The following is a 265,440-nucleotide window of genomic DNA, read 5'->3' as shown; positions in this document are numbered from 1 at the left end:
TTAAATAGATTTCATGTAAGAATTTAATATATAAGAGTTTAACAAATTATCTTCCATTGTGCTGCTGGAAACTTGCTGTTTTGTCTAACACTAATAAAGTAGTTAAGAAAAACCCAGTTTGGCAAAGGAAAAATATTAATTAGTTAGAAGGAAAGAGCTTACAAACCAACAGAAGGACAAAAATGTAAATGCCACTGAGTCTGGAGATAATTTGGTCTAGTGTCAAAACTGGACTAAAAGTATTTATATATCTTAAACCTCTGGCTTAATTTAATTAAGACAAGAAAGAACGGGAGAGAAGGAGGGAGGAAGGGAGGGAAGAAAAGGGGAGAGAGAGAGAGATGGACAAAGAGAGTAAGGGAGAGAAAGAAGGAAGGAAGGGAAGGAAAGAAGGAAGGAAGGAAGGAGGGAGGGAGGGAGGGAAGATGGAGAGGAGGGAAGGAAAGGGAGGAAACTACAATCTTTGGTTTAAAAAGCTGAAAAATCAAACATGTTTTTTCACTTGGAACATCTCTGAATGAGATGAATGAAGTAGGTTGAAAGCTCATAGCCTCTTTCAGGACGCTACTCTTCCATTAAGCATGGTAGAAAGATAATTGCTAAGTGAAGTTTCTCATTGACTTCCACAGAACCTGATTTCAAAGACCTCATAAAAGTATATAAAGGCATTAACAGAAATGGTCTCTAGAAACTTCTTTAGATAAGTGTAGCTCCCTTTAGAGCTCAACAAAATCCTAGCTTCATCCCTCAGTGATGACATAAATTAGATGCACATTATCTCACTCATTCCCAAATTCCTATCTTACAAAGAACATTCATTTTTTGACATTCTTCTTTATTTGATGTTATCTAGCCCAACACTCATATTTTTCATGTGGAGAAACTGAGGCTTGAAGAGAGTGCATCATTTGACCAGCTCACAGAATCAGTGATTGACCTGGGCCATGTTCACGTGACTCTTAACTATATACTCTTTCCATAGACAGTCACATTTCACACTCCAAATATCTGGCCAAATATTTAGTTTCCAGAAAGTGGATGGTGATTGCCAATAAAAGTATAAAAGCATAACTTTTATTCTCCTGTGAAGGTAAAGTAAATATACAGGGAAGTTGTCAAGATTCTGCAAACGTTTGAATCAAAATTCGCAGTTTGGCTGCATCTGTCTGATGAACTGGCGGGTTGTAGCCCCACCTTCCCCACTCCAGGTGTCTCTATATGAGTTTACATGCATAGGAATAATGCAGCTTGTCAGGAGTAAGGTTATTGTGCAGGGTTTTTTTCGGCTTGGTTTTTGTGTTCTGTTTTGTTTGTTTTTAACATTTGCCTTAGCTTTTGTTTTGCACCAGCCAAATGAGGCAATGAGTCAGGGATGAGAGGAACAAGATGATGAAAAGAGAGCCTTCTCTAGCCCAATCCCATGGACTCAGTTTTGAGCACTAGGAGAGATGACAGTCTTTTAAAAGAAACTGACAAAGCTTGGTCCAATTGAGACTATATGAGACAGACTGTGGAGCAAGTGGAGCTACTTTGGATGAAGTCAACTGCAGAATTAGGTAGAGCGTTCCTTCCAGTTTTTGCGAGGGACATAACTTGACTTCAACAAAGTGATTATGTAAAAGAATGTACTTCTATATGTAACCTCAAAGTTTTTGTGCTGCAGGAGCTTCAAAAAAACCTGAAGCTTCCATAGAGAAGGACCATTCTTAGAGGGAAAAGAAGTCCCAGTGACAGGGATGGGTCATACCTTCCACCCAAAATAGTTTCTAGACAGCAGAAAAGGAGGTCAGACTGAAAGCATGAAGAGGACCTTATCTCATCACACTCCATGGTAGAAACCCCCAGAAAAAATGGACCAGGCTTTAAATGAAGACCCTACAAGAATGTAGATGGGAACAGCATAGCAGCAAAATGTGGATATTAGTGAGATTGTCCAAAGCTAGTGAGTCCCAGCCAAATTCTAATTAATTTTTATTAGCCTTTGGTTAACTAATTACAATCAAATGTGTAGTCACAGTTTCCACAGGAAGAGAAAATTAGTTATGGAATCAGACATTTCACACAAAGATTTGAACAACTAAGAAGCAATTAGAATGTACTGGGAAACAAGCATTCCTTTTAGTAATAGGTTATACATTAATATACACAAACAGGTTCTTTTTATCTATTGTCAGTAACTGGAAACCACAATCCATGTTTGCTTAACATATCTTTGGTAGATAGAAATTTTACTTTCCTGACAGTATTGCATTTAGAAAAATTGTGGTTTGGCTCAAAAATGCTGACACTCTCAACCACCAGACAATACATCTTCTGAAGACAGTCATATCACAGACATAAATATAAATGCAGACAAAAATAAAATGCCAACTCAAACATGTCTTAAGTTTTTTAGGATCTTTCTCATGTCTTTGAATATGTTTATCCTCAAAGTGAATCTCCTTTTCATATTTCAACCTTCATGGTTAAAGTCGAGTTTCCAAAAATATTGGGCTTGTGAAACAATTGACACTAAATGTGAATCATTTCTTGAGAAACTTGGTTTAAACCAGGAAATAACATTGGGTCTCTCTTTCTCCCAAAGGCAATAGTCAGTCCAAGATTTTTCTTGTGTTGTCAAGTCTGGCCAGTAATGCAGATAAAGACATTAGTAAGTAGCCTGGGGCCCTATGAGCTTCAGAATTATTTTGCATGTACTCTAAAACTGACCCATACAACAAGCTGGATTAGATCACTGGGGAAAAGGACTATGGGATATCCTTATGCCTCTTAACTATTACAGCACTAGCCTCTAAATTGCCTTTCCTAATTTTAGTCCAGATGTCAAATATATAGTATATCTTATATTTATTTGATATGGTATTTCTATTAAAATTTGAGGTATTTTGGGTTAAAAGCATTAAAACACCTCCTATTAAGTAATAAATAATAGCTGACATTTTATTTTTACTTTCAGCAAAACTGCAAAGAAGGGGAACCAAAGTGGTCTAAGGACGGATAAATAGGTTATAGAGAAAGAACAAAAATATTCCTTGGAAACCAGGCCAGAGTAAGAGAAGAGGCTGTCGTTTTTAATGGACTATGTGCCAGAAACTTATAAAGTACCCATATATCTCTCTAAAAATTGTCTTGGAGAATTAGTTCCAACTAAATTGAAAAACCATCAGAAATTGTTCTATTTTCAGAAAACGGGCTAGAAATTTTGAAAAACATGCCTGAGAATAACTAGAAAATATGAAAAAAATATTTTAAAACATGTTTGAGTGTATCAAAGAGCTAGCAACAGAAAGAGTTAAGATCAAGAGAAAAAGGTAAACTAGCACAATGAATCCAGATTTGGGGCTAATTCTCCCATAACAGCATCTGGCAATTCTAGCAGAGACAGTTGAGAAGCTGAGCAGAACTTTCAGCAGGTCACGTGGCTGGGAAAACAAGAACTGGATGTGAGGGCTGGCTCATGCGGGAGAAAGCCAGGTCAAACTCACAGATTTGGGATTGGGACACCAAAGGTCTACGCCTAGGAATAAGGTGTAAACATAAGAAATAAACAGATCCTGGAAAGGACTGAAGACCGCTTTAAATGACTTCATTAATGAGATATGGGAGGCCCTAGCTGCCTTTGGGAGAAGGAGAGAATCAAATGAATGAGTTTTGTTCACTACTTCTGGGACTTAAATTATAGGTATGTCAGCCCTGTTCACTTCATTCCTATGTTTCTTTGGTTTCCTTCTGTACTTGCCATTCTTTGATCTCTCAGTATTTCATCTTATATATGTCTCTAATCTGCTGTTAATCCATTCTTAATTTCAGTTATTATATTTTTCAAATCTTGAAACTAATATCTTTAAATAGTTTTCAATCCTCTTTCAAGCTTCCCAATCTCGTCATATATTTTTAAACACATTAACATTGTTATTTGAATATCTTTGAATATCCACTATCTGGATATTCTATTCATTTGTTTATAGGGGTTTTCAAATATTTGAAAATATTTGATTTTCAAATATTACAAACAAAAATTATGGAGATAATTTAAGGTATGGGGTAGGCAAAACCATTATCAAGCCAGATTTAATAACCACTACGAGCTACAAGCATGACTAGTGCAATGTAGACAGTTTATAGAGCAAGACCACTGAAAGCTAATGACAATAAAAATTTTAAAGTCAGACAGACAAAAAAGAAATGTATAACATTATTAACCTTGTATGAACCTAATAATATAATCCATTATGAAGCAAAGAGTTTCCAGGACTAAAAGAGCAGGAAATTTTAGCACACGTCTCTCATTCCCTCATAAAGCCAATAGACATAAAAATCAGTAAGATGTAGAAGACTTGAATAACATGGTGAAACAGTCAGATCTAATGATCATTATTTTGCACCATAACTTACTGAAGCAGGTCCTATTATTTACACCTTTTTTATATAGATGAAAAAAAAAGAAGTGACTTTAAGAAGCTAATGCATTAGATTGCTCAACTACCTATGAGTAATCAGTCCATGAATAAGCAGGGGCGCCAATAAGAAGCCTCTCTGAGTTTTGTTTGTTTGTTTGTTTGTTGTTTTCTTTTTTGCTGGAGCAATTGCTAAAGGTGCTGTCTTCCTCTGGAGTTAGAGGCTGTAGAGACACTTAAGCTAGCGCACCTTGCAGCCATCTTCCCAGCCAGAGGAAGAAAGCCTTCTGCACTAGGTAAGAATGAAGCCAATGAAGAAGGAAAAGCAGGGCCCAAAGAAGGTGAGAGAGGGCCCTAAAGTGAAGCTTTAAGTCCCTAAATTCAGCCATTATGTAGAAAGTCCTACCCTGGCTACATCTGTGACACCATCTTGCGAATATATAATAGGCATATTATTTCTCTAGTATACAGACAAGGCTTGATGTGCTTACAGACTTGTGGCCTCCTTGAAATAAGAGTATTTCCTTCCTGGCATCAGGATTCTGTGGGCTGGAAATCAAGCTCCAAGCAATAGAAAGAACTACTGCTATTAGAATAGGAAGCTAGAATTATAGGACAAGGATAGATAAAATGGCTAGCTTTAATTTCTGAGACCAATGCAAATTTCAGTAAAATAACTATGGTCCTTTTTATATAAATTCAGTATTACTTGACTTCATTTCTTTCCTCTCAATTTTTTTCTAAAAGATATTTATATACTTAACATATCTGTTGGCATAGAGTTATAAAAAATATTTAACATTGTTTCCAATTAATTTATCATGTCAAAAAGGACTGAATTAAACTGAATAGACATATTAATACAAGTATTTTCAGTATGTTTAAATTGAAGAAGCATCTTCAATTTTTTTTTTTTAAGCTGAAATCTATAGGAATGTAGTTGTAATTCACCCAGGCCCTTGCAACATCATTTGTTTGCAAAGCCATTGTTTCTCCTCCTTAAGTAAGTGTAACTCTTTTTTAATTCAAAATTAACACTCTGTGAAATTATTTGTTTTGAGAATCAAAAGTCAGCCTTTGTCAGATGCTTGGTTTCTGGAGAAATGAGAAGCTCGAGTTTTTTGACATTGACACCTTTAATTTTCTAAAGTGCAACAGATGATTCTCTGGATATAATAGATGTGTGTTTACATGTAGCCTTCCTTTCTAAATCAAACTTCCAGAAGTATCTGTCTTCATGTGGAAAAAAAAAAAACTAGATCAGTCTTTCCATAACTCTTCTGTGTAAGCACTATGATGAAACTTGCACGACAGGACATTTATTTAAATAAAGATTTAGTTTATGTGGTTGTTACTGTTGATGTTGTTCCTGTTATGGTTACTTGGAGCCTATCTCTCTAAATAATCATTACTATATCAAAGAGGTGATGCTCAGTGTTCTACATGATTTGTAAGAAGCCCTTGAAGGCAATAGGCAAGGTGGCAAAACACACAAGATCAAGTCTCTGAGGGACCTGCTTCTTCAGATATATCTATTTTCTCACCAAGTGCTGTCAGGTTTGGTTTTTTTTTTGATGCCATTCACAATGCCCCTTTCATTTTTTCGCTCCCTGTCTGATTTTCCTGCCACCCCTATAGGTTGTCAGACCTCTTCCCTTTCACTGTCATCACTGCCACTGCATCCTCCTTACTCTCCCTGCTTCTCTTCTTAACTTGATGCAGTTGGCCTGACTCCTGCAGTTGGATTCATCTTCCCTAAATACTGTATTGAGTAAACTTTTGCCACCACATGCTATATTTCTAAAAATATTCAATATAGCTCATTTACAAAGCCTGGCACAATGCTTTCAAAATTCTCCCCATACCTCCTTATTTGAAGTCTTTCTTTAAGACATGTCCATTTGTCACCTCTAAAAGATACTTGTCCTTTTCCAGTGTTTTCTCCTTCCTTATTCTCTCCTCTGCCTCTCATCTGCTGTCCACATTTTAGATATCCACTCATCTGTCAGAGTTTATAAAAGTACTAATTTTCTGCAAGGCACTTAATCTCACTTCCCGGTTCTTACTGTCCATAGCTTTCTCATTACAGACATATTTATATTTTATAAATATTTGTGTAAATATCTCTTATTACATGGTAAGACTTTGAATAACTTATTATAATTCCCATGGTGCCATCATGTGTTTTATAAATACATTGAGTTTTTGAAAGAGGTAAAAATAAATAGATGATCTTTTAGCCTATGTATTAAATTGGTGGGGAAAAGAAATATAAAGTTTCCAAGCTAAATGCCACAATTTGATTCCCAGTTATCTTGAATATTTTGCTTTCAATAATTTCCAGAGTGTACATGTGTAATTTACCTTTTTAACTAAGACAAATATCTGGTGTTTTCTTCATGGAACAACCTACACCACCCATCCCACGGACAGTTTCTTTAACTGTGAACAGAAAAAAAGAGAATCAGAATAAATAGGTTTTGGCAGATATTCCAGACAGAATACTTTTGACAGTCATGGCCACATGTAATGTTTTGGGATATTTTATTCCATTTATACGTCCCTACTTCAGCTCTATAACTCAAAGAATTTGTTGTATCTGTTTGATACTTCTTTCACGTCTTTTAATTCAGATATAAGTTACCAGCTACTTTACAAGGGCCTAATAGTATTATCCAAATATTGTAAAATGGGAAAGCTGAAGTTCACATTCAAAATACCACAGTTTAGACCCCAAGTCAATTTTAGCTCCACTCACCTCTGTAACTTGGAAGTTTAGGTTTCCATTTTTATAAGCTCCTTTAGTTTACCCATCACTGCAGAGCTGGCATCTGGCTGCAATAAAGGAACATTGGTAATATTGACAAAAAATGGCTTTCAACAGCTAATACTAAGGTCATGACAGAAAAGATCGTTTTTAAGTCATCATAAAGCTGTCTTAATCCTCTCGAACAAGGTAGGATATAAATGAAGTCATCTTTTTTCTTTCCTTAGGGAAGGCATATATGAAGCTCATTTTCTCACAATTTGGAAAGAGAATTTCTTCATTAGTTTTCCATGAAGGGCTTTATCTTTCTATGCTTACAAAAACAGTTGGCGGTACAACTTTCTCTGTAGCATCCAAAATTTGAAATCCCCCCTGCTTCCTACAAACAGTAAAATATGCCTTGATACCACCATAGCACAAAGATAAAAATGCAAGCCATTGAGATGTCAGAGAATGTGAAACTCCCAGAGAGGTGCTAACAGCCTCCAAGAGCCTCAGACTCAACTGACCAAGCCCTCCTTCCAACACCCACCAACTTTGCCTCCAAAATTGATTATGACGGCTCCATGCAGCTCCAGCCCCGACAGTACTCAACCCCCCAAAAATGGATCCAGGCTAGAACGTAGACATTACCTCCTCTTTCCTCAATACAATGTAGAGAAAAATCTGTCTTCCCAATCATTTTCTCAAACCAGAAGAGGTGAAGAAAGACATGTGCCTTGGACTGAGGAAAGTCTTGGACTGAGGAAAGCCTTGGACTGAGGAAAGACTTCTTCTAAAGGACCTGGAGAGCAACACTATGAAATGAAAACTTAAAAAAAAATTAATATTGAGGAATTTTAATAAGGAAGCAGGTTGATACCTGAAACCCATCACCATCATTTAACCTTAGTAAAAGCATTTAATACCCTAGGATTCAACAGTCTAACAGGAATATATAACCATTTATTCTTTCAGTAAATGTTTATTGAATGCATACAATGCTTCAGGCAATATTCTGTGAATAAAGCAGCAGACAGTTCCTGCCAACGCAGAGCTCAGTACTTAGCAGGGAAGGTACATATTAATACACCAGCCCCTCCATTTTCTCAACCTCCTCCCCTTATCTCAGCTGTTGACATTTCTCCCTGCCAGACACCTGGGGCCCATTACATACTCTTCCTTTTCTCTCATTCTGACTCCTCTCAGTTATCAACTTTTGCAAATCCTAGCTCTTAAAACTGCTGTCTGTGCAAACAAATGACACTTGGGAAATGCTTCCATCCCAGGTGAGACTGGTGCTGCCTGGAACTAAGTTTAAAGACTGAATACATAATCTATTTCTTTAATTACACGTGCACATTTTTACTTGTGTTCTTGTCAAGGCAGGGTCACTTATAATGAGTTTCTTTTAACTTTCAGTATACCCCAGCCAACAGTTTTGCATTTTTCTTATTTCCTCCTTCTCCGTTTTAATTAAGGTCTCATTTATTTTCTATGAATGCCTCCACATTCTTTCCATTTTCTTCTGATTATGGAAGTCTTCATTTCTCTGCCTTAGCAACCAAACCAGGTAAGACAAAGAAAGGTATGATTTCCATGTGGAGCACGTTTGGGTCATGTTTGGCGCTTGTTGCCCAATCACACAGCTTTGGTAACTAAATCTGCCTAATGCCTCTTTCAGTTTTCCTGAACATTCAAAGCTAAAGAAAACAGACCCAACTCTAAAATGAGCTTGAGTTTGAAAGCCTACCACCTGCCAATTATCATTCTCATATTTCAAGAATAATTCTACAGAAACATATTACCATTATGCAATCTAGTAAACTTTGAGCCAAAAGTCAACCAAAATAGCCTTTTGGTCATTTATTATATCAGAATGAAGGAAAAAAGCCATGGGAATGGTGAAAGATATGCTTTGGAGTGGGAACACTTCTCATTTTCCATTCCAAGGAGAATGGAAAATGTTATCAGAGGAACAATCATTATTTTCCTCAGTTGAGACCTACTTTAATGCATGCAATAACTGATTACAAAGTATTAAGAGTATAGTCAATAGCCAAAGATACAATTCATTACGGTAAAAAACAAGAAGGCCTGAAAATATTCAGAGGTATTAGAGATATAACTTTTACAAATTTAGAAGAAGTGTAATTCCGGAGAGCAGAATGCTGCTCATGAATTCTAAGCTTTAACTTCCTACATGTTTATATGCAAGAAAACGTCAAGAAGAGAAAGTGAAGATTTATGTACATTTCATTTTAGATATCACAAATTTTATCCATTTTTATGAGGTAGCCTTCATAAAGTTTATCTTTCCATAACATTTAAAGCTCTCAATATAACTTTTCTTTGACTCATGCAGAGATAATCAAATTATTCTTAAAAATATCTCTTCCTCACCTTACTCCAGAAAACCATGGTGGTAAAAGAAAGGAAAGGATTTTACAAAATTTCCAGGGATTGTGTCTAAAGTCAAAATGGAAGGGAAACAAAGCTACGTGTCAGTCAGCACTCTTCTAAAAATTCCTAATTATTAAAGTTTCTTATGCACTGTCATTGATAAATGTGACTAACTTCCCAAACGAATGATTCCTAGGTCTTCTGTCATACTCAGATGTTAGAAGAAACTACACGTTACGTGAGCTGTGTCAAACGGTAATAATGACACATAGTTCCAAATTGTGACAAATTTAAAGAAACTTTTCTAAAACTGTTATGTATGTATGGTTAATCTGTTCAATGTCTTACCAGCCCTCCTCTGACACTAGAAGCTCAGAATCTAGTCCTAAAAAATAGCACACACTTGGCTGCAAATAACAGAAAACTTAACTAATTGGTACAAGCAATAAAATCATGAAATCATGACACATCGAAAGTCTGAAGGTATACAGTCCTTTATGTAGTTCAGCAACTTAATGCTCTCCCCAAGAAGTCAGGCTTTTCTATCCTTCTGCTCCACCATCCTCATGCCATTGGCTTTTGGACCTGGTGGTACTTTTTTTTTTTAATGTATTTTTGGCTGTGTTGGGTCTTCGTTGCTTCACGGGCTTTCTCTAGTTGCAGCGAGCAGGGGCTACTCTTCCTTGTGGTGCGCAGGCTTCTCATTGCAGTGGCTTCTCTTGTTGCGGAGCTTGGACTCTAGGCACACGGGCTTCAGTAGTTGTGGCTTGTGCGCTCTAGAGTCAGTAGTTGTGGCACATGGGCTTTAGTTGCTCTGCAGCATGTAGGATCTTCCCAGACCAGGGATCGAACCCATGTCCCTGCATTGGCAGGTGGATTCTTAACCACTGCGCCACCAAGGAAGTTGCCTGGTGGTACTTCTTACTGTAGAGTCACACTCAACTCTGCAGACAGCTGGGAGATCCCGTGGAGTTGGCACCCATGCTGATATATCCAACCCTGCGGGTGGGGAGGTATCTGCCATTGCTGCCAGAGCCAGATCTGCCCACCCCATAGCCGGGACCTGGCCACCTTGTCAACAGAACAACCCGCCCTGTAGCTGCTGCTCCCTCCTCCAGAGGGGGATGGGTTTACCTAGCCATCCCCCCCAATGGTTTATTTCTCACTCATATGAAGTCTGCTTAGGTCCAAGAAACTGTCCAGGGTCTCAGTCCTCTGAACAGATACTCACCATTAGAAGCTGTTTCAAGCTTATGTCACCTCTTATAACCTCATGCTTCCAAAATCATGGTGACAGGGAAAGATGACACTGGAGAAATAAATACCAGCGTTTAAACACTTCTTCCTAGAAGTGTTCTAACATTTAATTCATCAAAGCAAATCCCATGGCTTTACCAAATTTCAAGGGACTCTGTGCCTAAAAGAAATGGAGAACAGAAAAACCTCATGAACTCTAGCACTATCTAAGACATTTGATGGAAAATATTTTTAAATCACATTCTTGAAATATCTATGGCTTCTTTTCCATCTGATGTTTTTAAGTTGAACCCATTCCATGCCATATTCGGATGCAAAATTGTGTGCTAATTTAATTCAGTACACACTTATAGAGTACTTCCTGAGGTCCAGACAGTGAAAAATCATATGTAGATTTAGACCTTTGTGAAGTCTTCTTTTCTCAGTTTCCTAAATTCCACTCATCCTTCGTTTCCCACATACTTGAGGTATGTCATAGTACAATAATAAAGAGTACAGATTCTGAGATCGGAAAAGCCTAGGTATAAATCCTAGCACTACTTATTAAGTTACTAACGGTATCACCCTTCAAACATTTACATTCACTGGGCCTTAAAGTCCTCATCTATGCAGCGAGTACAATTACTACCTCCCAGGACTGTTCTCAGGATCGAACAATAGAAAACAAAACTTCAGAGATTAAAGTTACTAAATGTGTATTTTCTTCCAGATATTATATAAGGGTAATACTATAAGTACTAATGCCTGACAATTGTTAGCTATGCTTTTCAATAAGATTATTTTGAATAATTTCCACTTTCTCAGCAGGCCTGTTGCTCTTTTTTTTTTTTTGCGGTACGCGGGCCTCTCACTGTTGTGGCCTCTCCGTTGCGGAGCACAGGCTCCGGACGCGCAGGCTCAGTGGCCATGGCTCACGGGCCCAGCCGCTCCGCGGCATGTGGGATCCTCCCGGACCGGGGCACGAACCCACGTCCCCTGCATCGGCAGGCAGACTCTCAACCACTGCGCCACCAGGGAAGCCCGGCCTGCTACTCTTGACTATGAACCACAACTGCTCACTCCTTTACTGTCAGCGTGCCATAAATCTGAAATATGGGGAAAAACAAAAGGACTTCAAGAGATTTTGTTCCCACAAATTTTGTCATTCATAAATGAAGATACTGCTTTGAGTTTACACTGAAGGTTGTAAAGCTTTTGTGGCATACCCAACGTTAACCAGGTAATAAATGTTTGTGTGTAAATGTACAGTGGGACTTCATCCACTCCACAATAGTATCAATATTCCTTTAGACACCTATTCATCAACCATCTTGTGTTGTTTCCAAATTTTCTCCAGTTTTATAATATCACATTTAAAGTTTAGATAAAGTTACTAAAAGATGAGAACAATGTGTTGTTTATTATGTCTTTCATCATCGTAGAGTAGTACACAGATATTTGACAAAGGCTTTAGCCCATGTTCAACTCAACAGTGGACTTTTCAGGACTACTCTCTCAGAAGGGCCTGCCTACAATTAAGCTGTGCTGGCTATGCAGAATCCTTAAAATCGATATTTCATGAAGTTTAATAAAATAAGTGATCTAGATTCCAGCCAATGTCAGGGCTCAACAGAAGAGAGTTCTATGCCCCCAGAAATGGGAATTATGGATGTTATCTCCACACATACACCCCCAAGCTCAAGGACATGGCTGAACTGAACAGGACTGAAAATGTTTACAGTATTAAAAATATTCTACTCCATTTAGTGGAATATAATAACTTATACCTAACAGAAATTAGAATATTCTATTGGTTAAGTTCACAAGGAAGTAATTAATTTGATTTAGGAAATCAGTACTGTTCTAGTATTTATATACAGGTTACCTAAAGTAGAAGGAATAGATTTCTTAACTATATTCAAAGTAATCTCTTTATCAGTTAGGGATCTTTGGACACAAGCAGCAGAAAACAATTCTGGTTCATCAGGCAAAGAGAAATGTATTGGATGCTTATTGAGTTTTGAGATAATCAAGGAGAATCTGAAGAACCGAGGTGAAGGACAATGCAGTTTTGGGGACTGGAAAGCAGGAAGAATCTTCTCCAAGAAGAGTAAAATCACATCTCTTGGAAGAAATGGATCTCCAACTACTTCAGGCTCTTTGTTTCTTAGACAGGAAGCAAAAGAATGACCTGACATTGGTCACCTGCACGTGCTGTGGTAAGGGAAAGGGGAACCATAGGTTTGTCCCAATAAACAGTGATCATGAAGAGGTCAACTCTCAAGGGGAAAGGACCAAATGAACGTGAAGCAGCCAAAACCAGGCGATGTCTACCTCTTTGTTTTGACTTTTGTATAGCTATCAAAATAAAAGCATGAAGAAGAATTGCCATTCTAACACTACTGTTTGTGCTACTTTTCAAATCATTTTGCTTTGAACTCTCTGGAGCTTCCATTATAGGTAAAATAATTATATTTATTTTGATGTCTCTAGCTCACCTGTGCTAAGTCTGTAAACCAAGCTGCTTCCGTATGATATTTTTCAGACGCTAAATGCACAGTGAATTATAATCCTATGTAATTTATCTGAATTTGAAATAAACCCTATTCAGTCAAACTTCTCCTAAAAGCAGGACCAACTCCGTAATTCCAGAAACATTTAAACAATATAGTGAGGAGGATAAGAATTTAAAGATGTGAAGGAAAATGTGCAGGTTCATTCAAATAATTCAGGAATATTCTCAAGCATGCTTTAAACTTAATAGATTTCCTATCCAAACTCAACAAAAACCATTTATGAGTATTGGGCTGAACTCTAACAATATCATTGCTTCCACAAACAAATCCAATCCAATTTAGCAAAGGGGTAGGGGAAGGCTTCCCAGAAAATTTTTAAATAGGTCATCTTTTTTGTAATGATTGGAAAAATACTGAAAGAAATAATCTACCATTTCCCATTAAACACTAGAGTTAAACCTAACCAAAATGTCTTTTATGAAGGACAAAACATTCAGATTCATGTGTCTCCTTATACTTCTGCAAGAAACTGGCAAATCTTCAGTATAAAGAGAAACAGCAGAAAACATCCAAAAGATGCAATATATGATTTTAACCATCTCCACTAACCACAGATATTTAACTATTCACACTCAAGGCAGTGTAACCAAAGGCATTATCCCATATTTATTTTACACCAAAGATGAAATGTTATAGTGTGTCTGTTCGTAAATATTTTTATTAAACACACATACACACAATATTTGAGGAAGGTTAGCTTGTCTAGTAACTAAATGTAGTAAACCTAGCAGTGAAAATAACTTATATTATCTATTTTGTAGTTTGTTATATATTTACCTATCTTTGCAATCCAAGTATATCAAAAATTGTTTCATACTTCCTTGAAGATATAGGTTATGAATTATGAACAATTGTTATATTGTACTGTCTCCCAATATAAAAATTGTGTTAACACGGTGCAATCTAGTGCATCACTTATAATGACTTTTAATTCATGTCTCTCCAAATATCTGCATAGAGTTTATATAGCTACCTTACAATTCATATAAATCATATTTCAGTCTTCATATAAAATCAGTTATTGAATCTGTGACTATGTTTCAAAGTTTTCTTCTCTCTCTGGTACCTCAGATTATTACTCACCCCCTTTCTTCCTTCAGGTTTTTCTCCCAGCTCTCTCTTAATCACTGGGACTCTCTTTGTTCCATCCTCTGTTCTCGTCTCACTCTGTGCAGATTCTATGATAGTTCTGTTTCCCTCAGAATGATGACTCTTAATCATTCTGATCGCCACACCTAAAGAACGAACTGCCTATTAGATGTTTCCATTTAGGTGTCCCCCAAATACCTCTCAACCCATCCATGTGAGACATCTCCTTGGCTTTGCCCACCCCACTCTCACCTGCCAACAGCATCACCATCCAGTCAGAAACTCAATTCATCTTTTATACCTTCCCTCATTTTATTCCCACATTCAATTTGTCTTGAAGTCCATTCAATACTACCTTCCTAATGTCTTTTTATTCCCTCTCCCCTCACCTTCTTCACATGACCCCTCTTTTATCTAGGCGTCATCATTTTTCACCTTGGATATTGCCTTTCCCTGATTAAAACCCCTCAGCAACTCCTCGAAGCCTTCAAAAATCATTTGTGTTACTACGGTTGAATCACAACCTTTCCATAAACTAGACACTGCTTGCATTTCTACCTTCAACTCTAGGCAGCCCACCCCACCTAACCCATCACACTTGCTGGTTCCCTAAAAGGTAAGTTCTGTCTTGCCTCTGTGCCTTTGCTCATGCTGTCATCTCTTCCACTGGCTCACTCATCAAAAAAGCAGGTTTGCATTAGGTATCATCCAATTATACATCTGTCTTTTCTGACTAGAATTTTATGTCTTTGCTTTTATTTCTTTATCTACAGCACTTACCACAGCAGCTGGTATGTGGTAAATATATATATATATATATATATATATTTTTTTTTTTTTTTTTTTTTTTTTTTTTTTCGGTACGCAGGCCTCTCACTGTTGTGGCCTCTCCCGTTGCGGAGCACAGGCTCCAGACGCGCAGGCTCAGCGGCCATGGCTCACGGACCCAGCCACTCCACGGCATGTGGGATCCTCCTGGACCGGGGCACGAACCCGCGTCCCCTGCATCGGCAGGTGGACTCTCAACCACTGCGCCACCAGGGAAGCCCAATATATATTTTTAATACTAAAAACTTCTACCTAAATGGGCAAACTATTTAATCTCTTCTTGGACAAAATGGGCAAATTATTTAATCTTGGCATCAGTTTCCCCACTGGCAAAATAAAGACATATAATGTCTACTTTATAGTGCATATGGGAGGATGAAGTTGAGTTAATATATATAAAGCATTTATAACCATACTTGGTATGTAATAAGTTCTAATAATTATTAGATATTATCATCAGTACTAGTTATTATTATAATTCCTTTTCCAGTCCTTTTCAGCCACCTCTTCTGGAATTGTCCATGGAACATTTTAAGCATTGTTTTCCTGAAGCACCTCTGACATACTCACCTATGTGGCTTTCCTCTTTATAGCAACACTAAACACGCTTAGCTTTCAGCAGTCTTCGGAACATCTCCCTTTCCAGAATCAGTTACCATTTTCAACTTCCTTTCACTGTCAATACACCATTCATTTGAATAAACACTCTGGCACTATAGCATAGGTATTAGGAAAGCAGCTTCTACAAGCAGACAGCTTGGATTTAAATCCTGGCTCCTTCATTTACAACTGGCTGCTGCAGGGAAAAGTATTTAATTTCTCTCTGCCTCGATTTCCTCATCCATCAAATAAGGCTGAGAAAAGTACTCACCTTATAAGATCATTGTAAAATTAAGCCAATTCGTAGTTTTAGCATACTCAGAATATTAGATGGGAATAGTATGCACTTAATAAATGTCAGTAGGAAGACATCCATTCAAGTGGCAAAGCCCACTCTAATAGGAAACATCAGTGCCTAAAGTACCTTTAGAATATGGTCACTTATGCCAAACTAGGCTTTCAAAACTACAAGCAAAAATAGAATATATATTTTTTGTCAGAACTCAAGACCTGGAAAGGACCTTAAAAATAGTACTTCCAAAGCCTTTGTTTGATAAATGAGGAAATAAAGACCCTTCCTTATACATTGGGTGGTTTGTCTTCTTCAACTGGGCTAGTTCATAAGCTTCTGCGTCAACCCCCAATATCCAATATTTGGCTAGTGTTGTCAACAGAACACAGAACACACTCTTGCACACGGAGAGAGCAAGGACCATCATGATACACAGGAAAATGACCCAACTATTATAACACACAGGTAAATGCTGCCCTTCCACTGCACTGAACCAAAACAGCACACAGAGAGAAAGGCAGAATAGAAGGCAGTCGTTAAAAGCATAGAGGCTGAAGCTGACTACCTGGGTTCAAATCCATGTTCTGCCACTTAGTAGCCGTCTGACCATGGGCAACTAAGTACTCTGTGCCCCCATTTCTTCATATATAAAATAGGGGATATTAGAAGTGCTAAACCAATAGTTCATTCAAAGTTAAAATGAATTAACGTATACACACACAAAACTTAGAACAGCATTCTGTGGGTAGTAGCAATATATAAGTTGTACGGGTTATTGTTGCAAATACACAGCTAAAGAACATGGCTAAAATTTATTTGTTGTTACTTCAAAGTCACCACTGTGTATCTTGGGCTAAAATTCAACACACTTCCTATCATTCTCCCAAATACCGTAGGCTACTGGGAACTAATGACTTTTTTGTTGTTGTTGTTTTACATAAATCTTATATTCATGGTTTATTAAAATAAAGCTTAGTTTTCACCTACGTAGTTCATTTGGCTTAAGATTCTGTAAGGCAGTAAGTCATTTTCCCAGGTGGCGGTACCAGAAGTAGAATTACCTCAAAGCCAGGGAAGCTTCCGTTTCAGAGCCCCTCAGTTTCACAGGCTCCTCCAAGACTGTAGGAGGGTCTAAGAATGTGTTCACCAAGTAAATATTTTAATGTTCAAAAGTTTACCTATTTTTTAAAAGAAGAGACCCCAAATTGCATAAGCTTCTCGTTGCCCCAAGCCTGGATTCATCCTTGGCTAGTGTTGGCATCACTGGCATATCTGTATGTAAGTGGGACGGAAATACTATCGCATGACAGTAGTCCCTTCTACCCTGGGCACCTGGGAAAATTTCCATGCTTTCATTTGAAGCCACAACATTACTTGCAGGAAATTCCTGTCTCAAGACCTCAGACCAAGCCCCATCTTCCCTGACATAGTCACAAACTTTGGGTTTTGTGCATTGTTTTCCTGCAACCCACAGATTTGGTGTCATTTGGATGCGTGTTATATGTCAAATGTATTGCAATTCTTTTATCCACCCTGCCACCGATAGCCTACAATAGCTGCTGTTTGATTACCTTATTTTCACAGTGACTTTGGAACCCTCAGGTATGTTCCTGTCCCTGGTAGGATTTTCACAAAGCAGTACTGACACTAAAACCAAGAATTATGTTATACACAGCTTGTACAGGCATACGCTCACAGACGCACAGAATTCACTGCATTTTCTATCACCTTCCTTTGAATTCTTTGTACTCTATAGAAAAATATTCATCTACCCAAGATATTTCTATTGCTGCTTCTGACAATGACACCACAGTCTCTGAGCTGTAGAATTAAAGACACCCGCCACAAAACATTCTATGTATTTGCAATGGAAAGTAAGAACTCTTAGTCCACAAGCTGTTATGTATTAAATTGGAGCTACACCTGTTTTTCTCCTGCTTATACCAGGCTTTGGGGAACTGAGAACCATATGGAAGCTGCCATTGCATTGTGAAGTATTATTCTCTTCAGGTTATTATTACTCAGATACTGTAGCTCACACCGTTGAAACAATCTTGCATCTGCAAAATGTGCTCCAGGGAAACATCGGCAATTCCATTACTGTGAAAGGTATTGGAAGATTGTTTGTGGTTAGCTGCTGGCTCCTGTTCAGCTGGTTATGTACTCATTCTACAGGCCTCGCAGAGAGTTTTTACTGCTGAATAAAAAACAAAGAATCTTGTCATAACATAGGAAACAGAAGAGACGTAAGTTCCTTGAATGACAATTCCAATTCTGCCATCTCTTTAATGCTAGCCTATTGGCAATGTTATGATATAGAAACGAGCCCTAAAACTTTGTCCTTATAGAGCAGTTCTTGATTGTGGACTTGAATGTTCTTTATGGTTTCTCCAAACAGCCACAAGCTAGACAATATATTATCCTCAACGTACCAAGAACTGTCTGTAAAACAATCATTCCCGTGGGTCTGCTTAATCTAAAGAACCAGTCAAAAAATATTTTAAGGACTTAAGTTTTCCCTTACATTAATACACATATTTCAATAATTATCAGACTTTACTAATTCTTTGTAACAAAGGAAACCTTTAGATTTACAATGAGACTAATGAGATAGACTGGCATAACTGATTTTTTTTAACCTCTCTAAGCATCAGTTTACTTATCTGTAAAAGGGAAGTGATATGTTTACTTTGTACATTTGATGTGAGTACATGTTATAATGCCCAGAAGATGACTAACATGCTGCCTTCCCCAAAATAGCTTACATTCATTGAGAATATACTACAATTACTACCACTATTCTATTACTTTGTATTTTTTATTACCTGTTCTAATATGCCCCCTAGATTATGAACTCCTCGAACATTAGACTTTGTTTTCTCCTTGCAGAACTTTTTGTTGTTACTGGGGGGGTTGGGTTTTGTTTTGTTTTTTGGTTTGTTTTTATTGAAGTATGGTTGATTTACAGTATCGTGTATATCTGAGACTAACACGATACTGTAAATCAACTACACTTCAATTTTAAAAAAAGGCATAACTGATCTTATCTAATCCTTCCTGTGTTGCCTCAGGCTGCCTTTTCCAGGTCCAGATATTGAAGCCTCATTGCTACTATATGTGTGCTCCGTCATGGTAACCTCTGGGTACTGCTAGGGGTGAGCCTTTGCAAACTCATAAATATGCCCATATGGAACTATGAGGATGCACACTAAATTGAGGATACACACTAAACAATTCTAAATTGTTTCTGAATCACAGTGGCTAGGAGGTCAGGGGAGTCCTTTGCATATTAAAACACATAACATAGTTAACTGTCTTTTAAACATTTACTGAGGGTTTTTTTCCCTCTCATTTGAAGAACGTTTTCAGGGTAAAAAACAATGTCCAGGCTTTACCCAAATCAATTAGAGGATGGAGGTGAAGGGTAGGGGGAAGGATTGATAATAATACTGTGAAGCCAGGCTGAAACTCTTTAGCAATATTTGCGGCCAACACGTAACCTGGGAAGGCTACCAGTTTCTTTGCACAGTGTGATTTAATGAGATTTAGTAAGATGATAATACACTTTTATTTTGCCCCCCTCCGAAAGCCCTGCTAGGCTTTTCAAAGAGCCAAACCTTGAATTTTACATGTTTATTATATGGTAACCAAGCATCGGTTCATGGTTGAAAAATAGGATAATATTAAAATGTGTATCGATTCTAGCACATGTTAAATATACATGCATTAGTAAATTCTACAGATCAATCATCAAGGTTGCTTTCCCTAAACTTAATATCTGCTAATGCTCTTAAAGTAGCCCTGCCACGATTCTTCTAAATAATCTGGCCCTGTGGCTTAGACATTTCCCTCAGACCATGTCACTATGACCCCAAACATGGAAAATCTCATATTGATTTCCCCATCAAAAGAAGGAAAAGCTCTGCTTACTCTGTAAATGCTTAATTAGAGAAGCACTAAGCTGGTCGAGGAAGGTCAGTTCTGTACATTAAACAGAGCCCTCCTCCCTCTGTCTGTCCTTTTCATTTGGAAAGTAAAGATGCATTAGGATATGCAAATACAGAGAGATATGCAGGCCATATTTTCTTTTCTTTACCTATGTCATGATGAATTAAAAATTATTTTTTTAAATGCTAAGAGTAAGCACTCTTTCACTTACTTTTGGCTTTATTCTGCTAGAAGCTTGACCTTATCACAAGCTATTTAATGATAATATTATTCATTTTTATCTGGGGTTTTTATACTAAAAAGGGGCCTTTGGTGGTTAGCTACTCACACTCACACCAGCCTTTGGAAGAAACCACCAATATGCTCTGTAATAGGTAACCTCACCTTTTTGATAACAACTGATTGGATGAGGGAGGGGAGGCTGACCACAGGCAGTTATCCATAGGCCATTAACTGGCCTATGACAAGGTGTGCCCAAGAGAGATGCATTGTACTAGATAGGAACAAGACACCCAATCAGAATCTGAGAGGCACTTAGTAAAATCACTCGAATGCTTTCATTGTGTTTCTCACTCATTAAACCATCTTCCAATAGGCTGGCCTCCTGTGATTTTCCATACTACAAAGAAATTTGCTTACCCTGATATCCTGATCTACCTCTGTACTCTTGTGTTTTTCATTGTGAATTAATAAATTATCATGCAGCTAGGTAAGCAAGTCTACCTTCTGAGAGATCAATCAAAGCTTCGTGCACTAAAGGAAAGTCAAGTTGCAGAGAATGCAATACTTAACACCCATGGACCTCTAGAGCAGTTCTTCTTAAACTTTAAATCTACACAGAAATCACCAGATGCTGCTGCTGTTACTCCTCCATAAACCATGCAAGACTCCAGAGACCCTTGCTCTTCAAAGTGTAGTCTTCAGTCCAATAGCATCACATGGGAGCTTGTTAGAAATGCAGAATCTTAGGCCTTGCATCACAATGACTGATCAGAATCTTTATTTTGACTTCAGTGATCTTATGTGCAGTAATAATTGAGAGGCAGTTAATAAGGCCAGTAGTTGTCAAAAGACCAGCAGCATTGGCATCATCTGGGAATTTATTAGAAATGCAAATTGTCACACTCCAGCCCAGAACTATTGAATCAAAGTCTCTGGGACTGAGACCCAGTAATCTGTGTTTCAACAAGGCTTTCAGATGATTCTGATGCCGGTGAAACTTCATAAATCACTGCTCTAGACCAGTAGCTCCCAAACTTTGCTGCATATCAGAATCGCCAGGAGAACTTTGAAAATTCCTGATATCCATATCACATCTTGCAAATCAAATCAGAATGCCTGGTAATGAGAGACAAATGTCAGTATTTCATAAAGATCACAGATAAGTCCAATGGATAGTAAAGTTTCAGAACTGGTGCTTATACTGTAATAAATTCCCCAAGAGAAATGGCAACTCTAGCAGAGGTTTTCTATTTTAGATCCACATTGCAATCATCTAGTCGATGCCAAGATCCCATTCCCAGAGATGCTGATTCAACTGTCTGGAAATCAGGATTATTTTTTCCTTTTAATTTTTCAATTTTAATTTACAAAGAGAAAACCTCACTATTTGTGGTATACTCTTCCATGGGTATTCGCAAATGCATACAATCACACTTCCACCACCAGAGTCCTTGATGCAGAACAGTTTCATCATCCACAAAACTTCCTCTTACTGTCCTTTTCTGGTCAACCTCTCCCCCAGTCTTCAGCACCTGCAATGACTGATTTTTTTTTTTGTATGTTTCAGTTAGGGTAATTTCTGTTGGCTTAACCTCACGTTAATTGATTCCTTCTTCATCTGTGTTGAGTCCACCGATGAGCCAGTCAAAGACACTCTCCACCTCTGAGTGTCTCATAGCTATCATTGCTGGGTTTTTTGTCATCTCTCTGCTGTAAGTTTACGTAGAAACTTGCGTGCTGTTCACCTTATCCATTAGAGCTTTTAATATGGCACACATTATGGTTTTAGATTCTCTGTCAGATAGTTTCGATATCTATGTCATACTTAACAATAGGTATGTTGATTGTTTTGTTCCGTGGCAATGTTTTTACTTCTTGCCCTTTTTATGCATCACAATTTTTTGTTAAAAATGGCCAGCTGTGAAAGATAATACAGGCTGAGGTAAATAGGTTTCATGCTTGGAAATGAGCACTCCTTTCCTTACACTAGGTTTGATTAAATCAAGTCAGAGGTTAGTCTGGATTTAATGTTTGTTGTAGCTTTGGTTACCCTCCGTGACCCATGTTGCTTTAAATTTCTCTAGTGATAGGTTGAGGTTGGGAGCTGATCTGCCAGAAGGTTTTTCAGTATCTTCTCCACCATCAACTTTGTCTTCTTTTTACATTACACCTTAGAGTGGGTCTATCTTCATGTTCTTGCAACACTTCCAGCAGTATTCCAGTGTCACTTGACCTTGTTGATCTGGTGGTGGAGGGCATGGAGGGGGGTGTTCTATTTTCTGCTAGTTTATACTCAGCCTCAGGAAGCCACTGTGTCCCTGGGTCTATGGGGTGTGGACTTCCCAATGCTCCTGCTTCTCTCCCAGCTATTCTTGCCCCTTCTCCCAGTAATAGCATTTGTTTTCCATTCTCCTCCCCTTTCTGCAATGTGTTTTCACCAGTAACTTAAAACAAAGGCTCTTTTTCCATAAGAGATATAGGAGAGAAGAATCCAGGTACAATTTTGCACCATCATACAGTAGCTGTCACCCTCCACCTCCCCCAGACTTGCACCATCAGAAATGCTTTATCAGAATTCTCACCAATCATTTTGGACCTGTTGGGATCTATGGAGAAGAATATGCAAGGCAGTGAGATCATTCCCTATATCTGGCTCCACAATGTCTTGCCAGCCCACACTCATTCTCCACCAATTTGTCGTACCTTCTAGCTGAGTTCTCCTTCCTTATTCTTCCTTCTTTCTACAACTGCCCCAAGTAAGCAAATGCTCAGGTTCTGTCTATCCCTGCACAAGTCTCTTTTTATATTTTGGGCAGTAAGCTGGGTTCAAGAAAAGCCACGAACTTACAGTTTATTCATCTCTTTTTGTTGTGAGGGTGTGTATGATACTCCTCCCAGCTCTCTACTTTCCAAAGCAGAAACCAGAAGTCTGGCAATTGGAATTTTAAAAGCATTCCAAGTTGTACATCCTAGGTTGAGGACTACTGCCTTTTAAGAATAATCTTTGATGCCAGCTAGATTTTTCCAGTCAAAACATTCTACCTCGCCCTTTGCTGAGCATGCTGCACCACTCAAAATGGTTACAGGAGAATGCTTTTGAAGACAAAAGCAGGTTAATTAATGGCACTAAGTTAATCTGCTTCCCATTTTATGATCCAGTACTCTCCATAAGGCTATTAGCTTGATTTTATAACAACCTAGAGTTGTTGCCAAACTAAGTAGGTGGATTTCTAGCTTTAAAAAAAAACAACAAAGAAAAAAAAAACAAAGAAAAGGAAAGAGAAGAAGGAAAAGAAGGGGTAATAACTCCACAAATAAACTTACTTATGAATTTTTCAAACCAAAGCACAATCAGGCACGAAAAATCAGTGAACCTAAAGGGAAGAGAGAGACAGGAAAAGAGACACATACAGGAAATAATCAGCCTGGCACATGCTGCAATTGAAGAAGGAATATGTGACCTTTTCAAGTCAAAATATTTGAGGTAGAACTAGAAATGGCTAACTACATACAATTATACATTGTAACCATGCTGAAAGAAATGGTCAAAGCTAGTCAGCATTGTATTATTTGAGGAAAAAAGTCGGAGACCCAAAAGAATAAATGATCACTGAAAACATTCTTAAGCTGCTCTGCACTGTAACTTTCACAGAGAGAATTTCCAATGTTTGTGTTCCTTCTTTCTTTGAAAATGGAGATCTTTTGTTTTCCATAAAGATACTTTTGGAAAATTACTAAAATCTCCCTTAGCTTTCTCCTTTTCAGGATTTATATTACTGTCTCATAGGTACTATTTCCTAGTATATTGATATTCTCCAGTTTCAGGAACTTCCCAGGTTCTCCAAGCTTCACATATCTACCTTGAACTCAGAAGAGACAATGCCTTCAGGAGTCACTATCCCATAATGTAGGAGCGTCTAAAGTACTAAAGAAGAATTACAAAATGAAGGTCATTTGGCCCGTTCTGACTTTTTAATTCACTTTGCCTCTACTCCTACTCCTTTGAATCCAACAGAGAAACACACACACACACACACACACACACACACACACACACACACACACTCACAGACACAGCTATACCCACTTAATTACAGGTGACTGACATATATCCCTGGAAACACTCAAAAGTCAAATATAACTTCTAATTTTACATCTAGCGCACTTGCTGACTCCTGGATACTATTCTATTTCCCATTCGAGGTATACACCCTATTATGCATATCTATGCATATTCTGAAATATGTTTTCTTAGTTCCAATTTCAACAACCCCCACTTTCACCTGGCCATCTAGTCATTTGCTTGCTATTCTAAAATGTAAATTCAGTAATTGCTGCAAAATTTAATCTAGACTGGTTTAATACCAGGAGTCACTGATGTTGTAACAGCGCAAAATAGGCTCCCAAATTAATAAAACATGCTTAAATTACATGTGTTAAAAACAATACTTTTACATTCATGTTTTAACCGATACCAATAATAGCCAGAGAATGTAAGAGTCAATGAACCAAAAAAGGAGCATTACCAGTTAGTGCTTTTGCAATCTGGGAGCAGTTTAGAAACAGGTTTCCAAAATGTAGATAAGAGCATGAAAAACACTCAAGAAACTACTAATGAATAAACCCCAAGGTGTGTAGATTACAGCTGGGGATTTACCACCATTATCTGATAACTCTAGGTCACCTAATCCACTGACAACTGACTTTTCATGTGCAGATACATACATTTTACTTTTGTTGATTAAAATTTCATTAGGTTGTATTAAAGAGGATTTATTAGGCAAGAAAAAATGAAAATACATTTACTCAAAAGATGTGTATATGGACACACATGGTTAGTTCCCTTTCCTATTGCAATCCAGTCAGTTGTGGCTGGCTAATGACATCCTGGAAATCAGAGTGCATCTAAAGGTTCCCAGGTCTCTGTAGAAGTATAGGTAAAAAGACAGTCCAATTTAATTTCTAGGTGGTAGGTTCAGGTCAGTTCCAAGTTTTCTCAAAGACTCATGGGAGAGAGATTGTAATAATATTGGGCTTTGAAAAAAAAGATAGTAAGAGTAGACAGAATAGTGTTCTATAACCCACTCACACTGGCTCCAGATAACCAACCGTGTACTTCTTCCCAACTCTGCATTGAAATCGCTGTGACAGGAATATGTAGAACATGAACATTGACAAATGCTACAAATGAAATTTGTTGTTTGTTTTTCCTCCCAGAGAGCTAGTTTACCAGTACTCAAGAATAGAAGTTTGCAGTCAAAATAATATGAATGTCATCAATAAAAATTGTACTATAAGGAGTGCTGTGCAATTAGGTTAAATTATGGAAGAGCTTATACTATGAAAGTTTTGCTCCCATTTGTGAGAAAGATATTCACTAGGTTTATTTAAGCTGATATCCAGAGACCAAATTTTATATTCTTATTTGCCCAATAAAACACAGTTCTCATGGATGAAAGTGTTATATCAAATAGCCATATTTACTAGTCAACAGGTATGTAACTACAATGGTCTGAACATTTGTGTCCCCCTAAAAGTCATATGTTAAAATCCTAACCTCCAAAGATGATAGTATTAGGAGGAGGTGGAGCATTTGGGAGACACTTAGGCCATGAGGATGGAGCCTTCATGAATGGGATTAGTGGTCTTATAAAAGAGACCCCACAGAGTCCCTAGCCCCTTCTACCATGTGAGGACACAGCGAGAAGGCACTGACTATAAACCAAGAAGAGAGCCTTGACCAGAATGTGATCATTCTGATGCTGTGATCTTGGACTTAACAGCCTCCAGAATTGGGAGAAATAAATTTCTACTGTTTATTAGCTACCAGGTCTGTGGTATTTTGTTATCGCAGCCTGAACGAACTAATAATTTGGAATGAGAAACACAAAAGTACCTAAAATGGTAGTAGAACTCAGTCCATTTTAGTTGTTCTCTTTTTTTCTACATAATGAAGCACATTTTCTCCTTTCAAAATAAATACACTGTTCTTTGGCTGGAAGTACTAAACTATAAACCAGAAGGCCAAAAAGTCTGTGGTTCAGATGAGGAAGTCTGGAAAAGCAGCCTCAGTGAGCACTGTGTATTTTCCTTCCATGTGATGATAGAAATTTCATATTTATCCTCAGATTTTCACTTTCTAGGCCAATAAAATCTTGCAACCTCTATTTTTCTTGATTTCTATCCCAAGTTGACCTCAAGGTGACTAAAGAATTCTTGGTAGTGGAAGTTACGCATAAGGTTCAGAATGGGGAAATAATCTAGTAGCATTTGTAAAAGTTACCCTGTGTTCAATTTTTCCAATAATGTACCAGATGTAATACAGAAAATGAATCCAGACATTACAAAAACCTGCTAGAAAAATTCAAACTTAATCTTAGAGAGGTTCACAGGTGCTTTAACCAAGCAGCAGTCAAAATTAAAGTGTACTGCAAAATAAGAAATACCAGAGTTGCTTTTCAAGGCCTCCAAAAAAGTTGCAAATTCTTAGCATTTTTAATGCGGCAATTAATCAAGATTAAGTTGGATGATTTCAGTTCATTAAGACTGTGTGAAAAATAGCAAAATTATTGGTAAAAACAAGGAATGCTTTTGGAAGTTCAAATTTTGCCCTTTAAATATAATTAGCAATGTTATTTATTAAATAGTGTGACACAACGTTTCAAACCAAATCATTCAGAATATTATTTTACTTATTCTAAATCTTTGCCACACCTGAACATATTATATGAAAACAACACTCCTTAATAACATTTTTACATATTAGGCACATGACATGTTTAAATAACTCATAAGATAATAAATTCAGTTTTTGCCTCCCAATGTCAAAATAAATACCTATCTTAGACAAAGTGCTAGAAATGAAGTGAATTTTTAACTTTATAAATGTATGTGAAATTTTGGGATTTCATAATTTTTGAGAAAACCTTACTATTTCAAATAAGTTACCAGACTAGAACATGCTAATATACAAAACTGGAGTAGGGGAAGATAAAGGAGGGCTCCATTTTAGCCCACAATATTCAATATAGTGCATTTCCTACACTAGAAATTCCTGCTTGTTGATGCCAAAATTTGGAAAGGAGTCCACATAAAATTCCTTTTAAAATTCAATGGCTATTACTTGTAGGCTAGCCTCCCTATTGGACCATTATGGATGCTGCATATGCCTGGTCCAAGTAGACACCCCTGAGTCTAGGAATGACACAAGCTACAAGGATCCTACTCTAAGTGTGGGTAAAGAAGAGACAGCAAAATACATTCTGGGTTGATATTGGGGAATGGAAGATCTATAGTTTTGTTTTTTTTTTTTTAAAAAAAACACTATTAAGGTACTACTTCCTAGGGCCAGTACCTGGATAGCTTTACCCATACAAAGTCCCAGAATCTTCTTTTAGCTTTTTTATATGGACTCCTATGTTAGAAACAGTAAAAATGTATACTATCATAAAAATTTTTTGGAGAGATGAAATCAGTGAAAATGATGGTGTAAGAACTCAGAATTCTCTCCTCCATTAAAGCAATGAGGAACTGGCAAAAATTTCTCAGAACTCTGGAAATTAACCAAAGGCTTGCAGCAATCTAAGGAGTATTTATTCAAGACATGGTTGAATATCAATAAAAAGAGCAAGCTTTTTGGCATTTTAACTTGCCCTCATCGCACCCTATGCTCCAGCTCTGTAGCAGCCTGAAAAAATTAGCTCACGATCAGAGTGAAAGCTAACAGTTAAGCAGCCAACAGACAGGGCAGAATGGGTTGGAACTCTTTCAAAATCTCACTCTCAGAGAACTGTAACTCCACAGAAGCCTCATTTGCAAAACCTGTCTTTACTTGACCTGCCTCTGAGCTCATGCAATACAGAAGTCTTTTCCCCAAGGGAGTTTGCCAAAAATATTTAGGGGCCATTGTTTAACTTTCTGGCTATCTGAGGCAGAAAATAAAATTTGAGGCAAAATATAGCTACCCAAAAACATTAAAAGAAAAATCTGGAGAATAAGATATTTACGAGGTGCCTTGAGCACCCCGGCCCCACCATGACCATGCCCTGCCTGACTTCACATACTCAGACTCCACCTTTACTTTCACCTATGTTGGTGGCCCCAAAAGATGGACATGTCTAAAATATCTTGAGGAGGACCTTCAAGATGGCAGAGGAGTAACACATAGAGAGCACCTTCTGCCCCACAAATACATCAAAAATACATCTACATGTGTAAGAACGCCTACAGAACATCTAATGAATGCTGGCAGAAGACCTCAGACTTCCCAAAAGCTGTCTGGTTGACCTGGTCTTGGTATTCCGGCTGGGTGTCAGGCCTGAGCCTCTGAGGTGGGAGAGCCGAGTTCAGGACATTGGACCACCAGAGAGAGACCTCCCGGCCCCAAGTAATATCAATCAGCAAGAGCTCTCCCATAGATCTCCATCTCAACACTAAGACCCAGCTCTACCCATTGAGCAGCAAGCTCCAGTGCTGGACACCCCGTGCCAAATAACTAGCAAGACAGGAACACAACCCCACCCATTAGCAGAGAGGCTGCCTAAAATCATAATAAGGTCACAGAAACCCCAACCATAACACTGGACGCGGTCCTGCCCACCAGAAAGACAAGATCCAGCCTCATCCACAAGAACACAGTCACCAGTCCCCTCCACCAGGAAGGCTACACAACCCACAGAACCAACCCTACCCACTGTGGGCAGGCACCAAAAACAATGGGAACAATGAACCTGCAAAAGGGGACCCCAAACACAGTAAGTTAAGCAAAATGAGAAGACAGAGAAATACGCAGCAGATGAAGGAGCAAAGGAAAAACTCATCAGACCAAACAAATGAAGAGGAAATAGACAGTCTACCAGAAAAAGAATTCAGAGTAATGATAGTAAAGATGATCCAAAATCTTGGAAATTAAAGAGAAATTAAAACCTTTACAGACAAGCAAAAGCTGAGAGAGTTCAGCATCACCAAACCAGCTTTACAACAACTGCTAAAGGAACTTCTCTAGGCAGGAAACACAAGAGAAGGAAAAGACCTACAATAACAAACCCAAAAGAATTAAGAAACTGGGAATAGGAACATACATATCGATAACTACTTTAAATGTAAATGGATTAAATGCTCCCACCAAAAGACACAGGTTTGCTGAATTGATACAAAAACAAGACCCATATATATACTGTCTACTAGAGACCCACTTCGGACATAGGGACACATACAGACTGAAAGTGAGGGGATGGAAAAAGATATTCCATGCAAATGGAAATCAAAAGAAAGCTGTAGTAGCAATTCTCATATCAGACAAAATAGACTTTAAAATAAAGACTATTAAAAGAGACAAAGAAGATCACTACATAATGATCAAGGGATCGATCCAAGAAGAAGATATAACAATTGTAAACATTTATGCACCCAACATAGGAGCACCTCAATACATAAGGCAAATACTAACAGCCATAAAAGGGGAAATCGACAGTAACACATTCATAGTAGGGGACTTTAACACCCCACTTTCACCAACGGACAGATCATCCAAAATGAAAATAAATAAGGAAACACAAGCTTTAAATGATACATTAAACAAGATGGACTTAACTGATATTTATAGGACATTCCATCCAAAAACAACAGAATACACATTCTTCTCAAGTGCTCATGGAACATTCTCCAGGACAGATCATATCTTGGGTCACAAATCTAGCCTTGGTAAATTTACAAAAATTGAAATCGTATCAAGTATCTTTTCCAACCACAAGGCTATGAGACTAGATATCAATTACAGGAAAAGATCTGTAAAAAAAACAAACACACGGAGGCTAAACAATACACTACTTAAAAACAAAGTGATCACTTAAGAAATCAAAGAGGAAATCAAAAAATACCTAGTAACAAATGAAAATGGAGACACAATGACCCAAAACCTATGGGATGCAGCAAAAGCAGTTCTAAGAGGGAAGTTTATAGCACTACAATCCTACCATAAGAAACAGGAAACATCTCAAATAAAAAACCTAACCTTGCACCTAAAGCAATTAGAGAAAGAACCAAAAAACCCTAAATTTAGCAGAAGGAAAGAAATCATAGAGATCAGATCAGAAATAATTGAAAAAGGAATGAAGGAAACGATAGCAAAGATCAAAAAAACTAAAAGCTGGTTCTTTGAGAAGATAAACAAAATTGATAAACCATTAGCCAGACTCATCAAGAAAAAAAGAGAGAAGACTAGAATCAATAGAATTAAATATGAAAAAGAAGAAGTAACAACTGACACTGCAGAAATACAAAGGATCATGAGAGATTACTACAAGCAACTCTATGCCAATAAAGTGGACAACCTGGAAGAAATGGACGAATTCTTAGAAATGCAAAATCTACTGAGACTGAACCAGGAAGAAATAGAACAGACCAATCACAAGCACTGAAATTGAAACTGTGATTAAAAATCTTCCAACAAGCAAAAGCCCAGAACCAGATGGCTTCACAGGCGAATTCTATCAAACATTTAGAGAAGAGTTAACACCTATCCTTCTCAAACTCTTCCAAAATATAGCAGAGGGAGGAACACTCCCAAACTCATTCTACGAGGCCACCATCACCCTGATACCAAAACCAGACAAAGATGTAACAAAAAAGGAAAACTACAGGCCAATATAACTGATGAACATAGGTGCAAAATCCTCAACAAACTACTAGCAAACAGAATCCAACAGCACATTAAAAGGTTCATACACCATGATCAAGTGGGGTTTACTCCAGAAATGTAAGGATTCTTCAATATACACAAATCAATCAATGTGATACACCATATTAAAACATTGAAGGAGAAAAACCATATGATCATCTCAATCGATGCAGAGAAAGCTTTTGACAAAATTCAACACCCAGTTATGATAAAAACCCTGCAGAAAGTAGGCATAGAGGGAACTTTCCTCAATATAATAAAGGCCATATATGACAAACCCACAGCCAACATCGTCCTCAATGGTGAAAAACTGAAACCATTTCCACTAAGATCAGGAACAAGACAAGGTTGCCCACTCTCACCACTCTTATTCAACATAGTTTTGGAAGTTTTAGCCACAGCAGTCAGAGAAGAAAAGGAAATAAAAGGAATCCAAATTGGAAAAGAAGTAAAGCTGTCACTGTTTGCCGATGACATGATACTATACATAGAGAATCCTAAAGATGCCACCAGAAACCTACTAGAGCTAATCAATGAATTTGGTAAAGTAGCAGGATACAAAATTAATGCACAGAAATCTCTGGCATTCCTATACACTAATGATGAAAAATCTGAAAGTGAAATCAAGAAAACACTCCCATTTACCACTGCAACAAAAAGAATAAAATATCTAGGAATAAACCTACCTAAGGAGACAAAAGACCTGTATGCATAAAATTATAAGACACTGATGAAAGAAATTAAATGACACAAACAAATGGAGAGATATACCATGTTCTTGGATTGGAAGAATCGACATTGTGAAAATGACTCTACTACCCAAAGCAATCTACAGGTTCAATGCAATCCCTATCAAATACCACTGGCATTTTTCACAGAACTAGAACAAAAAATTTCACAATTTGTATGGAAACACAAAAGACCCCGAATAGCCAAAGCAGTCTTGAGGGAAAAAAATGGAGCTGGAGGAATCAGGCTCCCTGACTTCAGACTATATTACAAAGCTACAGTAATCAAGACAGTGTGGTACTGGCACAAAAACAGAAAGATAGATCAATGGAACAGGTTAGAAAGCCCAGAGATAAACCCACGCACATATGGTCACCTTATCTTTGATAAAGGAGGCAAGAATATACTGTGGAGAAAAGACAGCCTCTTCAATAACTGGTGCTGGGAAAACTGGACAGGTACATGTAAAAGTATGAGATTAGAACACACCCTAACACCATACACAAAAACAAACTCAAAATGGATTAAAGACCTAAATGTAAGGCCAGAAACTATCAAACTCTTAGAGGAAAACACAGGCAGAACACTATATGACATAAATCACAGCAAGATCCTTTTTGACCCATCTCCTAGAGAAATGGAAATAAAAATAAACAAATGGGACCTAATGAAACTTCAAAGCTTTTGCACAGCAAAGGAAATCATAAACAAGATGAAAAGACAACCCTCAGAACGGGAAAAAATATTTGCAAATGAAGCAACTGATGAAGGATTAATCTGCAAAATTTACAAGCAGCTCATGCAGCTCAATAACAAAAAAACAAACAACCCAATCTAAAAATGGGCAGAAGACCTAAAGAGACATTTCTCCAAAGAAGATATACAGATTTCCAACAAACACATGAAAGAATGCTCAACATCATTAATCATTAGAGAAATGCAAATCAAAACTACAATGAGATATCATCTCACACCAGTCAGAATGGCCATCATCAAAAAATCTAGAAACAATAAATGCTGGAGAGGGTGTGGAGAAAAGGGAACCCTCTTGCACTGTTGGTGGGGATGTAAATTGATACAGCCACTATGGAGAACAGTATGGAGGTTCCTTTAAAAACTACAAATAGAACTACCATCTGACCCAGCAATCCCACTACTGGGCATATACCCTGAGAAAACCATAATTCAAAAAGAGTCATGTACCAAAGTGTTCATTGCAGCTCTATTTACAATAGCCAGGACATGGAAGCAACCTAAGTGTCCATCAACAGAGGAATGGATAAGGAAGATGTGGTACCTATATACAATGGAATATTACTCAGCCATAAAAAGAAACAAAATTGAGTTACTTGTAGTGAGATGGATGCACCTAGAGTCTGTCATACAGAGTGAAGTAAGTCAGAAAGAGAAAAACAAATACCATATGCTAACACATATATATAGAATCTAAGAAAAAAAAAAAAGGTCATGAAGAACCTAGGCGCAAGACGGGAATAAAGACGCAGACCTACTAGAGAATGCCTTGAGGATTTGGGGAGGGGGAAAGGTAAGCTGTGACAAAGTGAGAGAGTGGCATGGACATATATGCACTACCAAATGTAAAATAGCTAGCTAGTGGGAAGCAGCCGCATAGCACAGGTAGATCAGCCCCATGGTTTTTGACCACCTAGAGGGGTGGGATAGGGAGTGTGGGAGGGAGGGAGGGAGACGCAAGAAGGAAGAGATATGGGAGCATATGTATATGTATAACTGATTCACTTTGTTATAAAGCAGAAACTAACACACCATTGTAAAGCAATTATACTCTAATAAAGATGTTAAAAAAATGCAGAAGAGAAACCTTCAAACTTTAATGAACTAATGTTATACCGTGGCTCAAATCCACATGAAGAAATAAAGAGCACCTGTGGTTACAGAGGTAAATGTAAAAGAAAGTCTAAATATATATTTTGTTTATTACTTTTTTCTTTTATGTGATTTAAAAAACAATTAATTGCAAAAGGCAATGATTATAAGTTTGTGTTGATGGGCATACATTGTATAAAGATGGGATGTGTATGACAATAATGGCACACAAAAAGAGGATGAGAAACACAGCAATACAGAAGTGAAGTCTTTGTATTCCATTAAAATTAAGTTGCTATTAATCACACTAGATTGTTATAAATTAAATGTTAATTGTAACCCCGAGGCAATCACTAAAAATAATGACTCAAATAATATAGCAAAAGAAATGACAAGGGTATTTAAATGGTACACTAAAAATATCTATTTAAGACAAAAGAAGGCAATAATAGAGAAATAGAGGAACAAAAACACACAAGACATAAAAAATTAGCCAAGTTGCAGATATAATTCCTACCTTATCAGTAATTACATTAAACTTAAATGGATCAAACGATTTAATCTCTCCTTCACACCCTAAACAAAAGTTAATCCTAAATGAATTAACAGCAAAAATGTTAGTGCTAAAACTGTAAAAATGATAGAAGAAAACAGAAGTGTAAATTTTTATGATCTTGGATTAGGCGATAATTCATTAGATATGACACCTAAAGCATAGGGACAAAAGGAAAAATAGATAAATTGAGGTTCACCAAAACTAAAACCCTTTGATCATAAAAGGACTCTATCAAGAAACTGAAAAGACAATCCGCAGAATGAGAGAAAATATTTGCAAATATATATTTGAAACATATGCCCCCACAAAAACATGTACACAAAGATACCGTGGAACAATGTGGTGAAGACAGGGTTCTCACAACACACATTTCCATTAACAGGGTACCGTGTAAAAGTGAGAACTGACTATAACTGTCTTATTTGGTAGATTCCATGATGATTAAAATTAAAAGATCATAATCACTTGTGTGATCTGAGTGAGCTGTTCAAATATTGCTTTTTCATAAACTATGTTACCTGACTTCTGAGATATTTTTATTACTCTTGTTGAAGGAGCTTGAAAAATTAACACATATTCTAAGATTCACTCTTATTGAAACTTGTACCCATTATCTTGAAAAGCTGTATAATTTTAAAGTATACAGTGTGTGTGTGTGTGTGTGTGTGTGTGTGTGTGTGCAAGTATACATGTATATTTTACTTTATTTCATCTCTTAGGGTTATATGGTACTCAGAGAAAACTTCTGTTAGGAATTCAGTCATAGTCATTTTTGAGGTAAAGTTTTGAGGAATCAAGTTTCTATAATAGCATATAAATATTAAATAATGTTATTTTATGATAATTTTTGAGTGATATACTTTTAATAAATTGATGCAAGGAAGCAGAGATAGCCAGCTAGTGTTTCTGAGTTCTTACTGTACCAGACACGGACATCAAAACATGTCAATAACATCAATTAGGACTTACCAAATGTCTGAGATTTCACTTTTTTTAAAACAGGAATATTCTCCATAATGAGTTATTAGAGTGTTAGCATTCTCTCTCCTTACAGATTCATGCTATTTAACTCAGCTCTCAGGGGAAATTAAATCCAAATTAACTATAAAAAAAGGTTTCTGCATCATTTAATGATGCAAATTTGAGGTAACAAGGGTAAATAATTGTGCATGAATATGATATGAAATTTAGATTTCCCTAGTGCTACCACCCTGATAATAATCCCCCAAGAGTTACCATTATCTTCTCCTTGAACATTAGAGTGAGCTTGTCTGTCTTTGAACTTCATATAAACAGAATCATATATTACTCATTATTCTTTCAATATTGAATATTTCAATATTGTTCACTCATATGTAATATTTACGTTGTTGCAAATAGCAGTAGTTCATCTCAGAGCAGAATTCCACTGAATGAGCGTACCACCATTTATGCAGATATTCTACAGTGGATAGACATTTGTGCTGTTTCCAACTTTTTCCTATTTTGAATAACACCACTATAAATAAATATGTTTTCATAGAAATAAGCATTCATTTGCTTGGTATATACTTAGTAGCAATTCTGGGTCATAGGTGTAAGTATGTTTAGCTCTAGTGGATACTGCCAGCTTTCCAACATGGGGGTACCTATTTACATTCCCCCCAGTCAACGTTTGAAGATTCCAGTTGTTCCTCATCTTCATCTTGTTTTTAATTAAGTCCAGTTTATCAGTTTATCGATCTTCTCTAGTCAGTCTTATTGGAACACTGCTTAGGAAATCTTTGTTTATCCCTAAACATATTCTCCTACATTTTATTCTAGAAACTGTATTGTTTTACTTTCACATTCAGCTCTAGAATCAATCTCAAAATAATTTTTGTGTATATAGTGGTCAAGATGCATTTTTCCATATGGATATCCAGTTGATTCAGTACCATATAATGAAAGACTAATCCTTCATTATTACACTGCCTTTGCAATTTTGCTTTAATCAGTTTACTGTATATGTGTAAATCTGTTTCTCATATCGATTTTCTTCCACTGGTTAATTTGTCTATCATTGGCACCAACAGAGCATTCTCTTAATTATTGTAGCTTAAAAATATCAATGTCTGGTACTTTAAAATTATTTCTTTGGATAATTCAGGTCTTTTGTATTTCTTTATAAGTTTTGAAGTCAATCTGCTAACTTCCACAGGAAAAAAAAAAAAAAGCTGGACTTTTGATTAAGGTTGCATGGAGTGTGGGCTTAAATAATATCTTAACAAAAATGAGTCTTCCATTCAATGCAGATTGTGTTTTATTATAAATTCAAAAATGGTGTTTTAATTCCCCAATTGTTATTAGTTTATAAAAATGCAATGTATTTACCAGTGACCTTACTAAACTCCATTATTTTTCTAGTAGTTTGTCGACTTTGCACAAATGTTTATTATATCTGCAAACGATGAGAACTTTCTCCTTACTGTAAAGATTAAGGAAGATCCCTTCTATTCCTAGTTACCTGCATGCTTTTGTAGTAAATGGGTATTGGATTTATCAAATGCTTTTCCTGCATTTATGGAGTTAATCAGAAGATTTTTCTCCTTTATTTGATAAGGGTGGTGAAGTATATTGACTGATGTCCCAATGTTTAACCAGTCTGGCATTTCTGGAATAAACCTCACTTGTATTATCTTGTTTAGCATTTCTGCAGCTGTGTTCATGAAAGAATTTGGCCTTGGTTTTCTTTTGTTGCATAATTGTTGTATGATTTTGGAACAAGAAGATAAGTTGAAAATTTTATCCTTCTTTCTCTACTTTCTGTGATAGTTTGTGCAAGATAAATATTATGCAGGCTATTTCATCCTTAGGTATTTGTAAGAATTCACTGGTGAAGCAACCTAGGCTTGAAAATTTTTTGTGTGTCTGGGAAGTCTTTGTGTGTGTCTGAGAAGGCTTTAATTGTGAATTCAATTTCTTTAACAAACATAAACTATTTCAATTTTCTATTTATCCTTATGCAAGTTGTGCTTTTTAAGAATTTATCGTTCATTTAAATGTTCAAACGTACGAGCATAAAGGCGTTCATAATATGTTATTTTGTTATCGAAGATATGATTCACATACCATAAATTCACCATTTTAAAGTGTACAATTCAGTGGGTTTTAAGATGTTTACAACTTTGTGCAACCATCACCACTGTTAATTACAGAACACTCACCAGCTCCAAAAGAAACCCCATACCTGTTAGCAGTCACTTTCTATTCCCCCTCCTTCCAGCCCATGGCAATCACTGATCTATTTTACCTCTCTATAGATTTACCTATTGTGAACATTTCATATAAATGGAATCATAGGCTTTATGACCTTTTGCATCTGGCTTCTTTCACTTAGTGTAATGTTTTCAAGGTTGATTTATGTTGTAGTATGTCTCAGTATTTTATTCCTCATTATGGCTCATTAATATTCCATTGTACTGATATACCACATTTTGTTTATCCATTCATTAGTTGATGGACATTTAAATTGTTTCCACTTCTTGGTTATGAATGCTGTTGCTATGAACATTTGTGTAGAAGTTTTTGTGTACATATATGTCTTCAGTAATCTCGAGTATAGACCAAAGAGTAGAGTTATTGGGTCACATGGTAACATTCTAAGTTTGACATTTTGGGGAACTGTCAAACTATTTTCTAAAGCAGCTGCACCACCAATGTATGAGGGTTCCAATTTCTCTACATGCTTGCCAGCACTTGTTATTTCCCTTCTTTTTTTTTTAAATAAACCATTTTAGTGGTTGTAAAGTGGTATTTCATATGGCATTTCTTCACTGGCCAGTAATTCTGGGCATCATAATGTGTTCTTATTGTGTTGTTAATGATATAGTGGGGTTGCCTTTTTCACTTCTTAGATGGGTAATTTGTGTTTTCCCTTTACTTGTCCATTATCAGTTTTGCTAGAATGGTACTAGTTTTTAAAATCTTCTCAAAGAGTATATATTTAACTTTATCAATTTTCTCTGTTATATATTTGCATTCTCTTTCATTATTTCCTGCATTCTCTTATTTCTTTGGGTTCCATTTACTATTTTTAATAAGTTTTTAAAATGGAAGTATAGATCTTTTATTTTCAACCTTTCTGATATTCTAGTATATGCATTAAAGCTCTGATTTGCTTCCAAAGAAAATTAGCTTTAGCTGTATCCCCACAACATTCACATATGGGATTTTCATTATTATTTAGTCAAAAATATTTTCTAAATTTTATTCTGATTTCTTTTTTGCCCCACTGGGTATTTGGAAGTTTGTTCCTTAATCCAAATGTTTAGAGTTGTCTGTACATTTTTCTGTTGTTGATTTCTAGCTTATTTTCATTTTGTCAGAGAATATATTCTATATTATTCAATCCTTGGAAGTTTGTTGACCCTTAAAATAAATGTAAAACATAAAGAAGTCTCAAAAATATCTAGAAATGAATGCTTAAATCCTACTATTTCAAGAGTCAGATCTAAGTAGAAATCTTCTAATTTTTATTCTCTACCTCCTTCATATGTATTTATGTAAAAAAATATTGCTTAGAAATATAACCATAATGAAAACTGTGCATGCACTCTGTGTGTGTGTGTGTGTGTGTGTGTGTGTGTGTGTGTGTGTGTGTGTATATATATATATATATATATATAAAACCATTCTATAACTGGCCCTATAAGCTATATTTTTCCTATCAGTTGGGCAGATTAAAATTTGCCAACTAAAAATTGTCACTTTCCATCTGCCTCTACAAGGATTAAGTCACTAGCCATTGTAGTTACTGACCTTCAACACACCCTGAAAGAAGTTCAGGGTGGAGATCAGGAATGAAGCACTCCACGCTCTGGGAAAAACTGGCAGAATAAGCTTTCAGATAGTTAGATATATTCAAGAGAAGAATTTATGAGCTCAAATTCTTGTATCTTCTCATATCTAGAAAAGCAATAAAATCATTAACAGAGACATCTGCCCCTCATGACTAGCAGTAACTTCATGAGACTAGCAGCAACCCTCTGCCAAAAATGTGCAATTGATTGCATGTACCCCCCTTCACTAAAATCACATATAAACTGACCCCCCCCAACCTTCGGAGCAATTCCTTAGAGCTATCTGAGATGCTGCCTCTCAGGCTATAGTCCTTATTTTGCCCCAAATAAGACAGCTCACAACTTTCACATTGTGCATTTTTTTTTCAGTTGACAGATCATTAAAAAATGAATGCAGGTTATTCTCATTCAGCAATGTAACAAGCACACCTGACCTTTGGAAAGTGAGTGAAAATTCTTCCTGTATGCTCCATCAGTGCTGCAGACTGTCTCTGAGCTTCCCAAAGTCAAACACTGATAGCACCTTGGAACATAGATTCCTAATTTGCACTTCAAAATTCCATTTCATTTGTAGCTATATTTCCTGATATACATTGGCTCACAAAATATGTCGTCAGGCCGTTTGAAGTTCTGTCACAACAAATTTGTCAACAACAATTCTACTTTTAGAATAAGAAGTCATGCATTACTTTTACATTTTTGTTTTCACATCTACACAAGCAATGGTATAGGCCATAACTATAGCATCTAATTCTGAAACTGAAAATATATCACAACTTCAAATAGCCCAGAGCAATGAAAAGAGTACAAGTAAAAAAGAAAAGCCACCCACACTCACTAGTTTTTACAAGCTTGAACAAGTTAATCAACATTCTAACCCACAGTTTCTTCATTTGAGTGACAAAACAATATTGAAATATATTTCAAGGTAACAGAGTCTTCAAAGGAATAACTTATGTAAGGTACGTAATAGATTGTCCTTCACATGAATAGTCCTTACAAAGCATAAGTTACTTCCTTCCAATACTTTCTGACCTCTCTTACACAGTATCCCATGTTCATTGATAGCAAAAGTGTACCCCAATGGGGCAAGCAATATTTAGAACCACATTCCACATTTCAGGTTAGGTTAGGTTATGCTATAGTAACAAATGACACCAAAATCTCAAAGACTTAAGAATAATGAAGATTATTTCTATATCTGATTACATGATCAGCACAGGTGTGCAGAGGACCTTTTGTTTACTGTGCACATTTAATATTGATACAAGTGTAATCTTATCATGTATTCAGAAGGGAAGGAGATCTTAAGTATTTGTAGCAGCTCTAATGACTAGCACAGGATCTCTCATGACCTATATTTCAGCTTTGTTGAAAGTGAAGGGGTTCAGAATGAGCCTCCCAAAATGTGCCACTCCAGCTTGTAGATTATTTTGAGCTGAAGACAATCAAGGCTCAGAAGACTCAGGAAGAACTTTTTACCTCTCCCTTCACTACCTAAACGAATCTGGCTCAGAGAGAGAAAGAGCTATTACCAGAGATAACTTTTATCTGAATGACCTATGTGCATGTCAGGGCAAACATCTAATTAACATCTTCGTATTGTCCTGGGAATTCCCCCTGTGAAATCCCAGGACCCTATCCCATTCCTTAGCTCAGGACAGCATAGAAGCCTCAATTGCTCAACTTGCCTTTGGGTCTCATATCTTTGGGGCTCTCATACGTACATCATTAAATTTGTCTTCTTCCTGTTAATCTGTGTTATGTCAATTTAATTATTAGACCAGCCAAAGAACCCAGAAAGGTAAAGGAAAAAAGTCTTTCTCCCCTACAAAAGTATTGAGAAGCATACCATTACATAGCCACAAGTATGCCTAAAATGGAAAAGACCAAACAACCACACCAAATGTTGGAGAGGATTTGAAACAACCAGAATTCTCATACTTTGTGATGGTGGGAAAATACAAATGGCACAACCGGTTTGGAAAGCTGTTTGGCAATTGATTAAAAAGCTGAATATAAACTTACCCTTTGACCTTGCAACTCTAATCCAAGAGAATTGAAAGCATATGCCCACAAACACCCTTTTATAAGAATATTCAATCAAATTTATTCATAATAAACAAAGTCAGCCAGATATCAGTCAGCCTGTTCCTGTTGCTGAACAGGAGACTGGATAAACAAACTGTGGTAGATTCATACAGTGAAGATATTGTGTGTGTTCCTCACAATAAAAAGGAGCAAAGGTCTGATACATCCAACAACATGGATGAATATCAGAATATTGTGCTGAGTGGAAAAAGCCAGAAACAAAAAATATTCTGTGCATACAGTCCTAGAATAGGCAAAACTAACTTATAATGATACAAATCAGATCAGTATATTCCTTTAGCTTCAAGGGTGGTAGAAACTGACCAGGAAAGAGCACAAAGGAACTTTTTTGGTTTATGGAAATGTTCTGTGTCTTGAGTGAATGTGTCTACATTTGTCAAAATAAATTGAAAAATTCATTTAATATTTGATCATTTTACTCTATGTTTATAATAGCTTGACACTTTGAAAATTCAAAAGTATTCAGAGGACACTTCAGTCATACAATTTTTAATACTTTATTTAAACAATCTAACACTATTCATTAGCTAGTTCAGGATATTCGATTTAACTCAGACTTTTAAGGTAATGTTTTACTAAGAAGTTTTGGGATGAAATGGTACTTTAACAAACTGAAAATTAGTAAAAACATCATTACTCTGATAATAGTCCAAGACAGTACAATTCAGTACATTTTAGACTGCTTCAGAGGTCTGTGAAAATTTTTTAATAGGGAAACTGTATTGAAAGAAAAACATTAAATCACCTAGATGCTGATATCTCATAGAGCATTTCCATCCTCTATTTCACCAGTTAACAGTTATTTAACTATTAGCATCACTTATGATAAAGCTTGAGCTTTGGAAAATGATAGACAACCATCTAACTAGCCATTGCACAAGATACCTAATTACTCTCAGCTTTTCTCTCACTTACTAAACAATATAAAAAGCATCTAAAATAGAACCAGGCACATGATATAAACTTAATAAATGTCAGTTATATTCTTGCACATAAAGTTCCTTCAAAAATGTGTTTTCCTCCTCCTCCTCCTCCTTTTCCTTTTTCTCTTTTTTCAACCTTTTCTTTTCCCCTTTCTTTTTCTCTTCTCATGTTCCTGCTACTTCTTCCTCCTTTTTCCTGAACCTTTCACAGTATAGTCCCATGACAAGTAGGGAGAAAATGAGAGAAATGCTTATGTTTGAGGTTTTTAAAATCTGTCCTTTCTAGTTATCTTCAGACCTGTTACCTAATGTATTTTAAAAATGTGAGAATAAAGAAAAATATATTTCTGTTGCATAAATAAATTCTAAATTTTTGAGCTTAGAAATTTAAGACTAGAAGATTTTTAGTCGGAAAGAGTGTGAGTCTTTTCTGTAAATATGCATGAATTCTAGGTATTAACTTGACTAGGAGAAGAACAAATAACAATCGCTGAGCAGCTGTACACACCGCTATTGGGAAATCTTGGCTGCCCCAACCCATCAAATCTAATCTGATGGAGGAGAAAATAGGCAGTCTACCTGAAAAAGAATCCAGAGTAATGATAGTAAAGATGATACAAAATCTTGGAAATAGAATGGAGAAAATACAAGAAACATTCAACAAGGACCTAGAAGGACTGAAGATCAAATAAACAGTGATGAACAACACAATAAATGAAATCAAAAATTCTCTAGAAGAAATCAATAGCAGAATAACTGAGGCAGAAGAACAGATAAGTGACCTGGAAGATAAAATGGTGGAAATAACTATCACAGAGCAGAAAAAGAAAAAGGAATGAAAAGAATTGAGAACAGTCTCAGACACTTCTGGGACAACATTAAATGCACCAACATTTGAATTAGAGGGGTCCCAGAAGAAGAGAAAAAGAAAGGAACTGAGAAAATACTTGAAGAAATCACAGATGAAAACTTCCCTAATATGGGAAAGGAAATCATCAATCAAGCCCATGAAGCACAGAGAGTCCCATACAGGATAAATCCAAGGAGAAACGTGCTAAGACACATTTAATCAATTATCAAAAATTAAATACAAAGAAAAAATATTAAAAGTAGAAAGGGAAAAGCAACAAATAATGTAAAAGGTAATCCCCATAAGGTTAACAGCTGATCTTTCAGCAGAAACTCTGCAAGCCAGAAGGGACTGGCAGGACATATTTAAAGTGATGAAAGGGAAAAACCTACAACCAAGATTACTCTACCCAACAAGGATTTCATTCAGATTTGATGGAGAAATTAAAACCTTTACAGACAAGCAAAAGTTAAGAGAATTCAGCACCACCAAACCAGCTTTACAACAAATGCTAAAGGAACTTCTCCAGGCAGGAAACACAAGAGAAGGAAAAGGCCTACAATAACAAATCCAAAACAATTAAGAAAATATTTATAGGAATTTACATATAGATAATTACCTTAAATGTAAATGGATTAAGTGCTCCAACCAAAAAACATAGACTGGCTGAATGGATACAAAAACAAGACCCACATATATGCTGTCTACAAAAGACCCACTTCAGACCTAGGGACACATACAGATTGAAAGTGAGGGGACAGAAAAAGATATTCCATGCAAATGGAAATCAAAAGAAAGCTGGAGTAGTATTCTCATCTCAGACAAAATAGACTTTAAAATAAAGACTATTACAAGAGACAAAGAAGGACACTATATAATGATCAAGGGATCAATCCAACAAGAAGATATAACAATGGTAAATATTTATGCACCCAATATAGGAGCACCTCAATACATAAGGCAAACATTAACAGCCATAAAATGTGAAATCGACAGTAACACAATAATACTAAGGTACTTTAACACCTCACTTTCACCAATGGACAGAACATCCAAAATGAAAATAAATAAGGTAACATAAGCCTTAAATTATACATTAAACAAGATGACTTAATTGATATTTATAGGACCTTCCATCCAAAACCAACAGAACACACTTTCTTCTCAAGTGCTCATGAAATATTCTCCAGGATAGATCATATCTTGGGTCACAAATCAAGTCTTGGTAAATTTAAGAATATTGAAATAACATCAAGTATCTTTTCTGACCACAATGCTATGAGACAAGATATCAATTACAGGAAAAAAAAAACTGTAAAAAATACAAACACATGGAGGTGAAACAATACTAAATAACCAGGAGATCACTGAAGAAATCAAAGAGGAAACCAAAAAATATCTAGAAACAAATGACAATAAAAACACAATGACCCAAAACCAACGGGATATAGCACAAGCAGTTCTAAGAGGGAAGTTTATAGCAATACAATCCTACCTCAAGAAACATCTCAAATAAACAACCTAATCTTACACCTAAAGCAATTAAAGAAGAAAAAAAACACCCCAAATTTAGCAGAAAGAAAGAAATCGTAAAAATCATATCAGAAAAAACTGAAAAAGAAATGAAGGAAACAATAGCAAAGATCAATAAAACTAAAAGTTGGTTCTTTGAAAAGACAAATAAAACTGATAAACTGTTAGCCAGACTCATCAAGAAAAAAAGGGAGAAGAGTCAAATCAACAGAATTAGAAATGAAAAAGGAGAAGTAACACTGACACTGCAGAAATACAAAGGATCATGAGAGATTACTACAAGCAGCTCTGTGCCAATAAAATGGACAACCTGGAAGAAATGGACAAATTCTTAGAAAGGTATAACCTCCCAAGACTGAACCAGGAAGAAATAGAAAATATGAACAGACCAATCACAGGTAATGAAATTGAAACTGTGATAAAAAATCTTCCAACAAACAAAAGTCCAGGACCAGATGGTTTCAAAGGTGAACTCTATCAAAGATTTAGAAAAGAGCTAACACCCATACTTCTCAAACTCTTCCAAAAAATTGCAGAGAAAGGAACACTCCCCAACTCATTCTATGAGGCCACCATCACCCTGATACTAAAACCAAACAAAGATAGTACAAAAAAAGAAAATTACAGACCAATATCACTGATGAATATAGATGCAAAAATCCTTAACAAAATACAAGCAAACAGAATTGAACAACACTTTAAAAGGATCATACAACATGATCAAGTGGGATTTACCCCAGGGATGCAAGGATTCTTCAATATATGCAAATCAATCAATGTGATACACCATATTAACAAATTGAAGAATACAAACCATATGATCATCTCAAAAGATGCCGGACAGGACAAGCTTTTGTCAAAATTCAACACCCATTTATGATAAAAACTCTCCAGAAAGTGGGCATAGAGGGAACCTACCTCAACATAATAAAGGCCATATATGACAAACCCACAGCAAACATCATTCTCAATGGTGAAAAACTGAAAGCATTTCCTCTAAGATCAGGAACAAGACAAGGTTGTCCACTCTCAGCACGATTATTCAACATAGTTTTGGAAGTCCTAGCCTCAGCAATCAGAGAAGAAAAAGAAATAAAAGGAATCCAAATTGGAAAAGAAGAAGTAAAACTGTCACTATTTACAGATGACATGATACTATACATAGATAATCCTAAAGATGCCACCAGAAAACTACTAGAGCTAATTAATGAATTTGGTAAAGTAGCAGGATACAAAATTAATGCACAGAAATCTCTGGCATTCCTATACACTAATGATGAAAAATCTGAAAGAGAAATTAAGGAAACACTCCCACTTACCACTGCAACAAAGGAATAAAATATCTAGGAATAAACCTACATAGGGATACAAAAGACCTGTATGCAGAAAATTATAAGACACTGATGAAAGAAATTAAAGATGATTCCAACAGATGGAGAGATATACCATGTTCTTGGATTGGAAGAATCAATATTGTGAAAATGACTATACTACCCAAAGCAATTGACAGATTCAATGCAATCCCTATCAAATTACCAATGGCATTTTTTACGGAACTAGAACAAAAACTCTTAAAATTTGTTTGGAGACACAGAAGACCCCGAATAGCCAAAGCAGTCTTGAGGGAAAAAAGTGGAGCTGGAGGAATCAGGCTCCCTGACTTCAGACTATACTACAAAGCTACTGTAATCAAGACAATATGGTACTGGCACAAAGACAGAAACATAGATCAATGGAACAAAATAGAAAGCCCAGAGATAAACCCACACACCTATGGTCAACTAATCTATGACAGAGGAGGCAAGGATATACAATGGAGAAAAGACAGTCTCTTCAATAAATGGTGCTGGGAAAACTGGACAGCTACATGGAAATGAATGAAATTAGGACACTCCCTAACACCATACACAAAAATAAACTCAAAATGGATTAGAGACCTAAACATAAGACCAGACACTATAAAACTCTTAAAGGAAAACATAGGAAGAACACTCTTTGACATAAATCACAGAAAGATCTTTTTTGATCCACCTCCTAGACTAATGGAAATAAAAACAAAAATAACCAAATGGGACCTAATGAAACTTAAAAGCTTTTGCACAGCAAAGGAAACCATAAACAAGACGAAAAGACAACTCTTAAAATGGGAGAAAATATTTGCAAATGAATAAATGGACAAAGGATTAATCTCCAAAATATATAAACAGCTCATGCAGCTCAATATTAAAGAAACAAACAATCCAATCCAAAAATGGGCAGAAGACCTAAATAGACATTTCTCCAAAGAAGACATAATGATGGCCAAGAAGCACATGAAAAGCTGCTCAACATCACTAATTATTAGAGAAATGCAAATCAAAACTACAATGAGGTATCACCTCACACCAGTCAGAATGGGCATCATCAGAAAATCTACAAGCAACAAATGCTGGAGAGGGTGTGAAGAAAAGGGAACATTCTTGCACTGTTGGTGGGAATGTAAATTGATACAGCCACTATGGAGAACAGTATGGAGGTTCCTTAAAAAACTAAAAATAGAGTTACCATATGACCCAGCAATCCCACTACTGGGCATATACCCAGAGAAAACCATAATTGAAAAAGACACATGCACCCCAATGTTCACTGCAGCACTATTTACAATAGCCAGGTCATGGAAGCAACCTAAATGCCCATCAACAGACGAATGGATAAAGAAGATGAGGTACATACATACAATGGAATATTACTCGGCCATAAAAAGGAATGAAATTGGGTCATTTGTAGAGATGTGGATGGATCTAGAGACTGTCATACAGAGTGAAGTACATCAGAAAGAGAAAAACAAATATCGGATATTAACACATATATGTGGAACCTAGAAAAATGGTGCAGATGAACCAGTTTGCAGGACAGAAATTGAGACACAGATGTAGAGAACAAATGTATGGACACCAAGGGGGGAAAGCCGCTGGGGTGGTGGTGGTGGTGTGATGAATTGGGGGATTGGGATTGACATGTATACACTGATGTGTATAAAATGGATGACTAATAAGAACCTGCTATATAAAAAATTTAAAAAACACACACACAAATAAAACTAATAAAATCCACATAAAGTATAGAATTTAGTTTATAATAATATATCTATATTGTTTCATCTGCAATAGTAATATATTAACAATAGGGGAAACTGGGTGTGGTGTATATGGGAACTCTTTAAACTGTCTTTGAAACTTTTCAATGAATTAGAAACTATTGTAAAATAAACATTTTATTTAGATGCAAAAAATGTTTATAGCCACTTTTTTTTGTTTTGTTTTGTTTTGTTTTTTTTATTGCGGTACGCTGGCCTCTCACTGTTGTGGCCTCTCCCGTTGCAGAGCACAGGCTCCTGATGTGCAGGCTCAGCGGCCACGGCTCACGGGCCTAGCTGTTCCGCCGCATGTGGGATCTTCCCGGACTGCGGCACGAACCCGTGTCCCCTGCATCGGCAGGCGGACTCTCAACCACTGTGCCACCAGGGAAGCCCCTATAGCCACTTTTAAAATACCCCTGTCTATTAATTGTGAGACAGCTGAGCCAAGATTCAGTCTTTCACTTTATGAATTACCTCCTAGGAATTTTCCATGAAGAGCTACCTCAGAGGGCAACTGTGTCAACCAGGGAAGTCTTGCCTTGGTTGACAGGATGTGAGCCTTCACTCTGGTAAAATATTCTGGTGTTCACAATGACACTGGTAGCTGTTTCAGTTAGTCTTGAAAAGTCACTGAAATCCTGAGTTATTAGAAATTAGACTAAAATTAGTAAAATTAAAACAGATAAAATTATGTTTGTTATTCTCACTCCTTCCTCAGAGCTGATCCCTTGAGCTTTGAATGGTCCTGGATTCAATTAAATCTGAACGAGAAGTTTACTGATTTCCACCTAGAGGAATGAGCTTCAGTCCATGCCTCTGGGAATAAATTAGATGACGGAACTGACTCTACTCAAAGTCGTTATTAACTGATTTGTTAAACATATATGCAGCATGGAGGCCAGAAATGGAAATTATGTTATATGGTTAAGATTATATCCATACCTCTTAATCCCTAGTTGTTCTCATGTAACCAAATTCAAATTTCAATCTTATAACCTTGAAATGATGTTCCCACCATCTTTTCTTTATTTTTCCCTCTGTCTTCTTCTTCTCTCTCTCTCTCCGTCTCTTGAATTTTAGTCCATTTCTCCATATTCCTCCATGTCCTAGAAATAAACCTGAGAAGGGGAGGTTTCTAGGGAAGTCTGGGTGCCCGCTGTTGAATAGGATGGGATGGGTTGTGAAAATATAACCCTTCAGCCCAGTGTGATACAGGACTAGCTCAGTGACAGAATTACCTCCCCTGTATATTCACACAGCTGTGGAGTCATAGAAATTACCTATAGGCTCTATTGCTGCACATATTCAACTAGAACTCTACTAATGGGCCGAGGATGAACAAGGAAATGGGGAAATTACTGTGCAGATTGCTTAAATCCATCCTGTTCTCCTTCCCTTTGCCTTCATTGATTAGTCTCAGAATTTTTTCTCTCTTTTCTCCTCCTCTTCCTGTAAAATCTATATCCTTTACTTTGTGTTTTAATCTACATTTATTTTTCTTTCCATTACCATGCATGCATGTGCGTGCGCACGCACACACACACGCGTGCGCGCACACACACACACGTCCCAGGCGTGCACCAATGTTTCCCTCCCTTAAGGGTTTCTTTGTTATGCGAAACTATTCTCTATGTGTAATTTCTTGAAAAATACTGGTTTATATAGAGTTCTAAATTTCCTAGAATGAATAACTACATGCCCTATTTAAGGTGAGCATTCAGTGTTTGACTAGAATTTTACAGGAATTATACAGTGCTTCTTACTTCTAGATAAGAACAGTTAAATTTAAAACTAATTAAAAATTAGTCAAATAGAGCTCTCTATGTATATGCCAACAAGGTCCGTTTAGAAACTTGCATGGGCTCAAATTATCATACAGCCTTAAAGTTCAAAATGGGAAGTCAGAGATCTTTCTTAAAGTAAATAACTAGAAAGAAAAATATACCTACTGACTATTATCTAAAATCCACTTTCTCTGATAAGGTTAAAGTGAATTGTCCAGATGGTAGTTCAGAGCCAAACTATTCTTCCTGGTTGTAAATAAACAGAATAAATCCCCCAAAGATATTACTCAGATCTAAAATACAGACCAACGATGTGTGCCAGTGGTTTCTGCATTTGACTTCACACATATCTGCCTTTTAGACCTGAGTAATTATTTGGGGGGGTCATCAATTATTTATTTTTCCAAAAGTATCATTTCCACATATCCATGCTATTGGGTTAGATGTAATGAAAGACACAGAAAATTATAAGATGCAATTTCCACCCTCCAGGAGATTATATTTGTCATATTATTATAATATAAAAAGAACAAAAATCTGCCAATCATAAATGTAGGTAGATTGAAAAAGTAAATCTTATGATGATGCTCCTCATTGGCACATTTGTCTACCCCCATCCACTCACACCTACCCAGAGGCATCGTATTAAACAAAAGATATTGAGGAAATATTTTAAATATTCCCTAATGTCCATATATTTTTCCCCTTTACTCTGAAACACCGCATGCATCACCACTTCTAACCTTTGATCCACTCTACTTTTTTTTTTTTTTTTTTTTGTGGTACGCGGGCCTCTCACTGTTGTGGCCTCTCTCATTGCAGAGCACAGGCTCCGGACGCGCAGGCTCAGCGGCCATGGCTCACGGGCCCAGCCGCTCTGCGCCATGTGGGATCTTCCCGGACCGGGGCACGAACCCGTGTCCCCTGCATCGGCAGGCAGACTCTCAACCACTGCACCACCAGGGAAGCCCCCACTCTACTTTTAACCTGGAAGTAGAGATAAGCAGCAAGCCCCCTAATGTGTGCCTGGCTCTGTCTCTTGGGAAGCTCTGTGACTTGAACACCTAATGTACAAACTCTATAGCTCAGTTTCCTTATCCAGTAAATAATGTTAATAATAGAACTTACAGCATTGTTGTGAGGGTTAAATAAATTTGTAACAGTACTTGGATAACAGTGTTTGGCATACAGTAAGCATTTACTAAACGCTGGCTTTTATTATTATTGATCTAGTAGTTTACTGCTTCCTTGGACTCAGGAACTAAACCACAGACAAGATGCACCATGCCCCTGAACCCAAATGGGGACTTAGGTCAGCAACAACCAGACCCGTATCACTATGCCCTGGTAAATGGGACATATAGACATTTGGAGGAGACAGAAATTGCTTTTCCAATCTAGGAGAGTCTGATAAGGCTTCACAACAACACAAAATTTGTCACTTTCTCACACAAACACATACTTATATTTAAATTCTACTTACAATGCTTGCTTCAAAAATTCAAAATAGACTTGCTTTCATTCAGGTTGAAATGACAGTGTGCTGTATCTTTTTACGAAGATAACTCTGATAAAAGACCAAATTTCATAGCTTAAAATTTGGCTGAAATTTAATTTTGTCTTGTTCTTTATAACTCACTTTAAACATTACATTTGGTTAACTCTTTGCTCTGAGAGCCTTATGGTGGCATTTAAACGGAACCTCAAACTCTGACCCAAGGAAAGGTGTCAAAGCAGATTAGAGATATGAACTATAAGAATTCTTATCTCTTTAAGCAGAGCCATCATCGGCAGACCATGCATAAAAATATTAAAAATATCATTCAATTTCTAAAGAATTTAAGAATTTTCAACATCTAAAATAAAGAAAAGCTGCACAAAGGAGAACATGACCTTCTCCAAAGGGACAGCAATGGTTTGGCTTTGAGTGACAAGGATAATTTACATCAATTTACAAATTAAATAGCAGTATGACAAACATGAAACCAGTCAGTATTCGACGTGGGGATATTATTAAATAACTGTCATCTTGTAGTATGTTAAATTAATTTGTTTCGATTCATTAATTTTTAAATTAATCCGTTCTATATGTTCTTTTGCAAAAAAAACTGCAATGATTTTCCTGCAGCTCAACATTGCCCTCCTATGGACTAAAAGCCATACTATAGTATTCTGGATATTTACAAAAGAAATAGGAAAATTATACTCCCGTGGCACAGGTTTTTAAATAAGCAGCAAGCTCTCAAAATTCTGAATAGCAGCACACACAAGCCTCCCTAACATGGCCTTATCATACTGGAACTTCTCCCATGGATCAGTGCTGCCTTGAAGACATTTCCCAGATTTAGACAACTCTGGAGTCTTGTGGGTGGGCAACAATTACCGAGAAATGAGCAACATCATGAAGAGTCAGTTAGTTATTTCACTGAGCCTGGCCAATACTTACAAAAGGCTTTTGTAAAAACGTACAAAACCTGGTAGATTTCTGGGAGGTATGGTGAGCTTAAAAATAAGGGAAACTTTGCATTAATTAAGAGAAGAATAAAAAATGCTTGTGAGTTTGATAGTCGAAGCTGCCAGATATAAGCCAGAATTCAGCTGGACCTCTGGACTGAGCTTGTATAAGTGAAAGTCAAACAGCTGGGCAGGATAGAAATAACTGTTGAGTCATAGGATGGGATCAAGCTGGAACAGGCAAAAAGAAAATGTGAGGAAGTTGGGAAGATGATTTTTTTTTGTAAACAAAAGCCACTGGAGAATTTCACTGTCTTTTTTGAAATGACAATATTAAGAAAATGTTTTGTGTGGGCACAGATGATGGTGAAAAAGAGTAAGTGGCCCAACTGCAGTCACTTTCATACAATGTATATGCAAATAATATTCTTTAATCATTGTAAAATAATTACTAGTAAGTTGGGGGTAAGTTGTTTTAACCTCTATGAGCCTCAATTTCCTCATCTGTAAAATAGTATTATTACTCCTATTTTGCAAGGTTGAGAATATAGATGAGAAATAACCTGGGCAAGGTACCTTACATAGCAAATTTTTTGCTACGGAGTGGAAGCTTTGTGAAAGGTAACTGATTAATAAACAGTAATCAGGGCTTCCCTAGTGGTGCAGTTGTTAAGAATCCACCTGCCAATGCAGGGGACATGGGTTCGAGCCCTGGTCCAGGAAGATCCCACATGCTGCGGAACAATTAAGCCAGTGCACCGCAACTACTGAGCCTGCGCTCTAGAGCCCGCAAGCCACAACTACTGAGCCCACGTGCCACAACTACTGAAATCCACGTGCCTAGAGCCCTTGCTCCGCAACAAGAGAAGCCACTGCAATGAGAAGCCCACGCACCTCAATGAATAGTCCCCACTTGCTGCAATTAGAGAAAGCCCGTGCTCAGCAACGAAGACCCAATGCAGCCAAAAAAATAAAGATAAACAGTAACCATAATTATCACCTTAGATTTTAGAATTTGTCATGTCCTTTCACGTGTATTTTTAAGTTTCATTTTGTTAAATATAGTACAATGATTAGAGTCACTGCTCAGTGGTATGACTCCCCTAGAGTCTTCAGACTAGAGAACAAAAAGACCAATCTAGCTTAGGAAATTTTAAGAAACTCAATGAGAGAAAGCAACAAATTTATCATCTCAAGACCAACTCATAAGTGCATAAAATTTCACTGAGGCTTTATGGTAAAAAACCGCAGCCAAGATTGAACAAAATTTCAATTGCCTCACACTTGGGTCCCTCCCTTCTAAACACCATTAAAAAAATCTACATTCCAAACACGTGGTAGGAGCCATTTGTAAGAAAAGCTGGAGAAATGAGTCTAAGACCTTCATCTCTAGGCCAAAGTGTTTGTCCTCGAGGGCCTTTTCTGGAAATTGTATCTTTTTCCTGTGGGTTCTTGGTGTGCCAGGAAATGTAGCTCCAGCCACTCAGTCTACATAGCCTTCCTTGGGCTCCAGTCACCTTGGCCCCAAAGATATCATGTATGCCACCTGTGTCCTCTTCAACAACCAGCATGTTTGGGTAAGTCAAACACTAGCTGCAAGCAAAGATGGGGAAGGTAAAGATTCCAATTATTTAATTATATTTCAATCACAGAAAGGAGCCAAGCAAGTCTTCTGAGGCAACAGGGAATGTTACCTACAGCACTCAAGAAATGGAGCTTTAGGGGATCCCTGGTGGCGCAGTGGTTGAGAATCCACCTGCCGATGCAGGGGACTCAGGTTCGTGCCCCGGTCCGGGAAGATCCCACATGCGGTGGAGCCGCTGGGCCCGTGAGCCATAGCCGCTGAGCCTGCGCGTCCGGAGCCTGTGCTCCGCAACGGGAGAGGCCACAGCAGTGAGAGGCCCACGTACCGCAAAAAAAAAAAAAGAAATGGAGCTTTATAAAACAACTCTTATCTTGCCATTTTGATGTTATCTACTGTCTTCCCCCTCAAAGGACACCAATTTTGACAGTCACAGATGAGACCACCTTTGTGGTCTCAGGAGAAGCCCAGGACTCCAGCAGAGAAGTTCCAGCACACTACTGGGGCAAAAAAAGAGATTAGATGCATTGAAGAGGGTAAGAGTTTCACTTTACCCATGAACCCTCCCCTAAGGTAGCACAGTTTAGTGCCAAGAGGGACCTTCTTAGAACATGATGCAACCCGTGGAGGAAAGTGACAGTGTGTGAGTGAGTGTCCAGCTTCCCCAGTTGTGTAGGAGGCTACCTAAGAGAACCACTTCTTTCTCCTCCCATCCAGAATAGTGTGGAGTGCTGAACAGCTGGGGGTCAGGCTGGGAGAACAGCAGTCAGGGCTCTCTGAGAACATCAGAGCAGATCCTACTACTGCTTGGCAGACTCCTTCATAAAGCCCATCCATGAGCCACTGGGATTGCCTTGAAGGCAGAACCCGTCAGCTAGCCCATGGGCACCTTCAATGCTCTGTGCACCTCATTCATAACAACCCTACACCATAGATAAATTCAAAATATTAGTGGGTCATATTAACCATTGAAAAGGACACTATCCAATAAAACAGAAGAGGATGTAAGCCAAACCATGAAGTGTTTTGAAATAATAAGAGTTCACTTTTATTTAATTCTAAGGCATGGTTCTAAGTCCTTTCACACGAATCGACACACTTAATCATTGCAGCAAACCCCTAAACTATGAATGTATTATTTATCCACATTTTACAAGTTTGGAAACTGAGACCCCCAAAGGATAGGTTTCTTACTCAAGATTCCACATGTAGTGAGTGAGTGTACTCATATTAAAACGAAGATAAAGCCAAAATTCAAATCAAATGTGTCTAGTTCCAGAGTCTAAGCTCTTATCACTCCATGATATTGCCTTTCTAAATCATTAAAATTATTCATGCATATTTTTTCTCTTAAAATACACCACAAATCAAAGATATCTTTGTACTGGTTGGAAGACCCAGTAAGATTTATTAAACATGTCTCCCTCTACAAGGTAAAGCTATGAGCTAATATAATTAGACTTGTACTTTATCAAGAAATGAGGCAATGAAAAATCACGTATTCTTCTGCTAGGGGAGAGGGGCTGGTGAAAAGTTGATTTTCTTTTGATGGGTAGAGTTATTGTGAGAGCAACATGGAAGGCCTGATCCTGAGTTATAGACTGGAGTTGCTTTGCTATGGATGGTATTACATTGTCCCTGATTAGATGTTGGTCAGAAACCCAAATCTACCCTGCTATCTCTTTGAGACATGAAAAGGTAACACTGTGTCCCTGAGCCATGGTAAGGAAAGGGGAGCGCCTATCAGCAGCTATAGAAATCAACACTTGTCCCAAGGGAAAGAATGCCTGCACCCTAAAACTAACCTATGCTATAATAAATTTATGACAATGAGAAGATCATAGTTAATGGTACTTTCTCCTATGCTTATAACATCCACTTAAGTAGACCTCTTTTCCTTTAGAAAGTCCTTGATATAAAAGCCATTTATTTAGTTGATACATTTGTTTGGACCAATTTACATAAGCTGCTGGAAAACTGGTCTGGAAGGTATTCTGGAACAGCCCCTTAAAGAGAATCTCCTTAAAGAAATACTAGAGAATTTGAGCAGAGTGGGGCATGTCAGAGGTCTGACTAGTTAATTTTAGGACTGACTTTCCACGAGAAAAAATTCAAGCCAGTTACACCATACAGAAGTGAGAGTAAAATGAGAATCAAGTTGGTCCCCCATGAAATGAGTAAGCATTAGAAAACGGCAAAGTCTTGGAAGATATGACTTCTATGAAGGAACTCCAAACCCTAACAAAAAATTAATTTTAATGTAAATTTGTTCCTTAAGACAATTATTGATGTCAGAATGTTAATGAGGATTTATCAACAATAATCAAGAATTTTACTCAGGAAGAGTGCACATTGGCAGGGATGGAAACAAGGCAATAAAATATAAATAAGGGCAAAATTCAGGTGCCTTTAGCTTTGAAGAAGACATGTCTATTTCAAAGATCAGCAAAGGACCGAATGTTAAAGATGAAGGAGCATTGATGGTAGCCGGATATCACAAGGTAAGTACTGCATATTATAAAGAGGAACACTGAAAGAAGTCACTTATCTCAGAAGAGGAAATGGACAATCTTACAGTGCTTCTAAGTATTACCATTCAGAAACAAGCAAAAAGAAAAAAAGCCAATTAGAAGGTTTGAGCCTCAGACACATTTACTGAACTAGAAATTCCCACTATATTCATAGTGCTAAACGCTTTGCCTCCAGAGACAAACTTTACATCATGGCCATGCAGATTCCTTCCATAGGTGTATTTGAAAATGTTAACAAAAACTTCCCACCTTCAAAAATAGATGGGGGCCTTCCCTGGTGGTGCAGCGGTTGAGAGTCCGCCTGCCGATACGGGGGACACGGGTTCGTGCCCCGGTCTGGGAAGATCCCACATGCTGCGGAGCGGCTGGGCCCGTGAGCCATGGCCGCTGAGCCTGCGCGTCCGGAGCCTGTGCTCCACAACGGGAGAGGCCACAACAGTGAGAGGCCCACGTACCGCAAAAAAAAAAAAAAAAAAAAAAAAAGATGGGACATGGGGATAAGAATAAGGAAAAAAACTATTGATCTTTATTATTTCCCTAAAGGATGTGGAGATCATTTTAAGAGCTATCTGAGCTGGAGTTGGTTAAATTCTCAAGTTATGGCTTTGTGAGCTTTAAAGTTGCCTACTGTGTTGTTCAAAACTAAGAATCCATTCTAAAGGAGGACAGGAGGCCATTTTTTTAAAGTGCATCATCTGGTTATGAGGATATGATGGTTAAAGGGAAAGTTAGTGTCTTCAAAGGAAGCTGTGGAAAGATACATGGTACAGAGAGCCTGCCACCCACAAGGAAAACCTGGAGGAGAAAAAAAATGTCTGGTTATGTTCATTAAGTCTGGTCTTATACTAAGGTTTTACAGCTTATTTCCCAGGCTGCTAAAATGGCAATACGAAGAAGATGTAATTATTGGTTTGCCCAGTGAGAATTACAGACTTTTTGAGATGAAAGAAAAGCATCACAGAGCTCACAAGCCTAAATCCCTTAGGTCACAAACTGAAATCCTTGCTGAGGTCAAGGACATGTGTGGGTAAGGGTGGCCCAGTGGGGACTGTGGCGATCAGGAACACATGCGCCCCTTGTAAAATGGCAGGACCACCACTTAGTTCTAGCTGGTTCTCCCATGTGAGGACCCAGGCTCTGCATTGCCAGGTCTTCTAATTTCTCATAAGAAACAGGAAACACAGAGTTATATGTAAAATAACCTAGTGTAGTTTGGTTTTATTTTATTTATTTATTTTTAATAGACAATTTTAGAGCTGTTTCAGGTTAATGGCAAAATTGAACAGAAAGCACTGAGATTTCCCATAAACCTCTTGCTCCTACACACGTCTAGATTCAAAGGTCTGATTCCTAAGATCATGTTATTTCCAGTGTGTCAAATGGCTTCTCAATTCCAAATGCCCATCAACAATTTTTTTAATTAATAAACTTTATTTTTTTAGGGTAATTTTAGATTCACAGCAAAACTGAGCAGAAACTGAGTGGAAAGTACAGAGAGTCTCTGTCTACTCCCCAGCCCCACGCATGCATAACCTCCTCCACATCAACATCGCCCCGAAGAGTGGTACATCTGTTATGATTGGTAAACCTACATTAGCCCATCATTATACCCCAGAGTCCATAGTTTACATTAAGGTTCACTCTTGGTGTTGTACATTCTATCTGTTTAGACAAATGTATGACATATCATTATAGACACAGTGTATTTTCACTGCCCTAAAAATCCTCTGTGCTCAGCCTATTCATCCCTCCCTCCCCTCAACCCCTGGCAACCACCAATAATTTTACTGCCTCCATACATAGTTTTCCTTTTCCCGGAATGTAATATAGTTAGAAGCATCCAGTATGTAGCCTTTTCAGATTGGCTTCTTTCACTAGTAATATGCATTTAAGTTTCCTCAGTGTCTTTTCATGGCTTGACAACTCATTTCTTCTTTAGCACTGAATAACATCCCTTTGCCTGGATGGACCACAGTTAACTTATCAATTCACCCACTGAAGGACACCTTGGTTACTTCTAAGTGTTGGCAGTTGTGAGTAAAGCAGCTATAAACATCCATGTGCAGGTTTTTATGTGGATATAAGTCTTCGAGTCATTTGGTTAAATACCAAAGAACACAATTCCTGGATCACCTGCTAAGAGTGTGTTTAGTTTTGTAAGAAACCACCAAGCTGTGTTCCAAAGTGGCTGTACCATTTTGCATTCCCACCAGAAATGAATGAGGGTCCCAATTGTTCTACCTCCTCGCCAGCATTTGGTGTTGTCAGTATTCCAGATTTTGGCCATTCTAATAGGTGTGTAGTGGTATCTGCTGTTATAAGGAGTTTTTAAACGTTCAAGACTCTTTGGCTAAAAGACCAAGAAATGTTTATATTGCTTAAACCTCTGGCTTAATTTAATTAAGACAAGGAAGGAAGGAAGGGAGGGAGGGAGGGAAGGAGATGGAAGGAGGGAGAGAAGGAAGGAAGGGGAAAAGGAAAGAAGCAAAAAAGGAGGGTGAGGGCTATGTGAATCAAATAAACCACATCTATGGGCTACCAGAGTTCTAATTCCATTCAACCTGTCAGAGATAAGGAGCTTGGCCAGGAAAAGGGAAGAGCTCGGTGAAGATCACGTACTTAGTTTCTGATAGAGCAGTGATCATGTTAGGACACAGGTTTCCTTTTTCCCACCTCAGTCTTTCCTGGCTTGTGCAGTCAGATATTTTCACCAAATCACACTGAAATTCTTACTTTGGCAGCAGGCTTGCTTGTGTGCTTCTCTCTCCTTAGCAGCTTGGTTGAAAAGTCTCCAGATAAACTCCAGCTCCATAGCCAGCATTGCTCTGGTCCATCAAGTAAATCCTCTCTCAATCTGGGAGGCAAGTTGGAAAAGAAGGTTAAACCCTGATGTTTTACAGAGGTTATAAGAGTTGGAGTCAATGCAACTGAAATCTTCACTCCATGCTGGGCCTAATGTTTTGGAATCTATGTCTTTTCTTTCTGTTAAACATTTTCAAAGTGTTAGTGCTGAGCTGACTATAAAAGCTTCTCCAGGAATAAGATTTAACAAAGATCTTAGGTTTTTTAAAGTACTCTGGCTTGTGCAGGAAACTTGGAGTCAAAGATTCCCTGAAAGAAGCAAAGTTCTAAGTAGTCAGAAGCATAAAGATGCTGCGTAAAATGAAAAATTTTAAAGGTCAAAGGGATAGAAAGGTGAAAAAATTGAGAGGGAAAAATCATATGCCGGGATAAATAAGAATTTAATGCTCTTAAGGAGTGATACTATTGTACTGAATTATAAATATGGCTCAAAAGGTATTTCTTTGGGAAAGAGATCGCTTAATACACCTTCAGTCATACACAGGAAAAAGAAGTTTTAAGGCAGTATTTGAAAAGTAATTACATAAAAATAAGTGGGAAAACGTCTACAATTTGTGGTTATTTCAATGTCATAATCACCCAGTGCCATGTGTCTGCTTTTTACTCTAAAACTGGCTCTTTCACAGTATTTTGCTTGGTGGATTTCTAGAGATTCTCACACAATCACAATTATTTTTAAGAATCACGACTACTATGAATCATAAATATTTATATTATGCCTAATTTTATTTTTTAAAAAAAGATGTTTACTATCTAAATACATGAGAGAGTTGGGGAGGGCTCTGTTTTATAACACTAGAAAAAACTTGGTGATCCCTGGGAGCCCAGATTGCTATTTTTCTCTTAGGAGCTGATGTGGTTATTGTCATCAGCAGTCTCCTTCAAAAACTGGAGTTTGTGTGTGTGTGTGTGTGGTACGTGGGCCTCTCACTGTTGCGGCCTCTCCCGTTGCAGAGCACAGGCTCCGGATGCGCAGGCTCAGCGGCCATGGCTTACGGGCCCAGCCGCTCCGCGGCATGTGGGATCCTCCCGGACCAGGGCACGAACCTGCATCCCCTGCATCGGCAGGCGGACTCCCAACCACTGCGCCACCAGGGAAGCCCAAAAACTGGAGATTTTGATAAGAACAATTCAGAGCTATGCATAAATGAAAAATTCTTTCATGTGCTTTCAACCACCAGAATTTAATTAAACATGGTTCGTATGTTTTGTATTTTTTTAATCAAATCTGAAGCACTGTCTGCTGTAATTGAAAGCTTTAGTCAACAAGATCAAAATTTTGAGCGGGGGAAGACATACGTGTAGCGTTTACTATTAAAATTGAAGAAGAGAGGAAAATAAATGTCAAAGTAATTTGGCTTTGAATTATTTTTCACTTTCACTATAAGTACAGATACAAGTTTCCAATAATCAAATTCATTTTCAAAAATGTCATTACTATAGAAGAACGAATACGTGAATATATTTCAAAATTCAGGATCCCTTTCATCACATCTCTCTAGCAGAGTCTTTTCTTTCTTGCTTGCTTTCCTATTGAGGTGGCCCAAGATCCACCTGTGTGAGAAGGATGTCACTTCCTAAAATGACTACAAACATGAGGCCCTCCCCTCAGCTCCTCCATCATTGAGAAGCTTTTCGCCCCCATCCCACAATTCCTTGGCTTCTGTCATCAGCTGTAAACCCGTGGAGACTGTTTTATTTTATGCTCTAACAATCTTCCTGGTGGTGGGGTGTTACGGGGGGCAGATCTCATCTAACCCCCATGGTGGTAAATAGCACCTTTATACTGAAGATTCCCACATCCATCTCTTTTAAGGAAACCCCTCTCCCGAACGTAGACTTATACATCTAACTGCCTTAAAGGCACCGCAAATTCAACATCAGTGTCTTATAATTTTCTGCATAAAGGTCTTTTGTCTCCTTAGGTAGGTTTATTCCTAGATATTTTATTCTTTTTGTTGCAGTGGTAAATTGGAGTGTTTTCTTGATTTCACGTTCAGATTTTTCATTATTAGTGTATAGGAATGCCAGAGATTTCTGTGCATTAATTTTGTATCCTGCTACTTCACCAAATTCATTGATTAGCCCTAGTAGTTTTCTGGTAGCATCTTTAGGATTCTCTATGTATAGTATCATGTCATCTGCAAACAGTGACAGCTTTACTTCTTCTTTTCCAATTTGGATTCCTTTTATTTCCTTTTCTTCTCTGACTGCTGTGGCTAAAACTTCCAAAACTATGTTGAATAAGAGTGGTGAGAGTGGACAACCTTGTCTTGTTCCTGATCTTGTGGAAATGGTTTCAGTTTTTCACCATTGAGGACGATGTTGGCTGTGGGTTTGTCATATATGGCCTTTATTATACCGAGGAAAGTTCCCTCTATGCCTACTTTCTGGAGGGTTTTTATCATAAATGGGTGTTGAATTTTGTTAAAAGCTTTCTCTGCATCTATTGAGATGATCATATGGTTTTTCTCCTTCAATTTGTTAATATGGTTTATCACATTGATTGTTTTGCGTATATTGAAGAATCCTTGCATTCCTGGAATAAACCCCACTTGATCATGGTGTATGATCCTTTTAATGTGCTGTTGGATTCTGTTTGCTAGTATTTTGTTGAGGATTTTTGCATCTATGTTCATCAGTGATATTGGCCTGTAGTTTTCTTTCTTTGTGATATCCTTGTCTGGTTTTGGTATCAAGGTGATGGTGGCCTCGTAGAATGAGTTTGGGAGTGTTCCTCCCTCTGCTATATTTTGGAAGAGTTTGAGAAGGATGGGTGTTAGCTCTTCTCTAAATGTTTGATAGAATTCACCTGTGAAGCCATCTGGTCCTGGGCTTTTGTTTGTTGGAAGATTTTTAATCACAGTTTCAATTTCAGTGCTTGTGATTGGTCTGTTCATATTTTCTATTTCTTCCTGATTCTGTCTTGGCAGGTTGTGCATTTCTAAGAATTTGTCCATTTCTTCCAGGTTGTCCATTTTATTGGCATAGAGTTGCTTGTAGTAATCTCTCATGATCTTTTGTATTTCTGCAGTGTCAGTTGTTACTTCTTTCTCATTTCTAATTCTATTGATTTGAGTTTTCTCCCTTTTTTTCTTGATGAGTCTGGCTAATGGTTTATCAATTTTGTGTATCTTCTCAAAGAACCAGCTTTTAGTTTTATTGATCTTTGCTATCGTTTCCTTCATTTCTTTTTCATTTATTTCTGATCTGATTTTTATTATTTCTTTCCTTCTGCTAACTTTGGGTTTTTTTGGTTCTTCTTTCTCTAATTGCTTTAGGTGCAAGGTTAGGTTGTTTATTCGAGATGTTTCCTGTTTCTTAAGGTAGGATTGTATCGCTATAAACTTCCCTCTTAGAACTGCTTTTGCTGCATCCCATAGATTTTGGGTCGTCGTGTCTCCAATGTCATTTGTTTCTAGGTATTTTTTGATTTCCTCTTTGATTTCTTCAGTGATCATTTCGTTATTACGTAGTGTATTGTTTAGCCTCCATGTGTATTTTTTACAGATCTTTTCCTGTAATTGATACCTAGTCTCATAGCATTATGGTCAGAAAAGATACTTGAAACAATTTCAATTTCTTAAACTTACCAAGGCTTGACTTGTGACCCAAGATATGATCTATCCTGGAGAATGTTCCATGAGCACTTGAGAAAAATGTGTATTCTGTTGTTTTGGGATGGAATGTCCTATAAATATCAATTAAGTCCATCTTGTTTAATGTATCATTTAAAGTTTGTGTTTCCTTATTTATTTTCATTTTGGATGATCTGTCCATGGGTGAAAGTGGGGTGTTAAAGTCCCTTACTATGAATGTGTTACTGTCAATTTCCCCTTTTATGGCTATTAGTATTTGCCTTATGTATTGAGGTGCTCCTATATTGGATGCATAAATATTTACAATTGTTAAATCTTCTTCTTGGATCGATCTCTTGATCATTATGTAGTGTCCTTCTTTGTCTCTTTTAATAGTCTTTATTTTAAAGTCTATATTGTCTGATATGAGAATTACTACGCCAGCTTTCTTTTGGTTTCCATTTGCATGAAATATCTTTTTCCATCCCCTTACTTTCAGTCTGTATGTGTCTCTAGGTCTGAAGTGGGTCTCTTGTAGACAGCAAATATATGGGTCTTGTTTTTGTATCCATTCAGCCAATCTGTGTCTTTTGGTGGGAGCATTTAGTCCATTTGCATTTAAGGTAATTATCAATATGTATGTTCCTATTCCCATTTTCTTAATTGTTTTGGGTTCGTTATTGTAGGTCTTTTCCTTCTCTTGTGCTTCTTGCCTAGAGAAGTTCCTTTAGCAGTTGTTGTAAAGCTGGTTTGGTGGTGCTGAACTCTCTCAGCTTTTGCTTGTCTGGAAAGGTTTTAATTTCTCCATCAAATCTGAATGAGATCCTTGCTGGGTAGAGTAATCTTGATTTTAGCTTTTTCCCTTTCATCACTTTAAATATGTCCTGCCAGTCCCTTCTGGCTTGCAGAGTTTCTGCTGAAAGATCAGCTGTTAACCTTATGGGGATTCCCTTGTGTGTTATTTGTTGTTTTTCCCTTGCTGCTTTTAATATGTTTTCTTTGTATTTAATTTGTGACAGTTTGATTAATATGTGTCTTGGCATATTTCTCCTTGGATTTATCCTGTATGGGACTCTCTGTGCATCCTGGACTTGATTAACTATTTCCTTTCACATATTAGGGAAGTTTTCAACTATAATCTCTTCAAATATTTTCTCAGTCCCTTTCTTTTTCTCTTCTTCTTCAGGAACACCTATAATTCGAATGTTGGTGCGTTTAATGTTGTCCCAGAGGTCTCTGAGACTGTCCTCAGTTTTCATTCTTTTTTCTTTATTCTGCTCTGCAGTAGTTATTTCCACTATTTTATCTTCCAGGTCACTTATCCATTCTTCTGCCTCAGTATTCTGCTATTGATCCCATCTAGAGTATTTTTAATTTCATTTATTGTGCTGTTCATCACTATTTGTTTCATCTTTAGTTCTTCTAGGTCCTTGTTAAATGTTTCTTGAATTTTGTCCATTCTATTTCCAAGATTTTGGATCATCTTTACTATCATTATTCTGAATTCTTTTTCAGGTAGACTGCCTATTTCCTCTTCATTCGTTAGGTCTGGTGGGTTTTTATCTTGCTCCTTCATCTGCTGTGTGTTTTTTTGTCTTCTCATTTTGCTTATCTTACTGTGTTTGGGGTCTCCTTTTTGCAGGCTGCAGGTTCGTAGTTCCTGTTGTGTTTGGTGTCTGTCCCCAGTGGCCAAGGTTGGTTCAGTGGGTTGTGTAGGCTTCCTGGTGGAGGGGACTAGTGCCTGTGTTCTGGTGGATGAGGTTGGATCTTGTCTTTCTGGTGGGCAGGTCCACGTCTGGTGGTGTGTTTTGGGGTGTTTGTGGCCTTATTATGATTTTAGGCAGCCTCTCTGCTAATGGGTGGGGTTGTGTTCCTGTCTTGCTAGTTGTTTGGCATAGGATGTCCAGCACTGCAGCTTGCTGGTCGTTGAGTGATGTTGGGTGCTGGTGTTGAGATGGAGATCTCTGGAAGATTTTCGTCATTTGATATTATGTGGAGCCAGTGTCCTGAAGTTGGCTCTCCCACCTCAGAGGCACATCACTGACTCCTGGCTGCAGCACCAAGAGCCTTTCATACACACGGCTCAGAATAAAAGGGAGAAAAAGTAGAAAGAAAGAATTAGTAGAAATAGAAAGAAAGGAAGGAAGGAAAAAAGAAAGAAAAGAGGGAGGGAGGGAGGAAGGAAGGAAGGAGGGAAGTAAGGAAAGAAAGAAAGAAAGAAGATAAAGTAAAATAAAATAAAGTAAGAGAAAATATAATAAAGTTGGGCTTCCCTGGCGGCGCAGTGGTTGGGAGTCCGCCTGCCGATGCAGGGGATGCGGGTTTGTGCCCCAGTCCGGGAGGATCCCACATGTCGTGGGCTGGCTGGGCCCGTAAGCCATGGCCGCTGAGCCTGTGCATCCGGAGCCTGTGCTCTGCAACGGGAGAGGCCACAGCAGTGAGAGGCTCGTGTACTGCAAATATATATATATATATAAATATATATATATTTATAAAATAAAGTTATTAAAATAAAAAATAATTATTAAGAAAAAAATTTAAAAAAAACAAAATAACGGACAGATAGAACCCTAGGACAAATGGTGGAAGCAAAGCTATACAGACAAAATCTCACACAGAAGCATACACATACACACTCACAAAAAGAGGAAAAGGGGAAAAAAATCATAAATCTTGCTCTCAAAGTCCACCTCCTCAATTTGGGATGATTAGTTGTCACTTCATGTATTCCGCAGATGCAGGGTATATCAAGTTGATTGTGGAGCTTTAATCTGCTGCTCCTGAGGCTGCTGGGAGAGATTTCCCTTTCTCTTCTTTGTTCGCACAGCTCCCAGGGGCTCAGCTTTGGATTTGGCCCCGCCTCTGCGTGTAGGTCGCTGGAGGGCGTGTGTTTTTCGCTCAGACAGGACAGGGTTAAAGGAGCCGCTGCTTCGGGGGCACCGGCTCACTCAGGCCGGGAGGGAGGGAGGGGCACTGCGTGCGGGGTGGGCCTGCGGCGGCAGAGGCCGGCGTGACGTTGCACCAGCCTGAGGCGCGCCGTGCGTTCCCCCGGGGGAGTTGTCCCTGGGTCCCGGGACCCCGGCAGTGGCGGCCAGCACAGGCTCCCCGGAAGCGGGGTGTGGATAGTTACCTGTGCTCGCACACAGGCTTCTTGGTGGCGGCAGCAGCAGCCTTAGCGTCTCATGCCCGTCTCTGGGGTCCGCGCCTTTAGCCGCGGCTCACGCCTGTCTCTGGAGCTCCTTTAAGCAGCGCTTTTACTCCCCTCTCTTGGCGCACCAGGAAACAAAAAGGGAAGGAAAAGTCTCTTGCCTCTTCGGCAGGTCCAGACTTTTCCCCGGACTCCCTCCCGGCTAGCCGTGGCGCACTAACCCCCTACAGGCTGTGTTCACGCTGCCAACCCCAGTCCTCTCCCGGTGCTCCGACCGAAGCCCGAGCCTCAGCTCCCAGCCCCGCTCGCCCAGGCGGGTGAGCAGACAAGCCTCTCGGGCTGGTGAGTGCCGGTCGGCACCGGTCCTCTGTGTGGGAATCTCTCTGCTTTGCCCTCCGCACCCCTGTTGCTGTGCTCTCCACCGCGTCTCCGAAGCTTCCCCCCTCCGCCACCCGCAGTCTCTGCCTGCGAAGGGGCTTCCTAGTGTGTGGAAAGCTTTCCTCCTTCACAGCTCCCTCCCACTGGTGCAGGTCCCGTCCCCATTCTTTTGTCTGTGTTTATTCTTTTTTCTTTAGCCCTACCCAGGTACGTGGGGGGTGGTTTCTTGCCTTTTGGGAGGTCTGAGGTCTTTTGCCAGCGTTCAGTAGGTGTTCTGTAGGAGCTGTTCCACGTGTAGATGTATTTCTGGTGTATCTGTGGCGAGGAAGGTGATCTCCGCGTCTTACTCTTCCGCCATCTTCCCGGAACTCCCCTATGCATTATGTTTTATTCAACATTCCATGTGCCTGTAACTTGCCAAATTTTCTTCATACTCACATTGAAGGACACCATGATATGTTTCCTGGATAATTGCTATATCTTCTTACCTGGGAATCTCTACTCCAGTTTTTTAAACCACTAATTTTTAAACCAATAATTCATTTCTGTAAGCAGATTGACCTTTAAAAAATGTAATGCTGACCATGCTCATTTGCTAAAACACTTTAATAGTTCCCTACGCTCTTAAGGTAAAGTCCAAAACCTATATGGTCAATGTGACTGTCCCTACCATATACCTCTTGGATACAAGCCCATGGACAAATGTTTCAAGAAAAAAGTGCAGTAGCTTTTTTCACTTATTATCACTGCCTCAGTTACCAATTTATTTCAACAAATAAACCTTGGTGAATTTTGATTAAACTATTATGTTGTTTTAATGAGTTTATACTGTGTACATCTTAGCTGTACTCTGACAGGTCCAGGGGTTACTGCAACTATACATGGCTTCACAGAGGCCCCAGTACAGTTCTTCCTTCAGCAACAGAGGCCCCAAGAGGCAAATGATAGCACATGCTATTGCTAAACATCAGAAGTTCTGCTTCCATTAGTATTTCTAATCTTCACCCCACCTCACGCTACCTTTCCTTCCTTCAGAAGTTGACAGAAGATAATTAGGAACACTCACTGACCCTCTATGTAAAACACACACACACACACACACACACACACACACAAAGTAAAGTCCCCTGTGTCTTAGTCCATTTGGCTGCTATAACAAAACACTATTGACTGGGTGGCTTATAAGCAACAAACAATTTACTTCTCACAGTTGTGAAGGCTGGGAAGTCCAGGATAAGGATGCCAGCAGATTTGGCTTGCTTTCTGATGCAGGCACTTTTTAAAACAGCTTGTATCTCTTATCACAGATGATTAGCTTTTGAAAAACAGTTTCAAATTAAAACTAAATGAGACTTCTAAAAACAGATGTAAAGAGGTTTTGTAATAAAAGAATTGCTATCTTGACTATCCAAAGAAAATACAGTCTCTTCTTGATTCCTTTAATCCTGAGAGTCTAAAACCCCATGTATTTTGTTCTATAATGCATGGAGGTACAATTTTATTGGAATCCAAGGCATCTCCACAATCTTTTTTTTTTTTTTTTGCGATACGCGGGCCTCTCACTCTTGTGGCCTCTCCCGTTGCGGAGCACAGGCTCCGGACGCGCAGGCTCAGTGGCCATGGCTCACGGGCCCAGCCGCTCCGCGGCATGTGGGATCTTCCCAGATCGGGGCACGAACCCATGTCCCCTGCATCGGCAGGTGGACTCTCAACCACTAGGGAAGCCCTGCACAATCTTCAAAAATTCCTTTTTTCTAAAACATAGATTTTTTTTTTTTTTTTTTTAATCCAGGGGCCAGTAGTCTAGGGATGATGTGGTGTTCCAGCCAGGGAAAGTTGAGAAATTGAATATTTCCACTTTCTGGCTTTGATAGTGGAAGGAGATAAGAAATTTGAATGGCTTTTAGGCAGCCTAAGTTCACGTCTGCCCATAAACTGACATTCTGGATGACTTGATGATGAAACAAGTAAGGCACCCAAACTTACTCTCTGCAGATGAAATTCTTCTGCACAAATATGGAGTGTATTAGCCTTTTGTACTGCAGCTTTTCACAAAAGTTTTAACCCCTGCTTAAAAAAAAAAAAGATGAACTATGTAAATTGTTTAAATAAAAATAAGCTAGAGTATTTACAGAGTGCTTTAAGTTAGCCAGATATTGGTCAGATGCTAGATATATCCAGACTTGACCCCAAATGTGACTTTGCTCTTTCTGTGGGTAAGCTCGAATTACTGCTCTCTATGCTTTATTTAACTTAGGCTTTAAGCTTGCACGTAATGGTAGTCTGTGCTCTCAGATTGCATGAATGGGAGACCCCAGGGCTGTCTGCGTGGCACAGACTACAAGCATATGGGGCTGATACATTTCTCCAGTGAGAAGTAGTGATGAACTAGGGCCATAATTAGAATTGGATTATAATGTGATAAAATGCGTAATGATTATCTTTCAAAAAGTAAATTCTTGATCAAAGTTCAGGACATTTGTGAATGCAAATCCCTCTACTTATGATCTTTTAAAGTTCATGTACAAATAAAAAGATTAACAAATCAATGACCTATTCTAGAATTATTTTTCTTAGTAGTGAATTTGAGATTCTAAACTGATTTATAAGTTAACATCCATACATTACCTTCAAGATGTCAAATTCCTCATTGTCTAAAGTTATATTGTCTTCATTTTCTCTTTTAATGAATATAGATTCTGCTTGTACTTTTTGTTTATATAAACTTATTCACACAAAAATGTAAAGTGGAAGAGAAAAATAATTTTGAATTATGTCCAATTTTGACCATTACAGATAGGAAACAGTTAGGAGTCCAGCAAGGACAATGAGGTTACATATATATAACTTCTTACTGTGTTGTGTTCCTAAGTTCTAAAAATTATTTTTAATTTTTAAAAGTAATTTAAATAATAATAATGATTTAATATAAATTAAAAACAATATTTTAATAATAATTATTTTTAACTGAAAGAAGCAGGAGGTGTAAATACATCACAATCAATAACACTTTTCTAAAGAACTGGGTTTTGTCTCTAGTATAAGCAATAGTACAAGTACACAGCCTGGATTTTCATGGTAATACCAGATTCTAAGAGCATCTTCTAACTGCTCTCACACTAATAGACCATAGCTTGAGAACTGAAGCCACAGAACACTTTTACTTGAATGGAACTTCAGAAAGATACCAAATACACATTGTTTTGTTTTGCATCTGTGTGTTTCTTTAAAGCCTCAAATTCCCTCAAAATACCTTTCTTCCTACAGCCACATGTCTATCTGTGAGCAAGGCTCTCAGCTTGACAGGTGATTAAGAGGGAGAATAGAGGTTTTGCCAAAGCTTAAAAGACTCATTCATTTTAAAGATGCCATAGAGAAGCGTTTTCTAGCATGTGCTTACAAAATATAGTTCTGCATTTAACTATATTTAAAAGATCCATAGCAAAGAAAACAGCTCACAGACAAGTACATAAATCTATTCCTTTATCTCTTGAGAGTTCAAAATGTACATTAACCTATCTGAGGCTTCAAGAAGTCCCACAGTGGGGAAATCTGTTTGGCTTTGTTTAACATGGGGGTGTCTCACCTTTCTAAACACTGTAATATTTATTAATGTGGCACTGTATATTGAGGAAATTGCCAAGAATAATAAAGTTGAAATGGGAAAAATTATTTTCAAATTATGTAGAAGTATTCAAAGGTCAATATCTTACCATGATCACAATCATAAGGTACTTTACAGTTTACAAAACACTTTCATATATGCCATTTCATTTTATTCCTATATATATCTTAGGAATTAGAAAGGGCAAGTATTAATAACACTCCCTTTGAAGATGAAGTAACTGAAGTTTACAAAACTTAAGTGAGGGTTCAAGTTCCTGTGAAGATGAAGTAAGAAGCTCCTCTCTGTCTCTCCAACCACATACAACCAAAGCCCTTGGCAAAATGCATGGAGTGGGCCACATCGGAACTCTAAGTAAATGGTAGAAGGTGGCTTGGGAAGAAAAGCAGAACTCAAAGTACAAGCAATCAGTGGGAAGTTTCCTTGTTTTATTCCTTTTTCATACATATCTCCTTGTCTTTGAGTCAGCACAAATCCCAGAATAGTGTACCAGGCATGGACAAAAAGAGTTACAAGAGAAATGCATCTTCTTTTGTTCTTAGGATTGGGAAGTGCAGCCTCTAGAAGACAGAGAGAGTAGGGGTAAATTCCTAACGTTTTCTTCTTTCTTTCTCAGCTTTGCTGCCAGCAAGCCCCACTCCTGAAGCTGCAACCCTGTGGTGGTGGTGGCAGTGGCATTTAGGTGAGTACCTGAAAAGAGGATAATCCTGCTCTCCAACCAGAGAAACGATGTGATCCAAAGAGCATAAAGGAATATCTCCATTTTTTCTCTCTATCCTCCTGCCACTTGCATCTAGAAGCAGAAGCAAGCTCAGGACATGCATGCAAGTTAAAAAGACTAGCAGAGGACCAGGAAGAAGGAACCTGGGGAGCAAGATAGTTTGGGGAGACACTATAGAGAAAAAGGCGCTCAAGAAAAGGATTTCAAAACATTTTATATGAACCCTTTGGCTCACCCCTGAGCTGAGCGGTAGATATGACCCTAAACATTATACCAATAAGCTTTGAGAACTGATGCATGAGGTAGACTGCACTCAGGCCTCAGACTGGCCCCCATGAAGCACACATGCAGGAGAGAGCTGAATAACATTGGGAAGACTTTGAAAAGTATACTGACATTTGAACCACAGTCCACATAAGTCATATCAGAAATTGCAGCCAGCACCTGAGTCAATTGCTTACTAAAACAAAACAATAACAACAAGAAAGCATTCTCCGTAGGATCTAATCTAGACCAAGAGCACTGTAACTTAATATTCAAAATATCCAGTCCCAAATTATTCAATATATGAAAGAATCAGAAAGGTCTCACAAATTGTCGAAGGAAAGGAAATCAACAGACATCAACCTAATTATGAATCAGATGTTGAATTATCAGACAAAGACTTTAAAGAAGCTATTATGAAATGTTTAAAGAAGTAACAAAAAAATTCTTAAAACAAATGGAAAGATAAAAATTTCATCAGATAAATAGAGGCTATAAAGGAGAACCAAATGGAAATTTTAGAACTGGAAAATACAATCACCAAAATAAAAAAAACTTTACTAGATGGGCTCAATGAAGACAAGAGAAGAGTTAATGTACTTGGAGGTAGATTAGTAGAAATTATCCAATTTGAACATTAGAGAGAAAAACATTTGAAAGAAAATATGAACAGTTTTGAGAACCTGAAGAAAATATCAGAAGGTCTAACGTTTGTGTTTTTGAAGTTTCAGAAAGAAAAGAGAAAGATTATTGTACAGGAAAAAATGTACTTGAAGAAATAATGCCTGAAAACTTTCCAACTTTGGGTAAAGACATAAGCTTGCAGATTCAAGAAGTTCAGCAAACCCCTAACAGGATAAACTCAAAGAATTCCGTGCCAATACATATCATGATCAAATTGATGAAAATCACAGAGAAAAAATCTTGAAAGCCATTAGAGAAAAATAAAGCATTACATGTAGGAGAATAACTATTCAAATGATTGTAAGTTTGTCATCAGAAAGAAGGCAGTGGGGCTTCCCTGGTGGCGCAGGGGTTGAGAGTCCGCCTGCCGATGCAGGGGACACGGGTTTGTGCCCTGGTCCAGGAAGATCCCACATGCCGCGGAGCGGCTGGGCCCATGAGCCATGGCTGCTGAGCCTGTGCTCCGCAACGGGAGAGGCCACAGCAGTGAGAGGCCCGCGTACCGCAAAAAAAAAAAAAAAAAAAAGGCAGCAGTGAAGCAAAACCAATATTGCACTGTAAGAAAAGACTGTCAACCTATAATTCCCTATCCAGTAAAAATAACTTTCATTCACAAATTAAGATGAAATAAAGACATTCTCAAATGAATAAAAACTAAGATAACTTATCACCAGAAAACCTAATATACAAGAAGTGCAAAAGGAAGTGTTTCAGGTGAAAGGGAAAATATACCAGAGAGAAACATGGAACTTTGGGAATAAAGGAAGAGCAACACAAATGGTAAACATTGCATAAATAAACAGACTATTTTTCATTGAAGTTATTTTAAATGGTTCTTTAAATTTTTTAAATGGTTGAAAGTAAAAATTATAACATTGGTGGATTGTTCAATGAACATAGAGTTAATAAATATCACAACTAAAATATAAAGGAAGATATGGTGGTAAGGTTTCTACATTTGACTAGAAATGGTAAAATATTAACTCTAAGTAGACTGAAAACTTAAGTATGCATATTGTAATACCACTGGAAAAGATACAAAAAGACATATTAAAAATATAATTGATAAATTTAAAAGTAATACTTAAAATATTCAAATAACCCAAAAGAAGGCAGAAGCAGTGGAATGAAAAATAGAAGGGACAAACAGAAAACAAAAAACAAAATGGTAGACCTAACTCTAAACATGTAAATAGTTAATTTAAAGATAAATGATTTAAACATGGCAATTAAAAGACAGTTTTCAGATTAGGAAGAGGGTAACAAATATATATGGTCTATAAGAATTCCACTTTAAATATAATAATTTAGGTAGATTAAAAAGGAAAACAACGGTAATATATAAAACTAGTCAGAGAAAAACTGGAATATATTATCAGACAGAATAAACCTCAGAGCCAAGAAAATTACCAGAAATAAAGAGGGACATTGCATAATGATAAAAGAGTCAATACATTAATAAGATATAACAACGCTAAATATATGTAACTAACAACAGAGCTTCAAAATATTAAAGCAAAAGTGAATAGACATGGCAAGAGAAACATATCAATCACTGTACTTGGGGATTTCAACACTCCTTTCTCAGGAATCATAAAGATACAGAAGAACTGAACACCACCATCAAACAATTGGACCAATTGACATTTGTGGAACACGTCATTCAACAATAGCAGAATACTGATTCTTCTCATGTGGACGTAGAACATTCACCTTCATAGACTACATCATGAGTCATAGTACAAACCTTAACAAGTTTAAAAGAATGGTAACCACACAGTCATGTACTCTGAACACAAACATCATACACTTACCATATGGCAAAGCAATCCCACTCTTAGCTATTTACTCTAATGAGGTATAAACTTATGGTTATACAAAACAGTACATGAGTATCTATGGACATTTTATTCATAATCAGCTAAACTAGAAATAACTCAAATGTCCTTTGATAAGTCAATGGATTAAAAAGCTATAATTCTTCCATATCATGGATTACTATTGCAATTACTATTACTATTACTGTACTATTGTACACAATGAAAAGGAACATGCAATAGTATTGATGAATCCCAAAGACATTATGCTGAGTGAAAGAAGCCAGTGGCCAAAGGTAACATGCTGTATGAGTCCAATAATATGACAACCTAAAAAAGGCAAAACTATTTGGAAGAACAGATTAGCTGATGTCAGCAATTAGGAGCAGGGGGAGGTTTTAACTACAAAGGAGCAAAAAAAAAACCATTGCTTTGCTGTGATGTTCTGTTCTATATCCTGATTATGGTGGTTGGTACAAGAATTTACACCCATGTTCAATCTTATAGAACTGTACATCAAGAAAAAGAAAAGTTTTAAAAAAAACCTTGGGCTTCCCTGGTGGCGCTGTGGTTGAGAGTCTGCCTGCCGATGCAGGGGACACAGGTTCGTGCCCCGGTCCGGGAGGATCCCGCATGCCGCGGAGCGGCTGGGCCCGTGAGCCATGGCCGCTGAGCCTGCACATCCGGAGCCTGTGCTCCACAACGGGAGAGGCCACAACAGTGAGAGGCCCCCGTACCGCAAAAAAAAAAAAAAGTTAAAAAAAAAAACCTTAAGTGAGTTGCCGGGGATCATGTGACATTATGTGATGAATCAGAAGAGAAGGCAGGTTAGACGCTTTTGCCCTGGGCCTTCAAATATTTATTGAAAGAAATGAATTGATAAATGAAACAGCATCCTACTAGCATATGGCATAATAGTTATTTCGTAATACAGTGGACCCTTGAACAACACGGGTGTGAACTGCATGGGTCCACTTATTCCTGAATTTTTTTTTCAATATGTACTAGCGCAGTACGTGATCTGTGGTTGGTTCGATCCGTGGATGCAGAACAGGGGATACAGAGGGCTGACTATAAAGTCTTACTCGGATTTTCAACTGCATGAGGGTTGGTGCCCCTAATTCCTGTGTTGTTCAAGGGGTCAACTGTACATTTTTTTTTAATTGGGATAATAATTTTTAATGTTTTAAATAACACTTCATACCTTTCAACAGTCCTTCCTGCTTCCACATTCTCAGCCATATTTCTCTTCCTAAGGGTTCCAAGTGTATTTCTTTATCCTTCAGATTAGGTTCAGCAATATGACTTGCTTTAGCAAAAGAATAATATGGAAGTGGTGATGTGCCAGTTCCAAGAGTCCTTCTATGTTTCCACTTGCCTTTCCCTCTGTCATTGCCATGGGGGAAATATGCTGGGGTGAGACCATTGGGCCTGGAAGGGAAATGAGAGATTTACAGCAGGGAAAACCCCATTAAGCTGAGCCCAGGCAACTCATAGATCCATGAAATTAAATTATTGTAATTGTAAGGCACTGTGCTGTGGGAGTGGTTTGTTATGTAATCTTTTGTTTGGCAAAAGCTAACTGGCATGTTTGTAAAGCACAAACTGACCTCTAGTCCTTGACAGGATCCCAGTCTCAGGGTAACAGCAATGAGAATCAAGGTATCCAGGAAGGTGTTCAGACAAAACGAACAAGACAGGGGCTTCCCTGGTGGCGCAGTGGTTGAGAGTCCGCCTGCCGATGCAGGGACGCAGGTTCGTGCCCCGGTCCAGGAAGATCCCACATGCCGCAAGCGGCTGGGCCCGTGAGCCATGGCCACTGAGCCTGTGTGTCCGGAGCCTGTGCTCCACAATGGGAGAGGCCACAGCAGTGAGAGGCCCGCGTACAGCAAAAAAAAAAAAAAAAAAAGAACAAGACAAATCCAGTTCTAATAAATGAAGAGTATGATTTCTTCACAGGCTCAAAATAAAACTTGGTTAACAAATCTGACAGGAAAAAGTCAAAGCCAAACAGGCATCAGTGTTAACTCGTTACTTGACCTACTTGGAGCCCTTGAGCACAGACAGGATTAGAACTGAGGTGAGGGCAAGCAAGACTGAATCTCTAGATGAAGGTCTAATATATACAGATATAGAAAAAAAAAAAAAAGGTGAGTAACTGGGCAGTGAAAAATGTCTTTGGGCAACATCAAGAGACCTCTGTAGAGTAACCTATTGTGTTTCTTCTTTTGTCTTGGCTCTACAGAGAGAAATAATAAGTTGTGTGTGCAATTACAATAAATATCTCACCACTTCCTCTAAATGTTTTCTGACCTCTTGTATCTTCATTTTGATGGTATTAACATTATTCCTCTGGACTATCCCTAACTCATTTTAAGTGGATGTGAAAAATACTATGAACAGCAATGCATGATGCCTTAGCCTAAGAACTAGGTGCTTTCAAAACTGTACATCATGATCATTATCAACAATGTACTCAATATACCAAGAACAATGGGGGATGCAACGTGAGGGCTGCTCCTGGCCTTTTAAATAAAGGGCCAATAACATGGATTTTTAAGAAATTCTAATTCATTTTACTGCAATGCTTGGGCAATCTTGACCCAGAGATGCAAATTTAAATAACTGCAGTTGTTCCTCTTAATTCTTACTCAACGCTGATTAATTTCAGATGTGCCGGACTCATTTTCTGCTGCCAAACTTTCTAAAATGACATTCCTTTTAACAGCTAAAAGATATCAAAAGTTAAAGGAATAAAAAGTAGTTTATACCAAACATAAAATAGATAGCTAGTGGGAAGCAGCCGCATAGCACAGGGAGATCAGCTCCGTGGTTTGTGACCACCTAGAGGGGTGGGATAGGGAGGGTGGGAGGGAGGGAGACATAAGAGGGAAGAGATATGGGAACATATATATATGTATAACTGATACACTTTGTTATAAAGCAGAAACTAACACACCATTGTAAAAAAAAAATTTTATTTGGATATGCCTTGAAACCTAGTGTTTCAATAGAAAAGAGCTAACTCACAGAGGATTAATTAATGCTTGTTTTGTTTGGAAGGACCTAGAATTTGGAAAAACATTCTTGTATCCCATAAATACTGGTCTCTGTCATCTGCTAACAATGATCATTCAAGTTTATTCATAGTATGATGTAGGATGCTCTTACATACAGTACAAATTATGCATAAACCCAACAATATAAGAAATATTAAATTGAAATGAATTCATCCTTATACTTCTTAAAATTCCTTTCCAAACTTTTCTAAACATCTTATGGACATTTTAGTAGTTTCAGTGTTCTAGCTTTGTTGAAGATTGTTGAAGATTGACCTCACAAAATTGCATTTGGAAATTATGGGACTCCTATTATCAGAGATAATTAAACTGGAACAGAGCAAAAGTCCGATATTTTACATTCAAATAAAAAATTGCATTTGCATACAGGTTGAGAGAAGCCTCATTTAAGAGCAAAACGCATTACTGCACATTAAAATCACTGAAGCACTTTAAAAAATAGCTGTATTTGGGCCTTACTCCTGGAGATCCTGGTTTCTTTGGTCAGGACTAGGACGTGAGCATCAGCATTTTTTAACTGCTCCCCCAGGTGATTTTAATGTGCAACCTGGTTTGAAAACCACTAATCTGGTGTTTTCTTTTAAATCATTGTGGTATAACCCCCTATACAAGATGGTAAAATCTTAGGCTTTACATCTAGAAATAGAGTGACCAGACCAAAGGAGGCAATCAGAATCACTGCAGGAGCCAGGTTTCTAGGTGACACACTGTCAAGTGCGATGTTGACAATGGAGAGAGAAGCAGAGAGCCACAGAGGACAGGATGATGAGATGGCTGTGAATCCTGAAATGTTTGTCTTGGAGAGCAGATTTAGGAAAACCACAATCCATTTGCATTGCTAACACATAGAAAGGGCGTTCAACTTAGTCTGTGCTCCTTTAGAAAGCAGAACAAGAGGCGACAGGAAGAAGTTGCAAGGGCAGCTGATATCAGCTCAATATAAGGAAAAGCATTCTGCTAACAGGAGCTTTTCAACCACAGATGAGCAATCTGCAAACCCTCAAGCAGAGGTCTAGTGATCTGTCACGGACACGGGAAGGAAGCTGGACTCTGTGACCTTTCTTTCCCATTGTACAAATAACCTGAGAGAACATCTTGCAGCTCCATGAAATTTCTCAAATTGTGTCTGTGCTTTTGGAGCTGAAGAAACAAAAGACTGAGGGAACTCAGGCTATTGGCTGGAACCAAGGCTGTCTACAATCACGAGCTCTCTCTTCTTTGCGCGATTGCACCAAATCTTACTTGGCCATCTTACCATGGGTCAAGTCTCTGGACATAGGATACCCTCGGGAGAAATTGGTTATTTTTGTCTTTCAATATAAAAGACTAGGGAAGAGTCTGATATTTTAAGTGTGGAAAAGATGAAAGGAGGAGGCATAGGGGGTTGGGGGGAGAGAGGAAACAGTTGTGATTACTGCAGTTAAATATATGAAAGAGACACCCATGTTAAAAGGCATTAACTTTTTTCATATCGTTTTCAAATGTACATGTATAAACTTTAAGTCGAAGTTACAAAAGACAGATTCTAACACAGTTAAGAAAATGCTCTGCTGTGTCTACATCAGGATTCAATGACTTGATCATCACTGGATTGTAATGCAAAGATGATAAATCCTATCTATTAATCTAAATCAAATCTTTAATGTCAGGTACAATGATAGGCATGTTAAGAGACGCCTAATAAACATTCACTAAATAAAGTTTTCAAGTACAGTCTGGATGATCACCAACCAGGGAAACCTGAAAGGGATTTGTTTAGGGTGAAAGCAGGACAGAGATTGGACTACCTAGCTTTTAAGACCACTCCAATCTTGAGATTCTATTGTTAGATGATACAAATTAAATCACTAAAACCTAAATTAACTCTAGGTTTTCATTATTTTAAAACCAGTAGATACCTAAATCTATCTTCTTCAATTAAAATATGTATCTTTTTCTCAAACATGTGATTGGTATATTAGGTAAAAATAAGCCATCTTGCAAGCCTGGAAACCTCAGTGGCTTAACATGTAAAACTTATTTCTTTCTCACACATAGCTCTTGTGGGTCTGATACCCCTTCATGGAAACTCCCTTCCAAATAGTGACTCAGGATCCAGACATCTCAGTATATATATGCTTCAAGGATCGCTATAATGGGCTTTTAAATGTTTGGCCTTGGGAGTGATCCACATTATTTCTGGTCACAGGCCAGTGGCCAAAAAACAGTCACAAGGCCCCACTTAACTATGAGTGGGTGGAAAATCTGGGAAGCACAGGGATGTTCAGGGAAAATTACATGTAATTGTTACAAATGTAAACCATCATTGAAGCTTTACATTCTGGGCTACAAACATCTGAGCGCTCCAATTAATCATGCGACATGGACAAGTACACATTCTGCACATCTCCTTCTGTCCTCATTTTAGACTTTAAAAAATAAGGAAACATTGGAATAAATATTTACAAGAAAGTCTGCTGAAGGATGAAACTGTTTGAAAAACAGTGCACACAACATGCTTCCTCCCCAAAATAGAATCTGAAATCTTAAGGCCAAAACAAACACCCCAAATTAGGAGATGAAACCTTTCTAATCATTGGCAAGTTAGGTGGGGTTTATGTCCAGTTTTCACATCCTCACTTTGGACTATAGTTAGATTGATTATAACTCCTTGATTTCATTGCTCTCTCCCATATCTGTCACTTTACACACTTGAATTCACTGTTACCCTTTTAACGTCTCAGATCTGCCAAATCCTTTACCAGTTTTAAACAGTTAAAGATATCTCCTCTGTATTTGTATAAGAATACTTTTTCCCTAGTCTGTTTTATTCAAACTATTACTGACATGCAGTCAAGAAGTTTCTAAATTCTGTTTTTTCTTTCTGACATCATCCACATTACAGCTCTCCTAAACAATTCATTTTTTGAACAAATTCATTCAGGTCCATACTTTTGAAATTATAAAGTTTTAATTCCATTATTGATCACATTTCTAGCACCATACTGAACAAATGTTAAAATCCTGTTTGGTTAAAATCAACAAGCCACACCCAATGAGCAGTGTAATCTGTAACTATGGTAACAACAGTAGTTCCTGTGAGAATACACCTCAAGGACACACTCTCCTTGGCATTTAGAAATCCACCGTTTTCACATTTTTCTACTTTAGAACTATTTCTTAGTTTAAAGTGGGATGATAAAATATAGATTTTTTAGTCAGTATATGGATATAATGCTTTTGCATTTTACTAAAAACTGTTTTAAGATGTGTAAAACCAAATTCATTCAATTCAAAATATTTATTTAAAGTCTAGTGATCTAGTGATCTGTGACTAGTGATCTGTCACGGACACGGGAAGGAAGCTGGACTCTGTGACCTTTCTTTCCCATTGTACAAATAACCTGAGAGAACATCTTGCAGCTCCATGAAATTTCTCAAATTGTGTCTGTGCTTTTGGAGCTGAAGAAACAAAAGACTGAGGGAACTCAGGCTATTGTCTGGAACCAAGGCTGTCTACAATCACGAGCTCTCTCTTCTTTGCGCGATTGCACCAAATCTTACTTGGCCATCTTACCATGGGTCAAGTCTCTGGACATAGGATACCCTCGGGAGAAATTGGTTATTTTTGTCTTTCAATATAAAAGACTAAACCCGCCAAGCAGTTTACTCATAAACTGACCATTCCCTGTCTCGGTCCTTTCTCACAGGATATTGAGGATAACAGTGATATGGGTTTCTTTTTATAACATCTTAGTACATCACTCTATCCAACTTGGTGCTGCCTGCATATTCTTTTATTCAGGAACAGATTGTACAGTCTTTCTCAAGTCTTTACCTCACACAGCACAGCCAAAGAACACATAGATTTATTTTTATTTTTGGTCTGTTAAATTCAAAACTCCTATTTCCCTCAGGGATCATTTTGATTCAAATACAACAAAATCTCAGACATAAAATCAACTCCCAATTACTCATTCACACATATGAGTGCCTACTGTATGCCAGGCTCTCTCTAAAACTGAAAAGACTGAATAAGGACCAGTCCCTTCCTTCAAGAAACATGGCTTTATTGAGGAAAATGAAAGGTAAATAAACAATCCAGTACATTAAGTGCTCAGGAAAGCAGGCCCAATTAGAGAGGAAGTATGGGCAATTATCCCTGTTTTGGTTTCTATTGCTGCGTAATAAACTATGCAGAACTTAGTGACTCAAAACAATGTAATCTTCCTCTCTCACGGCTCTGTGGGTTGACTGGGCTCAGCTGGGTGGTTCTCGCTTGGGGACTCACATGTGATTGCAGGCAGAAGTCAACCATGGGGACAATAGTCATCTGAAGGTTCGACAGAGCTTGATGTCCAAATAATTCACTCACATGGTGCCGGATGATGTAGTAACTGAGCTTCCACTGTTGGCTGGAGTGCTTTTATGTGGCATGGGCTTTTCACAGAATGGCACCTGGATTCCAGAAGTGCCTACGAGTGAATGTTCTAGGTGATCAAAGCCACTGGGTCTCTCCTGACTCAACTTGGAAGTTATGCAGAGTAACTTCTACTGCACTCCACTGGTTACAGAAGGCCCACCCAGGTTCAAGGTGAGAGCGAAGTGTGCAGAGATACGAATCCTGGGAGGCATGGGTCATTGAGGACCATCTTTGGAGACTTGCTATCACAGACACCAAACCATTGAGGTTTTGATCATAGGTATATTTTAAAATTTCCTCTCCTCTTGGCTCACAGAAGATCAAAAGGAAAGCCACCTTAGGACAATATGAAAAGCAACGAAATTGCTCTAGACTTAGATGAGCAGCACCTGAATTCATTGAAGCAGCCAGGCTGCAAGGCAACTCAAAGGAGGGAAAGATGATCAAGAAGGATGTGGGGCAACATCTGAATATGTGAGAGCTACAGTAATTTAGAACTGGTACACCTCCCTTCAATAACTTCAGCAGGAACAAATTCCCTTAATCCTCAAAAAACCAAAAGAGAACCTGTCTTCATTGCTGCACTTTACTAGCCCTGTGCTGATTATGAGAAAAAAAAAATTGTGATTTACCTTTCCCTGCCGCAAAGGAATTTTTAAAAATACATTTGTTCTTTATAATCAAACCCTATGGAAGTTTTCTAAAGTCATGTAAGTTATTTTGTTTACTCAAAACCAATTACTGTATCAGTTGTAATTGAGTCTGGCCATTTCTAAACTGATTTTATCATTGGCCCGTATTACCTAGTGAAAACAGATTAGCAGTTTCCAAACTACATAAAGTATAGAAAACAACTTCATCAGTACTAACTGGGAATATGCTAGCTACCCCTTATTTCAGAATAAGGTATCCCAATTCCTCCTTTTAAAACACTGTGTTGTATCTACAAAAATAAAAAAAGGAATTCCTGAAAAAAATCACCCAAATTTATATCATTTTTATTTATGTTAGCCTTTAAGAAACATTTTGAAAGCATGAACCTTAAAAAAAATTTAAGGCTCTTGCTTTTTGCTTAAAATTTAGACTCTATTAGTTATCTACACTGGCCACAAGGTGGGGCTCTGATGTCACAATTTGGCAAGATTTGTAAAATGTATATTCATGTAATCACAAATGAAAATAATAAAAAATTTAATAGAATAATCTCATTTTTTAAATATGCACATTTTCAATTAATCAATTATCTAATCATTTATGATCAGCAGAAGAAAGTTATGCTCTAATTTGTCCATTTCTCACCTGGAAGTTAAGCTCTGTCAAATTTTAAGTCTCCTGAGTAGGTGCAGGATTTTATATCATTATGTGCTTTCCTTAAGGATTTTTTCTGCCATTTCAGATTACATTCCTAAAGGAAAAGTAACTGAACTTAAATCAGTGTTAAGAAAAATGTCTTTTAAAATTATTTTTTAAATTATTTTATAGTTAAGCACAGAGAAGTTCATTACTTATTACAAATTTACATGAATTTTGTTTTTCTCCTTCTACATCCCTGAATTCTCTTTTTGAAATCTAATAGTTACTTTGGGATGAAGATAATTTGAAAGGAACAAGATTTTCCTTAAATTGTTGATAGCATGCATGATGTTTTCCATTTCTTTTGTTAAAACCATTCTTTAAGTTGATTACTTATTTTATCTTGTTAAATAGGCAGAACTTCTTTTCTAATTTTCAAGAGTTTAATCAGATTTTTTTAAGTCAACCATTTTTCAGTAAAGATAGAATAGCATGCTAAAATAATCATTGTTACTTGATTTATCACAAAAAAAAAATACAGTACCTCAAGAATCAGCAAAGAACCTACTTTTCCAAATTAATATTTTCTAATTTATTTCAATATATTAAGAATAAAACAAAAATATAATTTAAAGTTTATCTTTAAAATTAAAAAGAAACTGTTTGGAAGATTTGAAATTTATAAAGTCCACACATCCCTTGCATATATATCCATCTTTCCAATTTTCTAATTCTTTTTATTAGAATAATTTAGCAATATAGTACGCTGCATTTTAAAAGCATGTCTGTGTGTACAGTTTTCTTCTCTTTTCATTAGTTATTTCTTAGTGTATTTCTCTTCAAATTTAATCCAAAATTCATTGCTTTCATTGAAGAGCTTTATACATTTCCCCGGTTTCTCCCCAATGGCTTTTTCTTAATAAAGAGTTACACTAAAAGAAGTCTGTAGCTTGCTATTCTGAAAGACACAGATAAACAGTGCAGTTTGACAAAAGCTGCTTTCATCAAGTTTAAAGACTTTAATTTTCTGAAATAGTCAACATCTAGTCAAAGTGAGGTATTTACTGAGACTGACTCTTAACTGTGACAGAAAATTTTGTTTGGCTTTCCTGCAACTTGAAGGGATCTGTTGTATAGACCACTCCATATTCCAAATGAATGACATGCCCCAAAAATGTCATACAAGATGGGCTTTATTTAGGGCTTAGCAAACAGGGAGATTAAGAAGTGCATATGACAGACAGGAAAGTAGGAGTGAAGGAAAATATAAAGAGATTCTGTCATTAGGATGGACCACTCAGATTGTATGTTAACTGTTTTTCATATGTTTATTCTGTAGAAGGGTACTTGATTTCTTAGGTAAGTTACCAATACAGGTAAATTACTAGTGTTTTTCAAAAATAAAGCAGAGTGAAAAAAATTAATATACTGGACTACTACTAAAGTATCCATATTAAGGGAAGATATTCACATTGATTCCTATGCACATTAAGAATGAGAAAAAATGCCACCATTAGCATTTAAAGCCCTTTGGTAATATATGTATACACACACACTCACATACATGTACCCGCAGACACCAATAGTTACTATTGACATCAATACACTTCAATTTATTGTAATTAAATTACATTCTCTTTTCTTTCTACTTTTTTTTCTTTACAATTAATACACAGATATATTTCCATAGTAAAAGATTTTGGTTCCTCAATAACTTAAAAATTGTGATGATATGATCTAGCAATTCCACTTCTGAAAATATATCTGAAGGAAACTAAATCATTATCCCCAAAAGCTGTTCACATTCCCATGTTCACTGGACCATTATTTACAACAGCCAAGACGTGGAAACAACCTAAGTGTCTATCAACGGATGAATGCATAAAGAAAAAATGATATATATAAATACACACACACACACGCACATGCACACACACTAGAATATTATTCAACCATGAAGTAGAAGGAAATATTGCCATTTGTGACAACATGGATGAGGCTTAAGGGCATTGTGCTAAGTGAAATAGGACAGAGAAAGACAAATACTGTATCATCTCACATATATGTGGAATTTTAAAAAACTGAACTCACAGAAACAGAGAATAGATTAGTGATTGCCAGAGCTGAACATGTTTCAAGCTATAGCTTTCCCTATCCACCTAATCCTGCCTGATTTCCAGCTTTAAATTTTTGACCTACTTAGGGAATTTGTCGCACTTTCGCTCATTAATTATGAATTGTTCTTTTTTTTGTTTGTTTGATGAAACCTCCCCGGGAACTTCAATCAACACCGATGTCCTCCCTCCTCCTTCCTGTTCATTTATAGCAATCATTGCTTGCAAAATGCACACATTTTCATTGTTCATGTTTTATATAGTATTTACTTATCTGATAGTCTTTATTAATTTAACTCTTTCTCCTACACAGATATAATCCTATTAGAGTCAGGGACCATTCTTACAATTCAGTTTTGTTTTCAAAAGACTGCGAGTTGGGCTTCCCTGGTGGCGCAGTGGTTGAGAGTCCGCCTGCCGATGCAGGGGACACGGGTTCGTGCCCCGGTCCGGGAAGATCCCACATGCCGCGGAGCGGCTGGGCCCGTGAGCCATGGCCGCTGAGCCTGCGCGTCTGGAGCCTGTTCTCCGCAACGGGAGAGGCCACAGCCATGAGAGGCCCGCGTACCGCAAAAAAAAAAAAAAAAAAGACTGGGAGTTAGTGGAAAAAGACAGACCTTTGGGAGTCAGACAGATCTTTGTTTACAGACAACCTCTGCTTCTGCAATTTGCCCATTGTGTGGCCTTAGGAAAGTCATTTTATCTTCTTGAGATTTCGTTTTCTTCCATAAAATGAGGATAATAAAACTTGCACTGTGAGATTGTTGTGACAATTATAGATAACCTACATAAAGTAGCTGGCCTACAGTAGGGACTCAATAAATGGCCCCAATTATTCTAATACGGTGCCCAGCCCATGTTATGATCAGCACTTAGTAATACTTGATGAGTAATAAGATAATGATGATAGTCGATAGGATAACAGTAGGACTAGATTTAATCTTCAGGATAAATTGTTCTATTTAAAAGTACATTTCATATCATTTCATGAAGTCTGGAAAAGAGGAAAGGTAGAAAATGTGCTCAGCTGATTGCCTTGATCCAATTTCTGGCAACATAGCATGAGATTAAAACAGCTACTGTAAGTCACCACCTACTACTGGAAAGAACTAGTATCTGGTTATGTCCTTCCTCTGAAGTGTACCACAAGGGACATTAAGCTGGCTTGCACTGGTAGAACTGTTTTTTATAACCAAAGTCTGTTCTGAATGGTTGGTATCCATGACATACCAGTATTTATATTTAGAATACCATCCTGAAGTATAGTAATATAATTCACAAATAATTATTAAAATATCTCTTCAATCAAGTTGATGGATAGTAGGAGTTTACTTTGGATATTAAGTGCCAATAAAGAACAAAAAGGCGGTAGAACCCAACTCCTTATTTCCTAAATCCATCTCCCAGTAATATAACATCTTATTCATCACCATACCTTCAGTGCTTGGACCAGTGCCTGGCCCACAGTAAGGACTTGAAAAACACCATTGAGTAAATCAATATATAACAAATAAATATTTTTGTCTCTGTTTTCTCACTTGTAAAATAAGTTAGATGAAATCTCTAGTCAGTCTGAAATGGAAGATATTACAATTCAATTTGGAATTCAATAACTAGAATGTTTATTAAGTTCTGATATCAGTAAATGTACCAAGCAAAATTTAAAAATCACGGCCTATTGCATCCAGATATTCTTTCAGTATACTCCACCATATATTCTCTTCTAAAGATAAATCACCAATAATAAAAAGAACAGAAACTTATTTTAAATTATTTTATTTTTCATAATTTTCTAACACATGGTGTTAGAAAAATGAAATTTGGCACCATGACTTAAAACTTTTTTTCAAGTTTAACCTTTAAATTAAAAACAGTAGCTACAATAAGAATATTTAAACCTCACTCAGAGTAATGGTAAAAACTCAAGTCACAAATTTTTTGGTGTTGGGGAATTTCTTGAAGTGGGATAAAAGGAAGGTAATAAAAAGAGTAAGAAGAATAGGGGCTTCCCTGGTGGCGCAGTGGTTGAGAGTCTGCCTGCTGGTGCAGGGGACACGGGTTGGTGCCCTGGTCCGGTAGGATCCCACATGCCACGGAGCGGCTGGTCCCGTGAGCCATGGCCGCTGAGCCTGCGCGTCTGGAGCCTGTTCTCCGCAACGGGAGAGGCCACAACAGTGAGAGGCCCGCGTACCGCAAAAAAAAAGAGTAAGAATGACAAAATGGAGACTATGCTGGGAAGACAAAAATGTGAATCACCCTCCTGAAGAAAAGAATTAGGAGGAAGACAAAAGGCAAAAGGGAAGGACAAAGGCTCACCAACTTTATCTTCCTGATATAAAATTCAAGTACTTAAAAACGTAAAAAGAGTTTTTTAAAAAAAGTCATAAAGTGTTACTACTAATCTCAATGAAATTTTCTTTTTCCTCATTATTTTCTAGAATAAAAAAAAAAAAACCCTGTTTTGAGTTAAGGACACTTGCTGATCTTAAGTTGATACTTGATGTACTTTAAGAAATCGAAAGGCTCAAAAGCTGTCCTAAATCTAACATCTACTTAATATAATCTACCTTGGAAAATTCATCTGAAGGAACATAAGGCTTGATTTCTACTGCAAATGTAAAAAAATCTGTCTAACAATCTAAACAGAAATGTTTTCCACTGGATATGTACTTCAGTTATACTTTGTACTAAGTTTCTTGAGGAAAAACACTGTGTAATATTGTTCTTTGTATTCCTTCAGTAACTACTGTAAAAGGTACCTATATAGGCAGTCAAAAAAGCACTTACACAATTAGTTGCGTACAAATTCAGTTAGAACTCCAGTTTTTCAGCATTTCAAAAATTAAAATTTTTGAAATTTTCATGTATATCCATTTTGTCTACATGTTGATAAATAAAACTCTTCCCAGCCTTTTAATAAGAAAATATTATTAGTCTCATTTGTCACTTGTTCATCTGTACCTGAATACTTTATCAACTGAAAAACAAATTCAGAAAGTTGTTATTATTCTCAGAGACAATAAGGCATAGAAATAAATATTTGCTTTTACATTTTTTTTTCCTTTTTCTTCTTCTTCAATCTGTGTTTTAAGGCTCAGAGCAGATATTAAGAAATATCAATTTTTTATAAAAAGTTTTTCAAATGTTTGGCCCAAAGTGAAGTTGTTCTGTGGAAGTTATTTAAATATTCTTCTCATCGTCTCAAGCACAACTTCAAAGACATGTTCATGCCAGGCATCCATTCCAAAAGAAAACTGAATTCAATGAAAAGTAAATAACTTAGGGATCTATAAATGACACAGCGATGTATCTTGTTCCATTTTTAACAGGAAGTCCTTCATGCAAATGCGTGAGTCTCCCTGGATGCATGAAACTCCAGCCTTTTCTTGGTGACTCAATAGAGCAATTGTACCTTAGAAATTTGCATCCACCTCCCTAAAAAAGATAGACCAATAAATGTATCAACTTGTTTCATTTTTAATGAGTGATAAAATTCAAATGATGATATCTAAGCAGAATCTAAAAAAAATAAGGCAAAGCCCTTTCATAATGACATATTTCTTTTGAAAAATGTAAAAAAAAAGCCATAATTACCTGAAAATCTTCTCCCACATTATTGAGCGCAATGTTGATGGTAAATGTAGAAGCGTCATGATGAGGGCGAAGAGAGCGTTGTCTTTCAGGGGAGTATTTTACTACGAAATTCAATAGTGCAAATCCCTAAAAGAGCAAAGTAAATCAACGGATTTGCTTATCAATAACAATATAAAATAGCACATTTGTGTAAAAACTGGTAGGAGGTAGGCAGCAGGAACGGGAGGATAATTACCTTAGTATAATAGCCTGCAAAGACCTTCAGCGTAACAGGCGCAATAAATTCCCGGATAAAATGAAGCCATACATTCTCCAGACCAATTTGCTTCATGTGGATATCATCAGTTGGGACATTTTCATAACCACCAGATATACGGCTATCCTAAAAAGAGTATTCATGACATCATAAACTGTGGTCTGTGTGCAAATCACACTTACATTATCTTGGAATTTTTTCAACCACAAGATCGTAACAGACAATAAAAATAACAGTTCAATTATGGTGTACCATCTGCTTTAATTGCGAAACTATCAAAATAACTTAGATAACATGGCTTTGCAAATGTATCAATGATGAAGCAAAGTATTACAGAGTAAGACTGCTTTCCTACTTATTTAATAGATATGTGAGGTATGATGAGAAAGTAAATAAGATTGATTGCCAAAGCCTTCCCGTGTCCCCTAAAAAATGAGTGTTTTTACAGTGAACCTTCAGGCAGTCTTAGCTGGTGACGGGCATAGATTCTGTCTGTCTGCCACTTGGATTACCTGTCACTGAAAATAAACTTTCCCTGCCAAGTTCCTCACTTTTATTTTGTGGCACCCAAAGTCCTTCCATGATTGCTTTTCATTATCCTACAACATGCTGACTTCAAGCTCTTCCTCATACTTTGAACTTCTATCTTCCTGATCAGCTAACTAGCTGGGGAATATATAATTGAGCAGAGGCAGTGATATTCCAGAACATTCCACGAAAATTCCTCAGTACTGTGAAGGAACTGGCATCTGTGGGTTCTCAGAGGAAAAGAAATACCTTGAACCACCTACAGTAATGCTTTCAGCCAAGTCTTTGACTCTGAATGTAAATGCAAAACTGAATTACACCAAAGGCATTCAAACAGATTCCTCCTTCCTATGTCTACACACAAAAAAATAGCTTTGGCAGTCAACCACAGAAACTTTGTTTTGGTATTTTCACTACAGCTCACTGCAAAAATGCAGAGAATAAAAAGTGACCTTGGAGAAGAGCAGTGTCACACAATAGGCATTACCTTACCATCCCCTGCCAGGAGACACTGACCCTTAAGGCCTATCCAGTATAATTGGAGATGAAACTGAGGCCCGGATAGATTAAATGTTAAATTAAACAATTAGTACCAGAATTAGGCTAAAAACAAGAGTTCTCTTGACAGCCTTGGGTAGCCCCTTCATTTAGGTCTAAGACTCAGAGATGTAAGACAAAAAGGACAAGCCTCCTCTACCTTCTCTAAATATCTACACTCCTCCTTGCCCCACATACACATTTTAGTTCTTTGTGTGAAATGACAACTTACATGATGTTTTCCCCCAGACCACTGGCCATAATGCTCCATTTCTTCCACCAATTCATCACAGGCTTTTTCAGAAAATATAGGAAACCAAAAAACATCTGGACAAGGCTACATATAAAACATGATATCACCATTAAGAGAATAACATTTTGTGTCTTTTTACTAAGAAATGGCATTTCAAAAGTACAGAATATTCAATATTTATCTCACTTAGATGTCTTTTTAAGAAGTTTGCCCAACATTACTGACAGTACTGTTACAAACAATACTAGTTTGGGTTTTGGTTTTTTTTAAACAATTTCTAAGACTTTAATTTTCATTTATTTACTTATTTTGTTTGCATTTTAACATCTGTGCAATCAAGACGTGTCTTAGAGACACAGTTGGCCAGGCAGCCATAGTGATGTTGTTAATGCCACAGGGCATGTACACTTGGTCAGGCATTCATTCTGTCCTCACTTTGTGTGTATCTGTGTGTGTGCACATGCACACATTTAGTTGGCACTGTTGACTTGCCTTTTGAAACATCTTTTTAAATGATTTATACTACCACTCATTGAAATGAAATGCTATTATGTATACAGTGCTCTATAACATATATGCCTTAATAAGTCTAAAATAGCTCTTTCAATATGCATAAAATTAAAAATTCTAAGTGACTAGAAAACATTGCATCATAGTTTAATTGGCAGTAGTTTTTTCCTTTCTCATGGTACACAAAATAACAGCATCTCAGAATTAAAGACATTTTAGACACGTTAGATTCTCTGAAATAAGGTATTAGCAATAGCTTGGAACACTAACCTCAAACAGAGTTCATTTTTTAAAAGACCTCTCTGAGAAGAGACGTTTGGAGCTCAATTTCTTTCAAAGATAAACTTTCATTGAAAGAGACCTACACCAGAGATCTGCCAAGAATTCCTTATTTTTGAGATAGCTATAACATTTGGGAGTATGCTAAAAAAATGGCATGATCTTAAAATTATTGTTAATTCTCATTTTTCTACATGTTTACAACTGTATGACCCTTAAGGCTGTAAAACTGGTAATTAAGTCATATGAATTTTACCTAAAGGATAAAGTTTCTCCACTTTCACAACATCTGCTGCTAAAGCAGTATTGCATTAATAATATTCCCTGCTGGAAAATATAGCAAAAATGCTCTACATATCATAGTAATTATTAATACAAACCTGTTCAACTATATTTTCAGTGAAAATCTTCGAATAATCTCGGTTTATATACTTTTCCTTCCAGTCCTACAAAAAAATCAATTGCACGGATTAAAGCAAAAACCTTTTCATAAATACTTTAATAGAAAATATAAAGTACATGCACTTTAGAAATTGCTCAAGCAATTTATAAATGACTACATGTAGTAGACAAAGTAGGAATTTTCAGAAACCACAGTTTATGTTTTTTAAACTTCGCCTGATTCTATGTATGTTCACATCATTTTATGAATGGCAAAATGTTTATTTACGGACTTTTATAACTCAGGATTTTAAAATTTGAGTAATCGTATAGTCACTATATTTGTATACTATATTCTATGCATATAAATAGGTGTAGGTAAATATGTGTGTTTTAAAAGTGAAAGATAAGGAACATAATCCTACCAACAAATATTCGTAAAACTTAATCAGTAAAAATTACTAAAATTCGTAAAAATATTAATCAACTTGGCCTTACTTATAATTTTATAGTGAATTACTCTAAAATAATTTTGATTTTTTTAAATGTATTTAAAATTTCTGCCTTCAGTTTTAGATGTGTATCAAAGAATGATCATGGGGTTACTATTTCATATCTTTTAGTTACTGAAATTAAGGTATAAGACCATATATTGAAAAATAGCTCCTCTTCATACTAATTCATGAACCTGAATCTTCTCTTAGTCCAATCACTGACACATAAGCCACACACTAAGATACATCAATTTTTGTCAATATCAGCTAAGGAATCCTTTTCCTGGGTCAAGTGTTTTATTTAAAAGCCCAATATTTAAAGAGTATATATTAAAATATGAGTCAATATCCAAAACGATCTTTTCTTATATATATTTAGACCATTTAACAAAATTCTTAATTTTCTCTTTGCAAAGTACAAATTAAGTGAGCAAACAGGAAAGAATTGAGATACGGGCTCAAAATAATTCCAATCAAAATACGTTTCAAAAATATTTGTCTGAAATATATCTTTTGAGGCCACAATTCAGAAGGGCTCTGATAATTTATTTGCCATTCTTAGTTTTGCATATCTCTGCTTATGTGTAACTCAGAAATTTTTGATATGGAAGAATAAAAGTTATCTTCAAATTCTTCAACAAATTTAATTTATATAGTATATAATTATAAGGATGAAATTACTGTATTATCTCATTATTCCCTTTAATATTAATTGGTTCTCTGATTCCAAAACATGGGGGAAAATTAGCAGTAAATAATCATACATAACATTTCAGAACCTTTAAATATTTTTAAGTATCCTTTCCTGGCATCATTATAGATTTTTGAAGTTAAAGAAACAAGCTCCTAAGATTTTACATTAAAGCATTAATATTAACTTTTCATTTTAGACTGCTTTTCAAATGTCATGGAACAAACTGACTCTACTAATTTCTTAGAAGTTCTGATAATGGGATAATCATTAAATATTTTGCTATGGGATACCCCTCATGAGGCATGTCAGTCAGGCTAATTTACCAAAAACAAAGCATGGAAAGAAAAGCAGTTCCTATTATTTCTGATATATTCATTGCATATTCAAATCTCTAAAGATTTGAATTCTCACACAAATATCTACAGGATATAACTTGGGAAATTTTTTTCAGGAAACTAATTATTATCCAAGAAATCAAATAATTCTGTCTCTCAAAATACCAAGAGATTCAGTGCCAAAGTAAAATATGTAATTCCACCCTCACCATTTAAAAAATGCCTCTTTTCAATTCTACTCCTGTGAAAGATGGAGATACGCAGCTAAAATGAAACAAAAGTATTTTTAAAATACCCCAAAAAAGTCAAAAGATATTCTTTTTCCTTCAACAGAGTTCCAGAGACCATTAAATTTACTATTCCCAAAAGTCAACTACTACAAAATAAAAGACAATTCTCATCAGGTGGACTGTCTTTGTAATTTAAAACTTTCACTATTGGGAAGGAGAAAACCATAAATAGTAGTATTACAGAGATTAGAGAGAGTATTTTCCCTTGAATAATTGTGCCAACTTGACTAAAGAAAACCAACCCAGTAAGACAAAAAAGGAATTAATGTCTACATGATTCAAATCTTTCAGAAAAGAAATAATTTTGGACTTCAAAAGGAAATCATTTCCTCAACTTAAGACTTTATATGCTGAATCCACTTACTCTGCAATTTTCTCTAGCTATCTTTGGTGTACATTCACAAAATTGTTATAAAAAACAAACAAAATGATAAAATAAAATCCATTTTCACAAACTAACTTTTTGAATTCTTTTCCTGAAAGTCAAAATGTAATATTGTCATACATGAGCTACTTGTAAACATTTTCCTCTGAAATTGTGATTAAAAATTTGTTGGAGTTTTTGAATATATAAACAGAGATATTGGGAGAAATGAAAGAAACTGATAATTCCCTTCCCCAAACCTCATGTCTTTAAAAAGAAAGTTCTTAGTCAAGAACTATAATTATGCCTTAAAAAATATAATTAAAGATACCTTTTTAAAGCCTCTTACCATATTTTCATATTATTAACCTAACTGATTTACAACCATTTAGAGTTATAGGAAAATAAGTAATAAATGAAGCTGAGCATGAAATACATACCACAGGATTTTCAAAAATCTGCCAGAGGTCATTGTTATAATGGGAAATATTATAATTGGCAGTTGATAATAGTCTTCCAAATTCATGTCTATTAGAAATGTACATAAACACACCCTATATGCCAAAAAATAATAGTGTTAATCATTTTGGAGGAATGTACAAGAACATAAATTTAACCATAGGAAAGATATACAGAAGATATTAATTTTGACTTTTATATCTCATTCAGGAACATGCATTTTTATTTTTCATATAAAACATGCATGATTTAAAATAAAAAATAAAATTTTCATTAATTATGAATTCAGACACCACACAAAACTAATTGATAGCACTGACACTCAACTGAAAAAAAGACGAATAACTGTTTTTGTCCCTTTCTCATTGGTCCTAAATGTAGACATCAAGGAAAAAGAATTCCTGTTTGAAAGCAGAAATATTTTTGAGACACCGAAGTGCAATTAATTGTACCTCTTTCGGCTTCTTTCCCTTTCAAAGAAGATATCACATTTTTAAACAAGAATTCAAAGATCAATTTTATTTTGTCAGTCTATTTCATACTTTTATTGTCCTGATATTTAGAGACTGAACACAGAAATTACTCCTGCATTATGAGGCAGCTAAAGAAAATCAGTCTCCTGTCCTTGCCCCAAACCAAATAAACGTGGCAAACACCATTAAGGTAAGGTTGTTTCTTTTTGTACCTGTTTTAATAGTAAAAGAGTTAGTTAGTAATAAAAAAAAAATGGTGAAAAGTACCCAAATCTCATTTTAATCAGGATGTACTTTATACTTACTCCTACTTCTTCTCTCCCTTAAAAAAACAAAAACTGGAAAAACTAGTTAAAGTGATTTGGATTTAACTTTCTCATTTGTCAACCATAAAATCTAAATCAGCCCAAAGAACTAAGAAGTGAATATCACACAATGTGTACCCCAACATGCAAAGCACACACATACATTACAGATTCAGAACCAACGAATACCGACCGTTTACACCAAGCTAAAAGGAAAGAAGACTCTTAAACTTTACTTCTAGACAATATCTAGTATTTTAATTAAATAAATAAAATTAAATAAACCAAAACAAGTAAAAATAAATAAAAATAACACCTTTGGGGGCCTGAGCATTTGGAATGTTTCCGGAGTAGGGGAGTCTTTTTCCCTTTGTAAAGTCTAAAATGAAGAGAAGGATTGGGTAAGTTGACCTGTACACCCACTCTCTCAGGTATTCTTAGGTAAATAAAAATAGCAGCCTTTGATCAAAAGCTGACATTCTGAAATGTCCTTCACAGACAACATGCAGAACAAGCAAAGCTTACAGCGCACACAAAGAAACGACTCCAGCCCTTTTTTTTTCTGTTGGTCAAACATAAATCCAAGCTCATTCCTTAGTAGAATTTTCATTAGATACAAAATTAAGAGAAAGGAAAAAGGTGTAAGAATGGCCATTCCAGGATGCGCTGTTGAGTCAAATTAGCCAAACATGAGCACAAATTACAATCACAAGTACTGAGTATATTCAATATAACAATGGACATAAGTTTATAGGAAAAACAAATATATTCAAACAATACATGCCTTATTAAACCAGAAAAAAAGTACTTGCCAACTTTCCTGATTTTTTCCAAAATCACATTTTTTATATAAATTTGAATAAAATAACCCAACCATTTTAAAACAGAAAACTTTATAAATGTTTTAAGACGTATTAACACATTTTGAAAAACAAACTATTTTCTGCAATCACTTAAGTTTTATCAAGAAAGTACATTTGTAGAATAGCAATGTATCATTAATTTTTCACATAGATTAAATAGACTACATGTTTCGATCCTTCTCCCAGATTAGTGGTAAGGAACCTACTTTTTGAGAGTATGGGGTTAATAATGATAGAAAAATTATGGACATTGATTTCAGGACAAAAGTGTGTTTTTCTTAAATGTGTAACTGATCATTTCACCCAGGCTTCATACAGTTAACTTTAATTAGGTCAGGTTTTAACTATTGAATTTCAAATGAAAGTAAAGGCAAATTCTTAAAAATGCAAAGCTGATTCGTAATAAATCTATGTTTATTATTGAAAATCTTACTGTTGCTTATGAGTTAACCTAAGCACCAAGCCTAACTTTTTTCAAGTTGTTTCTATAGGTAAATGTTCCACAGGTAAATTATTCTCCATAATTGCTTCCAGTATTTCAATACAGAACCAAAAAAATTGGCTAGTACTATAAATTAGAAAGAAAAAGGGCACCAAAACAAATGACACATCAACTGGGAAAGCAAGCCATCTTATAGAGACATTCAAGCAAGCCATTATTGTATACCCTACCATTTCTCTAGCATTTCGGCAAAGAGCCATATCGGGATCCAATTTATCACGAACAAAATAGTTCCTTTCATTCATCTCTGATCGGAGTGTCTTTCCTTTAATTAAGTACACGTTAGCCATGTATGGGACATTCCATATCCCTCTGAAAGTAAAGATAAGACTTTCCAAAGTACCACAAATACAAAGTTTTATGTTTTTAAAATAAATGCCTTCTATGTTTTTAAATTTTGCAGATATAAGCTATTGAATCAAGTTACACACAAATGCAAACAACATTTAATGATATCTGACACATATGTACACATATATATACATGAGATTACTTGGTAAACACTACATACTATGAGATAAATCACTATCTCCCTACATAAACTTCATTTTAAGATTGATATGTTTGGCATTTTGGCTGTCATCCCTCATTCTGTTGATACAGCCAGAGTATAATATTCTGTTGTACATTTAAGATTAAGCAGCCTGATAGCAAAAAATAGCACATCCAGCCAGTGGCATACTGCAGCCAGCTCACACTGGCTCCCCAGAGCATTTGGCTTCCCTTCTGACTTCACATTGGAAGCCTGAAATCAGCCGTGGTAGAACTATTCAGAACACAGAACTGGGCTAACACTACAAATCAGGGCATCCTCCAACCCAAAGAACTAGTTGTTAGACATTTACCAGCATATCACTGAATACAGCCTAAAATTCTCCTAAAATATAGCCTTTTGAAATTCATTAAGCTATCTCAATTGTCTGTAGAAAAAGGAAGATATAAAGAAACAGAGCTAGAAGTACCTGAGTGTTGGGAGACACTTTATTTTGTCCTTTATTCTTTCCCACACTTGTCTCCTTATTCTGAACATGACTCATTTCATAAAAACAATATAATAGAGGTTCACCTGAAGGGATATACCTTTGCTTTTAGAGCACAGAAAGGGAAGATCCTGACCAAGGAAATGTAGTTAATTGAAAGCAATATACGTAACATCATTTTGTCTTACCAGATGAGCCTCAAAGGAAATGGCCAATCAAAAATATACAATGTGTCCGCTGAATTCAGAAATTAATCACTGGTATGGTAGAGTGTGCATTGTTTCAATTTTAAAGGAAAACACACACACACACACACACGTCACAAGATGTCATTCTTTCACGTAGCTTTTATACATAAGGTATGTTCTTCTATTAACTAAATCAAAAACCTCTATTTTATTCTTTTCCTTACACTTTAGACAACAATTACAGGAGGTTGGACAGAAAAACACCAGTGCTTAAAACAAATGAAATATGAGTTCTCTATTTCTACTTCTATGAAGCCTTATTCCCGCTATACCCACAGACAATATCGGGCACGTGGTCTATCCTGATCATTCCAGAATCAATTAACGTACTTTGAAACAACAGAATATGATCTTAATAGTATTTTCTCAGTTATCATGCTTCTTAACTGCAGCTAACAAAAGCCTTTATCGTTTACATCATTCAAATTGACTATTACTGCTTTTACACCTATTATTATTTTCACAAGCAAAACATCTCTTAACCACTCAACTGTTCAACAAGAAGTGTGATTTTTTTTTTCCCTACATTTTAACCCTTTTTAATTGAGCTGATGTATCTGAGAAATTAGGCAAAGCACTTAATGTCTCAGTCACTCTGGTCCACCATCTGTATGAAAAACAGGATACATTCTTCCTTAATATTACCTTAGCAAAAAAACTACTTCAGGTGTGATTAATTTTTAGTTTAAAAAATATCAATTGTTGTCTCTGAAATAAATATCAGTCATGCACATACTTTGTAGTAAGTATATTCTTTTCAAACTCTAGAAATGGAAATCATACTGGCAAAGCAATTTCTCTTTAAAGCAGAATATTAGCTATATTACACAGAAAATTCTTGCAAAAGGAAATGTTGGAAGGTTTGATTGTTGGTGTTTTTGTTTGCTCATTTATAAAATTTTATAAGCTATCAAACAACCTTCACCCTAGCCACTAAAGAAATTAGCTAAACTAAATTCCCTTTCCAAACTTTAAAGAATATTCCTCTTCTAACCACCATAAGATGACTACCCATGGTAATCATACATTGCCTTTTAGTATTTCCCACAATTGAGAGTTTGTGCCTTTGAAGATTTACAGCTTTAAGAACAATTTTTTAAATATTAGTTTTACACTAGTATTGCAGGATCCCAAGTGGTCTCCAGGTCTTCAAATTTCCATTTAACATAAAGAGATAAAAAATGTTTGAAAATTCAATATAATATTAACAAGACCATATCTTTAGATAAAAGTATTTTACATTAAAAGATCAAATCAAGTAACTTACACTCTATTCCCTTGAACAATATCCACATAATCTTCAGATCGAGCATAGTATCCATCAGGACTCAAGGCCCCCCAGAAGTTGGACCACAGCTTTCCATGACGAGTTACAAGAGGAGCAATGATCTTTCTAAAGAGAAGAGAGAAAAACAAATCCAGATAATTATTTACTTTTTAACTGCCACAGAATTATGTGTTTTGGGCTTAACATGACACAGAAAACAATAAAGTTCATTTAGCACACATGTAGTTAGTCCAAAAAACTAAATGTAAAATAAAAGAGAGGAATTTCCTCTCCTCACTTTCTTTAAAAATAAGTACATTGATGACTTTCAATGATGTTTTTTAAAAAAGACTAATGAGGGCTTCCCTGGTGGCGCAGTGGTTGAGAGTCCGCCTGCCGATGCAGGGGACACGGGTTTGTGCCCCGGTCCAGGAGGATCCCGCATGCCGCGGAGCGGCTGGGCCCGTGAGCCATGGCCGCTGAGCCTGCGCGTCCGGAGCCTGTGCTCCGCAATGGGAGAGGCCACAACAGTGAGAGGCCCGCGTACCGCAAAAAAAAAAAAAAAAAAAAAAGACTAATGAGAAAGGAAAAGTAATTGAAAATGCAAATGAAAGTATAAAAACAACTTTTAAAAGTATCGTACTTATATCCAAAAAGTATAGCTACCTTAATTATTTAGTTATTTTAGTATTTCGAAAATTATACTAAATGAAATCAAATATTTTCATTGTTATTAGGCAGACGTAACAGTCCCTGGTGCATTAAGGTATCCAATAAATATTTGCTGAATAAAAAAATGTATGAAGATGGGCTGAGATATTTGTAAGTAGGCCAGTTTTCCTAAAGTTAAGCCTTGAATTACTTTAAAGTATGTTTCCGTTTTTTTTTTTTTAAACTTTTAAAATGGGTTAAAATGGGTTAAATGGGTTAAAACTTTTAAAATGGGTGCTAGCCCTGGCAACACTAAACATTTTTCTGGTCTTTTGACTATTTTAGAAAACAAAATAAAAGGTGACTGCTATACCATGCTGTCTCACTACCTACCAGGAAAGCAGCCCCTTTAAGACAAGTATATGTTACAAATTCAAAACATGCCAGATTTCTTTTAAGGAAATCTAATTTATAATGTGTCAACATTTTCCAAATGAGGTAACAAAATCTGAAGTTCTGTTAGAATTATTTTTAAAATGAAGTAAATTGTAATGGTGTCACATAATTTTGAAGAAAATCTCACACAACTCCTCCAAGAGGAAGGTTATAGACCAACTATTTCCACAAAAAAACCTATTTCACAACCCTCCAATCTTGTGAAGACCAGGTGTGCCCTTTCTCTTACCTATGGAAAAATGACACACAGTCTGTAAATACACTTCATGCAAAATAATAATTGTAGTTTATTTTTCCTGCTTCCTATTAGAATAAAACGTTAACCAGATACATTTACATTTTGTTTTGTTTAGAATACTTACAATATTGGAAATAAAAACATAAATTAGAATCTACATATTATGTTAATCTAAGGAATGAATGATAATTCAATGTCGATAACTAACAAGATCAAATATTTAATAGAAAAAAATCTTGTAATTTATAATCTTAGCTGCCTGACAGAGCTAGGGAAAGAGACATTGAAAATCAAAATCCATCTTCTGTGTGCCTCAATGTTTTCAGTACGGAATTAGAAGATTAATACTGAGAGGTTTTAGCTTTTGAAATAATAACTGAATTCTCAAATTGACAAATTACACAAACGATGGATTAGTGGAGTATAATAGACTTCTTACATATTTTATTCAGCAAAATGAAAACAGTAATTCTAACATTTCATTGCTAACCATTCTATTTGTTAAGAGAAATAATTGTGTTAATATATGTGAACATACACAGAGTAATACCTGGCACTTAATAAGCACTCACTAAAGGTGGGGTATTAGTGAGAGTATTAATAGTAGTAGCAGTAGTAGTTATAAATGAAGATTAATATCATTATAAGCCAGTATAGATGGTGCCTTTTACCCATTTCAATTCAGTTAAATGAAAACAGGTATTGCCTAGAGATAATTAGTTCAGTACTAAACAAAATCACAGATCAGGCTGCGGGATAATATGTACCTCTGAAATTTCTTTCATATTCTAAGAACTTCCAACTCTGTAATAACTTTCTAGGTCAGAAGTTTTATGAAATTCTACTTTGAAAATATCTGTGGAAAATAAGACAATTCTATTTTTAGATAGATCACAATTTCATCTAGCTTTAAATAGAAAAATAGGTCAAATATAATTGATAAACATCACATTTGTGATTGTAACTAATATTGAATATTTTGAAATTTTCATCAGGTTGTTTTCTATTTGACTTCTTTAAAAGAAAACTAATTACTTAGAATTGAAAGTTTATAAGGTGTAGAAAATAATTTCTTGTGAGTTCCCTCAATTTGCTAAACACAGACAAGTAATTATAGCATGTCCACGTAGATACAGAAAATAATTATAATTTTAAAAATAAATTGACATTGCATAATATATAGTACCTGTTTTGTTCAATCAAAATTTTTAAAGTCCTTGGATTTGTCAAAACAACATCTGCATCCACACTAAAGTAATAATCACAGTTTTCATCCTGACGGCAAAAATCCCTGTGATTGAAAAAGAAATAAAATATGCATTAAATAAAATAAATATTTGCTGGTTGAAAAATGTTAACATAAAGCTCATAAGCAAAATAAGGTTTCTCTAAAATACGTTTCTAATCAAAATAGTAAGACTATACCCAAAAGGATAAATATTATCTTAAATTTCAAAATGGTCAGTTGATCAATACAGATGTTCATGGGTAGAGTGAAACTAAAAATTTTAGGGCAAGTGAAATATATTTTCAAGCCACTAAATACTTCAAGGCATAAAACATCCAGTCAGAAGGGCAATTTATAATTCAGCATTTAATTCTCTCTAAAAAGGGAACATAATTTATACCAATGTACTTATCAACAACTTTTTTTCACAAATCAAAATGTTTTCTGCACACACACACACACACACACACACACATTCACAGTGTTAAGATCCTGTATATCCAACAACTCAGTTTTAATTGAATCTTGGAAATACAGGTGTATATATAACTCTTTAGGTGTTAATACTTTTAAAACGTGATTTGCGTGGAATTCCTTCTAAGATGGTCACTGCCCTGCTTCTTATCCAAGGACACGGATTGTGATGTATGCTTTCTTGGTAGAGCCTGGAGCGTTATCATCAGGAACACGAAGGAATGAACTACTTGTGATACATGATAGGCTTCCAAGTATTACGGTTTCTGCATTTGGAGCTCTCTCTTTCTGAGCTCTCCTCCCTCACTGCTGATCCGAGTTATCACTTTCTGCTACTGTCAGTGTTTAACTCCATGACACATTTGTTTCTAAGCAACTGTCAAGCAGGACAACAGACAGGAAAGTTTGTTAAAATTGTGCAAAAAAATTAGAGGAAATTTTTTTAAAATACTGTAACTATGCACGGTGACAGATGGTAACTAGACTTATTGTGGTGATTATTTCACAATGTATACAAATATTGAAGCTGTGTTGTACACCTCAAACTAACATTATATGTCAATTATACCTCAATAAAAATGAAAATTAAATAATTTTTTAAAAACAGCTCAAATTATCTTGGAAAAAAATTTAAAAATTTATACCACATGATTTCAAGGTTAATATAAATCCCTAGTAATAAAGTGTAGCACTGATCTTAGAGCAACAAAACAGAAGTGAGAGCTCACAATCACTCATAAATACTCACTTATCTGATTTTTGACCAAGGCCAAGTCAATTAAGTCGGAAAAGAAAAGCCTTAAATTAAAAAGGAGTATTGAAACAACTGGAATTTCATTTGCAAAGAATAAAAGTTGACCCCTACTTCACTCCAAACACAAAAATGTATTCAAGATGAATTGCAGATTGAAACATCTTAAAACATAAATGCTAGAATGATAAAGCTTATGAAAGAAAAATTCCAAAGAATGTCTTCATGACACTGGAATAAGAAAGATTTCTTAAACAGAAAATAAACCCCAAAGCACAAAGCATAAAAGAAAAAGACGAAATAGAATTTTATTAAATTAAAATTTCTTCTTATTAAAAGGCAGTATTTAAAAAGTAAAAAATCAAGCCATAGAATGGAACAAATATTCACAAAACATTATAGAGACAGAGATAGAGTTTAGATAGATAGATTTTGTATACAAAATATATAAAGAATTCCTACAAATACACAACTAACAAAATAACTCAATGTAAACAAAAATGCACAAAAGACTTAGATACCTTTAGATACCTAACCACAGTAAGATACATTTTCATACCCAGTAGGGTGGCTAAAATAAAAAAGATGGGCAATATCAAATGTTGACAAACATGTGGAGCAGATGGAGGTCTATTACCTTGCTGTTACAAGTGTAAAATGTACAACCAGGGCTTCCCTGGTGGCGCAGTGGTTGAGAATCTGCCTGCTAATGCAGGGGACACGGGTTCGAGCCCTGGTCTGGGCAGATCCCACATGCCACGGAGCAACTGGGCCCGTGAGCCACAACTACTGAGCCTGCGCGTCTGGAGCCTGTGCTCCGCAACAAGAGAGGTCGCGATAGTGAGAGGCCTGTACACCGCGACGAACAGCGGCCCCCGCTTGCCGCAACTGGAGAAAGCCCTCGCACAGAAACGAAGACCCAACACACCCAAAAATAAAAATAAATAAAATTTTAAAAAATGTACAACCATTTTGGACTATTTAGCTGTTTCTTATAAACATACATCTATCCTAACCCTATGACCTAGTTAGTCCACTCCTTGGTATTTTCCCAAAATATATTAAAGCATATGTACGCACACGCACACACACACACACACAACACACATATTCACACTTCTAATAAAGAATCTTCATTAGCAGCCTTATTCATACTGGCCCCAAACTGGACACAGCCCGATGTCTATTACCAGGGGCGTGTGTAAACCACTTGCAGTATATTCATATGATAAAATACTAGTCAGCAATGAAAAGGAATGAGCTGCTGATAATTGTAATGACATGAGTGAATTAAAAAACACTGTGCTAAGGCAAAGCCAGATACAACAGAGCACATACAAAAATTTTTTAAATAGAGAAAATAAGTTCTAAATGTGGACCCAAGGTACTCTCCAATGATGAAGTTATGGAACCATTAGTAATAACATCTGTTTGGTTTTTCTAAGGCCCGTTTTCCTGCCTGTCCCTTTACCCCCATAATAGGCACTTTCCATCACTTTGGGCCTGAAGCTTCCACAGCACAAGACAAGAACGTCTCCTGCTGAGAAATCACTGAGTCTTACCTTTTCATCACCAACTTTTAACCCGCTGATGGGCATATTCAATTCACATTCACTGAATAAGTGATCGTTTTTGCTATTACCAGAATTTTATTAGTAATCTGTCTGAAGTATTAAAGGGGCTAAACAAAGGACCTAAAATATTTCTTCTGTGGTTATAGTACTATTTAGATCAATAGGTAACTAGAATATCTGAAACACACATTTCTGCCACACAAAAGCTTCAGATAATGTATATTTAAATCACTGCTACATCAGTCACACTACTCATCTGTCTGGGGATTTAAATCTTGATCTGAAGTTCAGTTAATATTTTGAATAAATATATTGACTCTTAGCCATTAAAAGAAAAACGTAAATAACTTTCATGGCCCTTTAGACATAAATACACACAAACATAGATATAGTTCGAACAGCAGAGGTATGCTCATGTGTGGGCACACATGCACACACACAGTTGAGACATCCAAGTTTAGGACACTAATTTTGAAGAAAAGTTGTCTTTCTTTTTTAAGTTTCTTTAGTAGATACTGGTTGAATTTAAATTTGCTAAAACATACATTCCCATGTTTCTGGCTTCGGCTTGACTTAGATTTTCTTCCGGTCCTACAATTTTCATAGTAGTGATTTCATGTTTAGCTTTATCAAAAAACACCTTGATGTCCTTTTCATGATAAACTTCCTGTAACATATTTTAAAAATTGAAAATTAGTTTAAAAAAGAAGAAAAGTAGTGAGAAAAAAGACAATAAGATGACTGAAGTATTCATATGTAGGGATGACTTCACATTCAAAATTTGTGAATTCCATCATTCACATACTCACTCACTACAGGCAAAGTGATAACTATATTAAGCATATTATATTGAAATATCATCTAAATATCACATGTAGAATCTAAAATAGATACATATCAATTTTTTTAAAAAAATATACTTGAAAATTCTTTTAACATCTACTCCTAGTCCTTGCATTAATATTTAAATCCTGAATGCTATTAAATATTTCTGACTTGAGGGGGAAAATGGCTTGTGCCCTGAGAATCTTAGACATGTTTTGTAAAATATCCATAAAAAATATCTATTAAACCTAACAGATTAATCTGTTATAATCTTTTTTATAAAATAAATATTACAATATTATTTTAAGCAGAGAGAAAATTAATGGTCACATAAAAAGTTGTGTTTTTTACAAAAAGAAGGGAAAGTTAAAATTTTATTGATAAGAAAATATGAGAAAATAATCAACATGAAAAGTCATCAAATTAGTGTGATTCAACTGTGCTAAAATTTAAATAAGGTGATCTAACTCTGCTAAAATTTAGATAAGGTTACCTATCGCCATCATTAGAGCATTTCAGAGCTCTTTATGTATCAAGTTTCACTAAGTATTTTTGAAAGCTTTTCACAGCTTGTTAAAACTACTTATCATACAAAAGCTGCATAGAGTTAATTTTAAATAAAAGAAGATAACTCCTGCTATCAAGAGGTTTTAGGTCCTACGAAAGGAGGAAAAATATAAATAAAAGACACAATACATAAAAACAAAATACTTTAATGTAAGTACATGTATTACAATGCATTTTACAAAGCCAATGCTCAATACATCCACCCCTTTAAACTTATCTGAGGTGGTTTTCTGCAAATATAAAATAGTCTCTGGAAAAGGCAAATGATTAGCCGATATGTACATCAGGAAGAAAGAACAATCTTAAACAAAAAGTATTAGGACAAAAGAGAGAAAAGAGCATACTTCACAGCTATTGAGCTTTTCTAGGTGATAATAAATGCCAACTGTTTTAACAGGGAAGAGACAAGCAAAATTGAAAAATATTGAGGAAAAATGTCTTTAAATTTAGACTATACGTAGGAGGTATTTGGGAGGTTCTGAATATTTTTGAGGGAAATGACAACATCAAAATCTTTCGGGGAAGAGCATGCCATTGTGTAATTAATCAAAACAATACTGTATATGGAAGATATTTCAAGTTCTGATGTTGGGTATTATCATTAGCTGCAAACAATTTAATGACCGGTTCTATAAAAGAAAGTACCAGAACAATAGGCCCTTTGACATCTCTTCATTATAAGGTTGAACATATAAAAATGGCTGATATTCAACCATTTTTGATCTACAAAAAATTGACAGTTTCACGTGTCTCATCCCAATAGTATGATACTAGTTTCTAAACTCTATAATCCTTAGGTCCTAAATACGCAGAGTAGTAATGACTTCAAAAATCCCCCACTGAATTTAACTCAAATTTAGAAAATTTTTTTAGACATGACTAAATAATAACAAATAGTTCCAAATAAGATCAAAACAGTTTTCCCATAAAATATTCATTTCTCAAATACTTACTTTGTTATGAATGAAGAGTTTAACTGCTTCTTTTGGGTAATCCAGTGTCAACAATATGTCCAGAAATCGAGGTAGGAAAGGGGTTGGTTGCTCAATAAAAACACCTATTGTTACATTGGGGTGAACCTTTGTTTTGTGGCAAACATAAAAGCAAATTAGAATTAGCATGGTTTTACTTTAAATTCTATTCAAGTTTTAATCAATACAACATAAAACATAAACTAGAATATCAGTACAACTTAACCTTCTAAATTTGACTGCCCCATGACAATTCTCTAATACATTTTTGTGGACCCCACCAAAGTGATTTTACTGAATCACATCTTAACATTATGATTTAGGTTGAAGAGGAAACTCACTATTGTATAACATAGGGATACTGTAATTAAGGTTACTACCTGCTTTACTATTTAATGCTTCCTTTAAGATGGTCCTAAAAGAAACTTCCTTCAGATCTAAATCTATTTGACAGCTTCATCTATGAAGCCAGAATGCTAATTGTGCTTCCATGTTTTTTTCCATGGTTTGGAAGTTTAGTGGTTAATTTGTAGCTCAAAGAAAACAATCACAGAGGACTTGAGACTTTATTTCTATCCCTGAACCTTTAATCTCATTTTACTGATAGTACTTTATTTTGCTTCATCATTATATTATATATAAGGAAAGCTACTTTCTTTCACTAATGTATTTTATCTTGTATCGATTTTTAACATTTTCTTAATTTCTGTTTGGGTATGTTTCAGAGAATAGTTTCTTTCATTCATTGCATGAATAATTCTGAAATATCCACTATTAGTCCGTCCTTGTGATAAGAAACGTTTTTAAAAAGGAGTGAAAATTCCTTGCTTGGAAAACTTACAAATGATTGAGGAAGAAAGAAACATAAGTAAATGCCATGTAATAGTGTTATTACCAGAACCATATGAAAGATTTCTTTATAATGCCTTTTTTAATCAGTGTCTTAAAGCCTGACGTTAAAGATTATAGATTTTTAAATTACAAACTACATACAGATGGGTGAAGGAGGTCAAAAGGTAAAAAAATAAATACAGTGCATTACTGAGCAAGAAAAAAATTTTTAATAAAGATTACAGCTTTTTTTTTTTTTTTTTTTTTTGTACGCGGGCCCCTCATGGATGTGGCCTCTCCCGTTGCGGAGAACAGGCTCCGGACGCGCAGGCTCAGCGGCCATGGCTCACGGGCCCAGCCGCTCCGCGGCATGTGGGCTCTTCCCAGACTGGGGCACAAACCCGTGTCCCCTGCATCGGCAGGCGGACTCTCAACCACTGCGCCACCAGGGAAGCCCAAGATATTTTAAAGTACCATATAGGTTAAGTGCTGAATTAGGTACCTCTCCCCCATCTTTTCACACATGATACCTCACATATTCCTCTGTTATCTGGATAATAACATTATTTGTTTGCACTGAAGTACAAGTCATACACTGTTGTCCTTCTTATCAATTCATTCAGTCACCCAAATATTTATTGCTAAATCAATAAACAAATACAAACAACTAAAGACAAAATATCTACCTTCTAGGAGTTCTCAATTTAACAGGGAAAATGAGTAAAAACTAGATGACAACTCTCCCTTATCAAATGATGTGATGCATTTCATTTAAATTTTGTAATAACCTTAGAAGTTATTTATTACCCCAAATTTACACATGAGGAAAATGGGACTTAGAAGAGTTAAGCAACTCAGAACACATAAATTAGTAGGTAAAGAACTGGGCTTCAACATGCTACATCTCCATTGTCAATCTAAGCTCATTTTTATATACTAATGATACTAAGAGTACAACAGTTAGCTATTATCAAGGCTTAGCACCTCATATATATAATTTATACATATAAAATATCATTATATATACACATCTATATAATTTCATTTAACCCTCCTACCAATCCTCTGAGATAGCCATTATCATTTTTACGTATAGAGAAACTTGCCTACGGCCCACACCTAAGTATATGGTAGCCCTAGATCTTAACTACCCACATCATTTTAATTTTTATATCCCTGTTGCATAATTACTACACATATAAAACACATAAGAAATTTATTTTGCATAATAAAATGCTTTTCCTTTCTAACAGTCTATAAGACAAAAAACTTAGCTTAAGAATTAGGTGATTTTCACCTATATGCAAAAAATAAAGATAAAAAACTATAATATAAATATTTTTCAATCTTTGCACCAGAAAGTTTATGTAAAAGGATACTAAACAGATAAAAAGCTTTAACTCTCTCTCCAGAAGACTTTGCAAAAACGATCAGGATGAATTTTTAAACATCTTCATGATGCAGCTTCAGTCAGAAAGTTCCTGGCTTTCTTTCCAGATAGGAAACATGCAGTCTGTTATTTGAGAGACTGGCCAAAAAGTCTTATTTTCAAGTAAAATAGGGTTCTATTCAGAAGGTCCTAAATGTGGACAAGTTACTCTTTATCCTCCTTTTCAGAATAGAACAGAAACTATTTAATTCAGGAGTCTGAGTGCTTTACGGTGAGAGTATTTTTGTATTTGCATGGGTACAGGAGTCACCAGAACTATTTTAAGGTGAATTTTATTTCTGTCTATACTTATCTGGCATGCTGTAGATACTCAATAAACCTATGGTGAATGAAGGAAAGAATCAGCCTTAATGACAAAATCATCCCTAGAATTCAATTGTTCATACACAAGTTACAAGAGAAATTTTTTGGAAGAAAAATGTTACTATAAGATATCCTAAAACTGCTCTGGTTGATGAGAGAAGGATACATAAAATGTTTAATAGACACATAATAATTACTTTCAGTTGCTCATTTACTCTCAACGTATAAACATTAAACTATAGCTATAATTCTCTATGAAACACATGTATAAGTAGCACTGTGTCTGGCATATAATATGTACATTACATCCAGGTGAAATTGCACAGTGATCAAGATTATAGGATCTGGAGCCAGACTGCCTAAATTTAAATCCCACCCCCAACACTTAAAAAAAAAATCACATGCCTTAAGTAAGTTACTGAACGTATATATACCTTAGTTTTCTCATCTGTAAAACTCAGTCAACAGCACTACCTACTTAAGGGATTTGTGAAATTAATATGTTACTATCTATAAAATATTAAAACAGTCCTTAGTCATATAGTATTATTTTAAAATCATCAAATTTGAAAATCAAGCACAGATAAAATTAGTCCATATAAATAACAAAGCATTGTACCTCAATACTTTGACCAAGTTACCAGACTAAAATAAAACAAGAGCACCCAACCATAGCAAGCTAGTATATATTAACAATCAAGCCCTTTTCGCTAGGGTCAATTATTAACTGGTTTTGCTGGAAATACACAAATCCAGCAACTTTCGGAGTCATCATGTTTTAGCTTTTTAAATCCATTATCTACCATATTATCAATACTATAAAATAATGTGCTTTTTTTCTTTTACAAATTATTGTATTTCATGACAATGTACTTTTTTTGTAATAGATCTTTATTAGAGTATAATTGCTTCGCAATACTGTGTTAGTTTCTGTTGCACAACAAAGTGAATAAGCCATAAGCATATATATATATCCCCATATCCCCTCCCTCTTGAGCCTCCCTCCCACCCTCCCTATCCCACCCCTCTAGGTCATCTCAAAGAACCAAGCTGATCGCCCTGTGCTATGTTGCTGCTTCCCACCAGCTAACTATTTTACATTCAGTAGTGTATATATGTCGATGCTACTCTCACTTCGCCCCAGCTTCCCCCTACCCCCACTGTGTCCTCAAGTCCATTCTCTATGTCTATATTCCTGCCCTGCCACTAGATTCATCAGTGCCATTTTTTTTTTTAGATTCCATATATATGTGTTAGCATCTGGTATTTATTTTTCTCTTTTTCACTTACTTCACTCTGTATGACAGACTGTAGGTCCATCCACCTCACTATTTTTTATTACTACGTTTCACACAGAGTCAATTCTACTTACATCTACTGCAGACAAGTCAGTTGTATCCACTTCACAAAGAGTGCAGCCATTGTCTTGTGTCCATGCATTAGGTACATAGTTTCCAAAATAATTCAGGAGAATCTAGCAAAAGAAGGAAAACTGTATTAACAAAAGTAAACCTTGGACTTCCCTGGTGGTGCAGTGGTTAAGGATCCGCCCGCCAATGCAGGGGACAGGGGTTCGATCCCTGGTCCGGGAAGATCCCACATGCTGCAAAGCAACTAAGCCTGAGAGCCACAACTACTGAGCCCACGTGCCACAACTACTGAGCCCGCACACCTAGAGCCCGTGTTCCACAACCACAGCAAGAGAAGTCACCGCAATGAGAAGCCCGTGCAGCGCAACGAAGACTAGCCCCCGCTCACCGCAACCAGAGGAAGCCTGCGTGCAGCAACAAGGACCCAATGCAGCCATTAAATAATTAATTAATTAAAAGACCCCTCTCAAAAAGAAGAAAAAAAGTAAGCCTCTCCCATCAATGTGCTTTCATTCTATAAACCTCTAACTTCAAAGCATGTTTTCTGCATTAGGTATCCCCTTAATATTCTACTAATACAGTGTACAGTGAATGGGGCAGTGCCAGTGTGTACAGTGAATGGGGCAGTGCCAGTGTGACCCCCTACCAGCCATCACCACACAAAACAAATATTGTATACACTTTATCACCAAAAGGCACTAAACTCTTCTCGGAAACTATGTTACCCACTATAACCCAGACTTCTGGGCAGTGATTCAAGGGCACCAACGTAAAGAAAAGAAAGCCTGCAGATTAAAACAGATCTAGAACAAGTCCTAATTAGAGCCACGTCACAGATCATATCAATAATAAACTAAAGTGGGGGTAGAACAAGATAGCAGAGAAGGAAGACCCTGGGCTCACCTCCTCCCAGAGATACACCAAAATTACAACTACAGATAGAGAACCGTCTCTGAGAATGACCTGAAGACTAGAAGAAAATACTTTCCACAACTGAAGATAAAAAGAAAAACCTACAATGAGACAGGTAGGAAGGGCAGAGAAGCAGTCTAATCAGAACCCATGTACCCAGTGAAGGAACCCACAAGTGGGAGGGATATCAGAGCCCCAGAGGTCTTCCCCAAGGAGCGACGGGTCCAAGCCCCACCTTGGGCCCCCCTTCCTGGGAGACCTGCACCAGAAAGATGAGCCCCCATAACATCTGGCTTTAAAACCATTGGGGTTTATGTGCAGGAGAGCAGAAGGGCTGTAGGAAACTGAGACTCTGCTCTTAAAGGGCACATGCACAGAGTCACTCTTTCCAAGTCCCAGTGCAGAGGCAGCAGTTAGAAAAGTACCTGGGTGATATAAGAAAGAAATTCATTTACTAATTTTAGGGCATGTGCTTGAGGGGCAGGGATCTGTTGCAACTTTCTCTGGGTATAAAGGGGCTGGCAGGTGCCAGTGTTTTTATTTGTTTTGTTTTTATTTGGCTCACCTTCTACCTAGCAACCTGGCACTAGCAGGTGACATTTCTGACTCTCTCCATCAAACTTAATGTACCATTTGCCCCACTCCGGTTTGCCCATGGACCTGACATAGCCAGCATTACTCCAAAGTGGCCCCCTACCTTGCCAGTCCCAACAAGCAGCCTCATCCAGCACCAGAGCCCCACTAAAGCAGCCCTTCACCCTGCCAGTCCCAGCAGGTGCCCTTGGTCAGCACCAATGTCTCCCCAAAGAGGGTCCCATCCCATTGGCCAACCCAGTACACCAGAGTGCCCACAACTGTTGTGGCCAGGCCTTATAGCCAGTTGTACTGGGGACCAGCCCCATACACTAGTGCACCCACAGCAACTGCAGCCCAGCCACAACAGGAGGATGCAGACAGCCCATACAGAGGACGTTCCTGGAGCACCTGGCTCTGGTGACCAGGAAGGACCACACCACTGGGCCCCACAGAACACCTTCTATACAAAGCCATTCTTTGAAGACCAGGAGATATAGCTGATCTACCTAATACATAGAAACAAACACAGAGAATTAGGTAAAGTGAGGAGACAAAGGAATATGTTCCAAATGAAAGAACAAGACAAAAACCTCAGAAAAAACTAAACGAAATAGAGAAAAACCAGAAACTAGAGGGAACCACCAGCAGATTAGATGATGCAGAGGAAAGGATCAGCAATCTGGAGGACAGGGTAATGGAAATCACCCAATCAAAATAGCAAAAAAGAAAAAAGAATTTTCAAAAATGAGGATAGTTTAAGGAACCTCGGGAATAACAATAAGCATTCTAACATTTGCATTATAGGGGTCCCAGAAAGAGGAGAAAGAAAGGGAGAGAAAACCTATTTGAAGAAACAATGGATGAAAATTCCCCTCAACTGGTGAAAGAAATACATTTGAGTCCATGAATCCCAGAGAATTCCTAAAAGGTGAACCCAAGGGGATCTTCACATATACACTATCATTAAAATGTCAGAAGTTAAAGATAAAGAGAGTATTAAGGGCAGCAAGAGAAAAACAACTTGACACATACAAGGTAAAACCAGTGAGGTTATCAGCTGATTTTTCAGCAGAAAACTTGCAGGCCAAAAGGTAGTGGCATGACATATTCAAAGAATTTAAAGGAAAAACACAACCAAGAACCTCGAGCTGGCAAAGTTAATGTTCAGAATTGAAGGAGAGATAAAACAGTTTACCAGACAAGCAAAATGTAAATGAGTTCATCACCACTAAACCAACCTTTTAAGAAATGTTAAAAGGACGTCTTTAAGCAGAAGAGACAAGAACATAACCAGAAATATGAAAATTATGCAAGAGAAAAATCCCACCAGTAAAGGCAAATACAAAGTAAAGGTAATGGATCAACCAACTATATAGCTAGTATGAAGATTAAAATAAAAAACGAGTAAAATCAAATATATCTACAACAATTATTTAAGGATACACAAAATTTTTTAGATGTAAAATATGACATCAAAAACATAAAACATGGCAGAGGGGAGTAAAACTGTAGTGTTTTTAGAATACACTCAAACTTAAGCAATGATCAACTTAAAATAGACTGCTATATACATAGGTTGTTACATAAGAACCTCATGGTAACCATAAACCAATTGATATTAGATACACAAAAATAAAGAGGAAGTAATACAAACATTAACTGTAAAGAAAGTAACCAAATCACAAGAGAAGAAAGGAACACAGAAGAACAACAAAAATAACCAGAATACAACTAACAAAATTGCAGTAAGTACATACTTATCAATAATTACTTTAAATGTGAATGGACTAAATGTTGCAATCCAGAAAATAGAGTGGTTGAATGGATAAAAACAACAAGATCCATATACATGCTGCCTACCAGAGACTCACTTCACATCTAATGTCACACATGGACTAAAAGTGAGGGGATGGAAAAGGGTATTCCATACCATACAAACAGACATGAAAAGAGATTGGTGATAGCAATCCTTATATCAGACAAAATAGACTTTAAAACAAAGACTGTAAAAAGAGACAAAGATATTACATAATGATAAAGGGATCAATCCACCAAGAATATAGAACAACACACACATGTACATACACACACCCATAGGAGTATCTAAACACATAAAGCAAATACTAACAAACATAAAGGGAGGAACTGACAGTAACACAAGAATAGTAGAAGACCTTAACACCTCACTTACATCAGTGGACAGATCATCCAGATAGAAAATCAATAAGGAAACACTGGCCTTAAATGACACATTAGACCATATGGACCTTTCTTTTTTTTTATGTTTTCAATTTTTTTTAAACATTTTTATTGGAGTATAATTGCTTTACAATGTTGTGTTAGTTTCTGCTGTATAACAAAGTGAATCAGCTATATGTATACATATATCCCCAAATCCCCTCCGTCTTGCGTCTCCCTCCCACCCTCCCTATCCCACCCCTCTAAGTGGTCACAAAGCACTGAGGTGATCTCCCTGTGCGATGCAGCTGCTTCCCACTAGCTATCTATTTCACATTTGGTAGTGTATATATATCAGTGCTACTCTCTCACTTCGTCCCAGCTTACCCTTCCCCCTCCCATGTCCTCAAGTCCATTCTCTACATCTGCGTCTTTATTCCTGTCCTGCCCCTAGGTTCTTCAGAATCAATTTTTTTTTAGATTCCATATATATGTGTTAGTATATGGTATTTGTTTTTCTCTTTCTGACTTACTTCACTCTGTATGACAGACTCTAGGTCCATCCACCTCACTACAAACAACTCAATTTCACTTCCTTTTATGGCTGAGTAATATTCCATTGTATATATGTGCCACATCTTCTTTATCCATTCATCTGTCAATGGACATTTAGGTTGCTTCCATGTCCTGGCTATTGTAAATAGTGCTGCAATGAACATGGACTTAATAGATCTGTATAGAATATTCCATCCCAAAGCAGCAAAATATACTTTCTTTTCAAGTGCACATGAAACACTTCCCAGGACAGATGATGCACTAGGCCACAGAACAAGTCTCAATAAATTTAAGACTGAAATCATATCAAGCATATTTTCCAACCACAAGGGCATGAGATTAGAAACCAACTACAAGGGGAAAACAATGCAAAAAATACAAACATGTGAAGGCTAAACAATATACTAGTAACCAACCAATAGGTGACTGAAAAACTCAATGAGGAAATAAAAAATATCTCCAAATGAAAATGGAAAAACAAGGATCCAAAATCTGTGGGATGCAGCAAAAGTAGTTCTCAGAGGAAAATATACAGTGATACAGGCTGGCCTATCTGAGGAAACCAGAAAACAATAAACAATCTAACCTTACACTTACAGGAACTAGAAAAAGAACAAACAAAACCCAAAGTTAGTAGAAGCAAGGAAATAATAATAATGAAAGTGGAAATAAATGAAATAGATAATAAAAAAAGAAAAAAAAATCAATGAAACTAAGAGCTGGTTCTTTGAAATGATACAAAATCAACAAACCTTTAGCCAGATTAACTCAGAAAAAAAAGAGAGCCCAAATCAATAAAACCAGAAATGAAGGAGAAGTTAAAAAGGACATCACAGAAATACAAAGGACCATAAGAAATTACTACAAACAATTATATGCCAACAAACTGGCCAACCTAGAAGAAATGGATAAATTCCTAGAAACATACAGGCATACCTCAGAGATATTACGGGTTTAGTTCCAAACTACCACAGTAAAACGTATGTTGCAATAAAGCAAGTCACAGAAATTTTTTGGCTTCCCAGTGCATATATCAGGTCTGTTTACACAATAGTGTAGTCTATTAAGTGTGCAATAGCATTGTGTCTAAAAAAACCAATGTACATACCTTACTGAAAAAATACTTTATTGCTAAAAATTGCTAACCATCATCTGAGCCTTCAGTAAGTCATAATCTTTTTGCTGGTTGTGGGTCTTGCCTCAATGCTGATGCTGCTGACTGATCAGAGTGGTGGCTGCTGGAGGGTGGGCTGACTGTGGCAATGTCTTAAAATAAGACAACAATGAAGTTGGCCACAACAACTGACTCTTCCTTTCACAAATTATTTCTCTGTAGCATGCAGTGCTGTTTAATAGCACTTTACCCACAGCAGAACTCTTTTCAAATCTGGAGTAAACCTCTCAAACCATGCCGCTGCTTTAAAACTACATTTATGTAATATTCTAAATGATTTGTCATCATTTCAATATTCGATGAAGTTTGCCATTTTATATGGGTGAGGTTCACGACACCCCAAAACAATTACATAGTAATATCAAAGATCACTTATCACCATAACCGCTAACTGGTCACAGATCACCATAACAAACAAAACAATAATGAAAAAGTTAGAAATATTATGAGAATTACCAAAATGTGACACAGACACACGAAGTGAGCAAATGCTGTTGGAAAAATGGTGCTGATAGACTACTCAACACATGGTTGCTACAAACCTTCAATTTATAAAAAACGTATGTGTGAAGTGCAATAAAACAAAGTGCAATAAAATGAAGTATGCCTATACAATCTTCCAAGAATGATCAGAAAGTTATAAAAACTCTAAACAGACTCATTACTAGAAATTGAATCAAACATCTAAAAAATCCCAACACATAAAAGTCCATGACCAGACATCTTCACAGGTGAATTCTGTCAAACATTTAGAGAAGACTTAATACCTATTCTTCTCAAACTATTTCAAAAAACTGAAGAGGAAGGAATGCTTTCAAAGTCATTCTATGTGGCCAGCATTACCCTAATACCAAAACCAAACAAAGACACTACCAAAAAGAAAATTATAGGTGATTATTACTGATGAACATAGATGCAAAAATCTTCAACAAAATACCAGCAAACCAAATGCAATAATACATTAAAAGGATCATACATCATGATCAAGTAAGATTTACTCTAGGGATGCAAGAATGGTTCAACATATGCAAATCACTCAATGTGACACACCTCATTAACAAAAAGAAGGATAAAAATCATATAATCATCTCAATAGATGCAGAAAGAATTCTGACAAAATTCAACATCCATTTACAACAAAAACTCTCAACAAAGTGTTACAGAGGAAACATACCTCAACATAAAGGCCACATATGACAAACCCACAGCTACTGTCATACTCAATGGTGAAAAGTTGAAAGCATTTCCTCTAAGATCAGGAGAAGACAAGGATGCCCACTCTCCCCAGATTTATTCAACAGTTTGGAAATCATTGCCAGAGAAATTAGGCAAGAGAAAGAAATAAAAGTCATCCAAGTTAGAAAGGAAGAAGTAAAAGGGCCACTGTTTGAAGATGGCATCATACTATATATAGAAAACCCTAAATACTCCACAAAAAAACTATTAGATCTACTAAATGAATTCAGAAAAGTTGCAAGATATAAACAATATACAGAAATCTGTTGCATTCCTATATAGTAATAATGATCTATCAGAAAGAGAAATTTAAAAAACAATTTCATTTACAATTGCATCGAGAAGAATAAAATACCTAGGAATAGATTTAACCAAGGAGGTAAAACATTTGTACTCTGGAAATTATAAGACATTGGTGAAAGAAACTGAAGAAGACACAAATAAATGAAAAGATAAACTATGATCACAGATTGGAAGAATTAATATTGTGAAAATGTCCATACTACCCAAAGCAATCTCCATTCAACGCAATTCCTATCAAAATATCCATGACATTTTTCACAGAACTAGGACAAATAATCCTAAAATTTATATGGAACCACAGAAGATGCCAAATAGCCAAAGCAATCTTAAAAAAAGAAGAACAAAACTGGAAGTATCATGCTCCCTGATTTCAAACTATACTACAAAGGTACAGTAATCAAAACAGTATAGTATTGGCACAAAAACAGATACATAGATGAATGGAACAAAACAGAGAGCCCAGAAATAAAACTATGCTTATATGGTTAATAATCTATGACAAAGAAGGCAAGAATATACAATGAGAAAAGACAGCCTCTTTAATAAATGGTATTGGGAAAACTGGACAGCTACATGTAAAAGAATCAAACTGCTTTCTCATACCATATACAACAATAAACTCACAAAAGATTAAAGACCTAAATGTAAGACTTGAAACCACAAAACTTCTAGAAGAAAACATAGGTAGTATACTCTTTAACACTGATCTTAGCAATATTTTTTGGATATGTCTCCTCAGGCAAGGGAAACAAAATCAAAATAAACAAATGGGACTAAATCAAACTATAAAGCTTTTGCACAGTGAAGGAAACTACTATCAACAAAACAAAAAGGTCACCCACTGAATGGGAGAAGATATTTGCAAATGATATGTCCAATAAGGGGTTAATATCCAAAACATACAAAGAACTCATACAACTCAACATCAAAAAACCAAACAACCCAATGAAATACGGGCAGAGGACCTGAATAGATATTTCACCAAAGAAGACACACAAATGGCCAACCAACACATGAAAAGATGCTCAACATAATTAATCACTCAGGGAAATGCAAATCAAAACCACACATGAGATATCATCTCACATCTATTAAAAAGGTTATTATCAAAAAAAAATAACAAGTGTTGGCGAGGATGTGGAAAAAGGGGAACCCTCATGCAATGTTGACGGGAATGTAAATTGGTGCATCCACTACAGAAAATAGTATGGAGGTCCCTCAAAATAATCCAGTAATTCCACTTCTGGGTATTTTTTCCAAGTAAACAAAAACACTAACTCATAAAGATACATGCACCCCTATGTTCACAGCATTATTTACAATAGCCAGGATATGGAAGCAACCTAAATGTCCACCAATATATGAATGTATTAATATACAGAAATGGTGATACATATATAAAATGGAATATTACTAAGCCATAAAAAAGAAAGAAATCTTGCCATTTGCAACAACATGGATGAATCTAGAGGGTTTTATTCAAAGTGAAATAAGTCAGACAGTGAAAGAAAAATGCCATATAATTTCACTTACATGTGTAATCTAAAAAACAAAACAAATGATCAAACATAACAAATAACAGTCATAACAGAGAACGAACAGGTGGTTGCCAGAGGGGATGGGAGTGGTGAGGTGAGAGAATTAGATGAGGGAGATTAAGAGGTACAAACTTGCAGTTACAAAATAAATGAGCCATGGGCATGAAATGAACAGCATGGAGAATATAGTCCATAATAATGTAATACCTTTTATGGTGACAAATGATACTTAGATTTATTGTGGTGATCATTTTGTAATGTATAGAAATATCGAATCGCTATGTTGTGCACCAGGAACTAACATGGTGTTTTAGGCAATACTTCAAAAACAAACAAGCAAACAAACAATCTCACAGAAAAAGAGATCAGATTTGCAGTTCCCAGAGGCAGGAGGCAGGGGAGGAGAAACTAGATGAAGGTGATCAAAAGGTAAAAACTTCAGCTATAAGATAAATAAGTACTAGGGATGTAATGTACATGATAAATATAATTAACACTGCTGTAGGTTATACATGAAAGTTGTTAAGAGAATAAATTCTAAGAGTTCTCGTTACAAGGAAAAATTGTTTTTTCTTTTATTTTGTATCTATATGAAATAATGGATGTTTACCAAATTTATTGTGGTAATCATTTCATGATATATGTAAGTCAAATCATTATGCTATACACCTTAAACTTATACAGTGCTGTATATCAATTGTAAGACTGGAAGGAAAAAAATAAAGTACAATATTGCTTCCCCACTTACTCCTTTCAGATCTCTCAGAGCATCTCCTTCGTGACTTATCTCCCCTTCTCCTTAAGCATCTTTTGGCATTCATTTTACATGTAAAATCTGAGTCCTTGTGTATGTTTTGGGTTTAGGAAAAGGTGAGGGAAGATGGATGACAGAGAGAGGTAAACACACTGAGAGATGCTCTGAACCCTCAAAAAAAAAAATCTTGAATATATCTAGAGTGTAAATATTTTAGGGAAAATTCTGCCAATCTTCTTTAAAAAATTACTACACATTCTACTGCAATTTTAATATCTGTAGTGGTAGGAACAGTTATAGTTTTTAATTTTTTTATTATTTCTTGTCATAAACTATAATTATCTCACCTCAACACAATGAAGCTGTAGCAAACTAGCTTTGGCTGTAATTTTATATTACTGTTAAAAGGAAGCACCTAAAATCCTCACTCTGTTTATACAATCATTAACTTTTCACTGAAAATGCGAAACGAACTCAAAACAAAAAATGTTTATACATTAAATATGATGGTCAAAAATGTACAGAAGTGCCAACTGCCTTTTTCTAGCTTCCTAAGACCCTAAAAGAGATGTTATGGTATAGAATAGATGAGGAAATTAGTCCAGTACCATTTTATCCGATTCCTCTCAAATATCTGGTATTCTATCCAAATATTTCTATTGTACTAAAACTGAAGCAAATGCTATTGAAACAAGTACCGTATTAATTACAATGAGAAAACCTTTGTGTTTTACAGATATTGTAGACAGTTCCATTATTCTGTACAGCACAATCATAAGACGTGGAAAAGATAACTCATTCACATCCTTATTGAACTACATAATTCAGGAAACAAATTATTCAATACAAGGCAGGAGATATGTAGTTATGACATTCATTAATGACATTTCAAGAGTCAATGTGGTCATCTGAATATGCCTCTATAACAAAAACAAAAATTTTACTGTTGTCAAACTAAAGTGCAAACATTAATTTAATCATTCATGTTCTATATAATATTATGGTTTTGAAGAAAATAAAAAGGTCCATGCGAAAATGGATTCTCTATTAAGCATTATTTCTAACAGGAATTTTTTAAAAGGCTAGTGAGAAATTTTTTAAAGGCTAGTGTTTTATATATCCTGGGAAAGAATTTTTTTAAAAGAAAGAAAAAAAATCCCCCACAGAGTTGGACATATCTAGAATTCCCATCTATATATAAACATTGGCACTTTCCTCATCTCAGAAATCTCATAAGAAATAAATATTTATTTCATGAATTATTGATCTGTCTCTTAGGATCCCTGTGTGAATATGAAAATGATCAATCTCTTTTTTAAAAGGTTAGAGCATAGAAGGCATTACATTTAGTTTTCTCAGAATTAAAACTATATTATAACTTTTCTACTTTCTACTTTTCACCTAAATTTGATTTTCATAGATAATTAAGACTGGAAACCTCCCTCTTTTAGATCTCTCATCACACAGGCAGAGGTTACCATCACCACCACCCTCCATTTACGTCTGTTTTCTTCATTAAAAATCTCAGACATTTATGCTGGCAGCTTTGGAAAGTACAGAAAACTGTTTATGTAGTTAGGCTGTTATGGGCAGTCCCCAGCTACGAGGTGGTAGTACTTTCCTGATCCTTTTTTCACAATATCAAAATGGTTCCAAGGGTGATGTCATGTCATTGGCAGAGAAACTTTTCCAACTGAATCTTTTCTTTCTTACTTTTTTCTTTATTTTTTTCAACTCATCCAATTATTCAAGGTCATAGTGACCCAAGCACTGAGGTTTATATGCACAAAATTATGATCCCTATTTAGATTGTAAATCAAATTCGTTTCAGAAATGACTTGTTTTCATGTGCAAATTAGGTGATGTGCTCTTCTTACATTTAACGTGTTTGTATGAAAATACTACCAATAGAGGACTGGCAGCGAGAACACAGCCTGAAGGGGTTAGTGCACCACGGCTAGCAAGGAGGGAGTCCAGGGAAAAAGTCTGGACCTGCCAAAGAGGTAAGAGACTTTTTCTTCCCTCTTTGTTTCCTGGTGCCCGAGAAGAGGGGATTAAGAGCGCTGCTTAAAGGAACTCCAGAGACAGGCGCGAGCCGCGGCTAAGAGCGCGGACCCCAGAGATGGGCATGAGACGCTAAGGCTGCTGCTGCCGCCACCAAGAAGCCTGTGTGCGAGAACAGGTCAATCTCCACACACCTCCCCTCCCAGGAGCCTGTGCAGCCCGCCACTGCCAGGGTCCCGGAATCTAGGGACAACTCACTCGGGAGAACGCACGGTGCGCCTCAGGCTGGTGCAACATCATGCCGGCCTCTGCCGCCGTAGGCTCGCCCCGCATCCGTACCCTTCCCTCCCCAGGGCTTGAGTGAGCCAGAGCCCCCAAATCAGCTACTCCTTTAACCCTGTCCTGTCTGATCGAAGAACAGAAGCCCTCCGGCGACCTACACGCAGAGGCGGGGCCAAATCCAAAGCTGAGCCACTGGGAGCTGTGAGAACAAAGAAGAGAAAGGGAAATCTCTCCCAGCAGCCTCAGAAGCAGCGGATTAAAGCTCCACAATCAACTAGATGTACCCTGCATATGTGGAATACCTGAAGAGACAACGAATCATCCCAAATTGAGGAGGTGGACTTTGAGAGCAAGATATATTATTTTTTCCCCTTGTCCTCTTTTTTGAGTGTGTATGTGTATGCTTCTGTGTGAGATTCTGTCTGTGTAGCTTTGCTTTCACCATTTGTCCTAGGGTTCTGTCCGTCTGTTCCTTTTTTTTTTTTAACTTTTAAAAAAATTTATTTCTTAATAATTATTTTTTATTTTGATACCTTTATTTTATTTTATCTTACCTTATTTTATTTTATCCTCTTTCTTTCTACTTTTTCTCCCTTTTATTCTGAGCCGTGTGGATGAAAGGCTCTTGGTGCTCCAGCCAGGAGTCAGTGCTGTGCCTCTGAGGTGGAAGAGCCAAGTTCAGGACACTGGTCCACAACAGACCTCCCAGCTCCATGTAATATCAAACAGCGAAAATGTCCCAGAGATCTCCATCTCAACACCAACACCTGGCTTCAGTCAATGACCAGCAAGCTACACTGTTGGACACCCTATGCCAAACAACTAGGAAGACAGGAACACAACACAACCCATTAGCAGAGAGGCTGCCTAAAATCATAATAAGTCCACAGACAACCCAAAAAACACACCACCAGACGTGAACCTGCCCACCAGAAAGACAAAATCCAGCCTCATCCACCAGAACACAGGCACTAGTCCCCTCCACCAGGAAGCCTACACAACCCACTGCACCAACATTAGGCACTGGGGACAGACACCAAAAACAACAGGAACTACGAACCAGCAGCCTGCAAAAAGGAAAACCCAAACACAGTAAGATAAGCAAAATGAGAAGACAGAGAAGCACACAGCAGATGAAGGAGCAAGGCAAAAACCCACCAGATCTAACAAATGAAGAGGAAATAGGCAGTCTACCTGAAAAAGAATTCAGAATAATGATAAAAAAGATGATCCAAAATCTTGGAGACAGAATAGAGAAAATGCAAGAAACATTTATCAAGGACCTAGAAGAACTAAAGAGGAAACAAGCAATGATGAACAACACAATAAATGAAATAAAAAATACTCTAGAAGGGATCAATAGCAGAATAACTGAGGCAGAAGAATGGATAAGTGACCAGGAAGATAAAATAGTGGAAATAACTACTGCAGAGTAGAATAAAGAAAAAAGAATAAAAAGAACTGAGGACACTCTCAGAGACCTCTGGGACAACATTAAATGCATCAACATTCGAATTATAGGGGCCCCAGAAGAAGAAGAGAAAAAGAAAGGGACTGAGAAAATATTTGAAGAGATTATAGTTGAAAACTTCCCTAATAAGGGAAAGGAAAAAGTTAATCAAGTCCAGGAAGCACAAAGAGTCCCATAAGGATAAATCCAAGGAGAAACACGCGAAGACACATATTAATCAAACTATCAAAAATTAAATACAAAGAAAACATATTAAAAGCAGCAAGGGAAAAACAACAAATAACACATAAGGGAATCCCCATGAGGTTAACAGCTGATCTTTCAGCAGAAACTCTGCAAGCCAGAAGGGACTGGCAGGACATATTTAAAGTGATAAAGGAGAAAAACCTACAACCAAGATTACTCTACCCAGCAAGGATCTCATTCAGATTTGATGGAGAAATTAAAACCTTTACAGACAAGCAAAAGCTGAGAGAGTTCAGCACCACCAAACCAGCTTTACAACAAATACTAAAGGATCTTCTCTAGGCGGGAAACACAAGAGAAGGAGAAGACTTAGGATAACAAACCCAAAACAATTAAGAAAATGGGAATAGGAACATACATATCGATAATTACCTTAAATGTAAATGGATTAAATGCTCCCACCAAAAGACACAGACTGGCTGAATGGATACACAAACAAGACCCATATATATGCTGTCTACAAGAGACCCACTTAAAACATCGGGACACATACTGACTGAAAGTGAGGGGACGGAAAAAGATATTCCATGCAAATGCAAATCAAAAGAAAGCTGGAGTAGCAATTCTCATCTCAGACAAAATAGACTTTAAAATAAAGACTATTACAAGAGACAAAGAAGGACACTACATAATGATCAAGGGATCAATCCAAGAAGAAGATATAACAATTGCAAATATTTACACACCCAACATATCTAACCTCAATATCTAAGGCAAATACTAACAGCTATAAAAGGGGAAATTGACAGTAACATATACATAGTAGGGGACTTTAACACCCCACTTTCACCAATGGACAGATCATCCAAAATGAAAATAAATAAGGAAACACAAGCTTTAAATGACACATTAAACAAGATGGACCTAATTGATATTTATAGGACATTTCATCCAAAAACAATAGAATACACATTTTTCTCAAGTGCTCATGGAACATTCTCCAGGAGAGATCATATCTTGGGTCACAAGTCAAGCCTTGGTAAATTTAAGAAAACTGAAATTGTTTCAACTATCTTTTCTGACCACAACGCTATGAGATTAGATATCAATTACAGGAAAAGATCTGCAAAGAATACAAACATATGGAGGCTAAACAATACACTACTTAATAACGAAGTGATCACTGAAGAAATCAAAGAGGAAATCAAAAAATACTGAGAAACAAATGACAATGGAGACACGACGACCCAAAACCTATAGGATGCAGCAAAAGCAGTTCTACGAGGGAAGTGTATAGCAATACAATCCTACCTTAAGAAACAGGAAACATCTCAAATGAACAACCTAACCTTGCACCTAAAGCAGTTAGAGAAAGAAGAACAAAAAAACCCAAAAGTTAGCAGAAGGAAAGAAATCATAAAGATCAGATCAGAAATAAATGAAAAAGAAATGAAGGAAACGATTGGAAAGATCAATAAAACTAAAATCTGGTTCTTTGAGAAGGTAAACAAAATTGATAAACCATTAGCCAGACTCATCAAGAAAAAAAGGGAGAGGACTCAAATCAACAGAATTAGAAACGAAAAAGGAGAAGTAACAACTGACACTGCAGAAATACAAAACATCACGAGAGACTACTACAAGCAACTCTATGCCAATAAAATGGACAACCTGGAAGAAATGGACAAATTCTTAGAAATGCACAACCTGCCAAGACTGAACCAGGAAGAAATAGAAAATATGAACAGACCAATCACAGGCACTGAAATTGAGACTGTGATTAAAAATCTTCCAACTAACAAAAGCCCAGGACCAGATGGCTTCACAGGCGAATTCTATCAAACATTTAGAGAAGAGCTAACACCTATTCTTCTCAAACTCTTCCGAAATATAGCAGAGGGAGGAACACTCCCAAACTCATTCTACGAGGCCACCATCACCCTGATATCAAAACCAGACAAGGAGGTCATAAAGAAAGAAAACTACAGGCCAATATCACTGATGAACATAGATCCAAAAATCCTCAACAAAATGCTAGGAAACAGAATCCAACAGCACATTAAAAGGATTATACACCATGATCAAGTGGGGTTTATTCCAGGAATGCAAGGATTCTTCAATATATGCATATCAATCAATGTGATACACCATATTAACAAATTGAAGGATAAAAACCATATGGTCATCTCAATAGATGGAGAGAAAGCTTTTGACAAAATTCAACACCGATTTATGATAAAAACCCTGCAGAAAGTAGGCATAGAGGGAACTTTCCTCAACATAATAAAGGCCATATGTGACAAACCCACAGCCAACATCGTCCTCAATGGTGAAAAACTGAAAGCATTTCCACTAAGATCAGGAACAAGACAAGGTTCCCCCCCTCACCACTCTTATTCAACATAGTTGTGAAAGTTTTAGCCACAGCAATCAAGAAGAAAAAGAAATAAAAGGAATCCAAATCAGAAAAGAAGAAGTAAAGCTGTCACTGTTTGCAGATGACATGATGCTATACATAGAGAATCCCAAAGATGCTACCAGAAAACTACTAGAGCTAATCAATGAATTTGGTAAAGTAGCAGGATACAAAATTAATGCACAGAAATCTCTGGCATTCCTATACACTAATGATGGAAAATCTGAAAGTGAAATCAAGAAAACACTCCAATTTACCACTGCAACAAAAAGAATAAAATATCTAGGAATAAACCTACCTAAGGAGACAAAAGACCTGTATGCAGAAAATTATAAGACACTGATGAAAGAAATTAAAGATGATACAAATAGATGGAGAGATATACCATGTTCTTGGATTGGAAGAATCAACATTGTGAAAATGGCTCTACTACCCAAAGCATCTACAGCTTCAATGCAATCCCTATCACACTACCACTGGTATTTTTCACAGAACTAGAACAAAAAATTTCACAATTTGTATGGAAACACAAAAGACCCTGAATAGCCAAAGCAATCTTGAGAACGAAAAATGGAGCTGGAGGAATCAGGTTCCCTGACTTCAGACTATACTACAAAGCTACAGTAATCAAGACAGTTTCGTACTGGCACAAAAACAGAAATATAGATCAATGGATCTATATTAAATTATATTTAAAAACTACAAATCTATATTAAATTATATTTAAAAACTACAAATAGAACTACCATATGACCCAGCAATTCCACTACCTGGCATATACCCTGAGAAAACCGTAATTCAAATAGAGTCATGTACCAAAATTTTCATTGCAGCTCTATTTACAATAGCAGGAGATGGAAGCAACCTAAGTGTCCATCATCGGATGAATGGATAAAGAAGATGTGGCACATATATACAATGGAATATTACTCAGGCATAAAAGGAAACGAAATTGAGTTATTTGTAGTGAGGTGGATGGACATAGATTCTGTCATACAGAGTGAAGTAAGTCAGAAAGAGAAAAACAAATACCGTATGCTAACATATATATAATGGAATCTAAGAAGAAGAAAAAAAAAAGGTCATGAAGAACCTAAGGGTAAGACGGGAATAAAGACACAGACTTACTAGAGAATGGACTTGAGGATATGGGGAGGGGGAAGGGTAAGCTGTGACAAAGTGAGAGAGTGGCATGGACATATATACACCACCAAACGTAAAATAGATAGCCAGTGGGAAGCAGCTGCATAGCACTGGGAGATCAGTTTGGTGGTTTGTTACCACCTAGAGGGGTGGGATAGGAAGCGTGGGAGGGAGGGAGATGCAAGAGGGAAGAAATATGGGAACATACGTGTATATGTATAACTGATTCACTTTGTTATAAAGCAAAAACTAACACACCCTTGTAAAGTAATTATACTCCAATAAAGATGTTAAAAAAAATCCTACCAATCTCATAATGACTGATATTTAAAAGAAAAAGTTAGGTATTCAAATATTCAAATCTTATGATGTGTTACTAACAGTAAATAAGTTTCAAGAATAAAAAGTAAAATTTCAAACCAGAAGTCATGGTTTCTATCTAAAAGCTGATTTATATTACATTGTATCTAGACAAGTATGAAAATAATTATGTAGAATTAAAAACGTATCTCAAATAAAATGGTAATTAAAAAGCACAAAATTGTTTATACACCATTATGAAAACAAATGAAAAATATTAATACTCATATCTATATACCACACGGACATAAATACTGAAAGCAACTATGAATGAAAACAATATGAGAAGGTAGTGGGATTATACGTGATTTTTAAAACTGTTTATAATTTAAAAGTTGTTATTCCTAATAGCATGAGATTTAGAGAAAGTAACTAAGAAATAAACTCACCTTTACATACTTTTGTCTATAAACACATTATAAACAATTTATCATTTATAGATTATGTATATTTTTTTCAGACTATGTATACTTTTAAATGAAAAAAGTGGCTTAAATATTAACATTCGCATGAAGGTTATGACTTACTGACATTATAATCATCTCTTAGTAAATAAAATAATAAATTAAATTACAAAATATCATATAAAAATCCTTTCATCTTTTATGATGGTTAAATAAAAAGGGTATATCTAAAATGAGTAATCTGCTTTCTTTCCTCATTATCCGGAACACAGAGGAAAATATGATATTATTTAACTTTAACATATTCCTAAAGTATTATCATTAGTTGAATGCTTATTTATATAATCCTTTCTCAAATTTTATATTATACCAAACTTAATTTTTACAATAAAAAATTACTTCATTTTTATTGTCAAATAGAATCATAAAATCATGTCACAGAAAATATAATAGGATCATCATACTGCTTGAAATGTCGGAAACAGTGATAGCCCAAACTGAAAATGTTTCTTGGAAGACTTAAAATTTCTTAGTACACACAGGTCTTTCTAAATGACTGAGGACTAGAGCTTCTTTTCTTATGAGAAGTCTTTCAATCGCTTTGTAAAACTCCTATCAGCATTATCCTGGAAATTTGGAAAAAATTGGTGAAAACAATGGAATCACTGAATATCAGGCCTCACTCACAATAACTAAATTGTGACCAAGCACCCTCTTTAAAGACATTTAAATTTGATTAAAATATTACATTACCAAGGAGAAATAGCACACTATTTAGTTATAGATGTCCAGTTGTAAAAGTCCATTTATCTGCCTAGGGACAGTTACAGGAACCCACAGAAATTTTATGACTATTTTGCCCTGACAGAAGAAAATCTACCTCACCATTCCCAAGAATAATGCTAGGTCATTAGATTATTTATAGACTCTGACATTCAATCACAATTTATTGAAAGGCTAATATATGCTACACATGTGCTGGACCCTGGCAAAACAAAAAGTGAACAGGATAGATATGATTTCTGTAATTCCTAGGCTAAAGACCCAGTAAGAGACGAAAAAAAAAAAAAAAGTTCAGTTCCATCCCTGTTCAACGTGTGGTATTATGTTCTGTGATGGACAAAGTTCCAGATATTATAAAGGCATCCAGGAGACTTAAGGAGTTAAAGCAAAGTTGACACCTAAAAGATGAACAGCGCTAATAGATGGGTACAGCAAGTGGGAATTAGGTCAGAGAACTCCAGAATGAGAGAAATGCATGTACAGAAGACTTGCAGACAGAGGACACATGAAACATTTACAAAGTTCAAATTAACTCAGTATGGCAGGAGCTGAGGGAGAGAATTGAGAATGAGATATTCTGTATAGATATTACAGTATCAGGAGTGGGGGAGTAGATAGGATGGTAGACTTGGGATCCCTAAACCAGAAGCAAAATTAAAAACAAAAAAAAAACAAAAAAATAACCAAGTTGAGAATGTGGAACTTCATACCTAAGTCTATAGAGGGCATAACACACGTGAGTAATGTAACTGGGTTTCTGCTTCAGCAGAATAGTCGAGTGCCAGACTGCTAGTGGGTGACTACTACTGGTGGGAGGTTGCAGGTGGCCTAAACTAAGGAGGTTGCTCTTGACTCTAAGCAAATTAGACAAACCACCATGCATGGGAGTTAGAAAGGATGTCTTTTGGATTGGGAATGGGAGGTAAATACGGTCAAAACAAAACCCAGGTTCTGGTTAATCAAGTGGGTGGAAGGAGAGGCAGAGCTGAAGGTTCTGACCTCCAGGTCTTGTATGACACACAGATAAATCCAACAACTGGGTATTCACACCCACAGCTCAGGAAAGATAGACGCTACAGCAAGGATTTGAAAATAATCAGCGCTGCTGACTTGGGAATGAAGCAGATTACCTAAGAATGCATGTAGCTGGCAAAAGGAAAGATGTCTCAGACAGACACCTGCAAAACACTTAACTAAAACAATGCAGGAGACCTACTAGAGAACGGACTTGAGGATATGCGGAGGGGGAAGGGTGAGCTGTGACAAAGCGAGAGAGAGGCATGGACATATATACACTACCAAACATAAGGTAGATAGCTAGTGGGAAGCAGCCGCATAGCACAGGGAGATCAGCTTGGTGCTTTGTGACCGCCTGGAGGGGTGGGATAGGGAGGGTGGGAGGGAGGGAGACGCAAGAGGGAAGAGATATGGGAACATATGTATATGTATAACTGATTCACTTTGTTATAAAGCAGAAACTAACACACCATTGTAAAGCAATTATACGTCAAATAAAGATGTTAAAAAAAAAAACAACAACAATGCAGGAAGAGGATCACCCAACCCCTGAAACCCCCTACACACACAGAGTGTTAAATTTTAAAAATGTATATTAAAAAAAGAAAGAGAAAGAGAGAGACTGAAAAGGCCAGAAAATTATTAGAGAAACCAGCAGAGCATCATGGAAGCAAAGGGAAGTATTTCAAATTGGACCAAATGGGATGAACATCGTCAAATGTTATCTTTGGATGAAAGAGAAATGAGGGCTGATGAGTGTCTGCTACTCAACAAGGATGTCACAACAGACCTTGACAGGAGCCATTCCTGGGGGTGATGGGAAGAGGAATAATGGTAGCAGTGAGTCGTCTCTACTTTAAAGAGTGTGGCTGTGAAGGGGAGGGAAAAAGACAGGCAGGCTGGGAGGCAAGGTAGATTGAAAAGGATGTTGCAGTTTGTGTTGGCTGGGTTTCTAGGATAAGAAAGGCTTGAGGGTCTTTAAAATGCTGATGAGACTTAGAGCTGGGAAAACTGCTACCAGACAGAAAAAGGAGCCCACTGGGAAGGCTCTGTAGGAGGGCTGGAATGGGATGAAAAGCAAGGTGGAAAGATTAACTAGAGAAGGGGAATCTACTTCCTCCATTTTTATGGTGGAAAAGCTGCCAGTGTGGGCTTTTCCTTGAATGTCTTCCCATGCAGATAGCTTTTATTGGAATTCAGGCTACTCACTCCACTGAAACAGCAGACCCCATCTCCCCATCCTCTCTTCCCACAATGCAAATTTATCTGGTAATCTCTTTTCTAGGTATTTATGAGTAAGCCAGGCATCATCTTATTATCTCAGAACATTGTTTTTAAGCACTGTATTACTAAACATATATGTGTATGTTTGTGTGTATATATGTGTGTGTATATACGTGTATATATACTTACATGTATATATAACAATTCATTTTCTATTTTAATTAGGTTCCGGCGATACAATCTTATTACAAATTTTGCAGTCAGTAACACTGTCAGCAAGCTCAATTATACATGTTCCAAAAGCACGTAAAATTTCATTAGACAAATTATATCTTTGTCAACTATAATCCATCAACCTTGTTATAGAATAAGTGCAAGAGGAAGCATTCTGGACCTACAGTTACACCCCAACGTTAAGAGAGCTATTAACTGTGACAACGGTGACTCAGGTGAAACAAATGATCCCTTACAAACCTCAACATTTCTTATTCAGAGAGGATACTCTGTATGAGGGAAATGTGGCTCACTCTCAAGGAAGCTATTACATTAAACACTAAACTGAAATGTGCTACAAATAGAATAGAAAGTTATCCAGCTGCTGAGGAAAAATCATCAGTTTGATTAATCTAAATGAAACCAGATAACACACTGTGTAAAAGATGAAACTAGTAAATTGTCGGCACCAAAATAAAACCTCTTAAAGATATTTTAAAATTTCTTTTTATTGAAGTGTACTTGATTTACAATGTTGTACCAATCTCTGCTGTACAGCAAAGTGACTCAGTTATACACATATAAACATTCTTTTTTTAAAATATTCTTTTCCATTATGGTTTATCACAGGATATTGAATACAGGTTCCTGTGCTATACAGTAGGATCTTGTTGTTTACCAAGCCTCTTAAAGATATTAAAGAAGGAGGGGAAGGAGGGAAAGGGGGAGGAGAAGAAGTCATTCTATATATTGCTCCATAATCTATCTCCAAGAAATAAGGAAACAGAGAATGGTCACTGTGACTCACCTTGGTGGGTCCATTTCCATTAATTGCCACTGGTAATGTTTCATAAAACACATTCTTAGCTCTGGCTTTGCCATTTTCAAATTTCAGAACAACTTCATCTGGGTTAAAAAGACAGATTTTAGTAATTTAAAATGTGTGTGTATGTATTCATATATACTTATACATGTATATCTATCTATCTATCTATACATCTTGTTTTTGTTATAAAATTTCTCATGCATGCTATTCCATGTGCTACACTTTTGGAGACTTGGCCTGCTCCAAGTCAGCAGATATCCAAAATGAAGGACAACACTGACACACACATGGATTCTGAGCACCTGACTTTCTCCAACCTGGTGCTGGCAAACTGAGGTGCTAAGACACCAAGGGGTCTTGGTGGAAGGAAAGCATCTTTGCAATACTGCCTCTGCCTTTTGAGAGTGACATAATCCCAGATGAATTAAATTACTGTCTCAATTTATTCATCTATAAAATGGGATTCTTGCCTGCTTTTCTAGGTTATTATAAAGATAATAACAATATATGTATGGCAAATAGAAAACTGCCAGGCATAAGCTAGGTTTCTACAACTGGCCATCACTGATAGTATTTCCAGTTCTTGAAAATCAGGCCTAATATAAATTCCAGGAATATAAAAGTCACATGGGAGCAGAAACGTTTTTTGTTTTGTTTTCAAGTTCCTTTCCTCACATTTCCAGAGCACTCCAAACTAAATGCCTTCCATTCTAAGAATGTTTTTACTTATGAACTGCCTTGAAGAACTGTACTGAACTGCAATGTATTTTTAATTTCTGAAATATTAATGCATTAATGTATGTTTATTTTTAATGTATCAATTAATTAAATTTAATGTGTTAATGTATTTTTATCAAGATACATGTCTATCAGGAAAACACATATAGGCATGCACACACACACACACACACACACTCACTCCACAGTGTACATGTCTCGTTACCAGTTACCTTTAACCTAGGTTAAAATACTCTAATACTCCTGAGAAACTCACAATGTAAAGAGCTGATACTGAAAACCGTGTAATAACAAAGTGTAATTAATTCAAAACTATATCTACAGTCCCCAGATGGTGAGATACTAAAGTCTAAGTTACCTAAGGGCAGAAGCATCTCTTTGTACTATTCTTAGGAAATGATTTTAACTGAACGTATTTATATCAAGCTCAGCTTGAGTACAATGTTTTTTAAAAGCTGCAATACCTACACGTCAATCTTAGTCATAGCCCCAAATGAATGTAACAAAAGACAGACAGTTGAAAACACAGGTGTTCATTTGCACACATGAGCAACCCAGTATTTAGGAAGCATACCTACAGCTCCATTTAAGGTCTGGAAAATTTTGCATTTGTGATCCAGTGTGATGTTAAGAGCTTCCTAAAAATGAGAATAGAAAAAATATTAAAAATGACAATAAAAACAGCAAACAACACTATCATGTTAATATAGTTTGTTTTTTTAGGGAATTTAAAGATCCTATACATAAATTATTATAGCAACCTTCTTCAGAAAGACCCCTGTTATGTTAAGCTGTTGAGGTTGGGGATTATTATTATGCAGCATAACCTCTCTGACTGCTACAGTAGGTTTATAATTAATCAACCTAATCATAAAGATTAATCTGCTTTACAAATCCTATTCTCAATGTAGTTTTTCAGCTACATTGCTCTGTCATAATAATACTCCTAAAATTGTCTTTGCACGCTGTTATGGATTGAATTTTTGTGTTCCCTCAAAATTCCTATGTTCAAGCCCTAACCCTCCCTCTGTCTCTGTCTCTCTTGTCTCTCAGCAAGAAGGTGGCTGCCGTCTATAAGCCAGGAAGAGAGCTCTCACCAGAAACCAACCATTCAGGCACCGTGATCTCAGACTTCTAGCCTCCAGAATGGTGAGAAAATAAAGTTCTGTTATTTTAGCCATCCAGTCTATGATATTTTGTTATGGTAAACCAAGCAGACTAAGACACATGCTAACCAGATAAAATCTTACGCTTAGAGAAAAACTTAAATAGGATTTACACAACAAAAAATATTACAGACCCAGCAGTGATATTTCAGAGGAAGCATCCTAAAGCAAAAACAATTAAATAAGACTCAGAGCACTTTCACTGTTGAATTACACTCAGAAAGACAAGCATCAAGCTGCATGGGCTAGCACTCATGCCAAGAGTAGGTTTCTGCTCTTGGATCAGAAACCAAGTCCTCAGGCTGGCAGTGCCAGGCACGTAGAGACAGTAAAAAACTGGAGAGAAGAAAAACAAACATTTAAAGAATACAGTTTCTTAAGAAGTACCTAATGAAAATATATAGATAACTGGAGTATTTATCTAAGAAAAAGCAGCAGCTACAGTTGCAAACTCACTGTAAAATATACATAAAAAAACACTTATGTTTCCTAATGACAGCACCTAGAAATACACAATTCAGTAAATTTTAGAACTGTACTGGTTATACATAGTAAACTTATGAAACATTAACTTAAACTAGTTGAATATACTAAAAATATTATCAAATTAGAGAACTTTGTTTTTACTTTTCTCCAAAGTTTCATTTAAACCAGTCTCAGAAATATTGTCCTTAGGGTTTACGGCAGGCTGCTATTGTCCCCAACATTTCTCCCGTTAATAAGAGAATTCAGATTTTTAGTAGGACACATGTACTTGAAATAAAGAACAAAACTCCTTTGCATATTTTATGTGGTCAAATAAATATGCTCTGGTCAAAGAAAAGTATGAGAAAGTATTTTGTAAGACTTCTAGATAAGCTACTTAGAGAGCATTGACACAACTGAAATGGCCCTTTATTTACTATTCTGCCTGTTAACTGCCCAGAATATGGATGCAATGGCTGGAGCACCAGTAGCCATTTCAACAAGGAAGTTACACTGAAAGTGAGAGCTATTACCTACCCTCTTCAATGGATCAATGTAAATTTTAGTATAAAATAACTGATCATCATCATTATCCTGGAGATTCCACTGTTGAACTATACGGTTGATATATGGAGCATAACCAATAAATCCTGCAATACAAAAGAGAAAGAATAGAAGATTCAGAATTCAAAGACCGAAACTCATGTCTATGTTAATTTTATAGACCAGTCGCACAGATTTGTAAAGCTATTAGTCCTAATCCTTAATTTTGAATTTCATAGCTCACCATGACAGAAATATGAGTTATTGGGTATCCTTTGTTTCCATATATAAACTACAAGAGAGGAAGTTTTTACTACCAATTGCAAAATCAAAGACTCTTTGAATAAACGTATTCCCCAAATTAATTGACACAAGAGGGAGAACTAATGTTTTAGAATGCTTGTAAGGGAAAAAAAGAGTTACTAGGAAAAAATTAGAATTAGACAGAAGAATTTTCTTTCTGACCTTCTAAAATGCTGTTCCTAGATCCTTTGTAAAGGATTCACTGTTTCTGGGAAAAAAAAAAACAACTCTACTACAGTGGTTTTAATGTTAGTACGCAATCAAAGGAATGTTGGATATGTCACGGACTGCAAACATCCCAAAGAAATTTTATATCTAGGATATTTGGGGAATTTTTCCTTCACTGAGCTAGTCAGTAGTGTGTTTGCTAAACCATTTTCTGGCTGGGTTTTGTGTGTCATGGTCTGGAGAAAGGAAGTCTAAAATTGGATTGTTCACCTTGGCCTTAGGGCATAAGCGTTAAATATGCCAACAACAGCTGTCTGTAAAAGACACGGAAAACAGGCTCATTTTTCCTGTGTTTGAGTCTTCCCCTGAATTTCAGAAATGCAGCCAAACTGCTATGCTTCATTGATGTGCAGTGCTTTTTAAAAAGGACCAATTTTATTCCTGTGAATCGAAAGGAAACCTAGTTTGTTACCCTCAAAATTAAAATGTCCTCATAGGAATAAAAGAATTAAAAGAAATAGGTCAAGGAATATGATTGCTAACTAGAGAAAACAAGACAAAATGAAAACATGACTAAATCAATCACTGGTGGCTCATTTTTTTGTGTCATTTTTGCCAAATAAAAAAATCCCAGAACACTGAAAAAGATGTATTTCTTAATTCTTATAACCAATCTTTTGTGATAAAAAACATATTCAAGAAGGAACACATGATATTTTCCAATGGTTTATATGACTGTTTTTCAAAAACTATGTATCCTTATCTGTTTCATAAATCCCAAGTGCCCTAAAAAGTGAAAAGGAATTACATCTATTTTCATAGTATGTGATATATATTGTATGATTTACATTTTTCTATGAAACTGTCATATCATTTCAAAAGAATTAAGTTTCTAATATTATGCAATTTTCCTCATAAGGAAACATGTTTACTCTCCACGATAAAGATTTTTTTTAGCCAAATGAGGTACCCACAAACAAAACTCATGTCTCTTAAATAACTCTCAATATATCATTCACAAACTTTACACAAACTTTTATTGAACATACTTAGATTTTCTAGCATTTCTTTAATTATTTTGACTACAGAGGGCATAAGGATGACGTTTTGATGTCCTTGTATGATCACTTTCCCACATATAAACACCTCCTTAATTAAACTTGCTCACAAAGGCACTCGCTAGTTTTTTGCTGTTTCCACAGTATTGTGCATCTGTTTGAGATTCACATTCTGGAGTAGATATATCGTTATCTAGATACATTTACATATGATGTATTTCGCTCTACATGTTTAGAAAAACTAATAAATACAAAGTAAAACTTATCTCAGAGTTCCATAGCTAAGCGGCTCTTAAACTACCTAGGGCTTAGGATAAGTTAAAAGGTTAGCCATGTGTCACTGAGGGTCTGACAGCTGGAGATGGAAGGTGTACTCACTCCCAATTCAATTGCTCAGAGAAGTCAAGAGTGGGCAGCCATCTCTACTGTAAATCTAAGAGGAAGGAATGCTAAAATACTGAGGACAAAGTGACCAATATGAGAAACCCTGGGTTCTGTCTTGAATATTGAAGTAAAATCCAAAGGTGGTAGATAAATTAGGAGAAAAATAGAATGGTCAGGAGATCCCCAAAACTATGAACTTTTTAAAAACATATGGAGATGAAGAGAAAAAGTGAGCTGAAACTAGGTAGTACACACTGGGATTTGAGGTTTCAGAAATGTGATACTTATCTGGGTTGACAAAGTTCCAAGGTACCATATGGAAATGGGTTGCTAAAGTAAAAGGCAGGTGAGTACGGCTGTAACTGTGGCATCTCAGAGAAAGGGAATTACTTGCTGAAAGCTTCATTGACAAAAGTAACTGATCAAAGTCTAGATTCCAGACATGATGATATCTCAAGCAGCACTTATTTGGACTGACCTGAATACAATCAGTTATTATATATAAATTACCCCAAAATCTGTTTTCCCAGTATGGCTTGCAATTTCCACCCAACTTGTTTCTTTGACATGTCCCCCATCCTACAGCCATGTCTTCTGGCCATGTGTTTATATTATTCACAATCTAAGGAAAACATTTTGGAGTTATAATAAGGTCCAAAGTCAAATTTTATTTTATTTTTTGAAGGAAAGAGGGAAATGTGATAGTTTGTTCCTTTAATCTATGGTGGCATAGCTAATGCAGTACTTAAAGTACACCTAGACACTCAATGTTGAATTTTTTTTTGACTAGGGATTTCAAGATAAATAATTTACTCCAATATATTTAAAATATAGATAAAATTAAGTAATGCCTATTTTTTAAAGCTACATGAGTATAACTTGCACTTTTTCCTAAGTAAGGGAATTTACTAAACCCATTATTCTAGAGCCAGAAAATTCTTAATGAAATTACAGTCAGAAGACATGGATCCCTGTTGTTTTTCCTTTAATAACTAAATGTCTCTAAGAAAAGTCACTTAAATCGGGGAGACATGGGTTTTCTCACTTAAAATGCAGAAATAATAACATTTACACCGCCTAGTGTTGTTAGGAGTATCATATGATATAATAGATGAAAAAATGCTTTGTCAACTATAAAATGCACTATGGATTTTTTTTTTTTTTTTTTTTTTTTTTGCGACACGCGGGCCTCTCACTGCTGCGGCCTCTCCCGTCACGGAGCACAGGCTCCGGACGCGCAGGCCCCGCGGCCATGGCCCACGGGCCCAACCGCCCCGCGGCATGCGGGATCCTCCCGGACCGGGGCACGAACCCGCGTCCCCCGCATCGGCAGGCAGACTCCCAACCACTGCGCCACCAGGGAGCCCTGGATTTTAAACTGATATAATTTTCCCTTCGGAAAAGAAGATAATGGTTATTTCAAACCTCATGTCTACAGTTACATATTTTTAAAAAAGTTGTTTCATCAATATTTATAATTTACTATGACTTGCATTACTCTTTTCTTCCAGCACCTTACCCACCTCCCGAATTCAGGTAGCGTTTCCCAATGTGCACAATGGGATACTTGTCTGCTAGTCTTTTATCCGGCCACAGAATTCCATCTGCTGCAAAGACCACTTTGTGGTTTGACTTTTGGAACTTTTTTAGAACTTCTTCTGGACCACCAGCAAATATAACATTAAAGCTGTTTGATGAGGGAAAAAAGAAGTTTTAAAATATAGTTGCCAGAATTTAGACATATAAACCAAGAAACAGTCTCTAACAAAAGTCAGAATTTAGAATCCAACACAGGATTAATACCAACTATTTACAGAGTAAACCAAACAAGCTTCCCTCAACTTAAACTATATGGATTGTATTAAATTACTAGTGTTTACATTACATTGGCAAATGAAATCCAAATAAAAGACAGCTTTTTATTTAGCATTAATCTTTTTCAATAATCACTTACTCTCCAAAATCAAAATTCTAAAACAGTGTTGAAATGTTAAAAATCAGTAACTTGCTGTATAACATAATATAAACACAATCATTGACAGAAGCTGCCATTGTAACTGTCTAATGTTTCTATCTAATTTGTACCCATCCATTACAATTTCTGAAGATTTCTTTATCTTTGACAAAATGTGTTTACCTACTAAATGTCACCAATATAAATTTATATTTGAATCACGATTTAGCCTGAAATCTGAAAATAAAAGTATATGGACAAGTGCATTTTTTAAAGCTCAATACACTTGAAAAAATATGTAAAAAATGAAATTTATAGTTTCACTGATTTTTCTGGGGACTTTATTCCTCATAGTTCATCCACAGAATCACAATGACTTATAATATGAAATTATTATAATTCTTAGAATAATTCTTATAATTCTTGCTACAACTACAATTTCTTTTGCAACTTTTTTTAACATCAGAGTACCTCAAAATCAAAGGTTTCCAAAGATAATAATTTAATGACTTGACATCCCAGGTGGCAAACAAGAAGAGTAAACTAATGCTCTTTTTTTTTTTTAATTTTATTTATTTTTTTAATTTTTACTATTTATTTGGTTGCGCCAGGTCTTAGTTGCGGCAGGCAGGCTCCATAGTTGCAGCTCGCCAGCTCCTTAGTTGCAGCATGCAGGCTCCTTAGTTGCGGCATGCATGTGGGATCTAGTTCCCTGAACAGGGATCGAACCCGGGCCCCCTGCATTGGGAGTGTGGTGTCTTATCCACTGCACCACCAGGGAAGTCCCACTAATGCTCTTTAATTCAGCACCAGGTCTTCCTAATAGCCAATAGTCCAAATGCACTGCTGTGATATCTGAATTGGGGAGTAAGGAGGCTGTTCCACATGCCTTTGCCAGACTTGCTCTCAAGGAGTTTGTTAATATGCTAGGACAGTCGTAATGCATCAGGCAACATTTAATAACTTTCTATATATGAATTATTTTATCAAAATAAAAGACTATTTCTCATCTCTATAAAAGTAAAAATCCAATGAAACTTTAAAAAATTAGCTTAGCGAGAATAGCGTAAGTTTACACTTATGGCAGAGATGCTAACTGACCCCCATATGCCCCCAAAGACATTCCTATGCCTTTATTTTAATAATGGAATCCCTCATGATAACCAGGCACATGGCTAAAGATTACTCTGAAGCCATGTGGCCACATGACCAAGTCTGTCCAACGGAGTGTGAGTGGGACTGGTGTGTTCCTGCAGTCTCCAGGTCTTGTGCTTTAAAAAGGAAGCTGCCTACCCTCTGATTCCTGTCTCTTTTTTCCCTTTAAAGAACCAGACTTCACAAGTATACACGCCCTCACCAGATAGTCCATTTCTCAATCTTTTTTTTCCTAAAAAAAAGAGGATTAAAATGTTGCTAATGTGCAACTAAATTTAGTAATTATGCCTAGCCAATTTTTTAAAAAATAGTAAACGTAAAGTTGGAGTCAGAGAGATAGACTATTTTTTTCATTTTTAATTGTTCTAGAGAATTTAAATTTTATCATTGCTTTTTATTTCAGTTACAAAAAAATAACTTCAAAATTAAAACATATATTGATATATGTATACATAGATACACTTTTTGGCATATAGTTTTTTCTTTCTTCTAGGATCAATGGGCAGGAAAATTTTAATACTATTAATAACATAATCATAAAGTGACTCAGTGCGTACAATTTGAAGTCTGCCAGTTGGGTTTCTAATTCCAGCTCTGTCACTTGCTATCTGAGTAACCACAGACAAGTTAGTAATTTAAACTCTTTATGTTTTAGTTTCTTTAAGTATAAAATGAGGGGGGAAGTAGTACCTATCTCATCAAGTTATTGTTAAAAATAAAAAAGTAAGAACAATACTTGACACATTATAATCTCTCAAAACAGTTAACAAAATTAACATTATTGTTACTATAGGAAAGGGACTGAGGAAACAAGAGGTAGGAGAAAAACTCACTTTTAAGTTTACACCAGTCTGTAGTTCTAAACAACTTTATTTTTAGCCAAATACACATACATTTTAAGATAAATTTTAAATCAGAATAAATTTGCTCTGACTAAAACCTCAAGCCAACTCTTCCCTCCCTGTTTATTTACAAAACTGAATTAATCTGACTTCACAAAATGATATTTACATAAATACCACAAGTTTCTTTTTTTCTTATAAGTACAACTGATTTCATCAGTATGATCACTTTAGATTTTTGTCTCCTAGGATAATCCTATCTCTCCTAACAAAGATATTTTCCTCAAGACTACTAGTCACTGATATAATTTTTTTTTAATATTGAAGATTAGGAAATAAGACCAGTTTTACGCGTAAGTGAGCCATGAGCGGTGAGGCAAGCAAAGCAAACCCTCTGAGGCAGAGACCGCCTGGCAAGTTGCAGAGGAACACCAACACATTGTCTGGAGAGATGGATGAAGAGAGTTCATTATGTCAGAGAATCATATGATTGGAGACTTGGACCAAATTGATTCAGATATTTTGTAGGTAGCATCATGTATTCAAAGCTATAAATGCACAGTTGGCAAAGTGACTGTTTTGTCTTTGTAATCCCAGCGAAGGATATAGTATCTCCACAGTATAGCTCAAACTATTAGCAGACGTCAGTAGCTTGAGAAGGAGTGTTAGCAACTTGTGCTCTTATAATTTAATATTCTATAAGCAGGCATTACCTTTATAAACAGAAAGCAATTCCTGTAAAGCAAAACGTAAAAGGCAAAAATTATCTTCATGTAATTCAAATGAGGATGTGACTTTGAATAAAAATTGAAGGTTGCTGAAATGTTCCCCTTTTCTTCTAGTAGCACTGTTGTTTCTGTGTTTAAGTACTTCAGGAAAGTTCTTTGAACCAATTTAACTTTTCAAAGAGCAAGAAAGGTTTTCTACTTAAAATTATTTTAGCCACAACAACCCAAAAGCTCAAACGTTCTAAAAAATGCACAACAGTCTTAAAAACAATTCTCATAGTAAATCGGTCCATTTAAATATGAAGAATAAAATAAAACTTTCCACAGCTAACTGTGGTAAATATTCCTGGGTCCTGCAAAAACCATAAGGTAGAAACCTCATGTGGTCATATTGAGTCCTCTAGCAGACACGTCAGTGTTCTATCTCTAACAGGTCATTGAAACTTTTACAAGTGTTTGTCCTGTTTCTGTGGCACCAGCAACCATACAGTCACCCAAGCTGAAAATCTTTCACTCAGCCTTCCCTCCTCCCTTTCCAAGGCTTCTCTCATCAAATCTTCTTCCAGATCCCACTGATTCCATCTACTTAATCTATGTAGAATTGAAAGCCTCTCTACTCCCACTAGAAGTCACTGGACTAGATTAATTCAAACACTCTACAAGCCTCCACATCACCCACCTTCCTCCCCACTTCTAACAAGGACTGTCTGACAAACTCTCCTGAAAACTATTCCGTGCCAGTCCCCTGACTGAATCGGTGGTTCTCCGCTATGGTCTAAAGCAGGACTCAGCAAATATTTACTATCTAGCCTTTCACAGAAAATACCTTAGGCTTTGAGGGCAACATGGTCTCTGCTGAATGACTCAACTCTGCCATTGTGGTACAAAACAGCCACAGACAATATGCAAATAATTGAGCACAGCTGTGCTCCAATAGGACTATTTACAAAAAAGAGTCTGGGCCAGTCCATAGTTTACCAAACCCTGGCCTGTAAAATAAAATCTAAATGAATCAGTCTCACATTAATAACGTTCCGTTAAATGACCTGTTCTGAATTATTAAACTAAACTAAACTAAACTAAACACTGAATTATTTGATCTGTCCTCACATCTTTAATCATGATGTTTTGTCTGCTTAACACGTCTTTTCCCAATCATGTCCAAACCACTCACCCTCAAGGCCCATTTCAAAGGTCACCTCCTCTACAAACCTCTACTTGAGCAGCATAAATGTAAAAAGACCATTTCCTTCCTCTTAACCTCCACAGCTCTTTTCCTCTCCTTTTTCACAGAATGTTTTATCTTCTACTCTTCATGCTGGGATTGCCTGTTTATACTAGACTGCATGGTCTTCCTTCAGATCCATGACTTTATTCATCTGTATATTCCCCCTACTGGGGAGCCAGAGAAGAAAGCAACAGAAGTGTTCCTTAAGCGTATTTATTTGTTCCTCGCCACTGATATAAACTTAAGCCAAAAGTTATAATCACCCAAACTATTAGCAGCTAGTGTTTAAAAGCTTAAAAGCTAATGAAACTGAAGCAAGCAAGCAGCAACACACCTGATAATTCTGTCTTTATTTTTTTTATACATCTTTATTGGAGTATAATTGCTTTTCAATGGTGTGTTAGTTTCTGCTTTATAACAAAGTGAATCAGCTATACATATACTTATATCCCCATATCCCCTCCCTCTTGCATCTCCCTCCCTCCCACCCTCCCTATCCCACCCCTCTAGATGGTCACAAAGCACCAAGCTGATCTCCCTGTGCTACGTGGCTGCTTCCTACTAGCTATCTATTCTACGTTTGGTAGTGTATATATGTCCATGCCACTCTCTCGCTTTGTCCCAGCTTACCCTTCCCCTCCCCGTGTCCTCAAGTCCATTCTCTACATCTGCATCTTTATTCCTGTCCTGCCCCTAGGTTCTTCAGAACCTTTTTTTTTTTTTTAGATTCCATATATATGTGTTAGCATACGGTATTTGTTTTTCTCTTTCTGACTTACTTCCCTCTGTATGACAGACTCTAGGTCCTTCATGTCTTCACCTTAAACACGTATCTATATTTTCATAGCTAATTAATGCCACAAACCAATATTATGCAACCACTCTCCCCCCACACATACCTAAAGGAAAAAACAGTTGGAAATGTCCACCCAACTGAACTTGCAGAATAGATTACAATGAAATCACAATGGAAATGATTAAATTTATTGCAGAAATTTTGAAGGACAGGGAAGAAATTAGTTCGGATAAAGTGGGTTTTAAAAACTATTACTTGGGGGAGTTTTCCTCCAAATGGTATATAATTTCATTTTCTGAATATAGAATTTTTACTGAGGCTGGATAGAGGTAGGAGCCAAATAAGGACACTGGCTAGGTGGAGGGTCATTTTCTCCAGACAGTTTCCTGAGAGTAGCCTTGTGCTGGAGTAACACTAGCAGAGAGGGCAGTCAAGGAGAGAATGTAGCAAAGACCTCAAACTGCCCAAGCTGCTAGCTACCTGTCCTTATCACTTGGTGTTTCTGGATCAGTCTCTTTATTGTAAAATAAATGGTGAAATGAAAATCTCCCTCTAATTTTAAATGATAGTTAAACTTATCTCTGCAACACTAGAACTTTCAAATCTGATAACTATTTAGTGCACAATAAACATTCATTGAATCAATGAAGAAATCAAGAAGCATTTTTTTAATCCCCAGCATTTATTATGATGTACCTACAGCATGCCAGATACAACATATACAAACCTATGGATAGAAAAATGTATCCAGGGGGCAAAATTTCTGTCCCAGTCACCTCCCTGATCCAGCCACAGCAGCTAGCACCATATTTTACACAATAACAGATGCTTAATATATGGTTACTCAAAAAAAACAAGATTCAAGGAGAGGATAATCTGGTTTGGGGGAAAAATTATATATATATATATACACACACACACATACAGACACAAAAAGTAGACAAATTACTACCATTTATCTAGGTATATATAAACAACCAATGCTTCTTTTGTATACAATCTGCTTCTTCCTTATTTCAACATACCCACCAATATACTCAGTAAACACTGATAAGAACATTTGAACAATTTGAAAAAATGTCACTCATTTCCTACATAATTCCTAATCATACTTCACACTACCATGGAGAAGCCTTAAGGCACTGCATATGTCTAAGTGTCAGCTAAAGATTTCAACCTTTCCTTCAAAAAAAAGGGAAGAAATTAAAAAGCAGTGTAGAAACTGAAAACTCTGATGTGTTCTGGCTTTCTTTCATACTAATATAATGAAATGTTGTCCATCACTAATGACTAGGTTCTTTGTGTCTGCACACTTAAGCTGTCCTCACTGCCAAAAAGAAGTCCATCAAATAAATCTGCCATAGTTAGTTAAAATTTTAGCCATCATTCTTTTTTTTTTTTTTTTGGCGGTATGCGGGCTTCTCACCGTTGTGGCCTCTCCCGTTGCAGAGCACAGGCTCCGGACGCGCAGGCTCAGCGGCCATGGCTCACGGGCCCAGCTGCTCTGCGGCATGTGGGATCTTCCCGGACTGGGGCACAAACCCGCGTCCCCTGCATCGGCAGGCGGACTCTCAACCACTGCGCCACCAGGGAAGCCCAGCCATCATTCTTAAAAAGCTTTGCTTTTAGAAAATTTTCACTCTGCCTTCTGTATAAACTATGTAAGACAATACAAAATGTAGGCATATTGGGAATGTAACCTAAATTATGAGAGGTATAAAATGTTTATTTCATAGAATAAAATAAGATGGGATCTGGTCCCCTGTAGAATTAATATATATAAATTATACTTCTTAATAACAACAAAATCATAAAAATATTTTCACAATTAGCAAAATGATCAAATAAAACATAATCTTTCACAATTTTCTAAAGTAAATGATTCTAAAGAGATTATGCCAACATTCAAGTTTTTTTTGAAGACACACATTTTTCTTCTAAATTTGATTGGTTCAGTTTTGTTTGCAGAATTAGTATAATACAAGAATTCCTTGAGGGTGGGATCTGTGTCGATCTCTTTTTCTATAGTGTTAAGTTCAATACCTGGGTCAAAGCTTCTGCTCAAGACGTGTATTCTGAATGCAAAGTGAAAAATATGCTCACTGATGTCACTTCTAATATTTAATTAGAAGTTAAAAGAAAAAAACATTGGTTGACATGGGAAAGATCAAAAGAAGCAGCAGCAGCATTTTCATTGTTTCTAATCAAAAATCAATTTTTAACATAATTTCTATCTTTGAGATTTAGAAAATGTGGATGCTTTCCTGCCTTTAAGTCACTTTATTTCTCCAAATGAATGAAGAAAAAAATCTTTAAAAATAGTCTCAAAACATCCACCAATATTTCTGCCTCTTTCAAGATGTTTCTCCGTCTTTTAATGCAATATACTGTTCCCTAGTATTTATTGATTCCTTGCTATTTACCCTGACAATATGTAAATCAGGTACAGCTCTAAGCTTCACTGTCTGAAGCATAAAAACAATTACAATTCAACATGAAAAGTGAACAAAAGCTAGCAATATACAATCAAAGTGAGATGAGGCATATACACTAACAGCAAAGATTTCTGTAACTAAGACTATCCCTCAATTTTCAACCAGTATTTGCTGGATCAATCTCCCAGAACACAGCCACCCAGAAAACTACTATAATATCAGCTTTACTTTATATTTATTTATTTTTTATTTTATTTTATTATTTTTTTTTTTTTTTGCGGTATGCGGGCCTCTCACTGTTGTGGCCTCGCGGGGCACAGGCTCCGGATGCGCAGGCTCAGCGGCCATGGCTCACGGGGCCAGCCGCTCCGCGGCATGTGGGATCTTCCCGGACCGGGGCACGAATCCATGTCCCCTGTATCGGCAGGCGAACTCTCAACCACTGCGCCACCAGGGAAGCCCTACTTTACATTCATTTTAATTCAATATCAACTTTATTTTTATATTGTGACATTGACTACCATTCTAGTTTTTTAAAAATTCAGTCTACCTTACTGCTATCATTAGTTAGCAAAAGCCTATAAATTACAAAGTCAATTCCCTTATCTTACCTCAAAGTCATAGAGCTAGTCATCTTTAAACAGATACTTTAATGAACTGGGGAGTTGCTATACTTTAATGAACTGGGGAGTTGCTATATAGCAAAATTCTTGGGTAGGTATTTTCAGAGAGGAAATACTCCTTTTGGTGAGGCCAAGAACCACCACCAAATACGTCTTTCAATTATTTCATATATTGGGAGTCTTTCAAAACAAAGCACATCTGTATTCTATTTAATGGTGTTACATTCAGTGCCGCCAAAAAAATATAAATTTCTGCTCCGTCCAAATTCAAACTCAAATAATCACACCAACTGTATTTCTAACTACTTTTATTCTAAAGAATTTTCTTTAGCCTAAAAGAAAACGAATAAAACAAATGACCAAAGTTTTTTTTATTTATCTGATACTCAAAAGTGTTCTACAACATACTTACTTCAAGGTCTGGACTCTGCTGGTTTATGTTTTACTGTACCCAGCACAGAACAAGTTTGTGGGAATATTCAGTATGTATCGAATTTACTCACAATAACTTAAACACCTTTTGTTATATATTGGCCTACGTATTATCCTTAAAAAAAAAAAGAAAAAAAAAACTGCCCACTATGTAATAATAATTAGGTCTGACCATATGTCTTCAATGTGACTAGACCAAAAGAAATACATGTTTTACTAGGTAATTCTAAAAGTAATGCAAAGTACCTTATTATAAATTCAAAATGTTCAGCTACCTTGACCCAGGTGAATTATAAAATCATTATAATTTTAATCCATAGGGAATCTTCAGCTATCATGTTACAATATTTGTCCCCCAAATCTTTATGAGCCTATTTCAAAAGAACACATCACGCTTTGTCCATGAAAGTCATTAAATCCATTATATTTACTGGTGGTTGTTCTAATTAAAGGGAGATTGTCAACTTTACAAACTTTTTTAACTGCAATAAAACACATATGCACACGCACATGCGCACACACGCATTGCAGTATGAAATAACTTGAAAAAAATTCTGTGGTACTTTCTCATATGGAGAGCTTCAGTTTTCATTTTGTTTTAAGTAGAACCCAAACCCTTGCAAAATATTTATTTTTATCTGAAATAAACATGATAAATCTTAACTTACAGAGCATATTTATAAACACCCAGTCTCTAATTTTAAAAGTTCATCCAGAAGTCAGTTTACAATATATATTCCCATGGAAACGATGTTATAAGATTGCTTCCAAGTTAATTCACAAAAGCCTATCTAAATGAGCACAAGGAATCACTGTGGGTTATTGGAAATGTTCTAAAATTGAATAGTGAAGATAACTAAATGACTCTGTAAATTTAATAAAAATTATTGAATTTTTCACTTAAAATAAGTGTGTCACAGTATATAAATTCTACCTCAACAAAGCTGTTTTTTTTTAAAAAAATACTATTTAAACTACTAAGTACATAAATCTTGGTATTTTTTCATATAGTAGCAACCTATGCTTCCATAAAACTAATTAGTACAGTTAAACTGTCCTTTAAAAAAATCATATAAGAAGTAGGAATTTGTTTGATTTATTAAAATTACAATAAATTCTGAACTGTAGCCTTAGCCAGAGGTAACCTTAATTAGGAGATTAGCAATATTGTTGCAAAATGGTTTTCCTATTTCAAATAATTTACAGTCTAATTCATTTCTCCTAGACCTTGGATTACCCACAATTTCTACTGTATTGATTACTTGTACACAGTACTTTTTTAAAAGGGTGTTGTTTAAAAAAAAAAAAAAAAAAGAAGAGAAAAGAGCTCTAAAGTGGCACCAGTTGTCCATCCTTCTTTATCTTGGTTACTTATTCATTATCCCTAGGTTTCTCCAGGAGGACAGATATGGCAGGTGGGGATGACAGAGAAAATGTTAACGCTTCTTCCTAGACAAGGGCTTGGCTGAGTTGGGCCTGCATGTTTTCGGTTAGCTGGCTGTTCTCACCGAGGGAGTTGTCAAGAAATTTAATCTTTGGTTCACTGATAAATCCCAAATACTAACAGTGCCTGGCACACACTGGACCTTCCATTAAAATTTTATTGTTGTCTTTTCTGTCACACTGGATCTTAAAGTATCATCTAAATAAACAAATGCAACCTCAGGCAGTCTTCAGATATCTCACAGTGTCCCTTTTCTTATTAGAAACAAACTGGCCCCTTATTAAACCAGTTTCTTCGAAGCCTAAATCTTAGATGGGGGATAGCGGGGAGGGGCAGTCTGATAGGAGAGTAAAGGGAGAGGAAAACGAGTTCTTCCTAAAATGCAGAAAGAGGTTTGGGAATCCAAAACTATTACTGGCTCATATGTGGTAACTTCTACAAGGAGAATTTGCCTCAAAGTCAGAGTCAAAACATAGGTGTGGCAAGTTCAAGCTGACCAAAATAGTTGTTTAAAATCCATGGTAATTTTAACCCAAACATACTCAATATTTAATCTAAACCGTTTATTATCAACTTCCTCCTCTTTTTTCTAAGGGTAAAAAATATATATAATAATAGATTCTGTAGAAAAATTCTCAGTACACAAGCTAACACCATCTATACCACATCTCATGTTGCAAGAATAAATAACTATAAGCAGAACTTTATTTTTTCCCAGGAGACAGTAGAGAAATTCTGAAGATGCAAGTACATGGACCCTTTCAAAACCTGTAAGTGTTGGTGGCACCAGGACTTCAGTATGTCCATTTCATTTCAAAATTTCTGCCTTTATTTAACATTTGCATAAAAGCATTGTTCTTACTTTCACCTGTAATAATCTGTGGTTTTGGATTTTCAAATTGAGGGAGAGATATAAAATAACTTTCCTAAGTTAAAGAGGAAAATGCAAAGGGATTTAAAATGATGACCAATGACCAAAAAATAAAAATAAAAAGGAACGAAGGGGGACTTCCCTGGTGGTCCAGTGGTTAAGACTCCACGCTTCCAAGGCAGGGGATGTGGGTTCAATCCCTGGTCAGGGAAATAAGATCCCACACTCCGCATGGCCAAAAAAAAATGTTTTAAAAAAAAAAGAATGTAGAGAAAATGGAAGAAAGAAGGCGGCAACCAATAATGGTTCATGACAACTTGACATTATTAAAAACATGTGAGAAGATGGAGACACAGCGAACACTCCAAATTTAGTAGACAAAAAGATATTTACAGATGAGAAAGGTTTTTCTTTATTATTAAACATAGGCTTTTTTATTTCTCATTTATAACTTACATGATGTATTTTCTCCCAGACAACCAGAATCCAGTGAGTTGCTCTCTCAATAGAAAAATTCAATATGATCTTTATTCCATCTCAAGTGAGGATTAAAACATGAATTTCACAAAAATTTTAGCTCATGCCCTGTTTTCCCATTGGTGTTTATGGTAACTCATCAACTTTGATCATATTACATAACTACGTCAGACCATGGTTTTATAATTGTGAGTAACATCTACTTTTTAAAACAATGATCCCATGTGAATAAAATAATTTAATATATAATCTACAAATAAGAATTTCAACTCTTTTAAAATAATTTAATACAGACTTAGAAAGCCACAGGTTCTTTCTCTTACCATTCAGTAAACAAGACAACCAGATCCTCTTGACTGGCATAATGTTCCATGACTTCTTTCATCAATCTCACTTTCTGGCCCCCTCCAATAGTATTAATTCCATCACCACCTCTCCACTCCTTTCCTTGACCAAGGACCTATAAATGAAATCAACATTTCATCCCCGGGCAAAACTCAGATTATGATAGTATTATAAAAACTGGAAGTCACCAGCAACTTGTACAGTATAACACAGTATCACTCTTTTAATGTTACACTAAATCATGATGCTAAACAGAAAAAAGTTTGATGCCTAGGTTAGGTCATAATTCTTCAATATTATTTACCCTGTGGAATGCCATTCCTAATTTTACCATTTCAAAAGTGGAGTCTAATCCAAGGAAGCTGGGGGTTGGTGGGGGAAACCCTAGAAAGTATTTCTCACATCCTATTTCTCTTTATTCAGACTGAAATGAAAAAGAAAATGAAGAAACTTTCCGTAACACTTTTCAATCTGGCTGGAAATCTGTCTGATGAACGTTGGGAGCCCTGGAAGCTCAGTGATTCCTGGCTGGGGCCTTAAGTGATTTTCCTGCTGAAACCAGTTGGGTTGTCCAGGGAAACACAGAGGGCATCAAGTCAAGCGTCACCTTCTTTACCTTAAAAATCTTAAGTTTAGGTTATCCTCAAAAGTTTAATAATTTATCAATACAAGGAATCGCCTAAGCACAATTACTCAGAGCTAAGCCTGCAGCCATCCTCGGCTCTGTTTGTTTAGCCTCAGCAGCTGCCTCCTGAATCATATGCCTGCTGACTCACATGCCTGCTGACTCACCTGGCTGGGAGGGAGCAGGAAGCAGGTCTACGCCCCCTGCCACCACACACACACACCTTGTATCTTAGTTTCACCAAAACAAAGTCTGAAGTTCCCAAAATAAGGATCTACTAAAAGATTTGTGAAACTCAGGGGGAATGAAATTAAGAATAAATACAAAAGAAAAAGATCAAATTAATTTAGAAAATAAATATTATTAGTTCCAAATTTACTTAACATCGAGCCAAATACAAGAGTTCGTGGCGTTCCCAGCCTCAAATCTCTAGTGAGCACTTCATCACTACTTATGCCGAAGGGATAAATGTTAACTCAAACTGTGGCGGGCATCTGGATTCATACAGGGGCTACTCTAATAGAATTATTTGTTTTTGCCCTAAGTGACCTCCTCTGGCCCTAAGATTTGTTACACTTCTGTTCTACAACCCTTCTGGACTTCTCCAATATTGCAGTCATACCGGGCCTAAGTGCACCTGAGCGCCTACTCTGTGCAGCACTGTGTTGATTAAGCTCTAGTCTCTGTTTTCTTTCCACAGCATCCGTGTGTCAAACTTTGGTATGCATCCGAATCACGTGGAGGGTTCATTAAAACACAGACTGCTGGTCCCTTCTCCCAGAGTATGCGATTCAGTAAGTGAGGTTGTGCCTAAGAATCCTCATTCCTATTTCCCAGATGATGCTGATGCTGGTGGTCTGGGTCCACATTTTGAGAACCACTGCATTTCACAACGGAAAGACAGCAGGAGGATCCAAAACTCCAGAGTCAGTCAAACGGGGCTGGGGTCCAACATTTGACGCCTTACAGGTGCGTACCCTGGAGCAAGTTTTCCTCACTAATAAGTAAAGTAATACCTACCTTACATGGTTTATACAAAGAATCAACAGCATACCATATATGAAGGTCCTAACACAGTGCCTCACATGTAAAAAATATTCCACACTCTCCCCTTGAGATGCCCCTCATTGGATTTCAGCATTATTCTACCCTGATTTTTCTTTCCTATTGCCCCCTATCAATGCATATTACAATATTTCCCTTCTAACAAACTTCTCTAACATATTTCTCATTTATCCTACATTAAACGTCTACATCTCTTTTCTAGCAAAGTTAGCCTCTTTAATAGTTATTCTGTATTAACATCTGTACCTAGTCTTCCAGTGGCTAGGTAGCAAATATTACCTTTTTTGTGCATTACATTCTGAAATAGCTCAGTTTTCTGAAATAGCTCAGTTTTTCCCTAGGCAAAAAAGCAATTTTTCTCTCCCTTTTTTTTTTTGCTTTGCTGTTTTTGTTTTTTTTTTTATTTTTTTGCGGTACACGGGCCTCTCACTGTTGTGGCCTCTCCCGTTGCGGAGCACAGGCTCTGGACGCGCAGGCTCAGCGGCCATGGTTCACGGGCCCAGCCGCTCCGCGGCATGTGGGATCTTCCCGGACCGGGGCACGAACCCATGTCCCATGCATCGGCAGGCGGACTCTCAACCACTGCGCCACCAGGGAAGCTCTGCTGTTTTGTTTTGTAAATGAACTAAGTTTATTTGTTTTCCTACCTGGGATATTTCCCTATTCTCCTCTGCATGTGGAAAAGACCTGGATGACATAGCCTAATTTCTATTAGAAAATAAATAAGTTTTTTTGGTTTGTTTTTTTTTTAAAGGTAGGCCTTTCACAGCTCAGTTTACTAGTCCTACCAAATATGCCAGGTTTCCTCTGATCATTTATCAGTGAGCTATTTCCCTGGAGATAAGTCTTCTAAAACCCTTTTATACTTTTATAATGTTATTAAATTCCTCTGAAACAAACAAATAAAAAACAGGAAAAGCACCTCTCAATACTGGAACAGAAAAGGTATCTCCTTCACGGTAATGTTTCCAATTCTCAGGGTAGACAAACCCATTACAATTCTTCAAAGTAAGTGAAAAAAATTACCGTCAAATCTTAGTTATGTTGTACTTGTACGTGACCCCCCAAAAGAAATATAAGTATAAATATATTTTTCTGTTGTTTTATAGAACATGTTTACACAAAGCATTAGCAAATATTAAGAAATTATTGTCTGAGTGGCAGAGTATTAATAAGGCCAAAACGTATCTTTAAAACAATCAAGTACAGGTAAACTGACACCATTATGTAACCCAATTTCATCATCCTTCTGGGGATTGCAGATCATGTTGTGGTTGTTATTGTTGTTGTTATGAAAAATGTACTTCAGGCACATATTCTAAGATCTCCATGAATTAAAAGATATATCATACCTTCACAGTATAATTGAAGTATTTGGCTGACTGCATAAATCGATGGAATCCATCACTTTCTTTTGTTGCTACAGTTATGACTAATAATTTATCTGCAAAGACAGAGGGAATAACATAAGACAGTTTACCAAGAGGCTAACTCCTCACACTTTACAGATCACTGCAGTGATTAGAGACCTCATTAAACCTATGGGAATGTTCTGGTTTGTTCATCTACATGAGGCTAAACAAAGAGCTGTTGAAAAACTAGGCAATTAAAATTGGTTATATTACTGCCAAACGACAGACTGCCAAATAATGAATTATTTTAATGGTAAAAAAGTGCATTTATTTTTAAGGTAAAGCATGCCCTCAACAGAGGATTTCAACACTAAGGGAAACACTTGCATAAAACGCACAAAGTTGTTATCTGTAAAGACAAACTCTCCTAAATGTTATCTAACCAACAAGGTTCACTGTCACCTGTAAACCATCACTGATTTATTACACACATCAGTGAGTCCAGAAGCACATTATATTCCTCAAAGCACATGTACAAAAAGAGATCCAATCGTGAGACTGATCCTAATTTTTTAAAATAAATTATGATGAATTGGGAACAAATATTTAGAAAGATAATCTTAATTTTTCCTCCTATCAATGAATGTTTGTATATGGGAAGTCTATAAAAATCCACATTTACACCACCTTCAGTGCTTTGTTTTTTCTTTAAAGAATAAAAGAAACTAAAATCAGCACTTCCCTGGCAAATACAGCTTTGAGTCACCATTTTATAATGAATTATTATTTTCAATCTAACAAAACACCTCTTCTTAGCAGAAGTAGATAGATTTAAGTAGTCATTTCAAAATACCTATAGAAGCTATTAAGGAAAATGCTTATCAGGAAAAGACATGTTGGAAAAATGCATAAAAGAAACAAGTGCGTCAGAAAATGCCAAAGGTTAGCAGCCAGGGCATTTTTTTTTAACCTTAGGCTATAGAAGGACCAAAGGACTAAGAAAACAAAATTAACATCTTTTTAACTTTCTAGGCACTGAGTTATATCATTTGACTCTCACTTGATTGTTATCAATAAGAAAAAAGTCAGACAGTGTTAAATATCCCTTAAACAGTAGACAATCATTGAAAATGAAATATATAGCATTAATGTATTCTAGGAATCAATTAAAAACAATTTCATATGACCCAAGGTAATCATCAAATTTTGAAAATACTTTAAACAAAATATACATAAGTGTAAGACACATAAAGAAAGAAATTCAAACAAGTCAACCAAAAAAAGGAAAACATTTTCATGAAAATAAATATCAACATTCTTAGATATTTTTCTAGAAATATGTATTTCCCACATAACTTTCACCATTATGAGAAATAGATATTTAAGGAAAACTAAAAGTCATTTTCATTAAAGCTGTCACGGCTGAAGCAAATATATTTTAACAGTACTTTTTCAATTAACTATTCTTTAAAAAACAAAATTTCATTTGTGAAGTTTCAAACAGGGCTTAACAATTAAGAAAACTTGACCTATTTATCATTTACAATAAATTTTGAAATAGGCAATACAAGATTTTATTTCATAAGAGTAAAAGGAATACTTTTTAAGTCTCTTTTCTGCATAATAAAACGACAAGATAGCTTTCTTTCTTAACTTTTTCTACACAAAAAAAGTTTATAGATTTTACCTGGGTGGATTTTTATACTTATAATTTCCAGTACAAAATTAACAGCAAGGATTTCATCATCCTTAATAGGAAAAGTAATGGGAATATATGTATACATATAGCTGATTCACTTTGTTATACAGCACAAACTAACACAGCATTGTAAAGCAATTATACTCCAATAAAGATATTAAAAAAAAAAAAAAGAAGTAATGTTGGCCAGACCCTTGGGCAGACAGAAATGTTATGGAATCTAATGACTCAGAAGGCAAAACTAAAAATATGTAGTCTGACTGTGTCTGGCAAGCCTATGCCAAATAAGGACTCCTGTTGCTTCAGTACTGTTGCTAATTACAAAAAAGCAAAACCAAGTAATAAATAAGTAGTTCTGTCAAAGGCAGGCCTGTTCAATAACATTACGTAGAAACTTCTGTTTCTTCTTACCTGCTATTCACTATCGTGACTATGATGAGAAATAAATCTTACTCAACTGGGGGAAGTAAAAGAAGAAAGTGCTGGCATGCACCACTCACAAGTTCTTGCCAACCAGTTCAACAGTCCAACTTGTTCACCATCTACGAAGTGTGCGTGTCAAAAATTTAACCTACATTTGACACATACTTTAGATTCCACTAAAATTTATACCACAAATTTATCAGAAATATAAGGACAGAAGACAACTGATCTACAGAATCAATGGCAAAAGAGAAAAAAAGGAAAGGGAAACTATTATAGTATATTGCCAGAATTAAGAGACAATTCAACCAAACATACATCACGGCCTTTATTTGGGTCCTGATCTGAAAAGTCAACTATAAAAGGGTATTTATGAGAAAATGAGGAAAATCTGAACACTAACTTGTATTTGTCAATATTACAGAATTATTGTTAATTTTTTAGCATGCTAATGGCATTGGTATTTTTTAAAGAGTTCTTATAATTTAGAGACAAATAATAAAGTATTTACTCAATGAAAGGAAGTAGTGTTTGTGATTTGTTTTAAAATTATTAGGGGTAGATGGGAGACAATGGAGGAGGAAGATAAAGAGTAAATAAGACTGCCCACGTATGATGACTATTAAAAGTGGGTTCCATTTATATATGTTTGGAAATCCCTAAATTAAAAAAAGGGAGTTCAACTTTAAGCACAATCCCTAATCTTCCAATCAGAAAAATATTCAATATAAAACTCTTTTCAACAATCTGAATCATCTAAGTAAAAGGAAAAACAGAATAGACAGCAGAAATTTTCTAACCAGACAATATTATAATTTAAACAACTATAATTAGTACCTTACCCAATCCACCCACAACAACCAAAAGGATCAAGTGAGATGATTGAAGAAATGGGCTTGAATAATGGGTACCCATCAACCACTACCAAAACCAGTCTAAGACGGTGTCAAAGAAAAGACAAATGGAAGCCCAACTGTGACCAAACATAAACTCTAGAGCCACTGCCTGACTCTGTTAGAAAACAGTTAATACAGTTTGCATGAGCAAGAAACATGTAAATCATCTATAGAGTGTGGTCTATTACAACAACCATTTATCAAATGAAAATCACATCATAGCAAAAAAAAAAAAAAAACCTTCTGTAATCATATTTACAAAGTCCCTCAAAATACCTAGCACCATAGTAAGGTTTAATAAATATTTGTTAAGTAGCTTAATATTTAACCCCCTACGAAAATTTACATGAATAACAGAATTTCTCCAATAATCTAAATCTTTTTTATTTAGAAAGGCAAAAAACACCCTGTTATGTTCTTTCTTACTAATGAAATTACAGCTCTGGGGAGGAAAAATGGCATTGTTAGTCTTTTTTTTCTCCAAATAGTTGTTGATACAATACCAGAATTCATCAATTTTTAGAGCTGATATAATTTTTCTTTCCAAAAACAAATCATGGCTTTAAAACAGGAAGTTTTGGGGCTAATATCTCCTATCTCCAAACTGCTAAAAAAAAAAAAAAAAAAAAAAAAAAAAAAAAATTCAGCCCATAAATCCAGCTGAAATTCATTGTCTTAATGCAGGCATCACATTCAGTAACTCAGCGCCAGCCCAGCTGCCTTTGATCTCACTCAGAGGGATAATTCTCCCTACTTCCCAAGAAACTTTCCCTACACCCAGTCTTAATTTTAAATTTGCAAAAATCAAGAAAAATAATTCTACCACAGAAGGAGCTCTGAGTATATACTTTACTCTGCAATAACTCATTTAATGAAAGACATGTCCTTCATCTGAAAGGATCAGTGGTGCTCAACTTTCTATTCAAGGAACGCATTTTCCTAGGAATGGTTAGTATAGGGGCCAGCAAACTTTCCCTGTAAAAGGCCACATAGTAAATATTTTAGGCTTTGTGGTCTACATACAATCTCTGTCACGATTCTCCTTTTTTCTTTCTTCTTTAAAACTTTTTTAAAACAACAAAATAATAATAATCCTTAGTTTTCTGGCTGGCTGTACAAAAACAGCCATGGGCCAGATTTGGCCTGAGGGTCATAGTTTGCCACTGTGGTTGGCCATAGGGATCTGACAACAAACTTCTTGGGTTCCAATCTCAGACCTACCATTTATTACTTGTTTGAAATTGGTCAGTTACTTAAGTTCTGTGTCTCATCTGTTTCTCATCTATGTGTGTAATAAGAGCACCTGATAGCCTTGCTGTGAGAATTAATGAGTTAATATATGTAAAGTGGATGATACACTTAAGTCCATACATAGGTCTAATGACAGTATCTTATTATTTCCACTCAACAGATAAATGTGTAAGGGAGTTGATGTGCAAATCTCAGCAAGTTATGCAACTCAATCTTTTTCTCTACCAGAGTTATTCATTCAAGAACCAAATATCTCTTCCAACTCTCAAGATTTTATGATGCCAGTACAGTACTGTCCCCTTACCCAAGGTTTCTGTTACCCACAGGGTCAATCATGGTCTGAAAATATTAAATGGAAAATTCCAAAAATAAATAACTTATAAGTTGTTTAAATGGCACGTCATTCTGAGTAGCATGGTAAAATCAATTACCATCCCGTTCTGTACTGCCTGGGATGTGAATCATCCCTCTGTCCAGTGTATCCTGTCCATTAGTCATTTAGTAGCCATCTCAGTAATCAGATCCACTGTCACAGTATCACACTGCTTGTGTCCGAGTCACCCTTATTTTACTTAATAATGGCCCCAAAGCACAAGAGTAGTGATGCTGGTAATTCAAATAAGCCAAAGAAAGCTGTAAAGCGCTTCCTTTAAATGAAAAGTTTCTTGATTTAATAAGGAAAAGGAAAGCATATGCTGAGGTTACTAAGATCTACGCTAGGAACAAATCTATCTGTGAAACTGTGAAGAAAGAAAAAGAAGTTCATGCTAGATTTGCTGTCTTGCCTCAAACTGTCAAAGTCATGGCCACAGTGCATGGTAAGTGCTTAATTAAGATAAAAAGGCATTAACTTGATACAATAAGATATTTTGAGAGAGACCACATTCACATAACTTTCATTACAGTATATTGTTATAACTGTCTATTTTATTATTAGTTATTGTTGTAAATTTCTTACTGTGCCTGATCTATCAATTAAACTTTATCATAGATATGCATGTATAGGAAAAAACAGAGTATATATAGGATTCGGTACTATCCACAGTTTCAGGCATCCACTGGGGGTCTTGGAATTTATCTGCCGCAGATAAGGGGTGGAGGCAACTGTAATGCGGGAAAAAAATCTATGTAAAAAGAGTTCAATTTAAACTGTGCACTAAAATAATTTAGCATGTAACTACAGATACACCGTCTCAAATCTTTTCATTTCTCTCCATCCCCAAGCAAGCTAACTCAAATTACGATCATCACTAGCCCAGGTTTCCACAATACCCTCCTAAATCCCACTATACCCATTCCAATCATATCTCTACAAAGCAGACTTAATCTTTTCCAAAAAATTAGATATCTAATCATGTCACCCCATTGCTAAACATCCTTAAATGACTTTCCATTGCTATTAGCACTGCGGCCAAGCTACTTTACCTTAATGTGGTCCTTGACTACCTCTCTCCTCCCTAATCTCACCCACCATCTCTCTGCCCTTTGCTCTCTCTGCTCCAACTGCAGTTGTTCTTTTTTTTTTTTTTCAGTTCTCCAACAATGCCTTCTCCCTCCCACCCTGAGGAGAAGAGCCTATGCAAAACCTTTATCTAATGTCACCTCTCGTCTTTTGATGCAACCACTGCCTGTTCAATTCATTGAGATTCTTACACATATGCCATTTCCTTGGGGGAAACTTCCCTGACCTACTCAAGTATGTCAGTGCCCATTATACATTTTCACTGCATCCTCTACCTCTCTTTTGGAGCACTTATGACAAATTGTAATTACATATTAATTTGCATGATTACTATTCAAGAGTCAAGTCTCTTTCTCCGACTAGACTGTAAATTCCAGAAAGGCAGGATGTTTTTTGCTCAGGACCTATCAAAGTGTTTAGCATATAGTAGATTCTTAATAAATATTTGTTGAATGAGTGGATTCAGGAACAAGGGATGTTATATTTTATCTGTGTGGGTGTATAAAATAATTTGTTCCCAACAAAATCCTTATGTAGATTGCCTTATTACATCCAACTCATAGATGAAAAAAATAAGGTTAAATAGGGTGACTTAGCCAAAGTCACCCAACAAGTTACTAGCAAAGCTGGAAGTGGAACTTTGGGTATTCCTCAAAGTCCATTTCTTTCCAATGTTTCATGTGGCCTCACTTGGTGGTAAGAGGTCAAGAGGCTAGAATCTGTTTAAAATTAAAATTAAAATCTGTTTAAATGTACAGAAAAGAGATAACATAGCAAGCCTAAGACTTCAATCTTAGTTTGCAGGATTGATCCTCGGCTGGCATCTGGAAAGCTGGATTTGGAGAGGATTCCCACCATTCCCAGATAAGAACAGCTCATTGTATCTGAATTGTACAAACAAGGTATTTATGCTGAAGACCAGCTTTCCTTCTAGGAGTTCGGAATTCTGGTACAGGGGTTGCCTCTATGACTAGCCCCGAATAAAAACCTTAGGCACTGAGTCTCTAATGAGCTTTCCCAACAAATAACGTTTCACATGTGTTGTCACAACTAGTTGCTGGAGGGATTAAGCTAATCCTCTGTGACTCCACTGCAAAAAGACTCTTGGAAGCTGTGTCTGGTTCCCCTGGACTTTGCCTATGTGCCTTTTCCCTTTGCTGCCTTTGCTTGGTATTCTTTCAATGTAAAAAGTCATAGCTATCAATATGACGATACACTGCATCATCTGAGTCCTCCTACTGAATTGCGGAACCTGAACACTGTCTTGGGGATAGCTGACCCATTATGCTTCTAGCTACAGGCAGCATTTCTTCATCTGAAAGAGACACTATGGGCCTAATTGATTATGTCTGATACATGGCTGAGTTTTACATTCTGGGCTCAGAGGCCAGGCTAGAGACATACATAAAGGAAATATCTGGTAGATAAGACAATCATACCCTGCTCCTCCGCTGATTGAGAAGCGCTTCATTTTCACATAACATTACTCAAATACAAACTCAAAAATGAGCCAATGTGTGAACTGCTGACCGAAACAAACAAATAAAAAAAAACACAATCTTAATGAAAGAGGTGACGATCCCACTGTAAACTGTGCAGTTCAGGTACAAAAAATTATCGGATGTTTGGCATGCTACATTAAGGAGAATTTTGACAAACATGGAGTTTGACCAGCATGGTTAGAGGTTTGGCAATCATTTCACATATTGAATAATTGAGGAAGTGAGAATTTTTCTACCTGATAAAAAAGATTCACCACCTCTCTACCTCACCATATTTGAAGAGAAAAAAAAAAAAAGGATTTCCTCTGTTTTATTTTCAAAGAGATAATTAGCTAGGGGAAGAATTAATGGAGAGGAGGCGAATTTTCTATCAATACTGTCTTACTCTGTTCAGGCTGCTATAACAAAACACCACAGACGTGGTAGCTTATAAACAGCAGAAATTTATTCCTCCCAGTTCTGGAGGCCGGATGTCCAAGATCACAGCATCTGAACGAACATGTTCTGGTGAAGGCTTTTTTCTTGGCTCATAGCCAGCACCTTCTCCCTTGTGTCCTCACATGGTGGAAGGGGCCAGGGACTCTGTGGGGTCTCTTTTATAAGAACACTGATCCCATTCATGAAGGCTCTGCCCTCATGACCTAAGTGTCTCCTATAGGCTCCACTTCATCGTCTTCAGATGTTAGGATTTCGACATATGAATTTTAGGGAGACACAAACATTCAGACCATTATAGTTACCAATCTGTTGACTAAAAACTATGGCTATTTTATGAAACACTTTCATCCATGGGAACTGTTCTGGTGGGCAAATAAGAATAAGCTTTGGTCTCTGGATATTTGCTTAAGTAGACCTTCTAATGAATATCCTTCTCACAAATGGGATCGAATATTTCATAGTATAAGCACCTTCATCATTTTATCATGGTGAAAGGGGATGGGGTATCTTCGGAACCTCTTTTATAAGAGCACTAACCCAATTCATGATGACTCTACCCTCATGACTTAAGGATATGCCAAAGACCCCACCTTCTAATATCATCACCTTTGTGGGTTAGGATTTCAATATATGAATTTTGGGCGGCCACAAACATTCAGGTCGTAGCAAATACAAAGTACAGTTAAAAGCACTCAGAATGAATGTTCTGTCTTGGAAAAGCAGCATTTCCTATCTTTACAAGTATTAAAATAAATAGCACAGGACCATTTTCCAGAATTTATGACTTGGAGAGCACAACTGATCCCTTCAAAAGTTATGAGACACATACCTTGAATGTAATTTTAATGTCAAAGGAAAAAGGACCTGCCCTCTTCACAGCCAGAGCTGACTCCAATCTGTTGAATTTCAAGGGTTCAAAGGTTGCAGCAGGACTTCCCTGGTGGTGCAGTGGTTAAGAATCCACCTGTCAATGGACGGGACACAGGTTCGAGCCCTGGTCCGGGAAGATCCCACATGCCGCGGAACAACTAAGCCTGTGCGCCACAACTACTGAGCCTGCGCTCTAGAAACCACGAGCCACAGCTGCTGAGCCTGCGTGTCACAACTACTGAAGCCCGCGCACCTAGAGCCCATGCTCCACAACAAGAGAAGCCACCACAATGAGAAGCCTGTGCACCGCAACGAAGAGTAACCCCCGCTCGCGGCAACTAAAGAAAGCCCCTATGCAGTGAAGACCCAATGCCGCCAAAAATAAATCAATTAATTTTTTTAAAAAAAGGTTGCAGCAACCTCCAAAATAGAAAGATGTACCAGTAATGAGAACCTCCTTTGAGTGGGATGATATAACCCATCTGCTGGCCAAATGCTTTAGCAGAGAGTATGACCCGCCTGCCAGAAATTTGGTCCCAAGGTTGTACGGTTTGTTCAAACAAATTATTGTGTTCGATTTACAATCTGATCTACTGCTCTTTATTCCATATTTTGCATAGGCACTGAAAGTATTTCCCAGACTCATCAGCAAAGGGCATCAATAATAAAGTTAATTACCAGAACAAAACAGCAGGGGCTGAGATCATATACTCTTGCTAATTCACCTACAAATGGAAAAAGAAAGGAAAAAAAAAAAAAACCACAAAAAAACAGTTGTCCTAGGGCAGAGAACATCCTGAGATGCACTTGTGGTCCATGTGAGACAAAGCTGCAAGGGTGAGGTGCCTGAGCCAAGATGACCTTTATTTCTCGATAATGGGAAACAAAAAAATCTTTTTAAAGAAGTCTGCTTAACCTAAAGGAATGAAAATAAATCCATGTGGGACGCAAAATTAAAAGCAGACCTGACAAAGTGTGCAGGGGCTGAAAGGAAACAAATGAAAAGTCGTAACTGTAACTCATCATCTTCAAGTACACGGAAACATTTGCTTCTCCCACTCCACATTGCCATGAACACATTATACTTATATATATTTTAAGAGGGCATTTTCCATTGTACCCAGGTAGCATAAAATGAGTACAATTAATCTGAGCAGCAGCCCATCCTCACCTGCTTGAGAGTTTTATGGCATCTTTGCTGGCAGTTCAGAATCCTCCCCCACAACTTGCTAGTTCCCCACAATGTCCAACAAGTTGAAGTTGCCATATAAAAGATTACTATAAAACCAAATCAGCACATTAGACATTTCAGGGACATAAAATTAAATGTAGACGATGTGACATCTACAACTATAAATACCTTCTCCTATGGAATTACTACAAGACTCCAAAAGAAAGCTTCATTATTCACTTTGTGTCATAAAATGTCATAAACTATCATCTTTATATGAGGAATGTCTTATTTTTTGGAGTATATCCCAGAAAATAAAAGAAATATTCTAGTATTCACTATGCCAAGTTAGAGATTAAAACAATATATTTGTATATACACATGACTGCTTTTTCCTTCTGCAGCCACTTTTTGTAATTTAATTTTTGGACTGGGTGATAAAGTGGGAAGTGATATTCTTTCCCAGCCCTTTCTCCCAGACATATAGCTGACTTTCCCTCAGGAGATACCAATGATTGTTCTTATGGATGCGTCAAGAGATGTCAATGCATACAATGTCAAACACTTTATAATCTATACCCCATTTTGCTTCTTTTTCCTTTTTTCAATTTATTTACACTTTAAAAAAAACCAGTTCACCAATTTCTTCAACCCCTCAACTCCCCAACTTTTGGCAATCATGAATCTGTTCTCTGTGTCCATGAACATATATATATATGTGTACATACATATGTGTGTGTATATATATGTATATATGTATGTGTGTATATATATATATATAGTGTGTGTGTATAAATATATATATGTTTTAAGATTCCACATGTGAGAGCAAACAGTATTTGTCCTTCTCTAACTTATTTCATTTAGCACAATGCCCTCAAAGTCTATCCATGTTGTCACAAATGGGAGGATTTCATTCTTTTCTATGGCTGAGTAATAATATTTCATTGTATATATGTACCACAATTTCTTTATCTGTTCATCTATTAATGGAAACTTAGGCTGCTTCAATAACTTGGCTATGGTAAATACTGCTGTGATGAACATGACTGTGCACATAGCTTTTCGAATGAGTATTTTCATTTTCTTCATATAAATAAACAGAAGTGGAATTGCTGGATCATATGATAGTTCTATTTTTAACTTTTTGAAGAACTTCTATAATGTTTTCCATAGTGGCTGAACCAAATTTACATTCCCACCAACACTGCACAAGGGAACCTTTTCTCTTATTAGAGTCTTTATTTTAAAGTCTACATTGTCTGATTTAAGTATAGCTACTCCAGCTTTCTGTTGGTTTCCATTTACATGGAATATCTTTTTCTATCCCTTCACTTTCAGTCTGTGTGTTTCCTTACATCTAAATGAGCCTCTTGTAGGCAGCACATAGATGAGTCTTGGCCTTTTTTTTAATTCATTCAGGCACTTTATGTCTTTGGATTGGAGAATTTAATCCATTTAAAGTTAATTATTGATAGCCATGTGCTTATTGCCATTTTGTTAATTTTCTGGCTATTTTTGTAGTTAAATATTTTTTTGCATCTTTTAAAAAAAAGTTACATATCTTTGAGATATTTTCAAATGGAATCCAGCAGCACAGTATTCCATTACATGGATGAACCATAATTTAATTACCACCATGCTAGTGGCAGATATTAAATTATTTCCAATCTAATACTGTACTAAAAAAATTCTGCAATTGATAATGATGTACATAAGTAATTTTTTACATGTAAGATTGTATCTGTAGGATAAATTCAAAATAGAATTTCTGAGTCAAAAATTTCCTCCCATTCATTATCACCATTATCATTTGACTTTTTCTTTTTTTTTTTTTTTCCGGTACGTGGGCCTCTCACTGTTGTGGCCTCTCCCGTTGCGGAGCACAGGCTTGGGACACGCAGGCTCAGCGGCCATGGCTCTCGGGCCTAGCCGCTTTGTGGCATGTGGGATCTTCCCAGACCGGGGCACGAACCCATGTCCCCTGCACTGGCAGGCGGACTCTCAACCACTGTGCCACCAGGGAAGCCCTTGACTTTGTTTTGACATATGATTTCTGCCAGGCAAAATTTATTTTCCTACAATATTGTTTTTATCAGCCATTAACTCTCACATTCCTAGGTTTGTGTCATACTTTAGAAAGTCTTTCCACATGTTAGAATTATAAAATAACTCTTCCATATTTTCTTCCAGTTTTTTATATATTGTTTTCATATTTATTTCTTTTATCATGTGGCTGAAGTGGAATAAATGAAATGCTGAACCTGTTGAGGCTTTCTCTCATATTATTCCAAACAAGGAAGTCCTTGGGTTCCATTCTGAATTTTGTAGATAGATACATAGATAGGTAGGTAGATAGATAGATAGATTTCTTTTCTAGATAGCCCTCTCATTTTATTTTATTTTATTTCATTTCATTTCAGTCCGCTCAGCACGCGGGATCTTAGTTCCCCGACCAGGGATCAAACCCGTGCTCCCTGCAATGTTTTAAAGAGAAATAGTAATTATTTCAACTATGATTGCAAGGTGACCTATGATTTTTTAAAGACAGAAAAAAAAAACAAAAAAATGTCTCAAAATATACAAATGCTGAGAACACTAAAAGTAACAGGAACATAATACTGTCCCGTAATTTGTTTTTCTGTAAGTAAAACTGGCTTTATAACACTATTTTGATTGGATATAAAGTCCCACATAAAAGGTTCTCTACCTGCTCCCATCTGCCACACTGACAAAAACTCCCCTAAGATGGAATTATCTCTGACCCAATCAGCTCCCTGTTGTCTAAGTGCCTGATATTCCTCCCTTCTTATATTTCTTCTTTCAGTTTTGAATAGTGACTTTCTTGAATTCTGAACCAGGTCATATGTTGAAAGAATACATGGGTGATTCTCACTGACAAGTCATTGTTGAACAAGTCTGTGGCTGACCAACCTCAGGACCTTGAGATAACCAACCTCCCAGAATGGCCTCAGTCACATCAGTCATGGTTCATCAGAACCCCTGCACCACACTTCCAGATCTAGGTTGATTCCATAGGGTGGGGATGGTGTGGTGTGTGGGTTAGCATGCACCTCAACATGGGGCTCAGAACTCTTGAAGGACAGCAGCAGAAGAAATCTACCCAATTGACCTTTCACCCTATCTCATGCAAGACAATATAAAGCCCTGAACATGTTCACTTTTCTAAGTTCAGTGCCCATTATAATGTGTATGATAGGTCAGTTTTAACAGGAAGCCGAAGATCCTTCTGAACATGTGTTTATATTCTCCCGGTGCCTGAAGTACGGTTTAATTCAAGTTTGAAATTGGGGGAAAAAAATTCAAAAAGATTGGTATCATATAGCAAACACAATTAATTATATGATTAAAATAAGTCCTTATAAAGAGCCAGTCATTTTAAGTGTTTGATTTCAATCCATTATCATTCAGGCAATAAAGAGATAGAAAGATGTATACTGGGACATTACCTGTGTTCAAGTAAAATATTTAATTTGATATGTAACATATAGTTGGCACTTACTTGTTGACTTTAATGGTTTCTGTGATAACCGCCCCACCCCCACCCCAGGCCTCTAAACACCCACCCCCCGAGGCCATTTAACCTCCATCCCAGCATTCATACCAACCTCTTCTCAGTCCTCAGGTGCTTCCATGCCAAGCTCTTCTGCAGAGACAGGTTCCTTTCCTTAATAACTGGGTTGTCTGTCCTTCACTTTTCCCATCAGTGATCAGATACCTATCATGACATATTATTTCAATAGACGACTAGAATCTGGTTTTGTACCTTCTTCCTCAATTTTAGCTCCTGTCAAAATATTCCGGTCTCAGAGCCGGCACCCCAAATGCTTACCAGGAAAGGCCATACGTGCTGCCTCAGACTCTGCATGGCTCACCATTCTCAAGATTTGCCCAGTGCTAATGCTCACAACCTCCAAGTTCTCTGCTAACCTGCTACTGTCCAAAACTTACTCCACAAGAAGAAAATCTGAATCATGGACATAAGCATTCACTAACAGAGTTCCATTCCCCTGATTGTCCTTTATCCTGTAGACATGTTTCCTAGTTTCTTTTTCAGAGAAAAGTTTTTGTTTACTTCATTCTTGGAACATTCTACCTCTGGCCCTCCTACACCCATTTTAGTTTCCTCCCATCTCTGGGGATTGCTGAACTTTGAAGATTCAACTGGTTCCTTAATTCAGACACTCCCAATCTGGTCCATCATGCTGATGTCCTTGTCCAGCAGCTCTCAAACATCAGCTTGCATCAGAAATACACAAAGCCTTATTAAAACATGCATTTCTGGACCACACCCCCAGAATTTTTGATTTGTTGTGTCTTAGGAGAGGTTCAGAAATAATTTCTGTGCACCAGGCATCAACACCAGGAGATGCTGATAAGGCTGAACAAGGATCACATTCTAAGAACTACATCCTAGGTAGGCCGGTGAACATACACACTTCGGTATCTCTAATTCTAGATAACAGCCCAATGAAGAGGTTAAACAATGAAGAAAGAAATCAAAAGTAGTTGGGGGGAGGGTAGTGCCATAGAAGAAAAAAAATTTAGGGGGCCTCAAAGATGGGGTAAGACTTAGCTAGTCAGAAATGAGGAGGAAATAATAGTGTTTTCAGTATCCAGAACGACAGGAAATGGTTAATCGCAAATCATAATTTAGGAGTGAGAGAGACCAGCTGGCAGCCGAGATGTGGCAGACCATGGAGGCCAAGGCCAAGGCCACCGAGCTCTGTAAGGGACAGGAATGCCACAGAAGGGTTTGAGCAGAGAATTATCATTGTTAAGGTGCCATAATTTCATTCACTCCTTCAAAAAATATTTATTGTAGGCCTACTATATGCCAGACACTGTTCGAGAGTTTGGGGATTCCAGAGTGGACACAAGAGATAAAAAATCATGGAGTTTACATTCTAATGCAGGGGGACAAAAACCAAAACAAAAAATAACTTCATCTAACTTACACGGCTAAAGAGAAAGGAGGAAGGGGCATAGGGAGTCTTGAATTGTTTGGCATTTGGGACAGCATAATCAAGTTTCACGGACAGGGTGATGTGAAGTGAAGGAAGTGAGTTAGCTCTGCAGGTATCTGAGGGGATGCTTTCCCGTAAGTGGAAAGAACAAATACAAAGAATCTGAATGAGCCAGTTTCAGGACTCATACGTGCTTGGGGGAGAGAGGGGAGTACACTACAGGCACCAGAATACAGAGGAGGCTAAGCAAGGGAGAAAATGAGATGCATCCAGAAATCAGAGTGACTAGATTGTGCAGGGCCTAGGAGGTCATTGCAAAGATTTTGGCTTCTTCTCCAAATGCAATGGGAAGCTCTTAGAGGATTTTGAGTCAAAGGATGCCATACTAGTTGTTCAAATACTAATACTATTACTATTACAACTACCACTGTTGCTGCTGCTGATACTAATACTAATAATAGCGTCTACCATGTAGTTACTATTAACTCTTTTAATCCATACACTACAGCTATTCCAATTTTATATTTAAATATGTTGCCCAAGATTAAACACACCATAAATGTCAGGACCTAGATAAGAACCCAGACAGCCTGGCTCCAGAGTCTGTGCCCATAACTGCAATACAGTACTGCATTCCAAAATCTGACTAAAGTTTAAATCTGACAAAATCTGAATAAAGTTTATTCATTCTGGTTGCTATGCCTGAAAGAGGTCAAGGGTAAAATTAGGAAGCCTGACTGGGAGGAAATTTACAACAATAGTCTAGGCCATGGCACTTCCCTGGTGGCACAGCGGTTGACACTTGGCACATCCAATGCAAGGGGGCCAGGTTCCATTCCTGCTCGTGGAGCTGGATCCCGCATGCCTGCCGCAACTGAGAGTTCACATGCCACAACTAAGAAGCCCGCATGCCACAACTAAGAAGCCCACATGCCGCAAATAAGGAGCCCACTTGCTGCAACTGGGACCCGGCGCAACCAAATAAATAATCTAGGCCACGGGGACATGCACCAAGGAGTAGCAGGAAAGAAGGTAAAAAGTGATCCGTCTGGATATGTTTTGATAGATTAAACAAGACTGACTGACATTAAATGTGGGATGTGAAAGAAACGTGTGAAGGACTCCAGATTTATTTAAGAAGACTAACCTTAAAAGATTAGTCTGCTGCATGGGTAAAATGGTAAGAAAATGTTTAAATCAAAGGCGGTTACTGTGACCTTCAAGATGATAAAAAAGCTAAATGCCACACTCCCTGTCCTGAAGGAGATACAGTCCTTATAACTTCTCTTTTGTTACTTGTTTGCTCCTGGAGCAGTTATGGACCCCAACTATTGAAAACCTAAACATAAACAAAGTAGTTTATTTTAATACATAAAATAGGATCATGGCTGAGCTCACCCTAAAATGTAAAGCTTTTCTGTACTTCATAATAGTTATTTAGATTTTCACTAGTTTTAGGCAGAAATCAAAATGCAGAGGTTTTCTCTTTTTTTAAAATCTATTTTTGTAGAATAAGCAAGGCGTGCTTGCACATTCCTGTATAAATGCCATCACTTTAAGTCATTAGTAAGAAGTGTCAGATTCGATTAGAACATGTACGTAGGGGATTAGAACATGTACGTAGAAAAGCAACTGGGGAAAGAAATAGCTGCTGGCAAAGAGCACTGTTAGAGGAAGGTCACTGTGAAAACGTTGATCCCTCCCTCTCTCTTTCCCCATCTCCTGAACAATCATAGTCAATTAATACCTCACCCACTGGTTCCTCAAAAAAGAAGAACAAAAACACAGCAAGTCATGAAGTAGTCATAAACAACATACATATTTAAAGCAGATGTTTATAAAATAGCTGCCTTTTGAATGCAATCTAATCTCAGCAGTATAAATCCAGCTGGGGGGAGATGCTCCTGTATACTGGGTCAGGGTGTATCTGAATGAGTCAGCAGCTCAATCAGGGACCCTGTGTGTCAGGGACGAAGATTCCCTAGTTGGAAAGCTTGGCCAGTGTCACATGGGGCCAGTTGCTGCAAAGACTCCTCAAAAGTCCAAGCTCTCAAGAAGCCTCTACACACCAGAATCAAAGACATTCCCACTGCTGAAGGGGTCCTAGCATGACTCATCAGAGAGCTGCTCTGATGAACAGGGATAAGCATTCAGTATTTCTTAGCATAGGGGTACCTCTCCAACATTCCTCAATCCCTTTTAATTCCAAAATTTCTCAAAGTAGAAGAAAACTCACAATAATGTCATTAACTGGTATACTGTTAAATATTCATATGCCTCAAAGAATCTGGATTAAATGACACTGTGTATTTTTTCAGAAATAAACAACATAGCTTAAAACCAGAATAGAGAAGACTTCTCAAATTCACAAATTACTCTCTGTTAGCATTTTTAGTCATTGAGAATTCCACTTATTTAAGCTGTGCAGTCTCTATCTTTTTTTCTTTTTTAACATCTTTATTAGAGTATAATTACAATGGTGTGTTAGTTTCTGCTGTATAACAAAGTGAGTCAGCTATACGTATACATATATCCCCATATCCCCTCCCTCTTGCTTCTCGCTCCCACCCTCCCTACCCCACCCCTCTAGGTGGTCACAAAGCACTGAGCTGATCTCCCTGTGCTATGCAGCTGCTTCCCACTAGCTATCTATTTTACATTTGGTAGTGTATATATGTCCATGCCACTCTCTCACTTCATCCCAGCTTACCCTTCCCCCTCCCTGTGTCCTCAAGTCCATTCTCTACATCTGAGTCTGTCTTTATTCCTGTCCTGACCCTAGGTTCTTCAGAATCAGTTTTTTTTTTTATTCCATATATATATGTGTTAGCATACGGTATTTGTTTTTCTCTTTCTGACTTACTTCACTCTGTACGACAGACTGTAGGTCCATCCACCTCACTACAAATAACCCAATTTCGTTTCTTTTTATGGCTGAGTAATATTCCATTGTATATACGTACCACATCTTTTTTATCCATTCATCTATCAATGGACGCTTAAGGTTGCTTCCATGTCCTGGCTATGGTAAATAGTGCTGCAATGAACATTGTGGTACATGACTCTTTTTGAGTTATGGTTTTCTCAGGGTATATGCCCAGTAGTCTAATCTTTCTCTAAATACTTTTTAGTAGAAATTATTGTATAAAATACTATAATTAAGGAAAGAATTCCAAACAAATATAACCTCTTCCTGATGCTTCATGTTCATTTCTTACTGCACCTTCCAGTGATATAGTAATTCCCCAAAATGCATCTCATTCACCACAGCCATTTATCCCCATAATGAGGGGGCTCAGACATTATTTTTCACATGCTGTTTCAGATCTTTAATTTCTTGGTCTCCATTTTGATGTCTGAGTGTCAGAATGCCTGCTTCCACCAGTAACACAGCACGTTTCTCCAGTTACCTCCCCCTTATAATTTTTATACTATATTATGTACACAGAGGTAGAAAACTCATTTGTTCATACTGTATATTAAATAAATTAAAGATGGCGTTCCCATCTTTAATTATAAGTAATATAAAGAAACAGCTGGAGGTTTAGATTAATCATGGCCAGAAAAAGAAAAGTACAAACTATACTAAAATTAAAATTGCTGTATTTTATAAGTGTTCACCAATAATAAAATGATCACTACTACACGAAGTCTTCAAAGATTTATCTTGCAGCCTGCTTAAACTATATATACTCCCCAGATGCAGTTTACAGAATAAGTTCTAACACTAAGGGGGTTCTACTTTATATTGAAAGAAAAGTCAGCCTGCCCTAAAACATTCTCAAGCTGAAGTAGTGAAAAATATCTCAGGCTTCCATGGTATTTGCTGAAAATTTGTGTTGCTTTGCTATTTATTCGAGTGGTACGGAAAAAATTCAAAACTCCTTCAGGGGAAGAAAATACACACACAAACATGCACCCGCCCTACCTACAAATTCATCTGCCAAAATAAAACAAGTAGTATTTGACGAGAAGAGAACCCTCTAGACAAAAACTCCATACTCTTCATGCTTTAGAAGATGTAATTTTGGACCCTGCATGTGTAATATAGTCACCTAAAGAGCCCAGAACTCATCTCAGACCAATTCATCATTCATAATCTCTGGGTTCTTCTTATTTCCCCTTTCAGAGAGGGAGATCACCGTGGTCAGAGAGAAACTCTTGCACATCCAAGGAGCACCACAGAGGCAGGGGGAGCTGGAAATTTCAGCCTGTGGTAGGAAAAAGGAGCCCCCAGCCTCAGAAGAAGTTTATATTCCCGAACTACAGATCTAAGCCTTGACTCCACTCTACCTCTGAGCTCTGCAGATAATCCTCAACAACTTCTACCTTCATTCTTTCAACCACTAGTTACTAACCATTCTCTGTGAACCACTCACTGTACTAAATGTTAGAGATAAGATCGTAAAAAAAAAAGCATACACTAGAATTGAGGATAATCTAAACTTCAGGAGCAGATGTATCCCCAACTCCTAGTTGACGCGTAGCAGGCACTCAATAAATAGCTTTGGAAGAATCAGTCGCTGTCTTCGTGGACCTTACAATATAGTGGGGGGTAGGGCTGGGGTGGCAGATAGTAAGTAAATAACTGCATAAATAAGTACAAGTGGAAATTATGGTAAATGTTAAAAATGAATTCAAACAGGAATGAGGTGAGAGATTTTAACAGAGGAAGTTGTTTTAAATTGGAAGGTTAGGGAAGAACTCTGAGGAACTAGATTAAAGCTGAGACCTGAAGGAAAGATGACTCCAGGTGAAGAAATGTGCTATTTGAATATGAGGGTGGAATTCAATATTATCCAGCAATATCGACATTTCAGAGGCCCCCTCTTTGTCATCTATTCTGGGTTCTCTTACTACTGCCCCTAGAGAGTTACAGGATTGGTAACAATGTCCCTTACTGTGTCACTGACCAAATGTTCCTGTCAGAAAAGCAATTACCGAGTTACGATGTAACACCATTCCTTCCCTACTTTTCAAAAAGAGGAAGAAAATATTTATTCCTTTGAAAGTAACTGTAAATTAACCACAACTGAAGCTACCATCTACTGTTATTTAACGTTCTTCATTAAAAGAAACCATTTTTTTCTAAACAGATTTTTGTCACCTAAACCAATATGTGTACAGTGTTTTCTTTTTCCACTAAGTAGACAATTATATAATCCAACAAGTTTCCGTGTTTGATTCAATTAGCCAAAAGGTTTAGTGCCAAATTCACTGTGCAGCTGTACCAAACCACCCTCCTGATGCTTCCCTCTACTATTTTTTTCCTCCCTTTTTTGTTTCCTTTTTTTATTTTTTTTAACATCTTTAATGGAGTACAATTGCTTCACAATACTGTGTTAGTTTCTGTTGTACAACAAAGTGAATCAGCTCTATGTATACATATATCGCCACATCCTCTCCCTCTTGAGCCTCCCTCCCACCCTCCCTACCCCACCCCTCTAGATGGTCACAAACCACCAAGCTGATCTCCCTGTGCTATGCGGCTGCTTCCCACTAGCTATGTATTTTACGTTTAGTAGTGTATATATGTCCATGCCACTCTCTCACTTTGTCACAGCTTACCCTTCCCCCTCCCCGTGTCCTCAAGTCCATTCTCTAGTAGGTCTGTGTCTTTATTCCCAGCTTATCCCTAGGTTCTTCATGACCTTTTTTTTTTTCTTAGATTCCATATATATGTGTTAGCATACAGTATTTGTTTTTCTCTTTCTGACTTACTTCACTCTGTATGACAGACTCTAGGTCCATCCACCTCACTATAAATAACTCAATTTCGTTTCTTTTCATGGCTGAGTAATACTCCATTGTATATACGTACCACATCTTCTTTACCCATTCATTTGACCCACCTCCTAGAGAAATGTAAATAAAAACAAAAATAAACAAATGGGACCTAATGAAACTTAAAAGCTTTTGCATAGCAAAGGAAACCATGAACAAGACCAAAAGACAACCCTCAGAATGGGAGAAAATATTTGCAAATGAAGCAACTGACAAAGGATTAATCTCCAAAATTTACAAGCAGCTCATGCAGCTCAATAACAAAAAAACAAACAACCCAATCCAAAAATGGGCAGAAGACCTAAAGAGACATTTCTCCAAAGATATACAGATTGCCAACAAACACATGAAAGAATGCTCAACATCACTAATCATTAGAGAAATGCAAATCAAAACTACAATGAGTTATCATCTCACACCGGTCAGAATGGCCATCATCAAAAAATCTAGAAACAATAAATGCTGGAGAGGGTATGGAGAAAAGGGAACACTCTTGCACTGTTGGTGGGAATGCAAATTGATACAGCCACTATGGAGAACAGTATGGCGGTTCCTTAAAAAACTACAAATAGAACTACCATACGACCCAGCAATCCCAGTACTGGGCATATACCCTGAGAAAACCATAATTCAAAAAGAGTCATGTACCACGATGTTCACTGCAGCTCTATGTACAATAGCCAGGACGTGGAAGCAACCTAAGTATCCTCCCTTTGCCTATTCATTTTCAGTCTCTTTTTCCTGTGTTTCTTCCTCCATCTGCTTCTGAAAACTAAGAGTGGCACATATCAGAATCTCTAGGGACCATTTTTCCAAGTACAGGGTAGCTGCATTTTTATGCAAAGTATAATCAGTGAAAAGCCAACAAAACTCAAACCTCTCATCTCACAAGATTAATTTTCCCACCGAACTAAAAGGACAGCAGAGGGAGAGGGGAGGACTTTCCGGTCACATATATCTCCCAGTGCTTGTCTTTAAACATAATTTAAGCATAAAAAAATAACAACAAACACTAAATTCACAATAAAGCTTTTTGGTTAATAGACTGCATCAAAGTATAAGAGAAGGCCATGGTCAACACATTCTGCTCTCCTGCCAAATCAAATGCACCGATGCCTTGGTACAAACCACAGCTGACTCGGGGGTGCACTGCAGCAGTACTAAGCCTATAGTCATGAAGCTACATTCCCCCCACACTATTTGTTCCCATCTTACTTGCTTTGGTTACATGACAATTCCTGTAAACTTAAAATGCTGCTTCAAGCTGCTCTGTAATTTTTCAGCACTTGACCGTTTTGCAGAGTGCTGGTTTCCAAACTCACAGCTCAGTGAATCACAGCAGCTGTTTTGGCCTTCTTCCTAGAGCTTAACATTCGGACTCTTCCCTTGCAAAGTCTCGTTGTGGTGGCCTGTTTCTCAGCACTCACACTCTACTGAATAAACACCTCGGTACCAACAGCAGAGGCACAAAAAAGACTATAAATTTAATAACGGTGATTATTAAGATAACTCTAAAATAGTCACCAAAATCCTTCACAAGGAAGTTTTAATCCAAGAAGGAGACTATAAAGCATGGCTGGTAGAGTTATTCCTAATTGATGCAGGCTTCAGCAAATTTAAACTTTTCTTTTCTTTTTGGCTGTGCCGCGCACCTTGCAGGGATCTTAGCTCCCCGACCAGGGATCGAACCCATGCCCCCTGCAGTGGAAGTGAGTAGTCTTAACCACTGGACTACCAGGGAATTCCCAAATTTAAACTTTTAACATGTAAAGTGTTAACTCCTCTGTTCCTCTCACATTCCCCATCCAATCAATCAATCTGCAAGTTCTACCAGCGGGAGAGAATCCAGCCTCACATACCCACCTTTTCTGTGACCAGCCTCTGGGACTGGGCACCATCATCTCCTCCCTGGACAATGAAATGGCCTCCTAAGGGATCTCCCCTCATTCACCCATGCCCACTTCAATCTTCTCTACATGGCCACCAACCAAGACAACACATCTACAATTCTGTCCCTTGAGGGCCGCAGTGTACAGCTGTGCAGTTGCACTGCACCCAGCCACCCAACAGAGAAGTCAAAGGGGAGATGGGGCTGAAATCCAGCCCCACTCCATTCACAGGTGGTAACTTATTCTAATTCACACAGATCTTGTGTCTTTTTGACTCAAAATAGTTCAACAGTTTCCTTCTTGTTCTCCATAAAATCCAAACTCCGCACCATAGTCCCCAAGTCCCTAAGCAATCTGGTCCTATCATTCTGATCTCCTCTTGGAGCACCAGCCCCTTCCTGTCGCACTGCAGGCACGTGGGAAAATGTGCTGTTCCAGGAACACATCAAGCACATTCTACACTCAAGGCATTTGCCCTTGTGATCCCTGCTGCCTGTAAGTCTCGCTCTTCTCCTAGCAAAATCCCCTCCCATCAGGTCCGTGCTCAAATGTAACCAGTATGAAAAGTCTTCCCTGAAAGCAGCACCTAAAATGGCATTTCTGACCTCAGCATTCTTGCCCCTAATCTCATTTTACTTTTCTTCTTAGTACTTGAATCCACTAGATACATCTATTTATTGTCCCTTCTCGTTCCACTAAGATGTACACTCCGTTGATATGAATATGCGGCTCATAGAAGAAACAGCAGTGACTAAAATAATGAATGAAAGCTTCTAGTTTGGCAAGGAAAGAAATAAGTCACCATAAATTTAAGAAATTTAAAAAGGAGGATAAAGAGAAGCAAAACTTATTTTTCCCTAAAAATTAGAAGAGATTCTTTAAAAAGTAATGCTGCTGAGAATTTCATACTGCAGACCATCTGGTACCGTTAGGGGAGATGCCAATCCGTACAACCTTCTGGAAAGTGACTCAAGGATATATAAGAGAGATATAAGAGTTCATATCCTTTGATTTCAGTGTCTTGTTTCTTGGACCTATCCTGTAAAAACAGAAACCAAAACTCATTTTTGAGAACATCCCTACAATATTACTTCTGTTAGCACAAAATTACAAACTATATATCCAATATTGTTACATATTGAATATTGTTATGTACCTAATAACTGGATAGTGGCTCTAAAAATTATGGTATAATCTCATGACAGTTACCAAAATGTTACTTAAAATTCATGACTTGAAGATTATTCAAAGCCATGGGAAAATACTTAGAATATAGTGTTTTGTGAATAACACAGAATAAAAAATTAGCTCTTTATGTTTGTCAATATGTGTATGTATACTGATTTTATAAAGAAAATATATGAGGACATATGAACAGGAAAAAAATACTATCACAATATTTTACATTGTTTACTAATGATAGTGAGATCAAGAACAAATTTAATCTCCTTAAGTGTCTTTATTTTCAGTTATAAGCACTTATTTTCATTGTAACCAAAAATGCAAACTTTTAAGTGAAGTTATACCATTTTCATGAAGTTTGTTATATCCTAGTTCTTAGGGATTCCTACTGGTGTTTCACCATTTCTTACAAAAGATCTGTCATTTCTTACTAAAGCTTTCAGAATGATTTATAGATAAAAACATTATGAGAGAAGGTTAAACTGACTGCATACTGGGCACATGTTACAGTATTGGGCACATGTCATCAAAATAAATCCAGATTCGCCAAAGGTTTATTTTTATCTTCATCAAAACAAAAGTGAAAATTTTGGAGGTGTTTCATTTAAACACACACACACACAAAACCAAAAAGCTAAAATTCCCATGGCAGCATATTAAACCTATATAGGTAATTATTAACCAAATCCATCCATTTCCAAACTAGTTCTGTCTGCTTATTCATTTTAACATTGAGGTGCATGTATTTATCACCTGGAATTATCACAAACAATAAGCAAAACAAATGTAATTTAAAAATAAATAAATGTGTAGTTGGGAAGAACCTAGAAAAGTCAAATAAAATGAAACACATTTGCATGTTCCAACTCGAAGAAATTTTAAGGAAAACCAACATTCAAAGTCTAATGCAAGATAATCTTCTGTAGATTTGCTCAGCAGAAGTTTCAGCCACAAGCTTATTTATAGTTTCTGCTATGAGCAGAGAAACTACAAAGGTAAAAGAAGTGTTACCTGAAAACCAAGCTTTCAAATAAAAATCACTAAAAATAAATGTATAATTATGAAGTGTAGTTATGGTGATCCACAAAGGTTTTGAGTTTTGTTTTGTTTTGTACTTTTGCTTCCATGAATACTTAAGAAGTGGAGTCAAATAAAATCCTTCCTTCCTAAATGAGCCAGAATTTTTCCATTATCTCTTGACCTTCTCAAATTCCAGAAGCCTTGGGTAAGCCCCAGTCATTTCATCTCAGAAAAGTCACTTTAGCCAGCTAAGTACTTACTGAAATTAATAGGGTGTTGTATAAGATGAAAGGACTAGAAAATAAAATTTTAAAATAGCTGAAAAAAAAAAGAAAAAAAATAGCTGAAAGTCAAACAAACACTACAAAATGGTAATTAGAGATAAGCTGCACTACATACTGGAGGGCAAGGCGAGGTAAATTCCTCTATTTTATGGTTTTATTTCATTTTTCCATGACTGTCTTCAGTAATTGTTGAAATTTGGGCAAGTATTCAATAATCTTTAAACTTTATAACAGAGTCCATGTTAACATTCAGAGCACGTGTTTCACGTAATGCTGAGCCCATACTTGCATTCCTACTGTCAAAAAGACTTATAAATGTCCAAAATTATTGAATGATTTATCAAGCTGCAAGGAGAACAATTACTGAAGAAAGTCATGGGAAAAATAAATATTAAAGCTACATTTCCCCAACTCCTTTGGAGCTAAGCTTCTCGATGAAAATCATGCCCCTCCTTTTCAGATGCATTCCTATGAAATTTGGAAGACAGGTGGTCTTCCCACACTGCTGGCCGATTCCATTGGTAAATACGGTCAGGAAGGCACCTCAGTGTTCCAGTCTTCCACTTTGTGGAGGGAGGGATGGAGGGCAGGAGGGAGACACACAGACAGATATGCAGCAGAGGCAGTGGTTGAATTCTGCTTTCTAGAGTCCAGTCACCAGCTTCCGGTGCAGAAGAAGTCAATGGAGAAAGCTTCCTGATCCCGGAATTACATTTACAGCATCATATACTCGTGTGGCTGTAGTTCTAATGGAGGCCTCCTGATTCCCCCCAGTTGGGACTGAGGTCATAACCTCCGAGCCTGGTTAGCTCTCTCCGCTGTTCTAGGAATCAATGCTGGAGGCTCAGCCTAAAGCCTCCTCTTCCAGCCTTTCCAACAATTTCATAAACCCATAATTACTTTTGTTAAATAATCCCCTTCTGCTCAAGATATCTAGAATGGTCTCTCTTTCCTGAATGGAATGGAGAAACACAGGTGCCCACTCACCTTGTTAGTTGTGACTGGGGTGACATGGGTTATCTGACTACCCCTCTGTAGGGCCTACAGGCAAAGAAAGGTCTGAGGCACGGCAAATCACAGACTTGGTACCAACAGTAAGAGATACTGTCTCTGTCCTATTGCGGTTTAAAATCCAGCAGAGAATATGAAGTTAATTCACATGAAAAGTCTGAAAATAACATACTAAATCCCTAATTAAGTAACAGATTATAAGCTAGCAAATAATGTTGCAGGAGTCCAGCATGGAGGGGAAAAACAAAGAACTAGGAGATACCTTGCATATACCATGTAATACCTCCAGATGCAGTTTCTTGGTTTGGAGAAGCAGAAACAGTATTGAGGGAAAGATCATCTTTAAGAAAGTTTAAAGATCATCTTTAAGAAAGTTTCCAGTTCTAATAAGATGATTTTTAGAGAATAATGTGGAAAAGTGTCATAAAAAAAACAGTTTCATGAACGGGCAAAACAGAGGACTTAAAAATGTTAAGTGGGGGGGACCTCCCCGGTGGTCCAGTGGTTAAGACTTCATGCTTCCACTGTAGGGAGCACGGGCTCGATCCCTGGTTGGGGAACTAAGATCCTGCATGCCACGCGGCGAGACCAAAAAATTAAATTTTTTTTAAAAAAAATGTTAAGTAGGATTTTGACAGTGAGAAGAAACTGGAAAAACAGATATTACTAAAAAAAAGATAAAATTGTGGTATCTTGGCTGGATAAGGAGTCCAGTATGCATTATCAAGTGAAAATTGGGAAACAGTGATAAATACATTTGAAAATAGGGAAGGCACAGAAAGTTTCTAAACAGGGCAGTGAAATTGGAAATGTGCCATCAGACAAGAGCAGAGTTTCTCAATCTTAGCTCTACTGACGTTTGGGACCAAATAATTCTTGTGCTGTGCATTGTCAGATGTTTTAGCAGCATCCCTGGTCTCTACCCATAGAATGCCAGGAGCACCCACCACTCACGACAATCAAAAAGGTCTCCAGATGTTACCAAACATGCCATGGAGGGCAAAAAACCACTCCCAGTTAAAAGCCACTAGACTCGAGAAACATTAGTATGGAAAGATGAGGCAAGATAATTTAACAATTTAAGAAGCAAGTATAACTGTCTTATTCTGTGATGTGTGCCCAGACCAGGAGTTGTAACACACAAAAAACAGTGAAGAGGTGGGGCGGTGCGGGGAGAGTATGGCGAACAGGAGTACACAAGTACCACCTACAGGGGGAACACCACTCAGCAACAGCCAGCTGTGGCTGCCACGTGGGAGGGCAAATCCAGGGTCTCCAGGCCTCCTCCCCACCCCACCCCACCCCAAGAGAAATAAATTCCAGACTCTTCAGTAAATTTTCCTAATTTTAAAAACACAGGGGCTTTCCCTGGTGGCGCAGTGGTTGAGAGCCCGCCTGCCGATGCAGGGGACACGGGTTCGTGCCCTGGTCCGGGAAGATCACACACGCCGCGGAGCGGCGGGCCTGTGAGCCATGGCCGCTGAGCCTGCGTGTCCGGAGCCTGTGCTCCACAACGGGAGAGGCCACAGCGGTGAGAGGCCCGCGTACTGCAAAAAAAAAAAAAAAAAACAACACAGGACTTAGTTCAAGTTTTCTGAAAAACAATAAGCAGGCTGAATTTGACCCTCAAGCTGCCAGAGATCAGTAGCGTAGACTACGGTGATGACAGCTTGAAGGGGTGTTTAGGAGAAACTGATGGATCTTGATCAAATAAACTAACTGTTAAAAGTCAGTTTTGAGAACAGGGGGCAAAAGTGAACTTGAATAAGTATTAGATGATATGAAGGAATTACTATTGAGTGTGATAACAGTCTTAAGATTATGTTTAAAAAAAGACAGGCCTTATCTGTTTGTGGTATGTAATCATATATATATATATATATATATATATATATATATATATATGCTTTCCACTATAGATGAAACAAAAAACAGGGAGAGAGAAAAAATAATGGGTAAAACTCAACATATCTGAATATTAAGAGTAAATAAGAGGAATGAGGAAAAGTGACTTCAAAATTTTGAATTCGAATAAGCAATCAAAGAGCATCACCGAAGAGGCTGCACTACTAAACTTATTATTTCCTTTGGGTTCCCCTGGAAAAAGTTGTCTTTATATCTTAACTTGTGAAAACTTATTTTCTAGAATTCATTGACAGCCCACACTTTCCTCTCCATTATCAATCAGAACACAAGAATTAACTCCATACCTTATATGCTCCACTTTAGAATAATGCTAACTGGAATTCTACTCTTTAAAATTATACTCTAACTAAATGACAAATTTAGTTAGTAGCACTTATTGAGCAATTTCCGTTTGCAGACTCTGTGCTAAGCCTTTTACTGGCATTATCATATTTAACCCTCAAGTCAAACCCAGGAGGCAATTACTGTTATAAAGAAACTGATTCAAAGAGGTTAACTAACTTGTTCCCAGGACAATCAGCAAATAAGTGGCAGAGATGGGATTTAAATGCAGGCTGTCTGATTCCATAATCCCATCTCCTTAGCATTATCCTATACTGTCTTCCACGGGGCATCTTTCATAATTAGCACACAAGCAGTTTATGAACATCTGGCCTTAAAATAAATCATGTATCACAGTAAGACAGGCAAGCTCATACAATACATACCTTTAATTCGCACTTAGAGGGGTCTAGCCCCCTTCCTGTATGGTGAACCCTCTCTGGCTATATCTAGAAAGCAAGCATCCCCTTCTGTACTGCCTTTGCAGTTGCCCTAATGTGTCAAGAGCAAAGTAGCATCTTGCTCAAATTCTTAATAATGTATTCAGGATGAAAGCAGGAACAATACAGCTTTCCAGATAATTCAAAGCACAACGGACTTGCACCTTAATTTATCAGAAACACCAAGAAATGTGACGTGACCTCTTCCACCATGGAACACATCCATGGTTGGCATCATAGAGTCACAGTGTCTAGGTTTCTAAACCTCTGCTGATTACCACAGCAACCGGCTAATTCCCCATCACCAAACGAAAAGCAAATCCAGTACTGAATACTGTCTCAGCGTGCATGTCCCACCAGGATCCATGCACCCGGGCCTGCAAGCCTGGGAGTCACTGCATGGCAAGAATGGCTGGGACGTACGGTTTATTATGGTTAAAACAAAATGCTACACTATCAGTTAGCACAAACCAGGGAAAGAAATTCCTCATGTGAAACTATTCAAACCAAATTTCTGCTTAGGGAGTGTCTAGTTTTACATAAGCAAACTTGCCCTCTGCCAGCATTTGAGGCAGTGGCGCTTTCAGGTATTTCTGAATTAATTGCCTGAACCCATTCGAATCACATATTGTATAATTTTCTAACAGGCTTGCAAGCAATTTCAGCTCCTCTCCTCCACTTCACCTCTACCTCCCATCACCTCTTCACACTGAGCAAGACTTTTTCAAAAGAATCTTCTACAATTCAGATATGCTTTAAACTCATTCAAATGTGGGCTATTCTGACACTTATTAAGAAAAAGTCATACCTTACATCAACGAAGAATTTAAATCCAGTTTTAGAAAAGGAGATAGAACTGTCAAGTGTGGACATTTCTTAAGTTTACGTGTACGATTTAAAATAAGCTTCTTAGTTTATCTCTTACCTCAACCTTAAAAAATCCCACTCTGCCATAAACTGTAACCCGCTGTAACTGCAACCCGTGATGCTGCTGTCACTCGTGTAACAGAGCCATTCAGCGACTTGCTATGGAGAAGAGGAGCTTGACTATTTAGGATTATATACCCTATGAAAACAACCCATGCTTACACTTGAGGGACATAAACGTATCAACTATTTTATAGTAATACAAAAGTAATTATTTTATTGAAACAGATTTTTCTTCAACCTTACCGACGCTACAGGAGAAACATCTGCTAATGTTTACTTGCTTATTCAATAAATCACAGTTAATCTCCAAAAACAACACCCAGACTAAATGGTTCTGTGATTTCTTGGTAATCTTATACTGGAAAAAGTTAACAACTGTATGTTTTCAAAACTAAGCCACCCTCTTTCCCATCCCATTGTTTTCTTTGAACTGCTTCCTTCAATTTACATAAAATCCATCTGCAGCAGTAGGAAAAATAGTCCGAAGAGAAAAGCACCACCACCTCTTCCAAGGCCTGGGTCTAAGACTCTACCATTTACTAGATATGTTTCACTCCAGGGGTGCAAACACATGCAGAATAAATGTTACTGTGACAATGAACGAAAAATATATCCAAGAAAAGTCCAGATCGAAAGGCACCCCAAATTTCTACTCCACTCTCAAGGCTTAACAGTTATCTCTGTGGGTAGCAAACACTATGCATACACACACACAATGCACACAAAAACTTTTCTCCCATGAGCTGATTTTCTTTTTCTTTACCATGTTTCTAGTTTACTAAATGCAATCATATTTTACAAATATTTAATGACTCTAAACAGTAGATCTAGGTGATTTGATAAGTGTTTCAGAACAATCTGGAGGAGGGCTTCCAATTTTTAAACAGCACATTTCATTAAAAAAATTCTATAACTTCGAAAGAATTATCAGCATCATTTTTGTTAACCAACAGGCCTTAAACAAGGTGGAAACAGGAATATACAGTTATTTTTAAAAACAGCTTACAAAAAAAAACTTACAATATTTAAATGTACTGAAGAGTATATGATTCCTCTCAGGAGATGGAAAATAGCTTCATATAAACACCAGATTGTTTTCTCCTCTCATATTAAAACACTTGAAATATTTTTAAATGTAAATTTAATTATTCTTGGCCCTATTTTCTTACCTCTAAATCAAAAGTTAATTAGGAAAAAAAAATCAAAGCCTAAGTCCAGCTTCTGATAGAATAACTAGAATATTAAAATACAAAACAACTTTGTATCTATGCTTTCTTTGGCCTAACAAAATCATCAGTAGTAAATTTCCTTGAGACCTCATTTCGGATTCCTGCAGCACTTTGTCTCCACTACACATCCTGATATTTAGAATTCAAGGAACATCAAATAACAGAGCTAGAGAGATCATAAATTACAAAGAAGTCGGGTGAGGCAAGGTAATTGACTCAAGGTTAGTGAGTGGAAGGGTTAAAACTTAGATGTAAGTTTCCCGACGCCCAGATGTCTATCGTCTTCCCCACAGGCCAGGCTTCATCATAAGTGCTCTTTCGATTTGTTCAGTTTTATATATGCACTATTTTCTATGTAAGAATCTTAGAATTTCAATGTGGAACAGGAACTGAGCCTAACACATTTTTGGTTTGTCATGTTTTTTCTCTTTTTCCTCCACATAAGGCAACTTGGAACACAGACTAGCCATTCAATAAACACGCATAGAATTAAATTTTGAAATGTTAATTGTGACACTTCAGAATATTACACAGTAGGAATTGTTCTTAGCGTGCATTTGTATCTAAGAAGTTACAATACTGCTAATTACCTCTAGAAAAAGTGTATTCTGGGAGAATTTTTAAAGTTATTTAAATAAGTGTAGATTTATTGAAGAGTGTAGATTCATATAAGCCAATGTAAATTACTACTCAAAACCAAGAACAAAGCACTATCAGAAGAGCTATGAGCAAAAATGCATTCAAAACTTACCCACTGAAGAAAATAAATGACTAGGGTTAGGCTGATAGGTCCCTACGAAACTATAAAAATATCTCGTCCACCGATGCCTAGAGAAAACACTATGGTGTTCTCCTCTACTATATACACACACAATACTTCTGACACCCATGTGTGGGTTTTTTCCCCACACAGACCCTTTCTCCCACATCAGCTGGGTGTTCTGCAATTCAGTTCAATTTAACCAGAATTACCACAGACCCGACAGGTTAAGGGCTCAGTCCCATAAGGCTGCCCCCACTTCAGATGCCCGTCGCAAGTAGTAGGTCCCCAGGTTACCCACAACTTCTGTGTGACTTGGCTACAAATCAGAAGTTCCCAAGACCCCCCCTTCTCAGGTTCAATAATTTTCTAGAGTGGCCGACAGAACCAAGGAAAACAGCTGACTTACTATTGCCAATTTATTACAAAAATATTTTAAAGGATACAAATGAACAGCAAGATGAAGAGATACATAGGTCAAGGTCTAGAAGGGTCCCCAGGGCAGGAGTTTCTGTCCCCTCTGGAGCTGGGGTGTACTACCTTCCTGGCTTGTAGATGCATTCCAAGACTCAGAAGCTCTCCAAAACCTGAACTTTAGGGATCTCTGTAGAGGCTTCATCACATAGGCGTGGTCGATTATTAACTTAGTTTCAAATCCCTCTCCCTCCGTGGAATACGGGGGTAGGGCTGAAAGCTCCAAGTTTCTAATCACGGCTTGGTCTTTCTAGTGACCAGACTCCGTCCAAGAGCCCACCAAGAGTTGTCTCATTAGAACAAAAGATGCTCCTATCACCTAGGAAATTCCAAGGGATAGAGGAGCTCTGTGTCTGACACTCCTATCACTCAGGAAATTACAAGGGTTTTAGGAGCTCTGTGTCAGGAGCAAGGCTCAAAGGCCAAATATTAGCAGGAATGGGGCGAGGGGGGCGGCTGTTGAGATCAAAATAAACATATTTTTTATTATTTCACAACCTAGTAACACTTATCTATCTATGAACTTCATGGACTCCAATGCTGGAGAAGAAAGAGCTGTCTGTGTAAAAGAAGCTGGTGAAGAGAAGCAGGACGGAAGAGAGGAGAAAGAAAAGCTGCGCACAGACGCAGAACCTATGAATCCCCGAGGATGTGCAGGTAGGCAGGTCTTTAAGTAAAGTCACAGTAGAGTAAGAACTCTGAGTCTCTAATTTGTAAGTCTGTTCATTGCTTTGCTTTGGTGCTTTTCCAGTTTGGGGTTTTGTTTTGTTTTGCCCTTGGTTACCCAGTAAAGTCACTGTTTAAAAAATTCCACCCCTGTTTAAACTCAACTAAGAAGAAAAGGAGAATTGTCCCTCTCTAGACGTGGCCGACAGGAATTTCAGAGGCTCTGGATGACCAAGGCACTCTGGTCACAGTTGTGATGCCAGCTGGAGGCCAGGAGAGAGTTTCTGCAAGGTTAGCGCAGGAGAGCAAGGAGCCCTCGGAAGACAAGGGGCCTCGGGCATGGGCATGACTGGAAAATCCCATCAGAGAGCCAGTTTGCCCTCTGCATGATGGCTCTGTAACACTTCCCTAGGCAGTTGAATTAGGGAGGTCATTTTAATCTGCCTACAAACTGTTAGCCAGTTTCCTCCAAAAAAAAAAAATTTTAATTCTACATTTGCTTTGTTGTTGTTGTTGTTGTTGTTTGGCATGCTAAAAGCTGCTCGTGTTAGTATACTGCTAGACCCAGGAAGAAAAGGATCAAATATTTAAAGAACCAGTTTTGAGAATGAATTTTAAAAATCCAAAAGTAACTGGCTCCCTTCCTAGCCAGGTGTGTAGCACCTAAAAGTAATTAGCACCCTAAGGCCCAATAAAAGTTGTAGCTTCAAACCAGTGAAACAGACTAGTCAATGAAAGAGCCTTGCTGATGGGACACTGGCTCTGTGTTGGGGCTCTGTGGTCACTGGAACTGAGATGCAGAGTTTCTGGGGCTTTTCCTGGACAGTGTCCAAGAATCAGGAACTCAAGACTGCCTGGACCTCACGTCCTTCTTCCACTTGCTGCTGTGCCTGCAGACAGTGAAGCTGGGTGGCATGATGCATATTCAGTGTCTCCTCAGTACCTCTGAATGTCTGGGTCTGACTAGGGCTGGTGATGAGAGCGATAAAAATTACATGTGCTTGCAAGTTCCTTCCTACCATAAGAATCTTTACCATGTGATGTCCACAGCATTAGAAGAACAGGACCACAGCATTTTAATCAGAGGAAAATCCCCTCTCTCTTTCTCTTTGGAAGAAATGTTGAAACAGATTAGCAGTAACTAGAAAAATAAATAGAACTCCTTTTAAAAATTTTAGTATGTAACCCTAAAGTAAATGAGCAGATGATCAGTTAATGTAATAACACCAGGATGTCTTATACATCCAAAGTAATAAAAGCAATGTTAAAATCAATATAACAAATGAGATTTAATTATAACCCTAGCCCATTTTGGAAACTCAACCATGTTTTTTAGAAGCACTTTCCCTGACCATTTAGCCCCCTCATTTTAGCTGTATGTCCTCAAAAACTCTTTTTGTATTAAAAATTTCCCAGAATATATTAATAGCAACAAGCATGTTCCTCCAATTGTATGAAATTAAAGTGTTTTTTTCCATTTCTAATGAAGATTTTCATTATAAAGCAAAGATAGTCTACTCACTATTCAAAGTTTTCTCCCTAACTACATAAAATGCAATTCCAACCCTATACAAACTAAACTTTAAACCAAAATTTTTACAGCAGAATATAAACAGTAAACGAAGTATATGTCCACACTAGCAAATCAAGCATTTTCTCATATAATCACATCTTTTTTTAAGAAATAAATTTAAGGGGGGAGATATACCCACATTTCAATTGGAATAAAAAATGATTGTTATTTTCCCATAACTGCTACAGTATGCTACTAATACAATCAAGGCCTGAAAAATACTTATGAATCAATCTAGTAACTAAGTACGTAAATGCACTAACCTGAATTAGTTTATTTTTTTAATAAAGAGATTTATATTTAAAAACTAAATCAAAATCATTAACAGAAGTTGATGTGCCTCCTTTAACACACAAAAGAAAATATGTAATGGAAATCGTTCCTCTGGGTATAAAAATAACATATCTTCACTCTTTAAATTTTGTTTTAAATAAAGTTATCCTGAATGGGAAACATTAAAACGTATTTAAAGTTTCTGTATTTTTTAATTATAAACAGCATGTTTTGACGGAGCTTTCTTGTGACACAGTTAATAGCGCAGTGATAAATTCAGTAGCACCATTACCAAACAAAGTTGCAACATAATACGCCATAAGGCAGTACGTAGCAAATCAAGTGTATTTCAATTTTAAAAAGATAGTAGGTAGCATAAGGACAACAAATCATAATGCACTGTTTATAATTCTACTACTCTGGATAACTATTTCTTGGCTAATTAAAATCTCAATAGTTCTGAAAATGAGTTGTTATTTAAGTTTAGTGAGGCAAACATATCGCAGCAAATGCAAAGGGGTAAAATGTAAAAGAAAAAGATCTGTCATTTTAAAAGCACCAATTTCTCAGTTCAGCTTAAGTTTTACAGCAAAGGTTGAAGAAGAATAAAAATAGTCATTGATAAATGTGCTAATCATTTCCTCCCAGGAATCAAGCCACAGATTCACAGTGGAGTTTCTAGACCAAATTTCTAGAACACACACAAGCTCTGAAAAAGAAATATGCATCTCGTTTACAATCGGCCACCAGGGTGTTTTATTCTTTTTGTTTTTTAACATCTTTATTGGAGTATAATTGCTTTACAATGGTGTGTTAGTTTCTGCTTTATAACAAAGTGAATCAGTTATACATATACATATGTCCCCATATCTCTTCCCTCTTGCATCTCCCTCCCTCCCACCCTCCCTATCCCACGCCTCTAGGTGGTCACAAAGCACCGAGCTGATCTCCCTGTGCTATGCGGCTGCTTCCCACTAGCGATCTACTTTACATTTGGTCGTATATATAAATCCATTTTTTATCCTAAGCACACTATTTACACCAAAGTACATGTCTAGTTAGCATCAAGCACCAGGTTTAAAAAGATGTAACAGAGAAGCTCTATGTTTGAATTCAAAATGCCACAGGAATCACTGGCAAAGGCTAAAATGAAAAACAGCTCTCTCAAGTGCCCAGAGCCAGCTGCTACTGTCCAGAATGTGTCTCCTTCCAAGAGAGCAGCAGATCTGCAGGAGACATGGCTTAAGAGGAAATACCATCTCCTAAGGCCAAAGTCGGCAAAGCGTTTCTGTACAGGGCCAGAGAGCAAATAATTTAGACTTTGCAGGACATATAGCCTCTGTGACAACTAATCGACTCTGCCTTGTAGCACCAAAGCAGCCACAGATGATATGTTAACGAACGAATGTGGTTGTGAGCCAATAAAACTTTACGGACCCTGAATACTGGATTTCATATAACTTTCATATGTCACGAGACATATATATATATATATTTATAGTTTTCAGTCATTTAAAAATGTAAAACTCATCATTAGCTCACTGGCTGTACAAAAACAGGTAGCTGTTTATAGTCTGCCGGATTTGGCCCGTGGGCTGTAGCTTGTCATCCCTGACCAGGGGCCAAGCTTTCCTTCAGCCCCTGCCTATCCCTTTCCCCTCCATTTATATAAACCTACAAAATTAGTGCTCTTTAGCAAAGCAGCCCTTTTGCTTCTTTAGATCTCTGATGCCCAGTCTCTATTTCTTTCCCATCAGTACTGAAAGTCCAAAAGCATAAAGGGGTCAGGGAAGACACAGAGCATGGCCTGAAGAAAGGGCACAAGTCCCTCTTGTGTTGCTTTCAGCTATCTGATCTTCAAGTAACAAACCATCTAAATGTCCATTTCACCATCTATAAAAAAAGGATCATGGTATCCAACCACGTGAAAGTATTTCTGAAGGTATGATTTTATATTGAGAAAGCTAGGTAGAGCAGAAAATGTAACTTCTGGAGAAGAACTGCCAACAACTGGACTTCCCTGGTGGCACAGTGGTTGAGAATATGCCTGCCAATGCAGGGGACGCAGGTTCGATCCCTAGACCAGGAAGATCCCACATGCCGTGGAGCAACTAAGGCCGTGCACCACAACTACTGAGCCTGCGCTCTAGAGCCCGCGAGCCACAACTACTGAGCCCACACGCTGCAACTACTAAAGCCCACGCACCTGGAGCCCGTGCTCTGCAACAAGAGAAGCCACTGCAATGAGAAGCCTGCGCACCGCAGCGAACAGTAACCCCCGCTCACCACGATAAGAGAAAGTCCTCACGCAGAAACGAAGAGCCAACATAGCCAAGGGAAAAAAAAAAAAAAAGAGTTGCCAACAACTTGTTCAGAAACAAAGCCTTGCCTGATGTTTCATGGGTAAGTTCCTTGATCATGGTAGTGCATGGGTACCCTGGTAGAGAAAGGAAACTCAGTGAACTTAGTTAAAACACTAGGAAAAGGAGCAGCTAGAAATCTCATTGACTGCATGCCACTTTTCATAATTCTCCGAGGCGGCCAGAAACTCAACAAACATAAACTGAGAATCTTCTTTGTGTTAAAAGAACAGGGAAGGTACTGTGAGGGGCACAAAAATGAATAAGACTCAGTCCTTTACTCCAAAAAATTTATAATTTATTAAACATGAACATCTATCATACAAAGCAGACATGATCGTATAAACCAACTGCATTAAGCAGTTAGAAAGAGAGCCAAACAAAAGGCAGGATGGAGAAGAATTTCTTAGGAGCTAGATATAAACAAAGAATATAATTTCAAGGAGAACAGACAGAAGTAGAAATTTGAGAGACCTGTATGTGTATAGAGACCTGTACATGTGTATCTAGGATGGCAGGGTATGCGGATTCTCAATTCCACTAGATATTACTAAATTGTTCTCCAAAGGTGGTGTGCTTCCTGAGACTTCTCACCCTCACAACAGTTGGTATGATCAGAGTTTATTTTTTTAATGCTTTAGTCAATGTGATGGGTAGAGAAGGGTATCTCAATTTAATTTTCATTTCTGGTCCTCACATTCTCTAGAATTGTTTTGTATGTCTATTTTTACACGAACAAAAGGCAGAGACTGGTCATTCTGTGTGGCTGCAGCCCAGGACACACAAAGTACACAAAGCACAAGCCTCCCTCTCTTCTTCTCGAGGTTTTTCCAGGACCTTGGTTTTTTCCTCTCCATCCCGTAAATTGTCAGTTTGCATCAGCAGATAGGGACAGACCTTTCCTTTCCTCCTTGAATGTGCCAGGGTAAATTAAAGAGTTTATAAATGAACATGGTTGAAAAATACTGGTCTTGACAGAAACATCTGAAACCATTTCCTCCATTTTTGTGCAAAACTTGGTTTCTGCCCAATTTAGATCATGGAATAGGCAAGGTACCTTAGAAAACACACCAAATGTTGATCTAGGTCTGGAGACTTAGTTACAAATTCTTGGCAGGAATACACCTTCTCTCATTGAGAAGGGAAAAAGTGTAGGAAACATAAATCAGGGTATGAACTTGATTTGTTGATGCTTGTTAGGAGGGTTTTGCCTCGAAAGCTCCCATGGAGATAAAAGTTTAAGGCAAAATTCCTATAAATGATTCTAGGAGAAAATGATTGTTTTTAACCAAATTCTTATTTAGAGTCTTTCCATGCTGAGAATAAAGTGGCAACCGAAAAGGAATGAATGCAGTACACGGTAGAACTCTCAGCAAAGAAAACAAAAAGCAGTGTTCTCAACTCTGGTTAATGCACAGCATCAAAGCTAGGAAAAACTATATTTCAAAAATTGATTAATGTAATGTGATTCAAACAACACATTCCCTACTACAGTGGAAAAATGGAAAAATCACTATAAATATTTGTTTCGAAAAAAGAGTAGCCATTATCATTCCAGTACACTATAACGCCACATTGCCTCAAATACACATAGATTTGTCTAATCCAGTGATTTCCAGCCCTGGGTAATTTTGTCCCTCAGGAGACATATGGCCATTTTTAATTTTGAGACATATTTCATTTTCACTCCTGGAGGAGGGTCCTTCTGGCTTCTAGTGGGTAGAGGCCAAGGATGCTGCTAAACATCGTAAAATGCACTGGATAGTCTCCCACAATAAATAATTATCTAGCTCAAAATGTAAATACAGCCACAAAACCCTGGTCTAATCTATTTCTTCATGTTTAGCTGGGACATGGTGACAAAAATAGCGGGTTAGAGATGATAAGCACTCTTCTTAAAGACCTCCTATTAAGCAAGGAACAACTTAGAGTTCTAAAGTTTGCTTGATATTTACATAGATAAGTTTCCAATTTAGCAATTTTCAGTTGTAGTAGTTTAGAGAGAAAATGGAACATATTCCATGATTCTCCCCATGTTATCAAGCACTGTACCATCTATATTTAATAGCTTATCACATCTACCTATACACAGTTCATAATCAAACTGACTACTGCTGGCTCCATCTATGACAAATCAATATTTTTCTGCATTTAAATGATATCTGAATTCCCCATGCCCAACCACCAAAATCAGTCCTCAGTTGTCAGCAGTGGGTTTTACGTGTCATTTTCTGAGAAAAGCATTTATATCTGAAATTCCCTTCTCTGATGTTACAATCCATTAAAACTTTACTGTCCAGCTCCATGAAACTTAAAAGTCAGATTAGGAAAGAAAGATAATTTTGAATGTAAACCTAAACGCAGCCACAAAGAGATGTCTTCTATAAGGGGTGTTGATAATGAAGTGAAATAAAATATACAAAGGCTGAAGAGGTCCCTCTAAAAGTGGCAAAGTCCTTAGAGGTTATTTTATTTCCCAGTAAGTTTCCTTGGGTGTTTCAACAAAGAAAGTCATTTTTCTGGGAATTTTTTTTTAATGTCTCCTTTTCCAGGTTTGCTGAAGGCATTTTCTTGTCTATTTTCTAGATGTTACAGTAAAAGATAATTTTAAAATAATGAAAAAAATTCAGTTCAAATTTAAAGAAACCACAAAGGGTTGAGAAACTCAATTTGAAGCCATCACATATATCTGAGAGAAAGAAAAGTATACTGTAACTGACAAAAATCTATCCAAATGCTGAAGTTTCTCAAACTAACAAAGCAAGTACTGTTTGGCAGGAATGTAGAAAGATGGGCAACTTAGTCCACTGAAGTTTTCTGAAACAAACCCTAGGAAACAAACCCTAGGAAAGGTTTGTTTCAGATGAAAACAAAAGTATTGCTTACATGGATTTGACTGGGTTCTACAGCAAATGTCAACTTCTGGATGTAAACTTAAAATAGAAGTTTCTGTCCTTGTGCTTAAGTAAAGTTCAAAAAGAAAAGTGCCCTATTTTCTCCCCCCCCCAAAAAAATGACAGAATGATTTTAATTTTTAAACAAAAGTGGTACAGCAGAAGGACATTTAAATGCAAGATCTAATCTCAGAGAACACAGAGTTAGAGCACAAAAGTGGAACACTCGAAGGATATCGCATGTGCAGCAAATGGCAGCAAAGTATGTTTCGACAAACATGTGGTGAGGCTCCCTTTAATCTTGCTAAATGTAAAAAGTTTTATTTTACATGAACTTGACTATTTGCTGCAGTTCCAGCTTCTGAAAACAAGGAAGGGCACCAGGCTTACGAACAGGGTGGCTAAGCGGAAAAGCTGTGGACAGCTTCCCCTCCATAATCCCCAAAGAGGAAAGCTACCTCCTGGAGGTATTGGGTAGCCAAGCAGCCTTACTGAAAACAACCACGGTTTTGAGCGTTGTTTCTGGCAGGAGGTAGGTGTTACCAGCTACTTCCTGGGGCGCTGGAAGGAATGTGTCACCATCAATCAGAAAGTACACTAGCCCAGTGTTTAGGTCACAGAGGGAGTACTGCTTCGTCCAAAACAGATAAATCATGCCAACTCCAGCAAAGGAGGAGAAAGCAAAGTTGCAGGAAAGGTGTTGGTGCCCACCGACCTGCAAGACCAAAAGGAAACCCCAACTCGTGCTGAAGAAAACTTCGTGCGCTCTCGGGTTACGGAGAACTCCGAGAGCCCACGAGGGCGGATGCGCCCACATTCCCCCGGGGATCAGCACAGCCCGAGCGCAGTTCTGGGGAAGACCTGGGCGGTTCTGAGGAGGATGGACAGCCCACCCCCACTCACCTCGGTGGTCCTGCGGAAGGACAGGCTCCCACCAAATCACCTCTGTGGACCTCGGAGGGACGGGCGCCTCCCTCCACCAACTCACCCGGCCGACCCCACGCGAAGGACCGGTGGATGAATGAACTGCCCATCCGGCCGAGCCTCGCGGGACAGGGCGGCCCGCGGGAGTGCTCACCTGTGGGGATGCTGGAGGACTTCCCCGAGTCTGCACCCAGGCAGGGATCCCAGGGCTGGAGGACGAGCGCCAGCAGCAGCAGCAGCAGCCGCGGCTGCACCGCGCACCGCCCCATCTTCGGCCCGTCGAGGGCCCGCGCGGGCTCCGGCGCCCCTGACACCCTGCAGCGGCCCACTTCTCGCGAGAGTGGGGACCCCTGATCCGCCCCGGGCCGACGAAGGCGGGCGGAGGCGGCCGGGCAGAGTGGGCGCAGGGTAACCGCAGCCGGCAGGTCAAGCGGCGTGGAGAGGGGCGGGAGTCAGGTGGTCTGGAAGGAGCAGAGCGGCGGGCGCCTGCGGCGCCGCGGGCGACTTATAGGCTCCCCGAGGGGGAGGTGACGGGGCGGGCCGCGCCCCGGCTATTGGCCGCCGGCTGACCCGCCGCGCTGCTGAGTGCACCGTGCGGTTGCCTGCGCTCGCCTGCCTGCGCGCCTGTCCCAGCCCCACGTCTGGGATTGTTTGCTCAACTCCGACCTATTTAAGGAGCCGTCTGCCGCTACGTGTGGAGGCTCACGCAGGGCTTCTGGCTGGAACCCGGAAGCGTGCAGTTAAGTTTGGGAGTGGGCCCGAGACAGGGGGAGGAGACGCTGGGAGTCTGGCTGACGGGCGGCGCTCCCCGCTCCCTCCTCTCGGCTTCCCCAGCGCCCTGAGCTTCCCGGTAGCCTCTAAGGGTGCGAATCTGCTCTTCTCTACATTTAGATGCTACCCCAGAGCAGAAGCGACGTCAAATTCACAGCAATCCTGGTTGAATGGGACCTCGCCCGACAATGAACGATGGAAATGTAGACACATCCCGCACCCCCGTTAACTCAGGGGCAAATTTCTAAACCCTGTAAAAGGAAGACCCTGTTTTTAGTTTACTCTATAAACAGAAAGTTTTTATTGTCCATTGAACATTTCTTCCTCCTCTGCCTGTGCCAGGAGAGCCTTAGACTCTCTCCAGTAATGGCTTGTAAATCCTGCGGAATCGGAGTCCAGCATGTGTAACCCGGTGCTTTGCCTTACAAGATCTTCCTTCAGTCTACATGGAAAATTACTCCCAGAGATGCTGTCAGAGCGAGCGATCTCTCAGCTCCCTGGCGCGTCCTCCCCTGCTTCCAGTTTTGACTCATGTCTGAGAAAATTCCTTTTAATGTATTACTTCTCAGCACATTTTAGCTAGCCCAGTGTTTAATCTGTTGGGATGAGCAGGGGCAAAAGCACAAATTAAGGCCAAAGCCTGACAATCTGCCTCGTATATTTCATGACACGAGCTATCCTATGGGAGAAAAAAAATCATATTGTTAGTATGGCAATATTCGATAATGTTCTACCTCTATCTTCCTAAAATGCAGGGGCGGGGGAGGGGAGTGGAGCTGATTTGAGCCAATACCCTTTCCAACTCTGAGCCTTTGAAGTTAAAACAGAAAATTATTGGAAAAGACGTTCCATTATGATCACATTTTGTCTGAAATTAGCATGATGTCTAGATGAGTACTAAATGGTCACGTTAAAAACAGGTGGAAAACCTGTAAAGAAATGTTGCCTGTGTGTGACACTTCAGAAGAAGAAGAATTTCCTGTGCCCAGCCCTAAGCTAGTTGTCATGGTGTGTGTAAGGTTTGGTCTCCGTATTTTAAGAGGGATATTGGAGAAAGTTCAGAGAAGAGCAACAAATAAAGAAATGGAAAGTATGACACGTGAGAATGAAATAAGGATTGTTTAGCCTGAAGAAGAAAAGGCTAAGGAAGGGATTCCTTAATAACATCCTTCTGTGTCTGGCCAGTGCCACTCCATGAAACTAGGCAGAAAACAAAGAGCATCAGTCTTCTAAATCTGAGGTCTCTGCTGGGATTGGCTGGTCTTTTTGGCCAAGTCTCAGTCTCCAGAATTCCAAATCTGTCTGCTGTGCCTGAATCCTACCAAAGTCCTTGAACTTGACTTCTCACTTCCCTGGTTGTCCAGTATCTTCAAGAACTTGCATGGTTAGAGCCTAGCTTTCTGCCCTTCCAATCCCCCACTTGCCCACATGCATACTTACAGCCTCTCCACATCACAAGGGTGTGTGTGTTTCAACTGCAAAGTCCACCAATAATTGCAGGTTACTATGACATTCCTCCTTCTCTACTGAGAGTCACAAGTTCAGGACTATAAGACTTGTATAAAGTTAAGTGATTGGATTTGTTGTGCAACAGAAACTAACACGGTATTGTGAAGTAATTATACTCCAATAAAGATCTATTAAAAAAAAAAGTTAAGTGTTTCTTTGGGCTTTTCAAAATAGCCAGCCATATTTATCGCTGCCTGAAAGAGCCCCAATTCTGAAACCAAATCCTTCCTCCCTTCTTATATTTCCAGCTGTCTGCTGGACATTTCTACTTGGACATTCCACTGGCACAAACTCCAAATGTCTTTAACTCATGAAATCCAGATCCCACTCATGGCTTCCTCATCTCTGTTAATGATACTGCTGCTCTTTAGCTCACAGAGCCTCAGGCATTTTCTACTTCTCTCCTCCCACTACCTCCCTCCCTACAACACAGAGCTAGACTCCAAATCCTGTCATTTTTTTCCCCCTCACATTGCCTCTCCTCTATTCCTTTCCATTCTCACTGCCACCTCACTAATGTGCTGTTTGAACTGTGTCCTAACTGATCACCCTCTGTGTACACCCTCCCTGACCCCACGTACCACAGCTAGATTCATCATACTCAAATAACCTTTCAATTACTTTATCCCCAAACTCAAAGATTTCAGAAAAAATTTGGAAGCAAACCAGATCTCTTAACCTAGAATTCAAGTTCCTTCACTTCACCTCTCCCTATAGCCGATCTGGTTTGCTTTATTACCTCCCAAAGCAGACCAAAGACTGTAATTTTTATTCTCTAAAGTTTGGAAAGTAATCACCATCTTCCCCTTTGTTCTTACAGAGGCCAACCCAGAGCCAAGTTTCAAGCACCAGCAGTTTGTTGGGAGTTTCAAGGAAAAGAGGTAGCTGAGGGTGAAGTGACACAGAAAAGGGAATTGGCCAATAATGGGTACATTATTAAATCTACCACAGTAGGTAACCACAATCCCACAGAATTGATGTAAAGTACGCCCCACAGAAATATCCTAGCCAAGGGGCAGGAGAATAGGAATATATATATATATATATATATATATATATATGCCAACACTCATCAGTCATGGATTAAGGCCTGGGGGCACTCATTCATTCTCAGACATTCCCAGCCTGCTATGCTCACAGGCATGGTAGCTCCCCAAGAATGATGCACGTCTTAGCCATGAGAAGTGAGGTTGGCATGCTCAGAAATGGTAAGGAGATTTGAGGAGAAATGAGAAAAGCAGTAACAGCATCTTCTTAGCCACCATGCCTTTGTTCATGTTATCTCTCTATTTTAAAAGCTCTTCTAAAATAGATATCTAATAAGGACCTACTGTATAGCACAGGAAACTCTACTCAATACTCTGTAATGACCTATATGGGAAAAGAATCTAAAAAGGAGTAGATATCTGTATATGTATAACTGATTCACTTTGCTGTGCAGCACAAACTAACATAACATTGTAAAGCAACTATACTCCAATAAAAATTAATTAACAAGAAGAATTAAAGGTAAATGTTCTCAAGGAAAAAAAACCAAAAAACTCTTCTCCAAATCTCTCCTCTTCCTTTCATTGGGCCAACTTCTGTCAGGCTCAGGTGCCACCTCCTACAGGAAGCCCAACTTGAGTACCTCATCCTATCTCCAGATAGATTAAGTATCCCTGCTCCATGCTTTCTAACTTTTAAGTTTAAACAAAACTCTTTCATTTTTGACAGTCTTTTACTAGACAGTTTGTTTATCAAGGGCAGGATCCAATTTTTCTTCATCATTATACTCAGTACTGGCACATAATAGCGTGTATTCATTCATTCAGTTGTTCATTCAAAATGCACCCACTGTGTGCCTACTACGTCTAGGCACTGTTCTAGATGCTGGTAAGACAGATATATCAGTGAAAAAAACAAAGTCCCTCCCTTATGTAGCTTTTACTCTTGCGTAAAGAAAGATAATAAACACACAATGGTGATAAGTTGTAGAGAGAAAATAAATTAGGAAAGCTAACTAAGAAGGAGAGGGTATACTGAAATTTTGAAATGGGCTGTCCTGAGAAGCCGTCACTGAGAAGATGATCCTTGAGCAAAGACCTGAAAGTGGTGAGGGAGAGAGGTAGTCATTCTCTATGGGGGAATTATGTCCAGGAAGAAAAACAGGAAGTGCGAAGACCCTGGGGCCAGAACAAGTCTGAAGTGTTGGAAAGGAGTTCAGTGACCGTAAGCTTAGTAGGCTATGAAGCCTGGGTGGTAACAAGCAAGGGATGGGAAAGGTAAACAGATAATCACAGTGTGATTGTGTGGAGCCTGATATCAACTTTGACCTGAGGACATTATGCTAAGTGAAAGAAGCCACTCAGAGAAGGACAAATACTGCATGATTCCACTTATATCTAAAGTAATCAACTTCTTAGAAGCAAAGAATAGAATGGTGGTTGCCAGGGGCTAGGGGGAGGGGGGAAGCGGAACTACTAACCAACAGGGGTGAAATTTCAGTTTCTCAAAATGAATAAGTTCCAAAGATCTGCTGCACAGCATTGTCTCTGTAGATAACACTACTCTATTGTACACTTAAAAAATCTGTTAAGAGGGTAGATTTCATGTTTAGTGTTCTTACTGCAATTGGAAAAGAGAGAGAGCACCATTTGGATGGTTGCAAGCTGAGCAGTGACGTGATTCAACGTAGGTTTTGAAAAGGATCACAGATGCTGAGTGAGACTAAACCAAGGGAGATGGGTGGGAAAATGAACCGCAAAGTCTGGAGGCCAATTTGGAGTCTAAGGCAGTGGTCCAGGAGACGATGGTGGTTTCAGCTTGGTTGGTAACAGTAAAAGCAAGTCAGTTTCGAAATAGATTTTTGATTGTAGGGCCAACAAAACTTAATGGTTTGATTGTGGGTGTTAAGAGGGAAAAAAAGGAGTCAAGATATTTATTCAATGAATATTTGTTGAATGAATGAAAGGTAAAGCCTTGAAAACACATATAAAAGCCCTGGGGGTGGAGAAGGAGGGAGGGGTTAAATGCAGTAGATGAGAAGGAAAAACAACCAGACAGCCAAGAGCTGAAACTCGGGGAAGCCAGACCCAATAGGGGGTGGAGGAGGAGAGAAGTCAGCAAAGGAGACTGATAAAGTCAGACAAACAGGAAAACATCTATTGAAGAGAGACTTGGGAAATGGGAAGAGGAAGCCTGAGAAAAGGTCACTGATTTTTAGCACTGGGGACACGAGTTTCCTATCAAACTTTAGATGGGAGCAGAAAGGACAGTGAATGTAAGGTCCAAACTGGAGATGAGGGAGTGGAGGGTCCCGTGAGACAGAGCTTTCATTCTGTGACTCTTCAACTAAATCAGACCTCTCCTGCCCATGTCAGGGGGCCACCTTTCTAATTGTAGGGTGAGAAAGTTGCCACCAGTCTGAAGGTACCCTCTATATATGAGAGGCTTGTGGCCCCAGCTGTTTTCTTTTTAAATTCTTTAAGTTGCAACTTGAAGAGAACAATTTCCAAAGTGACTTTTTCAAGAGTTGGAAATCCAAACAAAACCAGTGTGAGAAAAGAAAGTGAACTGCTTAACAGATGGTAAGCAAAATAGATTTCTTCAGCCAACAAAAACAATTATTTATCACAGGGGAAATGTGCCTTGGTTATCTTCTGAAGGTTTTTACTCCTCCCTCTGGTTTCAAGAACCCTTTATTTATGAACCCTGGTTCTCATTCAGCACATCTAGACAAAGCACCATTTTTTTTTAACCTCCATTATATGTTTTAGTCATCTGAACATGATTATATAGAATCTTCCCTCTGCAGATATGAATTGTGAAACCCTTGTAACTAGCAGAATGATGTCAGATGTAAAACTATACGCAGCCAGATTCAGAGTTAGAAGAGGAGGCCAGGATAGTAAAGAGAGCCAGAGTATACAAGTGTTCCAAAGATGATCCTAGCAGATGTTTTCTGACTAGTCACACTGATTGGGATAGAACTATCTAGGCCATGAGTTACCAGCAGACATTTGTGGCTTCTGCATCCAGTCTTCCGAACATATTTTACCAAAGTTTTAAGCTATGACATATTTATTGACATAGGTAACTCCAGAATAACATTAATTATGATTAACATAATTACATAGCCTCGTGTCAAAAATTTCTTGTTCAGCTGTAGTTTCTCATGTTTTTTTATGGCTCTCTGCTCTTATGGTCCCTCATTCTCCTGCTTCCCAGGACCATTGAACTCCTTTCTCTGGAATCATCTCTGTCCAGAGGCAGATTTGCCATGAAGCTAATAAAGTTTAAGTGTCAGTGTCCCTCACTTGCAAAGGCCTCTGTGAGTGTTGGGAGTGGCTGGGGATTGTACAGTATCCTGGGTTGGGAAGGAAGCCAGTTTGTTATCAGGAACTATTACTAAGAAAGCATTTCTCAGAAACTATCCAAGGAGATCTTAGGAAAAAAAGACTCGAGCCCAAGAATCCCATAAATTTTTAAGTGGTTAGATCTTCTTTTCTTATCCTGAATAAGTACTCACTTCTTTACCTTATTTTATATTTGTAACTCTATTGTCTTTTTTTTTCTTAACGATCCCTAAAATGATATAAACCTTAGGCCTCATTAAACTTTGATTCGCTCCTTGTCCTATCCCTAGAATCTAGACCCAATCCTTTCCATAAGTATTGTGAATATAAGGAGTCTACAATCAACTATTTCTGGGCTCAGCACCGAGATGGGTCTTCCTTAGTCAACTAGGATCCTACACTCTGCCCAGTTTCCTATAATGAAATTGTTACCTTATTCCTCTGTGACTGAGCTCTTCCTTACACACCTGTTATTTTTTTTTTAATTTATTTATTTTTGGCTGCGTTTGGTCTTCGTTGCGGTGCTCGGGCTTCTCATTGCAGTGGCTTCTCTTGTTGCAGAGCACGAGCTCTAGACACACGGGTTTCAGTAGTTGTGGCGCACAGGCTCAGTTCTTCCACAGGATGGGGGATCTTCCCGAACCAGGGCTCGAACCAGTGTCCCCTGCATTGGCAAGCAGATTCTTAACCACTGTGCCACCAGGGAAGTCCCCCTTATGCACCTTAGCTCAAGCATCTTAGTCCTTATCTTGGGTCACTGTCTGATAGCCTACTTCATCTCAGACAGACATCTTTCCTTGTCATCTCGTAAATCTCCGGAGAACAGAGTTCTGTAACTGCCTCCCACGTCTGAACCCCCTCCAGGCCTCCTGCTGGTACTACCTTACCACCTGCTGTTGGATGCTTCCTTATGTCCCCTGCCCCATTACTGGCTGGTCTGCTTGTTCTGGTCATCTCTGTCCTGGCAGAGCTGATTTTGATAGAATTGAACTTAACATATGTTGATTACAAGTGTCTGATTTAACAGAATACTATGTGTTAAATAACTGAATTATAATGTCACTTGGTGAGATCTCCAAGAATGCTTATTTGAAATGAAGCAGAGCCTAACTAAGAAAATACACAGATCCATCACCCAATAAAACAGATGTAAGTAACTCTAGTATTAGATATCATAAAAAGAACAGAGAGGATAAAATAATAGAAAATCATAAAGGTTATTCTAAATGAATATTATTTAGAAATGTGTCATAAAAGTGCTAGTATTATTTTTAATCCATCATTCCTAAAATCTGGAAAATGAATTTTGTGACCTACACTAAGGAAATATCTTGGCAATGGAACTGAAGGAGAATTTACTGTAAAGGGTGTAGCAATAGGGAAGAGCATGCCGTGCCCAGTCTGAATGCAACACCCAGGATTATAACTATTGTCTTCTTTAGAGCATTTTCCATTACAGGTTTCCAAAAGGGATGGTTTGCTTCAGATGTAATTTTCTGTACTATAGACACAGATCATAATTCACAGAGCCCCTTCATACTTTTTGAAGCTAGCCATAATGATCATGTAGCCCATTTGCTGACGGCTTTTGAGCGTCTTCATATTGTATGTGAAATGTTCAGTGAACTCCCTGCAGGTAGCCATTTGGTGACTGCCTTCTAATTTATATTTTACTTCAATCACAGTGTTTTTCTTAATTGCTGCTCTAGTGTTACTTTTTTCCCCAACGGTTAATATGATTCTTAAAAATCACAATTTAAAGATAACTATTTGGCCAATTTTAGCCCAAAGTGAAAACACTATTTAGGTGCACAGGATTATGGGTATTTTTTTGTTTTAGGTATAGACTATAAAAGGCAAATAATCATTTAAAGAAGAAGTTTTGGGCTTCCCTGGTGGTGCAGTGGTTGAGAGTCCACCTGCCGATGCAGAGGATACGGGTTCATGTCCCGGTCCGGGAAGATCCCCCATGCCGCGGAGCAGCTAGGCTCGTGGGCCATGGCCGCTGAGCCTGCGCGTCCGGAGCCTGTGCTCCGCAACGGGAGAGGCCACAACAGTGCGGGGCCCACGTACCGCAAAAAAATAAAAAGAACAAGTTTTTAAACAAGAATTGGGTTTTTTTCCTTAAAAATTTAAAAAACTCTCAAAATGAGAAATATTAGCATTCAATTACTCTAATATTTGCTTTTGAATTCTACAGTTTTTCAGTAATTATAATTTATTGTATGAACAAATTAATGTTTAAACAAATTAATGTTACAACTAGCATCCACACAGAAAAATTGCCCCAAATCCATCACAAAGGCAAAAATCCCTTTTCTTCCTTATTCCACCCATGATTTCCTTAAAGTAGGTTCACAGTTGTTCAGCTATTCATGCATGTGTAAATCATTGTGCTAAATAGTAAACTAAATCATATTATGCATTTCTGTAGTCTATAATATACATAAATTAAAATTTATTAAAGAAAAAATATTAACCATCTTTTTTTTTGGATATTACATATTTTGTATATCTTAATGTCCCAGATAAAACAATAATTTGAATTACCCTCTAAAGATAATATATATTTGTCATGTGTTGTTTGTAAGGATAAGGTATATTGATTTTGGTATATAGTTGAATAATAGAAGTATGAAATATTATGTACTTTCAGGTCTTTTTTTTTTTTTGGCCATGTCAATTCTCAGTATCAGTCTTTTTGGGAAGTATTGATATAATGTAGACCAAGGAAATAATTAATTTGGATACTTCAGTTACCAAAAAAAAAATGCCCTTTTTATTGCAAAAAATAAAGCAATGAAAGTTATTAGGGTTTTAATGTAGTCTTTACTTTTGATTAATAGGGCATGTAACTTAAATTTCATATGCCTTCATTTCTTTCTCTGTCACAAAATTGATTTTACTTTTTTTTTTTTTTTTTTTGCGGTGCACGGGCCTCTCACTGTTGTGGCCTCTCCCGTTGCGGAGCACAGGCTCCGGACGCGCAGGCTCAGCGGCCATGGCTCACGGGCCCAGCCGCTCCGTGGCATGTGGGATCTTCCCGGACCGGGGCACGAACCCGCGTCCCCTGCATTGGCAGGCGGACTCAACCACTGCGCCACCAGGGAAGCCCTGATTTTAATTTTTAAGGTATACCCTAAAGATAATTCAGCAATGCTGATATGGCATTATGTTTATCTCAAATCTTTGACTCAGGACAACATGAATTCCAATCCTAGTTCTACCACTTAGTACCTGTGACTGGGTTTCTTAATCTCTTGAACTGGCTGAAATTAAAGAAAATTTACTATTGCATATCCAAAGGTGTCCAGAAGTAGGGAGGTCCCCAGGCACAGTGTGTTAAGCCTCTGGCCCTAATTTTTTCTGATATTCCTGACATGCCCTACTCTGGTTCTTGGACTGGTAGTAACATGCATGCAGGGGTTCTGGGCATTACATTTACAGGAAGATAGCCAGAAAAAGGAAAGAAGCTGCTTTTTTCATGTCCAGAAGCTGCCCCCCCGCCGCCAAAATACATATCAAAATACTTCCCCTGATGTCATTGGTGAGAATTAGGTCACATGGTCATCTTTAAACCAATCACGGTGGGGGAAAAAGGTTGTTTAGCTAGTGGGGATCTTTCCCTAGAGCTGTGGATAGGGTTGGCTTTCTGTGAGTCACACGAAGAGAGTTTGTTTTGGAAACTTAAACAAAGTTAGCTTCCATTAGGAAGAATGTGTAAATGTAGACAGCCAACATATCTCATTATTTATTAGTTGACTGGCTACCAAGGAAGTTGAGGATTCAGTACTCATCACACACACACACACACACACACACACACACACTTCTCCAAACCTTCCAAAGTATGTCATGATTTTAGTTAGATTAATATCTAAGGTTTGCATGATTATGGCCGTGTAAATAATATTCACTGTTAAGCTAGATAATTTACTTTGGTTTTGTTTCCTTTTTTATACTCTCTCTGCTTTTCCTGGAATTAATAATTCCATTTTTTAAAAATTTAACTATCTTGTTTTCAGTGTGGTATTTTATATCATTTTCAGCGGATCTGGGTCCCTGTGTCCATGCCTCTCTGTTCCATATTCTGCAGAGAATAAATCTCCATGCTCCTGGAGGGTAGGGAAGGGGGAATCCACTGGAGGGATGGGTTTCTGGCCATGCCTGTTAGGATAGGGGATCTACATAGACCTTCCTATACATACCTTAAACCAATCCTTTTGCTTGTAGCTCTACCACTTAAACTTACATTCCAAGGAGTTTGATAGTTCCCAATTATGAGCCTTTCACTAGAAAAAACTGTTTTGTTTCTTGTTGAAATCCCTGTTCTGCAGGCAATCAGGTTTCAGCTTCCTCCTCCCTGCTAAGAGAGTTAACAAGGATTTATCTGCTTTACATCTGCCCATAATTTACTGACATCATCCACTCCCATTCTACTCATATCACCTTTTGGGTTTACCCATTTGGATTTTATTCCTTTACTTACATTTTAGTGGGATTTCTGGAGAAAGTAGACATAAAGGCATGTGTTTAATCTTCTCTGTTTAACCAGGTTTCTGTTTCTTAGCTATAGTAAGTCTCAACTTCCCCATCAGTAAAATGAGAATATTAATAGTACCTACCTCATGGTGTGGTCGATGGATTAAAGGGGCAAAGCATGAAAAATTTTAGTATATTTCCTAACACATAGAAAGCAGCAACTTAATATTTATTATTATTAAGGTTATATAAGAAATATACATACATTTACATACAGTAAATAATGCATAGGAAAATATATTTCCCTCTGCCTCACCCAGCAAATAATTATCTCTTTGTGTTGGTTATAAATAACTATATTTCTGTAATCATTTCCTAAAGGAAAATTATTGATTTTAATAAAATAATTTGTGAGAGGGAGGCAGATGAGACTTGAAAATGGATCTATAAATATTTCTAATATTTCTAATTCTGAAACTTTCATTTATCAAAAACTGAGGGACTACCCTAATCTTGCCCGATAGAAAATATCATCACTAAAGGGTACATAAAGTCCAAGTGATCAACATATTATTAAAGGTATGTTCTTAGAAAACTGTATCATCAAGATGAATGCAGTCACTAAAGAATGAATTTAGTGGTGCCTGGACATTCCATTGAAAAAGGGAAGCAGTTAATCATCTTATCACTAAAGGGTTTCCCTGATCCCAGCAGCTGCAAGTCCTCCCTCCCTCTCTGCCCTGCCTGGTATTTCATCTGCATCCCTTCATCACCCTTGTTATCTCAAAGTTCACATACTTCCTCACACATGGGTTGTATTCTCCTTTGGGGCAGAGCCGGGCCTGATTCATGTTTGTATTTCTCACAGTCCTGGCATAAAGCCTTGAAAACTGCTGGCGTGCCATAAATATCTGATGAATGAATGACTACATTTGTTATTTTCTCCCTTTCTGTCGCATGCAAAAATCTAATTCATTGGCCCCCTTTTCTAACCCAGGTTTCACTAATTGATATATTTTTATTTTACTTACTATACTCGGAATAGTAAAACAGGACATTGACTTTTCTTTTTTTTTGTTTTAGGACATTGACTTTTCATACATAATTTTAACCACCCCAGATCCAAAGACTATCATAATTGCACTTCCCTGTCTTTAATTGCTCTTTTCTTTTGCATCATTATATATGAATCTCCACTTCTCCACATCTTTTTGGTCAGATGCTAGGAAGCTGGTATTAAGCCTGTCAACATGTATCATTTTGGGAAGAGCGATACATGTACTTTTTCAGTCCTGTGAGGGGTGTTTGGTTGAACCATACTTTTTTTTTTTCTGCCATATTCTAAACTTTTATTATAAATGAAAAACAGTGTTAGTTTGCAGTCTTACATTTTAACTTATTGTGAAACTTATCAGAATTTATCTCAAAACTGGCATTTAAAAAATATTTAAAAACAAGTGTGATAATTTATCAGGTTTGAAATAATATGTCAATAAGAACCAAAAATGTTTTCTATAGGAGTACCTCTCTCATTGGAATCCAAGTCAATGGAAAAACAAGAGGCAGCTTATAGGCAAGTTTACAAAACTATACCTAGTTGATAAAAACTTTTTCTGATTTTAATAATATATAGGCCAGTACTTTATAAAGTCTACTAATCTTGACTGGGCTTTATTAATAACACGATGTCATGATGATTTCCTCAGAAGACATTCATTTTCATATCAACTGTTTACTATAAAATATTTGTTGTTTCTCCAGTGTATAGAATTATGGAATTTTTGAAGGACAAAAGTTGCATGTATTTTGAGGGGCTAAATATGTAAGGTTTAATTTGGGGCCATGGGAATTTATTTAAACATATGCTTGTCTTCTTATTGTATAGATAAGTAGGTCTTGGTGTGCCCCTAGCAATCATTACACATATAATAATATAATTCATTGCAATCATGGGGCTAGAAATTTCAAAAAATGAATACGGTGTATTGGATGAAATTTGAAAGCATAGAAGTATTTGAAGAAAGACTTTTTGAATTAGCAATCTTTCTTGTATTTTTAAAATGTTTCCCATGTGCCTGCCTCCGAAGCCTGAGGACCAAGACTTGCTATGCGTCTTAGTGCAGAGCAGATCCTTATCAGTACGTGACGGCAGCCAGAGTTATGTTGAAGAAAGCATTTTAAAATCTGGTTATTCACAGAAATGGAATCATAGTGTGGGTTCTTTGTGTCTGGCTTCTTTCAGTCAACGTAATATTTTCGAGATTCATTCATATGGCTGCCTGAATCGATTGCTCCTTCTTTTGTGTTGCTGGGAATAGAAATCAGAACAGTAGTTGTTGCTGGGGTAGGAGGGGGATTGACTGGAAAGCAAGATGAGAGAATATTCTATGGCGATGGAAATGCTCTATATCTTAACTAGTGTACTGTTTACATAGGTTATATATTTGATACCATGTTAAGATTTGTGCATTTGATATATCTATGTAATTATACTGCAATACAACTTAAACTTGATCTAAAGGAATGAGGTGATCTGGAGAGAAATGTTTTAAAGAGGTTTTTATAGATAGTCTGTGCTTGTTTTATCTGTCAATAGAAACGCATTTGTGCTTCCAACTAAACTGCCCTGCTTTATTATTGCTTTCCCTTGAAGAAATAAAATGTGCTAACAGTATTTTAAATCAACAGAGGTAGTTCAAAAGGTCTGGATGAAAACATCTTTTATGAAAACCATTTTGATGCTTTATTAAATGCCAAATATATTAATTCATTTGTGAAGTTTTGAGCATTGTGGACATCCTGAGTGATGGGGCTAGAGTGTGTTGAACTCAACAGAAGTATTCGCAATCCTCCTGGAACCTCCAAGCTATCAGAGAGGACAAAGGTGGAAAGAGGAATTACAAGCGTGATAAGTGTCTCGAAAGGGGGAAGCACAAAGTGCTTAGAATTGGGTGAGTGTGGGAGGCTAACGTAGCCAGGGAAGATTCTGATGAGGAAATGTTTAAACAAGGACCTGAAGGGTGAGCTGAAGGAGGAGCTGGGGAGAGGGTGTTCTAGGAATCTGAGGATCACAGGCAAGAGAGCAAATGTAAATTGCTGACTAGTAATGAGCAAGGGGTGTGGGAGGAGAAATGGACTAGAGAAGGAGAATGGAGTGGCGGTGGGCGGGGCGGAGGGTTCATACTGGCAGAGGAGACAACAGAGTATTAAAGGCTACGGTGAAGATTTGGGCTTTGGCCCTTGGTCACCATCAAGAAAATCCAAGTTGATATTGTGCTTTTCTCGTCAATTGTTACTGAGACTTTCATATGTCCATCTATGAAAGATATCTATGTGGCTTTTTTTTTTTTTTTTTTTTTTTGCAGCAGTGGGCCTCTCACTGCTGTGACCTCTCCCGCTGCGGAGCACAGGCTCCGGCCGCGCAGGCTCAGCGGCCATGGCTCACGGGCCCAGCCGCTCCGCGGCATGTGGGATCTTCCCGGACCAGGGCACGAACCCGTGCCCCCTGCATTGACAGGCGGACTCTCAACCACTGCGCCACGAGGGAAGCCCTATGCGGCTTTTTGATGCATCATTTGAGAAGAAGGGTTTTTGGTCCCATGACAGCATGAAGAGGTTGTCATTGACATGAGACATAGGTTTTACATTTCCCTGAATCATCACAAGGCTCTGCTGATACAATTTGACATCATCGTTGGTGTCACTAATCTCTTGTGCAGTTCAGCAATAAAACATGTAGCCTCTCCTAGAGGGATGTAGCTGACTGTAAAAAGTAGGATGATTCTATTGATATAATAATGAATAAGGTCACCTTTTGTGCCTCAAGGTCTTCTGCTTCTCCACTGAGTTCTCACTGGAAATTGCCTTCTCTCACCTCCCAGCCCGCTTCGCGTGACAGGCCCAGAGTTATACCAAGGCCTTCCACCTGCCTTGCAGGCTCTAACTCCGAACCAACTTCCCCCACGAAAACATTTTTCAGCATTCTGAAATATGAATTAAGTTGATATAGCATTTTAAATATACTTTCATAGAATTGCTTGAGAAATAGACATGTCATCTTGGGTTGTAACAAAAACAAGGTAGAGCCCACCACGTATTTTTAAAGTTATGTCAGTGCAATTCTGTTTTAGGGAACTTTGCGTGCTAGTTCCAGGAAAAGATTTTTGATCAAGTGTGAATTTTCAACCTTACAAATAGTGTAACTCTTGCCCTACCCTTTTAAACTACAAACTAAATTTGAAATAATCACATTGCTTTTACTCTACAGTAGGACATGCAAAAAGAAGATGGGTAGTGACTTTTCTAAAAGAAAAAAAACCCATTGATTTGCTGTGCAGTTTAATAAGATTTACCTAAGATGTTTAACTCCAAGATGTTGTCATATCTTTTTCATAACAACCTTTTCCTCATTTTTCATTCTTCACATGAGCTAAGCACATATGAAAGAACCAAATTCAACAACAACAAAACATTTGTTTTTCCATAGGAAGTTTCAGGAATTCAAAAATTCATTTTTAATCATTTGCCGACATAAGACTACACGCTCCCAGGGAGTTTTCTCTACCATTTCCATAATAGTTTGTAGAGTTCTTTACTTCTTTCCTCAAGATTCAACTCACAGTTGCAATCTCAAAAGAATCCTTTGTCTTCTACTTAATAGAAAAAGTGGAAGCCAACAGTGTGAAGGTTTTTGAACTACCTTCTCTCCCTATTCCCATTGCTCCGATGAAAGATGTAAGTTCATTCATTGCCATCACTGACCCTCCCAGGTGGGTCCCTCCACCTGTGCTCTGGGATGAATCACTTCAACTCACTCACATACTGGACCTTATCAATGGTCTTCTCTCCTATACCTGCAACATCTTTCTTTGCACTTTGCTAAAGCGCTTGTAGACACTACAGATTCCATTATAATAAAATCAAAAGACCCACTTTTTTGGCTCCACATAACCATCCACCCAATTTCAGGACCAGAGACTCTCAAACTTTTTGATTTTAGGAACACCTTACACCCTTAAAAATTATTAAAGGTCTTGAAGGACTGAATGTTTGTTTGTCTCCCCAGAATTTATTTGTCCATATGCCCCAAGGCTTAATCCCTAATGTGATAGCATTTGGAGGTGGAGCCTTTGGTAGGTAATTAGGTTTAGATGAAGTCACATGAATGGAACCTCCATGATTGTATTAGTGACTTTTTAAAAAGACCTATCTTAACCTCTGCCATGTGAGGATACAACAAAAAGATATCAATCTGCAAAACCAGGAAGAGGGTGCTTACCAAACATGGATTCTCTTGACACTTTGATCTTGGATTTCTCAGCCTTCAAAATTAAGAGAAATAAATACTTGCTATTTAAGCCACCCAGTCCAAGATATTTTGTTATAGCAGCCCAAATTGCCTAAGACAGCTCCCAAAGACCTTTTGGTTATGTAGGTTATCGTCATTGATATTTAACAATTCAAAATTAAAACAAACTTTTTAATAATATTTATTCATTTTAAAGTACAAGTGAAAAAGCTACTATACATAAGTAACATATTTTTATGAAAAAAACTATATTTTCCATAACAAAAAGTTTAGTAGGAAGAGCGGTAAATTTCTTTAATATGTGGCTTAATAGAAAACAGCTAGAGTCTCATAGCTTCTTCTACATTCAATCTGTTGTAATGTTTTTGCTTTTTGGTTGAAGTATATGGAGAATATCTAGTCTCACACAAATATGTAGTCTAAAAAGACAGGATTATTGTAACTGACTTTTCACATTCTTCCTTGACGTCACATGAACATTTGAAAAGTAGCAGTTTCTGAAAGATTAGTTGCAAAGTGAAACCTCAAAGCATGTCAGTGAACGTTTGGCACCCTGTTACATTAAAATCCGTTGGTCTATTTTACACTTTGAAATGATCTTTGACCCACATGTGATGTTATAACATTGTGCATTGGAAATTTGAGAAACATTGGGTCTTCGAGTTATGCAGCTGTTCCCAATACACAATGGAAAATTCACTGCACACTCATTAGAAAATAAGGGTGAAAAAAGTCAAACTTTAATATTATTATGAAAATAGTTTTGACTATTTCTAGACTGTATGGTCTAGTGGTTAAGAGGGCAGGATCTCACGTCAGACTCCTGGATATGACTATCAGCTCTGCCACCCTGGGAAAAATCTGTACATCCATTTATTATGGGGATAATAAAAATACCTTCATCACTAGGACTGATGTTATATTGAAATAATATAATACATGTAACATACTGGCACCCTGTAAATAACCAAGAATAATTCTTTTCACATTTCTTTTAGTTCCTAATTTTCTCCTGTACTTTCCATTTCTATTCTTTTTCTTTACCTTTACCTCATCTCCTCTTCAGATCTCTGACATTTGTGGTATATGTGACCTTAGGTCAAGCCTGAAGAAAATTCTCAGAAATTAAAATCTTCAGCTAAATCCAAATTGGAGGGCCAGGAGGCAGGATAATGCATGCTTTTTAGGAAATGATAAGATTTCTAGAACCTGGGAGGCAAAGAAAATGAGCCCTTAAATTCCAAGGGTCCAAAAGTTTCACAGAGGAAGGAAACAACTTATTAAGGATATTTCCTTATTAAGGAAAGGATATAACATATTAAGAGGAGTCTCTAACAATTCCTAGGGCCTCCTTGGGCATCTCTGTAATAAGAAGCAGAGTTTCTCTTTCAGGTTCCTTAGACTGATGAAACACTTGGGAAAAGCATTATATCAACCTGAGGAGAATGGCTGCATTTGGTTCCTGGGCCGTTAAAAAAGAAAAAAAAGGCTGACCAGCTCTTTGTCAGAAGTCTGACTCAAATTGGGTTCAAGTTTCCTGTTTTGACTGCTATTGCTGTGTAACAAATTACCCCCAAATTTGGCAGTGCATTTTAAAACAGCCATTTTATTAAGCTCAAAGATTCTCCTGTAAAGAATTCAGACAGGGCACAATATAAACAGCTTGACTTTGCTTCACCATGTCTGGACCTCAGCTGGAAATATTTGAAGGTGGGGAGAAACCCTACAGAGCTGGGATCAGCTGAGAGCTCATTCACCCTCATGGTTGGTCTCAGCACCTACACATGGTGTTTCCACGGATCGGAGGTTAACTCACAACATGGCAGCCTCAAGGTAGTCAGACTTGACACAGGGACTCAATATGAGTATTCCAGAAAACAAGTTAGAAACTGCAATGCCTTTTATGACACAGATTCATAAGTCACATAGTGTCACTCTCACCACTCTGGATTGGTTGAAACAGTCTATCACAAGACTGCCTGTATTTAAGGGGAGAGGACATAGACCCCACCACTCAATAGGACTAGTGTCAAAGAATTTTGTGACAATGTTTTAAAACTGCTTGAGTTCCAGGCAAGGAAGCTATTCTTTGGAGCTTAAGGTAAAGAATGTCTAACCCTGTGAGCTTGGACCCAGGGATGAAGAATGAACAGGAGTGGCTTCAGAGCCCAGTGAGTGAGAGGTAGACTTGGACAGCTTGGAACTTGGCTGGATTGGGCTTGAGAAGAATCAAGGGTTCTTTGGGTGCAGAGCTGGGTATGAGGAATCTGAATGAGAAAGCTCGGTGAGCTAAATGGGAAAATAACGTAGAAATAAAATAACATCACTCATAATCCACTCATCACCTAGAAGTGACCAAAGTTTACATTCTGATGTGTTTCTTTCAGTGTTACATCTGCATGTACGTGAGTGAGAATGTTTATGAGTTGTGTGAGTCTGTGTGTGCATACACGTGTGTGTACGTATAATGTGTTGTATTTTCAAACAAAAAACTTTTTTTTCTTATGGCCAATGACTATGTCCAAAAAAGTAGTGTCTCATTCAAAGTAGCCATCATGGCTAGAGATGCAATTATTCTAATGATGCCGTTCTCATTCATACCCTTTTAAATTCCTCTTTTAAAAAGTATCTTCACAGAAACTATCATATTATTTTACCTATATTCAATGGCATTTATTCAACATTCATTAGTCTCTGCTTCTTGTTTGTCACTCTTGTAGGCACTGAGGATATAGTGATAAACATGACATACAAAATTCCTGCCTTCTCAGTAATTATTATAAACAAAAAATAATATTTCTGATGGTGTTGGGTGCCGACAAGGAGAGAGTGAATTTGGGGGACTTAGAAATATTTTAGATAGGGGACTAGGGCATGCCTTTCTGAGGAGGTGAACTGGGAAGACAAGGAAAAAGCAAACTTAAGATCTGGGAAGAATGATCCAGGGCCCGGAGAGGAAACACAGTTTGCTTTTTGACATGTGGATAAATGGAAAGCTACTGCAGCGTTTTCAGAAGGCAGTAACTTAATTTGGATAATCTTTGAGAGTAGATTTGAGATAAGTAGGTGAATGTCGTCAGTGAGTCTTTGGAGTCATAGAGTTTATGGTACAAACTGAGTTTTGTAGTTTGGGAAGTCATTTCTAAAGGATGATTTTCAAAACTCTGTTAGCAACAGAGACCACAGAAGGCTCCCCACACCAGCCTTGCCCTCACTGAGTCCTTACAAAGAGTAAATATATCATTAACACTGGATGTATATATCCGTTGTTATATACATTGTGTATATACAGTGGAAGTATATACCATTGTTAATGAGATATACAAATATATAATATATAATGAGGGCAGATAAGTTTATAGAGAATTTAGTGTAAAGGACTGAACATGTAAATTATATGTAGCTAGATAATATGGTTACTTATATTACTTTTTAATTTTTTTTCTTTTTGGGAGGATTTAAGTATACTGTTTGTTTTTTTTTTTTTTTTAGATTCTTCATGAAAACTGTAATAGTATACTTGACTCCAAATGATACTTGTATACTTGTCCAAATGATCACATATTCAAACTTAGAGAAGCCAGATGTAATGCAGTTTCCTTGAACTCTAAAAACAGAAATGATTCTGGTTCATAAGGGAAACTTAACCTAGCTAATCTATTTAAGTACATAGAGACATGGCATCCACACACATTTTTTCCATCTCATTGACTTTACCAGTCAGACTTTGAGGATCTTCCCGTAAGTTTGTCTGTGACTCATCCTTGGTTCAGATGACTTAATGCTTCCATCTAACCCAGGGAAGGGAACATGATCATTTAACAAATCCACGATCCCCAGTTAGGATGCCAGGAGGCTCTGAAGAAACTAACCTTGTGGCTTTGGCACTTTTCATCTTTTCTTTTTCTTTTAAAAAAATCAGTGCTTACAGTTGGCCTACTAACTGGAATTTCTTTCATCCCTTGTAGGTATTTCTGGACCAGTTTGCTTTGATATCTCATTACAGACTACACAAGAGCCTGGCTAAGTTTCCTCGTATATATACAGCACAACAAACCCTGTCCTACTCTTCCTTATTTTCTTGTACTTAGTAAAAATGCTGATGTGTGAAAAAGTCCAATTTTACACACATAAATTGTCTCACTGAAATTCTCACAATAACACTGTTATAAAAACAAGTCAGGCATTATGGTTTTGGGGCTTCCCTGGTGGCGCAGTGGTTGAGAGTCCACCTGCCGATGCAAGGGACATGGGTTCGTGCCCCGGTCAGGGAAGATCCCACGTGCCGCGGAGTGGCTGGGCCCGTGAGCCACGGCCGCTAAGCCTGCGCGTCCGGAGCCTGTGCTCTGCAACGGGAGAGGCCACAACAGTGAGAGGCCCGCGTACCGCAAAACAAACAAACAGACAAAAATAACAAGTCAGACATTATGGTTTTAATTTTACAGATACAGAAGTGGTGGAGCACAAGAGCTTCATTTCAAGCCTAGTGTCGCTTAGTTAGCAAGGGCGGCTTCTGAACAGGGAGCAAAGTCTGGGCCCCGCAAAGTCTACTACCTTCTTTCTGATACATCACATGTCTCTGCAGAAAACACCCAATACTTACCTGATACAAGCTTCCCCACCGCTACCTGAATATTAGACATTGTATACAATTTAAACTTTCTTGTTTTCTTATCATATATTTGTGATCTATAGCTGCTATTTGTGATCTATAGCTGCAATTTGTGTGGTTAATGGAGAATTCTAGACAATGAAATTTTCAAGTTGGCAGAGACAATAGCCTTTCTTTCTCTTCAACAGACCATTGACTGAAGGTGACTCTGTGGTTTATGTTGAAACTGACACTGAAAGCAGCAGTTAGCCAATAAATTTATCCAAATTCCTAGTTCAACACTGACAGGATATATACCCTGAAGCTTACATTTCCACATGAATTTTAAAAGCGGGATGACACCTAAAGAAAGGTTTCTAATAGCTCTGCACACGCACACGCACACACACACACACACACACTGGTCAACCCATAGGAACATTTTCTTGGTTTAGTACCTTTTCTGCGTGGCTCAGATAAAAAATTAGCAACATCTGAAAGTAGGTTGATTTAGTTGGTTGGTTGGAAGGAGGAAAGATGGAGGGTGGTGTGGGAGCGACAGGAGCAGAGTTTTGGGGTAACTCGCTCATGTATTAAGTTGGGTGGAATCCAGCAAAGAAACTGAGCCAGTTGTTATAAAACATAGGACTACTGGGTAAGAGGGATGAATAAAAAAGACTTTTTGGCTGTTTTACTGGGCATTAGCAACGTGATCTCTCTTTGCTTTCTCCTCAAGGGTTCAACCTCCTTAAATATCCTTTACATACAGAGAAAGTCTACATTGCTCCTCTGTGATTTTTGGAGTAGCATTTGTTTTGTTGGTAGGAGTGCCAGATTTCACAAGTAAAAATACAGAAAGCCCAGTTCAATGTGAGTTTCACGTAAGCACTGAATAATTCGTGTGTGTGCAAGTCTCAAATATTGCATGGGATAATCTTTTACTAAAAATTGATATTTGCAATTCAAATTTAACTGAGCATCCTGTATTTTATCTAGCAACCCTATTAGTTTGGCTAAAACATGGATACAAATAAGAAGGTTTACTTTATGGGCTTATATACAAATTGGAAGGAAGTTTCCTGGAGGCTTTCAGGTTCTGGTGCTGTAGCTCTCAGACTCAGCCAGGGGACGGAATTTTTCAAAGCATCCCAGGTGACACTGGAATAGCAAGAAGCTGGTGACTGACGTCCAGTGATTCTCATCCTGTACTATACAAAACAGAAGTCTAAAGGAATTTTTGAAAGCACTTGTGCCTGGATCCTACCCCAGAGCAATTAAATCAGTATCTGGGGAGGGGGGTGGGCAGGCCCCCTACACTGCAATTAAGGAAAAGTCAATTTTCAGTGTTCCTGCAGCATTAGGAAGCCCTAAATTATAGCCTAAAATATGACATCCTAGAGACAGCCAGCTATAGAAAACTTTTTAAAGTTTATTTTTAATTTTCTAAATTATGAAAAAATTATAATAAAAATTTATTATAATAAATCCAAGAAATAAAATAGCATCTAAAATAAAGATGAACTTCCCCAATTCTACTTCCCAGAGGTATCCACTATCAAAAGCTTGATCTGTTTTGCTAGCCTTCAGGAAGGAGGAATCAATGAGAGACAAAAGATATGTCATTTGTCTTTTAAAGAAGTTGCCAGACTTCACATTTAATGGACCAGAATTTTGCTGTGTCACCATGTCAAGGAAATATTATGTGTATTCAAGGCTTCACTGTGAATCAATGAAATCAGAAGCTAAAATATAAGGGAAGAAGGTGAGAGGAGACTTGAGCTCTTCTATGGGGTAAGTTTTATAGGTGTAAGTTTCCACCAGGGACCCCTCCTGTCTTCCAGCTCTGCCTGAGACAGGGAAGGTAACTGATTCTATACCACTCTGTAAACCTACTGTTGCCAGAGAACCCCCAATATCCTTAAAACAGCCTTACGAGGATAAAAATAATTTGTGCTTCCCTCCCTTGTCTACCTCGCAATTAATTTCACTCACAAGATAAATCTTTCAAAACACCAGCAATATAGATACAGTTTCCCTTTAAAAGTTATAGAGCTCGGCTTCCCTGGTGGCACAGTAGTTGACAATCTGCCTGCCAATGCAGGGGACACGGGTTCGAGCCCTGGTCTGGGAAGATCTCACATGCCGCGGAGCAGCTAGGCCCGGGGGCTACAACTACTGAGCCTGCGCTTCTGGAGCCTGTGCTCCGCGACAAGAGAGGCCGCGACAGTGAGAGGCCCGCGCACCGTGATGAAGAGTGGCCTCCGCTCGCCGCAACTGGAGAAAGCCCTCGCACAGAAACGAAGACACAACACAGCCAAAAATAAATAAATTAATTAAAAAAAAAAAAAGTTACAGAGCTATCAGTGAGGGAAATGGCATAAACTCTTCCCGATTTCCACATCCAGGCAAGTCCTGTGGCCTTATCTCAAACATGTGCCATGAACATGTTGTAAACAGAAATACACAAAGCCCTATAGAATGGGGAGAGATATAAAAACACAGAAAACAGAGAGAAAAATAGAAATGGCCTATCTAGTAGAAATAAATGATAGCAAAGCAACTTAAGGGGATAAAATAGACACTGAGCATTATCAGGAATAATCCTCGTTGCTGACTCTCACCCCCTCTACCAGATCCCTGAATAAAATATTCCCACATCCTCAGCCATGTCATCTGATGGGCCAGCAGGCAGACCAGGACACATGTAGGCAAGAGTTGTGTTCAACTGTCCATTTGTCTGTATTTCCATTTCCCTACTAAGGGTAGTGCTATGATTGTCTTTGCACAACTGATACTCCATTTTGAACCAGCAATTATATTTCTTCAAAGCAGGAAAATCTATCAAACAATGAAGAGACTTTTACCAAAAAATCTAAATACATATTTTAATCAGGAAATTGAACTCAGATGTGAGTGGTGACTATAAAAGGTATCAATTGTATCAGTGGATAAATGGATAAATAAATAAAGTAACCCTCTATGTTACCCATGACATAAACATTTTAAATGTTTTTGTTGTTGTTTTTGTAACATTGTAATTTAGTTTCTCCTTTGTAGTTAGAAGACCTCTGTGAAATTAGTATGGTGTACTGAAGTACTGTAGACTCTATAAGCATGTGCTTAAAAATGAGTTAGAAGATTAGAAAAATTTTAAATTGGGTTTTACTTTTTTTATTGGTTAACATTCTGGTGTTATGAAAGATGTTGCATTAAAATGTTTTAAATCGCTGCTAAATTCTTGGTCTGGTGGAAGGAAATTGGAATAAAGAATGGAAATCTGGGAATTCCCTGGCGGTCCAGTGGTTAGGACTCAGTGCTTTCACGGTGGCGGCACGGGTTCAATCCCTGGTTGGGGAACTAAATCCAGCAAGCCTCATGGCGCAGCAAAAAAAAAGAATGGACATCCATTTTTACTTCTGGTTCTGCTACTAATTCCTGCTATAACTTTGGACACATGACCAGGGCCTCTCTCAATTTCTTCATTTATGTATTAGAATGTAGAGCAGATAGACCTTAATGCCCTTCTAAGTCTAAAGTCCTTTGATTCTACTCATTAAAAGTTACAGATTAGTACCAATATATTCCTGACTGAAAAAAATGAGCAGAGCGTACTAAAGAAATCCATGAGCTGGTGCTGCCCCCTATAGTAGACTGACAAGGTGTAGGGCGTGCTGTAAAACTAGACAAATATTTTGTCATTCTAATTGTGTCTCTCTGGCACCCTCTATGTACCTATTGCAAAATCAAGAGTTTTTAAAACTGTCTAATTTCTAACTGTTTTTATGTGTTATAATGAGAAGAATTAAAAAATAAATTATATTTAATGACTGTTAGCTAAGACAATTTGAGCAAACATTTTTTTTTAAAACTGTTCAAGGAAAAGAATGTTCCTGTAACTTCCCCAAATAAATTTATCTGAGTCTGATTTACAGAAGAGCTGGCACCATTTATTTTTAACTATAATATTTTTATTATACCTAGTTAAAATTTTTTTCATTGAAATATAGTTTATTTACAATGTGTTAGTTTCAGGTGTACAGTAAAGTGATTCAGTTACATATATTTATATAAATGTGTGTGTGGTTTAGATTTTTTTCCATTAGAGCTGGCACCATTTTAAATGAATCACTTTTTGCTTAACAGCATTAGAAACATTAAACATATTTAGTGCTGCTGGAGGGGCAGGATGGCAGTTGGGACTCTCTCTAGAGAAAAAGGCAATGGTTGACGTCATTTTTGCACTCTCTCTCTACCCTGACAGCACAGGAGGGCATATGTGGATGTGACACCCTCACACTGCCTTGCTGAGGCTGGCAGGGGTCAAAGGTTGCAGCACCCCCAAGCTCCCTGGCTCGGACCAGTGAGCATGAGCTGTGGCATCATTCTCCCACTCCCTTGCTAAAGCCTGCAGTCATGCACACAAAGGCACTCTCCTGCTGCATCACTGAAGCTGTCTGGCAGGCACAGTCAAGGCATTTTCCCACTGCCTCTCTGGCAGTGTGATCTGACTCCAAAAGTAAAGGCAACAAAACAAAAATAAGTAAGTGGTACTACATCGAACTAAAAAGCTTCTGCACAGCAAAGGAAACCATCAACAAAATGAAAAGACAACCTACTGCATGAGAGAAAATATTTGCAAATCATATATCCAATGAGGAGTTAATACCCGAAATATACAAAGAACTCATAAAACTCAATAGCAAAAGACCAACGATATAATTTAAAAATGGGCAGAGAATATGAATAATTTCCCAAAGAAGACATGCAGACGGGCAACAGGCACATGAAAAGATGTTCAACATCACTAATCACCAGGAAAATGTGAATCAAAACCACAATGAGATATCACCTCACACCTGTCAGAATGGCCATCATCAAAAAGACAAGAAATAGGGCTTCCCTGGTGACACAGTGGTTGAGAGTCCGCCTGCTGATGCAGGGGACACGGGTTCGTGCCCTGGTACGGGAAGATCCCACATGCCGCGGAGCGGCTGGGCCCGTGAGCCATGGCTGCTGAGCCTGTGCGTCCGGAGCCTGTGCTCCACAACGGGAGAGGCCACAACAGTGAGAGGCCCGCATACCACACACACACACACAAAAAGACAAGAAATAACAAGTGTTGGCAAGGATGTGGAGGAAAGAGATCCTTTGCACACTATTGGCGGGAATGTAAATTGGTGCAGCCACTATGGAAAATGTTATGGAAGTTCCTCAGAAAAGTAAAAATAGAACTGCCATACAATCCAGCAATTCTACTTCTGGGTATTTACCCGATGAAAACAAAAACACGAATTCAAACAGATACATGTACCCTCATGTTCACTACAGCATTATTTACAATAGCCAAGATATGGAAACAACCTAAGTGTCTACTAAAAGATGAATGGATAAAGAAATTGTGGTATATCTGTATATACATGTATCTCTATCTATCTATCTATCTATCCACACACACACAATGGAATACTACTCAGCCATAAATAGAAAGAAATCTTGCCATTTGTGAAAATATGGATGGACCTTTGGAAGTTATGCTACAGGAAACAGATAAATACTGAATGATTTCCTTTATATGTGGAATCTAAAAAACAAGACAAAAATCATAGGTACAGAGAACAGAATGGTGTATGCCAGAGGGGAAGGGGGTTGAGGAGTGAGCCAAATGGGTGAAAGGGAGTCAAGATGTACACACTTCCACTTATAGAATAAATAAGTCATGGGGATGGAATGTGCAGCATCGTGACCATAGTCAGTAACATTGCAGAACATACTTGAAAGGTGCCAAAAAGTTAATTTTGTATGGTGACAGATGGGAACTAGAGGCATACCTCATTTTATTTCACTTCACTTTATTGTGCTTGCAGATACTACGTTTTTTACACATTGAAGGTTTATGGCAACCTTGTGTAGAGCAAGTCCATCAGTGCCATTTTTTCCAAAAGCATTTGCTCGCTTCATGTCTCTGTGTCACATTTTGGTGATTCTTGCAATATTTCACACTTCTCCAACATTATTATACTTTGTATGGTGATCTGTGATCAGTGATCTTTGATGTTACTACAACTTGCTAAAGGCTCAAATGACAGCATTTTTTAGCAGTAAACTATTTTAAAATTAAGATCTGTACTTTTTTTTTTAAGACATAATGCTATTTTACACTTAACAGACCAGTATAGTATTCACATAACTTTTACATGCACTGGGAAACAGAAAACAAATTGTGTGAATCACTTTATCGCAATATTTGCTTTACTGTGGTGGTCTGGAACCGAGCCCGCAATATCCCAAGGTATGCCTGTAGATTTACTGTGGTGATCATTTCATAGTATACAATTATCAAATTATTGTGTTGTACAACTGAAACCAGTGTAACATTATATGCCAATTTTACATCAATAAATTTTTTAAAGATAACGAATGTTCATTGAGCATCTTAAATGTACAACTGTCTAGAGCTCTATGTTTACTGTAATAAACCATCAATCCCCGCTTTGTTTGATGAAGATTTACTCAACTGACCATTTCAGTTACATTCACCATGTATTCAGTTTGCCAACACACTGTAAAATGCATCCTACTCATCTCCAGCTATGCCAGGAAGTTTACCTGAGTTTATGACACAACCAGCCAGCCTGACTGTCTGATTAAATGGGACAGAAATATATCACCCAACCCTTTAGATTGTGCTAGTGACATGGCCTCTACTGAATATGCCAACAACCCATTGAGCATATGTCCACCCTGGTCCTCAAAGACGTGTATTTTGTTTAAAAATCTGTCTCATCCACTAGCCTGTGAGCCCCTGAGAGTAGTAATTATGTACTTTTCACATTTGTGCTTCCCTCTGCTTCAGAAATAGCTCAGTGTCTGAATTTAGAAGATGCTCAATAAAGTAATGATTGATAGAGCGAAATAGTGGAGAGGATGTTAAAACTTTTTACAGGCTACTATAACAAATATTGCAAAAATATATCCACTGACTTTATTGTTATTCGTTAGGCAGAGGTGAATGTCTACTGACTGAATGCCTACCGTGTGCTATTAATAACCATACTACGTATAATCATGTAGCATACTATGCTGCCTCACTCTGACTACACTTGGAATGTGTCATTCTGTTTTTCTCTTTTCTGGGTTTTACAATTTAGGGAGCTAGAGGCAAATGGGAAATGCATTCTGCAATGGTCGACCGACTTATGGGAATAGATCCATTTTAAATATCAGCTATCACCAGCCAAAAAGCTGAATTTGGTATTCGTTGATTAAATCCAGACCTATGGGTTTCCCAAGCTTGCATCTTTCAGTATAAATTACATTAAACTTCGACTACTGGGGGGAAAAAGGACTGAAAAGTAGCCAGCAGTCCCATCAGAGGCAGGATGACATTCCCCAGAATCACTACTTATTCCAGACTTGAGCTTAATTTAACATCTAGTTGTTTGGAAAATTCAGCTAGTACATCAGTCTAGTAACCAGATTTTTATAAAATTTCTGGGAAATCTGTCATTAAGAAAAAAAAATGTTTGAAATGTACCCTTCACCAACAGTTACAAATTCTAGCAGCTTTTCTTCATGATATACTGGCATTGAAATCATACTTAAAATTTAAATGTGTCTTAAATAAGTGAATTACAAATAAGCACTTATAAATAACTTGGTTATATCAGAAAGCTAGTTATTCCTACAAAGTCCAAAGTCTTATTTAAATATTGGCCAAGTCAGCTATGGGTGAGACGCAAGGTGTGATTTATCCTGAGGCAAATTGTTCTCCAGCTGTGAACCTATGAAACCAAACAAGTTGCGTGCTTCCAAAATACAATGGTGGGGCAGGCATAGCATAGACATCTCCATTCCAAAAGGGTAAAACAGGAAAGAATAAAGGAGGACAGTTCCCAGGTATGCCAAGACCGAACAGAACAAACAACGTTAAACCTTAAGGCTCAAGAATAATCTTCTTTGACTCAATGATCTGCCTTCTAGACCCACTGGGATGGCAACATCATCCCAGGGCTCAGCAGGAAGGCCTGTAGCGACTCTCTGCCTGGGCTCCATGGCTCTCTGGGTCTGGGGTCCTTGGCCCATGAGTCTCCCAGGTGGCCCCATCCTCTGAAATTTAGGTAAAGGTAGCCATGCCCCACCAGACCTGAGCCAATGGAGACAGGGTCGTATGGTCATCACCAAAGTATGCTGCCTGTGCCCTTTGGAAGGGCAACCACTGAGGCCCATGCTACACTGGGGGTCTACCAGAGTTTCGTCTGGGGTGTTGGAGGAGTGTGGCACAGACTACAGATATCAGAGCTCTACATGTGAATGGCACCATACAGCTGGCACAAAGGTCTCACAGGTGCTGGTGGTCCCTTCTTTGAACCACTCTGCTCCCCAGGCCCTTGCACTCAGGGCCTGTGATGGGAGTGGCAGCTCTGTTGATCTCTGAATCCCCTTTGGGGGTCGTTCTTCATTGCCTTGGAGAATAGTGCCTGGCTTCTGATCAGATGGCTGATCCATACTAATCTCCTTATCAGTCACTTGGCCACGCCCTTAGTGTTCTACCTTTTTGCAATATGGATAGGCTGAGAATTTTCCTAATCTTATATTCTGCTTCCCAGTCTTGAGGGAAAAAAACGGAGCTGGAGGAATCAAAGTCCCTGACTTCAGACTATACTACAAAGCTACAGTAATCAAGACAATGTGGTACTGGCACAAAAACAGAAATATAGATCAATGGAAAAGGATAGAAAGCCCAGAGATAAACCCACGCACCTATGGTCAACTAATCTATGACAAAGGAGGCAAGGATATACAATGGAGAAAAGATAGTCTCTTCAATAAGTGGTGCTGGGAGAACTGGACAGCTACATGTAAAAGAATGAAATTAGAGCGCTCCCTAACACCATACACAAAAATAAACTCAAAATGGACTAGAGGGCTTCCCTGGTGGCGCAGTGGTTGGGAGTCCGCCTGCCGATGCAGGGGACGCGGGTTCGTGCCCCGGTCTGGGAGGATCCCACATGCCGCGGAGCGGCTGGGCCCATGAGCCATGGCCGCTGAGCCTGCGCGTCCGGAGCCTGTGCTCTGCAACAGGAGAGGCCACAGCAGTGAGAGGCCCGCGTAGCGCAAAAAAAAAAAAAAAAAAAAGGACTAGAGACCTTAATGTAAGACTGGAGACTATAAAACACGTAGAGGAAAACATAGGAAGAACACGCTTTGACATAAATCACAGCAAGATCTGTTTTGATCCACCTCCTAGAGTAATGGAAATAAAAACAAAAATAAACAAATGGGACCTAATGAAACTTAAAACCTTTTGCAAAGCAAAGGAAACTACAAACAAGACAAAAACACAACCCTCAGAATGGGAGAAAATATTTGCCAACAAATCAACAGGCAAAGGATTAATCTCCAAAATATATAAACAGCTCATGCAGTTCAATATTAAAAAAACAAACAACCCAATCAAAAAATGGGCAGAAGTACTAAATAGACATTTCGCCAGAGAAGACATACAGGTGTCCAAGAAGCACATGAAAAGCTGCTCAACATCACTAATTATTAGAGAAATGCAAATCAAAACTACAATCAGGTATCACCTCACACCAGTTAGAGTGGGCATCATCAGAAAACCTACAAACAACAAATGCTGGAGAGGGTGTGGAGAAAAGGGAACACTCTTGCACTGTTGGTGGGAATGTAAATTGATACAGCCACTGTGGAGAACAGTATGGAGGTTCCTTAAAAAACTAAAAATAGAATTACCATATGACTCAGCAATCCCACTACTGGGCATATACCCAGAGAAAACCATAATTCAAAAAGACACATGCACCCCAATGTTCATTGCAGCACTATTTACAATAGCCAGGTCATGGGAGCAACCTAAATGCCCATCGACAGATGAATGGATAAAGAAGATGTGGTACATATATACAATGGAATATTACTCAGCCATAAAAAGGAATGAAATTGGGTCATTTGTAGAGACGTGGATGCATCTAGAGACTGTGATGCAGAGTGAAATAAGTCAGAAAGAGGAAAACAAATATCGTATATTAACGCATATATGTGGAACCTAGAAAAATGGTACAGATGAACCAGTTTGCAGGGCAGAAATAGAGACAGATGTAGAGAACAAACGTATGGAAACCAAGGGGGGAAAGTGGCAGGGGGGTGGTGAGATGAACTGGGAAATTGGGATTGACATGTATACACTAATATGTATAAAATTGATGACTAATAAGAACCTGCTGTAAAAAAGAATAAATAAAATAAAATTCTAAATAAATAAATAAATTCTGCTTCCTTGTTGCTTAACAATCCCATCTTTACGTCCATTCTCTCAGGTTGAATTTTACTGTAAGCAGTCAGGAGGAGCCAAGCTGCACTTCAACACTTTGCTTAGAAATTGTTTCACCTAGGTATCCCATTTCACCACTTGCAAGTTCTACCTTCCACAAAACACTAAAACATGGACACAATTCTGCCAGAGTTCTTGGCCACTTTACGATACGGATCACTTGTCCCTCATTTCCATCCTGGTCTTTATTGTCCATATTTCTACCAATATCCTGTTCATGTTTAATTAGGTATTCTCTAAGAAGACTGAGGTTTTCTCTACAGTTTGCCTCTTTTCTTCCTAAGCTCTCATCAGAATTATCTTTAAAATTCTGTTCATGTCAATATAGGTTTTTACCAGTATGAACCTTAAAACTTCCAGCCTCTATTCCTCACCCAGTGCCAAAGCCAGTGCCACATTTTTACATATTTGTTATGCAGCATCCCCATTTCTCGGTACCAATTTCTGTCAGTTTGTTTGGGCTGCTATAACAAAAATACTGCAGACTGAGAGGCTTAAACAACAAACATTTAACTCTGGAGGATGGGAATTCCAAGATCAAGGCTGGCAGATTATAAGGGCACTAATCCCATTCATGAGGGCTCCACCTACATGACCTATCACCTCCCAAAGGCTCCACTCCAAATACCGTCACACAGGTAATTCATAAATTTGGCGGGGGGGGGGGGGGGGAATACAAACATCCAGTCTATTGCAAAGCCTCAATCACAAGTCAAAAATAAAACAGTATTTTACTATAAACTATATTATATTTATTTAGAAGCCAAAAACAATATGATGAAACATGAAAACACACACATTTCAGAGAATGGCTTGTTTTGTTAATCAATCTGATCAGTTTTACACAATGAAATATCGTTAAGAAACATAAAAATTATAATATAAACTGTAGTATAAAAATATAAGAAACATAGTATTATTTTTAAAGAAAGAAATTGTAAGAGACATGTTAATACCACAACAACTTTAAACAGAAATTTAAAATGTCATGCTAGAAATAATTTTTTCTTAGTATTATGCATCAGGTCTTAGAATGTAGGGATGTAGGCAAGTAAAAATGAAAAGTTTATATAGTAAACTTTCTGAATACTATTGTCTGATTTGCTCTATCAAATGTCAGACATCATTATAAGAAATAATATATCTGTCCATTTAAGACTACAATTGCCTTAAATATAAGGTAATTATTATTTTAGAAACAAGCAGTTTTTACATTTTTTTAGAAAGCTAGTAGTAGCATATAAAAATGAACATTACAAGAAACTGGTTAAAACAACATTTACCATGAAAAGATGAATATAATTTTAAAATGAGGCACCTTTCTTTCACTTCAATAGGAACTGTGGGTGAAGGCCTTCATCTCATACCAAAGAACACTCAGTCTTGCTTCTTTTAATAAAGAGCAGTGGAAGAATACATTCCATTCTATGTACTGGCTGTGTTGAAAGAACAGAGTTCAGGTCCAGATAGGAAGCTAAAGTGCAGTAGAGGCAAGTTGATTTATCAGAGTGTATTCACTAATACACTGTGATTTTAACTAGTTAATACAAATAAGTGTAACTTATACTTTTACTATGTTGATCCAAATAATCTTTACTGATAAGCTATAGATCCCAGAGAAGCAGCATGTTTGCTGTGTTTTATCATTTTCTTTGCATAGATACAGATTTATCTATCATTTAAATAAAAAACAGCAAAACAGTATTAAGCAGTGTCTGCATTTATAATTTTTGCTTTTACAAAGTGCTATGCAGAATGTCACATTTCAAAGTTTAAAAACAAAACTCCAACTCTTGCAATTTGAACAGCACAGTTCAAATCAGGGATCTTCTTGTAAGAAAAAAAATATCATCTCCTCTGTGTCATATCAAATGAGACACGGGTTCAATAGGCAATCCTAGAGATTCGACCAAACCTATTTTACATGTAAGACATCTATAACCAAGAGAGGTTAAATGTATTAAATACAAGCTTCTCATAAGGGCACTGATGTCTCTAAATTGCTCAGAGATCTAGATTGGTTAATGGCCCTGGTAGTCTGACTCTATCTTCATACAGAGGCAGCTCCTGACTGTGTATGCTAGTAAATAAGGCATAGAAAATATAACCTTATGATATGAAAAACATGTTTTATTTTGTAATAAAATAAAAATTTCCATTGAAATTTTTATGAAGTTTGCAAAATAAGGTTCTGATACATTTGCACAAGTAAAATTTTCCTTGGGCAATAAAACATAGTATTTCTCTCTGCCTTCCATTTTGTTTTTAACAATGAAGAGCATCATTCTTTTCACCTGGAATCAAATTTGCCTTCAGTAACTGGACATGTTGATGGAGAGGAGAGGGTCAGAGTTAGAAGCTATATTACTCTATCTCAACAAAGATTGCTCTAAAAAGCCCATCATTTTACTATCAATTAATGTGAAAGCTTTGGGATTCATTTCCCCTCATCTCATGTTTAAAGCGTTTTCAAGTTCACTATATATATGTTTACTTGGTTAATGGGTCATAACTTTTTCAGGTAAACTCCTAGTCTACCAAGTAGACGGGTAGACAGATACTCAATTGAAACACGTTTAGATGTGTTCTTTCACTTACACGCTCAGCCTACCTGTCAAAGCTAATACCCAATAACAATAATCTGCAAGAGCAGATAAATATATTTGTGAATAATTGAGGGCTGACTGTAAGCCCAACCAACTTTTCTAAATTTTTTTCATTAATCAGAATTGCTGATTTGCGGTATCCATCAATCATGAGTGGATGAACGTTGTGGTGGAGAGCTTTCAAAATACATGAAGTCCTGAAATTGGAAAAAGAATTATATGTATAGATAAATATCAAATTAGATAGATAAATAATTACATAAATAAAGAATGTAAATAGATAATTAGGTGCAATGCACAAAATGTTATTCTTCATAATTTATCAGGTGATCTCATTCCAGTTAAGAATAAATCAAGCTAATGAAATTTTCATGAAGAGAACCTAATATGAAGAACAGCAATTGCAAATCTGAAACTGTGGGTAGTCAATAAGTTTTCCATTTGGGGTACCAATTAACTAAATTTTCCTTGCTGAAAGGAGGAAAAACTTGATAATCAATATTAAAAATGTTAAATATACCAATTGTAATATGTTAATTAGGTTTTTAAGGTAAATGTTATCAATTTTATTTCTATGATTTATGAATATTAGCCACTAATCAGACAGGAATACAGCAAGGAAATTGTACCTAATAAATCTTAGGTATATTGACAAAGAGGTAATAGATGAAGGGAGAGAACATCAGCTTTAGAGTTATTTTATTTCACTAAGAAATCAAAGAACAGGAATCTTTAAGTAGTGAGAATGGTAAGTAACATGAAATGATGACAATTACACCCACTGGATGCCTAGTATCTTTCAAGCACTCTCCTAGCCCCTTTACTCATATGATAGCTAATACTCATAACCCTGAAATATATATATATATATATATGTATTTTAATTTCCATTTTACAAATAAGGAAACTGAGGCTTGCAAGTGTTAAACACTTTGCAAGACATATAATTAGTAAGTGGCAGAGACAGCTTCAAATCGTATTGCCTTTCTACTGCACTACACTGCTTCTCATCAGAAAGAATAATTCTCTCAGGATAACTCAGAAGCAAAATGCTTACAATGAGGAAGCAAGCTCCAAAAATCATGGCTTTCATTGTCACATCCAGGTCTAATGGGAAGTGAATTTCAAAGTGGTCAGCATCGCTCATTGCAGATAACACACCATTCCACTTCCGAGTAATACTTCCGATACTGGATACACCATCAAGGGATATGACCTAGAAAGACAAGAATGTGACTTTATGATTGAAAGGTGTTAAACTACATGCTCTATTCTCCTGTTTATAAGCAGTTTACACTGAGGTAGTATAAATATGGTGCAGGAAATGAATATAGTAATAATATAATTTCAAATAGGGAATTATGGCCAAGAAGGGTTAAGTGCCTTGCAACTGGTTGACAACCAAGCTGGGGAGTATCTTACAATTCTCAGGCCAGTGTTCTTTCTTCACCCTCAAATGAGTTATTAGGGAAGCCTGTCAGAGGAGGTATGATTTAAACTGATTTTGAAATTCTTTTTCATATAGCAAAGGGTGGGAATTGGGGATTGGGAGGGAGTCTTTCCCAGTCGAGGGAAACATGTTAGCAAAAGCAAGGTGGTATGGCTCTTTTCACTTCACAAAATCCATATGATCACTCAGGCTTTTGTGGGCCCTGTCTTCTTAAAGTATGTCAGAATCCCAAAGGGCTTCAGCTTCTAGAAGGCACCTGCCACAAGGATAATAACCAAACACTACATTTTGGTGATTAAAATGACCCACACACCCTGCCCTCGAAATCTGGCTTATTTACATTTTCTATCTATCTATAATGGCCTTTTAATAAATAAGTCATGGTTGATGATATGGTTATGTAAAATGAGAACTAAGGAAAGTGTCATAGAAAATATTTGAATGAGCAATTCTGGATTATCAATTTTGTTGAATTGTGAGGCATTTAGAAAGAACTCTTTAAGAAGCCCAGGAATCTCCTTTGTCACAACTGTTGTCACAACTGTTAAGAGTAATAAGCTATCATTTTGTGGCCATTGAGATGAAGGCAGAACAGAAGGATTTTCCTTCTTCCAGAAAATGTTATAATCCACTATAAGATTTATCCTGGTTTATGAGTGTTGTCTTGTTTCTTGAGGATGCAGACAGACTTCTATCTTGCAAATAAGCAATTTGCACAACCTCAGGGGTGCTCTATTGGTTCTGTGATATGTGGGGCCTTTTCATTACTCAGGACCTATATTCTGTTCCTGGAAATCTTTGGTAAAAATGGTTAGTGAAATACAGCCAAGAATAAAATAGATGGATTAGGTTAGGCTATTTATTCTCAGGTTTAATGTTTTAAATGGTTTCTTCTTATCTTTATCAAACACTGAAATCATGCAAAAGAAGCTCACATTGTGGAAAACATTAAGCAATCCCCTAATGATAATTTGAAAATTTTTCAATGTCAACTGGTTAGTTAACTCTTTTCTCACATTACTTTATTCATTCACACACACAAAAATCATCTAAAAGCACATCATTCTGAGGTCTGTTAGTAGATGTAGAAAAAATAGTAGAAACATTTATTTTTATATTTGTTTACCTCAAAAACAGAATCTGAACCACAGCCATAGGTTGAGCATGGCCCAAGCACTCCCATCATATCTTCTTTCTTCTCATTTTGGATGCTATACACTGCCCTGCACAGGTTCCAGTGTTCGGCAACAAAGCCAATGGTGACGCCAGGAGGACACTGCACCTCCAGCTGCAAATGAAGCAGTGACAGAGGCGAAGATGCTACATGTATAGGTATACACATACACAGATACACACAACCTAGGTATGTTCCTAATTCATTCAAGAACTAGGGAAACTGTCACTGGGAAAGAGTCTTCCATTATCCCCAGGCTATTTCTTAGGGCTGTATTTCAGTGAACAGCCTTGAGAGATGAAGTCATGTTCCCTTTGGGACAAAATTACTCCTTGTTATAAAATGGTCAGTTCTCCAAGCTCCATGTCCCTTAGCTGCATATGTAGCATCTACCTGGGATCCGCTGAGTCATCCTTGTAGAACTTGGGGATGAGGGGACCTACGCACATGTGCTGGAGCTCACGCTGCTTACTGTGCTGTAATAAAGTTCTTTGCCCCTGACCTAGGGGTCTCACGTCTTCTGGCACAATCCATGAAAAAGTATCATGCTAGCTTCTTAGACTGACATCTCAGACATGACAAGTGTAATAGGAAACAAGAGAAAAGAGGCATTCTGAAAATTGTAGGTTGTGAAGACAACAGTATGTGTGTATAAGTATAGGATGAAGTGGAGACTGATCTCAAATATAAGACTGTTATTATACAAAGACAATAATGACAAAGGAGTAAGCTATCGGACAATTGCTAATATTCACTGAGCACTAAACTATTTGCCAGGCACTATACTAACACAGTTGACATTTATTTACTATATAATCCTCAAAATAACCATCCTATGAGATAGGTACTATTAATATCTCCATTTTATAGGTGAATAAATCAAGGCACAGAGGCTATAAGTAAATTCTATTGAAAATGCTGGTACTTAATATATAATTAAAATCCCAGTAATCCTAGGAGGTATTTTTTTCTGCCCAGTTAACATATTAAGAACACTGAGGCTAAAACAGGTTAAGTAAATTGTCCACTTTTAAGTAGGTGGCATATTTGAAATTCAAATTCTCTTGGATCTCTCTCTAAAACTTTTCTTTTCCCTGTAGCAAACAATTTTCCTAGGGCAGCACAGATTATAGAAGAGCAACTAAACCGTAACTTGGCACAACTGCTTTCTAGTTCTAGCATCTACCAAGTGTAACACCATCCTCAGGCACTTATTCTTTTTTAGCCACCCTTCCTTTATCTGTAACAAGGTGTAGGTTATGATGGGTCGAGTAAAAGTATCTGAAGTTTCTTCCGATCCTATTTAAAAGCATGTCTACATTTAGTGTGACCTTATTTGGGGATATGTAGGCACATTTAGACAAATGTGTGTTCTAGGTAACAGACTAATTTCTAATTCAGTAGACACAACTGATAGAATTGCGATCAGTGACTAAATAACCCTCATTTGTGCTTGACCCGCCCCCCGCAACTAGCCCCTGAAGACATGAACCCACATGAAAAATGTCTTTGTGGTTTTTCCATAGGTGAGACAATTTGGCATTTGGCTTCCTTCCTCCCCCCACCCCACTATCTTCTTCCATTCTGCCTGTGCCATGAAAGGCCCCTCCTGTGTAGCTTTGGAAGGAGCACAACCGTGCAGGGAAGAGTTGGATCAGGAAGAAACAACGGATGAGACTTCTGTCCTCTTACCTCTTGCCTGGTGGAGGGGCAACAGAAGCAGCAGCAGGTGCATCTGAAAGGTCTCTGCATTGTCATGATTTCTCGGCCCATACAGTCAGTGACCCGGAGCACAAAGGGCCTCAGTGTCCGATAAGCATTCCTGGTATAATCATCTGTGTCTTCGGTCACAAAGTAAACCATCTGGCCCAGGTTGTTTTTAATATCATATGTATTATTAGTTTCAAAATCTGTTATCACTAAAAATGAGAGAGCCATCTTATTTTAGAAGCAGTTAAAATGGGCCTCAAGAAGTCCTTTTGTAGTATTTCACAGGGGCCTAAAGCAAAAGAGCTTTTTAAAAAATTTCAGGTGAAAAACATGCAATTATTAGAACGTCATTGTAATTCATATGCCCTATAAGTATATAGGTAATTTTGAAATTTTAAAACATTTCTTCTGAGAAGTTCAGTGTAAAATGATTTTTAAAACTTTTCCACATAGAAGCAAAGATTGGAAACAATACTCCTGGAGTACTTGAATTAAGAAAACTTTAATTATAAAAACATTTAAAGGAAATTATACACCAGACCATGAATTAATCAGCTTATGAAATATGCTGAGAGGATTAGGGTCATTACTAATTGCAAATAAGAAAACCAAATAAGAAAAGTCAAAGGCTCTATGTGGAGGTAAAATGAATGAAATGAGGGTGTAGATCTGATACAGTGAGGGGAACTGAGAACAGGCATTGTGCTTACCGTGATTTTTTCTTACTTCCACAGCATTGGACTTAGAACCCAGCAGACTGAGACTCTATTTCCAGCTCTGCCATTGATTAGCTGACTAGGGTGCCCTTGACTAGCTCATCTAGTCTTTTTGCTCCTTCTTTCCCTTGTCCATGAAAAGTGAATATGGAGGAGTTGAGATGGGTAAAGGATAGGGCGTTCGATCAGGTAAAAATGTTTAAGTCCTTTTGAAATCTAAGAGCTCATGTATGATGTGTAAACAGATAAAATTATACAAAGTTAAGTCCCTTTATTACTTTCTTGAAGATAGGGTAATAGAGGATAGTCTTTTCTCTTTGAACCACTAAAAAATGATCAATATAAATAAGGAACTAGATATTGGATAATGCAAATTTTCACCTGATTCAAATATTGCTGGACACTACAAAAGTATACATACTTTCCAGGGGTTCAAAATGCTGAAGAACATGTATGTTGTCCAACTGTTGGGATAGAACAAAGCAATTAGGAGAGAGAGAAATAACAGAATCAAATCAAACCAGTATTAGAAAAAAACCTGATGAGACAGAAATTAAATGTATCAATTGATACAAAAATATCTCTCTGAAACTGAATGGAATCAAAAACATTTTTATCAAGTAAAATCAGCCCATCTGCACCTGATCAGATGGTTATTAGCAGAGCTGTCCAGATAGAACACTCTCCTCCAGGTCCACTGTAAAATATTGAAACAATTCTCTAAAATATCAGAAAATCATCTTCCTGCTTCAGTAACAGCACCTAGAAGAAGCTATGTTGCCTAGTTCAGTTCCTACTCATTGGTCTCTCTGATATGTCACCCACAGACTTGACTTGTCAGGAAGTTTGGGACAGTTTAACATGGACCAGCCACAAGAAGCCAATTTTCTCAGTGGCTTAGGGAGAGTGAATGAGGCAGGGTGGACCTTGCACAGGAATCTCCGATCTCATATTACTTCACAGTACCTCTGAAAGAGGTTAACACACTGACTTCCATTCACTTGGGCTGCTGATGCCAGGGTCTTCCCTAAGTGCAGACTAATAGGGGAAGATCCAAGAGAGCTGGAAGCGTGTGAATAGGATGAGGGCAAAGGAGAGGAAACATTCTCCAAGGATGGAATCCCTTGAAAAGGGAGGTTGGTAATACCATTAGAACAACTTCTACCTTAACTTTACTTAGGAATCACTGTAAAGATAAACACTTTGGCCCATCATCTGTTATACTTGAGAACATCCTAGCAGAAAAGAAACCCCCTTAAGGACAGACTACTCATATCTAATTGTAGATAATTTAGATCATTAGATCATTCCTAATGCCTGAGCCCAGAACACTGCCTGAAATGCCATATTTTACCAAATGTTTGTTGAATACATTAATTAATGAACACTACATTACTGTGGTAATAAATAAAATTTAAAATAATGTAACCTGACATAAACATTCTGTGGCGTGATCCATTACAGGAGGGTATAGAGAGGATACAATCTTTCTTTCATTAAAAAATTTTTCGGGCTTCCCTGGTGGCGCAGTGGTTGAGAGTCCGCCTGCCGATGCAGGGGACACGGGTTCGTGCCCCGGGCCAGGAAGATCCCACATGCCGCGGAGCGGCTGGGCCCGTGAGCCATGGCCGCTGAGCCTGTGTGTCCGGAGCCTGTGCTCCGCAACGGGAGAGGCCACAGCAGTGAGAGGCACACGTACCACAAAAAAAAAAAAAAAAAATTTCTTTTATGAAAAGACAATCAGGTGAGAGGGCCTAAACATGTCTTACAAAATTATCAAAAGTGGCCACTAGGGTGGTTTACAGTCCCTTTGAAAAACTCTAGGGACTCTTAAACATCTATAACTAAAAAGTAAAAATATTCACTACTTGGTAAGAGCTTCTACTGCTGAGCAAAATATTCTAAAGAAATGCCTGTTACTGTGAAAGCAGTTTACCCAATAAGATACTATGGTTGTTAAGAAGCAGTCCTAACAAAGTGTGGAGTCACTGGCCAAGCCAATATTCTAGAAATAATGTAAACCTGCTACTCTGGATGTTAAAGTGTCAGGATAGTCCTGATAATGATTCATGTAATTTGCACACGAGATGGCAAAAAGACTATGATAGGGACTTCCCTGGCGGTCCAGTGGTTAAGACTCCACACTTCCACTGCAGGGGGCATGGGTTCAATCCCTGGTCGGGGAACTAAGGTACAGCCAAAAATAAAAAAATAAAAGCCTAGGATGAAAAAATGCTTGGATGCCTGGCTCTGTGTCTTCCACCTACACACAAGGTGTTTCAACTAAAAACATCCACACAGCTATTATCCACTGGGTGGGTCCCATGTGCCAAAAATATTAGGCACGTTACAAACCTTATCTCATTAAAAATTCTCCTAACAACCAATAGAGTAGGTATGACTAGCACTATTTTATAGATGATGAAATTCAAGCACCAAGAGGTTAGAAAAGTTACTCAAGGTAGCAGAGTGAGGAGAGAGTAGAGCTAGAATTAAAACCCAGGTTTGTCTGGCTCTAAACCTGTTTTATTTGTTTCTTTTTCAATTTTTTTTTTAACTAAAAACATTGCTGAAAGGGAAAATAGATTTCATAAAATATGCCCATTTAACTTCACCTAAAGTAATAGAAGAAATTAAGAAAATGGTTTTTAATATTTAAATGAACAATATTAAAGCTATACATTTTTAAAAAGAAGTGACTCTAGATATTGGATTTCTAAGGAAATTTTCTACATTTATCATCAAGTAAAAAAATAAACTTTCTAAACTTGGTTAACTTATAAACATTTTATAAGCTTCCAAAATAATGTAGGGGTTACTCTAGCACTGTACCTGAATGACTGGCTTTGTCAATATTTTGCCAAACAACAGGTTAATAAAGTTTTTGGTTTATGTAAAATCCAAATTTTCCTGATACAACTGTATTACTTTCAAAGATCAACACTAGAACTTTGTAACAATGGTTTTCAGTACACAGGATTAACAGTCAGTATATAAAACTGAAAAGAGAAACATGTCAAACTCCAAGGAACATTTGGTTGACTACGGTGGGGAGACATGTATTGAATTGGCAAGTCCCTTGCTTATAATGTGTCAATATTCCAACACTTGCTTTTTCTAAAAGTGAAACATGATTTAGTAGTTTCTAGGGGATTTGCAATACTAGGTTTATCTTATTTTCATTAAGCAACATTTTTATTTCTGACATGGGTTTTTAAACAGTACCATTTGATGATACACAAACCTGTGGGCATGTTGCCCCAGTTTCTGAAATGGGTGGCCCAGTCCTAGAATGTCCATCTAGATATAAATTAGAGAGTCTCTGTGTTGTGGAAAGGGGTTCTCCGGAACTTGACCTGAAACAGTATCCTTGGAGGTCCCCTATTTTTATTTACCTTGTATGCTTTGGGAGGTGACAGGACTGGCTGATGAAAACTATGGGTGGTGAGAAATAGCAATGGCCTGAGGCACTGAGTGATTTACTCACTGTCTACCGTTCTGTTCTGTTCTTTGTAATGTTGCTTTTCTTGACATTCAGCCTTTACTTCTAAGCAAATGACACTCCAATTAACATCTTTGATAATTTTTCTTCTATTCCAATTCCTAGTTTTTAAACTGCCTTCATAGGACATCTTGAATGTCTTAAAATTCAATATACAACCTTCACAAAAACCGTATCATCCCACCAAAAAAATCCCTATGTTCTTTGTTCCCCATTCACATTTCTGAAATTAGCACTACCACTCCTATAGTCTCACAAACATCTGTCATCACTGACCCATCCCTTTATCCACTCTATCCAGTCTCTTTTTGTTGGATCCCCAGTCATACTTTGTAAGAAAATAATTTGGATTTGTGTGGAGTACCTGGGCTAAATATTCCAGACCTGGAGGACAGTTTGGCATAACAGTTGGCATTGGCATCCACACTATTGGAGCAGAATGTTGTGGTGCAGGATATTTTCCAGGCTGGTACTGGATAGGATGGCTACCACCAGTTTGCATGTACAAGGGGAAGGTAGTGGGCTGATGTGGACTGTAGTATCCCACAGGCAAGCCTCCTGGGTGGCCTGCAGGAGGAGGGACAGCTGGTCCAGGGGGCCCTGTGTTCAAAAACAAATGAAAGTGTTATACATTATAAACACTACAATATATTGGAAATTAGCATGACTTTTTACATGGAGATGATATGGATCACACAACCTCCACTTAAAAATAACAAGGTGTTCCATTTTACGAGTGTGTAGGATGTACCAAAATGTACTAAGGGGATTTACACATTAACTCATTTAATCCTCTTAAACCTTATGAGACAATTATTCCCATTTCAGAGGTACAGAAGTAAGGTTGAAATATCAAGTTAACATGTTAGCCTCTAGGCATTAGCTTCCTTCTTTGGAGATAATAATATACCTACTTCATTAGGTTATAGTAGGATTAGCGCAAGGCCTAGCATATAATTAGCATGGTTATTTTTTTGTTACTATGTTTACTGTTATTATTGTTTAAGGTCATAAAGATAGTAAGGTCTACTTAACTTCAAAGGGGTTCTTCTTTTTGTTTTTTTTTTCTTTTTGCGGCTCGCGGGCCTCTCACTGTTGTGGCCTCTCCCGTTGCGGAGCACAGGCTTCGGACGTGCAGGCCCAGCGGCCATGGCCCACGGGCCCAGCCGCTCCGCGGCATGCGGGATCCTCCCGGACCGGGGCACGAACCCGTGTCCCCCGCATCGGCAGGCGGACTCCCAACCACTGCGCCACCAGGGAAGCCCCCCAAAGGGGTCCTTTTAATGACTGCTGTCTAACTCCAGAACAGTTTCATCATCCGTCCCCAAAATCCCATACCCATTAGCGGTCATTCCTCATCTTTTCCCCCAGTCCCTGGAAACCGCTATCTCTATAGATTTGCCTAATCCGGACATTTCATATAAATAAAATCATGTGACATAGCCTTTGTATCTGGTTTCTTTTACTTGGCAAGTTTTCAAGGTTCATCCTTGAACTTTGCATTAGTACTTCATTAATAAAAACTAGTGAAATAACAATACTCATGTCAGACAAAATATACTTTAAGACAAAAACTGTTACTAGAGGTAAAGGACATTTTATTATAATAACAGAAGTGTCAGTCCATCAAGAAGACATAACAATTATATACACCTAAAAACAGAGCTTCAAAATACATGAAGCAAAAACTGACACACTAAAAAGTGAAATAGGCAATCCAACGAACAACAGCTGAAGGCTGCAATACCCCACTCACAGTAAGGGACAGAACACCTAAGCAGAAGATCAAAAAGGAAATAGAAGCATGAAAAACACTATAAATGAAACAATACATAACAGGCATGTATAGAACACTCTACCCAACAACAACAGACTGAACATTCTTCTCAAATGCACATAGAACCTTCTCCAGGATAGACCTACTGGTTGGCCAAAAAGCAAGTCTCAACAAATTTAAGATACCTGAAATCATACAGAGTATATTCTATTACAATGGAATAAAACCAGAAATCAATAATAATAGAAGAAATTTTGGAAATCACAAATATGAGGAAATAAATCAATACACTCTTAAATAAACCAAGGGGTAAAAAGAAATCATGAGAGAAATGAGAAAATACTTTGAGATGAATGAAACAAAAGCACAATATACCAAAGCTTATGGAATGCAGCTAAAACAATGCTTAGAGGGAAATTGACAGCTGTAAACACCTACACTAAAAAAGAAATATCTCAAATCAGTAACCCAACTTTCCACCTTAGAAATAAATCAAACCCAAAGCAAGCAGGAGGAAATAATAAACACTGAAGTAGAAGTGAGTGAATGAAACAGGAAAAACAATAGACAAAAATCAGCAAATCTGGGCTTCCCTGGTGGCGCAGTGGTTGAGAATCTGCCTGCCAATTCAGGGGACACGGGTTCAAGCCCTGGTCTGGGAAGATCCCACACGCCTCGGAGCAACTGGGCCCGTGAGCCACAACTACTGAGCCTGTGCGTCTGGAGCCTGTGCTCCGCAACAAGAGAGGCCGTGATAGTGAGAGGCCCGCGCACTGCAATGAAGAGTGGCCCCCGCTTGCCACAACTAGAGAAAGCCCTCGCACAGAAACGAAGACCCAACACAGCCAAAAATAAATAAATTAATTAATTTTTAAAAAAATCAGCAAAACCAAAAGTAGGTTCTTTTAAAAGATCAACAAAATTGAGAAACCTTAAGCCAGACTAACCAAGAAAAAAAAATAGACTTCAATTATTAAACACAGGGGTGAAAATGGGGACATTACTAAACTTACAGAAATTAAAATGCATCATATGGAAATATTATGAACGGTTGCATGCAAAAGCAGGGTCCTGTGCATGATCTCTGCACACAGCACCACCAAGGGGGTGGGAAGACCACCCAGGCTACGCCTCCTGCCCAACCCACTGACCCGTCCCTACACTCACCCCATTTAAGGAACCAGCTCAGCCCCTGCCTCGGGGAGTGAGCAAGGCCACCTGCTTCTTGTTCTCGCTCCCTCTGCTGTAGCAGGAATCCCAGTAAAGCCCTGCTTCAACTTCTCATCTGGCCTCTTAACAATTTCTGTTGATTAAATTGTCCAAGGACCTGGGTCTGTAACATATTCACTGGTAGATGCATAGTATGTGAAGTGATTAGAGAGGAGGGGCAACTAACCTAGGCAGAAGAGATACCCTGTGATGTAAGTGCTGACACATTAGACCCAGCCAGCACCTTTACGATGAGCAAAGGTTTTAGATACAGCAGGTACAAAATGAGCAGCTGCACAGAGGAAGCTCAGTACCACAGGAGTAAAGGCCATGCATATATAGAGATTTAGCAAACAAAACAGAAAGGAAGGTGGGGAGGAAGTGACGATTATGAAAGACCTATGCTCTGTGCAAAGAACCTGAACTTTATGCTAGTAAAATGTAAAATGGAGTGACCAGTTTTACATTTAGAACCTTTATGAATGAGAAGGTTAAATTAGGAAGGAGGTGCCTGCAGGAGTCTAGATGTGAGGTAAGGAAGTTTAATTGTGATGAAAAGAGTAGAAAGTGGAGAAATAATAATCGACGTTTAAGAGACATATTGTCTTGGCAATAGACTGGATGTGAGGAAAGATTCTCAAGTTTCTGACGTGGGTCCCTGCAGGCCTCCAGTGTAGAGAAAGAACAGAGGGCACGTGTTCCGGAGTGAGATGCCCAAGATGCACTGAGGAATCACTGAGTTTGAGATCTTGGGTCACCCAGGGCAAGTGGTCTACAGGCAGGTGGAAATGCAAGTTTAGAGCAGAGGAGACTGATGTGGGTAGGGGCTAAGGGATTCGTAAGTGGTTAAAGGCAAATGAAACCATATGGGGTATTCCCAGTATAACTTAGGAGAGTGTAAAAGGACAGGTGAATGGAAGAGGTGAGAGAGAGGACACGGCAGGGCAGGGCTGGACAGGGGAGTGGCCCAAGGACCTCTGGGGAATACCCATTTTTAAGGGTAGAGAACACAGACCTCTTGACAGAGACCAGGTGTCAGGAGAGACTAACAGAAAAATAATGGTAACTAGAAACAATGTTAAATTAGAGCTAAGTGAGAAAAAAAGTGCTAATGTCTTTAGAAAAAATGGAGGAAATTTCACGTTTCAGTTTGTTGTGAAGAATAGACTTTAATTCCTTTAAGAGCTGTATTTAAGAGTACCCAAATTGGATTGGAAATCGGATATCCTGCTCATCAGTTTTTTAGAACTATTATTAAAAAGCATACAATGCACCTAAAAAGTCACACAAACTATCTCAAAAATACTAATTGTTATATCACTTCAATGAGTTGATGATTAATTCTTCTGGTATTAACCATGTGATTTTAAGATAAAAGTATGTCATGGAATAAAATTTGAGGATCAATAAATTAGAAAGGAAATTACAATTTAGATTATGGTGCTATTCAGTTTAGAGACTATACTTCTAAAAAAAATTGTATACAAATGTATGTAATCAAATGATTTTTGTTATAAGTATGTATTATTCAGAGATGTTAAGAGAAGTGAAGAAAAAAACATAATCTAATTACGTGTGGGAAATGTTTTATACTCTCTTTCAAGCTTTAAAATTGCCGTTAAGGGTTCTGATTGTTCTGCAGGAAAACACAACAAAACATGTTTAACTTTGTGTAACTATAGTATCCCACACTTATTTAAATAAAGAACTCTGTTATGGAGCATTTTCCTACCAATGCTAGTGTGAGAAATACTGCTTTATGGGATTTGCGTTTTCTTAGTTATTTTGAATATTATCATCCTTTTTTATTTCAAAAAAGTATGTCATTTTCCTCTTTAAATAGACTACATATAACAAAGGCTTCTTTATTAACTATGTTTTTAAACATATTTGGCCCAAAATTATTTTCAATGGTAACAAATATCCAGTAATGTAATGCAAATGGAATTATATAATTGAATTTAAAGAAATTCATTAAAGCTAAAATTTCAAGTATAGTATTTCAAGTTCCTTAATGTGAATCAAGGGCACACAATTTGCATCAGTATAAATAAGTATATAGTTCAGCCACTAGATGGTGATCACAGTGAATTTTTGTTGCTGATTTTCATAACTGAAAATTCATTACTTGTGCTATTTTTTTGATACAGAAAGGAAGAGACAGACACTTTCCCAGATGAGCAGAACATGATTTATAACCAAGGTTTACTTCTTAGAAACGGTGGAGTTTCTGTTCTACTGGAACCTAAGTTCTTGGATATAGAGTGACTGGTGAATCTAAGACAGATTATGTAGATAATGTTGATAGCCACTGAAGTAAAACATAGAGAAACGTATATATAGTGATATTACAATGTAGGGTTGTCAAAAACTTGGATTTAGCAGGGGTTAAGCCATAATGAGGGGTTATACTGGATCAGATTCACACAACATGCATACACATGAGGGAAAGGGGAAAAGGAAGCCCTGTTTTCAGAAAACACTACCGGGGCAAAGGCTACCTGAGCTTCATGAATCATATGTCTGGAGCCAAGACAACATCCTTGCCATCATCCTGTGGATACTGGGGTTTCTTCTGCTCTTTCACAGCCTAACTCACTGGTTTCTGCCTCTAAACAAACACTTAAATATATATTTAAAGAAATATCACTATACTTTATCATTTTCTAAATCACTAAAATGTATTTGAATATAATCCTGATTAAAACTATTTCCTTAGTCAAAAGTAAGTGTTGGTTTTTTTTTTAGATGTTTTAGGGCTTTAATGTCCTTCACACGGTCAACATAAAACACTGACAATGGATGAATAGGGGAAAAGACTGTTCAGCGAAGATCTTCCCGAACTCACGGCATCACTGGTCAAACACCATAAAGAGAACAGTCACATGAACAGTAAGGGAGTTTAACAGAGATTTTTAGTTTAACAGCATAACTGAAAAACAAAGAACCAACCAAGTAAACAAGCAAGCAAGCAACCAACCAACCGTTCTTCTACCCACTGAAAGGAAAGTAAAAGTGAATCAGGGAGCTTCCAAATCTGGTGAAGCAGCTTAAAAAGGGAGAGGGGAGGGGGAAGGGGAGGCACACAACAGTTGAGAACGTAACACTCTACTGCACAAGGTCAAGGATCCTAACATTCTCAAAGTCTCAACATATACCAACAAGAACCATATTATTAGAAATATAAAGGCACAGAGATATAAATGCATAGAGATATAAACTATTTGGTATTAAAAACAGACCTTGCTATATAAACGTATAGTATGTCACTTTTATCTCTTTATGAGAATAACAGTATAAAGAAATATCTCCAGTTTGCCTTTTAGTCTGGAACATCACAACACGGTCGGTGGTGACCTGAATTAACAGCTGCAGAATCCAGAAGACCCCACTGCTGTCATCTTGCAAAGGATCAAAATTCAGCACCTAGAGGGCTCCACCCACCCTCCATGCTGTGTGTCTCTAAAAATAATGACGTGCAATTTGCATACAATTAAACCCATAGGCATCTTTGAATATGAGATCTAGGGAGGAAAAGTAGCAGCAAAGACAACAGTAGCTAGAATTTGGTAGAAAAGCAAGAGAAGATTTTTTAAAAGCTTCCACTTCAAGTCAGGATTAAGGTTAAGTTTCAACAGCTAGGCTTAGCTGTGGATGTTTTGCTGTTCTCTGGAAAAAAAAGAAAATCTATCATAAGGATGTTCATTCGAGAAAAATACTGTTTGTTTAGTTTTTTTAGCCATGACCAAGTGAAAGAGTAAGAGTATTTTTAATTTTAAAGAATTTACATATTGCCCAAATACTTAGGAGTATCTATTTTCCTGAGTCCCTGAGTACAGTATGAGTTGTGTATTCAGACTTATAAAAATATTTGCTGAACTACAAGCTCCTGAATCAGAACTCAAAGCCATTCACTTCCATTTTTCTGCACTTCTCCTGCCATTTGTCCCAACCAGACCTTCATGACCCTGAGCTTTTGGACATATTGTTCTTTCTGCAAGTATGGCCCTTTCCCCCTTTCCTTCGATTGAGAAATTCCTCACGTGCCAGTAAAACTTGATTTCCTCAGTTAGTGCTTCCCTCAAATCCCCAGTAGAGGCAGTTACTGCCCTCTGTGCTCTTCACGGGACAACGTTCTCTTCACATTCAAGCAAAGAGAATGCCATCAATGTTTGCACAACTTCCTTCCTAAGACAGGAATATAATTCTAATTAACATCTAGTAAACGACTCGGCCCGCTGTAGGCATCCAGTATTTATTTACTGAATCATTCCATTAATTAATTAGTTAATTTTAAAAGCAATCTTAACTATGAGCATGGTTTTCTGGAGAGGGGCAAGATTCTTTCTGAATACTTAACCTACCTGGTACAAAATGGGAATTGTACTCAGGAGGGGCACCAGGCCTTGGATCAGGTGATTTTATTTGATTCTCCATTTCATCTGCAAGTTGTTCAGGGCCTGTGGGGACTATATTTTGGGGGAGAGAAAGGGGACCTGATTTACAATGGGAATGATAATATGATTACAGAAGATACTCATTTTTTAAATTTTGGTATGCATCAATGAATATAACCAACATGACATACACTCATTTTTTATAAAAAAGCAATTCATTATGTAATTAGACATCAACCTATTAATATATTTGATGAATTTTTAGCTTGAATATGGACTTAAAAATAAAACTAAGCAATTATATTGTTATGATCAAAGCAACAAGCTTTCATGCTAGTGTTCAGCTGACCTGATGCTCATTCCTATCTACATAAACTCCTTGCACAGTAGCAAAACTTCTTTCTCCTATTATATAATAGGGAGAGTACAGTCATTTATAGAGTGCATCTGATTTAGTCCCGAATCCTTTTTGGAAAATGGCTGTGTTTAAATAAATTCAAAGCACAACACAATAAATACTTAATAAATTTAATATATAACATGATGAATACTTAATAAATTTAAAACATAACACAATGAATACTTAATACTTTAAATAGCAGTAATGCTACACACAACTCAGCTGGAGGTGGTTCAGTCTTCCTCTCCAGTGAGTCACATTTTTACCATATTCCGCCTAAAAGCAACCTAAATCATGGTAATTGCTGCAAGGGAGGTACTGAAGTCACTTTTGTTATGTTATAGCTTGTCCTCTTGTTGAAATTAGAGAAACTACTCACTAGAAGGTAGTCCTAAATCTCTTAACTGGTTGACTTTTATCTCATAAGAAACACAAATCCCACAGATGTGGTGTTTCTCTCCTTGTATCATCTCCTACATTGCTTGAAAAAGCAGCGCTACTTTTGAGTCTTCTTCTGTAAGGGCAAGCTGCCATCACAGGCTTTTTATTACTATTACCTCTCTTTGCAGATTTACTCTCCTACCTATATTTTTCCTTTACCTAACTTTCCCCCACATACTTTAGAGATTTTTGCAGTACCTATATGCCAGTATAAAACCCTTTTAATCCTTTTCTGTCAAAGATAAAGAGGAATGTTCATATATATAAATGAACAAATGAATGTATATATATATATATTCTTCAAATATTAAACAAGTGACTTAAAAGTGAAATAAACTCCAATTTTTTAAGGAAAGGAATCACACAGTTCACATTTGAAAATAAAGCATATTAAAATTTATTCACAAAAACTTACCTGACATTTGAAGAATCCTAATTAATCCTGAAAAAAAAACACATTTTATACCTTTAAAAATATATTTATATAGTTAGTATTATTATTTAGTAATACATGTAACAAGTTCTGTGATTCTTTTAGTCCCCAGTTACCTTTCTTTCATTCCTTCATTAATTCAACAAATATTTCCTGAGCATCTATTATGTACCAGGGACTATTATAGGTGTTGAAAATACAGCAGTAAACCAGATGGACACTCTGCTGGAGATTATATTCTAGTGGAGTGAAACATATCAAGAGATATTTAAGATTAAATTTAGATAGTACAGTTATGAAGAAAACAAAGTTAAAGATTAAGAAAAACATGGATGAGGCGCTCGAGGAGGGTCAGGGAAAAGCTCTCTCAGGAGGTGAGCTTTCAGCTATCTGAACTATGACAGAAAGCATTATACTAAAAATGTAGGAAGAGAGTTCCCAAAAGACAAGAAAGTAAGTGCAAAGGCCTTGAGATGGCAATGAGCTTGGGCAATGACCAAGGGAGAGAAAGAGGTCAGGTGTGACTGGAACACAGGGAAAGAAGAGAACCGAGGTCAGAGATGGAGACAGAGGTCTGATCATACCTGAAACTCATGGCAAAATGTTTGGAATCTGTTGTAATTGCAGTTGGAGGTCTTTGGAAGACTTTAATCAGTGGAGTGACCAGATCTGATTTAAACTTTATCTTGAGGGGCAGGAGTAGAAGCAGTGGGGGAGGGATGGCAGCAGTAATCCAGGTGGGAGCTGATGCTGGCTTAGACTGGGGAGGTAACATGAGAGAGGGTCAGATGCCGTCAGATGCATAACAAGATTTGGAAGCAGAACCCACAGGAGTTGCTGATGGACTAAGTAAAGAGAGGAGTCGAGGATGAGTCTCATTTTTTAAGCCAGGGTACCCGAGCTGATGGTGATGCCATTAGCTGAATTAGAGAGGAAGATGGTGGGAAAATGTTGGGACTGGGGAGGGCAGGAATCAAAAGTTTAAATTGGGACATGTTATGTTTAAAGAAGAGTCCAAGAGAAGACATGTTAAACATTTAAATAAAAAACATGTATATGTGAACATTATGAGAATAACTCAGAGAAGTAATCTAGAAGTTGGGATGATATTTGAAACAAGGGGTGGAGGTTGGGGAGAGAGTTCATTGATTTCATTAATTCAGTTAAGGGGAAAAGATTATTACAGAAAGGAATTTCAGTATTTCAGGTTTCTGAGTTCTGGGTGATGACAAATAACAAGGAGAAAACATCAGCAAAAGCTATAATACACTGAATGCTTATCAAATGTCAGGAAAAGGCAGAGCACTTTTCATATATTATCTCCAATTTGCACAGCAAAGAAACCATAAACAAAATGAAAAGACGACCCACAGTATGGGAGAAAATATTTGCAAATGATACGACCAATAAGGGATTAACCTCCAAAATTTACAAACAGCTCATGCAGCTCAATATCAAAAAAACAAACCATTCAGTCAAAAAATGGGCAAAAGATCTAAATAGACATTTATCCAAAGAAGACATGCAGATGGCCAAGGGGCACATGAAAAGATGCTTAACATCACTAATTATTAGAGAAATGCAAATCAAAACTACAATGAGATATCACCTCACAGCAGTCAGAATGGCCATCATCAAAATGTCTACAAACAACAAATGCTGGAGAGGGTGTGGAGAAAAGGGAACCCTCCTACACTGTTGGTGGGAATGTAAATTGGTGTAGCCACTATGGAGAACAGTATGGAGGTTCCTTAAAAAACTAAAAACAGAGCTACCATATGACTACCATATGATCCAGCAATCTCACTCCTGGGCATATATCTGGAGAAAAACATGGTTCGAAAGGATACATGCACCTCAATGTTCACTGCAGCACTGTTTACAACAGCCAAGACATGGAAGCAATCTAAATGTCCATTGACAGATGAATGGATAAAGAAGATGTGGTACATATATACAATGGAATATTATTCAACTATTAAAAAAATGAAATAATGTCATTTGCAGCAACATGGATGGACCTGGAGATTATCATACTAAGTGAAGTAGGTCAGACAGAGAAAGACAAATATGATATTGCTTATATGTGGAATCTGAAAAAAAATGATACGAATGAACTTATTTACAAAACAGAAACAGACTCACAGACATAGAGAACGAACTTATGGCTACCAGCGGGGGAAGGGTGGGGGAAGAGATAGATTGCAAGTTTGGGACTGACATGTACACACTGCTATATTTAAAATAGATAACCAACAAGGACCTACTGTATAGCACAGGGACCTCTGCTTAATACTCTGTAATAACCTAAATGAGAAAAGAATTTGAAAAAGAATAGACACATGTATATGTATAACTGAATCACTCTGCTGTACACCTGAAACTAACACAACATTGTTAATCAACTATACTCCAATATAAAATAAAAATTAAAAACAAACCAAAAAAATAAATAAATAAACAGGGACTTCCCTGGTAGTGAAGTGCTTAAGAATCCACCTGCCAATGCAGGGGACACGGGTTCGAGCCCTGGTCCGGGAAGATCCCACATGCCGTGGGGCAACTGGGCCTGAGTGCCACAACTACTGAGCCTGCGCTCTGGAGCCCACGAGCCACAACTGCTGAGCCTGTGCGCCTAGAGCCTGTGCTCCACAACTAGAGAAGCCACCGCAATGAGAAGCCCATGCACCGCAATTAAGAGTAGCCCCCACTCGCTACAACTAGAGAAAGCCCGTGCACTGCAACAAAGACCCAACACAGCCAAAAGTAAATAAATAAATAAATAAACTGGAAAAAAAGTAAATAAACAAAACAATGTAATAGTGAAAAAACAAATGAAAACATCTAATACGTAAATGGCCAATGCTGCTCAACTCAAGTACTTCTAAGTTCCCAGTCCATGTTCTTTCCAATGAGTTGTCCTGCTTATCAGAGTACAGAATGTGGTCATTTGTGTTGCTCCAGTAGGGTAGAAATCACCGATACAGGGTAGGTATGCCAAAGAAGCATTAGAACACTATATGAGTGAGTAGTCAATACAGACTGAGTTGACCCAGCAAATGTCACCATGGCATAAGCCAGTATGTAGATTCTAGCCTCCTGCCAAGCCTGCGTCAGTCTTGGACCATTTCCTCTCCCTCTCTGGAGCTGGAGTTAGTTGTACAACATCCTACGTGTCTTAAAAGTAAAAACAGCTCCCTGGAGCACATCACAAATCCAGACCCAACTGCAGGCCAACCAAGAGTTCCAGGAACTTGTCCTATTCCTTTAATGATGGTAATATCTGGTGTTTAGGAAAATGCCCCTACCTTTCTAGAACCTTAAATTCTGGACATTCCTAGGAATGTACTCTCAAGTGACTGCATGTGTACACACAGGTTATATATGAGAATATTCTTGACACACTGTTCATACTAAAAGAAACTAAAAACATTTCCAGTGCCCATCAATGGTACACTGGATAAATATATTCTGGTATATTTATATGATATAATAGTATACTGTAGTGAAAACAAAGTACAGCCATACCCATCAACAGAGATGAATCTCGAAATTACAACACTGTACCAAAAAAAAGCAGTCATAGGAGAACACATATGAGTCCATTTAAGAATGTTCAAAAGCAGGAAATGAGACAAAACGCTTTTTTTCTGATACATGTATGGGGGAAACTTTAAAGAATAAAATTAGGTAATTAATAACACAAAATTTAGGAAAACGGTTACCTGTGGAAAAGAAGTGATGTGGGTAAAGTGTTTAGCTCTGGCCCCCAAGGGGCTTGAAGTTCCTGCTAATGTTCTAGTTCTAATAGGGTGGTGAAACAGGGGTGATGGGTTGTTACTAGTTTTTAAAGAGTACATATACGTTTATATCTGCATATTTATATGTATGACATTGTTTCACAATAAAAAAGAACCATCTGACAGTTATATGTTTAGTGTAACTTTCTAACTAAACATCTATTGTTCCTTTCTACATCAAGCCTGGGGATTGCAAACTGTCAAATAACTGTGATGGAAAGTAATTAGAACAGATTATTGAGTGCCTTAGTAAAAACGGGCCAAATTATCAATCTATCTATCCATCTATTCATCCATTCATCCATAAATCCATCCAACTATCTAGAGTGGCAAATGGTACAGCATAGTGCAAAAGTGGCATATGTTAACAATTGCTGAAGCTAAGTGAAGACAGATTTGAATATTTTTATTACAAAAACAAAAAACTTGAAGGAAAACAAGTACATAATTCTGGACCCCAAAAGTGAAATAATACCTCTGGGGTCCAGGCCTGGAAATCTGTACTTTTAACACAGGCCCAGGTGATCCTTTTGATCAGGCATGTTTGGACTGATATAGTGTAAAGAAAAATAACAGTTCTCAACCATGCCAGGCAGAAATTACCATTCAAATGTGATTCCAGTGATTGAAAAACACCTTGAAAAAATAAACCAATTTTGAAAAAATTTTAAATCTATAAGAATGTTTTTTAAAGTAACTAATATCAATGAATTTAAAGTAAAATACACCTACACATTGCCTAACAAGCTGCAGGTGCTCATGGAATTTGTTTAGTCCTCCCTCCTTTGAGCCACTGGTTTCTTTTTTTTTCACCACTCTAAATGCTCTCCCCATTCTTAAAAATTTTACAATATAGTTTTGTTTTTTTTAACATCTTTATTGAGGTATAATTGCTTTACAATGGTGTGTTAGTTTCTGCTTTATAACAAAGTGAATCAGCTATATGTATACGTATATCCCCACCCTCTTGAGCTTCCCTCCCACCCTCCCTATCCCACCCCTCTAGGTGGTCATAAAGCATGGAGCTGATCTCCCTGTGCTATGTGGCTGCTTCCCACTAGCTATCTATTTTACATTTGGTAGTGTATATATGTCAGTGCTACTCTCTCACTTTGTCCCAGCTTCCCCTCCCCTGCTGTGTCCTCAGGTCAGTTCTCTACATCTGCGTCTTTATTCCTGCCCTGCCACTACGTCCATCAGTACCATTTTTATAGATTCCATATATATGCGTTAGCATACGGTATTTTTCTCTTTCTGACTTATAAAAGAACCTTATCTTAATAAACTTCCTTTAAAGTTCAAATATGTTGTAAGATTTTTGTTTTAAGTGATACATTCTCATTCTCATAGAAGGAGTACAGAATGAAACAGTAGTAACTGTAAACTACATAAATATCTAGCACATAAATATCTAACACATATAAGAAAACACATTATAGTGAAACGTTATAAAAATCATATTCCTTTAAAAATATGGTCACAATAATTTTGTAAAAATAATTAAGATGCTTACAATAATCTGCATAATTATAATATGGAAAGTTTTGTTTTTAAAAGTATTTAAAATCTAGAGAATATGCTAAATAATAAATAATATTTCCTTTTCAAATTTTCTATAAGAAATGTATAATAGGGCTTCCCTGGTGGCGCAGTGGTTGAGAGTCCGCCTGCCGATGCAGGGGACACGGATTCGTGCCCCGGTCCCGGAAGATCCCACATGCCACGGAGCGGCTGGGCCCGTGAGCCATGGCCGCTGAGCCTGCGCGTCTCGAGCCTATGCTTCGCAACGGGAGAGGCCACAACAGTGAGAGGCCCGCGTACCGAAAAAAAAAAAAAAGAAATGTATAATAGATTTTATAATCTGAAATGAAAAAAATAATAGAAATAGAACTGACAATCTAGACTCTTACAGTGAATTTAACTAAAAAGACCTGAGGTCTATAAAAGATGAAAACTTTACACACCCTTCCAAACACAATTCTCTTTACAGACTTGAAGCCAAAATCTTGGCTCCTGTGGTGTATTGTGTTAGTTTTATGGGTTTCCTAGTCACCAGGGAACTAGATAGTTGAGTGGACTCAGTATGAATGGATTAAAGTCCGATGATTGTGAAGGATTCTGTCATTCCTGTTCCACACCTTGGCAACTTAATAGGTTGCTGTTACATGGGCTGGAATTAAGAAACTATCCTACTCAAAAAGCAATTACAGAGGCCTGCACTAACAAGATAAATTTAGGTCTGTTACTTTGGAAGAAAACATGCAGTAGAAGTAACCCAGAGACACATGGAATCTTTCATTAGAACAATACATGGAATATACATTTAATTATATATTTGCATGAAATTAATCCTACAAGAAACTTGACAGAAATGGTGACTAATTTTCACTATGAACAAATAAAAATGTTGGAAAATCTAATCAATTTATGAAAAATCTAATCAATTTATGTTCTGTTTTTATAATTTATACAAATATTTTTCTTATTTTAGTCACACTATGGTTCCTTCCAAACAAAAGGTCTATGGTAGGACATTTCCTTTTTTTAGCAGGAGGTTGGTTATTCAGCTTTATTTAAAAACAAAAGAATTAGATTAAATGGGAGCAAACTGATAGTCACAGTTGATAGATAACTTTTTTTTTTTTTGCGGTACGTGGGCCTCTCACTGTTGTGGCCTCTCCCGCTGCGGAGAACAGTCTCCGGACGCGCAGGCTCAGCGGCCATGGCTCACAGGCCCAGCTGCTCCGCGGCACGTGGGATCCTCCCGGACCGGGGCACGAACCCGTGTCCCCTGCATGGGCAGGCAGACTCTCAACCACTGCGCCACCAGGGAAGCCCGATAGATAACTTTTATTAAACGTATTAGCTTAATTTTTTAAAAGAGAATATCAGGTCTCTCCATTTTAGCTTTCAGAGGAGGCATGTTTTTGTTACCTGGAGTACAAAAAATTCCAGAAGAATAATATAATCATGATGTTTACATAATACATTTTAGGAAACATTACCATGACAATCATGATATCTAAAAGATTGCCAGATAATGCCTTATTGTGTCATTTTCTGGCTAGTCTTCTAGTATTAAAAACTGTAACAAAACAGGATGTCAGGTGACCTACAATTAAATCATTTTGATAAGTAACCTTACATTTTAAAATGTGTTATCTGCAAAAGTACATATATTTATATCACAAAAAGGATCCTTCCTACCTAGAGCCCCATTTCCCTTCTCAAAAGGCAGCCACAGATACTAGATTTTTTGTGTCTTTCAAGAGGTTTTCTAAGCAAACACAAACTAATATATATGCCTTTTAATACAAACGGCAGTTTCCTATATACTGTTTTGTATCTTGTTTTTTCATTTATTAAAATTCTTTGATGTTGATTACATTTCAGTTCATATAACCTTATTATTTTTAAAGGCTGCACCACAGTTCAACTGGCTGCTTGATGAAAATTTAAATTGTTCCCAAATGTATGCCATTACAAACAATGCTGAAATAAATTTATGTATTTTATGCACCAGTGTATTGAATCCCTGGAAGCAGAACTGATGGATAAAAGTTTTGAACATTTTTATTTTGACATATATTGTCAAACTCTTCACCAAGAATCTGAATCAACTCACATACCAGACAAAAATGTGTTACATTTCTAACACTATGTTTTATCAAAATTTTGTCATTGTTAATCTGAAAGGTGAAAACATTCCAGTTTTATTTTCCATATCTTGAGCATTTTTTACTCTTTGCTTAAAAGTCATTTTCAGCTCCATTTCTGTGAACTGCCTGTTTGTCATGTGCCCATTTTTCTGTTTGCTAGGTTTTGTAAAAAGTTTCTTTTCAAGCTGCTCAACATCACTAATTATTAGAGAAATGCAAATCAAAACTACAGTGAGGTATCACTTCACACCAGTTAGAAGGGGCATCATCAGAAAATCTACAAGCAACAAATGCTGGAGAGGGTGTGAAGAAAAGGGAACCCTCTTGCACTGCTGGTGGGAATGTAAATTGATACAGCCACTATGGAGAACAGTATGGAGATTCCTTAAAAAACTAAAAATAGAATTACCATACGACCCAGCAATCCCACTACTGGGCATATACCCAGAGAAAACCATAATTCAAAAAGACACATGCACCCCAATGTTCATTGCAGCACTATTTACAATAGCCAGGTCATAGAAGCAACCTAAATGCCCATCGACAGACGAATGGATAAAGAAGATGAGGTACATATATACAATGGAATATTACTCAGCCATAAAAAGGAACAAAACTGGGTCATTTGTAGAGACGTGGCTGGATCTACAGACTGTCATACAGAGTGAAGTCAGTCAGAAAGAGAAAAACAAAATCGTATATTAACCCATATATGTGGAACCTAGAAAAATGGTACAGATGAACCAGTTTGCAGGGCAGAAATTGAGACACAGATGTAGGGAACAAACATATGGACACCAAGTGGGGAAAGTGGCAGGGGGATGGGGATGGTGGTGTGATGAATTGGGCGATTGGGATTGACACATATACACTAATATGTATAAAATGGATAACTAATAAGAACCTGCTGTATAAAAAGAAAATTTCATTTTATGTTAAGAATTTTTTCTCAAATTTGTCATGAATGTTTAATTTTTGCCACGCATTCTTTTTGTTTTTTTTGTAGTCTAATTTTTGCCTGTTTTACTGATTTTGAAAATGTGATAATACTCAGTAGTGTTGATAATGGGATGAGAGAAATATACTCTTACAAACTTTTTGAAGTACAGCATCTCTCTCATCCTGAAGAATGAGTACTATAAAAGTGATTTTAGGACAATATTACTGAAATATATAAAGAGTATAAAAACTACTGTATTTTCTGTTTATAAAAATGTTAGGCTGTGAAATCCCTCAAGCAAAACTTCAATTGTGTGCCTATAGGAAACATCATAGCAATCAATACTGAGGAAGTAGATAAAGGAAAGGATTTTCAAAGAAAGAAGCTGAAAGAACATTCAAAGAGAAAGTAAATGAAGTGAACAATACGAAAAGCTCTGTGAAAGAAAATATATTTCTTCTACACTGAATGATAACTAATATATCCAGAAAGGAATTATATACCTAAATTACTAATTACAATCTCAAGATCTTTACTATTTATTATTTTATTTTTCCTATTATAAAAATATCACTTTTTATTTACAAATATGCATATATTTACAGAACAAAACATGAATACACATAATATATGCATACCTCAGAGCTATTGCATGTTCAGTTCCAGACCACAATAAAACAAATACACATATATACATATAAATATATGTATATATACACACCCATATACATAAACATTTATACATACTGTGGTACGACTTGTTTTTTGTTTCTGTTTGTTTTCAATTTATAATATACTTCGGACATACTTCCACCTTAGAACATTTAGAACTATCAAATGTTTTAAACTATTGTTATTCCACTGTAGATGTACAATTAATTATGTAATCAAATTCTAATCAATGGTTACAAAACTATTCCCAAGTTTTCTATTACAAACAATCCTACTGTGACCATCTTTTTTGGTTTTTGTTTTTTTTTTGGTGACCATCTTTGACACAGATTTTTATTTGCACACTTAGGAGCACGATGAATTCCAATAAGTGAATGGATATTAAAATTTTTAAGTTATCACCATAAAAAAGTTTTACCAATACATTTCCACTAAGAGTTTGTAAGAGTATATTTCTCTCACCACACTATCAACAATACTGAGCATTATCACATTTTCAAAATCAGTAAAACAGGCAAAAATGGTCTTACTTTAATTGCATTTTTCTGATAATTAATGTGGCTGAGTCTTCATTCCCCTTATCATTTGTGTTTCTCTTACTTTGAATTCACACTTTTTATTCTCAGATTGGATGGTTGGTCTTAAAAGTCCTTAATGAGAGTTCTAGGCATATTAGAAAATTAGCTCTTTTTCTGTTAACAATTTCCATTTGTATCTGTTTTGTTTTGTTTTTCTTGCATGCAAATGTTAAGAATCATGTCCCTACATGGGCTTTAGGTTTTTCTATCAACCTCAAAAATGCTTTCCCACATGCTACACTAACAAACATTCATTCAGCTTTTCTTCTTTTTTAGGTTTCATATATTTCAACTTAAATTAGTAAATCATCTAGATTTCATTTGTATGTTAAGAGTGAGGGAAAGTTCAAGTTTTATTATTAGGTTTCCCAAATAAATACCTGACTGTCCATACATGATGGATTAAATGTTATTTATTCTCCATTCCCTATTTTAAATGTATGTTTATCAAATGTCAGCTTTCCTTTTATTCTTAAATGTCTCTTCAGTTTCTTTGATTTGTCTGGTAGTAGATCTATTCCCCCTAGTGGCCTTTTAATCACTACAGCTTTATAAGCCCTTTTATTATATTGCAAAATCCCCAGATATATGTATACATATGTATATTTTTCTTTGAATTGAAAACTTCCTGGCAAGTAGTTATTTTTCCCCTTGAGCTAAACAGTTGCTTTAAAAACAAACAAAAAAATTCGGTTAGGATTCTGTTTAATTTATATGTTCTTTTAGAGAAATGATACCTTTGTCTAGAAGAATGTTATGTATTTCATTGTATTTTTATCTATACATTCTCATATATAGTATATTTTCATCTATGTCCCTAGATCTTTACATCTTTTTTAAAATACGTTTTTCAAGTTCATGCCAAACGGAATGGTTTATTTTGTTCTATTTTCCAGTTTATATATATATATATATATATATATATATATAAATCTATTGATAACTGTAAATTGCAGTTAGATGCAATTAGACACTTCACTAAATTTTCTTATTTTTTCTATGAGATTTTCAGTTGTTTTCTGTTGATTCTCAAGGTACACGATTGTATTATGTGTAAAAAGTGATAATGTTGTGTCTTCTTTTCTAATCAGAATGTTAACGTGTCCTCCTGCCTACCTCACTGGCCTATACAACTCAACAACGTCATAGAGTATGATGATGAGCATTCTTGGCTTTTCCAAATTTCCTGGAAGTGATGCTAGTGTTCCAAGATTTACCGTAAGAGCAAGACAGACAGATGGAGGGTATCCTACTCGTAATGCAGTAACACCCAATATAAAATATTAAAGCTTTACCCTTTTACGTAGGTGGGAAATCGACCTTAGTGCATAATACCTTCATCTCTGTACTAGTTTGGGTAGATAACACACTAAATACGCAACAAAGTAAAAACTCAACTAAATCGTAGGTCCTAAGAGCAGAAAACAAATGAAAGAAAATTCTAAGTCTTGAAACATAAACGTTTTATTTTATAGAAACAAACCAACTGTACGCCGAAATAAATTACCACCCGCCCCCCAAGTCTGCCTGAATGCTAAAGCGAGAGTTGGGTTCTCTCCTGTAACCCCCGTCGCTCTGCCAGCAAAGCACGTCAAGAAGTGGCTGCAAACCCTTTTACCTGCGAGTCGGCCAGGCCCGGGTCCGCAAAGCTGCGCTGAGCGAGCGCCCGCCAGAGACGCCAGCGGAGCCGCCTCCGGGGCAGGAGACGCGGGAAAGGTGCGCAGCGCGGCCGGGCAGCGCAGCCAGCTCTCCGGGGCACGCTTCTCCGCGGCCGGAACGCTCTCCCCAACACAGCCTCAGTCCCGGGGCCACGACCGCCGACTTCAGATCCAGGGGGCCCCGACCCCTCACCCAGCGCCGGAGACAGCTCGCTGCCAGCCAGGCCCACGCGTCCACCTGGCAGACATGCGCCGAGCGCCCCGAAACTTCGGAAACCACCTGGGGATGCGGCGCGGGGCGCGGCGGGCCGGGGGGCAGCCAGCCCAGGACACGGCGTGCCCCCGCGTCCGCCGGCCTCGGGCCTCTTCTCGAGGCGCCCGCGACCCGGCTCTCCGCCCGCCCGGCCCCACTCACCGCCCGGCCAGCCGTCCACTCGGCACCCGCGACGCCAGGCCTGGGGTCTGAGCTTATCCAGGGAGAAAAGAGAAAAGGGCGGGGCGGGGAAATGGAGAAGGAAGAGGAGGATTTTGCAATGAAAAACCACACAGAGCCCCGCAGGCGACTGGGAGGAGGGTCGGGGGCGTGGTCCCGCGGGCGGGGACCCTCCCCGGGGCGCCGTCTCCCCGCCCCGCCCCGCCCCCGCGCTGGGAGCTCTGCTGCCGCGGGTCCGCTGCCCCTGGAAGCACGGGCCGCTGCTGAAGCCGGCTTTCCAGTAAAAATGCACAGGAGACAGGAAAAGAGGGAAAACTAGTTGTCACCGCTCACATGTGAGGTGAAGAAAAAGATAAAAGCAAGTCGACGGCTGCCTCTAATCCTAAAGGCACTTTCTAGAGCCTGTGAGGCAGGGCTTCGTGGCAGAGATCAAAGAGCCCAGAAAGGAAAAGAAGCAGCCAGCCTTTCCTAAGAGCCCTGTTAATTTGCATCTGTCCCACACCCCAGACCCTTGGCTTGGAGAATTGACCTTGGCGATGCAATGCGGGCTGGAAACACTCAGGCGCGGGGCCCAGGCATTTGTTTTCCTTTTCACTGGATTGGAGGAGGCCAGTTTGATGTTAGAGGGAGGTAGGGAGGAAGGGGTGCCAGAAAAGAGGAGTGGGGGAGCTGGATCGCCTATGTTTTCTGAGAGAAAAATGGCATTTGTTAATTACTGTTGTTAGGCACAAGTATTGGTTTCAAACTAATGAAGTTTAGATCTGTGGTCCATGGGAAGGAACACAACCCACTGACAGGAACTTAGGGAATCTAGATATCTCTGACCTTATAAAGAATCAGAACTGGACAGAAGTAAATTAGATTAAGTTCTGAAGAGTACTTGGCAGTGCCCCACTATGGGAGAAGTTTGGATAGGGGAAGGCGTATGGGAGTGGAGTTCTGGAATTTTCCATTTTCCCCTTATGAATGCTATCTGCTACTGTGTATGTGAAATAGATTTTAAAAATTCATATTGCATTTCTCAGTAGTAATTGCATGGGACATTACCCAGATACTGAAATAATGTTATATTGAAAGCATAAAACGAAGTAGTGCCGAAACTACAGCTAAATATGATACTATTTATTAGCTTTGTTTTAAATTCATGAGAGTGATTCAGAGATTGAGTTTATGAATGCAAACCTCCAAAATGATCACATGAATGATCCCCAATAATTCAGGAGCAAAACATGGCTTGTGAAACATATTGCTTTGGGGAGGGATAAAGAAACGATTGAAAGTATTTCATATGCCCCAAATCCCAAGTTTTGAGGGGAAGAATAATGATCAAACCTATGTCTATGAAATTCCTGATCTGGTGATGTTCCAACTCAAATCCTTCAGGGGATGAAAACTTTACTGTTTTTTGTACTAATCCTACGTTACTTGCCCTATTGCTCCTTAGCTACATCTCTTAGTATTATTTTATTTTTATTGTTTTTTCCCACATTACCACAATCTTCTTAGAGTTAATACTGTACCTCTTCACGTGAAATTAGGAAGTTTGCAAAGCACTTTTTGGTACCTCAATTCTATATGTCATTGCTATCATGTTTTACATGCACACAAATTATAGACTACATAATTAAATGTTATGTTTTGCTAAAGCAATCAGTTGTCTTTACAGCTATTAGGAGATGAAAAAATAGTTTTTATATTTACCCACAAATACACAGTTATCTGCTTTTCATTTTTTCTGGTAGTTAAAGAGTTTTATCTATTGTCACATCCCTTCAGGCTGGGGAATTTCCTTTAGCATTTCTTGTAGTGCAGAACAGCTAGAGATAAATTCTCTCAGCACTGTTTAATCTGAAAGTATTTTTTTGCATGCATTTTAAAATACCTTCACTGGATATAGAATTCTGAGTGGACAGATTTTTCTTTTCTTCCCCAACAGTTTTGAGTTACATTTTTATCTAATGGGATTCAGATTTTTGGCTTTAAGGTAAAGTTTTTAGCTTTGGTTTTCTGCAATTAGGCTGTGATGTGTGGTTTTCTTTGTATTTATCCTCACTGGAAGTCTTTGAGCATCACAGACAGATGATAGGTTGATATTTTCACCATTTGGGAAACTTCCAACCATTATTTCTTTAACTTACCTCCCTACACCATTCTCTGTTCTTTCCTTCTGTAAATTCAATTAAATGTATCTTAGACCATTTAATGTTGCCTCACAGGTCAGCAAGACTTGTTTACTTTTTTCCAATACAGTAAGTCCCCTACATACGAATGAGTTCCATTCCGAGAGCATGTTCGTAAGTCCAACAAAGTTAGCTTAGGTACCCATAACACAATCAGCTATATAGTATTGTAATAGGTTTATAATACTTTTCACACAAATAATACATAAAAAACAAACACAAAAAATAAAGAAAACATTTTTAATCTTACAGTACAATACCTTGAAAAGTACAGTAGTACAGTACAACAGCTGGCATACAGGGGCTGTCATCGAGTGAACAGGCAAGAAGAGTTACTGACTGGAGGAGGGAGAGGAGGTGGGAGATGATAGAGCTGAAGGATCGTCAGCAATAGGAGACGGAGGGCAAGCTGCAATTTCACTCACACCTGACATAGATGACACGGGTTCTGATTCCTTACTGGATTCAATTCTATCTACCCTCTTGAAAAAACAATACAGCGATGTCTGGGTAATAGCTCTTTTTTTCTCATATAGATAACAGAGACTGCTTTCTGAACAGCTGCTGCAACCTTCGTGAACCATTCTACATTCAGGTACTGTGCCTCGAAAACTAACAGCGCCTCCTCAAATAAAGAAAATCCCCTTGCCATTTCCTGGGTCGTGAATCTCTTCAGTTCTTCAGTTACTTCTTCTTCCTCTTGTCTCTCTTCATCCTTACTCTGGGCCACCAATTCCATCAGGTCTTCATTAGTAAGCTCCTTGTGTTGCAGAGCAAGGAGTTCAATGAAATTGTCCTCTTGCAGATCTATCTTCTTGCCAAGGGTCACTAAGTTGTTGAAGACCTCTTTGGACTCCTCATCCACCTCAAATCCATGAAAATCATGAACAAACTGCAGGCAAATGTTCTTCCAAATCCCATTCATGGTAACGGCCGTAACCTCACACCAAGCAAAGTCAATGTTTCTTATGGCCTTGTAGATGTTATAGTCCTTCCAAAATTGTTGCCATGTTGTTCCTGATTCATCACTTACCTGTATTGCCTGACGAAAAATGTGACATAAATAATATTTCTTGAAAGTCGCTATAACTTGTAGGGCGCGGTCAGCTAACTGCTACGCAGCAGGAAGCTGAAATAAGCTGAGTCATCCTTCCTGTGGCCACTGCGCTTGCGCTAAGTATACTAATGAGGTTTTAAAGTAGCGACCTATCCGATGCTGGCTCACAAATCGCACCATCGGCGAAAGCCAATCACAGAGCGACACATGTTCTTAATCCCTATATAAGCAGACTGCTCTAGGATTGCGGGGTCTTCCTTCCATCTTTCTTCAACCAAGCTGTGCTCCAATAAAGTGTGATACGAGAAGAATCTTGCGTGTGGCGGCTCGTTATTCTGCCGGTCAGAAACGGCTCGCCGCAATAACTCCCTGGTCCATAGGTTGGATGAGCAACATGGTATTCAGTGGCGATGCACTACTTTGACATTGGGATGAAAGTCATCCATGAATGGGAGGTGGCCCAGAGCATTATCAAGCAGCAAAAGAATGTTGAATGGGATCTCCTTCTCCAAGCAATATTTCTCTACCTCTGGGATAAAGTGGTAGAAAAACCCATCCTCGAAAAGGGCCTGTGTAAACCCAGGCTTTGGGGTTACTCTTCTGTACAACAGGAAGAGAGCCCGTGGCTATGTTTTTAAGGGCTTTTGGGTTCTCTGAATGATAAACTAAGAGAGGCTTCAGCTTCATATCACCGGAAGCATTGCCACCAAACAACAGAGTTAGCCTGTCCTTTGCTGCTTTATAGCCTGGCAACAACTTCTGCTCCTTACTGATGTAACTTCGGTCTGGCCTCCTCTTCCAGTACAGTCCTGTCTTGTCCACATTAAAAACCTGCTCAGAGTGTCCTTGTCCCCATGGTGAGCCACAGCCACTGCCTGCCTCTGCAGGAGACCCTCCAACACTAGCAGGAGAGGGGGAAGATGGTGGAAGAGTAATACGCAGAGATCACCTTCCTCCCCACAGATACACCAGAAATACATCTACACGTGGAACAACTCCTACAGAACACCTACTGAACGCTGGCAGAAGACCTCAAAATTCCCAAAAGGCAAGAAACTCCCCACGTACCTGGGTAGGACAAAAGAAAAAAGAATAAACAGAGACAAAAGAATAGGGACGGGACCTGCACCAGTGGGAGGGAGCCGTGAAGGAGGAAAGGTTTCCACACACTAGGAGCCCCTTTGCGGGTGGAGACTGCGGGTGGCGGAGGGGAAAGCTTCGGAGCCGCGGAGGAGAGCACAGCAACAGGGGTGCGGAGGGCAAAGCGGAGAGATTCCTGCACAGAGGATCGGTGCTGACCGGCACTCACCAGCCCGAGAGGCTTCTCTGTTCACCCGCTGGGATGGGCGGGGCTTCGGTTGGAGCGCAGGGAGGGGACTGGGGTTGGCGGCGTGAACACAGCCTGCAGGGGGTTAGTGCACCACAGCTAGCTGGGAGGGAGTCCGGGGAAAAGTCTGGACCTGCCGAAGAGGCAAGAGACTTTTCTTCCCTCTTTGTTTCCTGGTGCGCCAGGAGAGGGGATTAAGAGCACTGCTTAAAGGAGCTCCAGAGATGGGCGCGAGCCACGGCTAACAGTGCGGACCCCAGAGACAGGCATGAGACGCTAAGGCTGCTGCTGCCACCACCAAGAAGCCTGTGTGCAAGCACAGGTCACTATCCACACCTCCCTTCCGGGGAGGCTGTGCAGCCCGCCACTGTCAGGGTCCCGGGATCCAGGGACAACTTCCCTGGGAGAATGCACGGCGCGCCTCAGGCTGGTGCAACGTCACTCTGGCCTCTGCCGCCGCAGGCTCGCCCCGCACTCCGTGCCCCTCACTACCCCCGACCTGAGTGAGCCACAGCCCCCGAATCAGCGGCTCCTTTAACCCTATCCTGTCTGAGCGAAGAACAGATGCTCTCCGGCGACCTACATGCAGAGGTGGGGCCAAATCCAAAGCTGAACCCCGGGAGTTGTGCGAACAAGGAGAAACGGAAATCTCTCCCAGCAGCCTCAGGAGCAGCAGATTAAATCTCCACAATCAACTTGATGTACCCTGCATCTGTGGAATACCTGAATAGACAACGAATCATCCCAAATTGAGGAGGTGGACTTTGAGAGCAGGATTTATGATTTTTTCCCCCTTTTCCTCTATTTGTGAGTGTGTATGTATATGCTTCTGTGTGAGATTTTGTCTGTATAGCTTGGCTTTCACCATTTGTCCTAGGGTTCTATCCGTCCATTTTTTTGTTTGTTTTTTACTTAAAATATTTTTTCTTAATAATTATTTTTTTATTATAATAACTTTATTTTATTTTACCTTACTTGATTTTATTTTCTTTTATCTTCTTCCTTCCTTCCTTCCTTCCTTCCTTCCTTCCTTCCTTCCTTCCTTCCTTATTTTTCTCCCTTTTATCCTGAGCTGTGTGGATGAAAGGCTCTTGGTGCTGCAGCCAGGAGTCAGTGCTGTGCCTCAGAGGCAGGAGAGCCAAATTCAGGACACTGGTCCACAAGAGACCTCACAGCTCCACGTAATATCAAACAGCGAAAATCTCCCAGAGATCTCCAACTCAACACCAACACCCAGCTTCACTCAACGACCAGCAAGCTACAGGGCTGGACACCCTATGCCAAACAACTAGCAAGACAGGAACACAACCCCACCCATTAGCAGAGAGGCTGCCTAAAATCATAATAAGTCCACAGACACCCCAAAACACACCACCAGACGTGGCCCACCAGAAAGACAAGATCCAGCCTCATCCACCAGAACACAGGCACTAGTCCCCTCCACCAGGAAGCCTACACAACCCACTGAACCAACCTTAGCCACTGGGGACAGACACCAAAAAGAAAGGGAACTACAAACCTGCAGACTGCAAAAAGGAGACCCCAAACACAGTAAGATAAGCAAAATGAGAAGACAGAAAAACACACAGCAGATGAAGGAGCAAGATAAAAACCCACCAGCCCTAACAAATGAAGAGGAAATCGGCAGTCTACCTGAAAAAGAATTCAGAATAATGATAGTAAAGATATCCAAAATCTTGGGAATAGAATAGAGAAAATGAAAGAAACATTTAAAAAGGACCTAGAAAAACTAAAGATGAAACAACCAACGATGAACAACACAATAAATGAAATAAAAAATACTCTAAAGGGATCAATAGCAGAATAACTGAGGCAGAAGAACGGATAAGTGACCTGGAAGATAAAATAGTAGAAATAACTACTGCAGAGCAGAATTAAAAAAAAGAATGAAAAGAACTGAGGACAGTCTCAGAGAACTCTGGCACAACATTAAATGCACCAACATTCGAATTATAGGGGTTCCAGAAGAAGAAGAGAAAAAGAAAGGGACTGAGAAAATATTTGAAGAGATTATAGTTGAAAACTTCCCTAATATGGGAAAGGAAATAGTTAATCAAGTCCAGGATGCACAGAGAGTCCCATACAGGATAAATCCAAGGAGAAATACGCCAAGACACATATTAATCAAACTGTCAAAAATTAAATACAAAGAAAACATATTAAAAGCAGCAAGGGAAAAACAACAAATAACACACAAGGGAATCCCCATAAGGTTAACAGCTGATCTTTCAGCAGAAACTCTGCAAGCCAGAAGGGACTGGCAGGACATATTTAAAGTGATGAAGGAGAAAAACCTGTAACTAAGATTAATCTACCCAGCAAGGATCTCATTCAGATTTGATGGAGAAATTAAAACCTTTACAGACAAGCAAAAGCTGAGAGAGTTCAGCACCACCAAACCAGCTTTACAACAAACACTAAAGGATCTTCTGTAGGCAGGAAACACAAGAGAAGGAAAAGACCTACAATAACAAACCCAAAACAATTAAGAAAATGGGAATAGGAACATACATATCGATAATTACCTTAAATGTAAATGGATTAAATGCTCCCACCAAAAGACACAGACTGGCTGAATGGATACAAAAATAAGACCCATATATGTGCTTTCTAAAAGAGACCCACTTCAGAGTAGAGACACATACAGACTGAAAGTGAGAGGATTTCCATGCAAACGGAAACAAAAAGAAAGCTGGAGTAGCAATTCACATATCACACAAAATAGACTTTAAAATAAAGACTATTAGAAGAGACAAAGAAGGACACTACATAATGATCAAGGGATCAATCCAAGAAGAAGATATAACAATTGTAAATATTTATGCACCCAACATAGGAGCACCTCAATACCTAAGGCAAATACTAACAGCCATAAAAGGGGAAATTGACAGTAACACATTCATAGTAGGGGACTTTAACACCCCACTTTCACCAATGGACAGATCATCCAAAATGAAAATAAATAAGGAAACACAAGCTTTAAATGATACATTAAACAAGATGGACTTAATTGATATTTATAGGACATTCCATCCAAAAACAACAGAGTACACATTTTTCTCAAGTGCTCATGGAACATACTCCAGGATAGATCATATCTTGGGTCACATATCAAGCCTTGGTAAATTTAAGAAAATTGAAATTGTATCAGATACCTTATCCAACCACAATGCTATGAGACTAGATATCAATTACAGGAAAAGATCTGTAAAAAATACAAACACATGGAGGCTAAACAATACACTACTTTTTAACGAAGTGATCACTGAAGAAATCAAAGAAGAAATCAAAAAATACCTAGAAACAAATGACAATGGAGACACGACGACCCAAAATCTATGTGATGCAGCAAAAGCAGTTCTAAGAGGGAAGTATATAGCAATACAATCCTACCTTAAGAAACAGGAAACATATGAAATAAACAGCCTAACCCTGCACCTAATGCAATTAGAGAAAGAAGAACAAAAAATCCCCAAAGTTAGCAGAAGGAAAGAAATCATAAACATCAGAGAAGAAATAAGTGAAAAAGAAATGAAGGAAATGATAGGAAAGATCAATAAAACTAAAAGGTGGTTCTTTGAGAAGATAAACAAAATTGATAAACCATTAGCCAGACTCATCAAGAAAAAAAGGGAGAGGACTCAAATCAACAGAATTAGAAACGAAAAAGAAGTAACAACTGACACTGCAGAAATACAAAACATCATGAGAGACTACTACAAGCAACTCTATGCCAATAAAATGGACAACCTGGAAGAAATGGACAAATTCTTAGAAATGCACAACCTGCCAAGACTGAACCAGGAAGAAATATAAAATATGAACAGACCAATCACAAGCACTGAAATTGAAACTGTGATTAAAAATCTTCCAACAAACAAAAGCCCAGGACCAGATGGCTTCACAGGCAAATTCTTTCAAACATTTAGAGAAGAGCTAACACCTATCCTTCTCAAACTCTTCCAAAATATAGCAGATGGAGGAACACTCCGAAACTCATTCTACAAGGCCACCATCACCCTGATACCAAAACCAGAAAAGGATGTCACAAAGAAAGAAAACTACAGAACAATATCACTGATAAACCTAGATGCAAAAATCCACAACAAAATACTAGCAAACAGAACCCAACAGCACATTAAAAGGATCATACACCATGATCAAGTGGGGTTTATTCCAGGAATGCAAGGATTCTTCAATATATGCAAATCAATCAATGTGATACACCATATTAACAAATTGAAGGAGAAAAACAATATGGTCATCTCAATAGATGCAGAGAAAGTTTTCAACAAAATTCAACACCCATTTATGATAAAAACCCTGCAAAAAGTAGGCATAGAGGGAACTTTCCTCAACATAATAAAGGCCATATATGACAAACCCACAGCCAACATTGTCCTCAATGGTGAAAAACAGAAAGCATTTCCAATAAGATCAGGAACAGGACAAGGTTGCCCACTCTCACCACTATTATTCAATATACTTTTGGAAGTTTTAGCCACAGCAATCAGAGAAGAAAAGGAAATAAAAGGAATACAAATCGGAAAAGAAGTAAAGCTGTCACTGTTTGCAGATGACATGATACTATACATACAGAATCCTAAAGATGCTACCAGAAAACTACTAGAGCTAATCAATGAATTTGGTAAAGTAGCAGGATAAAAAATTAATGCACAGAAATCTTTGGCATTCCTATACACTAATGATGAAAAATCTGAAAGTGAAATCAAGAAAACACTCCCATTTACCACTCCAACAAAAAGAATAAAATATCTAGGAATAAACCTACCTAAGGAGACAAAAGACCTGTATGCAGAAAATTATAAGACACTGATGAAAGAAATTAAAGATGATAGAAATAGATGGAGAGATATACCATGTTCTTGGATTGGAACAATCAACATTGCGAAAATGACTCTACTACCCAAAGCAATCTACAGATTCAATGCAATCCCTATCAAACTACCACTGGCATTTTTCACAGAAGTAGAACAAAAAAATCTCACAATTTGTATGGAAACACAAAAGACCCGAATACCCAAAGCAATCTTGAGAACGAAAAGCAGAGCTGGAGAAATCAGGCTCCCTGATTTCAGACTATACTACAAAGCTACTGTAATCAAGAGAGTATGTACTGGCACAAAAAGAGAAATATAGATCAATGGAATAGGATAGAAAGCCCAGAGATAAACCCATGCACATATGGTCACCTTATGTTTGATAAAGGAGGCAGCAATGTACAGTGGAGAAAGGACAGCCTGTTCAATAAGTGGTGCTGGGAAAACTGGACAGGTACATGTAAAAGTATGAGATTCAATCACTTCCTAACACCAAAAATAAGCTCAAAATGGATTAAAGACCTAAATGTAAGGCCAGAAACTATCAAACTCTTAGAGGAAAACATAGGCAGAACACTCTATGACATAAAGCACAGCAA

The 265,440-nt window shown here is 37.5% G+C and overlaps 2 protein-coding genes and 2 long non-coding RNA genes across 8 annotated transcripts; 1 reads left to right on the top strand and 3 right to left on the bottom strand.

The window, feature by feature from the left end:
- Positions 1 to 6,795: 6,795 nt before the first annotated feature.
- Positions 6,796 to 7,911, bottom strand: LOC141278449 (uncharacterized). The gene is made up of 3 exons (XR_012331201.1): positions 7,798 to 7,911; positions 7,156 to 7,232; positions 6,796 to 6,839 (listed from the first exon to the last, which is right to left on the bottom strand). It is a non-coding gene; the product is annotated as an uncharacterized lncRNA (long non-coding RNA).
- Positions 7,912 to 83,289: 75,378 nt separating this feature from the next.
- On the bottom strand, positions 83,290 to 193,069 carry PLOD2 (procollagen-lysine,2-oxoglutarate 5-dioxygenase 2). 3 transcript variants are annotated; one of them, XM_019934122.3, is made up of 20 exons: positions 192,666 to 193,067; positions 151,872 to 151,963; positions 148,808 to 148,944; positions 137,023 to 137,186; positions 133,581 to 133,693; positions 131,987 to 132,050; positions 130,657 to 130,754; positions 109,122 to 109,223; positions 105,148 to 105,273; positions 103,348 to 103,469; positions 99,962 to 100,066; positions 97,431 to 97,556; positions 95,106 to 95,247; positions 93,887 to 93,949; positions 92,774 to 92,887; positions 90,156 to 90,221; positions 88,966 to 89,070; positions 87,648 to 87,794; positions 87,413 to 87,538; positions 83,290 to 87,253 (listed from the first exon to the last, which is right to left on the bottom strand). In XM_019934122.3, the coding sequence occupies exons 1-20, from the start codon at positions 192,778 to 192,780 to the stop codon at positions 87,098 to 87,100; spliced, it is 2,283 nt and encodes a 760-aa protein (XP_019789681.1). In that variant the 5' UTR covers positions 192,781 to 193,067; the 3' UTR covers positions 83,290 to 87,097. The 3 variants fall into 3 exon arrangements, with proteins under 3 accessions (XP_019789681.1, XP_073659820.1, XP_019789683.1); XM_073803719.1 differs by lacking the exon at positions 192,666 to 193,067 and adding an exon at positions 165,213 to 165,300; XM_019934124.3 differs by lacking the exon at positions 93,887 to 93,949 and having other exon boundaries at positions 192,666 to 193,069.
- On the top strand, positions 156,734 to 162,799 carry LOC141278448 (uncharacterized). Its single transcript, XR_012331200.1, has 3 exons — positions 156,734 to 156,958; positions 158,400 to 158,504; positions 160,454 to 162,799. It is a non-coding gene; the product is annotated as an uncharacterized lncRNA (long non-coding RNA).
- Positions 193,070 to 224,598: 31,529 nt separating the features above from the next.
- On the bottom strand, positions 224,599 to 255,550 carry PLSCR4 (phospholipid scramblase 4). 3 transcript variants are annotated; one of them, XM_019934316.3, is made up of 9 exons: positions 255,398 to 255,550; positions 243,658 to 243,684; positions 242,369 to 242,473; positions 235,383 to 235,618; positions 231,938 to 231,980; positions 230,783 to 231,009; positions 229,043 to 229,204; positions 227,524 to 227,682; positions 224,599 to 226,663 (listed from the first exon to the last, which is right to left on the bottom strand). In XM_019934316.3, exons 2-9 carry the CDS (start codon positions 243,662 to 243,664, stop codon positions 226,610 to 226,612), a joined length of 993 nt encoding a protein of 330 aa, XP_019789875.1. In that variant the 5' UTR covers positions 243,665 to 243,684; positions 255,398 to 255,550; the 3' UTR covers positions 224,599 to 226,609. The 3 variants fall into 3 exon arrangements, with proteins under 3 accessions (XP_019789875.1, XP_019789876.1, XP_073659819.1); XM_019934317.3 differs by lacking the exon at positions 255,398 to 255,550 and adding an exon at positions 254,943 to 255,366; XM_073803718.1 differs by lacking the exon at positions 243,658 to 243,684.
- Between the last annotated feature and the right edge of the window lie 9,890 nt (positions 255,551 to 265,440).

This window comes from Tursiops truncatus, chromosome 4 (genome assembly GCF_011762595.2).
Source record: "Tursiops truncatus isolate mTurTru1 chromosome 4, mTurTru1.mat.Y, whole genome shotgun sequence".
NCBI classification, from domain to species: domain Eukaryota; kingdom Metazoa; phylum Chordata; class Mammalia; order Artiodactyla; family Delphinidae; genus Tursiops; species Tursiops truncatus.
The sequence above is the reverse complement of the archived record's forward strand: the minus strand, read 5'-3'. Positions and strand labels throughout refer to the sequence as shown.

Excerpts from the sequence above, each read along its gene's own strand:
- PLOD2 (XM_019934122.3), bottom strand. The coding sequence starts at position 192,780 with ATGGGGCGGTGCGCGGTGCAGCCGCGGCTGCTGCTGCTGCTGCTGGCG. Across the intron at positions 105,274-109,121 it reads CTGACTTGTCTGCAGTAGAT|GTTCACCCCAATGTAACAAT; the intron begins GTAAGTAGAATT and ends CACAAAACAAAG. Across the intron at positions 92,888-93,886 it reads AAATGCTCAGGCCCCCAAAG|GGTGTGTTTATGTACATTTC; the intron begins GTGTTATTTTTA and ends TTTGGCATATAG.
- PLSCR4 (XM_019934316.3), bottom strand. Across the intron at positions 235,619-242,368 it reads CAATTCCCATTTTGTACCAG|GGCCCCCTGGACCAGCTGTC; the intron begins GTAGGTTAAGTA and ends TTTTGAACACAG. Across the intron at positions 227,683-229,042 it reads GTTCAGATTCTGTTTTTGAG|GTCATATCCCTTGATGGTGT; the intron begins GTAAACAAATAT and ends TTGTCTTTCTAG.